The sequence below is a fragment of the Pleurodeles waltl genome, chromosome 4_2, assembly GCF_031143425.1.
Source record: "Pleurodeles waltl isolate 20211129_DDA chromosome 4_2, aPleWal1.hap1.20221129, whole genome shotgun sequence".
NCBI lineage: Eukaryota > Metazoa > Chordata > Amphibia > Caudata > Salamandridae > Pleurodeles > Pleurodeles waltl.
Window position 1 is genome coordinate 1018499569 of NC_090443.1, and position 211385 is coordinate 1018710953.

Consider the following 211385-nt stretch of genomic DNA (forward strand, 5'->3'; position numbering starts at 1 on the left):
AATGGATTGAATTGTTCACTTGTGGTGATATTTATGTGATATGATGGTGAGATCATCTTAAAGGAGTCAAAAGGTTAATCAGCCTAAGGACGCGTCTCCTTACTAGTTATTATAACTAAACAGATAAGGCTTGATGCGCTCACATATGCGCTGTCTCAAACCGAGACATACTGTATCTACATCGTGGGCTTCAGCATACATGTAGCCTTGCCACTTGCTGGCACCATCGCTGCTGCATTTTGCAGCCTCCCCATTGGTCAAGGGCATGCATACGTCCTGCCTTTTTCGGTGTTTAGCTCTCCCTGAGAGAACTGGACAACTACTGTTACCACACCCAGCAGCCATTTTTTAGTCATTGTTTCAGGACTACTTTTTTATTTTGTTTTCAATGGATGACTGGTCCGCCACACAATAGGAGCAATATTGTTGTTGCTCGGTTTGTTTCATATAACTGCTTTCTTTTCCATCTAGGCTTGGATGTTTAACACTGCTGTTTGTGATTAATGAGCCGCTCCATTGAGTCTGTGAGACTGGAAACATGTTGTACTGCCATTTGATAAAGTTTGTTTTGACCAATGACTTTGTGTTTCACCACTGCGCATATTAGTTGCTCAATGTTCACCAGTAGCACATGGTATGTTTTGTTCAGTTTAGCCGCCTATGGGCTTTGACATTGCATTAGCCATTACATTCTGTATTCTGCCTATTGGCTTTGACATGCTGTATCCAGTCTAGCCGCCTATTGGCTTTGACATTGCATTCCTATTGGCTTTGACATGATATATTCAGTTTAGCTGCCTATTGACTTTGACATGCTATTAGATATTCTGCCTATTGGCTTTGACATGATATCATATATTACATTTTGTATTCAGCTCCACTGCCTATTGGCTTTGACATGATATTATACATTGCATTTTATATTCAGCTCAGCTGCCTATTGGCTTTGACATGATATTATACATTGCATTTTGTATTTAGCTCAGCTGCCTATGGGCTTTGACATGATATAAGACATTGCATTTTGTATTCAGCTTAGATGCTTATTGGCTTTGACATGACACTAGACATTGCATTTGATATTTAGGTTAGCTGCCCATTGCCTTTAACGTGGAGTTAGACATTGCAGTTGAGAATCCAAGCTGTATTTTTCCAAGCTGTGTTTTTGCACAAGATGAACCAAGATGTTTTGTTCTCACAGTAGACTAGACATGATAAGAGAGAGTACATGGGTGTTGTTCTCTCTGCTTGAGCTTGGGAACAGGAGTAGTCTTGGAGACCTGGCCAGTCTCCAAAAGGCTTGCTCAGTTTCCCAGGTCTGAGAGGAGGGGGCACACCTTTGTAACAAATGTAACAGGCTGCAGAGAGTCAGATTCGAATCTGCCGGACCTCGTGCTGGAGCTTGGCGCGAGCTGCCAGCAATCCCGTGTGGGTAGATGAATCTCTCTTTCTCGCGGCTGACAGGGGTCATCAGCTTGCAGACCTTAGAAAGATGAAGCTGTAGATAGTTCCCACACGGTGAAGTATTTGTTTTGCTTTGCATTCAATATCTTATAAATATAACCTGCTGTGTATATTGCAAACTGATATATTTTGTTTGATTAACGCGGACTTGAAAGCTACTAATTCGTCATTCATAAATATTGTGGTTGGGGAAGAATTAACAACAATAAAAGTCTTCTTTGACCTCAGAAGTGCATTTCTGTTGTGTTATGTTAGTGCTTAGAAACTAGATAAGAGGAAAGCATTACAATTGGTACCAGAAGTGGGGTCGGTCATTAAGAGGTGATTAAGAGGGTGTTGACGAATTGGTAGATTTCTAAGTGCACACTTTAAAAGTGTAATTGTTTTTGTTGTTTGGAGAATTACAGAAATTGTTTTTTTGTTGTTTGGAGAATCACAGTAGCACGGCAGACCATGTCATGTGTTGTTAAACTGCCTGATGGTGCTACGAAAAACTGTGAATTGTTTGTTGTTTGGAGAATCACAGTAGCACGGCAGACCATGTCATGTGTTGTTAAACTGCCTGATGGTGCTAAGAAAAACTGTGAATTGTTTTCTGTTTGGGGAATTACAGAAGAAAATGCATGTGTAGAAAACGTGCGTTTTGGAAGTAATGATGACAGAAAGGTCTGGATACCTTTATCTGCTTACAGAGAAATGCAGGAGAAATGTAGGAAGTTGGAACATGAAAATAGGAATTTACGTGAGCAAATTAGCCCGACTGAAAGTTATAAAAAGGCTGTTTTTGAACAATCTTTCTTTTCCCATTCCAGTAATGAGGGGGTTAAGACAGCTCCGAGCTGCACTGAGTTTCCGTGTGAGCCAGGGTTTTTGGCAGCCAAAATGCATTCCTTAACTGATAACACGGACGAGAGACCAGAATGTGATTTACGAGTTACCGTTGCAAAATGCACAAGTAAAACGAAGGATTTTAGAGCAAGACACCCCGAGTTTCATTAGCTTGTTTGATTTTTGGAAACAGAAAAGCCCTCATTTGAGAGAAATCCTAACACTTTTGTATATGGTCACTGTGAAAAATAATATGCAGCTGCGCGCTTGTGATTTGGCAAATGAAATAATGCAGACTTTAGGTTTCTGCGCAGTGCAAGAAGGAAATACTTATGTACATTTAACTCAAGAACAAGGAAAGAAAATAGTGCCCCTAGCTAGAATCATACAATGGATCTGGTACTTGCAAGACAGGGCTAGAGTACCACAGGTAAAAGAGTTATCAATGAAGTTGTGTGCACCATTTGAATTCGTGTCTACTGAAGATAAAAAGCATGTTTGTTTTACTAATGATTCATTGACTGAAATGTTGTTTTCTGGCACCGTAGAAGGAACAGCGTTGTATAATGTGTGTCAGATTTTAAAGCAAGAGCTACGTGAGATGTGTCATTTTTACGCTGATTTTTGGTTCATTGCTAATGTTTTAGCACCTAACTGGTTCAATTACCTTGCAGATGTTAATGAGAAAAATTCAGAGAGAGAAGTGTACACCCAGAATTCTGCCTTAGTGGGGATGGCTAAGTGGGCGCCCCAGAAATGTGAACAGCTGAGAGAAAAAGCCACTTACAGGTGGGCAGAGATGAGAGAGATGCACATTCCCCTAGATTTGATAAAAACTGTGCAGCATGCACAAAAGCAATTTGTCATGCAAGCAGTCACAGAGCAGTTGGGGAGAGGAAAGTTACCAGGACAGGAATGGCAAAGTGATCAGGTTTTAGGGAGAGTGATTGCTGCAGATTACCAAGGAAAAATCGAAATTATGCTGATACCTAGAAAAGAATCTGATTTATTCATACAAATTGGAGACAGAATGGCCCAAATTGACAAAAATGCAGTGAATGGAGGTTTGGTAAAGAATGAGTCTGCCCCAGCCCTTCTGACAGTGCAAGAAAAGGGAAGCTGTGGTGCAGCAGATAAAAACCTCAGTGCTGATGTGTGGGCTGAAGCCCCGAGTGACCCTCCAGAATCTGCAGAAATTATAACAAAGGGCCCCAAAAACGTCCTGCTGATTATAAAACAGGGAAAGAAAGAGAAAGGGTGCAGTTTAAATGAAAAATGTTATTTGCAAGAAAAGTCATACTTGTTTCTTTTGCAGATCCTACCACGTTCCGCCACTGTCCCTGAGTGTGCTGTGTGGTCCCCCTTCCGGTGTGTGCGTGTGGGGTCGGGGAAGGGACCGAATCCCCAACCTGAACCTGGCTTAGTAAAGTGCCAGCACCATGGATCCATTTTGCGCAAACTGCGCCTTCAGTTCAAGTTCAACTTGTTTGATTGCATTCTTCCACTGGAACTAAGCTGTGTTTTTTTTTTTTTCCCTCTCGTATGGAACTCTGACTTTTGCTTACCTTCCAGAAAACCTTTCAGGTGGACCGTGCACCTTTACATGAGCAGAACTCATGCCACATCAAATTGCTAACACTGTTGAATTAGAGACTCATTCAGAGTACAAATTGCTCAGTCTTTTCTATGTAGATGTATCTGATGTGAAAGGTTATGAGATCTATATGTTAATTCACTTCTATTGCTTTACAGGGATTGCTTTGATCATTCAAATCTGATTGTCTGATAATGTTTTTGTTTGTGCTGATGTTTTTTGTTTTTGTTTGAAACAGGAGATATGTGAAACAAAAATTCATTGGTCAAAGGGTGGAATGTACAGCCATTTGATAAAGTTTGTTTTGACCAATGACTTTGTGTTTCACCACTGCGCATATTAGTTGCTCAATGTTCACCAGTAGCACATGGTATGTTTTGTTCAGTTTAGCCGCCTATGGGCTTTGACATTGCATTAGCCATTACATTCTGTATTCTGCCTATTGGCTTTGACATGCTGTATCCAGTCTAGCTGCCTATTGGCTTTGACATTGCATTCCTATTGGCTTTGACATGATGTATTCAGTTTAGCTGCCTATTGACTTTGACATGCTATTAGATATTCTGCCTATTGGCTTTGACATGATATTATACATTACATTTTGTATTCAGCTCCGCTGCCTATTGGCTTTGACATGATATTATACATTGCATTTTATATTCAGCTCAGCTGCCTATTGGCTTTGACATGATATTATACATTGCATTATGTATTTAGCTCAGCTGCCTATGGGCTTTGACATGATATAAGACATTGCATTTTGTATTCAGCTTAGATGCTTATTGGCTTTGACATGACACTAGACATTGCATTTGATATTTAGGTTAGCTGCCCATTGCCTTTAACGTGGAGTTAGACATTGCAGTTGAGAATCCAAGCTGTATTTTTCCAAGCTGTGTTTTTGCACAAGATGAACCAAGATGTTTTGTTCTCACAGTAGACTAGACATGATAAGAGAGAGTACATGGGTGTTGTTCTCTCTGCTTGAGCTTGGGAACAGGAGTAGTCTTGGAGACCTGGCCAGTCTCCAAAAGGCTTGCTCAGTTTCCCAGGTCTGAGAGGAGGGGGCACACCTTTGTAACGAATGTAACAGGCTGCAGAGAGTCAGATTCGAATCTGCCGGACCTCGTGCTGGAGCTTGGCGCGAGCTGCCAGCAATCCCGTGTGGGTAGATGAATCTCTCTTTCTCGCGGCTGACAGGGGTCATCAGCTTGCAGACCTTAGAAAGATGAAGCTGTAGATAGTTCCCACACGGTGAAGTATTTGTTTTGCTTTGCATTCAATATCTTATAAATATAACCTGCTGTGTATATTGCAAACTGATATATTTTGTTTGATTAACGCGGACTTGAAAGCTACTAATTCGTCATTCATAAATATTGTGGTTGGGGAAGAATTAACAACAATAAAAGCCTTCTTTGACCTCAGAAGTGCATTTCTGTTGTGTTATGTTAGTGCTTAGAAACTAGATAAGAGGAAAGCATTACACATGTTAAATCAACTGTGTTTGCTAAAGGGTAGTTCTGCGCTATTATTCCTGTCGTTTTTTTCTTTTCTTTAGATGGCTGCTTTATTTTCCATGTAGGCTTGGATGTTTAACATTGCAGTTTGTGTTTTATGAGCTGCGCCATTCTGCCTGTTTCTTGCCCTCTGTGCCTTTCTGCCTATTCTTGCTCTCTATTTGTGCCTTTCTTTTTGTTTCTTGCCCTCTGTTTGTGCCTTTCTGCCTGTTTCTTGCCCTCTATTTGTGCCTTTCTTCTTGTTTCTTGCCCTCTGTTTGTGCCTCTCTGCCCATTTTTTGCTTGCTTCTTGCCCTCTGTTTGCCTTTCTGCTCGTTTCTTGCCCCGTTTATACCTTTCTACTCGTTTCTTGCCCTCTATTTGTGCCTTTCTGCCCATTTCTTGCCCGCTGTTTCTGCCTGTTTGCTTCCTACCCTCTGTTTGTGCCTCTCTGCCTGTTTAATGCTAATTTCTTGCCCTCTGTTTCTGCCTTTCTGTTTGTTTGTTGTCCTCTGATTCTGCGACTGCCCTTTTCTTGCCCTCTGTTTGTGCCTCTGCCCATTTTCTGCTTGTTTCTTGATCTCTGTTTCTGCCTTTCTGCTTGTTTCTTGCCCTCTGTTTCTGCCTCTCTGCCCATTTCTTGTCCTCTGTTTCTGCCTCTGCCCGTTTTCTGCTTGTTTCTTCCTCTCTGTTTCTGCCTTTCTGCTAATTTCTTGCCCTCTGTTTGTGCCACTCTGCCTGTTTCTTGGCCTCTGTTTGTGCCTCTCTGCCTGTTTTCTGCTAATTTCTTGTCCTCTGTTTGGGTCTCTCTGCCCATTTCTTGCCTTCTGTTTGCGCCTCCCTGCTAGTTTCTTGACGTCTGTACCTCTCTGCTTGTTTCATGCCCTCTGTTTGTGCCTCTCTTCTCGTTCCTTGCCCTCTGTTTGTCCCTTTCTGCATGTTTTCTGCTTGTTTCTTGCCCTCTGCTTCTGCATCTCTGCCCATTTCTTGTCCTCTGTTTCTGCCTCTGCCTGTTTTCTGCTTGTTTCTTGCGCTCTGTTTCTGCCTTTCTGCTTGTTTCTTGCCCTCTGTTTGTGCATTACTGGTCATTTCTTAACCTCTATACCTGTGTGCCCATGTATTGCCCTCTATTTTGTGCCTCTCTGACCATTTCTTGCCCTCTGTTTGTGTCTCTTTGTCATTTTCTTGCTCTCTGTGCTTCTCTGCCCATGTTCTGCTCATTGCTTGCCCTGTATTTGTGCCTTTCTGCCTTTCTGCTTGTTTCTTGCCCTCTGTGCCTTTCTGCCTATTTCTTGCCCTCTGCTTGTTCCTTTCTGCCTGTTTCTTGTCCTCTGTTTGCGCCTCTCTGCCCGTTTCTTGCACTCTGTGCTTTTCTGCTCGTTTCTTGCCTTCTGTTTGTGCCTTTTTGCTCATTTTTTGCCCTTGTGTAGTGCCTTTCTACTTGTTTCTTGCCCTTTGTGTTTTTCTGCCTGTTTTATGCTCGTTTCTTGTTATTATTATGTTGTGTGGCATATTTGCATCCCTTGTTGCTTCTTTTCCCTGCCACCCACCCACCCACTCCTCTTTCTTCTTCACCCCCACCCATCCCTCTCCATCTTTCATCTCCTCTCCACCCCCACCTGACCTCGTTCATGTCTGGATTTTTCGGCTCTTTATGCAGATTCTCAGTGACCTGGGAGACCCGAGAGGACTTACTCCCTCAGTGAGACTATTTTTGGGACCCAAATAGAGGCACGTCTTTTTGCCGCTGTGCCTCATCCATGCTCCGCCCTCAGCACTGCAGCAACAAAGGATGTGGGACGGTTTTTCACACACCCACCCGCCCTCCCGTTCATCACTCCCACCACCCTTCCGTTAACCACCCCACCCCACTGCCAAAGGCAATAGATCGCCTATTGTGCAGACCTATTGGCTTTGCCAATGCTTGTTATGCATGTATGGGGTACTTTAAAGCTGACACTACATGTTTGCAGCATAACTTGTTCTGCTGAGGAAGCTGCTTTCATCAGTGTCAACAGGCTCTGGGAGCAGGTATTGTGAGGTCACAACTCAACTGTGATAAATTATTCTGGTAGAACAGCCATGTAATTTTCTTATTAAAGGTGACTAGGGACCACACAACTATAGTGTAATAAGTAAATCAGAGGCACGTTTCCAAGTACTATAACAAGTTGTTTGCATCTACAGCAACCTGAGCAGAAGCGCAAGGGTCCTGGTGTTGACTGGTGCACATAATCCTGAATCTGGGTTTATCATGAGCTTGATTCAAATGTACAACTAGGTGCAAATTGCTCATCCCAGGGGTTTTAGCACAGACGATTTAACTTTCGTCAGATCAAACATGGCACAAATTGACGGGGCTTGTTATTGGTTGTTCTGACTTAGGCAGCAAATTGCACACCCTGCAAATACCAAAACCAAATACCAAAACCCGTTGCAATCTGTGTGGATCAGGTGTGCAGTTCGAGCACGTGCGGCCACACAATTTGCAAAAGTCCTGGAATTGAGGCCAAGGTATGGAATCTGGACAAGTCATGCCTGGGCAGACCTGAAGGACTGCCCAGGGCAGTCAGGGCCACAGCTAACAAACGCAGTAGCGGGGCCGTATTAAGTTGTACACACTAATGGTTTCTTGTGCCCCTCTGTTAGACCTCACAGCCTTCGGTTGGTCTTACCCCCACCTTTTTGCCTACATCTTCCACTTTTCTGATCTCGTTTTTCCTGGCTTTAGAACTCTGAGCACTTTACTGCTGCTAACCAGTGCTAAGGTGCTTACGATCTCTCCCTAAGGGAAAAGCGCCCGTCCGCAGTGGGGGGGCGCGTCCCGTTAGGAGACGGGGCCTCCAAGGCCCTGGGGCACTCCCCCCTTTCCTTCTGCCGGGGGTGCCGGAGTTCGGCCGGATTTCCGCCCTGACGCCTCGCGAGGCGTTAGGGCGGAAGTCAATCCTGCAGGGGGCATGACGTGGGGGCCGACGTTCGCCGTGCACCGGTTCCGGCCGCCGCATACTGGTGGGGGGCTATTTAAAGGCCCCCCCAAGAAGGCTAGACCTTCTTTTCCTGTGTGCGGCGGCGGGACCTGGTGTGCGGCCCGCGATTGTCGTTCACAGTTGTTCCCCCCTCGCCGTGGAGACCCCCTCGACCCGGGCCGTTCGTGCTGGGATCTCGAGGACCGGTGAAGAAGTCTGCACGGAGAAGTCTCCGCGGAGCCCTTGTAAGTATTGCCGCAAAAGGGAGGAAGCGTTGGGGGCACGCGCCAGAGCGCCCGTTGTTGTAATTCCTTCTGTTTGCTGCTCAGGCACTGGTCGGCGAAACCCGAGCACGGTGGGCTTGTCTCAATCCAAGTGTTTGGCTCCAGGAAACACCGGGTATTGCCTTGGGCATCGACGCATTAACGCTGTAAAATTTTAATGCCCGGGGTTTTTGCGCCAGGCATTTTGTAGTCGCGTGTAGTTTAGGTTTTTTGGCTCCCCCACGTGGGAAGACTCCGGAAGCGCCTCTTGTTCGCACATTTAGATCGCTCGCTGTAAAAATTTCATTCTGGGGCTTGTTGTGGAGGCGGTGCGCTCGCTTCTTCCCGGATGGTCTTAAATTAAGCCGCGCGCCAGGAGTGCCGTGTACGCGTCCACGCAGCCTGTAGCGCTGAGAGGACAAGTATAGTCTTATAATCAGCAGCAGCATTTAAGGACTTCCTGTTGAAATAGGGGCAAGGCGCGGGTGTCACGTTTTTCTCGTGGCCGGGATCGGCGGAAAAAACATTGGCGATATGAAAGGGGGTCGGAGGGGTCCCCGGTCTCCCCCTGGGCATCCTTTTTTCATTGGCGTATTGGCCCCGTCTCGGTAAGCACATGGGGAATTTGGCTTCATGGGCAGAGCTCCCGATTCTGCAACTGGAGATCGGGGTTTGAGTCTTAGCGTGGCATCAACATGCTTGTTATTCTGGCCACATCGTTAGGCGCGCGTGCTGCCGGGGGGGTATGTGGAAACTAAGGTTTTAATCACTGGGCTCTATACCTTGCTAGAGCAAATGCGTGTCTATGATGTTTTAAATACAATGAGGGCTATTACTTCGGCTGTAACTTCACGTTGGTCGCAGAGACAAATCGCTATATGTGCTAGAACGAATGCGTGTCTGTGAGGTTATTTTCACAAAGGTCGTTATTACTTCTGCTTTAAGATTGTTATTACTTCGCAGGGGTTAATCCGGCCTGGTTTTGGTGGACGCCCGTACCGGGTTAAGAATGTACGGTTGTTTATTACGATCTGCAAGGCTTTATCGTTAGGCTCCTTACCTTGCTAGAGCGAAGGCTCGTCGGTGCTGTACTTAGTACAAAAATGATTATTACTTCGGCTTTAACTTCATGTTGGTCGCAGAGACAAATCACCGTCTTTATGTTACACCGTTTTTACTGTCGTGGGTGAGCTAATTCTCACGCTACTCCGGGCCTTTTTGGGCGGTGATTGCTATGTCAATCAAGCCTAAGAGTTCAGGGCCATGTTCCGGGACAGTCTCCGATCTGATTGGTCTCCCACATCTAAGTCTCCATTTCGGGCTCCGAACGCGTGCTTAGGCTTGGCATGCTCCCTGGCTTGCGAGGCGGGGCGTCAGCTGCCCTAGTAGCCTTTTGGAAGTATGGTGTTTGGTTTGGAGCGCTGTGGTTTGGGTCATAAAGCGCCTGCCTCATAAGGAGGAGATCCTGAGGTCAAAATCTCAATGGTTCCTGGAGTATATTCTATTTTATATAGCTTCTTTACTGTCATGGTGGTTTTTGAACCATTGCGAGCTGATATCCGTTGCGCGTAATGGATGATGCCAGGGATCCCTCACAGCAGTCTGGTGGCTGAGCCATACTGGGCTGGAAGGGTGTTATGACTGTCATTAAGACAGGTACCGGTGTCTAGGGGTACTTGGTGATCAAAGGGGAGCATGTTGTGGTAATTTTATGGCTACCAACCCAAAAGAGGGCATCTTTACTGTTCTAGTTTGCCCTATGGTGTTTGTTCTTAGGTGCTGAATTAGTCATGTTCAATGAAATTGTTGTAGCAACCATGTGGACACCCAACCAGGTGGTGTACCTGTGCTGTGTTGTTCGATAGTACATCAGCACGGTATGGTTGGGAGTTATGGAATGCTGTCGGGTCAAAAAAAAAAAAAAAAAAAAAATTAGCAGCAATTTCAGGCATATGGCCTAGGGCTTCTGGGCAGCCCCCCCCCCGCCGGTCAGGGGTCCGTATACTTTTTGAACGAGGAATCGGAGTATGGGAAGGTGGGTTCGTACCCTCGTGTGTACTGGGCCTTTGTTATGGTGTCTGATATATTGCATTGGATTTGCATTGCCAATCTAAGTTCGCTCAGACCACGCTTCCTTCTTAGTTAAGAAAGGCATTTCTCTCCTTCTTTTGGCTGGTTAACGAACAGTCACATCCTTTCATAGGTAACAACGAAATAAATAGTGTTCTATGAATTATCATCAAGTGTAATTGCTTTTCGCGTAAGTACATTTGGTCTACAGTTTCTTTTGAATTAACTACTCTCCTTTGAGGTAGTTCGCTCTCAGGTTAGAATCATTTCTTAATCAACACACATACTGTATGAATACTTGGTGCTGGGTCTACATATATACTTTAACAGCATCCCCGTTCCCGAGTGTAGATTTGGTGCCTTTTTTGTCAAAGGTTCACCTTCTCGGCGAAACAGACGAGACGCCTCGCTGTTTCTTAGGGAGGGACGAAAGTCCCCAGGCTGGAGGGGCTTTGATCACAAGGGTGATAAGGGGTGATGGGGCCTTTTCGTCGGAGCATTTCCTCATGGGAAGCGATGGTTTGTCCTGGGTTTTTTATTTCAAGGTCTCATCAGTTGTCCCAAAACTCGGTTAGTGACCAATACTTCCGGGAGCAGCAGGTTGGAGATACTGGTCGTGCCAATTACTGGTCATTCTGATTCTAATGTAGATATTTGCAAGGTGAAAATTCAATGAGGAGTGTATGAAGAGGGAACAAATTAAATGTTCCGTTGCTAAAGTCTGGTAGGTCATGTTAGCACTGGTCAGGAACCATGCAGGCTCCACGTGGGGGTGCTTATGTAACATGAAAAGTAGTTAATAGGTATTTGTGCCAGTGGTTATGGTACTGTTCCTTTCGGCTCTTCGCTTCTCATAATTTGCAGAAGTGTGTGAGAAGTACCATCAGGTGGAATGAATGGTACAACTGAATTAGGCATTACCAGTTAATAAGCATGGAATTCATTCAAGGGGTAGTTCATCCTTGTTAGCAAACTCGAATTCGGAGAGCATGTAGGGGGCTGGGCTTGGTCGCGTGCAAGCATTAATACATAGCAATAATGTAGATCCCCGATTCCTGCTGTAAACTCGGGGCAGGGACGGGGTCAGCAGTTAGGGCTCACGAAGGCAATGTCGGCACCAAATACTCTCTTGGCACAGGAACAATTTCCCTTAGCAATAATTTGAAAGGGCATTAAATATACGTAATTTAGTGGGCCAAGTTATCATGGCTCACCGCAGGACTTGCATAGAACCTGATGCTACTCTGCGTCTGTTGGTGTTCTCCAGCCTTTAAAGCCTGGGCAGTAGGAAAAAGAACCCTAGTCATATACAGAATCTCTAAGGTGGCTCCTGGGGCTGGGATAGCTTAACCAGCTAGGGTTTGCATTATTACCTATAGGCACAGCCAGGGCGATCGCACTGCCGGCACTTAAGGAAGGTCTGGCAAGAAATAGGGTGGGAAGGCTCCTAATGTCTGCATCTTAGGTAACTAGCAATGGGAGCTGGTAGATGGAGCTTCGGTTAACCTTTGGTTGCATCGCGGGGTGAAAGGCTTAAACACGAACATATTTCATTGCCTAGTGGATCGAATTGAGGGGGGGGGTGCAGCAGTTTGTGGCCGGGCCACCCTATCTCTCACCTATGGCGGGCGAGATACCTAATCATTTGGGAGCCCATCCCTTTATCCTTTTGAGGTCAGAACAATGAATACCAATTTTACAGTAACCAAGCTACTGTGAGCCCGTAAATGACTCAGGCAATTCAAAGAGGCAGCCGTATGATACCTGTTCAGTTCCTTGCCCTTGGGTTCATAGGTATGTTTGTCAAATACATATCTCTTCGTTCCGTTAATTGGCGCTGTTTCATCATGGTGGTGTTGGCAGAGGGGCACCGATGTGCGCCAGCATGACTGCACTCACATCTCAGGTGTCATTGCACAGCTTACACGAGTCCCTCCCATAGCAAACCCTCGCTGGGTCAATTACAGGTTGTCTCTCTCTCTCTATTCTTAGCGGGCCGTCTCTCTGTCGCCCTGTCGCTGGAACACCCGTGGTCCCACTCCCTAGGAGGCCTGTTCCGGCCAGAACCCTATGTTGCTTCAGCAACATTCTGCTGTGACCACAGCGAGCAGCTGCTCATTTGACTTAAAGGCATCCTGTTGGTGGGCAGTTCAGACAGGGCGGCGGACTCAGGAATAACCATGGCCCCCAACTGGTTATTTGTCGGTCATTTCTTCAAGGGCCGGCTTCCGCGGCGGCAAACGCTGGTATGTTCTCAGGGGAAGCAGGAGCAAGCGGCTAGGGCCCCCCCTGTCTGCTGCTGGCGTTGTATTCAGCCGGTGATGCATTAGCACATGCTATTCTGCTTCGCTTATGCCTCGCTTCTGTAAAACACACTCATGCTTGTTATCTTCTATTTCAGTAACTGGACGGGTTATGAGTGCTCAGTCACTTCTTGGTCTGGCAGGCGGCTTACAGGTTGCCTCCGCTCCGTAAGCCCAGGCCGGCATGGGCTGCACAGCATGCGCAGTGGTGATCGTTGGGCTGAGAGTCGCTCACCTACAATGACTGGTCCTGAAGGTGGAAGGGGGCGGGGGACTTCTGTTCCCAGACCTCAGTGCCGTATACAGGTGAGACTTGGTCATGGAAGGGTAAGCCTACCATGGTACTGCCCGGTTCAGGGCGTACGGGGAATACCCTACATAAGACTAGTGGTGGTGCAGTCAGATGCTAAGAACAGGGTGCATATCTCTGATGTGGGCACAGACCGATGCAGTGAGGTCATTGGGGCCTTTTTTCCCATGGTTCGTTTCCGGTGGGGAAGGCGAAGAACCCTGGGCCCCTGGTCGCCTTCAACTCTGCCCGGGCCCAGGGCGCTTATGGATTATCCCCCACAAACTGCTGAAAGGCGCGCACATGTTTCACAGTGACCAGGTTAATTTATCTGACGAAGGAACCAACCAATTTATCCGTGACAGGTGGTGTTGTGCCTGCAGCCTCTTTTTGGGTGGGGAGGGTGAAGGACCTTTTGGGCCCTGGTCGCCCTTGTGGCGGAAATGGAGATAAAAAATGTGACTAGAAACAATAGGAGGGGGTCCCCAAGGTGGGGCCCCCAGGAGGACATCTGGGATAGGATCCTGAAGTTCTGAGCCAACCAGCGGATGTACACACCAGATCAGGGGGTAAGAGACCTCAGATCGCTGGGGGAGAACATTGGGCTCCAGCTCTTGGCTCCCCCCATTACACCCCAGGGCTGATTGGTGTTTGGAGGGGGGGGGCGGAACCTGAAACTGGAGGACAAGGTACCGTGTAGTCAGGGTAACCGTCCCCCCTATGGATACAGGTGAGACATGGGTCACTTGTGTGGTCCAATTGGTGGTTCAGGACAGGAAGGGATCCTGTCAGATTGGTTATGGTCACAAGAATTTCTCAGTAACATGTAAATAAAAATGTTTTCCCTATTGACTAACCTTGCTATACTTGCTATTTGATGTTTGGCTTGTTGAAGTTATGAGTTATTTTGAATTATGTCTTTTTGAAAATAAAAGATACTTCTTCCAACGAGTAAAGCTTGTCGTCTCGTGTATTCCTGGCGGGGGGAGTTTGGGAGTCCTCCGGATCCTAATCATGGTAGCATTGGCTTAACCCCAGTTGACATGCTTAATTTACTTATGAGTTCCTAGTAAAGTGCACTACATATGCCCAGGGCATGTGAATTAAATGCTACTTGTGGACCTATAGCACTGATTGTGCCACCCACTTAAGCAGCCCTCTAACCCTGTCTCAGGCCTGCCATCGCAGAGCCCGTGTGTGCAATTTTACACTACAATGGCTACCTCGCAAACTAACTTTTTTGCCAGGCCCAGACCTTCGCTTTTTATACATATAAGTCACCCCTAAGGTAGGCCCTGGCATCCCAGAGGGCAGGGTGCAATGTATTAAAAGGCAGAACATGTTATTTTAAGTTTTGCATGTCCCGGTAGTGAAAAATTAACAAAGTTGTTTTTGACTAGAGCAAGGCCTATCTCTCTCATAGGATCACATTGGAATTACCTTATTACATTTTATAAGTGTAATTCGCAATCTCGAAGAGATAGATTTCTCAGGTTTAGTGTCTCTGGACTCACAATTTAAAATTACAACTTATGGTGAAGTCAGATTTTAAATTGCAGTCCTAAAAATGCCACTTTTAGAACGTTGGCATTTTCTTATTTTAGCTGTTTGGTGCCTGCAGCCTGCCTCCAATACACGTCTGGGGTGGTATGGCAGCTGTAGTAGTGCATTCCCTCTAGACAGACACACACAAAGGGGGATTAGGTGTGACTGATGGTCCATCCACAGCCTGATAGGCCATCCTGGGCAGGATGGGAGAGAGGGGTTGACACCTGAATAGGAAGTATCCTGCCCCCACACAAAGGGCTTCATACCCCCCACCCCTTGTAGTGAGTTTGGAGCCAGGGCAGGAAGGGAGGACCTCTGTGAACTTCAAAGACCTTTCTTTCTTTGAAGTCTCCCCCACTTCAAAGGCACAATTGGGTATAAGTACTGGGCCTGTGACTCCACCAACTCAGTACACTTCTAGACCTGGGGATACTGTGCCAGGAAGAAGGACTGCTGTGCTGCTACATTTTGCAGCACACGTATAAAGAATGAAATGCCTCGGAGGATTGTTTTTGTGCAGGAAGGTGTCCCTTCATGCACAAAAACAATCCTGCTTGTAACACAAGAACTCTTGCAACATGGGGCAAGGGTGCCTGCTTTGGTGTTTGGCAGTCACATGTGCGCCAGAGCACAGGGAGAGCAGGAATGTATCCAGATGTTAGTAATTGTTTCACATTCAGGAGTAACTGTGGTTGCCCCTTCCCCAGACCATAGGGCCCCCGTAAAACTTACATCTAGAGACATCACTGTAGATACAGAACACATCCAAGCATTGTGTATAGCCACCAGAGTCGGCTATGGGAACAGCAAGGTCCGAAGAATAGTTCAACCAGCGCCTTCAGAGAATGGCGTAACAAAGGCCCCGCAGTCTTAGTGGTGCCTAGGGGTCCCAAGCTCCAGGGAGCCCTATCAGCACAGTACACTGGCTTGAGACATCCTGAGTGAGTCTGGAGAGGGGGCCCCTCCATGTACTCTACAGGGGGGCCCTCTCAAGTTTCATTACGCAGCTGCCTACAGAGCAAGCACTGAAGTCAGGCCTCAGGCCCCCTTTCTAGAAAACAAGCCAGTCGAGTGTATCCGACCAGATCAGGTCACAGCAGTTCACTGTTACCAATTCTCAGCACAGACTTTCAGGGGAGGTGTGAAGCAGAGACTGACACACATGCTGCTTATATTTTAGTTCTGCCTGGTTTGTTCGCCTGGAGGCGTGCGTTTGGACGATAAGGTCCCGAAAGAGGAAGTGGTTGAGATCAAGTTCTGTTCCTTTCTCCTATGAAAACATCTGGACCGACCACAGGCCTGCAAGACATCCAATCAGAGTTCAGGGGCCAAACTACAGAAAGCTTGACTGGAACAACATGTTTTAACCATTTTTCCCTAATTTGTTGATAGTGTAATAAGCAATGCAGCAAATACATTTTTCCCCAGTGTCTACCACCCCCCATGGGCTGACACCTCTTGTTTTCATCCCAAACTTGATGTTGGTGGGTCCCACCACAGCGTAAGGGTGCATCTTCTGTGGTATTGTCTTCGCCAACCGCAGCCAACCTTTCTCTGACCTCCTTGGGGGCAGCCATGTTATGTTATGTGGATTTGTGGAGCGTGGCTAATCACCCATGAGGGTATCCAGGCATTGAGTAGGGCATTACATGACTTGCATTGGATTTGAGATATTTGTTATTGTTTATTATTTCTCCACAGGGCGACCTTTTTTACTAGACTAGCCTGATGTGCAGTTTATTTAAGTAAGTGACCGGAGCCTAGTAGACTGACAATTCAAGACGCATTGCGGTCTGTGTGTTTATAAAAGGAGAAGTTCTTGTTTGTTTTATTCCTGATGAAGCGTCGTTGGATCCTTTTGGACCCTTGAGACGCAAAACATGTTGACCCATCGAAAGAGGGTGTAAAGTAGTGTCCTCCTCCTTTCTTTACCCTGATTGAGAGAGTGAATAAGCATTATCACTACTTTCACTCTCCTTTTGTTTTTTAACCTTGGCCAAGGCCCATTTTTGATCCAATATATGTATGATGATGTACTAGGTTTTGATCCAATTTTACTGTTTCTTTGCTCTCCTATCCTTATTGTGCCTGTAGGTCGGCATTGTCTGTTATACCTCCTATCACGGCACAGAGACATTGGTAAAAGATCTTCGGCAAAGAGCCCCCTTTATGGGGAGCCCGTCAGACATTGCAGCGCCGGTCTGACGAGGAGCATGCCCGATGATGAAGCATGACATCCAATTGGATGTGTGAGGGCTTTTGCTTCTAATAGAAGGGTCACCCTGTGTCATCTTTCTTTTTTTCTTTGGAACAGTTTATCTTGTTTTTGTGAAGTTTGAGTAGGGCGGGCCCGAGGGGATAGGAGGAGAGGACACCAAGCCGCAGGACAAGCTCTTTGGTAGTGCTGTGAGGTGAGTAGCTGGCACCTGGCCCAGGAGCTTCTGACCTACTCTGAACTGCATCAGCTCCTTGGCACTGGCAGAGTCAGAGCTCCTGGTGCCCGCTCACACATCCCTCATGGACTGGGCACGTGATACTCCAGTGGCACAGCGTGCTCTGGGGTCACAGCTCTCATGACTTTACTGCACACTTCTCAAGAGCATGGCAGCCAGCATGGTAGACAAGCGCCCCACCTGGACTCAAAGGGTAGCATGTTGTGAGGGCAACGGCGTAACTAAAATGAGGGGGCCCCTCTGCACAGTACATGGAGGGACCACCACTCAGGAGCTCTCGGTACTGTGCTGAGGGGGCCCCATTGAACTCGGGCCACCCGCACCGCAGGGTTTGGGGGTGTCTTTGTTAACCTAGTGTCTGAGGGGTGGGCGGGTGAGCCGGCTCTACTCAGCAGAAGAACAAATACAAAGGCCGCTGCCAGCGAAGATAAAATCAATGCGCTTCCATTTTACTGCATGGAGACTTAACCAAACATGCAGTGGAAGGCGGCATAATACGCTCATTAGCCAATGAAAAAGCAGCATGATGGTGCAGAGGGTAAAGGTATATTTTTACTTCTTTCTTTAATCACAAAAGCTTTGGCAATGGCTAAAGCTGTCTCTAGCCACACCTAAAAAATATAGCTAGTATACTTAACACTCTTTTCATTACTGACTAAGTCAGAAGGTAAAATCTTTTGCTTAGTATGAACCTCGTTGGCGTACCCATCACCAGCACGCCATCATGGTCAGTGTTAAATGGCTCCTAGGTCCTGTTCTACCGAGACAATTTTATATTATTGGTACTTTGTGCTTCTTGGTGCTATTTCTACTTAAAAGTTTAGAAATTCTTTTTTCCAATTCCCCTTACTGGATTTTATGCCATTGTAGGAGGCTGGACTGGCTTGTAGTGAGTACCAAGGGGTACTTGCACCTTGCACCAGGCCCAGTTATCCCTTATTAGTGTATAGGGTGTCTAGCAGCTTAGGCTGATAGATAATGGTAGCTTAGCAGAGCAGCTTAGGCTGAACTAGGAGACGTGTGAAGCTACTACAGTACCACTTAGTGTCATATGCACAATATCATAAGAAAACACAATACACAGTTAAACTAAAAATAAAGGTACTTTATTTTTATGACAATATGCCAAAGTATCTTAGAGTGTACCCTCAGTGAGAGGATAGGAAATATACACCAGATATATATACACAATAGCAAAAATATGCACTATAGTCTTAGAAAACAGTGCAAACAATGTATAGTTACAATAGGATGCAATGGGGAAACATAGGGATAGGGGCAACACAAACCATATACTCCAAAAGTGGAATGCGAACCACGAATGGACCCCAAACCTATGTGACCTTGTAGAGGGTCGCTGGGACTATTAGAAAATAGTGAGAGTTAGAAAAATAACCCTCCCCAAGACCCTGAAAAGTGAGTGCAAAGTGCACTAAAGTTCCCCTAAGGACAAAGAATTCGTGTTAGAGGAATAATGCAGGAAAGACACAAACCAACAATGCAACAACTGTGGATTTCCAATCTAGGGTACCTGTGGAACAAGGGGACCAAGTCCAAAAAGTCACAAGCAAGTCGGAGATGGGCAGATGCCCAGGAAATGCCAGCTGCGGGTGCAAAGAAGCTTCTACTGGACAGAAGAAGCTGAGGTTTCTGCAGGAACGAAAAGGGCTAGAGACTTCCCCTTTGGTGGACGGATCCCTCTTGCCGTGGAGAGTCGTGCAGAAGTGTTTTCCCGCCGAAAGAACGCCAACAAGCCTTGCTAGCTGCAAATCGTGCGGTTAGCGTTTTTGGACGCTGCTGTGGCCCTGGAGGGACCTGAGGTCGCAAATTGGACCAGGAGAGAGAGGGGACGTCGAGCAAGACAAGGAGCCCTCTCAGCAGCAGGTAGCACCCGGAGAAGTGCCAGAAACAGGCACTATGAAGATGCGTGAAACGGTGCTCACCCGAAGTCGCACAAAGGAGTCCCACGTCGCCGGAGACCAACTTAGAACGTCGTACAATGCAGGTTAGAGTGCTGTGGACCCAGGCTTGGCTGTGCACAAAGGATTTCCGCCGGAAGTTCACAGGGGCCGGAGTAGCTGCAAAAGTCGCGGTTCCCAGCAATGCAGCCCAGCGAGGTGAGGCAAGGACTTACCTCCACCAAACTTGGACTGAAGAGTCACTGGACTGTGGGGGTCACTTGGACAGAGTCGCTGGATTCGAGGGACCTCGCTCGTCGTGCTGAGAGGAGACCCAAGGGACCGGTAATGCAGCTTTTTGGTGCCTGCGGTTGCAGGGGGAAGATTCCGTCAACCCACGGGAGATTTCTTCGGAGCTTCTGGTGCAGAGAGGAGGCAGACTACCCCCACAGCATGCACAAGCAGGAAAACAGTCGAGAAGGCGGCAGGATCAGCGTTACAGAGTTGCAGTAGTCGTCTTTGCTACTATGTTGCAGGTTTGCAGGCTTCCAGCGCGGTCAGCAGTCGATTCCTTGGCAGAAGGTGAAGAGAGAGATGCAGAGGAACTCGGATGAGCTCTTGCATTCGTTATCTAAAGTTTCCCCAGAGACAGAGACCCTAAATAGCCAGAAAAGAGGGTTTGGCTACCTAGGAGAGAGGATAGGCTAGCAACACCTGAAGGAGCCTATCACAAGGAGTCTCTGACGTCACCTGGTGGCACTGGCCACTCAGAGCAGTCCAGTGTGCCAGCAGCACCTCTGTTTCCAAGATGGCAGAGGTCTGGAGCACACTGGAGGAGCTCTGGACACCTCCCAGGGGAGGTGCAGGTGAGGGGAGTGGTCACTCCCCTTTCCTTTGTCCAGTTTCGCGCCAGAGCAGGGCTAAGGGGTCCCCTGAACCGGTGTAGACTGGCTTATGCAGAATTGGGCACCTCTGTGCCCAACAAAGCATTTCCAGAGGCTGGGGGAGGCTACTCCTCCCCTGCCTTCGCACCATTTTCCAAAGGGAGAGGGTGTCACACCCTCTCTCAGAGGAAGTTCTTTGTTCTGCCATCCTGGGCCAGGCCTGGCTGGACCCCAGGAGGGCAGATGCCTGTCTGAGGGGTTGGATGCAGCAGCAGCTGCAGTGAAACCCCAGGAAGGGCAGTTTGGCAGTACCAGGGTCTGTGCTACAGACCACTGGGATCATGGGATTGTGCCAACTATGCCAGGATGGCATAGAGGGGGAAATTCCATGATCATAGACATGTTACATGGCCATATTCGGAGTTACCATTGTGAAGCTACATATAGGTAGTGACCTATATGTAGTGCACGCGTGTAATGGTGTCCCCGCACTCACAAAGTTCAGGGAATTGGCTCTGAACAATGTGGGGGCACCTTGGCTAGTGCCAGGGTGCCCTCACACTAAGTAACTTTGCACCTAACCTTTACCAGGTAAAGGTTAGACATATAGGTGACTTATAAGTTACTTAAGTGCAGTGTAAAATGGCTGTGAAATAACGTGGACGTTATTTCACTCAGGCTGCAGTGGCAGGCCTGTGTAAGAATTGTCAGAGCTCCCTATGGGTGGCAAAAGAAATGCTGCAGCCCATAGGGATCTCCTGGAACCCCAATACCCTGGGTACCTCAGTACCATATACTAGGGAATTATAAGGGTGTTCCAGTAAGCCAATGTAAATTGGTAAAATTGGTCACTAGCCTGTTAGTGACAATTTAGAAAGAAATGAGAGAGCATAACCACTGAGGTTCTGGTTAGCAGAGCCTCAGTGAGACAGTTAGGCACCACACAGGGAACACATACATATAGGCCACAAACTTATGAGCACTGGGGTCCTGACTAGCAGGGTCCCAGTGACACATAACAAACATACTGAAAACAGAGGGTTTTCACCATGAGCACTGGGCCCTGGCTAGCAGGATCCCAGTGAGACAGTGAAAACACCCTGACATACACTCACAAACAGGCCAAAAGTGGGGGTAACAAGGCTAGAAAGAGGCTACTTTCTCACAGCCATTTTGATGTCACTTTCATTACTAAATTTGATTCTACGTTTCTAATTTGTTTTGGGATATTTATTGTTTTGCATTTTGGTTTTATTACTATTTTAGTACTGCGTAAATATTTTAATCACAACCTCAAAGTTAAGCGTGTCTGCTCTGTGCCCCAGCTAGCAGGGGTTGAGCTCAGGTCTGGTTCGTGACTTTAGTCCTGCTAAGGACTGTGGTCATTACCCGAGGTGGGTACCCACTCACCACAACCAATACCCCAGATTCTTACATCTACCTCCTAAATAAATGGGCAGGAACCTACCTGTGTGCTGAAGCTGAACTTTACAGCGTGTTACAGAACTCCTGCTCAACTCGCCAAGGAACAACCGCGCATGCTGACTCCTAGCTCTGCGGCTTAGTCAATCCTGCTGACTTACTCCTCATGTAACAGTAATTTTCTCACGTGCAGAAATGTGCCCATTCAGCTTCATGGTCACATGAATGCTTGATTTGTTCCTGTCTGGCAATCTGTGAATGTTGCAACCACATTCAGTGTCACAGTTCATTCATATCATGGATGTAACGCTGTAGTCGGGGCTCTCATCCTTGGAGGGTCGAGTTCTGTCTGTTTTTAGCCCTATAACTCTATACGCCCCCTCTGCTTCTCTCTACTTCTACCTCTTTATGTCTCTCTTTTTCTCTCTTTCGTTCTGTCTCTCTATTACCTCCTCTCTCTTTCTCTATTACTGTCACAGTCTCTCTTTCACAGCTTGTTTCCTTTTGGAACATTTTTCTTTCTCTCACTTTCTCTCATTCACTTTCTCTCTCTCTGACTCTCTGTATCCCTCCCTCCCTCTCTCTCTCTTTCTGTTGCTGTTTGCATGGCGCTTCTACTTGACAGCTGAAGAAGGGTCAAGTGCCCAGGAAAGAAAAAGGTTACTTTGTTGTGCAGCCATTTTTATTATAGCTTCATACACGTTATTTTAGCAAAGTAGGCACTAGGCACGCTCCTGAGCTTCGATTATTATTTTAACAATAGCCACATTTGCGGTCTTGTTTTATTTCTCTCTCTATAGCTGTTCTCTGCCAGGTCAGCACCGCGTTCTTAAACCAGACATTTCTTTCACTCTGTGCTTACTCAAGGCTGCACTAACATAGGTTGCCAGTAATCGTGGTAACGCTTTGTCTCTAGTGTTCACAGAAACATACCCTTAGGTAGGGACAATTTCTCAGAACATCAGCTGTTTTATTATAAAAACACTTCCCTGTCCCTTACACTTAGAGGGAGATTCCAGCCAGAGAACCACAACTGTATGCTGATTGCTGAACGCTTCGCTGCAGCTGCTTATGCAGACTTCAGGCCTTTTCTCAGGTACGGGGGATGATGTCTTCCCAGGGGAACCTGAAGGCCAGAATGAGAGCTTAACACGCTGTGCTCTAACATAGCCTAGCTAGGAGCTATTCTTACATTGTAGAGACAATATGGTAGCATTATTTTTGTGTTTTACTCTCCTTGTCACAATTCTAATCCTGTCAGGAAGACAGGTGATAGGAGGCGGTGCTGGTAGTGGAGGTGATAGGAGAAGGTGCTGGTAGTGGAGGGGATAGGAGGCGGTGCCGGTAGTGGAGGGGATAGGAGGCGGTGCTGGTAGTGGAGGGGATAGGAGGCGGTGCCGGTAGTGGAGGTGATAGGAGGCGGTGCTGGTAGTGGAGGGGATAGGAGGTGGTGCCGGTAGTGGAGGGGATAGGAGGTGGTGCCGGTAGTGGAGGGGATAGGAGGCGGTGCTTGTAGTGGAGGTGATAGGAGGCGGAGCCGGTAGTGGAGGTGATAGGAGGTGGTGCTTGTAGTGGAGGTGATAGGAGGTGGTGCTTGTAGTGGAGGTGATAGGAGACGGTGCTGGTAGTTGATGTGATAGGAGGCGGCGCTGGTAGTGGAGGTGATAGGAGGCGGTGCTGGTAGTGGAGGTGATAGGAGGCGGCGCTGGTAGTAGAGGTGATAGGAGGCCGTGCTGGTAGTGGAGGTGATAGGAGGCCGTGCTGGTAGTGGAGGTGATAGGAGGCGGTGCCGGTAGTGGAGGTGATATGAGGCGGTGCAGGTTTTGGAGGTGATAGGAGGCGGTGCCGATAGTGGAGGTGATAGGAGGCGGTGCTGGTAGTGGAGATGATAGGAGGCGGTGATAGGAGGCGGTGCCGGTAGTGGAGGTGATAGGAGGCAGTGCTGGTAGTGGAGATGATAGGAGGCGGTGATAGGAGGCGGTGCTGGTAGTGGAGGTGATAGGAGGCGGTGCTGGTAGTGGAGGTGACAGGAGGCGGTGCTGGTAGTGGAGGTGACAGGAGGCGGTGCTTGTAGTGGAGGTGATAGGAGGCGGCGCTGGTAGTAGAGGTGATAGGAGGCGGTGCTGGTAGTGGAGGTTATTGGTGGCGGCGCTTGTAGTAGAGGTGATAAGAGGCGGTGCTGGTCGTGGAGGTGATAGGAGGCGGCGCTGGTGCTGGAGGTGATAGGAGGCGGTGCTGGTAGTGGAGGTTATTGGTGGCGGCGCTGGTAGTGGAGGTGATAAGAGGCGGCGCTGGTCGTGGAGGTGATAGGAGGTGGCGCTGGTGCTGGAGGTGATAGGAGGCGGTGCTGGTAGTAGAGGTGATAAGAGGCGGTGCTGGTAGTGGAGGTGATAAGAGGCGGCGCTGGTAGTGGAGGTGATAGGAGGCGGCGCTGGTAGTGGAGGTGATAGGAGGCGGTGCTGGTAGTGGAGGTGATAAGAGGCGGTGCTGGTAGTGGAGGTGATAAGAGGCGGTGCTGGTAGTGGAGGTGATAAGAGGCGGCGCTGGTAGTGGAGGTGATAGGAGGAGGGGCTGGTGCTGGAGGTGATAGGAGGCGGCGCTGGTGCTGGAGTTGATAGGAGGCGGCGCTGGTAGTGGAGGTGATAAGAGGCAGCGCTGGTAGTGGAGGTGATAAGAGGCGGTGCCGGTAGTGGTGGTGATAGGAGGCGGTGCCGGTAGTGGAGGTGATAGGCAGCGGTGCTGGTGCTGGAGGTGACAGGAGGCGGTGCTGGTAGTGGAGGTGACAGGCAGCAGCGCTGGTAGTGGAGGTGACAGGAGGCGGCGCCGGTAGTGGAGGTGATAGGAGGTGGTGCCGGCGGTGTAGGTGATAGGAGGCGGTGCCTGTCGTGGAGGTGACAGGAGGCGGTGCTGGTGGAGGTGATAGGAGGCGGTGCCGGTAGTGGAGGTGATAGGAGGCGGTGCTGGTAGTGGAGGTGATAGGAGGCGGTGCTGGTAGTGGAGGTGATAGGAGGCGGCGCTGGTAGTAGAGGTGATAGGAGGCCGTGCTGGTAGTGGAGGTGATAGGAGGCCGTGCTGGTAGTGGAGGTGATAGGAGGCGGTGCCGGTAGTGGAGGTGATATGAGGCGGTGCAGGTTTTGGAGGTGATAGGAGGCGGTGCCGATAGTGGAGGTGATAGGAGGCGGTGCTGGTAGTGGAGATGATAGGAGGCGGTGATAGGAGGCGGTGCCGGTAGTGGAGGTGATAGGAGGCAGTGCTGGTAGTGGAGATGATAGGAGGCGGTGATAGGAGGCGGTGCTGGTAGTGGAGGTGATAGGAGGCGGTGCTGGTAGTGGAGGTGACAGGAGGCGGTGCTGGTAGTGGAGGTGACAGGAGGCGGTGCTTGTAGTGGAGGTGATAGGAGGCGCCGCTGGTAGTAGAGGTGATAGGAGGCGGTGCTGGTAGTGGAGGTTATTGGTGGTGGCGCTTGTAGTAGAGGTGATAAGAGGCGGTGCTGGTCGTGGAGGTGATAGGAGGCGGCGCTGGTAGTGGAGGGGATAGGAGGCGGTGCCGGTAGTGGAGGTGATAGGAGGCGGTGCTGGTAGTGGAGGGGATAGGAGGTGGTGCCGGTAGTGGAGGGGATAGGAGGTGGTGCCGGTAGTGGAGGGGATAGGAGGCGGTGCTTGTAGTGGAGGTGATAGGAGGCGGAGCCGGTAGTGGAGGTGATAGGAGGTGGTGCTTGTAGTGGAGGTGATAGGAGGTGGTGCTTGTAGTGGAGGTGATAGGAGACGGTGCTGGTAGTTGATGTGATAGGAGGCGGCGCTGGTAGTGGAGGTGATAGGAGGCGGTGCTGGTAGTGGAGGTGATAGGAGGCGGCGCTGGTAGTAGAGGTGATAGGAGGCCGTGCTGGTAGTGGAGGTGATAGGAGGCCGTGCTGGTAGTGGAGGTGATAGGAGGCGGTGCCGGTAGTGGAGGTGATATGAGGCGGTGCAGGTTTTGGAGGTGATAGGAGGCGGTGCCGATAGTGGAGGTGATAGGAGGCGGTGCTGGTAGTGGAGATGATAGGAGGCGGTGATAGGAGGCGGTGCCGGTAGTGGAGGTGATAGGAGGCAGTGCTGGTAGTGGAGATGATAGGAGGCGGTGATAGGAGGCGGTGCTGGTAGTGGAGGTGATAGGAGGCGGTGCTGGTAGTGGAGGTGACAGGAGGCGGTGCTGGTAGTGGAGGTGACAGGAGGCGGTGCTTGTAGTGGAGGTGATAGGAGGCGGCGCTGGTAGTAGAGGTGATAGGAGGCGGTGCTGGTAGTGGAGGTTATTGGTGGCGGCGCTTGTAGTAGAGGTGATAAGAGGCGGTGCTGGTCGTGGAGGTGATAGGAGGCGGCGCTGGTGCTGGAGGTGATAGGAGGCGGTGCTGGTAGTGGAGGTTATTGGTGGCGGCGCTGGTAGTGGAGGTGATAAGAGGCGGCGCTGGTCGTGGAGGTGATAGGAGGTGGCGCTGGTGCTGGAGGTGATAGGAGGCGGTGCTGGTAGTAGAGGTGATAAGAGGCGGTGCTGGTAGTGGAGGTGATAAGAGGCGGCGCTGGTAGTGGAGGTGATAGGAGGCGGCGCTGGTAGTGGAGGTGATAGGAGGCGGTGCTGGTAGTGGAGGTGATAAGAGGCGGTGCTGGTAGTGGAGGTGATAAGAGGCGGTGCTGGTAGTGGAGGTGATAAGAGGCGGCGCTGGTAGTGGAGGTGATAGGAGGAGGGGCTGGTGCTGGAGGTGATAGGAGGCGGCGCTGGTGCTGGAGTTGATAGGAGGCGGCGCTGGTAGTGGAGGTGATAAGAGGCAGCGCTGGTAGTGGAGGTGATAAGAGGCGGTGCCGGTAGTGGTGGTGATAGGAGGCGGTGCCGGTAGTGGAGGTGATAGGCAGCGGTGCTGGTGCTGGAGGTGACAGGAGGCGGTGCTGGTAGTGGAGGTGACAGGCAGCAGCGCTGGTAGTGGAGGTGACAGGAGGCGGCGCCGGTAGTGGAGGTGATAGGAGGTGGTGCCGGCGGTGTAGGTGATAGGAGGCGGTGCCTGTCGTGGAGGTGACAGGAGGCGGTGCTGGTGGAGGTGATAGGAGGCGGTGCCGGTAGTGGAGGTGATAGGAGGCGGTGCTGGTAGTGGAGGTGATAGGAGGCGGTGCTGGTAGTGGAGGTGATAGGAGGCGGCGCTGGTAGTAGAGGTGATAGGAGGCCGTGCTGGTAGTGGAGGTGATAGGAGGCCGTGCTGGTAGTGGAGGTGATAGGAGGCGGTGCCGGTAGTGGAGGTGATATGAGGCGGTGCAGGTTTTGGAGGTGATAGGAGGCGGTGCCGATAGTGGAGGTGATAGGAGGCGGTGCTGGTAGTGGAGATGATAGGAGGCGGTGATAGGAGGCGGTGCCGGTAGTGGAGGTGATAGGAGGCAGTGCTGGTAGTGGAGATGATAGGAGGCGGTGATAGGAGGCGGTGCTGGTAGTGGAGGTGATAGGAGGCGGTGCTGGTAGTGGAGGTGACAGGAGGCGGTGCTGGTAGTGGAGGTGACAGGAGGCGGTGCTTGTAGTGGAGGTGATAGGAGGCGCCGCTGGTAGTAGAGGTGATAGGAGGCGGTGCTGGTAGTGGAGGTTATTGGTGGTGGCGCTTGTAGTAGAGGTGATAAGAGGCGGTGCTGGTCGTGGAGGTGATAGGAGGCGGCGCTGGTGCTGGAGGTGATAGGAGGCGGTGCTGGTAGTGGAGGTTATTGGTGGCGGCGCTGGTAGTGGAGGTGATAAGAGGCGGCGCTGGTCGTGGAGGTGATAGGAGGTGGCGCTGGTGCTGGAGGTGATAGGAGGTGGTGCTGGTAGTAGAGGTGATAAGAGGCGGTGCTGGTAGTGGAGGTGATAAGAGGCGGCGCTGGTAGTGGAGGTGATAGGAGGCGGCGCTGGTAGTGGAAGTGAAAGGAGGCGGTGCTGGTAGTGGAGGTGATAAGAGGCGGTGCTGGTAGTGGAGGTGATAAGAGGCGGTGCCGGTAGTGGAGGTGATAAGAGGCGGCGCTGGTAGTGGAGGTGATAGGAGGCGGCGCTGGTGCTGGAGGTGATAGGAGGCGGCGCTGGTGCTGGAGTTGATAGGAGGCGGCGCTGGTAGTGGAGGTGATAAGAGGCGGCGCTGGTAGTGGAGGTGATAAGAGGCGGTGCCGGTAGTGGTGGTGATAGGAGGCGGTGCCGGTAGTGGAGGTGATAGGCAGCGGTGCTGGTGCTGGAGGTGACAGGAGGCGGTGCTGGTAGTGGAGGTGACAGGCAGCAGCGCTGGTAGTGGAGGTGACAGGAGGCGGCGCCGGTAGTGGAGGTGATAGGAGGTGGTGCCGGCGGTGTAGGTGATAGGAGGCGGTGGCTGTCGTGGAGGTGACAGGAGGCGGTGCTGGTGGAGGTGATAGGAGGCGGTGCCGGTAGTGGAGGTGACAGGAGGCGGTGCTGGTGGTGGAGGTGACAGGAGGCGGTGCTGGTGCTGGAGGTGATAGGATGCGGTGCTGGTGCTGGAGGTGATGGGAGGTGGTGCTGGTAGTGGAGGTGATAGGAGGCGGCGCTGGTAGTGGAGGTGATAGGAGGCGGCGCTGGTAGTGGAGGTGATAGGAGGCGGCGCTGGTAGTAGAGGTGATAGGAGGCGGTGCTGGTAGTGGAGGTGATAGGAGGCGGTGCTGGTAGTGGAGGTGATAAGAGGCGGTACTGGTAGTGGAGGTGACAGGCAGCAGCGTTGGTAGTGGAGGTGATAGGCAGCTGTGCTGGAGGTGACAGAAGGCGGCGGCGGTAGTGGTGGTGATAGGTGGCATTGCCGGTAGTGGAGGTGAGAGGAGGCGGTGCTGGCGGTGGAGGATGGGCCGGTGGTGGAGGTGATAGGAGGCGGTGCCGGCATTGGAGGTGATAAGAGGCGGCGCTGGCGGTGGAGGTGATAGGAGGCGGCGCCGGTGGTGGAGGTGATAGGAGGCGGCGCCGGTGGTGGAGGTGAAAGGAGGCGGTGCCGGTGGTGGAGGTGATAGGAGGCGGTGCCGGTGGTGGAGGTGATAGGAGGCGGTGCCGGCGGTGGAGGTGAAAGGAGGCGGTGCCGGTGGTGGAGGTGAAAGGAGGCGGCGCTGGTGCTGGAGGTGACAGGAGGCGGCGCCTGTGCTGGAGGTGATAGGAGGCTGTGCTGGTAGTGGAGGTGATAGGAGGCGGCGCTGGTAGTGGAGGTGATAGGAGGCGGCGCTGGTGCTGGAGGTGATAGGAGGCGGCGCTGGTAGTGGAGGTGATAGGAGGCGGCGCTGGTAGTGGAGGTGATAGGAGGCGGTGCCGGTAGTGGGGGGGATAGGAGGCGGTGCTGGTAGTGGGGGGGACAGGAGGCGGTGCTGGTAGTGGAGGTGATAGGAGGCGGCGCTGGTAGTGGAGGTGATAGGAGGCGGTGCCGGTAGTGGAGGTGATAGGAGGCGGCGCTGGTGCTGGAAGTGACAGAAGGCGGTGCTGGTAGTTGAGGTGATAGGAGGCAGCGCTGGTGCTGGAGGTGACAGGAGGCGGCGCCTGTGCTGGAGGTGATAGGAGGCAGCGCCTGTGCTGGAGGTGATAGGAGGCGGTGGAGGTAGTGGTGGTGATAGGAGGCGGTGCTGGTAGTGGAGGTGATAGGAGGCGGCGCTGGTGCTGGAGGTGATAGGAGGCGGCGCCGCCGGTGTAGGTGACAGAAGGCGGTGCCGGTGGTGGAGGAGATAGGAGGTGGTGCTGGTGCTGGGGGTGATAGGATGCGGCGCTGGTAGTGGAGGTGATAGGAGGCGGCGCTGGTAGTGGAGGTGATAGGAGGCGGTGCTGGTGGTGTAGGTGACAGGAGGCGGCGCCGGTGCTGGGGGTGATAGGAGGCGGTGCTGGTAGTGGAGGTGATAGGAGGCGGCGCTGGTAGTGGAGGTGATAGGAGGTGGTGCTGAATTTGTCGCTTTAAGCTTGTGGTGCTTGACGTGGTTTAAAGCACCCTGGGCCAATGGTATTTTAAGACCACTGTAGAGAGTTTGATAATTATGCAGTTAAAGGCACATTAAGTTCTCTACAGTAACTGTAGTAACAACTTAATATTCTTTGATAACCCCCTCAAGTTGCCATTCCCTCACTCTTCCCCTCTCTCATTAAGCTAAAGGTGGGACATTTATCTGCAAGCCACTGATGAGCATGGATGGCATTCTTGGCCATTTGAGGACCGTCTCTCTGATGGTGCATGAACTAGTGTCTAAGGACAAGGTGGGGTCTCTGAAGGCTGAATGATGCTCTGAGAGGTTGTTATCTGTGTCTAAACATGAGCTGTGAAGCTGGCTGAGGGTCTCAGAGTGGAACAATGGCCTTTTGAGGGCCTGCTGGAGGTCTGAGGGCATACTGAGGGTCTCTCCATGGGCAGTGTTAGGACCGCGTGGGGGGTGACTGAAGACAGTCTCTTTGGAGTCGTGACTGTGCACTGTGAGCATTATGGACCAGATGAAGGTCGGTCTATGAGAGCATCATTATACATCCTAAGAGTCTGTTGGAGCCGTGTGAAGGGAGCCTTACCCTTACACACCTCCATGAGGGCTTCTGAAAGGGCAATCCTTTCCTCCACCATCTGGTACTTGAACTGGGTTGTTAACAGACATGGTACTTGGAGTGTCTTTGCATGGTCTTTCCTGCAGACTTTCTTCACACCTGGAGATGCATCTGTTTGTTGAGTAATTTGAGATTTGGATGTAGACTGAGTATGTCTGTCAGGCTTTTTGTGCTGATGGATAGGCATGTCTAGTAAAGTTGTACTGTAGCTGACATGCACATATTGGGGCAATTAACATTAGTCTTTGATACGCAATGCAGTATCTCTGATCACCTGATCCAGAGTGCTTCCGCTAGGGAGTGTGGGTGTGGACACTTAGAGGTGAAGTCTTGTGGCCAGATGTATGACTATTTTCTTTTGCAAGCCTCAAAAGGTAATGTACTAATGTGTCACAGGCACATTAAGCGATTCCCAATGGGGCTGCAATTGACCTGCCTCATCAATATTCATGAGGCAGGTCGCAATTTGTGACCCTTTGGCAATGGGCAATAACACAGGGATTGTGGCCTGCTGGGGACAGCAAACAAACAAGTCTGTGTTCGCTTTCAAATAAAGCAACATTTTTCTTTTTATGCAGTCCGTTTTCCTTAAAGCAAAATGGGATACATTTCAAAAAGAAAAATTAAGCTATTCTGTTTCATGTTTTTGTGGGTAGCCTGCTCTTAAAAACATTTTTGCAATCATTCACAAAAAGGAAGGGGTTTTCTGCGGACCTCTTCCTGTTTGCAACTGGCTTACCACCTACTTGAAGTGGGCGGTAAACTGCGATTGTTTTGTGACCACATTCTGGTCACAACACAATGGTGTGCTGTGCATGCTGGTGTTTTGTGGTCTGCCTGCTGTAGAGTGTATACTGGGCCAGATCACCTTCTGCAGTGCCTACGTCAGTGTTTCAGGGAGCAAAAGAGCGAGATTGGGGCTTGTGTGTTTCACTGTTCATGCCTCTTTGGTGCTGTTTCTACAGCTGTTAGTTTGATCATTGTTATACTACTTCTTGTCACCGGAGAGAGTAGTACGGTTACACAATGTCACCCCATTCCAATCTGTATTGCTTTAATCTTGGCAATCGGATCCAACACGTCGCAGAACTACGGGTCATATTTAAGAGCCCCTAGAGCCACCTTAGCCCCACCATAGCGTCATTTTTTTTACACGAAGGCGGCGCTAATTTGGCTTATTACACGTGCCACATTTACAAAGGAGCACAACGCATGCATTGCACCACTTTGTAATCCCTTGCGCCACATTATGCCTGCGCCAGACAATGTATGGAAGGGGGGAGTGGAATTTAAAAGATTTCACCACACCATCTTTGGCGTCCTTTTTAATGCCTGCTCAGAGCAGGCGTTAAAATTACGCACCCATAGTAACCTTCGGGCCTCCTTGCACTTTATTGCAGTAGCATCAAAACTTTTGAGGCTAGTGTAGCAAAGAGTAAAAAATGTTGACGCTATTGTGCTATCGACCGCCTTGGTGAGCCATATTATAAAAACGGTGCAACCATGCTGTCGTTAGGTCCAGAAGGGGGCGCAAGGAAAGTGGCGAATCGTAGCTGATGCATCACTTTTTCTTAAGTATGGGCCTTAAATATAATACCTTAAAAAGTAGATAAGCGCTAGATAAAAGTAAGTAACGCAATGGAATACTATGTGCATTGCTGGTGATGTAAGATGCCAGGTTCAGGACCAGAACATCTGTAGGTCTTAGCAAAGTTCTGCTCCTTGGTGCCTAGTAAGTGATACCACATTACAGGAAAGTAAACAAAAAATGTTGTTTTGTTAATGGGTGGGAGCACTGCAACGGCAAAAGTGTGTTTATCCTAGTGCACCAAACATCCTTGCACTGCTCCTTGTGAGATGAACTGATACTTTCATTTATAATCTGATTCCCCTCATTAAATGTTACAGTTGCTATTTCACAGTGAAGCCTTTCACGTTTCAGAAAACCCAATGGGTGAGAGAGAGGACTGACTGCTGGTATATCTTCTTAAACTTAGATGGACTCAGAATAAACTAGGTATTGTAAACCAAGAGAGCTGTATCTTACACAAATAGACATATTTATCTTACTCACTAGTTGTGGCATACTTCATCATAGTGAACTGGGGAACTGTGCACATTCAAGGCAGCTGACAGGGCTCAAACATAATTGGGAGCCCTGAGATCATAGGCGGGGTCCAAGAAAACTGAATAAAATTACCTAGTTGGTCACCTACCCAATTTTACTCAGAGAGCCCTTGATAAACTTTAAAAAACTGTTGTGGAATATCAGTTTTTCCTAGATCTATAAGTCGACACGTTTCAGCCAACACTGAAGCCCACAGGGGTCACTGCCTTCATCAGGGCAGGGATCCCTAACACTAGCTGATGCTACCCTAATTAGTGTAAGCTGTGAGGGCTAGTGTTATGTTGGCACGCAAAACACAGAAGTTACAGGATTCAAGCAGAAAATGATAATCAATATACTAGTTGTTGCATATATAGTAAATCAGCAAATTTCTGAAGGATAAAAACACAAATAGAGCATCACGCAATTATTTGTAAAAACCAATGTGGACGAATCTGTGTTGCATGCGTCCACCCATTTGATCACAGCAAACTCAAAGGAGAGTGTTCCTATTTTACCCTATTTCAAGAGGAATCAAGCCCTATTGAGGGAGAGAGGAGTAACCTTGCTCTAGTGAGACATTCGGAAAATAATCAATTATCAGAATTGAAAATATGCTTCCTTATATAAGGTACAAGAGACATGTAACAGCCCAGACAAACTCCAAAAATAATGTCATAAAGTGTCTGTTTTAAGTTGTAAACTAAAGGAACACGCTGGTGTACATAGATGCCTCAACCTGTCTCCATGCTGCCAGACACAGTAAAAGTATCTTTATTTTAAGTATGGAGCATGTTACCAAAGACACTCACTAGGAGCCACTTTTGCATACGTGGGACCACAGGCGCCTGGTGTCCTGGCAATGCCACACATGGCCGTATATCCATTGTGTGTGGCATTAGGCATGTGATATGTGGGTTGGCATTCAGAATTGTGTTAGCCACTTCACATCATTATGTTAGGGTGCAAAAAACTGCGATTGTTTTGTGACCGCATTCCGGGGGCAAAACAGTGGTACATCCCCCATGACTTGCTATTAGGAAGGAACATCCTTGGCATGCCCCTTCCTAATAGCGACTCGCAAACCCTATTTTGTTAGTCAGTAATAGGTTACCGACTCCAAAAATAAGGTTTGTAGAAGCCAGAGGCCTTTTTAGCAGTCGCAAACTGACCCAATCTCCGTTTGCGACCAAATCTCTTGAGCCAGCTTTGACTACTGATGCAAGCGCCCTCCACACCTCATCCCACAGCCCTTCTCCACCACCCCATAGTTTTGTAGGCAATACATTGTGGTAATCTCGCCTTCGCGAACTAAGACAATTTTGTCCTGAATTAATGTAAGAAAAGTTTGAAGGTCTAGTTGAATTGCCATAAGTCCCAACACAATTATGTGCGGGGTCTGCTCCTGAGATGACCATTCTCCCTGAATACTTAGGGTCTTTAAGTGAGCTCCCCAACCTGTGAGGGAGGCGTCCATCTTTATGATCACTTGTGGCTAGAGATCTAGAAATGATTTGCCGAATAATACATTTTTCTTTTGCTGCCACAAGTTGTGTTGGGCCCTGGGCTCTTTGTTGCATGTATGTGGTACCTGTTTAGTGCAAAACATGGCCAAAAAGGCAGGAGAGCACGGTACAGGGTCAAAGGCAACCGTACAGTCAAGAAGAGTGATAGCAGAAAAAAATCTGGTTATTGGATTGATATGTATAAGACACCAGAAAAACACTAGATCTTCCCAATTCCCTGTTACTTGTGACTATTGACTGGCTAAGTATCCCAGACATCATCCGTTTCATGGTCATTCTTACTGTCACAGGACGATTCGTCTGGTGAAGAGGAAGCACCTTTTGAAATTCAATCACTTGCTCCTTTTTGCTGAGGGATGCTTTCGTGTGACTGAGGTGAGTTACTCCTGGCTTTGCACATGACTTCTACCCTTAACCAGCTAATCATCTAGGTACAGGAAGACACCTGCACCGCAAGTGAGCCACAGCCAAGCATTTTATAATACTCCTGGAACTGTCTTTACTCAGAAGAATGCTGAATTAGTAATGTATACCACAGACCTACCACTGGTGATGGGCCTGGTGTATTGGAATGTGGAAGTACGCATCTTTTAAATTGCGTGCTATCATTTCGCCTCCCATATGGAGAAGTGAGAAGACGTCTTGCAGGGTGGCCACCTTGAAGTACTGTGAATACATGTAAAAATTCAACATTCTCAAAAATTGACAGTAGAAATTAACAATTCTCAAATCCAAGAATTGAACCTGATTATAAGACCCCTCCACCTTGTTTGTATGAAGGCGCTACCTTGAGGGACTTTCTGCGGACATGCCAGAATCTCCTCTAATAATAGTTTGAGATGATCCAAGCTGATTTTGTTGAAGCATGACAGCAAGTTTGGAGGAATGGTTTGAAACTCCCAATAACAAATTATTGCACCAACAACCAATAACCATGGGCAATGATGGATAAGGTCACTGATCTGAGAATATGTCCTCCATCTCTGAGAGGCATAACCCCAATTTTCCCCAGACAGGTGCTGAGAATGTCATTGCTTGGGATCTGCAGTGTCTCTTTCTTACGCGCCTCAAGCCCATGCATCACCCGTTGCCACAAAATATTCTCATGGCATACTGCCCTTGTCTGGATTGCTGTTGTGCGTCAGGAAGGACTGCTGTAGTTGGTAAGCTTGTTTACCTCGAGTCCCTTGCACCTTTCCTGCGGGAGTTGTGTTGGTGGTTTGCAGAAACAACTCCTTTACGGGCAGTGTTGGAGAACACCCATTGCCTCGGAAGTGTCAGTATCCTTTTTATGTTAGCCAACATCTCACCTACTTGAGAACTGAAAAGATGTTGTCCATCAAATAGCAACCCAAAGAGGCAGTCGCTACAGCTCAAGCTGCAATCAGGATATTCACAGCCAATCAGATCTCCACAGGCGCATGCTGTCGTTAACCTGCCTTGAGGCGCGTCTGTGGAGTTCAAAGCAAACCCAATGCCCCCACTAGATATAATTTTCCCTTCCTTTGAGATCTATTTAGATCTTTTTGTAAGGTTGTGGAAGTTGCTCTAAAAGACTTAGGCCCTCATTACAACCCTTGCGGTCGGTGGAGAAGTAGCGAAAACACTGCAAACAGGCGGGCGGTAAAAAAAAATGAAATTACAAGCATGGCGGTGACCGCCATGCAAAACCACCACTTCTCCACTCTGACTGCTAGGGCGGTAACGACCGCTGGGCTAGAGACTTTGGTCTCCAGCCCAGCGGCCGTCACTACACTGCTGGTGGTATCATGACCCCGCATACCGCCATGGATTTCGTGGGGGTTCTGTACTGCCACGAAATCCATGGCGGTAGAGACTATCAGTGCCTGGGAATACGTTGCCTGGCACTGATAGGGGTCTCAAACCACCCCCTCCCCCTCCCCAGAGTCCTTCCCCCAAGCCCCCCAAAACCCATGACCCCCTACCATCCCCCAAAGGTGGTAGGACCCCCCACCCCACATTGACATACACCCCCCTACACGCACACATACACACACACATACACGCACTCATACACACAGACATACACGCACACATTTTCTATACACACAACACACCCCTGCATGCATACACGCACTCACACACCCTCTCTACACACTCACACGCACAACCCCATGCATGCACACAACACACAACTCCCGCCTACCCCCCTCCCCTAATGGACGATCACCTTACCTGGTCCGGTGATCCTCCGGGAGGGAACGGAATCTATGGGGGCTGCTCCGCCGCCAGCTCCCCGTCACCAGAACACCGCCACATCGAATCATGGGACGTGATTCGGTGGGCGGTGTTCTGATGACGGGGCGGTGGAGGTGGAGCAGCCTCCACTTCCCCGCCGACCGCCAGTATGGCTGCTGGGGCTCTCTGTCTGGAAAAGGGCGGAGGGCTGCCAGCAGTCGTGATACGTTGTGTGGAAAACTGCCTGCACTGGCGGTCTTCAACACGGCGGTACCTCGGCGGTCTTGCTAAAAGACCACTGAGGTCCAAATGAGGGCCTTATTCCTCGCACTGATCCCTGCTACACATAGCTTGTGGCACTATTTATGGTTCTTTGAGCCTAACACTGGCATTTGCAAACTTTTTTCAGCCCTTTGGGCCTTCGAAGTCTAGTTCAACAACTCAGAGCTATCAGTATTATCTAGGTCTCAAGAATTCCCTTGAGATTCTTGACTTTCATTCTTCCTTCCTCAGGAGTCGACTATGCCTTGCACAGAGTTGTTTCCAGTACAACAGGCATTGCAAACTGCTGAGACTTTTTAATTGTTGGCTTTTCGGATGACGCAAGGTGCTCTTAGGTCATTCCTTTCCATGGATTTGAGATTTCTTTGGAATCTCATCTCAGGAGGGTAGTTCCTTTGCATGTGTTTGGATATCTTTTTGAGAACTTGTTGGAAATGTCCCTTGATTTCAAGACCACACACACTGGGTGTAGTCTCTGTTCTGGGTATGGATTTCAGTGATATCATAAATGATGTCATAGAACATGTCATAAGTGATATCATATGTGAGCTCATTAACAGGGCATGGCGGGGGAGCTTGTTTTAGTTAGTCCTGCTAACTATAACTGCTGAACTTCTGTGTTTTTTAGTTCAAAACGTTAATGTTTTATACACATATATACATATATTCATATATTTATAATAGAGACAAACAGACATCTGCGGGGGAGGGTGTGTGTGGTTGAGGGAGATGGTCAACATCTCCGACTGAAGGGTTTTGCTTGCGGCATGAATGTGTCTGAGGTGCACCTCAGTGTGGGGTAGTGCTGCATATGTGGTGTGTTGCGAGGGGAGTAATGCAAAGCGATGCATGTGGTGTGCAATGGCTGTGAATTCTGTGGGATGACTTCGGACTATTGTCCCCCTGCCAAGCAGCAGTGATGCTTGTAGAGGCCTTTGGTGAGTGAGACAGCATCAACGCCCTGGTACCGACCTCCAACACACGAACGTCAATTCACCTAAAGGCCAGGGGTAGTGGGAGTGACATCACACGCCCCTTGACCTTTACGTTCACTCACACACATATGCTTACACATACCTACATGATCACACATCATTCTCTTTTCCATAAACACTCTCACCTGCACACAACATACATTTAAACGCATTTATTACTTACCTTAGCTGCCAGGGAGGGTCATATTACAGCTAACTGTACTCCATTTTTAGGGTTGAGCTTGCGTCGCATGCGCTTGCGCATGCGTTTCGCTAAGCGAGACGCTTTAGTTATTAAAAAGGGCTCGGAGCCCCGTCCACGTCAGTGTCTTTCATTGGCTTGTGGCCTTGCCTGTTAGAATCTGCTTGATTTCATTAGTGGAAGGCATACATACGTCATGCCTGTTCCGGTGGATAGCCCTCCTCGAGCGCATCGACCAAGTACAGAAAACATGCGAGGCTCGCTGTTTTCCGTCTGGCTCGTGGACTACTTTTTCTCGATTTTCCCAGCGCGATCTCGCTTGGCAGAAGTCGAGCGCTTTACATAATATCGACCCTGTTACACAGTTAATTGCACTTTTTCCGTTTAGTTCATAAATGCACTTTTGCCGATAGGTTTCATTACCAGTGAAAAGTCGGGTTAGGAGTTTACAACGCTATCAGCTCTAACACGAGCAAACGCGAGACCCATTGCATTGCAAATGCTTGTTATTACCCTACTAGTGAATATTACAAAGATGGTGGAGCCCCAAACGGAGCTGCCCTCTGTGTTCCTGGCACTGATTTTGCCACCTCTGAGGCAAAGGGTCGCAAATGCAGTGCAAGCATTTGCAAAGGTTAAGCCAGGGGTCGCGTCCATGCTCCATGGCGTCCATGCTCCACCAGTCATGCATGTGAGGATACCAGCGAACCATTCTATGTCTCATCAAGTTTTGAACAAGAAAGCACAATAAAACTCAATCATGGGAAACTTTGAGATAACTTTTATTATTTACAAAATAACGCATCACAGTCACGTGACACATTAGCGCCACCTGCATAGCGATGAACCAGAGTCTTATAGGGAGACGTACGCACTGTTGAACAAAAACAATACAAAGACAGTGGAAGCAAGGGCATGGAAGTAAACAGAATGACTTTACGACAACCGGCAACCCAAGAAGAACCCTCCCTGCTAGGTAGTTCCCAGTAACACAATTACTGGCACCAGTGGTTTAACAGAAACACAAAATTATTCCTCCATTTTGTTTTTTGCAGGGAATCTAAAGTCATCTTCCAGTCCATGGGGAGGAACCAAAGTCCCTCAAGGTTTTTTTGCTATTTTTTATTAGGGCTGCGGGCAGCTGATGTATATGGATTAACGAGAGGGGAATGTGCACTTGGAACTCCAGTGAAATATCTACTACTGGGCATTCTGCAATCATAGTCATACGTACGAACCGCTCCACTTTCGGTATAGCATTCACTCGGACTAGCCAGCACCACAGCAGTCACTGCTTGTTGTAATCGGCATGGGATGAGGTGATGAAATGCTTGTGCGCTCTTTGGGTCTGCTCCACTACCCAACACACCCTTACTCTCCAAGCCGCACACTCACGCCAGGTACAAACCACAACACTTCTGTCCAATGGGAGGGTCAGGCCAGAAGAGATCTCCTAGTCCTCCAACATGGCATCTCCACACCATCAACAGAACAGGAAAAAGTAAGCCTTCTGCCCACCTAGACACTGACTGGTGGATTTATAGGCAATGATTGCAAGCCTGAAGAATCTGATTGGTTCATTTGTAGGCAAATATTCCAAGCCTGAAGAACCTGATTGGTTCATATGTAAGCAATTATTCCAAGCCAGAAGAACCTGATTGGCTCATTGTAGGCAATTATCCCAAGCCTTAAGAACGGAAATCACATAAATGACCAATTGTTTATACATCCTGATCGTTGGCATTTAGCTGATTTCGGAGCACGCTTTTCAGACAGATCAGGAACTAAAGCTCACTGTTACAACATGGAATCAAACCTGGACTTGTGGTTCTACAGTTTTGAACTTTGTTCTCAACCACAATAGTTCATCCTGACTTATCTAAGTCTGAGATGTAAATAAAGGAAGAAGTCGAAGAAATGTAGAATATAAACAACTATCACGTTTGCTTTTACATGCTGAAAAATACTGCCACCAGGAATAAGAATTACTGCTTTACTACTTGTGTTTTACTTTTAGGTTCCAAAACTAGGAAGAGAATCACTTCTACTTGAAAATGTCATGAGGAGCCCTCATTATTGTCCTCTGTTAAGGGGCATGGAGTTATGACAGCATCTCACCCTTAGAGGGCAGTGTTTTCTGAGCAATAATGGGCAATGAAATTTTGGGCTTATTCTAGACATTAATATAGCCTTATAGCCCATCATAGAGGCCTATACCGGCCAGGAAAGGCCTGCTCCAGCGTTAAAGGTCCGAGCCAAAGGAGGGGGCCTATAACAAGGGAGCAGGACTTTAATGACCGGTACAGCTCAGCTACGAAGGGCTATAAGGCTATTAGAACATTCCGCCACTAGAGGGCAGAATGTTTTAATAAATAAAACAAAGGCCGCATGGAGCCCCAGGGGATTGAAATCCTGCGGATCAACATTGAAAATGATGCCCATGGCTGGTTTTTTAGTGGGTAACTGGCTATCATAACCAGGGGAAGCAGGTGAAGATGTTCTACTGCTCTCCAAAAGCATAAGTCCCAGGGGCTTATGTCTACGGTTTACCTGGAGGGACTTCCCTTCCTAATCCTGAACACAACAGGGCCCTAAATGCCTGAACGTACTGTCTGGAGCGGAGTGTAGGAAATGTTGGGTTTGCCTTTGAGGTGAATGGCCAATCACATCTCTCATTCTGGCCCCTTTCCGCTTCCCAAAGCCTTTTCCTTACTGTCTTCATAACTTCCCCGATGCGGCATTTTCACAACACCCATCCAACGAGTGCACATACCTCACACCAAAACATAACATACAGGATGCAGCCCAAGGAGACTCCAAGCATTTCATCACTGCAGGGACCCTGCCTCCACAACACCAAAGAGGAGAATTTAGTAAGGCCTTCGGAGTGAGAAAAACTCCAGGGATGATCCTTACTGGACTCTAATCCAATATTTTAAAAAAAAGAGATGAGGGTGAGAGCAGGGGGGGTAAACTCGTGGGTGAAAAGTACTGGCCCATGCTCCAACACTGTTAAAAAGGGATGCGGATTAGACTAGGGGTAAAAACCCTTACGAACCTTACCGGCCCCAGCATCAACACTGTTAAAGGGGGATGTGCATTGGCGTTGTGGGCCAACCCAGTGAATGAACCTTACCGGCCCCAGCATCAACACTGTTAAAGGGGGATGTGCATTGGCGTTGGGGGCCAACCCAGTGAATGAACCTTACCGGCCCCAGCATCGACACCGTTAAAGGGGGATGCGTATTGGCGTTGGGGGCCAACCCAGTGAATTAACCTTACGGGCCCCTGCGCTAACCATGTTAAAAAGGCATGCAGATTAGAGTGGGGTAAACTCCCTGAGGAATCTTACCGGCCCCACCTCCAACGCTTTTAAAAAGGGATGCAGATTAGAGTGGGGGTAAACCCCAAAGTTTAACGGCCCCCTACACCAACTGTGTCGAAATGGGATGTGGTTTAGAGGGGGAGTAAACCCCTTGAGAAACCTTACTAGTCCCACCTCCAGCACTCTTAAAAAAGGAATGTGGATTAGTCTAGGAGTAAATCCCCTGATGAACCTTACCAGCCCTTGCTCCAAATGTGTTAAACCTGAGTTAGACCTGAGTGGGCTAATGACCCAACAAACCTGCATGTACCAGGGCCAGAGCCGTAGCCCACTGGAGACAGCCTTTCCTGCTTCAAGATGCCCTAACATCTTATCTTCAGGAAAAGCAATCCTACCACACTGTTGGAACAGCTTGGTTGTGGGGAGCAGTTATGGTAGTATATGCGTCTCTTCGGTCGCTAATTCTAACGTGAAGTACCTTAGTTCACATTTTTTAATCGTTTCTAGTGGAACCTTTCAGTCAAATGTACAAAAACGAACCAATATATTTACACAGATATGGTTACATCTCCCCTAAAATCCATTGGGTTTACAAGAGAACAGATAGAGCGTATTCCCATTTCCACCAATGGGCGCAGTCAGAACCCGGAGGAGGGAGAGTTTTAGGGGAGAAGGAAGAAAAAAATAAAAAGAAAGCAGAGTTTGACGACTTAAATGCCAAATAAATCAGAGGAATCTTGTAAAATCCTAGTACAGATCTTGCACATTTTAAAGTGTAACTGAGGCTCCTACCCAGCTGTACAAGGAGAGCTCTCAGACTGGCACGGCACACTGCTCATGAGCCATTCAGGTGACTGTCGGGCTGCACATGCAGGTTTCAGATTAGTGTCACAATGCACATGAGCAACTCAGGAATCTGTTCAGTTGCACAAGTGTAGCTCTTTGGTGAGTCTTCTGCCCTGAAACTGTACAACCTCATGAACACAGCTGGACTGCACATGCCAAACACCCAAACCCATCCAACCCCACACGCATAAATGTCAGAGTTGGCCCCACAAGATTCCTTAAAACTTGAATGTACTTATGAGGCGGACTAGGTCACAGGGCCCTGAGTTGACAGCTCCATGAAGAGAAGGAATGGGCTGGGAGAAAGGAAAAAGGGCTGGACCACACACTTCGAGTATCACAAAATTAAACACTGTACAAAAAAAAGCAGCAGACTTGGCAATGAAACACCCACTTCCCTCCCCTTCGACCCCCTGCCCATTTCCAAAGTCATCTATGTAGGGTTTAAAGATGAAAGCAAGAGTAAGTGTGGCTGCACATGGATAAAAGGCCATCTGATCACAACCAACAGGCAATACAGGTGGAACTTTTTAGTTTTAGTCAATTTTGGGCAGGCGCGTTCAATGTTTACCATGATCAAAATGGCCGACAGCGTCTGCTCTCAGACAGTTGACTCCTTGATTTGAGCAAAGAACAACATGCTGGCAGAAGGGTGAAAGGTAAACACGTGAACAGCTCTTTTACAGCCATGAGGATTACATGACGCAGCTCACACTGAGTAGTGGGAAGAGCTGAGAATCTACAAACTCCACAGCGTGACTCGTCGTGTCCTCCATTGTAATCTCCGACTTGTTTTCATCTCTAAACCCTACAACACCTCTCTCATCTCTCAGGTGGTGGTGCCTTAGGGTTATGAGGGCAACGGGGCGGTATGGAATGTGCAACACACGCGTCTCTAAGACTGGGCAACTCCGCGCTCAGCCCATGGCGACAGCGCAGCGTACCGCCTGGCCTTCAGCGGCTCGTCTTCTCAATTTTTTGCCCAATTTTGGGACTTCTACTTGTACCTTCAATGCATGGCATTTGGGCTATTTTACACAGGGGTAGATAATGCCCTCTGGGCATCACTGCTACAATAAACATAAAAAAAAACACAGACAAAGAAAAATCATACATTGCTTCCATGCTGAGGCAAGACATGATCAGAAGCTTCAACCTTGCTCATGGTGACCGAGCTCTACTCTCCACCTCCCTTGCACAGAAAAATAACATTTATGAAATAACAGGGGTACAAAAATACTATTAAGAAATGTCCCTTATGAGGACGAAAAACGCCAAGTGGCGACTTCTGCGCTAAAAGCAGAATACATTTGTGGTCTGTAGACAGTCCCCACAGTTAATGTAACCGCAGCGACGTAAGAGGACGGCTGGCACGTAAGACGTCACTGACCTACGGCGGGTCAGGGAGCACCGCTTGAGAACGCTTGCCAGAGAACACCACCTGAAACATCTTCCGCTTGAAGACAAACATTCTGTCACTAACCGTACACCCAGTCTCATGTCTAGGACAAATATATACAAAACATAAATGTTTCCTTATTTTTTTCTTTTTTTCATCCAGGTAGTTGAGTGTGGCAAGGCTCTTGGCAATATTCTCTTTTCCCAAATATTCGAGGACTGGAGTTAGAACAGTAAATCATTCCCTCCTCAAAAATGTGGGGGTACCTATATCCTTCTCTAAGGAAATTCAGGGGAAGCACACAAATACCTTTACTTGTGGGAGAACAGCCATCAGCAGGAAAGTCGCAAAATTGCACCATCTACTGGCGGGAGGAAGCATATCACTCACTTCAGCGTCATAACTTTGGCGCTTCTGCATTGCTTGAACCCTTTCAGTGCCAAAGCTATCCATGAATAAATGATCTTCCTGGAAAAATGTCAAGTGCTCTATTTATGGCCGGGAGAAGTGTCAATCATTACTCAACACTTCCCCCTTCAGGCCGCTGAGGGCCTGATTTAGAGTTTGGTTGATGGGTTACTCGGTCACAAATGTGGCGGATATCCCATCCGCCATATTACAATCTGCATAGACTATAAAGGGATCGTAATACGGCGTACAAGATATCCGTCACATCTGTGACAGAGTAAGCCCCTCCGTAAAACTCTAAATCAGGCCCGAAGTCTTTCAGATACTGAAAAAATAGTTGCTGTTTTGTTAATCATGTAAAAACCTTAACATTAGGCCAGGACAAAATCAAAATTATGCCGCCGTAATTTCAGGAATTTCGCATTACGCTTGGTGCGCAAAATTCCCCAAATTATGCCACTTGTTTAATTTTGAGCAATTTGTGGCAAAAATCTACCACGAATGCCGAGGAACAACAGAACGAGAGCAGCTGTTTGCAGTGCTTTTGGTTTTTTTTCCCAGAATTGTTTTTAGTATGAAATGTCTCCTCACATCAAAAACTGACGCCACTTTGCGCCAAAATGTAGCACAAAATGACAGATATGCATTTTGCATAATTTTGCAGAAATTTTGCATCATTACAGAAACAGATTACGTGGACTTTTCAAATCCCTACTTAGGTAGGAGTTAGTTTACTTGTGCATTATTTCCCAAGGAAAGAAATCACTTGGCAGAAATAATGAGGCTAAACTGAAAGAATTGAGAAGCATTTTGCATATTGTTAATAGCTCCACCTGGACCAAAGGCCTTTGACATGTGGACTGTGATGAACCACTCTTCGCTGAGTATCTGGGTGTTCAGGCCATGTGCATTCCATTGTGCACCTACCAGCAGCACAGTGAACACTTTTCCTGCAATTTACAAATTTTATGTTTTCTTCTTTCCACAGTTTATCAAGGCGCCTTTGTGCCAGAAAGGAGGCAACAAATACTGCCCATTGGTTCGTGATATGAGATTCTGGAAGGGCCAAGAGCTGCTCCTTGAACACAATGTTGCAAAAAACTCCTGTTTTCGTTTTTAACATTGTTATTCTGCCATTCTTGGCTTCCTAACTTAAGAATCTTTTGGATTGCTCTAAAATGGCTTTTACACTTTTTCTCGTGGTTGTTGTTTGAGCCTATATTTTAGAGGACAAAAAACGTTTGTTTTACTAACTTTCCCCAAGTTTTAACTGGCATGGGCATAAAAATACCAGTCACACTGGTAAACCAAAAAAATAATCATAAATTGGTCTGCGGACAACCAAAGAGGAAAATCTATCATTTCCCCATCTCTTTTGGTTTCCTTGGCTCTCAATTTATTTCAGGGCTAGAAAATGACCTAAAGGAAATATCTGTACCTAAAAAAAAACAGATGAGTCAATCACTCTGCCCCCCACCCCACCCACCCCTTCAGAAACAAACAGCAGGCATAAATTGCAGCAGCTCTTGGAATGGAAAAGACAGAAGTGCAGGTAATAGCTTTGTCACAGACCTGCGTCCTTCTAAGAAGTGCATGTACCTTCCTTAAAAAAAAATATATATATATATTAACAGAAGTGCTGGCACCAAAAATCAGGCAATGCCTGTCCATTTGAAGCACTTAATAGCACAGAGTTCTGGTAACTTCTTGGCAGCTTCTTTCCTAACTAGCTTGGAAAAGTCAGCACAGGCACAGTTTGTGGCAGTGAGTGGGCTTTTCTTATTGGACGATTCATTTTGGTGACCCTTCAACTTCGAGGTCAACCGCTGAGAGAACACACCTCCTTCTGATACTTAAAGAGATCCCACATTTCAGCAGAGGTGCACGGTGGTGGGGACCAGAGTGTCCGCGTTGTCAGATGTTGGTGGGCATGGAGCTTGGTTCTTGGTTACGATCAGTTCTGCCCTCCACACCACACTCCTTCCCCGTGGTCTGTCAGTCCCGTTCTTGCAAGCTCTCCTCCGTGATGCCCTGCGCAGCCAGCTCGGCCAGCACATTGTCCAAGTATTTGGGGTCCGGGAAGCCGTGGCCGGTGAGGTTAGAGCCAAACTCGGTCTTGTGGTGGACCTCGTTCCAGATGATGGTGTCAGATTCACCGGTGGTGCTGGAGGTGCCGACGGCGAAGATGAGGCGCCGCTCCCAGGCAACAAGGAGCAGCTTGAGCACCTGGAGGAAGAAACAGGGAAAGAGCGATAAAGAGGCAGCAAAGGATGGTGTCCAAGAGTGCCCTGGATAGACGGGGAGCAAGACCTGGGATAGCAAGATGTGCTCCAGGCAGGAATAAGGCGCAGTACATAAAACTGTTATTGTGGATTTTAGGGGGGCTTTGAGAGAGGGAGCTGGAGGGTTGATGAAGAACTGTGTACCAGCCTCAGGAAGGGAACTGCCAGGGTAACACAGTTAAGAATTATGGCACAATGAACTTTGTGTAGTTCTGGCAGTCGAATAGCAGGGAGGGCCTGATGACAGAACTGCGGTACATCAGCTGAGCTGTGTGGGATGCTGTTTGTTGGAAGCCGAGTGTGCTGCTGCAGGAGAGCTGTGTGTCTAGCTCCATACGCTGTACTGTATTGAAAGTGTGATGTACATGGACAGAGCTGTGTAGGAGCCTCTAACAGGTTAGGAACAAGGCGCATTGTCAAAACTACTTGTCTACAAAGTTTTGAAAAGTGAAATTTGCTTTATTCAAACTAAAGTGCATTTCTTATCCTGAATGTGTGAATCTTTTTCAAGAGATCAGAATTCACAGTTTATGACCCGGGGAGATGGGGTGATTTAATTTGTTCAGAGTGAGATCCATGGCTACTAAGAGTCAGAGAGACATGCTGAGGTGGAGGGACACCTGTTCTGTGGGTATACGCTGAGTGACACTCACCTGTCTACCCTTCTCGTTGTCGGGCAGGTAGCAATGTCTGGGGAACCCTCGTGAGGTGAAGCTTTTCCCTGGGTTCGGATGCTCCGGTCCCTGTAAAAGGCCAACAAGCACACATTTAGGCTGTTTTCAAGCATGATGGCTGTCCGCTCTTCATACATCTCTTCCTAACCCTCTCATCTCAGAAGTAAGCGTTAAGTACCTTGTCACCCATCTTCTTTACACAAGCATCGCCCTGACAGTCCCAAAGGACCCCGAGGCCACCAGTTTCCCACATTTCCTCTCCTCCAGTAGCTCAGTCACAGATATGCTCCCCACCCTTAGTGCAGCTCCAACCCCACAGGGCAGGACATCCAGAGTTCATCTAAAAAAAAATGTGGTATTTTTTGATCTTGCTGCCCTTTCCTTCCTCATTCTTGGACCTCAGATGCCACGAAACACAGTGCGCCTTCTCCCCAGGGACCAGGGCCCAACCACATTCAGTGTGTCCCATCCCAAGAACTTCTTATACCAGGACCTTGAGGCACAGCCAATCAGTCTGTGCTCACCCACCCAGGATTCAAAGAAACTCCCCACCAGGACTCTCCGCAGACATAGTCCAACCGCCACAGTGTTAAACCCCAGGATCCACACTCTCCCACTAACACCAGTCTTTGCGTACGCCCCAAAGATCCCAAAACACCCCTCCCCACTACCACTCTGTCACCTCTCTCTCTAACTCTCCGTCACTCTCTCTCTCTCTCTCTCTCTCTCTCTCTCTCTCTCTCTCCCTTTCCCTCACTCTCAGGTACCCCAGACACTGCCACTCTGGCCCACCTCCCATCTATGCTCACTCCCCAACCTGCAAGTTGGTACACTGGACTCCTGTCCACATTCCAAGCACGCCCCTTCGTAGATGCCCCTGAGGGCTCTTTCCCACACTCAACTAATCCTGAAGCCCTCACCTGGACCCCCGGAGGGATGCTGTATATGATCCGGATGGTCTTGCAGTCAGGGTGCCCGGGCAACGAGTGGGGGATGACGTGGTACTCCATCTTGCCGGGGGGCTGGTTCCCTGTCTTCACCCCATAAATGGTCTTGCAAGTCGGACACTGCAGGCTGCCATCCTAAACAACATTGAAATCAATTATTACTGGACATTACTAATGCATAATACTGTACAATGCAATATTTCTATAGACTTAGCGAGTGAATGTTATTGCCTTTTTATGCAATGTGTTAACAGTGGTTAAAACCTCTCTAAAGGGCACTAACCATTTGTAATTGCCTGATATGAAAATAGGAAACCAAGCCTAGGGCAAGGATGCATAATGAGGGAAAGGGCAATCAACAGTTGTTAATACTAGACCATAGCATGTGAACAACTAGAAATCTTACGCAACATGCATGAACAGGTCAACTATCACTATGATTCACATCCCTGCTTCACTTCTCACCAAACGCAGAAGACAGGATACCTGGAGTTGTGCGTGCTACACATTTTGATGACGTGAACCAATTTCAGCATCCACACGGTGTCATAATAGGCGTTACTGTTATCAAAGGCAACAGTGCTCATTTTCTTAACCTCAGAAATGCCAAGATGACCCTTGCTACGCTTTAAACCAGTGACCTGCAGGCTGGACTCATCTACCAAGGCGATACGCACTCAGAAGGGACAGAGAGGACGTAGGGTCTGCGTGCGATTAAAAGTGGTAGAAGTGCACTTGGAGTCTCAGCTGGCTATCGCTCTTCCACGGTGCAGAAGGTGCACCGAGGGTTGTCACTTGGCCAGTTTTATAGCATGACCAGTATTTTAATTTCCATGCTGGTTCAAAAAAATTAGGAAAATCACCTACAGCTGGTATTCTTTTCCCCTTATCTGTACATACTTTAAACAGAAAATATGAGAAGAAAACACTTTAAAATATGTTCTACGTCTGCCTTAATGTCCCCCGATTAATAGATTAAACAAAGGCAGAAATGGCATGTTAAAAATGAATGCAAACAAATTCATATAAAGTTGTTCTTAAGTATCATGTCTAGGCCTTTGCAAAACCTTACAATGTTAACAAACGACAGGCGTTTCTAACTGGGAAAGGGGCCAATCCTTTTTCGCAGCACACATCAGCACTTCCAGTCTCGAGGTCAAGGATGTAAATTATTTCAAGATTAGCAGGCCTCCTTCTTCCATACGTCTGTCTGGTCGAGGTACTGCATATCCGGTAATGATGGTCCAACCAGATCAATAAACACTATCAATAAATAGGACTGTAGAGATTGCACTCCAAGGAGTAGCACATTATCAGCTTGAGTAGCCTGTGCCTGGGGTAGGGGGAGGCCCCCAGCAGCTGATCTGCAGTGATCTTACCCAACAAAAGTGCACAGGAGCACACAAGAGCTCACAACATAGCGCCGTCTCCGTCCTGATATCTGAACTGCACAGTTAAAGGGAAGCTCCAAAATGGCTGCCAGTTTATAGCCACTTCCTCTTCCTATCTGTCAGACTGACCCTTTGGACACTAGATGTCACAACCGCACCAGCATCTGGCAGGTTTTGTATGCAGCTAGACACTAAACCAGTGCTTTCTAAACTTTTTAAAACCATGGCTCAATTTTTAGAAGGATACACATTTGCAACCCATCTAGTTTTAATGGACATGAGGCAGGGTCACTGTTTTAATGTAACAAGAGCAATTATTTGTAAACATCACAACTCTGACTGCACCCTTCGATATGGGACAGTGGTCAAGATATTGATCTGCCCAGCCCATAAAAGTGGTAGAGGGTGAAGTGCACTGGAGTCTGGTGCTGAAACACTTGCAGAGCGGGGTGCTGGCCTGTGGCATCCATTCACTAAAAGCACAAGGTGTCTGTAAAGCTTCGGTGTTGATGCCAGCGATTTTAGAAAATTTGATAAATCCCTTCTGAACAAGAGCATGAGGCAAAGCCTCATATCCATTTGTGTGTTAAAACGAGGCCCAGTGATGCATTTTGGATCAACTACATATAAATATATATATTGTTTTTGCAGTTTTTTGTATCACAAACACAGCACTGGTGCGCTTTACATGAGCATCAAACTGCGTTACACAAGACATAACCACGTGCATTTGTTAAGCACACGTTCACCCAGAAGGGTATCTTGGTGCTGAATAACAGATGTTTATTGTTACCCAACTCAATGGTACTCATTTTATTGACCTCACAAGGATGAGTGGACCCTCTAGGATTTGAACCTGTGACCATGAGGTTGAACAAAGGCCCCTATTGTGGATGAATTAGTCCACTAAGCCAGCAGACCCGGCTCAACGCCAGATTAATTTTATTTTTAAACACAGGACATTAAGCAATTGGCCAAGAATCAAAGCATGTTGAGCCAACGCTGGGACTTGCATCTGGTTCTCCAGATCCAAAGTTAGCATCTCTGGCTGTTAGGCTACATCCATATTTCTCACTTTACATGTGTGGTATGGTAGTTTGATCATGTATAGTGAGCACATTCTCTGCTGAAATTACCTTGTGAAGCAAAAAAAAACAGCAGCAACAAATACTGGAAGGTTCACCTGGAGCCTTCCTTGGGAATATCTGCAAGGGTTAGTTTTAAGACTTGACTTAGGGACATTGTTCAACACTGTCGCGCTGGTGCGCAAACAGGACTAATCATTTTAAATCTTACTTGCATACAGACCAGTACATTTGCGACCCATCAGAAATTGGCTCCCTACCCACCAGTAGATCCTGACCCACAGTTTGGGAAATGCTGCCGTAGACAACTTCAACAGACTTTTCACAAGCCTCTATTGACGGACAAATATGCATGCACCCCATTTATAGGGGAATGCTTCCTTTTTTTTTTTGATAAACTTTTTATTGAGTTTATATATAGCAACAGTATAAAACCCCAACACCAACAGGTCGCGGAAGGGGACTCGTAAAACAAGCATCCTTGACAATTGCACATGACGTAACGAAGTCTCTTGGTCGAAACACACATATATGGAGCCAAGACTGTGCATTAGACAAGTGAATATTATCTCATATCGATATCCTCTCCTCCCCAAGCCCCCATGCATTTCCCCCACACCTTATCATGTTTGCGGGGGCAGCCCCTTGCGGTCATGCAAGTGCAGGGGCCAGCCATCTCTTAGGTAGCATCTCACGCTCGGTGGCTTATTCTGGTAGAGAGCCAAACATGAACGGGTGCCCCTGGGGGACATCTCAAGTTCAGTAGCTCATACGGATGAGCAGTCATGCTACTACAAGTGCCTACCATCTGTTGGGGAGCATCTTGTGCTCAGTGGCTGACTCTCTTCTAAAACCATGCAAGAACAGGTCTACCTGGGGAACATCTCTAGCTCAGTGACTGTCTGGGGGGAGCCATGCAGGTACCAACCTTGTTTCCATTGTTGTACATAGCGACCAGGCAGTACAGGTGGAAGACGTGGCCGCACTTGCACAGCCGGCCTACCAGGTCCGGCCGGATCATGGGGTGAGGATACTTGTACCCAGACGGGGTGGAGAGGCACTCCATGCAGATGGTGCAGTCCTGGGCGGAAAAAGGAAAAGAGGTCAGGGGATTGGTGCATCACAGAGAAATGGGGTAAAATTAAGGTGATTCAGAGAAGGGTGTAGGAGAAAGCAGAGAGTGAGATGGCTTGAGGCAGGGATGGAAAGTACTAAGAGGTGTTTGAAAGTGGAGAGGTCAAGCATGCTAAGGTTTAAAGTAGGAAATGGGGGAGAAAGTAAGTGGAGAAGATGTAAATTATGAGGTTAAAATGACTGAAGAAAGAAGAGCATAGAAAGGAGATGGGGACATAGAAAAAGAAAGGCAAGCGTAAAGAGAAGGGCCACCAACAGAAGTGATGGGCATGGAGAGAGGTTGAGGAACTGACTGACTGACAGAGCTATGCACAAAAGAGTGACCTCCCTCACCTCATCAGGTGGATTCCGCACTTTCTGCAGGTATTTCTTCACAACCTCCTCCGGGGTTTTTCCTGGTAAGAAAAGGTCAGTAAAAAGATTAACCATCAGCTGTACGATTCGGTGGAAAGATGAACGTGGTAGGGCAGGGAAATGTCGTCCAGCAGACAGACAAACGGCAAGGCGTGCAGTCATCGGGACTCTTGAGACCGTTCCCTGACAGCCGGGTCTGCAGGACCCTCAGACCTAAGCTCCCACGAAGGGGCAGACCGCAACCGACATTGCACACATGCTGGCTTCACTGGGCCCTCACATCGCTCAGTGCCCCACGTCCTTGTGCCAGGTGTCCTTCGTGAAGGACCAAAGGCAAGGAGAGACAGATGGATTATTTAGAGTTTGGTGGACGGGTTACTCCATCACAACAGTGACGACTATCCCATATCCCGTATTATGATTCCCTTAGCATATCATGAGATCATTATACGGCAGACGGGATACCCCTCATGTCTGTGACAGAGGAACCCCATCTGCCACATGCCGCAGAGCTCCTCGACTTCCCAAGAGGCATAAAGAGACCAGCTAGCCTAACTTCCCTGGGGGGGTGGGCAGACCCAGGCGTCTTCCTCACTCCCAGAAACCCAAAGACCTCAGAGCTCCTTCCTCACCACTCCCAGTGACCCGAAGACCCCAGGGCTCCTCACCAGTCTATGTGACACAATGAACACAGAGCCCCTTCCTACTCCCACGCACATAAGTACCCGTATCCCTTTACAACTCCTGCTGTAGCTCCTCGCGGATCCCTGTGACCCAAAAAACACAGAGCTCCTTCCACCTCCCAGTGAACCAAAACCACCATAGCGCCCTGTGGACCTATGTGACAAACAACGCAGAACTCCTCCCACTCTTGGTGACACAAAGCCGCCAGAGTTCCTTTCGGATCAAAGTGACTCAAAGGACACAGAGCTCCTCCCCAATCCTGGTCACACAAAGCTGTCAGAACTTGAGAACCACCCGTGACACAAAGGACAGAAAGGCCTTGTCCTAACACCCAATGGCACTGAAAACACAAAGCTCCAAATCGATCTGTGTGAATAGACGGCCCCAGAGCTTTTCATAGATCCCAGATCTTCTCCTAGTGGATCTAAGACCCCACAGAACCTAATCAATCCCAGATCTTCACCCCACTGACAGTGACACTAAGACCCCAGAGCTTCTAATCGATCCCAGATCTTCTCCCAGTCACACTAAGACCCCAGAACTCTTAATCGATCCCAGATCTTCTCCCAGTGGCACTAAGATCCCACAGCTCCTAATCAATCCCAGATCTTCACCCCACTGACAGTGACACTTAGACCCCAGAACTTCTAATCGATCACAGATCTTCTCCCTGTCACACTAAGACCCTAGAGCTCCTAATCAATCCCAGATCTTCTCCCTGCTTTGAGTGACTCAAAGACACCAGAGCTCCTAATCAATCCCAGATCTTCTCCCAGTGGCACTAAGACCCCAGAACTCTTAATCGATCCCAGATCTTCTCCCAGTGGCACTAAGATCCCACAGCTCCTAATCAATCCCAGATCTTCACCCCACTGACAGTGACACTAAGACCTCAGAGCTTCTAATCGATCCCAGATCTTCTCCCAGTCACACTAAGACCCCAGAACTCTTAATCGATCCCAGATCTTCTCCCAGTGGCACTAAGATCCCACAGCTCCTAATCAATCCCAGATCTTCACCCCACTGACAGTGACACTTAGACCCCAGAACTTCTAATCGATCACAGATCTTCTCCCTGTCACACTAAGACCCCAGAGCTCCTAATCAATCCCAGATCTTCTCCCTGCTTTGAGTGACTCAAAGACACCAGAGCTCCTAATCGATCCCAGATCTTCTCCCAGTGGCACTAAGACCCCAGAACTCTTAATCGATCCCAGATCTTCTCCCAGTGGCACTAAGATCCCACAGCTCCTAATCAATCCCAGATCTTCACCCCACTGGCAGTGACACTAAGACCCCAGAGCTTCTAATCGATCCCAGATCTTCTCCCAGTCACATTAAGACCCCAGAGCTCCTAATCAATCCCAGATCTTCTCCCTGCTTTGAGTGACTCAAAGACCCCATAACTCCTAATCGATCCAAGATCTTCTACCCACTCCCAGGGACACTAAGACCCCAGAGTCTCACCTTTCTTGGCCTGCTTCTTGCTGGTCTTGCGACACGTGCCAGAGATCCCTGGGACCGGCTTGATCTCGCTTTTGCTGACTGGTGGCGGGTGGAGCACAAGTTTTGGTGGTCGGGTCAGGCAGACAGGAAGGCCAGCAGCGCTCATAAGGATACCAGTGATGCCTACATGGAAGGAAAGGAAAACCAACCTCATTAGAAGACGGGCAATAGTGTTTTAGGATGAGAATACAGCACATTAGAAGAGAATCCTGGCACTAGACAAAGCGCACCGACAGACAGACTCACGTCTCGAGGCCCATCTGACGTAGGATCCAAGAACCACCAGACAAAGGACAAGAAACCCAGCAACACCAGGACCTAAGACCCCCAAGGCACAGGACCCATGGCCCAGAACAAAAAGGACACTAGGCCCACTAGACACAGGACCAGAGGCCCACTAGACAAAGGAGCAGAGGGCCTCTAGACACAGGACCAGAGGCTCCCTATGTACTAGATCAGAGCCCACTAGACACAGGACCAGAGGCTCTCTATGTACTAGATCAGAGCCCACTAGACACAGGACCAGAGGCCCTCTAGACACAGGACCAGAGGCTCACTAGACACAGGACCAGAGGCCCTCTAGACACAGGACCATAGCCCACTAGACACAGGACCGGAGGCCCACTACACACAGGACCAGAGGCCCTCTAGACACAGGACCAGAGCTCACAAGACACAGGACCAGAGGCCCTCTAGACACAGGACCATAGCCCACTAGACACAGGACCAGAGGCCTATTAGACACAGGACCAGAGCTCACTAGACACAGGACCATAGCCCACTAGACACAGGACCAGAGGCCCTCTAGACACAGGACCAGAGGCCCTCTAGCCTCTAGACACAGGACCAGAGGCCCACTAGACACAGGACCAGAGGCCCTCTAGACACAGGACCAGAGGCTCCCTATGTACTAGATCAGAGCCCACTAGACACAGGACCAGAGGCCCACTACACACAGGACCAGAGGCCCTCTAGACACAGGACCGGAGCCCATTAGAAACAGGACCAGAGGCCTACTAGACACGGTACAAACGGTCCTCTAGACACCCACAGGCCCTCTAGACATAGGACCAGAATCCACTAGACACAGAACCAGAGGCCTATTAGACACAGGACCAGAGCTCACAAGACACAGAACCAGAGGCCTATTAGACGCAGGACCAGAGCTCACAAGACACAGGACCAGAGGCCCTCTAGCCTCTAGACACAGGACCATAGCCCACTAGACACAGGACCAGAGGCCCTCTAGCCTCTAGACACAGGACCATAGCCCACTAGACACAGGACCAGAGGCTCCCTATGTACTAGATCAGAGCCCACTAGACACAGGACCAGAGGCCCACTACACACAGGACCAGAGGCCCTCTAGACAAAGGAGCAGAGGGCCTCTAGACACAAGACCAGAGGCTCTCTATGTACTAGATCAGAGCCCACTAGACACAGGACCAGAGGCCCACTGCACACAGGACCAGAGGCCCTCTAGACACAGGACCGGAGCCCACTAGAAACAGGACCAGAGGCCTACTAGACACGGTACAAACGGTCCTCTAGACACCCACAGGCCCTCTAGACATAGGACCAGAATCCACTAGACACAGAACCAGAGGCCTATCAGACACAGGACCAGAGCTCACAAGACACAGGACCAGAGGCCTATTAGACACAGGACCAGAGCTCACAAGACACAGGACCAGAGGCCCTTTAGCCTCTAGACACAGGACCATAGCCCACTAGACACAGGACCAGAGGCCTTCTTGATACAGGACCAAAGGCCCTCTAGACACAGGACCAGAACTCACTAGACACAGTACCAGAGGCCTGAGGCCCACCAGACAGAGGACCGGTGTCCAGCAGAGACAAGACCATAGAAACACCAAACAAAGGATCCAAGGCCCATCAGATAGAAGGGCATCAGAGAGGGGACACTAGGCCCACAAGACAAAGGACCTGAGCCCACCACTCAGAGGACCTTGGGACCACCACACAAAGCACCACAGCCGACAAAAGGCCAGACGACCATAAGAGAGGACCCGCAAGGCCCATCACACAAATGTAAGGCCCAGCAGATATACAAGGACCATGGTCCACCATTAAAATGACCCCCCCAACTTGTCAGTAAGGTGAACTTCAGCCCACTACAGAGACATCTGCTCATCCAAAAACCTCAAACACAATTTCCTGCTCCACTCTCTTTGTACACACATTGTTTGATAATCTTTCCTTTCTTACCAGCCAAGGCAGGGTGGACCGGACTCGTTCCATTCAGGTTCTTCACCGGGACAGTGGGCACCCTAAAATGAGGAAAAACAGGGATGAGTATCTTCAGTCCCCTTACAAGTCCCCACAGGGGATTATTGTGGCAGATGATGCAGTCTTTCAATGTCACATGCCACACTGTGTAACCTAAAGCTTCCCCTAGAATTGTTACGCATCTAAAGGCAATGGCGCCACAGAAACAGAATTTTTTTTAAATTGTATACATTAAAATGATATTGCAAAAAAAAATGCCACATAACTTTCATTTATAAGGCACAGACACAACAAACAAAAATGCAAAGCTAAGTAAAATGTAGTGAGGGATTGACAGACTGAATGACTGGTTAAGGTCGAACATTTGCCTTTCTTCTGCATTTCACTTATATTTTATATTTCGCAGGCTCACGCTGGGTGCCCATGCTCCTAACATTTTTTCTGCCTGCAAGCTGCAGTTCTAGCCCAGCATAGGGCCTGATTCGGATATTGGCGGATGAGTTACTCTGTCACAAAGATGCCAGTTATCCTGTCTGCCGAAAACTAAATCCCATAGGATATAATTGGATTGAGATTTCGGTGGCCCGTTGTGACAGAGTAACCCCTCCGCCAATATCTAAATCAGGCCATAGTCTGTTAATTTCTTATAAAGTAAGTCCTCTTCCAAAGGAAAGGTGAAGAGCGGTGATTCCAAAATAATTAAGGGTCCAATGATTTAAAATTAGGCCGGGGAGAAATGTCTTTTACACTGGCGTAATTTGAGTATTTTCCAGAATTCCCTGTCACACGTCTTCCAGAAATGACGCTATTACGCCTTGTTGGTGCAGTATTATAGCGCTATAATATAGCGCTAAACACCATATTTGCATTTTGAGTAATTATGGGCACATTTTCCTGAAATTTCGCATAAGTATGCGAAAGCAAACTACAGAAAATTCACACACCTCGGTTTCAAACGCCAAAAGGTTGCCAGACCTAAAGTTAGAGATTGATATAAAATAGTGAGTGAGAATGTACTGATTATGTGCCTTTAGCCTTTTTCTGCTATTACAATAGTTCACCTCCGCTTACTGATCAATGTGCCATTTGAACAGTTCGGTTTGCTAGTACCATTTACATGTTGTTTGTGTTCTACAAATTTCAGATCTCCTTCCTAGTTCTGGACATTTTTCAAACTACAGAACTTTCTTTTTTAAGTCTTGCTCGAGGAGTTTCCTTCATAGTAAAGCGTTGTTTGGCCTCAAACAAACCTGCTAGGGTTTCCTTCAGAATACAGGTGTGTGCTTACAGGGTTAATTTTTAGCGCTGCATGGTCTTGGAACCAGTGAGCAGCACTATATTCCGTGAGATGTTATAGTGGAACTCCATTTAGATGCCCAAATAGAGCTGTTAATGGGGACTTTCAAGTCTCCATCCAGGCGCTTTGCGCACTATGAGTATTCAGACAAATAAAGGCGTAATGCATGGAAATGCTTTGCTGCGTGTGCACTGGAGGGCAACTGTCACCCATGCAGGAGCGTGGCAGGTGTACCGTACTGAGTACGGGTGTCATGAAAGTTCACGCCGTGTTCGGTAGTAAACCCGTTGTAGGTTGGTCAGTATGATTAGAGGGTATGAGCTTCAGATTTCCTGACAATCAGGCTGGCATATAATGTCAAAATACATTATACGACAATCAGGGTGCGCGAGAGGAGCTCTGAGAGGAAGTGGAAAGGGAGAGGTCTGCAGATTGGTAGGAGAACTAAGTGAGAGAAACACAATATTTTGTAAAATGAGAAACATTTTTAGGGCTTTCAAAACAGAGAGGAATGTGTGTGCGTTTTTATTTAGTGTGTACATAAATCCTAGGTGAAATCCGACAGGCCCGTCACCATACCCGACTGAAAGCTGCTGTACCCAACTATTCATCAGAAAAGACATTTATTGGGGGGGGGGTGCAACACCCCATACACACACCCCTCTTTCCTCCCCACCCCAAAGCTACACTCCTGGAAACAGGCCAGCACTCTTGTAGGGCGCAGAACCCTGCTGTTTCCACCGATTAAAATAGGGAAACACCCTGTGATCCTTGAAGCAAGTATATGTCACAGTCCCTCCACTTGGTGAAAAACACACCCCATCATCCTTTTGAGCCACAACTTTGTGGAAACTGGGTGCATGTTTAAGAGACTCCACATTTAAGGAAGATTTAGCAGAAAACTCTGGGAGGTACTATTTATTGGCTGAGCAGAGACAGTCTTCAGTTTTGAAAGAAGATAAAACAAGCATTTGCAATGCAATAGGTCTCTCATATTTCAAACAAATTAATTGTCATCTTTTGAGAACAGCGCCCACAAGCAAAAACTAAAGAAAGCATGAGAAGAAACTGAGAAAATACGACCTGGCAAAATAAAGTTAGCTTTAAAAAATAAAACTTTGCAGTTTTGTTTGTCCTGCTGGGCACGTTTTTGTCAGTCACAAGCCTTCTGTTTGCGGGGCACTGGAAGTTAAAAAGAACAAATAGTACCTCGATCACATGGGAAGCAGCAGAAGGGTACTAATTAAGTTGAATCAATTTGTGCTTGATCCCTGCTCCACACAGAGGAACGGAAGTGATGCCAGACATGCCTTGACCAATTACGAGGCTGTAAAGAAGAGTGCCATGCAAACCAACAAATGGTGAGCGACAGGCGAGCTCCAAGCCCTTTACTGAACACAACAGCGTCTCGCATGCACTCTCAGGCTCCAATCTAAAAACAGAGGGCGATCCTGCAAGCGTCCATTAGGGGGCAGCATTAGACCGCGATAACAAACAATGTGCCGACTAGAAACCCCGAATGGAGTAGACCCCTCATGACCACTGGTGAATAACTGCGTCGGGCCGGACTTACCACCTTTGACCACGAGAGGGCGCGGGAGGCCGCGAATAGAAACAGATGTGAGATTTAAAGGGCCTCTGCACCCAGAAGCGCGTGACATCAGATTAGGAACAAGCAAGTGAGCAGAACAGATGGAAACCCGCTTTCATGGAATATCTCTCTCCTTCGAGGGCCCCTTGGCTTTATTCTGATGGCAGCCAATTAAAAGCCGTCAGTGAGCACGATCTGCTCAAGATCAGACGGCGTGTCCAACTGAGATGGGGAACAGTGGCCACCCCCTGTCCGAGAGCTCTCAGGATGCGGCCCTGAATCTGTATTTTAATTTCAATTTCATGGCGAGAGATGTATTTTTAAGTCAATTGCAATAAATCGGACTGTTTCTATATTTCTACCACTGGCCCAGGTAAGTAAAGCTGGTAAGAAAGCATGGTGGGTCAATGCTCGCTTTAAATATATTTGTGCCACCTTCAATTCACTGATCCCATCCCGACAGTCACCCTTTCATCCTTCCCAGCTCGATGTAAGGAATACCACTGTTTTGGTGACGTTGACAGTCCTCATTTATAGCACCGAAAATACACTTTGTGACAGCGAGCGCTACGAAGACAATGATCACATTTAAGGGCGTTCCGTCGTCTTCTGGAGCGACAGAGCTGCACAGCTTGTACCAGGTCTGGTATTTTTGGGCGGGAGAGGAAACGCCCGCCAGAGTCTCTACCCACAAACTTCTAAGACAGCCTCCGCCCTGGCACAATTCTATGCCCAGATTCACAACAAAATGCAAAGCCTTCCTGGTGAGAGTTCTGGCGAGCCTGATTATTAATTCACCTCTCTGAAACAGAGCTAGACCGGCCCCCGATGTGCGCTGTATGGCACAAAAGACACTCAGTGGGCAAAGCGCTTAGAACTCAGCAGCATTCCCAGCACACCAACATCCAACTGAAAACCAGTCAGGAGTTTAGTTCGAACATATCTCACGCTCAGGTGCACTTTTCATCACGGGTGTTTTACCTCTCTAAATATGTGGTCGAGAAATAAATCATCGTGACCAGGCAATGGGCGACTGGCCAACCCGTAAACCACAAAACCCTGCTAAAGGGCACCCACATTACAAACGAACACAGACCTGAGTTTGTTCTGAACAACAAGAGGTCCACGAAGCAGCTTGTTTGCTGGGGAGGGGCTCCGCCCCCCCTCACCCCTCCCCCTTCTATGAGGCAGGTCACCTGGACTGGGGCGGGGGGGCGAAAGCGTTTAAGAAAAACTTCAAAGGCGCTGTAAAAGGCCTTCGGGTGCAGCAAATAGGGCAGGATAACATCCCTGCTTAAGACATAGGTGAGGGCCCTGCCAAATTGAGGGTTCCTTTGAACCCTCCACCCCCGTTGTGTGAGGAGATGACACTATCCGCGCCATGCCGCATGTTCTACAAGTCTCCTGGGCTACGTTTTTTTTCAGGTTTGCCTCTTAATGGACTTTGTTAAACCTTTGGGGCAGTCCCGGTGCGTCTGTACCTTCAGGGCAAATAATACAGAACAGGGAGACACAGGTTTACTCCACTGCTAAAAACGCCGAATACGGGAAGACGGAGCCACAAAGAATCTTTTTTGGGACCAAGGCTGTGTACTGCAAAAAGCGTCAGATTTCTGGGTTCTTCCAAATGCTTCATCAGTTCAGGAAAACGTTGGAACATGCACCTGTTTCAATTAAAAATGTAGTCGGTAGTACTGTTTTTTTAAAAAAACAAATGAGGCATTGTAGGCAGCTGCCTTATGGCAGATCCAGAAAAGGCCACAAGAGGTTGGTTACACAGCCACCTGAAGAACAGCGCTGCTCATAAAAAAGTGAGCGCCCAAACGGCGAATAATTATTTTGCCTTAATCGGGGAACATCCTTGTGCCGAAGCTGAGGCTGGTGCTCACGAGGGAGGGAAAAGAGTGAACGAGGCACGCGAGGCCAGCACCCCTCGCCATCACCTTCCCGCATCTAGACTACATATGGTCACCCCATCTTCAGTAGTTCCGCTTAAGTCTCCTCTGGGCAGTGAATACAAATAACATCTTCTGTCTGGAAACCCAGCATTTTGGGATATTTCATAGCAGACGGGGTGGGGGTGTGCTTCTAATGCACAATCCAGAGGGCCCTGGGCTTGTGTCCAGAATCCACAGAGGGTCGAGGAGTTTTAGACATTAGACTCTGATGTGGCTCAACCCTCCCTCCTCTCCTCACTCCCCCCACCGCCGCCACAGCCCCCGCCAAGGCCTCTGGATGAGGCATCAAGGGCCAGCAGGAGTGAAGGGACTTGCACAAGGTCGCACAGTTCGTCGTGGGTCTATTATAAGGGATGAGCAACGTGAAATGCCCGTCTGCTGACACGCCGTGTGACCGCAGGCACATCGCAGGAAGCGCCCCAGGTGACCATTTTCAAGTTGACTCCATGTGGCCGGCCAAGGACTTTACTCTCGTGATTCTGTTTTCACAAGGGTTATTCCAGTTTTGTTCAACTGAAGCCCTAAAATGCACGGATTTATTATCTGTAAGGGTGGTCGTCTCTTGCCTTCCGACCCCTTGAGCTCACCGCGTTCTTTCCACATCCCCTAAGAATGAATGAACTTGATTTATAAAGCGCCTTAAACTCAAAAGGTCACGAGGAGCTGGTATTTGACAACGCGCAGGCACGCAAAGCTGAGCGTTTGTCAGCCAGCAGTCATCAGTACACCTCTCTCTCCCTAACCAGGAAACCCCCAACCACCAGCTATCAGTGTGTCTCTCCCTCCCTACCACGATCTGCCCCCCACCAGATAGCACTGTGCCTCCCATACCGCATCACGGCGCTGTAAACGTGCGTCACCCAGCCCCTACACTATCAGTATGCCTCATCCTCCCTACCCATAAGCCGCCCCCCACCAGCTATCAGTGCACCTCTCCCTTGCCATCCTGGCCTGCCCCCCCAACACCACCCCTAGCCATCAGTATTTCCCCCACTCCCTACCATGATCTGAAGAGCTACCCCCCACCAGCTACCAGTGTTCTCTCCCTCCCTACCACAAGCTGCCCCCCACCCTATCAGTGTGTCTCCAATACCCCATCATGGCGCTATAAGAGTGCGTCACCCTGCCCCCACCCTATCAGTGTGCCCCCCTCTCCACCATCATCTCCCCCCACCAGCTATCAGGGTGTTTCAGCTTTACCCCCAAGCTATCCTTGCCCCCCCCTCCCCCTTCCTCACCCTGAGCTGCCACCCTCCCTCGCACCCCACGCGTGGCTCCACTGATCCTTGCCAGCTCCTGCTTTCATCCAAACCAGACTTTCCAGCTCGGTGAGAGGCGGGCAGCCTGCCAGGGGCGCGCCTCGCCGCCGCGGCTACTCTCCTGGCACGCCCTCCCAGCCTCCCTCGTCCAAAGTGCAGCGAGATAGCTCGGCGGGTTCACCCCCGTGCTGCGGGGAAATGTGGGCAAAAGAACTGTGCATCAGTTTCAAAGGCGGCGGGACCGACTCCGCCTTTCAGCATGCGCTGGTCGATAACACGAGCGGGCTGTTTGACGGCACTTTGCCACTTTGGCCAAGCAGAGTTACATAAAAGACCCCTTTGTCTGTCAGGAGATGTCCTCATAAGCAGACCTCGGTTTACTCTCACCTGCCCCTGGTCTCTGCCCCAACACACAAAAAGTAGGGCCTTAGACAGAAATAAAGCCCTGACATAGGGCACATATGATGTGTAATATAGCGCGTTACTTGGCAAGCGCTTTATTTGTGTGTAGAGTCCAATCCCAGCGCCAAAAGGTGCCAGACCATGGTGGCTTTCTGGGCGCTTCATTATTTTAATGACAACTTTCCAAATTGTGTTATAAACATACACACATTTTAGAAAGGTGTGGCTTTGACTGGACATTGTCATATGTAAACACACGTGTCCCACTGCTCCCGAGTCTGAAGCCCTCTCACCTCCTGGAAAAGCACTGCGTGTTACCCTCGGACAGTCACTGGTGCAAAGAGGGCGCGCCACTTACCCCAGGAGAATCCAGTGCCCCCTGGGACACCAGAGGTAAATGACGGCGCCCACCGGATACTGTCCAGTTACCACTGCCCGACCTACAGCTCACAAAAAACATTCAAACTGGATGAGGAACATGAGAGGGACCCCTGTCCTGGACAAGCATAGTCAATGCCCGCATCCCTTCCTCTCTAGCGCCTCGATTTCAGAGGTAAAGCGGTCAATGACAGCGCCCACCGGATACTGTCCAGTTACCACTTCCTGTCCTAGAACTCACAAAAAACATTCAAACTGGATGAGGAACAGGAGAGGGACCCCTGTCCTGGACAAGCAGCGTCAATGCGCGCAGCCCTTGCTCTCTAGCGCCTCGATATCAGGGGTTAAGTGGTGTGTGGGTGCTGCACGCCCGGGGGTGTCAGAGCCCTGCACACCCCGCTTCTGGCTGGGTAACTGGCTGTTTATTGATGCGTTTGGCGCATGTGCTGAGCACATGAAGACACAATGAGGAAAACTTGGCAAACGCAAGGCCCTGGATCCGGTTACCCTCCTAATACTTATTTATTTACTCATTTGTAAAGTTTCATGTAAAGTTCGTATAAAGTTCCAGAGGGCGTCAGGGCGCCTCACACTTCGTACAAATGAAAATACAACCTACACAGAGACGCACACAAAGAAACAGTGTCCCGAGGTCTGGCAGGGCTCACGTGAGATTAGACGGATCCAACGATTTAAAAAAGTGTCAACGCCGCCTCAACTCTGCCCTACTTACCCACCCAGGGCACCTACCCCGTGCCAAGACAGCTCAGAAGGGCTGCCCAAAGCTAGGCACTCGCCCAAAACACCCAAACAGGGCCACAAGGAAACCTAGGGATGCAATAGGGTGGCCCAACAGGCCCAAAGGATGTAGTTTTGTGCACCCACCAGACCAGTGCCTTGAGATGGCACTATTCACAGTGCTTGGGGCAGAGTGGAAATACCGGCCAAGAGTTCAGGGTGCCCAGGGGAGCTGGACCCGGGCAGTAACTTATGGGCAGCACTCAAAGGGTTCAGGCATCTTCAAAGGCATGTATCTCGAATTCTGGGCCAGATGTAGCAAAGGTTTTTACCCATTCTGTGTCTATGGGAAAAAGTGTTCGTATATATGGCCCTCTACCCCCTGTGGTGAAAAATTTGCCACCGTACGTGGCAACTACCATTCGAAGGGCACCCACCAAGGGTGCAGAAGGCTCTTGCGTGGGCGCAGGGCTGGCATTGACCTCTGGGCAGTGACTAATTTGAGAGAAAACAGCCAAGGCATTGTTCAAACTCTGCAGTGACCGCGTGACCAGGCCCCGCAGTGTGATGCAGCCTAGTGGAAGGGCCCAGAGCTCACATCAAGCCTCGAAGGACAGCGTGGTGCGTTGTACTTGTATAGCGCACTGACGCCCCAGGTGGGGATGTGGAACCGAGAGCACCCCTTGCGTGCACTAGGTACAACCCCGGTCCACAGCCAGGAAGCAGGGTGCAAGGAGCGCACTAGTCCGAGCTGGTGCAAGTTAGCACCTTACTTGTGAGGTTGGCGTGGCCAGCGCTTGTTTGTAGTAATGCCTGGAGGTAGGACGTACGGCCTGTGTGGGAGGGGTCGGTGTGGTACCCGAGGACCCGAGGGATGCTCTGAATGTCATTATGACTTAACTCTGTGTCCCGGCTTGCACCGCGAAGTCAGGAAAGTGGGTAACAGGCTTTTGGTTGAAAAGACACCATTGTCCTTGGGGGAGTGATGTAGCGCTTTGCTGGGCGTGCTCACAGCGCTACAATCATGGCTGGTTTGGTGCCCGACGGAGGATGCATGCTCGGTCACCTTGTCTGATCATGTGAAGGCTGGGGCTGAAGGTCAGACCACTGGTATGTATGACGGCCAGTCGAGGTGCAGGCCTTGCCCTCACCCGCCCCTACGCCCTCCACTTCAGATGCACTCTCGTCGGGGCCTAGACTGCTGTTGTCTTCCCGGGTGTCACTGCACCCCCACCAGAGACGTCCATGGGTGCCCGGAGGCTGTGTTCGGAGACTCCCCTCCAAGGCCTGCGCAGGAGAGGCAGCCCTGAGTGAGCTGTGAACCTGACAGCCTTGTTAGATGTCGGCCCAGAGACATCCCTGGCAGTCTCGTGCAGGAGAGATGACCACCACGGACCTATGCAAGAGAAGTGACTCGGTGGCCTGTGTGAGAGACTGCTTTCTGAGGCGTGTGGTCGAGATTGCTCTCACTGACTCATCCATGAGACTGTTAAACTGTGCATTAGACTGCTTTCTGTGACCCTGGTATGAGACCTTACTCAGTGAGACTTGTATGAGACCTCACTCAGTGACCTGTGGATGAGACTTCTCTCCGGGAGATCTGTGGACAAGACTGCTCTCAGTGACCTGTGAACGAGACAGCTCTCAGTAACCTGTGAACGAGACAGTTCTCAGTTGTAGACGCGACAGTTCTCAGTGACCTGTAGACGAGACAGGTCTTAGTGACCTGTAGACGAGACAGCTCTAAGTGAACTGTAGACAAAACAGGTTTTAGTGATCTGTTGACTACTTTGCTCCCAATGAACTGTGGACGAGACAGCTCTCAGTGACCTGTAGACGAGACAACTCTCAGTGACTTGCAGACTTCACAGCTCTCAGTGACCGCTCAGTGACCTCTGGAGGACACAGCTCTCAGTGACTTGCAGCCTACACAGCTCTCAGTGACTTGCAGACTACACAGCTCTCAGTGACCTCTGGAGGACACAGATCTCAGTGACTTGCAGCCTACACAGCTCTCAGTGACCTCTGGAGGACACAGATCTCTGTGACTTGCAGCCTACACAGCTCTCAGTGACCTCTGGAGGACACAGCTCTCAGTGACCTGTAGACAGTGCTCTCAGTGAATTGTGGAAGAGACTGGTCTCAGTCACCTATAGACGAGACAGCTCTCAGTGACCTGTAGACGAGACAACTCTCAGTGACTTGCAGACTTCACAGCTCTCAGTGACCGCTCAGTGACCTCTGGAGGACACAGCTCTCAGCGACTTGCAGCCTACACAGCTCTCAGTGACCTTTGGAGGACACAGCTCTCAGTGACCTCTGTAAGAGACTGCTCCAAGTGCTCAATACTGGGGCGTCCCCAGTACTCACCCTCCCGCCCAGTCTCTTCGCAGCCCTCTGCACTCAGGCAGCCTCAGACAGCGGAAGTGCCGTAGACTGCCCCCCCCCCCCCCCCGGGAATGACTGAAGCGCAGGGACAGCTGTGTCCAGCTGTTGTGCAGGGCCAGGGGGTGGGGGTGAGGGGCTTCTCAGGAACTGGCCAGGGCTGTCTAAACTGTTTATAAAATACATATCCAGACCTGACAGCCGGAAGCCATCAACCAAAGCTGTCCCTGCGGAGGCCTGCGCCCCCTCCGAGTCCAGGGTCTCTCCGGGGCCCTGGGGTTCAGAGTCCGTCGGACATCGACGTGCTGCAAAGTCCAAAGTGGGCGCAACATCTGTATTAACGAGTCCCCTTCCAATCACCCTAACTCTTTCATTTCAATACTTCACTAAGACCCCCCTCCCCCCCCCTCAGGCTTCAGGGCGCATTACCTCTTCAAATTGTTTCGAAATTTTACATCAGCCGCTCCTAACCTTTTGGCTTCCGTGGACTCCCACTGGAACCCGGGGACTCCTACCGAATTATTATTGGAATCTGGGGACCCCCTACTGAGCCATTATTGAAAGCTGGGGACCTAATCGGTTATTATTACCCAATTTTCTAAGCAGTCGCGGACCCCCTGAGGAGGCTTCGCGGACACCCAGGGGTCCCCGGACCACAGGTTGGGAACAACAGCTGTAATGGAATGTCAATCCATCTTTAGAGTGGAACAACTTTCTCAGGTTTTTTTTTTTGTCTGTTTTATTTCAACATTTCCAGAGGCAAGTGTTTTTTTCCCTTGAGTTCCTCTGACACCCAGAGTTCATTAGTTTCCATCCGGGATAGGTAAAAGGGGTTGGGGGAGATAACTTTATAAGATGCATCTGTTCCCAGGAAGCTGCTGACATCAGAAGCTAGTGTGAGGGTCCTAAAACCAGGAGAAACATTGTCTGACCTGTCTGATCTCTTGAGTCCATCTAGGGCAACGGTTTTCAAACTTTATAATTCCCCCATCCCCCTCAAGTGGAGGAAAAATAATAATCGGGCCAGACTCTGAATTTTCCACAATTATTCTATTAAGTTGGCAATAGTTAAATGTGTCTAGACTTATTTAAACATTGCAGTTGAGTTCTGTTACCTTTTTTAAAATGCAATAAATGTTTTTGTTCTACTTAAAAGCACTGTTATCTGCATAATGCTTCTTCTGCCCAGAGCCTGGCACCACTCCCTGGGATCACTTGAGGCCCTTCTAGGGGGGCTCGCCCCCCAGTTTGAAGACCCCTGATCTATGATGAAGCGTTTAATTTGTAAAAACTATAACAAACCAGCAGCCCAAAGTGTTCCTTATAAGTCCCGCTACTGAAGGCCGTGGCAGCCAAAAACCTAGGCATCCCAGTCATGATTCCACCTCATGCCTCTTTCTTCCACCGCTCTACAAATCCTGCCTCCTTGCGTCACTCAGTGCTTAATTTGTAAATAAAAACATGCCGGTGCCCAGAGCTGTCCTTTTAATTAAAAGTGCGAACACTGAATACTGAGGCAGCGTAATCCTGAAGCCATCTTGGGCCTCTTCAATCCATTTACAGCCACTCCCTGCCCCTTCAGCTCACTCTTGCAGCTTTCTGCTTTCTCCCTTTGTGGCGCTTTTTCGTTTTTCTCTTTCTCCGTCTTTCCCATATGTGGCTTTTGCTCGCAGTAAATGCTTGAGGCAGAAAATAAGAACACCGGCCCTCAAAAATAAGTACCGGTGCCCCGCACCGGAAACAAAAGCACAAATTAAGCACTGGTCTCACTCTTGTAGGGTTTTTCATCACCAAGCTCTCTTTTTTGGTCACTGTTTTCCTACCTTCTCCTCCTTCTTCTTTCCACCTTTCTGTCTCTTTCCCGGAGTCTGCTTTTGAAAACTAAGTTCTGTTCTCCAAAACCCACTGCTGTCCCACCCTTTAAGCCCTGCTCCCATCTCTCATCCATTTTCTTCTGAGTTCACCTTTCCACCTGTATTCTTCTCTCCTTCGGCCTCCTTGCTCTCCCTGCCCCACCCAATCCCTCTTTGCCCCCCTTCGCCTCTCTTGCCCCGCCCCTCTCTCCCCATCAGGCCAGAGTTTGCTTCCACAGGTGTTGTTATGGTGACAGACGGAGGTCGCTGCAGACTCCATACCGCTCTGCCCCATCTACCCCCCCCTCCCCCAATGTGCCACACTCCGACTCTATCACTAGTTCTCCCTCTGCCCCTCATCTTACTTCCGGTCTTCACTATTTCTCCCACGTTTCTCCTGCTTTGCACCCTTCTCCTTACACCCCTCAGCCTGTCAGTGATCTCCTACTCGGCCATTCGTCTCCCCCACCTATCCCACTCGAGGGGCGGTGGAGCATCATCCCTCCGTGGTTGCTATGGTAGCAGACGGAAGCCTGTTGCAGACATTTGGTCCCCATCTCTCCCGCAGCCCCTCGTCGCCGTCTCTATCGCCATCTCTACCTCTCCTCCTGCATCCACACCCGTTGCTATGGTAACAGAGGAAGCCTGATGCGGCCATTCAATCCCCATCTCTCCTCGTCCCTGCTCCATCATGATCCGTTTCATCTTCTGCCCCTCTCCTCTTGCTCATTTCACACTCTGCCCCTCTCCTGCCCAGCTCACAGTTAGGCCCCACGGGTGAGGAAGGTGACAGACCGTAGCCTGCTGAAAGTGGTTTAAGTCACAATAATGTTTTTTTCTATTACTGTTTTCAATTATCTACAAAAAGACGTTCCTAATGTCATCTATAATTAAAAAAAAAAATCAACAAAACTCATGCAAACCAATGAGCTACAGAAAAAAAAACCTGTTTATGAATTGCACTACTTTGCTTTAAGTGCGCGGAGACTAGCTGTACAAGGTGACGTTTCTCACAAGTCTACTCTCTCGTGGCCTATATTTTTACAATAAACTGGCGTCTAACTTTGGGACGCCGACATCCCGGAAGTACTGTCTGATAGAGAAACATTCCGGGGCGCAGTAAAGTTCCCCCGGGCTGGGGTTGTGAGGGGAAAGAGGGGGGGGGGGGGGGGGGGGAGAGGGGGGGGGGATGCGCGCACGTGCCTGCAAGCATGACCCTAACAGGAGTAAGGTCCGGACTTCTAACAGCTGCGTGAACTAAATCTACACCTGCCAGATGTGGGCACCTCAATTAGGATTCTAAATGTAGACCCGTATTTGCATTTTAATCGCCTTCTAATACCAGCTATCTGTCAGTTATCAGCGTCGCAAGGGGCACAGGGCATCAGCGGGGCAAGACAAGGCGCTCTACCTAGGGGAGTTCGAAGTGGTGAGTCTGAACGATTTGCAACTTTTTTTAAATTGTTTTCGACGTCAAACAACACGGTAGACACTTCAAATGCCACGTTAGGACACTTTTTTTTTTTTTTCCACAGTTGACATGTTCTAGGAGACATTTTGGGGTAACTGATTAACTGTCCTCATGTCCAGTCAGGTATCACCCCCCCAAATCCATTCATTGCCGGCTCCCTTTCTAAAGCAAACCAATGTTGGTGCAAGTGACACACGGCCTCCATCAGAATGATACAAGATGAGTTAAAAAGCTATCCACATATCCCTCCAAAGTAGTCATCCATGGTTGTAGCTCTCAGAAATTTTCTTCATCTAAGGCGATGTGTTGTCTGCTTTGGGGTTGGCATCCCTCAATAATGGCTCCTAGTCAAGCACTGACCTCCGCCTAGTTGCACTGCAAGTTGAGTACCTCTTCACGCCCAATCGGCTTTCAATCTCCCAAGATCTGGAGATCCTGGGGTCTCAAGTTCATGGCTGTTTGTTGTTTTGCAAGGATTAGTGTTAGATAAATGATTTTCCTGTTTGCTCTACTAGCTTTGGGCGGTGTATTAAGCTCTAGTAAACATACTTTGAGCACTCCTATATCACTCCTACTGGTCTAGTCTGAAACACGCTCAACAACCTTTGCCCACTAATGCTTTAGCACCTCACAAAACCACACCATGTGACAACAGGCAGCCCAAGACCACACCACGTGACCAAAGGTAGCCCAAGACCACACCATGTGACCAAAGGTAGCCCGAGGACACACCTTGTGATCAAGGGTAGCCCAAGACCACACCATGTGACCAAAGGTAGCCCATGACCACACCATGTGATCAAAGGTAGCCCAAGACCACACCATCTGACCAAAGGTAGCCCAAGACCACACCATCTGACCAAAGGTAGCCCAAGACCACACCATCTGACCAAAGGTAGCCCAAGACCACACCATGTGACCAAAGGTAGCCAAGACCACACCATCTGACCAAGGGTAGCCCAAGACCACACCATGTGACCAAAGGTAGCCCGAGACCACACCATGTGACTAAAGGTAGCCCAAGACCACACTATATGACCAAAGGTAGCCCGAGACCACACCATGTGACTTAAGGCAACCTCCTCCAGGCCACACCGGGGGCAGCCAACGTCACATCTGGATACGTCACCTGCAGATGCACCAAGGTTTGGTATGTCCGGTGGACATAGCTGAACTGTAGAAACTTGAAAAGAGCATTTGGAGAAACCTAGAGAATATGTTGTGGAACACCGCCCTAGTCCAAATCTGTGAAAATATCAGGACTTGTTACCAGCTAGGCAAAGGATCTAATACTTTCTGACTCCCCCCGCCACTTTAATCTTCAGAGAATAAAACACAGAGTAACAAGTAAGAGATCGTTCAGCAACAAATGCTCACCCTGCAATTGTAGCTAGAAAATTGACAGATCTGCATTATCATAAACCACCTATGGGGTGGTTCATACAGATTAAATTTAAGTACTTCTTGCATCCCCATGAGAAGACACTGCATCATTTTACAGCTTTGACCCACCAGTGCAATGCTCCAGTTGAGGTGCAAGTACTGAGGTTGCATTGATGCTCCCAGGTACAGCACCAGTACTTCTGTTGAGTCAGAGCCACAAGAGTGAATGGATGCTGTGTTACAACTTCAGTGAATTCATGACACAAACTACACAGAGTATTGATCATCTAATTACCGGGCAACCCCGAAACACTATGTTCCACATTTTCTAGAAGAACCAGTTCACATCTGTGCAGCATGTCTCAGAATAATTATTTTGAGGGCTCCCGTTTTTCTGTTTTTACAGATTTTTACAGATAAATACTGACAGAAAACAAGGTGCTCACCGTCAGTATTTATTTTTAAAAGCGGAAAAATACAGAAAATTGTCCTTTTGTGACTCTCCCATGTTGTCTTTTATGAGTCCAGGCCACTCTCTGAGCAGATAGAAGGCATGGGGCATGAAGAAACAGTATGAGATTTGCTAACATATACTTGTATATAATGCTAATATTTATCTGTGGGTGTTATGTTCGGTTTGACTGCTTAATTTGCTAGAATGTCACAGGCATCATAGTTTGAGCGCATGTTTATCAGTTAAATAAATAGAACATTTTACGATTCCATCAATTCTCAAAACACTACAAAAATATGGATAAATACCAATAAGATGGCCAAAAATAAATACAGATGGAAATGTTAAAAAAATAAATACCATAAAACTGGCGGCCCTAATTATCTTGCCGCTCTGTAGCGAACCATGCTGTGCCTAAGAGTACCTTTACCATGACAGGTCCTTGACCGAAATATGTCAACTCCTCCATCCTTCCGTGACCCACCTACATCAAGGCCTTGCCACCACCTACAACCAGGGCTGCCACTGTCTGGTTCTCATATGGAAGAGGCAAGCCCCTTTCACCTACTCTCCATAAATTGCTGCAGATGTCTCCCCAGGTACCCTAAGAAACACAGGGGACCAACAGCGGCCGGAAATGTGCTCCTCAAGGCTCCAGACATCATGTTCATCACAGAACACATATGGGGGCATGAATGAATGAATATTAATCCTATAAAGTGCCACTCGCCGCTGAGCCTCCTGGCGCTGAGGTATGAATCCCTATCATCCTATTTGCGGAGGATCTAAGAAGTGAGCAGGGAGGGTTGGTGGGATGATTAGATGAGGGAATAACAGAGTGCCTCGGGCTATAAAAAGTCAGGTCTTCCAGTGATTTTTTAATATGTCTCCGGAGTGTATGAAACGCAGAGGGCCAGGGAGCTGGGTCCATGCCTTAGTGCCTAGTGATGCAAAGGACTTTCTGCCTCGGGTTTTGAGTCTAAAGTCATCAACAAGTTGCAGGTCGTAGATGGTCTAGTCAGGCGTGCACCTGGCACTGCCAACACACAAAAAATAGGCAGAAGTTGGCAATACCAGAATGAGCCCTCCTATCTGTCCTTCTCCGTCTTGATATCTCTCGGTCCCTCTTCTAACCCTATCCACCCCAATGTATTCCCGCAATGGATGACGTGACTGAGTACCCTGACTTGCCCTTGTATGCCCTCTGGCAGTGCCCGGTAGTAAATCTGACACTGCCCTGTGGTACAGTCACAAAGGCAGTGGCAATAAAGAAAGTAAACAGAACTTTAAGAGTCTCCAGGTGCCAAGCGTCACTGGAACAACCACCCTTCAAAACACACAGTCGGGGCCAGCTTTAGTGTTCGTGGTGCCCACTGCGACAATCATTTTTGGCACCTCCATACCAATGACCTCTTCCTAGGTTTCCCTCACTACCACCGGGCAAAAGTGTCCCCCCATCTCCCCATAGCCCCTCCCTCACATACATTTCATTTGTTTTAAAGTGCTGGTAATGGCTGGCTTTACCAACAAGAATGTAACATTTAGCAACATTTTGAATAGAGAATCAAAAACTGGCGGAAAAAAAAGCCCTAAGCTATTTTATGCAGTTTGCATGCAGCTCTCTGATGCCAGTTCGAAACAACCACTCTGCTATATTAGAGTTGTACCTTATGAACTGCGACAACAAAAAAACCTCTGTGACAAAAGCAGTAATCCACCCAGCTAGCCACATAAAATACAGATCTATTCTTTGCAGCAGGCACATTAACCCTGTGCGCTACTTTATAGTGACTCAAAGCTGCCACTAGACAAAACTCAGATCTCTCTTTAGCAGGAACATTAATCTCAAGAGTTATCTGGAAATTTTTGTTGCTGCCTGAAAGCTGGACACACAAGGAACTCTCCAGCAGGTGCTTTTAAATCGCAAGTTAATGCTCAACACAGCGCCCCACCTAAGGTCAGTGCCCGCCCCTCCAGGCCAGCGCCCTGTGCGGCCGCACCACCCTAAAGGCGGCCCTAACTCCAGGTATTCCTGAACTAGACATACACCCACTTGCTTGGCACGAGGTACACACCACCGCAGGGGGGCTGCGAAGAACCCAAGTTAGTGATGCCAACTGAGTCTAAAGCAGGTGTGGAGTCACAGGGCATGCCAGCATTTGGGAACAGAAGGAGGGAGATATATAATCGGGGATTTATTCCCCCACTGACTTGCACTGAAGTAGGGGCAATTTTAGGCGGGAGCCAGCTGAATGGAAGGCATTTTTTGTCGCCCGCGTGACTCGGGAGTGTTGGCATGTATTACGTCACTTCCGCCCCCCCAGGCAGTTCAGTGACTCAAACGTCCTTGGCTGTGTGACTGATGCAGCCCCAGGACAGCTGATAACTCCCTGCTGCCCTGCCACTTTACCTCCCTCAGTGTCTCTCCCTCAAAGGTTGGACTCGTAGCTACTCCTGCCTTAGTTCAGGGGTTGCAGTGGCCCTGGGTTCCTCATTCCCTGCCCCTGAAGCATCAGTCCCCTCTCTCTCGCCCTCAGTCTCTTTCTCACTACCTCAGACCTCCCTCCTTTCCTCCTTGGCCACCCTGGTCCCTCAGAGCCTGTCCCCAGGACCGGCTTTAGGGCGGCATTGACCTCAGGAAGGCTGGTGCTGTGTTTAGCAATAATTAACAATTTAAAAACATATCTTGCAGAGTTCCCTGTGGTTTCCTTCTTTCAGAAAAGCGATAAAAATGTCAAGATAACTTGTGATTAATGTTCCTGCTAGAAAGGCAGATCAGAGCTTTGTCTAGTGGCAGTTTTGACTTCATAAAGTAGAGCTGAGGGTTAATGTGCCTGCTGCAAGAACAGATCTGTATTTTATGTGGATAGCTGAGTGGATTACTAAAGCCAGGGCTTTAAACAAATGAAATGTATGTGAGAGAGGGGCTATGGAGAGATTAGCTGCACTTTAGCAGGGTGATGGTGAGGGGATCCTAGTAGGAGATCATTGGGGGGTGGGGGGGGGCTGGGAGCGGCAAAAAAATATTGTCGCCCTGGACGCCTCCAGCACTAAAGCTGGCCCTCCCCTCCCCCCAGTCTCTAAGTTTCTGTTCCTCCCTGAGTCTCCGTCCCTCCCTCAGCCCCTGTCCATCCTCATCCCCTGTCCATCCCTCATCCCCTGTCCATCCCTCAGCCCCTGTCCCTTCCTCGGTCCCTGCCTCCCCTCAGCCCCCTGACTCAGCCACCCAGTGGTTGCTGTGGTGACAGACGGTGGCCTGCCTCAAACCCTGGCCCTCCCTCAGTCCCTCTTCCTCTCCTCCCTCAGTCTCTGACCCTCCCTCAGTCCTGCCCCATTCAGCCCCTGGCTCAGAAACCCAATGGTTTCTGTGGTGAGAGCTTGCGGCCTGCCTCAGCCCCTGGCCCTCCCTCAGTCCCTCTTCCTCTCCTCCCTCAGTCCCTGTCCCTCTCTCAGCCCCTGCCCTCCCTCGGTCCCTGCCCCCCCCTCAGCCCCATGGCTCAGACACCCAGTGGTTTCTGTGGTGACAGACTACGGCCTGCCTCAGCCCCTGGCCCTCCCTCAGTCCCTGTCCCTCCCTCCCTCAGTCCCTGTCCCTCTCTCAGTCCCTCAGCCCCTGCCCTCCCTCGGTCCAAGCCCCCCCCCTCAGCCCCATGGCTCAGACACCCAGTGGTTTCTGTGGTGACAGACTGCGGCCTGCCTCAGCCCCTGGCCCTCCCTCAGTCCCTGTCCCTCTCTCAGTCCCTCAGCCCCTGCCCTCCCTCAGTCCCTGTCCCTCTCTCAGTCCCTCAGCCCCTGCCCTCCCTCGGTCCCTGCCCCCCCCTCAGCCCCATGGCTCAGACACCCAGTGGTTTCTGTGGTGACAGACTGCGGCCTGCCTCAGCCCCTGGCCCTCCCTCAGTCCCTGTCCCTCTCACAGTCCCTCAGCCCCTGCCCTCCCTCGGTCCCTGCCCCCCCCCGACAGCCCCATGGCTCAGACACCCAGTGGTTTCTGTGGTGACAGACTGCGGCCTGCCTCAGCCCCTGGCCCTCCCTCAGTCCCTGTCCCTCTCTCAGTCCCTGTCCCTCTCTCAGTCCCTCAGCCCCTGCCCTCCCTCGGTCCCTGTCCCTCTCTCAGTCCCTCAGCCCCTGCCCTCCCTCAGTCCCTATCCCTCTCTCAGTCCCTCAGCCCCTGCCCTCCCTCGGTCCCTGCCCCCCCCCAGCCCCATGGCTCAGACACCCAGTGGTTTCTGTGGTGACAGACTGCGGCCTGCCTCAGTCCCTGTCCCTCCCTCCCTCAGTCCCTGTCCCTCTCTCAGTCCCTCAGCCCCTGCCCTCCCTCGGTCCCTGCCCCCCCCCCCAGCCCCATGGCTCAGACACCCAGTGGTTTCTGTGGTGACAGACTGCGGCCTGCCTCAGCCCCTGGCCCTCCCTCAGTCCCTGTCCCTCTCTCAGTCCCTCAGCCCCTGCCCTCCCTCGGTCCCTGCCCCCCCCCCTCAGCCCCATGGCTCAGACACCCAGTGGTTTCTGTGGTGACAGACTGCGGCCTGCCTCAGCCCCTGTCCCTCCCTCCCTCAGTCCCTGTCCCTCTCTCAGTCCCTCAGCCCCTGCCCTCCCTCGGTCCCTGCCCCCCCCCCTCAGCCCCATGGCTCAGACACCCAGTGGTTTCTGTGGTGACAGACTGCGGCCTGCCTCAGCCCCTGGCCCTCCCTCAGTCCCTGTCCCTCCCTCCCTCAGTCCCTGTCCCTCTCTCAGTCCCTCAGCCCCTGCCCCCCCCCCTCAGCCCCATGGCTCAGACACCCAGTGGTTTCTGTGGTGACAGACTGCGGCCTGCCTCAGCCCCTGGCCCTCCCTCAGTCCCTGTCCCTCTCTCAGTCCCTCAGCCCCTGCCCTCCCTCGGTCCCTGTCCCTCTCTCAGTCCCTCAGCCCCTGCCCTCCCTCAGTCCCTGTCCCTCTCTCAGTCCCTCAGCCCCTGCCCTCCCTCGGTCCCTGCCCCCCCCCCCCTCAGCCCCATGGCTCAGACACCCAGTGGTTTCTGTGGTGACAGACTGCGGCCTGCCTCAGCCCCTGTCCCTCCCTCCCTCAGTCCCTGTCCCTCTCTCAGTCCCTCAGCCCCTGCCCTCCCTCGGTCCCTGCCCCCCCCCTCAGCCCCATGGCTCAGACACCCAGTGGTTTCTGTGGTGACAGACTGCGGCCTGCCTCAGCCCCTGTCCCTCCCTCCCTCAGTCCCTGTCCCTCTCTCAGTCCCTCAGCCCCTGCCCTCCCTCGGTCCCTGCCCCCCCCCCCCCTCAGCCCCATGGCTCAGACACCGAGTGGTTTCTGTGGTGACAGACTGCGGCCTGCCTCAGCCCCTGGCCCTCCCTCAGTCCCTGTCCCTCCCTCAGTCCCTGTCCCTCTCTCAGTCCCTCAGCCCCTGCCCTCCCTCAGTCCCTGTCCCTCTCTCAGTCCCTCAGCCCCTGCCCTCCCTCGGTCCCTGCCCCCCCCTCAGCCCCATCGCTCAGACACCCAGTGGTTTCTGTGGTGACAGACTGCGGCCTGCCTCAGTCCCTGTCCCTCCCTCCCTCAGTCCCTGTCCCTCTCTCAGTCCCTCAGCCCCTGCCCTCCCTCGGTCCCTGCCCCCCCCCCTCAGCCCCATGGCTCAGACACCCAGTGGTTTCTGTGGTGACAGACTGCGGCCTGCCTCAGCCCCTGTCCCTCCCTCCCTCAGTCCCTGTCCCTCTCTCAGTCCCTCAGCCCCTGCCCTCCCTCGGTCCCTGCCCCCCCCCCCCTCAGCCCCATGGCTCAGACACCCAGTGGTTTCTGTGGTGACAGACTGCGGCCTGCCTCAGCCCCTGTCCCTCCCTCCCTCAGTCCCTGTCCCTCTCTCAGTCCCTCAGCCCCTGCCCTCCCTCGGTCCCTGCCCCCCCCCCCCCCTCAGCCCCATGGCTCAGACACCGAGTGGTTTCTGTGGTGACAGACTGCGGCCTGCCTCAGCCCCTGGCCCTCCCTCCCTCAGTCCCTGTCCCTCTCTCAGTCCCTCAGCCCCTGCCCTCCCTCAGTCCCTGTCCCTCTCTCAGTCCCTCAGCCCCTGCCCTCCCTCGGTCCCTGCCCCCCCCCCTCAGCCCCATGGCTCAGACACCCAGTGGTTTCTGTGGTGACAGACTGCGGCCTGCCTCAGCCCCTGTCCCTCCCTCCCTCAGTCCCTGTCCCTCCCTCGGTCCCTGCCCCCCCCCTCAGCCCCATGGCTCAGACACCCAGTGGTTTCTGTGGTGACAGACGGCGGCCTGCCTCAGCCCCTGGCCCTCCCTCAGTCCCTGTCCCTCCCTCCCTCAGTCCCTGTCCCTCTCTCAGTCCCTCAGCCCCTGCCCTCCCTCGGTCCCTGTCCCTCTCTCAGTCCCTCAGCCCCTGCCCTCCCTCAGTCCCTGTCCCTCTCTCAGTCCCTCAGCCCCTGCCCTCCCTCGGTCCCTGCCCCCCCCTCAGCCCCTTGGCTCAGACACCCAGTGGTTTCTGTGGTGACAGACTGCGGCCTGCCTCAGCCCCTGGCCCTCCCTCAGTCCCTGTCCCTCCCTCCCTCAGTCCCTGTCCCTCTCTCAGTCCCTCAGCCCCTGCCCTCCCTCGGTCCCTGCCCCCCCCTCAGCCCCATGGCTCAGACACCCAGTGGTTTCTGTGGTGACAGACTGCGGCCTGCCTCAGCCCCTGGCCCTCCCTCAGTCCCTGTCCCTCCCTCCCTCAGTCCCTGTCCCTCTCTCAGTCCCTCAGCCCCTGCCCTCCCTCGGTCCCTGTCCCTCTCTCAGTCCCTCAGCCCCTGCCCTCCCTCAGTCCCTGTCCCTCTCTTAGTCCCTCAGCCCCTGCCCTCCCTCGGTCCCTGCCCCCCCCTCAGCCCCATGGCTCAGACACCCAGTGGTTTCTGTGGTGACAGACTGCGGCCTGCCTCAGCCCCTGGCCCTCCCTCAGTCCCTGTCCCTCCCTCCCTCAGTCCCTGTCCCTCTCTCAGTCCCTCAGCCCCTGCCCTCCCTCGGTCCCTGCCCCCCCTCAGCCCCATGGCTCAGACACCCAGTGGTTTCTGTGGTGACAGACTGCGGCCTGCCTCAGCCCCTGGCCCTCCCTCAGTCCCTGTCCCTCCCTCCCTCAGTCCCTGTCCCTCTCTCAGTCCCTCAGCCCCTGCCCTCCCTCGGTCCCTGCCCCCCCCTCAGCCCCATGGCTCAGACACCCAGTGGTTTCTGTGGAGTCAGACTGCGGCCTGCCTCAGCCCCTGGCCCTCCCTCAGTCCCTGTCCCTCCCTCCCTCAGTCCCTGTCCCTCTCTCAGTCCCTCAGCCCCTGCCCTCCCTCGGTCCCTGCCCCCCCCTCAGCCCCATGGCTCAGACACCCAGTGGTTTCTGTGGTGACAGACTGCGGCCTGCCTCAGCCCCTGGCCCTCCCTCAGTCCCTGTCCCTCCCTCCCTCAGTCCCTGTCCCTCTCTCAGTCCCTCAGCCCCTGCCCTCCCTCGGTCCCTGTCCCTCTCTCAGTCCCTCAGCCCCTGCCCTCCCTCAGTCCCTGTCCCTCTCTCAGTCCCTCAGCCCCTGCCCTCCCTCGGTCCCTGCCCCCCCCTCAGCCCCATGGCTCAGACACCCAGTGGTTTCTGTGGTGACAGACTGCGGCCTGCCTCAGCCCCTGGCCCTCCCTCAGTCCCTGTCCCTCCCTCCCTCAGTCCCTGTCCCTCTCTCAGTCCCTCAGCCCCTGCCCTCCCTCGGTCCCTGCCCCCCCCTCAGCCCCATGGCTCAGACACCCAGTGGTTTCTGTGGTGACAGACTGCGGCCTGCCTCAGCCCCTGGCCCTCCCTCAGTCCCTGTCCCTCCCTCCCTCAGTCCCTGTCCCTCTCTCAGTCCCTCAGCCCCTGCCCTCCCTCGGTCCCTGCCCCCCCCTCAGCCCCATGGCTCAGACACCCAGTGGTTTCTGTGGTGACAGACTGCGGCCTGCCTCAGCCCCTGGCCCTCCCTCAGTCCCTGTCCCTCCCTCCCTCAGTCCCTGTCCCTCTCTCAGTCCCTCAGCCCCTGCCCTCCCTCGGTCCCTGCCCCCCCCTCAGCCCCATGGCTCAGACACCCAGTGGTTTCTGTGGTGACAGACTGCGGCCTGCCTCAGCCCTTGGCCCTCCCTCAGTCCCTGTCCCTCCCTCCCTCAGTCCCTGTCCCTCTCTCAGTCCCTCAGCCCCTGCCCTCCCTCGGTCCCTGCCCCCCCCTCAGCCCCATGGCTCAGACACCCAGTGGTTTCTGTGGTGACAGACTGCGGCCTGCCTCAGCCCCTGGCCCTCCCTCAGTCCCTGTCCCTCCCTCCCTCAGTCCCTGTCCCTCTCTCAGTCCCTCAGCCCCTGCCCTCCCTCGGTCCCTGCCCCCCCCTCAGCCCCATGGCTCAGACACCCAGTGGTTTCTGTGGTGACAGACTGCGGCCTGCCTCAGCCCCTGGCCCTCCCTCAGTCCCTGTCCCTCCCTCCCTCAGTCCCTGTCCCTCTCTCAGTCCCTCAGCCCCTGCCCTCCCTCGGTCCCTGCCCCCCCCTCAGCCCCATGGCTCAGACACCCAGTGGTTTCTGTGGTGACAGACTGCGGCCTGCCTCAGCCCCTGGCCCTCCCTCAGTCCCTGTCCCTCCCTCCCTCAGTCCCTGTCCCTCTCTCAGTCCCTCAGCCCCTGCCCTCCCTCGGTCCCTGCCCCCCCCTCAGCCCCATGGCTCAGACACCCAGTGGTTTCTGTGGTGACAGACTGCGGCCTGCCTCACCCCTGGCCCTCCCTCAGTCCCTGTCCCTCCCTCCCTCAGTCCCTGTCCCTCTCTCAGTCCCTCAGCCCCTGCCCTCCCTCGGTCCCTGTCCCTCTCTCAGTCCCTCGGCCCCTGCCCTCCCTCATTCCCTGTCCCTCTCTCAGTCCCTCAGCCCCTGCCCTCCCTCGGTCCCTGCCCCCCCCTCAGCCCCATGGCTCAGACACCCAGTGGTTTCTGTGGTGACAGACTGCGGCCTGCCTCAGCCCCTGGCCCTCCCTCAGTCCCTGTCCCTCCCTCCCTCAGTCCCTGTCCCTCTCTCAGTCCCTCAGCCCCTGCCCTCCCTCGGTCCCTGCCCCCCCCCTCAGCCCCATGGCTCAGACACCCAGTGGTTTCTGTGGTGACAGACTGCGGCCTGCCTCAGCCCCTGGCCCTCCCTCAGTCCCTGTCCCTCCCTCCCTCAGTCCCTGTCCCTCTCTCAGTCCCTCAGCCCCTGCCCTCCCTCGGTCCCTGCCCCCCCCTCAGCCCCATGGCTCAGACACCCAGTGGTTTCTGTGGTGACAGACTGCGGCCTGCCTCAGCCCCTGGCCCTCCCTCAGTCCCTGTCCCTCCCTCCCTCAGTCCCTGTCCCTCTCTCAGTCCCTCAGCCCCTGCCCTCCCTCGGTCCCTGCCCCCCCCTCAGCCCCATGGCTCAGACACCCAGTGGTTTCTGTGGTGACAGACTGCGGCCTGCCTCAGCCCTTGGCCCTCCCTCAGTCCCTGTCCCTCCCTCCCTCAGTCCCTCTCTCAGTCCCTCAGCCCCTGCCCTCCCTCGGTCCCTGCCCCCCCCTCAGCCCCATGGCTCAGACACCCAGTGGTTTCTGTGGTGACAGACTGCGGCCTCCCTCAGTCCCTGTCCCTCCCTCCCTCAGTCCCTGTCCCTCCCTCCCTCAGTCCCTGTCCCTCTCTCAGTCCCTCAGCCCCTGCCCTCCCTCGGTCCCTGCCCCCCCCTCAGCCCCATGGCTCAGACACCCAGTGGTTTCTGTGGTGACAGACTGCGGCCTGCCTCAGCCCCTGGCCCTCCCTCAGTCCCTGTCCCTCCCTCCCTCAGTCCCTGTCCCTCTCTCAGTCCCTCAGCCCCTGCCCTCCCTCGGTCCCTGCCCCCCCCTCAGCCCCATGGCTCAGACACCCAGTGGTTTCTGTGGTGACAGACTGCGGCCTGCCTCAGCCCCTGGCCCTCCCTCAGTCCCTGTCCCTCCCTCCCTCAGTCCCTGTCCCTCTCTCAGTCCCTCAGCCCCTGCCCTCCCTCGGTCCCTGCCCCCCCCTCAGCCCCATGGCTCAGACACCCAGTGGTTTCTGTGGTGACAGACTGCGGCCTGCCTCAGCCCCTGGCCCTCCCTCAGTCCCTGTCCCTCCCTCCCTCAGTCCCTGTCCCTCTCTCAGTCCCTCAGCCCCTGCCCTCCCTCGGTCCCTGCCCCCCCCTCAGCCCCATGGCTCAGACACCCAGTGGTTTCTGTGGTGACAGACTGCGGCCTGCCTCAGCCCTTGGCCCTCCCTCAGTCCCTGTCCCTCCCTCCCTCAGTCCCTGTCCCTCTCTCAGTCCCTCAGCCCCTGCCCTCCCTCGGTCCCTGCCCCCCCCTCAGCCCCATGGCTCAGACACCCAGTGGTTTCTGTGGTGACAGACTGCGGCCTGCCTCAGCCCCTGGCCCTCCCTCAGTCCCTGTCCCTCTCTCAGTCCCTCAGCCCCTGCCCTCCCTCGGTCCCTGCCCCCCCCTCAGCCCCATGGCTCAGACACCCAGTGGTTTCTGTGGTGACAGACTGCGGCCTGCCTCAGCCCCTGGCCCTCCCTCAGTCCCTGTCCCTCCCTCCCTCAGTCCCTGTCCCTCTCTCAGTCCCTCAGCCCCTGCCCTCCCTCGGTCCCTGCCCCCCCCTCAGCCCCATGGCTCAGACACCCAGTGGTTTCTGTGGTGACAGACTGCGGCCTGCCTCAGCCCCTGGCCCTCCCTCAGTCCCTGTCCCTCCCTCCCTCAGTCCCTGTCCCTCTCTCAGTCCCTCAGCCCCTGCCCTCCCTCGGTCCCTGCCCCCCCCTCAGCCCCATGGCTCAGACACCCAGTGGTTTCTGTGGTGACAGACTGCGGCCTGCCTCAGCCCCTGGCCCTCCCTCAGTCCCTGTCCCTCCCTCCCTCAGTCCCTGTCCCTCTCTCAGTCCCTCAGCCCCTGCCCTCCCTCGGTCCCTGTCCCTCTCTCAGTCCCTCAGCCCCTGCCCTCCCTCAGTCCCTCTCCCTCTCTCAGTCCCTCAGCCCCTGCCCTCCCTCGGTCCCTGCCCCCCCCTCAGCCCCATGGCTCAGACACCCAGTGGTTTCTGTGGTGACAGACTGCGGCCTGCCTCAGCCCCTGGCCCTCCCTCAGTCCCTGTCCCTCCCTCCCTCAGTCCCTGTCCCTCTCTCAGTCCCTCAGCCCCTGCCCTCCCTCGGTCCCTGCCCCCCCCTCAGCCCCATGGCTCAGACACCCAGTGGTTTCTGTGGTGACAGACTGCGGCCTGCCTCAGCCCCTGGCCCTCCCTCAGTCCCTGTCCCTCCCTCCCTCAGTCCCTGTCCCTCTCTCAGTCTCTCAGCCCCTGCCCTCCCTCGGTCCCTGCCCCCCCCTCAGCCCCATGGCTCAGACACCCAGTGGTTTCTGTGGTGACAGACTGCGGCCTGCCTCAGCCCCTGGCCCTCCCTCAGTCCCTGTCCCTCCCTCCCTCAGTCCCTGTCCCTCTCTCAGTCCCTCAGCCCCTGCCCTCCCTCGGTCCCTGCCCCCCCCTCAGCCCCATGGCTCAGACACCCAGTGGTTTCTGTGGTGACAGACTGCGGCCTGCCTCAGCCCTTGGCCCTCCCTCAGTCCCTGTCCCTCCCTCCCTCAGTCCCTGTCCCTCTCTCAGTCCCTCAGCCCCTGCCCTCCCTCGGTCCCTGCCCCCCCCTCAGCCCCATGGCTCAGACACCCAGTGGTTTCTGTGGTGACAGACTGCGGCCTGCCTCAGCCCCTGGCCCTCCCTCAGTCCCTGTCCCTCCCTCCCTTAGTCCCTGTCCCTCTCTCAGTCCCTCAGCCCCTGCCCTCCCTCGGTCCCTGCCCCCCCCTCAGCCCCATGGCTCAGACACCCAGTGGTTTCTGTGGTGACAGACTGCGGCCTGCCTCAGCCCCTGGCCCTCCCTCCCTCAGTCCCTGTCCCTCTCTCAGTCCCTCAGCCCCTGCCCTCCCTCGGTCCCTGCCCCCCCCTCAGCCCCATGGCTCAGACACCCAGTGGTTTCTGTGGTGACAGACTGCGGCCTGCCTCAGCCCCTGGCCCTCCCTCAGTCCCTGTCCCTCCCTCCCTCAGTCCCTGTCCCTCTCTCAGTCCCTCAGCCCCTGCCCTCCCTCGGTCCCTGCCCCCCCCTCAGCCCCATGGCTCAGACACCCAGTGGTTTCTGTGGTGACAGACTGCGGCCTGCCTCAGCCCCTGGCCCTCCCTCAGTCCCTGTCCCTCCCTCCCTCAGTCCCTGTCCCTCTCTCAGTCCCTCAGCCCCTGCCCTCCCTCGGTCCCTGCCCCCCCCTCAGCCCCATGGCTCAGACACCCAGTGGTTTCTGTGGTGACAGACTGCGGCCTGCCTCAGCCCCTGGCCCTCCCTCAGTCCCTGTCCCTCCCTCCCTCAGTCCCTGTCCCTCTCTCAGTCCCTCAGCCCCTGCCCTCCCTCGGTCCCTGCCCCCCCCTCAGCCCCATGGCTCAGACACCCAGTGGTTTCTGTGGTGACAGACTGCGGCCTGCCTCAGCCCCTGGCCCTCCCTCAGTCCCTGTCCCTCCCTCCCTCAGTCCCTGTCCCTCTCTCAGTCCCTCAGCCCCTGCCCTCCCTCGGTCCCTGCCCCCCCCTCAGCCCCATGGCTCAGACACCCAGTGGTTTCTGTGGTGACAGACTGCGGCCTGCCTCAGCCCCTGGCCCTCCCTCAGTCCCTGTCCCTCCCTCCCTCAGTCCCTGTCCCTCTCTCAGTCCCTCAGCCCCTGCCCTCCCTCAGTCCCTGTCCCTCTCTCAGTCCCTCAGCCCCAGCCCTCCCTCGGTCCCTGCCCCCCCCTCAGCCCCATGGCTCAGACACCCAGTGGTTTCTGTGGTGACAGACTGCGGCCTGCCTCAGCCCCTGGCCCTCCCTCAGTCCCTGTCCCTCCCTCCCTCAGTCCCTGTCCCTCTCTCAGTCCCTCAGCCCCTGCCCTCCCTCGGTCCCTGCCCCCCCCTCAGCCCCATGGCTCAGACACCCAGTGGTTTCTGTGGTGACAGACTGCGGCCTGCCTCAGCCCCTGGCCCTCCCTCAGTCCCTGTCCCTCCCTCCCTCAGTCCCTGTCCCTCTCTCAGTCCCTCAGCCCCTGCCCTCCCTCAGTCCCTGTCCCTCTCTCAGTCCCTCAGCCCCTGCCCTCCCTCGGTCCCTGCCCCCCCCCTCAGCCCCATGGCTCAGACACCCAGTGGTTTCTGTGGTGACAGACTGCGGCCTGCCTCAGCCCCTGGCCCTCCCTCAGTCCCTGTCCCTCCCTCAGTCCCTGTCCCTCTCTCAGTCCCTCAGCCCCTGCCCTCCCTCGGTCCCTGCCCCTGTCCCTCAGCCCCATGGCTCAGACACCCAGTGGTTTCTGTGGTGACAGACTGCGGCCTGCCTCAGCCCCTGGCCCTCCCTCAGTCCCTGTCCCTCCCTCCCTCAGTCCCTGTCCCTCTCTCAGTCCCTCAGCCCCTGCCCTCCCTCGGTCCCTGCCCCCCCCTCAGCCCCATGGCTCAGACACCCAGTGGTTTCTGTGGTGACAGACTGCGGCCTGCCTCAGCCCCTGGCCCTCCCTCAGTCCCTGTCCCTCCCTCCCTCAGTCCCTGTCCCTCTCTCAGTCCCTCAGCCCCTGCCCTCCCTCGGTCCCTGCCCCCCCCCTCAGCCCCATGGCTCAGACACCCAGTGGTTTCTGTGGTGACAGACTGCGGCCTGCCTCAGCCCCTGGCCCTCCCTCAGTCCCTGTCCCTCCCTCCCTCAGTCCCTGTCCCTCTCTCAGTCCCTCAGCCCCTGCCCTCCCTCGGTCCCTGCCCCCCCCTCAGCCCCATGGCTCAGACACCCAGTGGGTTCTGTGGTGACAGACTGCGGCCTGCCTCAGACCCTGGCCCTCCCTCAGTCCCTGTCCCTCCCTCCCTCAGTCCCTGTCCCTCTCTCAGTCCCTCAGCCCCTGCCCTCCCTCAGTCCCTGTCCCTCTCTCAGTCCCTCAGCCCCTGCCCTCCCTCGGTCCCTGCCCCTGTCCCTCAGCCCCATGGCTCAGACACCCAGTGGTTTCTGTGGTGACAGACTGCGGCCTGCCTCAGCCCCTGGCCCTCCCTCAGTCCCTGTCCCTCCCTCCCTCAGTCCCTGTCCCTCTCTCAGTCCCTCAGCCCCTGCCCTCCCTCGGTCCCTGCCCCCCCCTCAGCCCCATGGCTCAGACACCCAGTGGTTTCTGTGGTGACAGACTGCGGCCTGCCTCAGCCCCTGGCCCTCCCTCAGTCCCTGTCCCTCCCTCCCTCAGTCCCTGTCCCTCTCTCAGTCCCTCAGCCCCTGCCCTCCCTCGGTCCCTGCCCCCCCCTCAGCCCCATGGCTCAGACACCCAGTGGTTTCTGTGGTGACAGACTGCGGCCTGCCTCAGCCCCTGGCCCTCCCTCAGTCCCTGTCCCTCCCTCCCTCAGTCCCTGTCCCTCTCTCAGTCCCTCAGCCCCTGCCCTCCCTCGGTCCCTGCCCCCCCCTCAGCCCCATGGCTCAGACACCCAGTGGTTTCTGTGGTGACAGACTGCGGCCTGCCTCAGCCCCTGGCCCTCCCTCAGTCCCTGTCCCTCCCTCCCTCAGTCCCTGTCCCTCTCTCAGTCCCTCAGCCCCTGCCCTCCCTCGGTCCCTGCCCCCCCCTCAGCCCCATGGCTCAGACACCCAGTGGTTTCTGTGGTGACAGACTGCGGCCTGCCTCAGCCCCTGGCCCTCCCTCAGTCCCTGTCCCTCCCTCCCTCAGTCCCTGTCCCTCTCTCAGTCCCTCAGCCCCTGCCCTCCCTCGGTCCCTGCCCCCCCCTCAGCCCCATGGCTCAGACACCCAGTGGTTTCTGTGGTGACAGACTGCGGCCTGCCTCAGCCCCTGGCCCTCCCTCAGTCCCTGTCCCTCCCTCCCTCAGTCCCTGTCCCTCTCTCAGTCCCTCAGCCCCTGCCCTCCCTCGGTCCCTGCCCCCCCCTCAGCCCCATGGCTCAGACACCCAGTGGTTTCTGTGGTGACAGACTGCGGCCTGCCTCAGCCCCTGGCCCTCCCTCAGTCCCTGTCCCTCCCTCCCTCAGTCCCTGTCCCTCTCTCAGTCCCTCAGCCCCTGCCCTCCCTCGGTCCCTGCCCCCCCCTCAGCCCCATGGCTCAGACACCCAGTGGTTTCTGTGGTGACAGACTGCGGCCTGCCTCAGCCCCTGGCCCTCCCTCAGTCCCTGTCCCTCCCTCCCTCAGTCCCTGTCCCTCTCTCAGTCCCTCAGCCCCTGCCCTCCCTCGGTCCCTGCCCCCCCCTCAGCCCCATGGCTCAGACACCCAGTGGTTTCTGTGGTGACAGACTGCGGCCTGCCTCAGCCCCTGTCCCTCCCTCAGTCCCTGTCCCTCCCTCCCTCAGTCCCTGTCCCTCTCTCAGTCCCTCAGCCCCTGCCCTCCCTCGGTCCCTGCCCCCCCCTCAGCCCCATGGCTCAGACACCCAGTGGTTTCTGTGGTGACAGACTGCGGCCTGCCTCAGCCCCTGTCCCTCCCTCAGTCCCTGTCCCTCCCTCCCTCAGTCCCTGTCCCTCTCTCAGTCCCTCAGCCCCTGCCCTCCCTCAGCCCCTGCCCCTGCCCCCCCCAGGCCTGGCAGGACAACAGACAACCAGAGACCACTCCAAGGCGCCCCCTCTTTCTTCTGCCTCTGAAGAAAGAGTGTGTCACGGGGGGCGTGGAGGGGGCTGGGGCTGGCTTCACAGGGGCCTTTGTTTCTTACAAGGAGGCTGCAAGAGGGGGCGTCTGCACCCCTCTCCGTGGGAAAGACTCCCGTGCGGGTCACCGAGGAGGGCGCGGGCGATGTGGGGGCGACAGAAGGCCCGAGCCCCCCATTCTCTCTGTGAGCCCCTCCGACAACGGGGGGCGGGCACCGAGGCCTGCAGACCCTGGGATTACCGGCCCCCATCTTTGTCCATGGCCACCATATGGCTGCGTGTCCCTGGGCCCTCAGGCGCTATTTTACGCACAATACCGCGATCCAGCACTATTACAGGAAGGCCGCAAGGGCTCCCTACATCTGCAGAGCTTCTAAAATATTACAGCAAAGCGCTTCGACGCCTCGTCAGGGGTAGTAAGCGCTATCTAAATACTATTACAATACAATACAATACAGCAAGGGTGACCAGTGAACCACAAAACATGACACCAGCCTCACCCTCCACAAACACAGACTACAGGGCAATGCAGTGGCACCTTGTGCACGTGGCCGTAGGGTGCACGGACTCGCATCACGTTGACACTACAACCTCTGGGCACCACAGTGACCCGGTGCCTCCCTCCAGGCAGCGCCAAAGTACACATTTCTCAGACACATAGCGCCTATGTGTGTCCGCTTCGGAAGGCACAATTGTAAGTAAGGCCAGATACTGCGGTGTCCAGAATTTACCGGGTGTGGTATTTCCCCTATTCAGGGGTTTTGGGGAACAGCCTGCAGGTTTTGGTGTCCCCGCAGGTTTTACCAGCCAAAACTCATAGGGGTGAGATCTTTGCTGTACTTGGTAATGACTGGATGTGTTAAATACCACACAACTTGGACTTCACAACACTGCACAAACCAGAGTTTACACAAGGCTGTGAAAACACGAACCCACTCGCTATCAGGGCCATATCCAAATCTTTTCAAGTGGCAGCAGCCCTCTGATTCCAGCTCTGAGGACCCTCAGCACGGCCCATGCAGCTCAGTCCTGACCTGGAGCACCCCCGTCTATTCCAGGGCTGGACACATGCGCCGGAGGGTGAGTACACCCGCAGCACCCTTGTGTTACACACTGGACACGCACAGCTCTGTGACTACACCCGCAGCACCCTTGTGTAACACACTGGACACGCACATAACCCAGTGATACACCCGCAGCACCCTTGTGTAATACACTGGACACGCACAGCTCTGTGACTACACCCGCAGCACCCTCGTGTTACACACTGGACACGCACAGCTCTGTGACTACACCCGCAGCATCCTTGTGTTACACACTGGACACGCACACAGCTCTGTGAGTACACCTGCAGCATCCTTGTGTTACACACTGGACACGCACAGCTCTGTGAATAAACCTGCAGCACCCTTGTGTTACACACTGGACACGCACACAACCCAGTGATACACCCGCAGCATGCTTGTGTAACACACTGGACACGCACACAGCTCTGTGAGTACACCTGCAGCATCCCTTGTGTTACACACTGGACATGCACAGCTCTGTGACTACACCCGCAGCACCCTTGTGTTACACACTGGACACGCACAGCTCTGTGACTACACCCGCAGCACCCTTGTGTTACACACTGGACACGCACAGCTCTGTGACTACACCCGCAGCACCCTTGTGTTACACACTGGACACGCACAGCTCTGTGACTACACCCGCAGCATCCTTGTGTAACACACTGGACACGCACAGCTCTGTGACTACACCCGCAGCACCCTCGTGTTACACACTGGACACGCACAGCTCTGTGACTACACCCGCAGCACCCTTGTGTAACACACTGGACACGCACATAACCCAGTGATACACCCGCAGCATCCTTGTGTAATACACTGGACACGCACAGCTCTGTGTGTGACTACACCCGCAGCACCCTCGTGTTACACACTGAACACGCACAGCTCTGTGACTACACCCGCAGCACCCTTGTGTTATACACTGGACACGCACAGCTCTGTGACTACACCCGCAGCACCCTTGTGTTACACACTGTAATTGTAATTGTAATTACAATTACAATTACACCTGCAGCATGCTTGTGTTACACACTGGACACGCACACAGCCCTATGATATACTGTGGTCCTGACCTGTGTTACACACTGGACACGCACACAGCTCTGTGAATACACCGGCAGCATGCTTGTGTTACACACTGGACACGCACACAGCTCTGTGACTACACCTGCAGCATCCTTGTGTTACACACTGGACACACACACAGCTCTGCGACTACACCTACGGCATGCTTGTGTTACACACTGGACACGCACAGCTCTGTGACTACACCCGCAGCATGCTTGTGTTACACACTGGACACGCACAGCTCTGTGACTACACCCGCAGCATCCTTGTGTTACACACTGGACACGCACACAGCTCTGTGACTGCACCTGCGGCATGCTTGTGTAACACACTGGACACGCACAGCTCTGTGACTACACCTGCAGCATGCTTGTGTTACACACTGGACACGCACAGCTCTGTGACTACACCTTCGGCATGCTTGTGTTACACAATGGACACGCACAGCTCTGTGACTACACCTGCGGCATGTTTGTGTTACACACTGGACACGCACAGCTCTTTGACTACACCTGCAGCATGCTTGTGTTACACACTGGACACGCACAGCTCTGTGAATAAACCTGCAGCATGCTTGTGTTACACACTGGACACGCACAGCTCTGTGAATACACCTTCGGCATGCTTGTGTTACACACTGGACACGCACAGCTATGTGACTACACCTGCAGCATGCTTGTGTTACACACTGGACACGCACAGCTCTGTGACTACACCCGCAGCATGCTTGTGTTACACACTGGACACGCACACTGGACACGCACACAGCTCTGTGAATACACCCGCAGTATCCTTGTGTTACACACTGGACACGCACACAGCCCAGGGAATACACCCGCAGCATGCTTGTGTTACACACTGGAAACGCACACAGCTCTATGAATACACCTGCGGCATGCTTGTATTACACACTGGACACACACAGCTCTGTGACTACACCTGCAGCATGCTTGTGTTACACACTGGACACGCACAGCTCTGTGACTACACCCGCAGCATGCTTGTGTTACACACTGGACACGCACACAGCCCAGGGAATACACCCGCAGCATGCTTGTGTTACACACTGGAAACGCACACAGCTCTATGAATACACCTGCAGCATGCTTGTGTTACACACTGGACACGCACACAGCTCTGTGAATACACCTGCAGCACGCTTGTGTTACACACTGGACACGCACCCAGCTCTGTGAATACACCTGCAGCATGCTTGTGTTACACAATGGACACGCACAGCTCTGTGACTACACCTGCGGCATGCTTGTGTTACACACTGGACACGCACAGCTCTGTGAATACACCTGCGGCATGCTTGTGTTACACACTGGACACGCACAGCTCTGTGACTACACCTGCGGCATTCTTGTGTTACACACTGGACACGCACAGCTCTGTGACTACACCCGCAGCATGCTTGTGTTACACACTGGACACGCACACTGGACACGTACACAGCTCTGTGAATACACCCGCAGCATGCTTGTGTTACACACTGGAAACGCACACAGCTCTATGAATACACCTGCGGCATGCTTGTATTACACACTGGACACACACAGCTCTGTGACTACACCTGCAGCATGCTTGTGTTACACACTGGACACGCACAGCTCTGTGACTACACCCGCAGCATGCTTGTGTTACACACTGGACACGCACACAGCCCAGGGAATACACCTGCAGCATGCTTGTGTTACACACTGGAAACGCACACAGCTCTATGAATACACCTGCGGCATACTTGTGTTACACACTGGACACACACAGCTCTGTGACTACACCTGCAGCATGCTTGTGTTAAACACTGGACACGCACAGCTCTGTGACCACACCCGCAGCATGCTTGTGTTACACACTGGACACGCACACTGGACACGCACACAGCCCAGGGAATACACCCGCAGCATGCTTGTGTTACACACTGGAAACGCACACAGCTCTATGAATACACCTGCAGCATGCTTGTGTTACACACTGGACACGCACACAGCTCTGTGAATACACCTGCAGCATGCTTGTGTTAAACACTGGACACGAACACAGCCCAATGATATACTGCGGTCCTGACCTGTGTTACACACTGGACACACACACAGCTCTGTGAATACACCTGCAGCATCCTTGTGTTACACACTGGACACGCACAGCCCTATGACTACACCTGCAGCATGCTTGTGTTACACACTGGACACGCACAGCTCTGTGATACACCTGCAGCATCCTTGTGTTACACACTGGACACGCACAGCTCTGTGACTACACCTGCAGCATGCTTGTGTTACACACTGGACACGCACAGCTCTGTGATACACCTCAGTCCTGACCTGCAGCATCCTTGAGTTACACACTGGACACGCACACAGCTCTGTGAATACACCTGCAGCATGCTTGTGTTACACACTGGACACGCACACTGGACACGCACAGCTCTGTGACTACACCTGCAGCATGCTTGTGTTACACACTGGACACACGCACAGCTCTGTGACTACACCCGCAGCATGCTTGTGTTACACACTGGACACGCACGCAACTCTGTGAATACACCCGCAGCATCCTCGTGTTACACACTGGACACGCACACAGCTCTGTGAATACACCCGCAGCATCCTCGTGTTACACACTGGACACGCACACAGCTCTGTGACTACACCTGCAGCATGCTTGTGTTACACACTGGACACGCACACAGCTCTGTGACTACACCTGCAGCATGCTTGATTTACACACTGGACACGCACACAGCTCTGTGAATACACCCGCAGCATGCTTGTGTTACACACTGGACATGCACACAGCTCTGTGAATACACCTGCAGCATGCTTGTGTTACACACTGGACACGCACAGCTCTCTGAGTACACCTGCAGCATGCTTGTGTTACACACTGGACACGCACACAGCTCTGTGAATACACCCGCAGCATCCTTGTGTTACACACTGGACATGCACACAGCTCTGTGAATATACCTGCAGCATGCTTGTGTTACACACTGGACATTTACACAGCCCATTGATACACCCGCAGCATGCTTGTGTTGCACACTGGACACGCACACAGCTCTGTGAATACACCTGCAGCATGCTTGTGTTACACACTGGACATGCACACAGCTCAGTGATACACCCGCAGCATGCTTGTGTTACACACTGGACACGCACACAGCCCAGTGATACACCTCGGTCTTGACCTGCAGCATCCTTGTGTTACACACTGTAGCAACGATGATGGACAGAGTGCTGAACAATGCAAACACACACCCCCAGTCACAGATCTGGGTTTAATCCATTGTTCTTTTGCTCACCATGCCACCCCAGTTTGGACCCAGCCATATGCAAATCAGTCTTCACCCTGTTCCTCATGGGAATAGTCCAGCCAGAAACTGCCAAGCCAGGTCCACCCTGGACCGGAAACAAGCATCCTGGGACCAGTTTCAGGGTATCACCCTTCATCAGCCAGGCTAGTTTGAATCCAGTGGCACAGTGAGCAAGAGACACATGTCGGGGCAGACCCTACTCACTTAGGGCAACTTTAGCAACACAAAAGGATGATGGACGAGTGCTGAACAATGCAAACACTCATCCCCAGTCACAGATCTGGGTTTAATCCATCGTTCTTTTGCTCACCATGCCACCCTGTCCATCATCAGTTGCATTTGCATTTGTTGCCCAAAGTGGGAAGGGTATGCCCAGATGTGGGTCCCGTGCTTGCTATGCCACCAGATTCAAGCTAGCCTGGCTGATGAAGGGTGATACCCTGAAACCGGCCCCAGAATGCTTTTTTCTGGTACAGGGAGGACCTGGACTGTTCCCATGTGGAACAGAGTCAAGACTGATTTGCATACGGCTGGGTCCAAACTGGAATGGCATGTCAAGCCAATCAACTGATGGATTAAACCCAGATCTGTGACAGGGGATGAATGTTTGATCTGCATTCCGTCCATCATCTGTTGTTTTTGCATTTGTGTTACACACTGAACGCGCACACAGCACCAGTGATACACCTCGGTCCTGACATCCAGCACCACCCCAATCCAGCACTGGACACACGTGCAGCTCTGTGAATACACCTCAGTCCTGACCTGCAGTATCCCTCCGAGAGCACAACTCAGTCCTGACCTGTAGTATCCCTCCCTGTGAGCACACCTCAGTCCTGACCTGCAGTATCCCTCACTGTGAGCACACCCCAGTACTGACCTGTTGTATCCCCCCCTGAGAGCACACCTCAGTCCTGATCTGTATTATTCCCCCCTGTGAGCACACCTCAGTCCTGACCTGTAGTATCCCTCCCTATGAGCACACCTCAGTCCTCACCTGCAGTATCCCTCCCTGTGAGCACACCTCAGTCCTGACCTGCAGTATCCGTCACTGTGAGCACACCGCAGTCCTGACCTGCAGTATCCCTCACTGTGAGCACACCGCAGTCCTGACCTGCAGTATCCCTCCCTGTGAGCACACCTCAGTACAGACATGCAGTATCCCTCACTGTGAGCACACTGCAGTCCTGACCTGCAGTATCCCTCCCTGTGAGCACACCTCAGTCCTGACCTGCAGTACCCTCCATGAGAGCACACCTCAGTACTGACCTGCAGTGTCCCGCCCTGTGAGCACACCTCAGTCCTGACCTGCAGTACCTTCCATGAGAACACACCTCAGTACTGACCTGCAGTATCCCTCCCTGTGAGTACACCTCAGTCCTGACGTGCAGTATCCCTTCTGACCTGCAGTATCCCTCCCAGTGAGCACACCTCAGTACTGACCTGTAGTGTCACTCCCTGTGAGCACACTTCAGTACTGAACACACCTCAGTACAGACCTGCAGTGTCCCTCCCTGTGAGCACACCTCAGTACTAAGCACACCTTAGTCCTGACCTGCAGTATCCCTCCCTGTGAGCACCCCTCAGTACTGACCTGCAGTACCCTCAAGAAAGCACACCTCAGTACTGACCTGCAGTATCCCTCCCTGTGAGCACACCTCAGTACTGACCTGCAGTATCCCTCACTGTGAGTACACCTCAGTCCTGACCTGCAGTATCCCTCCCTGTGAGCACACCTCATTCCTGACCTGTAGTGTCCCTCCCTGTGAGCACACCGCAGTCCTGACCTGTAGTATTCCCCCCTGTGAGCACACCTCAGTACTGAACACCTCAGTACAGACCTGCAGTGTCCCTCCCTGAGAGCACACCTCAGTACTGACCTGCAGTATCCCTCCCTGTGAGCACACCTCAGTACAGACCTGCAGTATCCCTCACTGTGAGCACACCTCAGTCCTGACCTGCAGTATCCCTCACTGTGGGCACACCTCAGTCCGGGCCTGCAGTATCCCTCCCTGTGAGCACACCTCAGTACTTACCTGCAGTATCCCTCCCTGTGAGCACACCTCAGTACAGGCCTGCAGTATCCCTCACTGTGAGCACACTTCAGTCCTGACCTGCAGTATCCCTCACTGTGAGCACACCTCAGTCCGGGCCTGCAGTATCCCTCCCTGTGAGCACACCTCAGTACTGACCTGTAGTGTCCCTCTCTGTGAGCACACCTCAGTACTGAACACACCTCAGTACAGACCTGCAGTGTCCCTCCCAGTGAGCACACCTCAGTACTAAGCACACCTTAGTCCTGACCTGAGGTATCCCTCCCTGTGAGCACACCTCAGTACAGACCTGCAGTGTCCCTCCCTGTGAGCACACCTCAGTCCTGACCTGCTGTACCCTCCATGAGAGCACACCTCAGTACTGACCTGCAGTATCCCTCCCTGTGAGCACACATCAGTACAGACCTGCAGTGTCCCTCCCTGTGAGCACACCTTAGTCCTGACCTGCAGTATCCCTGTGAGCACACCTCAGTACTGACCTGCAGTATCCCTGTGAGCATACCTCAGTACTGACCTGCAGTGTCCCTCCCAGTGAGCACACCTCAGTCCTGACCTGCAGTACCCTCCATGAGAGCACACCTCAGTACAGACCTGCAGTGTCCCTCCCTGTGAGCACACCTTAGTCCTGACCTGCAGTATCCCTGTGAGCACACCTCAGTACAGACCTGTAGTATCCCTCACTGTGAGTACACCTCAGTACTGACCTGTCGTATCTCTCCCTGAGAGCACACCTCAGTCATGATCTGTATTATTCCCTCCTGTGAGCACACCGCAGTCCTGACCTGCAGTATCCCTCCCTGTGAGCACACCTCAGTACTGACCTGCAGTATCCCTCCCTGTGAGCACACCTCAGTACAGACCTGCAGTATCCCTCCCTGTGAGAACACCGCAGTCCTGACCTGCAGAATCCCTCACTGTGAGCACACCGCAGTCCTGACCTGCAGTATCCCTCACTGTGAGCACACCGCAGTCCTGACCTGCAGTATCCCTCCCTGTGAGCACACCTGAGTCCTGACCTGCAGTACCCTCCATGAGAGCACACCTCAGTACTGACCTGCAGTATCCCTCCCTGTGAGCACACCTCAGTACTGACCTGCAGTATCCCTCACTGTGAGCACACCTCAGTCCTGACCTGCAGTACCCTCCATGAGAGCACACCTCAGTACTGACCTGCAGTATCACTGCCTGTGAGCACACCTCAGTCCTGACCTGTAGTGTCCCTCCCTGTGAGCACACCGCAGTCCTGACCTGTAGTATTCCCCCCTGTGAGCACACCTCAGTACTGAACACCTCAGTACAGACCTGCAGTGTCCCTCCCTGAGAGCACACCTCAGTACTGACCTGCAGTATCCCTCCCTGTGAGCACACCTCAGTACAGACCTGCAGTATCCCTCACTGTGAGCACACCTCAGTCCTGACCTGCAGTATCCCTCACTGTGGGCACACCTCAGTCCGGGCCTGCAGTAGCCCTCCCTGTGAGCACACCTCAGTACTGACCTGCAGTATCCCTCCCTGTGAGCACACCTCAGTCCTGACCTGCAGTACCCTCCATGAGAGCACACCTCAGTACTGACCTGCAGTATCACTGCCTGTGAGCACACCTCAGTCCTGACCTGTAGTGTCCCTCCCTGTGAGCACACCGCAGTCCTGACCTGTAGTATTCCCCCCTGTGAGCACACCTCAGTACTGAACACCTCAGTACAGACCTGCAGTGTCCCTCCCGGAGAGCACACCTCAGTACTGACCTGCAGTATCCCTCCCTGTGAGCACACCTCAGTACAGACCTGCAGTATCCCTCACTTTGAGCACACCTCAGTCCTGACCTGCAGTATCCCTCACTGTGGGCACACCTCAGTCCGGGCCTGCAGTATCCCTCCCTGTGAGCACACCTCAGTACTGACCTGCAGTATCCCTCCCTGTGAGCACACCTCAGTACAGGCCTGCAGTATCCCTCACTGTGAGCACACTTCAGTCCTGACCTGCAGTATCCCTCACTGTGAGCACACCTCAGTCCGGGCCTGCAGTATCCCTCCCTGTGAGCACACCTCAGTACTGACCTGTAGTGTCCCTCCCTGTGAGCACACCTCAGTACTGAACACACCTCAGTACAGACCTGCAGTGTCCCTCCCAGTGAGCACACCTCAGTACTAAGCACACCTTAGTCCTGACCTGAGGTATCCCTCCCTGTGAGCACACCTCAGTACAGACCTGCAGTGTCCCTCCCTGTGAGCACACCTCAGTCCTGACCTGCTGTACCCTCCATGAGAGCACACCTCAGTACTGACCTGCAGTATCCCTCCCTGTGAGCACACATCAGTACAGACCTGCAGTGTCCCTCCCTGTGAGCACACCTTAGTCCTGACCTGCAGTATCCCTGTGAGCACACCTCAGTACTGACCTGCAGTATCCCTGTGAGCATACCTCAGTACTGACCTGCAGTGTCCCTCCCAGTGAGCACACCTCAGTCCTGACCTGCAGTACCCTCCATGAGAGCACACCTCAGTACAGACCTGCAGTGTCCCTCCCTGTGAGCACACCTTAGTCCTGACCTGCAGTATCCCTGTGAGCACACCTCAGTACAGACCTGTAGTATCCCTCACTGTGAGTACACCTCAGTACTGACCTGTCGTATCTCTCCCTGAGAGCACACCTCAGTCATGATCTGTATTATTCCCTCCTGTGAGCACACCGCAGTCCTGACCTGCAGTATCCCTCCCTGTGAGCACACCTCAGTCCTGACCTGCAGTATCCCTCACTGTGGGCACACCTCAGTCCGGGCCTGCAGTATCCCTCCCTGTGAGCACACCTCAGTACTGACCTGCAGTATCCCTCCCTGTGAGCACACCTCAGTACAGGCCTGCAGTATCCCTCACTGTGAGCACACTTCAGTCCTGACCTGCAGTATCCCTCACTGTGAGCACACCTCAGTCCGGGCCTGCAGTATCCCTCCCTGTGAGCACACCTCAGTACTGACCTGTAGTGTCCCTCCCTGTGAGCACACCTCAGTACTGAACACACCTCAGTACAGACCTGCAGTGTCCCTCCCAGTGAGCACACCTCAGTACTAAGCACACCTTAGTCCTGACCTGAGGTATCCCTCCCTGTGAGCACACCTCAGTACAGACCTGCAGTGTCCCTCCCTGTGAGCACACCTCAGTCCTGACCTGCTGTACCCTCCATGAGAGCACACCTCAGTACTGACCTGCAGTATCCCTCCCTGTGAGCACACATCAGTACAGACCTGCAGTGTCCCTCCCTGTGAGCACACCTTAGTCCTGACCTGCAGTATCCCTGTGAGCACACCTCAGTACTGACCTGCAGTATCCCTGTGAGCATACCTCAGTACTGACCTGCAGTGTCCCTCCCAGTGAGCACACCTCAGTCCTGACCTGCAGTACCCTCCATGAGAGCACACCTCAGTACAGACCTGCAGTGTCCCTCCCTGTGAGCACACCTTAGTCCTGACCTGCAGTATCCCTGTGAGCACACCTCAGTACAGACCTGTAGTATCCCTCACTGTGAGTACACCTCAGTACTGACCTGTCGTATCTCTCCCTGAGAGCACACCTCAGTCATGATCTGTATTATTCCCTCCTGTGAGCACACCGCAGTCCTGACCTGCAGTATCCCTCCCTGTGAGCACACCTCAGTACTGACCTGCAGTATCCCTCCCTGTGAGCACACCTCAGTACAGACCTGCAGTATCCCTCCCTGTGAGAACACCGCAGTCCTGACCTGCAGAATCCCTCACTGTGAGCACACCGCAGTCCTGACCTGCAGTATCCCTCACTGTGAGCACACCGCAGTCCTGACCTGCAGTATCCCTCCCTGTGAGCACACCTCAGTTCTGACCTGCAGTACCCTCCATGAGAGCACACCTCACTACTGACCTGCAGTATCCCTCCCTGTGAGCACACCTCAGTCCTGACCTGCAGTATCCCTCACTGTGAGCACACCTCAGTCCTGACCTGCAGTACCCTCCATGAGAGCACACCTCAGTACTGACCTGCAGTATCACTGCCTGTGAGCACACCTCAGTCCTGACCTGTAGTGTCCCTCCCTGTGAGCACACCGCAGTCCTGACCTGTAGTATTCCCCCCTGTGAGCACACCTCAGTACTGAACACCTCAGTACAGACCTGCAGTGTCCCTCCCTGAGAGCACACCTCAGTACTGACCTGCAGTATCCCTCCCTGTGAGCACACCTCAGTACAGACCTGCAGTATCCCTCACTGTGAGCACACCTCAGTCCTGACCTGCAGTATCCCTCACTGTGGGCACACCTCAGTCCGGGCCTGCAGTATCCCTCCCTGTGAGCACACCTCAGTACTGACCTGCAGTATCCCTCCCTATGAGCACACCTCAGTCCTGACCTGCAGTACCCTCCATGAGAGCACACCTCAGTACTGACCTGCAGTATCACTGCCTGTGAGCACACCTCAGTCCTGACCTGTAGTGTCCCTCCCTGTGAGCACACCGCAGTCCTGACCTGTAGTATTCCCCCCTGTGAGCACACCTCAGTACTGAACACCTCAGTACAGACCTGCAGTGTCCCTCCCTGAGAGCACACCTCAGTACTGACCTGCAGTATCCCTCCCTGTGAGCACACCTCAGTACAGACCTGCAGTATCCCTCACTTTGAGCACACCTCAGTCCTGACCTGCAGTATCCCTCACTGTGGGCACACCTCAGTCCGGGCCTGCAGTATCCCTCCCTGTGAGCACACCTCAGTACTGACCTGCAGTATCCCTCCCTGTGAGCACACCTCAGTACAGGCCTGCAGTATCCCTCACTGTGAGCACACTTCAGTCCTGACCTGCAGTATCCCTCACTGTGAGCACACCTCAGTCCGGGCCTGCAGTATCCCTCCCTGTGAGCACACCTCAGTACTGACCTGTAGTGTCCCTCCCTGTGAGCACACCTCAGTACTGAACACACCTCAGTACAGACCTGCAGTGTCCCTCCCAGTGAGCACACCTCAGTACTAAGCACACCTTAGTCCTGACCTGAGGTATCCCTCCCTGTGAGCACACCTCAGTACAGACCTGCAGTGTCCCTCCCTGTGAGCACACCTCAGTCCTGACCTGCTGTACCCTCCATGAGAGCACACCTCAGTACTGACCTGCAGTATCCCTCCCTGTGAGCACACATCAGTACAGACCTGCAGTGTCCCTCCCTGTGAGCACACCTTAGTCCTGACCTGCAGTATCCCTGTGAGCACCTCAGTACTGACCTGCAGTATCCCTGTGAGCATACCTCAGTACTGACCTGCAGTGTCCCTCCCAGTGAGCACACCTCAGTCCTGACCTGCAGTACCCTCCATGAGAGCACACCTCAGTACAGACCTGCAGTGTCCCTCCCTGTGAGCACACCTTAGTCCTGACCTGCAGTATCCCTGTGAGCACACCTCAGTACAGACCTGTAGTATCCCTCACTGTGAGTACACCTCAGTACTGACCTGTCGTATCTCTCCCTGAGAGCACACCTCAGTCATGATCTGTATTATTCCCTCCTGTGAGCACACCGCAGTCCTGACCTGCAGTATCCCTCCCTGTGAGCACACCTCAGTCCTGACCTGCAGTATCCCTCACTGTGGGCACACCTCAGTCCGGGCCTGCAGTATCCCTCCCTGTGAGCACACCTCAGTACTGACCTGCAGTATCCCTCCCTGTGAGCACACCTCAGTACAGGCCTGCAGTATCCCTCACTGTGAGCACACTTCAGTCCTGACCTGCAGTATCCCTCACTGTGAGCACACCTCAGTCCGGGCCTGCAGTATCCCTCCCTGTGAGCACACCTCAGTACTGACCTGTAGTGTCCCTCCCTGTGAGCACACCTCAGTACTGAACACACCTCAGTACAGACCTGCAGTGTCCCTCCCAGTGAGCACACCTCAGTACTAAGCACACCTTAGTCCTGACCTGAGGTATCCCTCCCTGTGAGCACACCTCAGTACAGACCTGCAGTGTCCCTCCCTGTGAGCACACCTCAGTCCTGACCTGCTGTACCCTCCATGAGAGCACACCTCAGTACTGACCTGCAGTATCCCTCCCTGTGAGCACACATCAGTACAGACCTGCAGTGTCCCTCCCTGTGAGCACACCTTAGTCCTGACCTGCAGTATCCCTGTGAGCACACCTCAGTACTGACCTGCAGTATCCCTGTGAGCATACCTCAGTACTGACCTGCAGTGTCCCTCCCAGTGAGCACACCTCAGTCCTGACCTGCAGTACCCTCCATGAGAGCACACCTCAGTACAGACCTGCAGTGTCCCTCCCTGTGAGCACACCTTAGTCCTGACCTGCAGTATCCCTGTGAGCACACCTCAGTACAGACCTGTAGTATCCCTCACTGTGAGTACACCTCAGTACTGACCTGTCGTATCTCTCCCTGAGAGCACACCTCAGTCATGATCTGTATTATTCCCTCCTGTGAGCACACCGCAGTCCTGACCTGCAGTATCCCTCCCTGTGAGCACACCTCAGTACTGACCTGCAGTATCCCTCCCTGTGAGCACACCTCAGTACAGACCTGCAGTATCCCTCCCTGTGAGAACACCGCAGTCCTGACCTGCAGAATCCCTCACTGTGAGCACACCGCAGTCCTGACCTGCAGTATCCCTCACTGTGAGCACACCGCAGTCCTGACCTGCAGTATCCCTCCCTGTGAGCACACCTCAGTTCTGACCTGCAGTACCCTCCATGAGAGCACACCTCACTACTGACCTGCAGTATCCCTCCCTGTGAGCACACCTCAGTCCTGACCTGCAGTACCTTCCATGAGAGCACACCTCAGTACTGACCTGCAGTATCCCTCCCTGTGAGTACACCTCAGTCCTGACGTGCAGTATCCCTCCCTGTGAGCACACCTCAGTACTGACCTGCAGTATCCCTCACTGTGAGCACACCTCAGTACTGACCTGTAGTATCCCTCACTGTGAGCACACCTCAGTCCTGACCTGCAGTACCCTCCCTGTGAGCACACCTCAGTCCTGACCTGCAGTACCCTCCATGAGAGCACACCTCAGTACTGACCTGCAGTATCCCTCCCTGTGAGCACACCTCAGTACTGACCTGCAGTATCCCTCACTGTGAGCACACCTCAGTACTGACCTGTAGTATCCCTCACTGTGAGCACACCTCAGTCCTGACCTGCAGTACCCTCCCTGTGAGCACACCTCAGTCCTGACCTGCAGTACCCTCCATGAGAGCACACCTCAGTACTGACCTGCAGTATCCCTCCCTGTGAGCACACCTCAGTACTGACCTGCAGTATCCCTCACTGTGAGCACACCTCAGTCCTGACCTGCAGTACCCTCCATGAGAGAACACCTCAGTACTGACCTGCAGTATCACTGCCTGTGAGCACACCTCAGTCCTGACCTGTAGTGTCCCTCCCTGTGAGCACACCGCAGTCCTGACCTGTAGTATTCCCCCGAGAGCACACCTCAGTACTGACCTGCAGTATCCCTCCCTGTGAGCACACCTCAGTACTGACCTGTAGTATCCCTCACTGTGAGCACACCTCAGTCCTGACCTGCAGTACCCTCCATGAGAGAATACCTCAGTCCAGACCTGCAGTATCCCTCCCTGTGAGCACACCTCAGTACTGACCTGCAGTATCCCTCCCTGTGCGCACACCTCAGTACTGACCTGCAGTATCCCTCACTGTGAGCACACCTCAGTACTGACCTGCAGTATCCCGCCCTGTGAGCACACCTCAGTCCTGACCTGCAGTATCCCTCCCTGTGAGCACACCTCAGTCCTGACGTGCAGTACCCTCCATGAGAGCACACCTCAGTACTGACCTGCAGTATCCCTCCCTGTGAGCACACCTCAGTACTGACCTGCAGTATCCCTCACTGTGAGCACACCTCAGTCCTGACCTGCAGTACCCTCCATGAGAGAACACCTCAGTACTGACCTGCAGTATCACTGCCTGTGAGCACACCTCAGTACTGACCTGCAGTATCCCTCCCTGTGAGCACACCTCAGTACTGACCTGTAGTATCCCTCACTGTGAGCACACCTCAGTACTGACCTGCAGTATCCCGCCCTGTGAGCACACCTCAGTCCTGACCTGCAGTATCCCTCCCTGTGAGCACACCTCAGTCCTGACCTGCAGTACCCTCCATGAGAGCACACCTCAGTACTGACCCGCAGTATCCCTCCCTGTGAGCACACCTCAGTACTGACCTGCAGTATCCCTCACTGTGAGCACACCTCAGTCCTGACCTGCAGTACCCTCCATGAGAGAACACCTCAGTACTGACCTGCAGTATCACTGCCTGTGAGCACACCTCAGTCCTGACCTGTAGTGTCCCTCCCTGTGAGCACACCGCAGTCCTGACCTGTAGTATTCCCCCGAGAGCACACCTCAGTACTGACCTGCAGTATCCCTCCCTGTGAGCACACCTCAGTACTGACCTGTAGTATCCCTCACTGTGAGCACACCTCAGTCCTGACCTGCAGTACCCTCCATGAGAGAATACCTCAGTCCAGACCTGCAGTATCCCTCCCTGTGAGCACACCTCAGTACTGACCTGCAGTATCCCTCACTGTGAGCACACCCCAGTACTGACCTGCAGTATCCCTCCCTGTGAGCACACCTCAGTCCTGACCTGCAGTACCCTCCATGAGAGAACACCTCAGTACTGACCTGCAGTATCACTGCCTGTGAGCACACCTCAGTACTGACCTGCAGAATCCCTCACTGTGAGCACACCGCAGTCCTGACCTGCAGTATCCCTCACTGTGAGCACACCGCAGTCCTGACCTGCAGTATCCCTCCCTGTGAGCACACCTCAGTCCTGACCTGCAGTACCCTCCATGAGAGCACACCTCAGTACTGACCTGCAGTATCCCTCCCTGTGAGCACACCTCAGTCCTGACCTGCAGTACCTTCCATGAGAGCACGCCTCAGTACTGACCTGCAGTATCCCTCCCTGTGAGTACACCTCAGTCCTGACGTGCAGTATCCCTCCCTGTGAGCACACCTCAGTACTGACCTGCAGTATCCCTCACTGTGAGCACACCTCAGTACTGACCTGTAGTATCCCTCACTGTGAGCACACCTCAGTCCTGACCTGCAGTACCCTCCCTGTGAGCACACCTCAGTCCTGACCTGCAGTACCCTCCATGAGAGCACACCTCAGTACTGACCTGCAGTATCCCTCCCTGTGAGCACACCTCAGTACTGACCTGCAGTATCCCTCACTGTGAGCACACCTCAGTCCTGACCTGCAGTACCCTCCATGAGAGAACACCTCAGTACTGACCTGCAGTATCACTGCCTGTGAGCACACCTCAGTCCTGACCTGTAGTGTCCCTCCCTGTGAGCACACCGCAGTCCTGACCTGTAGTATTCCCCCGAGAGCACACCTCAGTACTGACCTGCAGTATCCCTCCCTGTGAGCACACCTCAGTACTGACCTGTAGTATCCCTCACTGTGAGCATACCTCAGTCCTGACCTGCAGTACCCTCCATGAGAGAATACCTCAGTCCAGACCTGCAGTATCCCTCCCTGTGAGCACACCTCAGTACTGACCTGCAGTATCCCTCCCTGTGCGCACACCTCAGTACTGACCTGCAGTATCCCTCACTGTGAGCACACCTCAGTACTGACCTGCAGTATCCCTCCCTGTGAGCACACCTCAGTACTGACCTGTAGTATCCCTCACTGTGAGCACACCTCAGTCCTGACCTGCAGTACCCTCCATGAGAGAATACCTCAGTCCAGACCTGCAGTATCCCTCCCTGTGAGCACACCTCAGTACTGACCTGCAGTATCCCTCCCTGTGCGCACACCTCAGTACTGACCTGCAGTATCCCTCACTGTGAGCACACCTCAGTACTGACCTGCAGTATCCCGCCCTGTGAGCACACCTCAGTCCTGACCTGCAGTATCCCTCCCTGTGAGCACACCTCAGTCCTGACCTGCAGTACCCTCCATGAGAGCACACCTCAGTACTGACCTGCAGTATCCCGCCCTGTGAGCACACCTCAGTCCTGACCTGCAGTATCCCTCCCTGTGAGCACACCTCAGTCCTGACCTGCAGTACCCTCCATGAGAGCACACCTCAGTACTGACCTGCAGTATCCCTCCCTGTGAGCACACCTCAGTACTGACCTGCGGTATCCCTCACTGTGAGCACACCTCAGTCCTGACCTGCAGTACCCTCCATGAGAGAACACCTCAGTACTGACCTGCAGTATCACTGCCTGTGAGCACACCTCAGTACTGACCTGCAGTATCCCTCCCTGTGAGCACACCTCAGTACTGACCTGTAGTATCCCTCACTGTGAGCACACCTCAGTCCTGACCTGCAGTACCCTCCATGAGAGAACACCTCAGTACTGACCTGCAGTATCACTGCCTGTGAGCACACCTCAGTACTGACCTGCAGTATCCCTCCCTGTGAGCACACCTCAGTACTGACCTGTAGTATCCCTCACTGTGAGCACACCTCAGTCCGGGCCTGCAGTATCCCTCCCTGTGAGCACACCTCAGTACTGACCTGCAGTATCCCTCCCTGTGAGCACACCTCAGTCCTGACCTGCAGTACCCTCCATGAGAGAACACCTCAGTACTGACCTGCAGTATCACTGCCTGTGAGCACACCTCAGTACTGACCTGCAGTATCCCTCCCTGTGAGCACACCTCAGTACTGACCTGTAGTATCCCTCACTGTGAGCACACCTCAGTCCGGGCCTGCAGTATCCCTCCCTGTGAGCACACCTCAGTACTGACCTGCAGTATCCCTCCCTGTGAGCACACCTCAGTACTGACCCGTAGTATCCCTCACTATGAGCACACCTCAGTCCGGGCCTGCAGTATCCCGCCCTGTGAGCACACCTCAGTCCTGACCTGCAGTATCCCTCCCTGTGAGCACACCTCAGTCCTGACCTGCAGTACCCTCCATGAGATCACACCTCAGTACTGACCTGCAGTATCCCTCCCTGTGAGCACACCTCAGTACTGACCTGCAGTATCCCTCACTGTGAGCACACCTCAGTCCTGACCTGCAGTACCCTCCATGAGAGAACACCTCAGTACTGACCTGCAGTATCACTGCCTGTGAGCACACCTCAGTACTGACCTGCAGTATCCCTCCCTGTGAGCACACCTCAGTACTGACCCGTAGTATCCCTCACTGTGAGCACACCTCAGTACTGACCTGCAGTATCCCTCACTGTGAGCACACCTCAGTCCTGACCTGCAGCATCCCTCCTGTTCTAACACTAGGCTATTCCACACAATTATCCACAACTGAATCGTCACTCTATTCCTGCTCTCACCAGGATGGGTCTCCGGGTAAGTGTAGGTAAAGCACAGTCACCGACACATGGCGATGTCACAAAATGTTTGTCAGAAACCAGGAGTTTTGGGTGCCACTTTCCCCAGATGTGAGCCATAGAATCAGCAGTCAGTGCCAACCCACCCCCAATTCAAGCTGCTCCCACACACACCCCTCCGGGCCAGGATTTTGGCCTCCTCTGCGCAGTACTCACCCAGAGGCGATGAGCGCTCGAGACTGGGCCATGGCGATCCGCTGCATTTGAGTCCTGTTTAGGGTGCCCATGCTGCCTCGTCCTTTCTCCCCGCTGATGCCACGAGGGCAAGTGTTCACCCCGGAGGATGCCAGGGCTGGCGTGCTGGCAGCCTGCCTCCTGCTCACCTGGTTGGCCAGGGTCTTCGTGGGGCTGCGGATGGTGGTGGCCGACCCGGCCTGCCCCTTGCTGGCCGAAAGGGTCCGTGCCACCGAGATGGGGCGGCGCCCCAGCTGCCCAGTGCTGGCAGTGCTGGCACTAGAGTTCGTCCCTGCACCCGCCTTGACGCTGGTCACTAGGAGGCACTGCGGGCAGGTGCAGGGCTGGTGAGGCTGCTGGGGGGCAGCTTTCACTCCAGTGCCAGGGCTGCTGGGCCAGGACTGGGACTTGGGCAGGGTGCCCGTCACAGCGGGGTAGGCCTGGTCCTGGCGCCGGCGGATGCGCCGGTTGCGCTGCGTCTGGCGGTTCACCTGCGCCATGGTGGCAAAGTCTATGATGTAGCAGAAGCCGATGGGCGTTAGGTCGATCCAAGGGTGCTGCTTCTCGTAGGCCCGCTGGATGGTGATGCTGATCTCCATGTCGTAGGGGGTCCACGAACCGTTGTCGTTCTCCCACTCCCACACCAGACCCTTGGCGGGCGCCGACGCAGGGTCATAGTAGCTGCGGCGTACAGGGCGGATCGTACCTGGGGAAAGAGGGAAAATGGGAGAATTAGTGTCACGTGTCACACGTCACAGCAAAGGTGCAGCTAAGACATCCCTACAGGCAATGCACAGACTGATGGCTGCCCTCAGACCAGCGGTTTTCAAACTGTTAGGGGGGTGCCTCATGTGATCCAGGGGGTGGGGGAACCCAGGCTCTGGCCAAAAGAACTATTATGCAGATAATTGTGCTTTGTTTTAAGAAAACAATGTCTTGCATTTTTTTTAAAAGGCAACGTAGCTTAACTGCAATGTTTAAGTAAGTCTAGACATGTTTAAACATTGACAACTTAATAGAATAATTGTCAAAAAAATCCTGAGGGAGGTCCCAATGATTTTTATTTTTTTCAGTTGGGGGCACAGCATTAAAAAGTTTGAAAACCACTGCCATAGACGACACCTGCCTGCGTGCACGAATAGTGAAGAACCATGCATGGCAGCCATTTTGAATGCTGGCAGGGGCGTGCGTTAAGGCAGCCCAGCAAAGTAGACCCACCAAGCAGGGAACTCCGGGTACAGACCCTAGGCACCTAGAAGAGCCCAAGAGGGATCCCCAGAGTTAGGGGTTGCCCAGGTGTGCACTTTGGCCGGAAGGCTCTTGATAAAGGCAAGGGGGTGACTCCCAGGAGGGGAGGTAAAGGCAAAGATGCCTGATGCAACAGTGAGAGTCATTGACGGTTGTAGAGACCAAGGGCACAGGTACACTAACATCACGGAGCTCAGTGACGTCGAACTGGCCAGATGACCATTCGCCCTTAAAACAAAGTGGTTTAAGGGAATTTTCAAGGGGAAGGTGGTAGGCTTGCATCTGAAGCGCGCGTTGCTACATGTAAAGATCTAATTATTTCTCTAAAAGAAAGCAGTGGGGGGCCCCCAAAATATATCACCAGGTAGGCATTCTCTGGAATATGAGAGATCAAATGGGGCCGGAAGTTGGGGTGGTGGGTCCCCTAAACGCAGTATAAGAGAGGTACTTTTGGTGTAGGCCACACATGTATAGAGTTAAACGGCACAGCAGGGGTTGGGGGTTGTCACACATCATCGGAGAGGCCTTCTCTGGGGGTACGCCATAGGGAGACAAAGTGGGTGGTTGGTGGTCCCCGTAACACAGCGCACATGAGGCCTTCGCTGGGGTGTCCAGTTTCAGAAATAAGGAAAGACTGGTGACAACCCAGAGACAGCACAACACAAAGAGACAAATATGAAAGCGTACTCGCATGAGATCAGACTTTCAAACATGTGATGGTTGCAAACCACGGTCCCCTTTACGCCCACCTGTAACAAACCAACCCCCTGAAACCAATACACCTTCAACCTTCTGCGTCACAGGCCTCCGTGTCAAGACAAAGTGACCAACCTCACATCCCAGAGAACAGTCTAGTCTGTCAGTTCATGCGGGGGGGGGGCATCACAGACCCCGAGGTCTGGACAGTGGGGGCCACCAGCTCTTAACCTCGAGTTCAAACATCACTGCCTGATTGGAAGACCACAACACCCCAACTTCAAACATGACTGCTTGTTTGAAGGACCACCACACACCGACTTCAAACACTAGTGCTTGCTTCAAAGACCACCACACACCAACTTCAAACACCAGTGCCTGCTTCAAAGACAACCACACACCAACTACAAACACCAGTGCCTGCTTCAAATACAACCACACACCAACTTCAAACATTACTGCCTGCTTGAAAGATCACCACACACCAACTTCAAACACCTGTGCCTGCTTCAAACACAACCACACACCAACTTCAAACATCACTGCCTGCTTGAAAGACAACCACACACCAACTTCAAACACCACTCACTGCCTGCTTGAAAGATCACCACACACCGACCTCAAACACCACTGCCTGCTTGAAAGATCACCACACACCGACCTCAAACACCACTGCCTGCTTGAAAGATCACCACACACCGACCTCAAACACCACTGCCTGCTTGAAAGATCACCACACACCGACCTCAAACACCACTCACTGCCTCCTTGAAAGATCACCACACACCGACATCAAACACCACTGCCTGCTTGAAAGACCACCACACACCGACCTCAAACGCCACGTCCAGCTTGAAAGACCACCACACACCGACCTCAAACGCCACTGCCTGCTTGAAAGATCACCACACACCGACCTCAAACCCCACTCACTGCCTGCTTGAAAGACCACCACACAGCGACCTCAAACGCCACGGCCAGCTTGAAAGACCACCACACACCGACCTCAAACGCCACTGCCTGCTTGAAAGATCACCACACACCGACCTCAAACCCCACTCACTGCCTGCTTGAAAGACCACCACACACCGACCTCAAACACCACTGCCTGCTTGAAAGATCACCACACACCGACCTCAAACCCCACTCACTGCCTGCTTGAAAGACCACCACACACCGACCTCAAACACCACTCACTGCCTGCTTGAAAGATCACCACACACCGACCTCAAACACCACTGCCTGCTTGAAAGACCACCACACACCGACCTCAAACGCCACGGCCAGCTTGAAAGACCACCACACACCATCTTGCAGGAGTTCCCTGCAGGGGCATTTACGACATGACCACTTCCCAGCCTATGGTAGCCTTCTACAAACAGCCTGTTGTGTGTCTCTAACACTCCCCCACCCACCACCCTCCTTGAGTTTAGCACTCAGAGCCCCCTCTGGGCTCTCGAATGGCCCATTGCAGATGACAACGCCCAGCCCTTTCCTCAGCAAACACAGCCCCTGGGCACATTAGCAGCCCCATGACAGGCGTGACCCATTACACCCCCCACGTGCAGCCTTCAGCAAACAGAACCCGTGGGAGCCCTCAGCACAAACAGTACAGGTGAGACCCGCCCCACCCCCTCACTTAATCCTGCATTCAGCACACAGCCCCGGGGGGTCGGCTCTAATTCATAATCCATTGTGCTGCACAGCTCCGAGTAAAGTAAGACCCCCTCCCTCTTTTCTGGGCTGCCCCCTCCTGTGGGGACATAATCTGCACAGAAGGGGCGGGGGGGGAGGGGGGTGTATTAAAGAGGCCCTGGGCACCTGCCAGCACTCTTTGCAAGCGTGACGTCTCTTGCCCCCACCAGCAGGTCTCCCCAGGTCCTGAAGCCACGCGGCAAACCCCTCGCGTGGACGGAACTCACATAAATATGCCTAAAAATAATTAAAAAATAAAGCAGAAGGAATGGACGGGAATTGTCCAGTTTTCCAGCCCACACGCCTTTGCACTCTGATTCGGCAGTTGTTCGTCAGAGACTGCACAAATAAAACTGTAAATTGAAAACAACCGCAAATGTAAGTATAGAAAGGGACAAAAGAAAAAAGACAAAAGGGAAAAAAGAAAACTGCCAGCTGAAATTCTCACAGTGAACATGACTGGACCATATACATCTGGGCCCGTTGTTACTGCAAAAGTAAAATCGGATATTCACGGATATTTATTGGCTGATCCTGTGTCGGGGCAAACAGTCCAGTATTATATTCCATTTATCAAACACCAAACTGGTTAAAAAAAGAAAATATAGGGATTCACGGTCATATCCGCTACTTATTGCTCGAGGTTAACGGTACTCGTTTCATCAGTGAGTGAATGATGAAAGGTGGAGCCGGCCCTGCGGGAATGGTACTTCCGGCCGGGAGGTTACACACATCCCTCTGCAACAGGCGCGGAAGCCACTCCTGCTATGTCAGGCTGCAGATACTTAGGGGAGGTACCCGGGGGGCATAACTCGGTGGGCACCGCTCAGGGTACGGTGGCCGCGCAGGGATAACAGTGTACACTACCCGGCTCCCACGGGGTCCACAGCCCTGGGAAAGTGTCTGCCCCGCGGGGTGGGGGCGATGCCCCCACAAAGGGCCGAGTGTGAACAATGCCCCATGAATAGAAGGCTTTGCAGAGGAGGTCGGGACCCCCCATTAATGGAGCCCACTTAATAGCCCGTGAGGACTAGGCCTCTCGCCCCCCGCCCGGGGAGCACAATCCATCATTCAGGGATAGGGACGGCGACCTCTGGGAACAGAGGGCCCGGGACAAAACCCCCATTGAGGGCCTGACAGCTATCTAACAAGGGGCGCGCCTGAGGGTTCACTGTGCGGCAGCCCAGGGCGCTCCCTGCAGACTCTACCTAGACCCTGGCATGAGGTGCCGCGGCTCGACATCTCCCCTGGTGATGGGGGCCCAGGGCACAGCACCCCCTGCCTGCGGGCACAACCCTTAGCTGTGCAGGCCAAGACACGGGCACCCCCTTCAGGCCCAACCAGCCCCTAGCTGTGGGCAGCCAGGCCACGACCACCCCCGTCAGATCACTCAGACAAAACGATGGAGACCGGAGCCAGTGCGCCCCCTGCCAGCTCACCCAGCAACCGACCTATGGAGCCCCAGATCCCAGTGCCCCCAGCCACTGGATCCCTTGTGACGCCCATACCAGCTCACCTGCCCCGGCCAGGGGATCCCTGTGGATCTCTACCAGCTCTCCTAGCCCCTGCCAGTGGATCCCCTATGGCACCTCTACCAGCTCACTTAGCCCCCTACCAATGGATCCCAGTGGTACCTCTCTCTACCCGCTCTCCTAACCCCTGCCAGTGGATCCCAGTGGTACCTCTCTCTACCCGCTCTCCTAGCCCCTGCCAGTGGATCCCCTGTGGATCTCTACCAGCTCACCTAGCCCCTGCCAATGGATCCCAGTGGTACCTCTCTCTACCCGCTCTCCTAGCCCCTGCCAGTGGATCCCCTGTGGATCTCTACCAGCTCTCCTACCCCCTACCAGTGGATCCCCTGTGGCACCCGCACCAGCTCACCTAGGCCTTGGCAGTGGAGCGCAGAGGTCACCCCCAGCAGGCGGTGATCTAAACTGGGGATCCATCAGTATATGGCTCTGGGTGAGCGGACCATGAATGCCCCCTGCGCCGCATGGCAGCCCCCCGGGCGTGGGGCGGTGAGGGTGGGATGGCACTGAGGATGATGGGGGGAGGGGTGGATACACTAAACAAAATTATAGTTGGGTAAAACGTGAATAAAAGGGGTGTTTTTCACCTCTGAGTTCTGGGGGCATCTTAAAATCAAGTCACTCACAATATAGGTCAACACTGTGACCAAAATGTGTCCCTTCACTTCCATCGCCTCGGTGGGATTCTCCCCCCACGGCACATTCACCAGTGAACCCACCCTCACCCCCCGCCCAATCCCCTCTCTTGAATTGACCACTTTAGTGAAGTGTTCACCCGTCTTCTCTGAGTAATCCCTTCAAAGAGCACCAAACACTGCCAGCCACATAATCACCCGGAAGAAGTCTGATGACATCACCCCAGCATTGAAGTCTGTCCACAGGCTGCCAGGCACACAAAGGGGCGATTTAAAAACCTCCAGCCCTGCCCACGGACTTCTACAAGACACAGAACCCACTTATATCATTCCATGTCAGCTGACGTTTGTAGGATGTGCCATCAGAAAGTCATCGTAAAGTTTCAGACTTGTGAGAGTTTTTTAAATTGTTTTTATTATTTTGTCATTTTTACACTTCTTAACACTGGGCATATGCCCCACCTCATTAGTACCAGTTTTACACCCAAATATAGCAATAAAGAACAGAAAGGTGCGTAGTAACCCCTTGAAGGGCCTTCCACTGCACTGCAACGTGTGCTGCAGAGTTTTTAGTAACTTTTGATACACTTGAGCTAGGAACTTTTTTTTGTTAAAATCTACAAATTATGCAGCGGAAGTTGGAAAGTGTAGCAAATCCATAATTATGCGGAAAGCATTGCGACTACAAACATCGCATAACAGGGTAAATACATTCCCACTTGAAGTCCTTTTTCAAGCCGCACCCCGTCCCAGGCTCTGTAGCGCCCAGTGGCGTAACAAACTGAATGAGCTACCTCCCCAGAAGAATGTGCTGATGGGGCCCTGGGACTCCCATGTCTCATAGATATTCATGGGCCTTGGGCCGAATAAAGGCCGGACTACAAGGCCTGTCCTGTGTTAAGTCCCTGACACTGCCTCACACCATGTGGACCCTGAGTTTTAAAGCGCTTGGAACATATTTACCAATGTATGGCACTATTTGTCTTACTCGCTAGGACAAGGTATGTTTGTACTGACTGCTCCACCCTTTGTGCATTTGAGAGGGGTGGAGCAGCTACTCAAACTATCCCTTCAGCCCCACCCAGCCCCCCAGTGAAGGGCTGGCGAGTGCTGAAATTCCCACACTGTGGAAACCTCAGCCAACCTCAAGTGCCACAACCTGTTTTCCCACAGCCATGGGAGAGGAACTCTGCACTCAAGAGGCAGAAGGCACAGACTCTAAGGCACCTGGGACTGTCCCGGAGGCACCCGATGACATCACAGCCTGAGGGAGGTCAACATGAGACATCACAGCCTGAGGGAGGTCAACATGAGACAGGTAAGCACGAGACAGGTGCTCCCCACACGTTTACCCCAGACCGAGGGACACAACAGCAGAGGCAGGTGAACACGAGACAGGTGCTCCCCACACGTAAACCCGAGAGGGACATCACAGCAGAGGCAGGTGAACACGCCACAGGTGCTCCCCACACGTAAACCCGAGAGGGACATCACAGCAGAGGCAGGTGAACACGCCACAGGTGCTCCTCACACGTAAACCCCAGACCGAGGGACACCACAGCAGAGGCAGGTGAACACGAGACAGGTGCTCCCCACACGTAAACCCGAGAGGGACATCACAGCAGAGGCAGGTGAACACGCCACAGGTGCTCCCCACACGTAAACCCCAGACAGAGGCACATCACAGCAGAGGCAGGTGAACACGCCACAGGTGCTCCCCACACGTAAACCCCAGACAGAGGGACATCGCGGCAGAGGCAGGTGAACACGCCACAGGTGCTCCCCACACGTAAACCCAAGAGGGACATCACAGCAGAGGCAGGTGAACACGCCACAGGTGCTCCCCACACGTAAACCCCAGACAGAGGCACATCACAGCAGAGGCAGGTGAACATTCCACAGGTGCTCCCCACACGTAAGCCCCAGAGGGACATCACAGCAGAGGCAGGTGAACACGAGACAGGTGCTCCTCACACGTAAACCCCAGACAGAGGGACATCACAGCAGAGGCAGGTGAACACGAGACAGGTGCTCCTCACACGTAAACCACAGACAGAGGGACATCACCGCAGAGGCAGGTGAACACGCCACAGGTGCTCCCCACACGTAAACCCCAGAGGGACATCACAGCAGAGGTAGGTGAACATGCCACAGGTGCTCCTCACACGTAAACCCCAGACAGAGGGACATCACGGCAGAGGCAGGTGAACACGCCACAGGTGCTCCCCACACGTAAACCCCAGACAGAGGGACACCACGGCAGGCAGGTGAACACGCCACAGGTGCTCCCCACACGTAAACCCGAGAGGGACATCACAGCAGAGGCAGGTGAACACGCCACAGGTGCTCCCCACACGTAAGCCCCAGACAGAGGGACATCACAGCAGAGGCAGGTGAACACGAGACAGGTGCTCCTCACACGTAAACCACAGAGGGACATCACAGCAGAGGCAGGTGAACATGCCACAGGTGCTCCTCACACGTAAACCCCAGACAGAGGGACATCACGGCAGAGGCAGGTGAACACGCCACAGGTGCTCCTCACACGTAAACCCCAGACATAGGGACACCACAGCAGAGGCAGGTGAACACGAGACAGGTGCTCCCCACACGTAAACCCGAGAGGGACATCGCGGCAGAGGCAGGTGAACACGCCACAGGTGCTCCCCACACGTAAACCCGAGAGGGACATCACAGCAGAGGCAGGTGAACACGCCACAGGTGCTCCCCACACGTAAGCCCCAGACAGAGGGACATCACAGCAGAGGCAGGTGAACACGCCACAGGTGCTCCTCACACGTAAACCCCAGAGGGACATCACAGCAGAGGCAGGTGAACATGCCACAGGTGCTCCTCACACGTAAACCCCAGACAGAGGGACATCACGGCAGAGGCAGGTGAACACGCCACAGGTGCTCCTCACACGTAAACCCCAGACAGAGGGACATCACAGCAGAGGCAGGTGAACACGAGACAGGTGCTCCTCACACGTAAACCCCAGACAGAGGGACATCACAGCAGAGGCAGGTGAACACGAGACAGGTGCTCCTCACACGTAAACCACAGACAGAGGGACATCACCGCAGAGGCAGGTGAACACGCCACAGGTGCTCCCCACACGTAAACCCCAGCGGGACATCACAGCAGAGGCAGGTGAACACGCCACAGGTGCTCCTCACACGTAAACCCCAGAGGGACATCACAGTAGAGGCAGGTGAGCACGAGACAGGTGCTCCTCACACGTAAACCCCAGACAGAGGGACATCACAGCAGAGGCAGGTGAACACGAGACAGGTGCTCCTCACACGTAAACCCCAGACAGAGGGACATCACAGCAGAGGCAGGTGAACACGAGACAGGTGCTCCTCACACGTAAACCACAGACAGAGGGACATCACCGCAGAGGCAGGTGAACACGCCACAGGTGCTCCCCACACGTAAACCCCAGCGGGACATCACAGCAGAGGCAGGTGAACACGCCACAGGTGCTCCTCACACGTAAACCCCAGAGGGACATCACAGTAGAGGCAGGTGAGCACGAGACAGGTGCTCCTCACAGGTAAACCCCAGACAGAGGGACATCACAGAAGAGGCAGGTGAACACTCCACAGGTGCTCCCCACACGTAAACCCCTGAGGGACATCACAGCAGAGGCAGGTGGACACGCCACAGGTGCTCCCCACACGTAAACCCCAGACAGAGGGACACCACAGCAGAGGCAGGTGAACATGCCACAGGTGCTCCCCACACGTAAACCCCAGAGGGACATCACAGCAGAGGTAGGTGAACATGCCACAGGTGCTCCTCACACGTAAACCCCAGACAGAGGGACATCACGGCAGAGGCAGGTGAACACGCCACAGGTGCTCCCCACACGTAAACCCCAGACAGAGGGACACCACGGCAGGCAGGTGAACACGCCACAGGTGCTCCCCACACGTAAACCCCAGAGGGACATCACAGCAGAGGCAGGTGAACACGCCACAGGTACTTCTCACACGTAAACCCCAGACAGAGGGACATCACAGCAGAGGCAGGTGAACATTCCACAGGTGCTCCCCACACGTAAACCCCAGACAGAGGGACATCACAGCAGAGGCAGGTGAACACGCCACAGGTGCTCCTCACACGTAAACCCCAGACAGAGGGACATCACAGCAGAGGCAGGTGAACACGAGACAGGTGCTCCTCACACGTAAACCCCAGACAGAGGGACATCACAGCAGAGGCAGGTGAACACGCCACAGGTGCTCCCCACACGTAAATCCCAGAGGGACATCACAGCAGAGGCAGATGAATACGCCACAGGTGCTCCCCACACGTAAACCCCAGAGGGACATCACAGCAGAGGCAGGTGAACACGCCACAGGTGCTCCCCACACGTAAACCCCAGACAGAGGGACATCACAGCAGAGGCAGGTGAACACGAGACAGGTGCTCCCCACACGTAAACCCCAGAGGGACATCACAGCAGAGGCAGGTGAACACGCCACAGGTGCTCCCCACACGTAAACCCCAGACAGAGGGACATCACAGCAGAGGCAGGTGAACACGCCACAGGTGCTCCTTACACGTAAACCCCAGACAGAGGGACATCACAGCAGAGGCAGGTGAACACGCCACAAGTGCTCCTCACGGTTGCATGCGATTTCACAGAAACACAATTTCGTAGAATAGAATTACTGAGAAGCCATTTCATCTAAACCGTTTAATAGAAATTTTCGAAATGAATGACATTAACCTCTTCTAGAACCCAGTTCTTAGAATCCCTGAACCATTAAATCACCCACTGCCCCTAACTTCACCCCTTTCTGAACCCTAAAATCCCTTTCTACGCCTAAACCACACCTCCTAAAACACATCAGCACACCCAAACGCCACCCAACCCTGAACCCTAAAAAATGCTCACCGACCTTAAACACCAGCCACCCTTGACCCATAAGAACTCTTCATCACCCTAAACTACTTATCCCTGAACCCTAAAAATCCCTTTCTAAATCTAAACTCCACCCATTCCTGATTACTTAAAACCCTTCACCACCCTACACTCCACCCAATCCTGAACACTAAAAACTCTTCACCGCCCCAACCTATACCCATAATTGAACTTTAAAAACCCTCACTAGCCCTAAACTCTGCCCATCCATGAACCCTAAACCCTTCCACTCCACCCATCCCTCAAACCTAAAAACAACTCCCACACCCTATACACGTCTAAACTGTGTACCCTAAAAACCCATCACCACCCCTACCATCTCTGTACCCTAATAACCCTTTTCTATGCCGGAACTCCAATTATTCCTGACCCCTAAAAACTCATCCCCCAAAACTTTACACATCACTCAACCCCAAAACCCCACAGTAGTTCTGAACTCTAAAGAAGTTTAATGTAATTTTGAATGTTTCCTTCAAATTATCTTTCCTTTACAAGGTTTCCTTTCATTTTCATTTTTTTTATTTCTTAGAAATTTTCTTCCATTAAAATTCGTTTTCAATGATTTGGTTTCTTCAAATGTGGTTTCTCAGTTTTCATTTTCCCTTAATTCTCACACATCAGCTGCTCACACGTGAACCACGGACAGACCACAGAAGGGCATCACAGGCGAGCAGGTGAACACCAGACTGGTGCTTCTCATACGTGACCCACAGACAGACCACAGAGGGACCTCAGAGCCCAAGGAAGGTGAACACGAGACAGGTGCTCCTCACTTATGGCCCACAGACGGAGCACCGAGGTCGCTGGGGTGCCCAGGAATAACAACCACACGTACTGTACCAAGCCCACATTATCACACATCGGTTATCGTACCCAGATATCACACCGGGGCTTTTGTTACCAGTTCAGGAGGCAACATCTGGAGCCCTTTGCCCAGATGTCACAGCCGGGGTAGTGCCCAGATGTGGCGGTCACAGCTGAAAAAGTGTGCCCAGATGTCACAGCTGGGGTAGTGTGCCCAGAAGTGGAGGTCACAGCTGAAGAAGTGTGCCCAGATGTCACAGCCGGGGTAGTGCCCAGTTGTGGCGGTCACAGCTGAAGAAGTGTGCCCAGATGTCACAGCTGGGGTAGTGCCCAGTTGTGGAGGCCATAGTTGAAGTAGGGGGCCCAGATGTCACAGCCGGGGTAGTGCCAAGTTGTGGAGGCCATAGCTGAAGTAATGTGCCCAGATGTCACAGCCGGGGTAGTGTGTCCAGTTGTGGAGGTCATAGCTGAAGTAGTGTGCCCAGATGTCACAGCCGGGGTAGTGTGCCCAGTTGTGGAGGCCATAGCTGAAGTAGTGTGCCCAGATGTCACAGCTGGGGTAGTGCCCAATTGTGGAGGTCACAGCTTAAGTAGTGTGCCCAGATGTCACAGCCGGGGTAGTGCCAAGTTGTGGAGGCCATAGCTGAAGTAATGTGCCCAGATGTCACAGCCGGGGTAGTGTGTCCAGTTGTGGAGGTCATAGCTGAAGTAGTGTGCCCAGATGTCACAGCCGGGGTAGTGTGCCCAGTTGTGGAGGCCATAGCTGAACTAGTGTGCCCAGATGTCACAGCTGGGGTAGTGCCCAATTGTGGAGGTCACAGCTCAAGTAGTGTGCCCAGATGTCACAGCTGGGGTAGTGTGTCCAGTTGTGGAGGTCACAGCTGAAGTAATGTGCCCAGATGTCACAGCTGGGGTAGTGTGCCCAGTTGTGGAGGCCATAGCTGAAGTAGTGTGCCCAGATGTCACAGCTGGGGTAGTGCCCAATTGTGGAGGTCACAGCTTAAGTAGTGTGACCGGATGTCACAGCTGGGGTAGTGTGTCCAGTTGTGGAGGTCACAGCTGAAGTAATGTGCCCAGATGTCACAGCTGGGGTAGTGTGCCCAGTTGTGGAGGCCATAGCTGAAGTAGTGTGCCCAGATGTCACAGCTGGGGTAGTGCCCAATTGTGGAGGTCACAGCTTAAGTAGTGTGCCCAGATGTCACAGCTGGGGTAGTGTGTCCAGTTGTGGAGGTCACAGCTGAAGTAATGTGCCCAGATGTCACAGCTGGGGTAGTGTGCCCAGTTGTGGAGGCCATAGCTGAAGTAGTGTGCCCAGATGTCACAGCTGGGGTAGTGCCCAATTGTGGAGGTCACAGCTTAAGTAGTGTGCCCGGATGTCACAGCTGGGGTAGTGTGTCCAGTTGTGGAGGTCACAGCTGAAGTAATGTGCCCAGATGTCACAGCTGGGGTAGTGTGCCCAGTTGTGGAGGCCATAGCTGAAGTAGTGTGCCCAGATGTCACAGCTGGGGTAGTGCCCAATTGTGGAGGTCACAGCTTAAGTAGTGTGCCCAGATGTCACAGCTGGGGTAGTGTGTCCAGTTGTGGAGGTCACAGCTGAAGTAATGTGCCCAGATGTCACAGCTGGGGTAGTGTTCCCAGTTGTGGAGGCCATAGCTGAAGTAGTGTGCCCAGATGTCACAGCCGGGGTAGTGTCCAGTTGTGGAGGTCACAGCTTAAGTAGTATGCAAAGATGTCAAACAAATTACTGGAAAAGTGTATATTGAGCGAATTTTGAAACTGAAATTCGATTCCACCTGCTGAAGTCCCATGTGTGTGTTTGTTTTGGGATGGTGGGGGATGTTGGGGTTCTATCTCCGAAACGAAGGCGGTAGTTTCCAGGTGTCAACACTGTGTCTCGATTTGACCTGATGAGATCTTGGAGAGACTAGTGTTTTTCTAGTTCTTAACGGACATGACATGTTTTTAAAAAAATAATTAAGTTGCTGCTTGATATTTTCGCATCTTCCTGAAAGCATTTGTCAGTTGGGTCGTCCTCCATTTTGAAACTTGTCCTCAACCCTTCAGACAGGGCGGGGCATCGGCTGTGGAAAGGAAGCCAGGTCTCCAGGCGCACACAGTGGTGCACTTCCATTGGCTTTCCTCTGACGGTACATCCAACCTCTGTTGTTGTGATGGGATCTTCTGACTTCCTGTCTTCTTCTGACATCACTTCCAGTTCCAGAAGTTAAAGGCAAACCACACCTTATATTACACTCCTGAGGCAGATGTTGTTAAACCAAAAGACAGATGTAAACAGAATGAGTTTGGCTGCAAAATCCACAAGACGTTCCTAGTTTATTTCTAGTGTACAGCACATCTTAGGAGGCAAATCCACGAGATATGAAATGCAGATTGAAGAAGTTATAACTTAAAGCAACTTTATCCTGCATCAATCATGACAAGGGTTCTAAAGCATCCATTGGCCAGGTAATGATGGGCGCATTCCCCACGCCCCCTTGTGCATCCCTCCTTAGCTTTAGAAGCTGAAGAGGCCATCTTGCCTCCTTTGAATGTTCTGCCCCTGTGATTGCAGTGGGCAGTGTTATTTGGGACTCACATTTGTAAAATACTCTATGTACCAAGCTTCCTTCCCTAAATATCTATCTACATTCTGATACATTTGTTACATTTTCGCATGCTGTGGATTTGTTTTTTAATTTACTGGTTTATTTCATTTAAAAAAGAACCATTTCTCCAAAATAAGCCTAGAAACGTTGTTAGCCGAAGTGAGCCCACTCAAAGTTCTTCCACGTTGAGATCCTGACCCCCAAGCCCTCAGTTTCTACCACCTGTGAGGCCCACCGGCTAGCAAGATCTATGAGGACATCCCCCTCAGCAGCCGTGGACTGCATGGGGACAGCAGAGATGTCCTGCCTTCTCGCTCCAAAGGGACTTTCTGCTGAATTTCATCCACTTACATCTGAAACTACAGCGGGGCGTGAAGATGGTGGAACAGCAGTGGTGTTTGGAGGTGTGCTGTGGAAGTCCAAAGCTCAGTTAGGGTGTTCATGGGAGAAAAAATCTGCCCTCTTTGCTTGCTGGTCAGATATATTCTTGGACTGTTTGTACCTTTAACATCTGTCCACTTCTGTCCCCCAACCACGTGGACGCTCCCACCCTTGGTTTACTTTTTCTGTACCAGTCTAGGTGTATATGTGAAGGACCACCGCATGGGTCCACGCGCACACCAGTTACACTTCGTCCACTGAGGAGCATCCGTGAAGGGACCACGAGGGAAGGCACAGGTAACCAACCCAACAGCAACAGCAAGAGAACCGCCAAGGAACCAGACGATACATGTAGAAGCACAACAGCCATCTCTCACCCACACGCAAGGAGTGGTGGTCAGCACAGGGCAAGCACACCCCAGTGAACATGAACAAGCAAAACACGCATCCCTCATCTTCACCCACCCGCACGGGGTGGTGGTAAGGCACAGGGCCACCAACCCAAGAGAACATAGACCGGGATAACACGCATCCCTCATATTCACCCTCCCGCACAGTGTGGTGGTAAGGCAAAGGGCCACAAACCCCAGAGAACATAGACCAGGGTAACACGCATCCCTCATCTTCACCCACCCGCACAGGGTGGTGGTAAGGCACAGGGTCAGCACACTCCAGTGACCATGGACCAGGGTAACACGCATCCCTCATCTTCACCCACCCGCACAGGGTGGTGGTAAGGCACAGGGCCAGCACACTCCAGTGACCATGGACCAGGGTAACATGCATCCCTCATCCTCCCCCACCCACACGGGGTGGTGGTAAGGCACAGGGCCAGCACACTCCAGTGACCATGGACCAGGGTAACACGCATCCCTCATCCTCCCCCACCCACACAGGGTGGTGGTAAGGCACAGGACCAGCACACCCCAGTGAACATAGACCAGGGTAACACGCATCCCTCATCTTCACCCACCCGCACAGGGTGGTGGTAAGGCACAGGGCCAGCACACTCCAGTGACCATGGACCAGGGTAACACGCATCCCTCATCCTCCCCCACCCACACGGGGTGGTGGTAAGGCACAGGACCAGCACACTCCAGTGACCATGGACCAGGGTAACACGCATCCCTCATCCTCCCCCACCCGCACGGGGTGGTGGTAAGGCACAGGACCAGCACACCCCAGTGACCATGAACCAGGGTAACACGCATCCTCATCTCCACCCACCCGCACCGGGGTGGTGGTAAGGCACAGGACCAGCACACCCCAGTGAACATGGACCAGGGTAACACGCATCCTCATCTCCACCCACCCGCACCGGGTGGTGGTAAGGCACAGGGCCAGCACACTCCAGTGACCATGGACCAGGGTAACACGCATCCCTCATCCTCCCCCACCCACACGGGGTGGTGGTAAGGCACAGGACCAGCACACCCCAGTGACCATGGACCAGGGTAACATGCATCCCTCATCCTCCCCCACCCACACGGGGTGGTGGTAAGGCACAGGACCAGCACACTCCAGTGACCATGGACCAGGGTAACATGCATCCCTCATCCTCCCCCACCCACACGGGGTGGTGGTAAGGCACAGGACCAGCACACCCCAGTGAACATGGACCAGGGTACCACGCATCCTCATCTCCACCCACCCGCACCGGGTGGTGGTAAGGCACAGGGCCAGCACACTCCAGTGACCATGGACCAGGGTAACACGCATCCCTCATCCTCCCCCACCCACACGGGGTGGTGGTAAGGCACAGGACCAGCACACCCCAGTGACCATGGACCAGGGTAACATGCATCCCTCTTCCTCCCCCACCCACACGGGGTGGTGGTAAGGCACAGGGCCAGCACACTCCAGTGACCATGGACCAGGGTAACACGCATCCCTCATCCTCCCCCACCCACACGGGGTGGTGGTAAAGCACAGGACCAGCACACCCCAGTGAACATAGACCAGGGTACCACGCATCCTCATCTCCACCCACCCGCACCGGGTGGTGGTAAGGCACAGGGCCAGCACACTCCAGTGACCATAGACCAGGGTAACACGCATCCCTCATCCTCCCCCACCCACACGGGGTGGTGGTAAGGCACAGGACCAGCACACCCCAGTGACCATGGAACAGGGTAACACGCATCCCTCATCCTCCCCCACCCACACGGGGTGGTGGTAAGGCACAGGACCAGCACACCCCAGTGAACATAGACCAGGGTACCACGCATCCTCATCTCCACCCACCCGCACCGGGTGGTGGTAAGGCACAGGACCAGCACACTCCAGTGACCATGGACCAGGGTAACACGCATCCCTCATCCTCACCCACCCGCACGGGGTGGTGGTAAGGCACAGGGCCAGCACATCCCAGTGAACATAGACCAGGGTACCACGCATCCTCATCCTCACCCACCCGCACGGGGTGGTGGTAAGGCACAGGACCAGCACACCCCAGTGAACATAGACCAGGGTACCACGCATCCTCATCTCCACCCACCCGCACCGGGTGGTGGTAAGGCACAGGGCCAGCACACTCCAGTGACCATAGACCAGGGTAACACGCATCCCTCATCCTCCCCCACCCACACGGGGTGGTGGTAAGGCACAGGACCAGCACACCCCAGTGACCATGGAACAGGGTAACACGCATCCCTCATCCTCCCCCACCCACACGGGGTGGTGGTAAGGCACAGGACCAGCACACTCCAGTGACCATGGACCAGGGTAACACGCATCCTCATCTCCACCCACCCGCACCGGGTGGTGGTAAGGCACAGGGCCAGATAGCAATGTAGAGGTGTTCCCCATGGGGGCAGCCAGCGTATCAAGAATACATGATCACCCATAAACCTCAACAAAAGGCCCAAGGAACTCCACCAAACCAAGAGAGGTGCTCTCAGGACGAGACATGCTATTAGGGGGTGAACAAACAGACCCAAAGTTGAAGGATGAGGGTCACAGGACCCAGTCGCCCCTGGTAACACCCGCTTCTTGGAGTACCCCTGCCCTTCACTAGATCCCCATCACAAGGGCAGCGCCAGTGTTTGGAGCACACGCGCGTGTGTGCACGCTTAAAACCACGTTTACATCTGTTTTCTAAATCTGTCTGTGTTCAGACTTGGCTGTGCGCGAGCTCACAGTGCCGCCTCGCGCACACTCACTCATGTGCTGGTCACGAGCTCACCGGATGTATTTGCTCTTAACATGTTCATGCGCCGGCGGAGTGATTCTGTGCCAGGCTGCCAGCACCCATCTCCTTCCACATCTGTGCCAGGGGGACTCAGCACCTGTGGGCATGGTGGGTGCCTCCCCCACCCCCAAATCGGACTGTACTCTCAAAGCACCCCCACCCTCAAACTCACATGAGCCTAGAGCTGAACGGGGAAGGAAACCTCCCCCAACCGGTCCCAAAAGAGACCAGGAGAAGGAACACTGGCGCTGATCCCCCCTGGATGCAGAGATCCTGTAAGACGGTCACTGCACCCCCTCCCCCCCCCTCCCCAGGCCTCTTCAGTCACGACACAGGTCCTAACCTTCACAGGCTATGGTGGAGACAGTGTGAGAGTCCTGTGAGCCCTGCTGGGCCCCCGGGCACCTCCAGGCAGGGCCCTGGCCCTGAGCGCCATAGGATACTTATACTGTGAGCGGTACACAGGTGCTCTGAGCCCTGAGCCCTGCTGGGCCCCCGGGCACCTCCAGGCAGGGCCCTGGCCCTGAGAGCCATAGGATACTTATACTGTGAGCGGTACACAGGTGCTCTGAGCCCTGAGCCCTGCTGGGCCCCCGGGCACCTCCAGGCAGGGCCCTGGCCCTGAGAGCCATAGGATACTGATACTGTGAGTGGTACACAGGGGCTCTAAGCCCTGCTGGGCCCCCGGGCACCTCCAGACAGGGCCCTGGCCCTGAGGGCCATAGGATACTTATACTGTGAGTGGTACACAGGGGCTCTAAGCCCTGCTGGGTCCCCGGGCACCTCCAGGCAGGGCCCTGGCCCTGAGAGCCATAGGATACTTATACTGTGAGCGGTACACAGGTGCTCTGAGCCCTGCTGGGCCCCCGGGCACCTCCAGGCAGGGCCCTGGCCCTGAGCGCCATAGGATACTGATACTGTGAGCGGTACACAGGTGCTCTGAGCACTGAGCCCTGCTGGGCCCCTGGGCACCTCCAGGCAGGGCCCTGGCCCTGAGAGCCATAGGATACTTATACTGTGAGCGGTACACAGGTGCTCCGAGCCCTGAGCCCTGCTGGGCCCCCGGGCACCTCCAGGCAGGGCCCTGGCCCTGAGAGCCATAGGATACTGATACTGTGAGTGGTACACAGGGGCTCTGAGCCCTGCTGGGCCCCCGGGCACCTCCAGGCAGGGCCCTGGCCCTGAGAGCCATAGGATACTGATACTGTGAGCGGTACACAGGGGCTCTGAGCCCTGAGCCCTGCTGGGCCCCCGGGCACCTCCAGGCAGGGCCCTGGCCCTGAGGGCCATAGGATACTTATACTGTGAGCGGTACACAGGTGCTCTGAGCCCTGCTGGGCCCCCGGGCACCTTCAGGCAGGGCCCTGGCCCTGAGCGCCATAGGATACTGATACTGTGAGCGGTACACAGGGGCTCTGAGCCCTGAGCCCTGCTGGGCCCCCGGGCACCTCCAGGCAGGGCCCTGGCCCTGAGAGCCATAGGATACTTATACTGTGAGCGGTACACAGGTGCTCTGAGCCCTGCTGGGCCCCCGGGCACCTCCAGGCAGGGCCCTGGCCCTGAGCGCCATAGGATACTTATACTGTGAGCGGTACACAGGGGCTCTGAGCCCTGAGCCCTGCTGGGCCCCCGGGCACCTCCAGGCAGGGCCCTGGCCCTGAGCGCCATAGGATACTGATACTGTGAGCGGTACACAGGGGCTCTGAGCCCTGAGCCCTGCTGGGCCCCCGGGCACCTCCAGGCAGGGCCCTGGCCCTGAGAGCCATAGGATACTTATACTGTGAGCGGTACACAGGTGCTCTGAGCCCTGCTGGGCCCCCGGGCACCTCCAGGCAGGGCCCTGGCCCTGAGCGCCATAGGATACTTATACTGTGAGCGGTACACAGGTGCTCTGAGCCCTGCTGGGCCCCCGGGCACCTCCAGGCAGGGCCCTGGCCCTGAGAGCCATAGGATACTTATACTGTGAGCGGTACACAGGTGCTCTGAGCCCTGAGCCCTGCTGGGCCCCCGGGCACCTCCAGGCAGGGCCCTGGCCCTGAGAGCCATAGGATACTTATACTGTGAGCGGTACACAGGGGCTCTGAGCCCTGAGCCCTGCTGGGCCCCCGGGCACCTCCAGGCAGGGCCCTGGCCCTGAGCGCCATAGGATACTGATACTGTGAGCGGTACACAGGTGCTCTGAGCCCTGCTGGGCCCCCGGGCACCTCCAGGCAGGGCCCTGGCCCTGAGAGCCATAGGATACTGATACTGTGAGCGGTACACAGGTGCTCTGAGCCCTGCTGGGCCCCCGGGCACCTCCAGGCAGGGCCCTGGCCCTGAGAGCCATAGGATACTGATACTGTGAGCGGTACACAGGTGCTCTGAGCCCTGAGCCCTGCTGGGCCCCCGGGCACCTCCAGGCAGGGCCCTGGCCCTGAGAGCCATAGGATACTTATACTGTGAGCGGTACACAGGTGCTCTGAGCCCTGAGCCCTGCTGGGCCCCTGGGCACCTCCAGGCAGGGCCCTGGCCCTGAGCGCCATAGGATACTTATACTGGGAGCTGTACACAGGTGCTCTGAGCCCTGCTGGGTCCCCGGGCACCTCCAGGCAGGGCCCTGGCCCTGAGAGCCATAGGATACTGATACTGTGAGTGGTACACAGGGGCTCTAAGCCCTGCTGGGCCCCCGGGCACCTCCAGACAGGGCCCTGGACCTGAGGGCCATAGCATACTTATACTGTGAGCGGTACACAGGTGCTCTGAGCCCTGCTGGGCCCCCGGGCACCTCCAGGCAGGGCCCTGGCCCTGAGCGCCATAGGATACTTATACTGTGAGCGGTACACAGGTGCTCTGAGCCCTGAGCCCTGCTGGGCCCCCGGGCACCTCCAGGCAGGGCCCTGGCCCTGAGCGCCATAGGATACTTATACTGGGAGCGGTACACAGGGGCTCTGAGCCCTGCTGGGCCCCCGGGCACCTCCAGGCAGGGCCCTGGCCCTGAGCGCCATAGGATACTTATACTGTGAGCGGTACACAGGTGCTCTGAGCCCTGAGCCCTGCTGGGCCCCCGGGCACCTCCAGGCAGGGCCCTGGCCCTGAGAGCCATAGGATACTTATACTGTGAGCGGTACACAGGTGCTCTGAGCCCTGCTGGGCCCCCGGGCACCTCCAGGCAGGGCCCTGGCCCTGAGCGCCATAGGATACTGATACTGTGAGCGGTACACAGGTGCTCTGAGCCCTGAGCCCTGCTGGGCCCCTGGGCACCTCCAGGCAGGGCCCTGGCCCTGAGAGCCATAGGATACTTATACTGTGAGCGGTACACAGGTGCTCCGAGCCCTGAGCCCTGCTGGGCCCCCGGGCACCTCCAGGCAGGGCCCTGGCCCTGAGAGCCATAGGATACTGATACTGTGAGTGGTACACAGGGGCTCTGAGCCCTGCTGGGCCCCCGGGCACCTCCAGGCAGGGCCCTGGCCCTGAGAGCCATAGGATACTGATACTGTGAGCGGTACACAGGGGCTCTGAGCCCTGAGCCCTGCTGGGCCCCCGGGCACCTCCAGGCAGGGCCCTGGCCCTGAGGGCCATAGGATACTTATACTGTGAGCGGTACACAGGTGCTCTGAGCCCTGCTGGGCCCCCGGGCACCTCCAGGCAGGGCCCTGGCCCTGAGCGCCATAGGATACTGATACTGTGAGCGGTACACAGGGGCTCTGAGCCCTGAGCCCTGCTGGGCCCCCGGGCACCTCCAGGCAGGGCCCTGGCCCTGAGAGCCATAGGATACTTATACTGTGAGCGGTACACAGGTGCTCTGAGCCCTGCTGGGCCCCCGGGCACCTCCAGGCAGGGCCCTGGCCCTGAGCGCCATAGGATACTTATACTGTGAGCGGTACACAGGGGCTCTGAGCCCTGAGCCCTGCTGGGCCCCCGGGCACCTCCAGGCAGGGCCCTGGCCCTGAGAGCCATAGGATACTGATACTGTGAGCGGTACACAGGTGCTCTGAGCCCTGAGCCCTGCTGGGCCCCCGGGCACCTCCAGGCAGGGCCCTGGCCCTGAGCGCCATAGGATACTGATACTGTGAGCGGTACACAGGTGCTCTGAGCCCTGAGCCCTGCTGGGCCCCCGGGCACCTCCAGGCAGGGCCCTGGCCCTGAGCGCCATAGGATACTGATACTGTGAGCGGTACACAGGGGCTCTGAGCCCTGAGCCCTGCTGGGCCCCCGGGCACCTCCAGGCAGGGCCCTGGCCCTGAGAGCCATAGGATACTTATACTGTGAGCGGTACACAGGTGCTCTGAGCCCTGCTGGGCCCCCGGGCACCTCCAGGCAGGGCCCTGGCCCTGAGCGCCATAGGATACTTATACTGTGAGCGGTACACAGGTGCTCTGAGCCCTGAGCCCTGCTGGGCCCCCGGGCACCTCCAGGCAGGGCCCTGGCCCTGAGAGCCATAGGATACTGATACTGTGAGTGGTACACATGGGCTCTAAGCCCTGCTGGGCCCCCGGGCACCTCCAGGCAGGGCCCTGGCCCTGAGGGCCATAGGATACTTATACTGTGAGCGGTACACAGGTGCTCTGAGCCCTGAGCCCTGCTGGGCCCCCGGGCACCTCCAGGCAGGGCCCTGGCCCTGAGCGCCATAGGATACTTATACTGTGAGCGGTACACAGGTGCTCTGAGCCCTGCTGGGCCCCCGGGCACCTCCAGGCAGGGCCCTGGCCCTGAGAGCCATAGGATACTTATACTGTGAGCGGTACACAGGTGCTCTGAGCCCTGAGCCCTGCTGGGCCCCCGGGCACCTCCAGGCAGGGCCCTGGCCCTGAGAGCCATAGGATACTTATACTGTGAGCGGTACACAGGTGCTCTGAGCCCTGAGCCCTGCTGGGCCCCCGGGCACCTCCAGGCAGGGCCCTGGCCCTGAGCGCCATAGGATACTTATACTGGGAGCGGTACACAGGTGCTCTGAGCCCTGCTGGGCCCCCGGGCACCTCCAGGCAGGGCCCTGGCCCTGAGCGCCATAGGATACTGATACTGTGAGCGGTACACAGGGGCTCTGAGCCCTGAGCCCTGCTGGGCCCCCGGGCACCTCCAGGCAGGGCCCTGGCCCTGAGAGCCATAGGATACTTATACTGTGAGCGGTACACAGGTGCTCTGAGCCCTGCTGGGCCCCCGGGCACCTCCAGGCAGGGCCCTGGCCCTGAGCGCCATAGGATACTTATACTGTGAGCGGTACACAGGGGCTCTGAGCCCTGAGCCCTGCTGGGCTCCCGGGCACCTCCAGGCAGGGCCCTGGCCCTGAGAGCCATAGGATACTGATACTGTGAGCGGTACACAGGTGCTCTGAGCCCTGAGCCCTGCTGGGCCCCCGGGCACCTCCAGGCAGGGCCCTGGCCCTGAGCGCCATAGGATACTGATACTGTGAGCGGTACACAGGTGCTCTGAGCCCTGAGCCCTGCTGGGCCCCCGGGCACCTCCAGGCAGGGCCCTGGCCCTGAGCGCCATAGGATACTGATACTGTGAGCGGTACACAGGGGCTCTGAGCCCTGAGCCCTGCTGGGCCCCCGGGCACCTCCAGGCAGGGCCCTGGCCCTGAGAGCCATAGGATACTTATACTGTGAGCGGTACACAGGTGCTCTGAGCCCTGCTGGGCCCCCGGGCACCTCCAGGCAGGGCCCTGGCCCTGAGCGCCATAGGATACTTATACTGTGAGCGGTACACAGGTGCTCTGAGCCCTGCTGGGCCCCCGGGCACCTCCAGGCAGGGCCCTGGCCCTGAGCGCCATAGGATACTGATACTGTGAGCGGTACACAGGGGCTCTGAGCCCTGAGCCCTGCTGGGCCCCCGGGCACCTCCAGGCAGGGCCCTGGCCCTGAGCGCCATAGGATACTTATACTGTGAGCGGTACACAGGTGCTCTGAGCCCTGCTGGGCCCCCGGGCACCTCCAGGCAGGGCCCTGGCCCTGAGAGCCATAGGATACTTATACTGTGAGCGGTACACAGGTGCTCTGAGCCCTGAGCCCTGCTGGGCCCCCGGGCACCTCCAGGCAGGGCCCTGGCCCTGAGAGCCATAGGATACTTATACTGTGAGCGGTACACAGGTGCTCTGAGCCCTGCTGGGCCCCCGGGCACCTCCAGGCAGGGCCCTGGCCCTGAGCGCCATAGGATACTTATACTGGGAGCGGTACACAGGTGCTCCGAGCCCTGCTGGGCCCCCGGGCACCTCCAGGCAGGGCCCTGGCCCTGAGAGCCATAGGATACTTATACTGTGAGCGGTACACAGGTGCTCTGAGCCCTGCTGGGCCCCCGGGCACCTCCAGGCAGGGCCCTGGCCCTGAGCGCCATAGGATACTTATACTCTGAGCGGTACACAGGTGCTCTGAGCCCTGCTGGGCCCCCGGGCCCCTCCAGGCAGGGCCCTGGCCCTGAGAGCCATAGGATACTGATACTGTAAGCGGTACACAGGTGCTCTGAGCCCTGCTGGGCCCCCGGGCCCCTCCAGGCAGGATCCTGGCCCTGAGCGCCATAGGATACTGATACTGTGAGCGGTACACAGGTCCTGTGAACCCGCCCCTCCCTCCGCGGGGCTCCCAGCCCCCTCCGGGCAGGACATCTGAAGCCCGGGCCTATTGTTACCTCTCCCTGTTGTTTGTGGGGGAAGGTGAATGGTCAGCCCGAATGCTGAGAAATGCAAGCCTGGCTCCCCCTCATGCATTCATGATCTTCGGCATCTTTTTACCCCTTGCCCCCCACCCCCCCGCGCGGGGGGAGGGCAGAGAAGCAGCGCCCGCCCCACCAGCTGTCTGATCCTTAGACAATGAGCTGCTGAGAGCACACTAGCAGCAAAAGGCCTGGGAAACTACAACTGAGGGGCGAGGGGCTTACGGCAGAGCTACCCCCTCCCCAACCCCCGGCTGACAACAAACCTATCCCTGGAAGAAACGTCAAAGCGGAGAGTCCTGTAACCGAACAAAATAGCCCTAAAACTGACTTAAGCACACAGCAGAGCTATCCCTCCAACTGATACAGCAGAGTCACCGCACCATAGCACAGCTATCCCTCCCTGCAGCAGATACAACAGAGTTATCCCTTGGACATACGGCAGAGCTATCCCTCCCTCCTGCCAAGGGACACAGCAGAGCTATCCCTGCAGCAGATACAACAGAGCCGCCCCCTGGACACACGGCAGAGCTATCCCTCCATCCTGCCAAGGAACACAGCAGAGCTATCCCTGCAGCAGATACAACAGAGCCGCCCCCTGGACACACGGCAGAGCTATCCCTCCCTCCTGCCAAGGAACACAGCAGAGCTATCCCTGCAGCAGATACAACAGAGCCGCCCCCTGGACACACGGCAGAGCTATCCCTCCATCCTGCCAAGGAACACAGCAGAGCTATCCCTGCAGCAGATACAACAGAGCCGCCCCCTGGACACACGGCAGAGCTATCCCTCCCTCCTGCCAAGGAACACAGCAGAGCTATCCCTGCAGCAGATACAACAGAGCCGCCCCCTGGACCCACGGCAGAGCTATCCCTCCATCGTGCCAAAGAACACAGCAGAGCTATCCCTGCAGCAGATACAACAGAGCCGCCCCCTGGACACACGGCAGAGCTATCCCTCCATCCTGCCAAGGAACACAGCAGAGCTATCCCTGCAGCAGATACAACAGAGCCGCCCCCTGGACACACGGCAGAGTTATCCCTCCCTCCTGCCAAGGAACACAGCAGAGCTATCCCTGCAGCAGATACAACAGAGCCGCCCCCTGGACACACGGCAGAGCTATCCCTCCATCGTGCCAAAGAACACAGCAGAGCTATCCCTGCAGCAGATACAACAGAACCGCCCCCTGGACACACGGCAGAGCTATCCCTCCCTCCTGCCAAGGAACACAGCAGAGCTATCCCTGCAGCAGATACAACAGAGCCACCATTAGGAAACTTAGCAGAGCTATCCCTGCAGCAGATACAGCAGAGCCATCCCCTGGACACACGGCAGAGCTATCCCTCCCTCCTGCCAAGGAACACAGCAGAGCTATCCCTGCAACAGATACAACAGAGCCACCCCTTGGACATACGACAGAGCTATCACTGGACGTCAGCTGGGGGTCGGTATCTATCTAGAACTGCCACAGCAAAGTTAGCTGTACCACAGCACAGGTGTACCCCCAAATGACTCAGAGCAGCTGTCCCTCCAACTCACCACAGCACAACAAACACTCCGACCCTCACAGCTGAGCTATACGCAGCACACAACTCCCCTGTCTGCCACAGCAGAGCTACAGCACCACAGCACAGCTATCCATCTGAGTGCCACTGCACAGCTATCAAACTGAGTGCCACATCAGAACTACCTCTCCACCAATCAACTATCCCTTCGGCTGACACAAGAGGGCTATCTGTGGAATTGGACAGCCTGAAAGTAAGGCTTACAGGGAAATATGGTTTGTTAAGTTGTGCTGTCACTGGCCGAGTCAGACAGCAGAGATATCTCTCCAGATACAGATGGACGCCTGAGCCCTCTGCAGGATACCACCTCAGGGTACATCGCAGTCACAGGCTGAGTCAGACAGCAGAGATATCTCCCCAGATGCATCGGACCTCAGACGGGTGACCCTTTGCAGGATACCACCTCACAGGCTGAGTCAGACAGCAGAGATATCTCTCCAGATGCCTCAGTCCTCGGACGGCTGAGCCCTCTGCAGGATACCACCTCACAAGCTGAGTCAGACAGCAGAGATATCTCTCCAGATACCTCGGTCCTCAGACGGATGAGCTCTCTGCAGGATTACCACCGCAGGAAACACGCTGAGTCAAACAGCAAAGATATCTCTCCAGATGCCTCAGTCCTCGGACGGCTGAGCCCTCTGCAGGGTGGAAGGAGACTGGATGGGCAGAACAGGGGCAGAGTGTGCCCAGAGTGTGACTTGGCCAAGCTGGGGCACCGCCAGATGCACCACCCCATGTACAGACACCCGCTCCTCCTACGTACACGCATTCTGTGATCAAAGTAATATGAAATTCATGAGGAAAACTCTGCCTCGCCCTCGGACAGACACCGGAGAGGGCAGCGCAGTATGTCTGACCCATAACAGAAGCCAAAGCCAGCAGGGCTCAGAAGGGCCCGCACGGGCTGTTTGCCATCCCTGTGTGCACTGCACATGTTTACTGCAGCACCCGTGTTTACCTCTCTCAATGAGTGAAGGATTGTGAAACCCCAGGCTACACCGAGCGAGCAAACTCAGTCCTCGGACACCGCCAACTGTAGAGGTGCACTGGACACAGGGGTCAGACACCTTTACATGGACAGATGCATCAGACACCGCCAACTGGAGAGGTGCACTGGACACAGGGGTCAGACACCTTCACCCGGAGAGATGCACTGAACCAACGGATCAGACACCTTCACCCGGAGAGATGCACTGAACCTAGGGATCAGATATTACCACATGGAGAGGTGCAGTGAACCCAGGGATCAGACACCTACACCTGGAAAGATTCAATGAACCCAGGGATCAGCCACCTCCACCTGGAGAGATGCAATGAGCTCAGGTCTCAGACACCTCCATCTGGAGAGATGCAATGAACTCAGGGATCAGACACCTCCACCTGGAGAGATGCAATGAACCCAGGGATCAGACACCTCCACCTGGAGAGATGCAATGAACCCAGGGATCAAACACCTCCACCTGGAGAGATGCAATGTACCCAGGGATCAGACACCTCCACCTGGAGAGATGCAATGAACCCAAAGATCAGACATCTCCACCTGGAGAGATTCAATGAGCTCATGTCTCAGACACCTCCACCTGGAGAGATGCAGTGAGCTCAGGTCTTATTCCTCCAGCTGGAGAGATGCAATGGACCCAGGGAGCAGAAACCTCCACCGAGTTACAGCGACCTTCACACGCACCTACATCAGACAGCAGAACTGTCCCTCGAGTTACCTCACACGCTCAGGACTCAGGCAGCAGAGCTATCCCTCGAGTTGCAGCAACCTCTCAAGCTCAGGCCTCAGACTGCAGTGCTATCCCTCGAGTTAACGTAACCTCACACGCTCAGGGCTCAGGCAGCAGTGCTATCCCTCGAGTTGCAGTAACCTCACACGCTCAGGCCTCAGACAGCAGTGCTATCCCTCGAGTTACAGTAACCTCACACGCTCAGGGCTCAGGCAGCAGTGCTATCCCCCGAGTTGCAGTAACCTCACACGCTCAGGCCTCAGACAGCAGTGCTATCCCTCGAGTTACAGTAACCTCACACGCTCAGGCAGCAGAGCTATCCCTCGAGTTAGGGTAACCTCCCCCGCTCAGGCAGCAGAGCTATCCCTCGGGGTCACAGTCGGCCCATCCGCCTCCCCCCCACCCTACCCTGCCAGCTCTTGCGAAGCCAGCCCTTTGTGCCCCACTCCTCCCTGTGTGCCTGCAGGCCCTCCCCGCCTGAGAAGGCCCCTTCAGCAGTGATCCCACCGCAGAGGGTGGACTCCGAGGGTCTGGGGAGGGAGGGCGGCCGCAGCCCCAGCCCTCCTCAAACACAGCTGCCAAAGAGCTGACAAAGGGGGCGCGCGGTTCCCAGGACGGCTGCATCACCAATGAGAGGAGCATGAAGCCCCCATTGTCCGCCTCTGACGGGGTCTCGGCCCCACCGCCCCCCTCAGAAAAGGAAGCGCTTTTCAAGGCGCTGCAGACAGATGGCATTTTTTCTCCTGTGAAGATACATCTCGGCCACTCACTTGTTGCTGGTGAAGGTGGGAAAGTGGGTGGGTTCCGGGGACCCCAGAAGGCGAACCCCGCAACACCTGACAGTCTTTACATTTCAATATATCATCTTTGTTATACATACATTACCTTTCTACATAATCACGTATGTATTTATTTACTTTGTTCCTACTCTACAAGAGAAAACAAAACCACTCTCTCCAGTGCACTACTGTCTCACCCTACACCCCCTCAACCTACCCTCTGCCTCCACCCCGACTCTCCCCAAACCTCATAATACTGCTATGAACCCTGCCTGGACTCTTCCCTCCTCTATTCCTCCTGGCTCACCCCAAACCTAATTCTACTGCTACGATCTCAAAATAACCCTCCTTAGACACTTCCCTCCTTTCTCCTCCTGGGCTCACTCCAAACCTCATTCTACTGCTATGATCTCAAAATAACCCTCCCTAGACTCTTCCCTCCTCTCTCCCTCCTGGCTCACCCCAAAACTCATTCTACTGCTATGAGCCCTGCCTAGACTGGCTCACCCCAAACCTCGTTCTACTGCTATGAACCCTGCCAAGACTTTTCCCTCCTCTGTCCCTCCCACTCACCCCAAACCTCGTTCTACTGCTATGAACCCTCCCTAGACTCTTCCCTCCTCTGTCCCTCCCACTCACCCCAAACCTCGTTCTACTGCTATGAACCCTGCCTAGACTCTTCCGTCCTCTGTCCCTCCCAGTCACCCCAAACCTCGTTCTACTGCTATGAACCCTCCCTAGACTCTTCCCTCCTCTGTCCCTCCCGGCTCACCCCAAACCTCTGCTATGATCTCAAAATAACCCTCCCTAGACTCTACCCTTCACTCTCCCTCCTGGCTCACCCCAAACCTCATTCTACTGCTATGACCTCAAAAAAAACCTCTAGACTCTTCCCTCCTCTCTCCCTCCTGGCTCACCCCAAACCTCAATTTTTGACTATGATCTCCCAAACAACCCTCCTAAATTCTTCCCTCGTGTATCTCTCCTTGGACTCACCCCAAACCCCATTCTACTGCTCTGATCTCAAAATAACCATTCCCAGGCCCTTCCCCCCTCTCTCCCTCCTGGCTCGCCCCAAACCTCATTTTACTGCTATGATCTCCCTAATCCCTTCCTACAGACTCTTCATCCTCCATCTCTCCTTTACTCACCTCAAACCTCATCTTACTAACTACTACGATCTCCCAATTAACACATCTAGACTCTTCCCTCCTCTCCATTATTCTATTCATTCCAGCTAACAGACCCACGTGTCCACCCATCAAATGAACTCAGATTTCCCTATATTAACACCCACTAATCCTTCTGGGTTCCGGAGTAGCACGCTACTTGCTTAAAAGTGCTTCGAAGCCTTGTCAGGGGTAGTAAGCGCTATATAACTGCAATATAGTCTAAAGCCGACAGCAGACTGGCGCACGCAACTTAAAAGTCCAAGGTTGGGTAAAAAAAAAAATATATATATATATATATATTTTACTCTCACTATATAAAATTTAGACAAGGTCCAAAGTTGTGAAAATAAACAATTAGAGGCTGGAATATGAACCCCTTTTTGCATAACTCTGAAGCATTGCCACTGGAGGTGGGAGAACCGTAGTATGCGGCAAAGTACGTGGCACATTCTGTGGTAGTATCACTTCCTTGTTTTGTCATTTTTACACAGGGTAACACTGTCCGGACACAAGTTTCACCTCATTAGTATCAGTTTAACACCCAAATACAGCAATAAGTACCAGAAAGGTGACTAGTCAACCTCTGCAAAGGGCCTTTCACTGCGCTGCAACACATGTTGCTATGTTCGTAGTAACGTTTGAGCTAGAAACATTTTTTTACTTTGTTGGATGAAAGATTATGTGGCAAATGCAGTATATGCATAAATATGCGAAGAACGCCACAGTAAAAACAAAAAAAATCACATAATTCCAGTGGCCTTGCTCTCAGGTTCCCAGGTCCATGCATGAGCAGCTCTTCAATGCCATGATTTTTGCTTAGCATTATGGGACATGTAGTCCTGATTACAGAATGGGACAAGCAGGACTACAAGTCACAGAATACAAAGCAAAACTCCTGGACTGGATGAGCTAGTCACACATGGACATGGGAAGCCTGAGAGGACTGACACAAAGTGCAAAGATCCACGGAAATACTGGAGACTCTGCTGTAGGGTTCCCTTCTCACCATGGCTGTCTGCTAGTTATACTCTTGAGAAGCAGGTGGGGGGCACAGTGGAGTCCCCCCACTTCCAGAGAATACTACGCATGAATTAATGTGAACAACCTTCTACACCAACCTTGTGTGTACACATTTGCACACATACGCCTGGCATCGAATTAATATCACAGGATCAAACCACAAATGTGAAGGGGTAGAAACCCTATACATTTCAGTCCCACCTCCCTCTCAACAGATAAAAACGTAGTAAAAGGGTTTCAATGGGACCGCTCTTGCCTTGACCATCAACATGTTTCAGCCAGTTGTTGCTGAAAAGCATTCTTCAGGGCACAGGCATTTTATGTGTTGCCTAACTCTGTGGCTCTTTTAAGCACTATCTTCCCAGCAGTACGCCTGCGCAGAGCACCGGTGCAGGGGATGCGCGGGGAGCAAGCAGTAGAGGTGCCTGGGAAGAGCTCAGCGACTAGAAACCTACGACCCAGACAACAGGTGCCTCACAGGCAGGACAATCCACGCTGTCCCTCACAGCACAGGCAGGACAATCCACGCTGTCCCTCACAGCACAGGCAGGACAATCCACGCTGTCCCTCACCCCTCACAGCACAGGCAGGACAATCCACGCTGTCCCTCACAGCACAGGCAGGACAATCCACGCTGTCCCTCACAGCACAGGCAGGACAATCCACGCTGTCCCTCACAGCACAGGCAGGACAATCCACGCTGTCCCTCGCCCCTCACAGCAGAGCCAGGCCCAACCACTCTCCCCTCACCCTCACCCATCACAGCAGAGCCAGGCCCAACCACTCTTCCCCTCACCCCCCTTAGAGCACAGGCAGGCCCAACCACTCTTCCCCTCACCCTCCTCAGAGCACAGGCAGGCCCAAGCACTCTTCCCCTCACCCCCCTTAGAGCACAGGCAGGCCCAACCACTCTTCCCCTCACCCTCCTCAGAGCACAGGCAGGCCCAAGCACTCTTCCCCTCACCCTCCTCAGAGCACAGGCAGGCCCAAGCACTCTTCCCCTCACCCTCCTCAGAGCACAGGCAGGGCCAAGCACTCTTCCCCTCACCCTCCTCAGAGCACAGGCAGGCCCAAGCACTCTTCCCCTCACCCTCCTCAGAGCACAGGCAGGGCCAAGCACTCTTCCCCTCACCCTCCTCAGAGCACAGGCAGGCCCAACCACTCTTTCCCTCACCCTCCTCAGAGCACAGGCAGGCCCAAGCACTCTTCCCCTCACCCTCCTCAGAGCACAGGCAGGCCCAAGCACTCTTCCCCTCACCCTCCTCAGAGCACAGGCAGGCCCAAGCACTCTTCCCATGCCACACCTGATAGCACCATCAGGCCAGTCATTCCTCACAACAGAGCAAGCGCCATCTCCTCTGCCGGCACCCTCACACACGCCGGTCACCGCTGCTAGTACTGTGTTTAACAAAGGACAGCATTCTGGATGCTGCGGTGAAGGTCTGCTCATGGTCTCCCTCCCTACGTGAGAGTGAGGGTGGGAACCGGGCGAACCAGGCCGTGGGATTGTGGAGACACAACATGCTAAGAACCCCTTCTTCCCAGCCTCTGCCCCCCCTCTCCACCGGGCTTCCATCCCACCCCCCATCACAAGGTCACAGACTTAGACACCCTGCGCTGGTGGGGGTGAGGGGTGATGCTGTACCCCACCCCTCCCCGCCCAGCTGCCAGGGTATTGTCTCCTGGTCTGCCCGAGAATGCATTGTCTAGCGGTGGGAAGGCACTCAACAGGCCTCTCAAACCCTCCGCCATCCCCCCCGACCCACCAGATGGTACCCCTTCTATGCCTACGAAGGTCACGCCCCCTGCCAGTCACCGTCTCAGCCAATCAGCGGGAGGCAGAGGGGAGACTGCCTGGGGACATCTGTGAGGGGATTCCAGCACATGCACACATGCACCCCTAACTCGCAATCAGAGCCCACCGCAGGGAGCCGGGCCCACCGCAGCCGCGTGCCAGCCGTGCTTGCTTGGGTCAGCACGCGGGCCCAGGTCCACCCCTGGCTCCGCTGCAGCTGCTCAACATCTGGAAACTTGAAAAACACGGAATCAGAACAGTTCTACGTGTCCAATCCAGGGATCTCTCTAAAAGACACAAGCCATATTGTAGGCCTACATTGCCATTGGGGGCGTGGGGGTTCTAGTGACGACACAAGGCAGAACCACAAGAAGTCAACATAGGACAACTTTACACAATTTAAACTCTATATATTTCCTATATTACATATTAATTTTTGCTCAGCGTGAGCAAAACTTTTTTTTATAGTTTTTTTTTTAAGGGAAATCTGTTTTTTAAACTAGTATATGACATACTTGACTGTACTGGTTGTCTGTAGAGACGAGGACAGAACATAAATAAATAAATATATATTTAAGAATGTGCGGTTTTAGAAACAGTGCGCTTTGCTCTGATACAATCACATTCCGTGTCTGAGGTTTCTGGCGCTGAGCTAAAGATGTGGGCGGATTGCAATTACAACGCCCGGGCTCTGTTGACACGTCACGAACAGAATGCTGATTAGGCCATGGCGCATTACAAACTTTAAAAGGCTGGTTTGGGCGTGGCAATGTTTAAATGGCTGTCATGCTGGGGACTAACGAGGGACTGGGGTGTGAACCAGACTGAGATGAGGCCTCCCACAGGACAAAACCTATATTTCACAGGATTTATGTTATATACGTGAGACAAGAGTTTTAAGCCACGAATTTTTTGTTCAATAGCAGCCAAACATGCAATCCACATATCAATTGCATCTTAGTAAAAGATAAGTGTGGTGTTATAACCGCACAGAAGTATATGTGATCGAGAAAACAATGCTCAGTGCCTCACAGAGCTATTCTAGAATCATCTGGCAGAAGAAATGGCCTGGTCACCGACTCTTCGCAGTCCTGGGCTTTCATTTAACCACTCAGTGCATTCTGGGACCCGTAGTCCAGCTGGCGTCAGATTCATAATAATGGTTTGTAAAAGGAAATCTAGAGACTGCAAAAGAGGTGCATCTGTTTTTGTATATGGGTGACCCTGTCCCAACCCCACTTCCCAGTCAGCCTCAAAGCACAGGCTTGAATTGCCTCTTAAGACAGGAGATGCTTCACCCAACCGCCTGAGAGAAACACATACTAACAACACACAAGCAACCAGCAATACCCAACCGCCTGAGAGAAACCCATACTAATCACACACCAGCAACCAACAATACCCAACCGCCTGAGAGAAACACATACTAACCACACACAAGCAACCAACAATACCCAACCGCCTGAGAGAACCCCACACTAACCACACACAAGCAACAATACCCAACCGCCTGAGGGAAACCCACACAAGAAACTAACCAACCGTACACAACTACCTGATAGAAACCCATACTAACAACACACAAGAAGCTAACCAACCATACCCAACCGCCTGAGAGAAGCCCATACTAACCACACACAAGCAACCAACAATACCCAACCGCCTGAGAGAAACACATACTAACCACACACAAGCAACCAACAATACCCAACCGCCTGACAGAAACCCTTACTAACCACACACAAGCAACAAACAATACCCAGCCACCTGAGAGAAACACATACTAACCACACACAAGCAACCAGCAATACCCAACCGCCTGAGAAAAACCCACACTAACTACACACAAGAAACTAACCAACCGTACACAACTACCTCATAGAAGCCCATACTAACAACACACAAGAAGCTAACCAACCATACCCAACCGCCTGAGAGAAACCCATACTAACCACACATAAGCAACCAACAAGCAACCAACAATACCCAACTGCCTGAGAGAAACACATACTAACCACACACAAGCAACCAACAATACTCAACCGCTTAAGAGAAACCCACACTAACTACACACAAGAAACTAACCAACTGTACACAACTACCTGATCGAAAAACATACTAACAACACACAAGAAGCTAACCAACCATACACAACCACCTGAGAGAAACCCATACTAACCACACACAAGCAGCCAACAATACCCAACCGCGGGAGAGAATTACATACTAACCACACAAGCAACTAGCAATACCCAACTGCCTCAGAGAAACCCATACTAACGACACAAAAGAAAACTAACCAACCGTACACAACCGCCTGATAGAAATCCATACTAACCACACAATAAACCAACCAACTGTAGGTAGTTGTGTACAGCTGGTTGGTTTCTTTGGGTGGTTAGAACCGGTTTCTATCAGGCGGTCGGGTAATGTTAGTTGCTTGTGTGTGGTTACTATGTGTTTCTAACAATACCCGACCGCCTGATAGAAACCCATTCTAACCACACAAAAGAAACTAACCAACTGTACACAACCGCCTGATAGCAATCCATACCAACTACACATAAGAAACTAACTACCCGTACACAACCGCCCAATAGAAATCCATACTAACCACACACAAGAAACTAACCAACAGTATATAACCAACTGATAGAAACCCATACTATCCACACACAAGCAGCTACCAATACCCGACCACCTGATGGAAATCCATACTAACCACACACAAGAAACTAACCAACAGTATATAACCAACTGATAGAAACCCATACTAACCACACAAAAGCAGCTACCAATACCCGACCGCCTGACAGAAATCCATACTAACCACACACAAACAACTAACAATACCGACCACCTGATAGAAACCCATACTTACCACACAAACGAAACTAACCAACTGTACAACTGTACACAACCGATTGATAGAAATCCAGACTAACCACACACAGCAACCAACAACACACAATCACCTGACAGAAATAAATATTAACTACACACAACTAACAATAAACCGCCCGATGAAAATTCATACTAACCACAAACAAACAATCGACCCATACTAACTACACACAACCAACAATACACAACTGCTTCATGGAAACCCATACTAGCCACACACAAGCAACCAACAATACACAACCGCTTCATGGAAACCCATACTAGCCACACACAAGCAACCAACAATACACAACCGCTTCATGGAAATCCATACTAACCACACACAACCAACAGACCAACAATATTTAACAGCTAGATATAAACCTATACTAACCACACACAATCAACAATGCACAGCCAGTTGATGGAAACACATACTAACCACACACAAGCAACACACAATAAAGAACCACTTGATGGAGACTCATACTAACTACACACAAGCAACCAACGACGCACAGACACTTGATGGAAACCCATATTAACCACACACAACCAACCGACCAACAATACTTAACAGCTTGATATAAACCTATACTAACCACACACAATCAACAATGCACAGCCACTTGATGGAAACCCATACTAACCACATACAAGCAACACACAATAAAGAACCACTTGATGGAGACTCATGCTAACTACACACAAGCAACCAACGACGCACAGACACTTGATGGAAACTCATACTAACCACACACAAGCAACCAACAATACACAACTGCTTCATGGAAAGCCATACTAACAACACAAGCTACCAACAATGCACATCCACTTGATGGAAACCCATATTAACCACACACAACCAACCGACCAACAATACTTAACAGCTTGATATAAACCTATACCAACCACACACAACCACCAATACACAACCACTTGATGGAAAGTCATACTAACTTCACACAAGCAACCAACAATACACAGCCACTTGATGGAAACTCATACTAACTTCACACAAGCAACCAACAATACACAACCACTTGATGGAAACACATACTAGACACACACAATCAACCAACAATGCACAGCCACTTGATGGAAACCCATACTAACCACAAGCACCCAACAATGCACAGCCACTTGATGGAAACCCATACTAACCACACATAACCAACCAACCAACAGTACTCAGCAGCTTGATATAAACCCATACTAACCACAAATAACCAACAATACACAGTCGCTTGATATAAACCCATACAAAACATACACCATGAATAATACACACAACCACTTGACGGAAACATATACTAACCACACACAAGCAACCAAGAATACACATAATACATTTACTAGCCACACACAACCCTCTGATGGAAACCCAGAAGTTAGGTCAGAGATCAGGAAAGCGCCAGGGCGCCGTGCCAGCGGTAGACGGCGCTCTATAAACTTGGATATCATTTCATAAGAATTCAGTAGTGGCAGCTGTGACGTCACCCAGAGGGCTCTGTTGCTGGGGTACCAGAGGACCAAACATCACTGTCCCAACCAACCCCCACCCCCACCACCACATTACCTGTCTCGCAAAATGCTGTGTATGCAAAACATATGAAACCCCGAAAAAGTCTCCGTGACAACTCGATTAGGAAGATTTTTTTCTGAAAAAACCTGAATAAGAACAAACGTTGTTTTTTGTGGCAGTTGTGGTGAGGTGAGGGGGGTGTGTGAGCCGTGCGCCTTCACCACACTGGTGGGAACGGTGCGTCTTACACTACGTATTTAAAAATAAAACACAGACACACGGCGGCCCCCAGTGTCGAGGACGGAAAGATTCAGCAAAACCGAAATCTCACTGCTCTGAGACGCGTTCACCCCAAAACCCTCAATTGAAGAGGCGGGGTGCACTTAACATTCACTGCAGAGCGCTTGGGGGGTTTCAGAGTCAGACCGAACGTCACAGAGGCGCTTGAGGTTTTAAGATAAGCGCTGTGAAACCAGCCGACGCGCCCTAGTCCCAGCTCACCCGAGATCAGTTTGTGTGACCCTGAGCCGATGACCTCCTCTGCCCATTTATGTGCCCCCTTAGCTGTGAAGATACGGAACAGTGTGGGAAATGCAGGATATGTGCATTCAGGGAAGCTGGATTTTACGCATGCGTGTGAAGTTTTGCTTCTGGGTGAGAGATACCCCAATGATACCCCTGGATGGTAAACTGTTAGTGCTAAGCTCGGCTGCAGTAAAGAGCCCCCCAGATACACCTCAAGCCGGCCTTGGGGGACAGCTGTGTTTGTACTACGCACACACACCACACAATAGTCACACACATGACGTGGACCCCCGGACACCAGACTCTTTCATTCCCCTGCATCTCTGTGGAGGGGATTGTGTCCAAAGTGGTTGGAAAAAGCGAGCGCTTCGAGGCACTCCAAGGGTAAGGCGCACTATGCAAATACCAAGCTGAAAACATCACATCTCCCTGTCTCGCCGAATAGACTTTCAGAAGGCAGAGGGGCCATGTCCTGCTCGTGCAACCATGCCTGGCACCATCTGCCCCTGCCACCACGCCTGGCACCGCCTGCCACCCACGTCTGGCACCATCTGTCGCTGCCACCATCTGTCCCTGCCACCACGCCTGGCACCACCTGCCCCTGCCACCCACGTCTGGCACCCTCTGTCCCTGCCACCACGCCTGGCACTATCTGTCCCTGCCACCACTCCTGGCATAAATGCTGCTGGCACCGCTTGCCCCTGCCACCACGCCTGGCACCACCTGTCCCTGCCACCCACGTCTGGCATCACCTGTCCACGTCTGGCACCATCTGTCCATGCCACCAGTCCTGGCACAAATGCTGCTGGCATCACCTCTCCCTGCCACCACTCCTGGCACAAATGTTGCTGTCTTTACCGCTTGTTCCTGCCACCACTCCTGGCACAAATGCTGCTGGTAACACCTGTCCCTGCCACCACTCCTGGCACAAATGCTGTGGTAACACCCGTCCCTGCCACCACTCCTGGCACAAATGCTGTGGTAAAATCTGTCCCTGCCACCACGCCTGGCATAAATGCTGCTGACACAGCTTGTCCCTGCCACCACGCCTGGGTCCGCTTGCCCCTGCCACCCCGTCTGGCACCATCTGTCCACGTCTGACACCATCTGTCACTGCCACCACCTGCCCATGCCACCAGTCCTGGCACAAATGCTGCTGGCACCGCTTGTCCCTGCCACCACTCCTGGCACAAATGCTGCTGGCACCGCTTGTCCCTGCCACCACTCCTGGCACAAATGCAGATGGCACCACCTGTCCCTGCCAGCACCCCTGGTACAAATGCGTCTTGCACTACCTGTCCTTGCCACCACTCCTGGCACAAATGCTGCTGGTACCACTTGTCCCTGACACCACTCCTGGCACAAATGCTGGTGGCAATACCTGTCCCTGCCACCACTCCTGGCACAAATGCTGATGGTTCCACTTGTCCCTGCCACCACTCCTGGCACAAATGCAGGTGGCACCACCTGTCCCTGCCAGCACCCCTGGCACAAATGCGTCTTGCACCACCTGTCCTTGCCACCACTCCTGGCACAAATGCTGGTGGCAATACCTGTCCCTGACACCACTCCTGGCACAAATGCTGCTGGTACCACTTGTCCCTGACACCACTCCTGGCACAAATGCAGGTGGCACCACCTGTCCCTGCCAGCACTCCTGGCACAAATGCTGGTGGCAATACCTGTCCCTGCCACCACTCCTGGCACAAATGCTGATGGTTCCACTTGTCCCTGCCACCACTCCTGGCACAAATGCAGGTGGCACCACCTGTCCCTGCCACCACTCCTGGTACAAATGCAGCTGGCGCTACCTGCCCTTGCCACCAGTTCTGGCATGGCACAAAAGCTGCTGGTGAAACTACTTGCAGCAGACATCTTGGAAGTTTCTCTGCTGCCATCTCCTCTCGCTTGCACCTCAGCTGGTGCAGTAGATTTTAAGAGTAACTTTGTGGCTGCCACCTGTGGAAACGCGAGGGGGTTCCTGCCGCTATCCTAAACACAGTTAAGAAAAGCCTTTCTGTCAAGGCCTCAAAAGACAACTCAAAAAGGTGTAAAAAGCAAATTTTTTTGCACAGTTGCGACAACCCGAGATATTTTTACTTGGGAAATAAAACAGTCTACCCTGCTGTGTTTTTTTTCCCCTCATGCAATATTCTATATGACATCTTCGCACATGGCGTGACGTTTTGTGCGTGATTTCATGAAGCCTGCAGAAGTGAAGGGCGTCCGAGTCACGCACCGTTAACCATCAGGGTCCACATAGTGCCCCCCTGCAGAGCCCGCTCCTGCCAGAAGATGCCCGTCCACCCACCAGGGTACCTGTGCACCAGTGATGGAAAACCACACAGGACAAGACCTCTCGGTACCCGGAAGCTAATGTCAGGACCCAGCAGGCCAAACATCTCACTAGAAACTCGAACATCTGGTCTGCACGTGCTGTGCGAGCGGGGGTGACTCCTACCGGAGGGGGTGCTTTAAACTGATTAGAATAAAGCACATCTCCGGGCACTAAACCCGAACACCTTAGAAGAAACGTCAGGCCGGGCTTACGAGCGTTTTCCCTTAATTAAGACTGTCTTACAGGGGAGAGAAGTCCTGACTGACGAAGGGTTTATACGACTGTGCCAAGGTTTGCTTAAATCAGGGCAAAAGTCTCCGTACACCAAGGACATCTTTCTGGGCTTCAGGGAGTTTTAAACCAGTGAAAACCTGTGGGCCAGCCCCCCTGCCAGAGACTGCAGGGGCCGGTCCTCGTGAACTACGGATCTTCATGCCAAGACCCCCCCCCCCACGATACACCTGCCATTCCTCTGCCCATTACTGAACTGCAGGCGCTCCCCAAAAATTATATCTCTCACGTGCTCTTCCCCAAGAACTCTTCCCCAGAGTACACCTGCTAACCCTCACTACACTGCAGGACCTTCCCTGAGTACTCTTACCCCGAGTACACCTGCTAACCCTCAGCAGTCTGCAGGCCCTTCCCAGAGTACTCTTACCCAGAGTACACCTGCTAACCCTCAGCAGACTGCAGGCCCTTCCCTGAGTACTCTTACCCCGAGTACACCTGCTAACCCTCAGCAGTCTTCAGGCCCTTCCCAGAGTACTCTTACCCCGAGTACACCTGCTAACCCTCAGCAAGCTGCAGGTCCTTCCCAGAGTACTCTTACCCCGAGTACACCTGCTAACCCTCAGCAGGCTGCGGGCCCTTCCCAGAGTACACCTGCTAACCCTCACTACACTGCAGGACCTTCCCAGAGTACTCTTCCCTAGAGTACACCTGCTAACCCTCACAAAACCGCATCCCTTCCCAGAGTACACCTGCTAACCCTCAGCAGGCTGCAGGCCCTTCCCAGAGTACTCTTACCCCGAGTACACCTGCTAACCCTCAGCAGGCTGCAGGCCCTTCCCAGAGTACTCTTACCCCGAGTACACCTGCTAACCCTCAGCAGACTGCAGGCCCTTCCCAGAGTACTCTTACCCCGAGTACACCTGCTAACCCTCAGCAGGCTGCAGGCCCTTCCCAGAGTACTCTTACCCCGAGTACACCTGCTAACCCTCACAAAACCGCATCCCTTCCCAGAGTACTCTTCCCCAGAGTACACCTGCTAACCCTCACTACACTGCAGGACCTTCCCAGAGTACTCTTCCCCTTAGTACACCTGCTAACCCTCACTACACTGCAGGCCCTTCCCAGAGTACTCTTCCCCTGAGTACACCTGCTAACCCTCAGCAGACTGCAGGCCCTTCCCAGAGTACTCTTACCTTGAGTACACCTGCTAACCCTCACTACACTGCAGGCCCTTCCCAGAGTACTCTTCCCCTGAGTACACCTGCTAACCCTCAGCAGACTGCAGGCCCTTCCCAGAGTACTCTTACCTTGAGTACACCTGCTAACCCTCACTACACTGCAGGCCCTTCCCAGAGTACTCTTCCCCTGAGTACACCTGCTAACCCTCAGCAGGCTGCAGGCCCTTCCCAAAGTACTCTTACCCCGAGTACACCTGCTAACCCTCAGCAGGCTGCAGGCCCTTCCCAGAGTACTCTTACCCCGAGTACACCTGCTAACCCTCAGCAGACTGCAGGCCCTTCCCAGAGTACTCTTCCCCAGAGTACACCTGCTAACCCTCACAAAACCGCATCCCTTCCCAGAGTACTCTTCCCCAGAGTACACCTGCTAACCCTCACTACACTGCAGGACCTTCCCAGAGTACTCTTACCTTGAGTACACCTGCTAACCCTCACTACACTGCAGGCCCTTCCCAGAGTACTCTTCCCCTTAGTACACCTGCTAACCCTCACTACACTGCAGGCCCTTCCCAGAGTACTCTTCCCCTGAGTACACCTGCTAACCCTCAGCAGACTGCAGGCCCTTCCCAGAGTACTCTTACCTTGAGTACACCTGCTAACCCTCACTACACTGCAGGCCCTTCCCAGAGTACTCTTCCCCTGAGTACACCTGCTAACCCTCAGCAGACTGCAGGCCCTTCCCAGAGTACTCTTACCTTGAGTACACCTGCTAACCCTCACTACACTGCAGGCCCTTCCCAGAGTACTCTTCCCCTGAGTACACCTGCTAACCCTCAGCAGACTGCAGGCCCTTCCCAGAGTATTCTTACCCAGAGTACACCTGCTAAACCTCAGCAGACTGCAGGCCCTTCCCAGAGTACACTTACCCCGAGTACACCTGCTAACCCTCAGCAGTCTGCAGGCCCTTCCCAGAGTACTCTTACCCCGAGTACACCTGCTAACCCTCAGCAGTCTGCAGGCCCTTCCCAGAGTACTCTTACCCCGAGTACACCTGCTAACCCTCAGCAGACTGCAGGCCCTTCCCACAGTACTCTTACCCCGAGTACACCTGATAACCCTCAGTGAACCGCAGGCCCTTTGTCAAGAAGTCCACCCGCTGTGCAGCCAGGCTCGGTACCGTTTAAGTACGGGAGCACCCCGTCACAAAACATGGGGGTCTTTACCACGAGCGCTGCCCTTCATGCACGTGAGCTACCCCCCACCCCCCTAAACTACAGGACCTCCCAAGAACTCTCTCCCTGTGGTTCTCAAACAAGACATCTACTCACCTCCCTCCCCCAAACAAAAGGCACAGGACACCTCCTCTCCGACCCCTCAGGCTCCTAGGTTAGGATGTTACATCTTCAAGGCACTGCTACCATATATGCAGAGCCACTGAAATTATGCGGCAGGGGAGTTCCAAACTAAGCAACAGGGTTGTGTAAATTATGCGTCAAGAAATTGTGCGGCACATTTTGTGATAGTATTACTTATTTTGTCGTTATTAAACTTGTTAGCAATGCCTGGCCATTAGTTGCACCTCATTAGTATCAGTTTAACGCCAACATATTGTAATACACTACTGAAAGGTGGCCAGTCAACCTTTGGAGAGGCCCTTCCACTGTTCAGAAACACGTGTCGTTGTGTGTTTAATAACTTTTGAAACGTCTCAGCCAGATACAACACTTTTTTTTTGTTAAAATCTGCAGATTATGAAAAGCACTATGGATTATGTGGGAAACGCGCAAATGTACAATTATGCGAAAATCGCCGAGGGCTCCCAATGGCGTAATTCCAGTGGCCCTGCCCACGTGTGACAAAGCGGGGTCCACTGTGCTCTTACCCAGGCTCGCCGCCCTCTTCCTTACTCTGCAGTGGTTAGGAGTTGAAGTAAAACCATATTCCCAATTTACCACCCCGGCTGGCCGGCAGGATGGCTCAGCGAGTGACATGATGGTCAGCAGGTCACACCATTCTGATTCAGCCTTCCATCTTTCAGAGGTTGGTAAACTGAGCACCACCAAAGTGGGTAACTAACACCTGTTATCTCGAGCGCCTAGACAGAGCTGAAATGTGGTATGCGCTGCATTTAAAGTTATTGTCAAACACTCCACAACCTCGTCCCTGCCACCACGAAGCCATAGGGATGAACGGAGATCACGTCCTTTGCAAACAACCCTCTCCTCCCTGTAATAACAGGACCCCCCTTACATCTTCTCACCCCCCCCCCCCCCCAACCAACACACACCACACACAGACTCCAGTACACTCACCTGTGTCCTGCCGGAACTGGTGCATGGACTGCAGGTCCAGGATGTAGGGGGCCAGCCGGGGGTCGGCCTGGCCCAGGGCCACGCTGCCCCCCCGGGGGCTGGCCCGGATCACCGACTCGATGTGCTGGCTGACGGCCGGGCCGTAGGGCCTCCATCGGCCGTGCTCGTTCAGCCACTCCCAGACCACCACGGCCGAGGCCAGCAGCATCCTGCGGCCTGCCGAGGGCTCGGGGTGCTCCAGGGATGGCGAGTGTGGGGGGGTAGGACCAGAGAGGAGGGCACGGGGAGCTGCGGGTCAGCCGGAGGGGCTCATGTTCACCACCAGTGCCCGGTATAACAGCCCCACTCGCTAGCCCCTGGCGGTGGTACCCACCCCCCTAGGTCCAGATGAGCCGCATCCCTGCGCGAGATGCTCAGCACGTGCGCCGCCTGCCCTGGGGCATCCTAAGGAGTCGCGGGGCGCCCGGAGGCGATTAGGTGGGCGCTGCAGCAGCAACAACCTGGTCCAATAATGGGGTCACGCGTGATTGGGTCCGCCTGGCCGATACCAGGATTCAGGGACGAGAAAGACAAGCCTTGTGCCCTGATAATGTCCACGGTTCCAGAAGGGGGCTGAGCGGAATCTCTGGTTTGTGGATCCCCGGAACCTTCCTCCCCTCTCTTGTTGTTGAAGCTCCTCTTCTTCCTGCTTCTGGGCTCACTCCCTGGCTCTGGTTTCAATGCGCTGGGTGTGCCCCCCTTCTCGGGGTGTGTTGCAACCTGCGCCCTGATTGCAGGGCTGTGCTGCAGGGGGTGTGTCTCGCTCCCCCTCCCCCTTGGGGTTTCTCGCTCTTTTGTGTGTCTGTGGCTCTTTCCTCCCATTGTGGGAGGGCTCGCTTTACAACCAGTTGAACACCCCCCCCCCAATCCTCATGCACCTTAAATGCATCAGGCCAGGCGGGGGATTTCATGCTCCAGTTTTCACGCCCCTCCTCCCCCCGCCCTCACAGTGTGCGCTCCTCCCCCTCTCAGGCTTTGTGCATTTTGTTCATAATTTGCCGGGCTTTCCTTTTAAAAAATAAAACAGTGCAAACCAAAAGCATTCAAACACTTCCCAGGCCGCTCAGGATTAGGAACCCGGGGGGCCTCGGGAGGGCATCTCGGGTGGCACCTGTTGGATTTCACCACCTTCCCTCTGGCTTCGGGGGCCGCGGCGGGCAGAGAAGGGGCAACCAGAGCCTCGTCTCCCCCAACACAGGAACCATCCCTGGCTGCGAACTGAGAGGCGAAACGTAATGCAGCAGCGGTACCTGCTGGAAGATGGAAGTATTGCAAGAGGGAAGGAAGACCTGCTGCATCACGTACGACCGATAGAAGGCGCCCTCCCTGTGCAGCCAGACTTTGCCAAATATTTATTAATTTATTTATTTAATTATTTTTGCATTTTTTTATACAGCACATACATACCCCAAAGGTGATAGAGTTCTTTAAAAAGGGTAAAAATCGTTGGCTGGATCGTTACATAAGATCCAATTTTTTTAAAAATCGATATTTATCACATAGTAAATCTGTAAAGGGTAGGTCGCTCCCCCTGCCGCTGCAGCTCCTCCAGGTTCCTGAGACCCACCCCACAGTAAGTACCCCCCACCTCCCAGCCCCTCGCTCTGCCCCGCGCTCCTCACCCTCTCTCCTGCTCCTGCTTCTTTTCCTCTTTTCTTCTTCTCTGTTATTCCTCTTCGCTCCTCGTCTGTATTCTTCTTCTGTACTCCTCTTCTCCCCGTCTTCTCTCCTCTTCTCTTCTTCCTCATCTTCTGCTGTGGTCTTCTGCCCTCTGTTTCTTCGTTTTTTGTATCTTCCTCCATGTTCTTCTGTGTTCCTCTGTCTTCTTCTGTCTTCCTCTGTGTTCTTCTGTCTTCCTCTGTGTTCTTCTGTCTTCCTCTGTGCTCTTCTGTCTTCCTCTGTGTTCTTCTGTCTTCCTCTGTGTTCTTCTGTCTTCCTCTGTGTTCTTCTGTATTCTTCTGTGTTCTTCTGTGTTCTTCTGTGTTTCTTCTGTTCTTCCGGTCTTCCGGTCTTCTGTTCTTCTGTTCTTCTTTTCTTCTGTTCTTCTTGTCTTCTTGTCTTCTGCCTTCGGCTCTTCTGCCTCCTCCGTCCTCTTCTCCCCGCGCCTGCCCTCCTGCTCCTGCCTCATACCCCTCCCCCACCCGCATCCCCCCTCTATCTCCCCTATCTAACCCGTTCACTTTCTACCTCCCTCACTCCTCCTATCTACCTATCTCTCCATCTCTCTATCCCACTATCCAACTCCCTCACTCTCCACCTCCTCCTATCTTCCTATCTCTCTATCTATTTCCCTATCTATCGATTTCTCTATCTACCTTTTCTCTCTACCTATTTCTCTATCTCTCCCCCCCTCCCGCCACCCCCTCTATTACCTATCTTCCTATCCTCTCACTCTACCTCTCACCCTCACCCACCTCTACAACCCCCCCTCCCCTATCTTCACAACCCTACACCTATCTTTCTCCCTAATCTCCTAAACCTCCTAACACTCACCCCCCTCCACCCTTAAACCCCCCTCCCCCAGCTCTTCTCACTCTACCTGTCCCCCCCTCGAGCTTTCCCGCCGCGACCTCCTGCACGCCCCCGCCCCCCAGCTCCCATTCGCCCTCAGCTGACCCCTCCCCCCCTCCTACCTCATATGGCGGCCGCTGCGCGACCGCGCAGCGGACGTGCGCAGCGGGTGCGCCGCTGGCGCACTGGAGGCACGCCAGAGGCAAGCCCGTCTGCGCCCGTCCGCGCCTGGCCCGCGCCCAGCGCCACGACCCCTGGTCCCCAGCTCTCCCAAGCCCCGCTGATCCGCTTCGACCCCACCACCCTCCATGCCCTCAACCCAGGACGCTCCAACACCTGCTTCCAAGCTCACCCCAAACGCACCCATGGACCCTTCGCCTGCAACTCCTGCAAACGCATCTTCCACCACGCAACTACCACGACCACAAGCCCACGCACCATCAACCACCTCAAGTGCATCCTAGTCAACGCCCGCTCCGTTCACAAACACGCCGTTGAACTCTGGGACCTCCTAGACTCCACAGCACCGGACGTCGCCTTCATCACGGAGACCTGGATGAACGCCTCCTCTGCTCCAGACATCGCCACCGCCATCCCCGAAGGCTACAAGATCTCCAGGAAAGACCGCACCAACCAAGTAGGAGGAGGTATCGCCATCGTCTTCAAAGACTCCATCAGCGTCACCACCTCCACCGAAGACACCCCTCTCGCCGCTGAACACCTGCATTTTCAGATTTGCACCGACCCGAGGACCACCCTCAGAGGATCCCTCGTCTACCGTCCTCCCGGACCTCGCGCCCCTTTCAGCGATGCCATCGCCGACTTCATCTCCCCGCACGCCCTCGCCTCTCCGGACTACATCCTACTAGGCGACCTCAACTTCCATCTGGAACAAAACAACGACCCCAACACCACCACCCTGCTCGACAACCTCGCCAACCTCGGCCTCAAACAACTGGTGAACACCGCCACCCACATCGCCGGACACACTCTTGACCCCATCTTCTCCGCCAGCAAACACGTCTTCTTCAGCCACACCTCCGCCCTACACTGGACCGACCACAGCTGCGTCCACTTCACATTCCGATGCGAGACCCGCCACCTCCGCACTCAACCCATCCCTCGCCGACAGTGGAACAAGATCCCTGAAGAGCAACTCTTCTCCGCACTCGCCGCCAACCAACCCACCCTCACCACCGACCCCAACGACGCAGCCCTCAACCTCACAAACTGGATCTCCAACTGCGCAGACAACCTTGCTCCCCTCAAACGCACGCAGCGACAGAACAACACCAAGAAACCTCTCTGGTTCTCTGACACCCTCAAAGAATCAAAGAAAACTTGTCGCGCACTTGAGAAAGCCTGGCACAAGGACCACACCGCTGACAACATGACCGCCCTCAAGAACGCTACCCGCGAACACCACCACCTGATCCGCGCTGCCAAAAGGAATTTTTTCACCGACAGACTGGACAAAAACAGCCACAACAGCAGAGAACTCTTCAGCATCGTCAAGGTGTTCTCCAACCCCAGCGCCAACGCCGTCACGCCCTCACAGGATCTATGCGAATCCCTCGCCACTTTCTTCCATCGCAAGATCAGCGACCTCCATGACAGCTTCGGACACCAGACCCAACCAAACACCACCGAACCCACATCCCCGACCATCACCCTCAACAACTGGACCCACATCAGCACGGAAGAAACCAAATCCATCATGAACTCTATCCACTCCGGCGCCCCTTCGGACCCCTGCCCGCACTTCATCTTTAACAAAGCCGACGACATCATCGCCCCGCACCTACAGACCGTCATCAACTCTTCTTTTTCTTCTGCTACCTTCCCTGAATGCTGGAAACACGCCGAAGTCAACGCCCTACTAAAGAAACCTACGGCTGACCCGAGCGACCTGAAAAACTTCCGCCCCATCTCCCTTCTGCCTTTCCCAGCCAAAGTAATAGAGAAGACCGTCAACAAACAGCTGACCACCTTCCTTGAAGACAACAACCTGCTCGACCCCTCACAAACCGGATTCCGAACCAACCACAGCACTGAAACTGCCCTCATCTCAGTCACAGACGACATCAGAACCCTGATGGACAACGGTGAAACAGTCGCCCTCATTCTTCTCGACCTCTCGGCTGCCTTTGACACCATCTGTCACCGCACCCTAATCACCTGCCTCCGCTCCACCGGGATCCAAGACCAGGCCCTGGACTGGATCGCCTCCTTCCTCGCAAACCGCTCCCAAAGAGTCTACCTCCCTCCGTTTCACTCAGAACCCACTGAGATCATCTGTGGCGTACCTCAAGGCTCATCACTCAGCCCAACACTCTTCAATGTCTACATGAGCCCCCTCGCCAACATCGTACGCAAGCACGACATCATCATCACCTCCTACGCCGATGACACCCAACTCATACTCTCCCTCACCAAGGACCCCGCCAGCGCCAAGACCAACCTACAAGAGGGCATGAAGGACGTCGCAGATTGGATGAGGCTCAGCCGCCTAAAGCTGAACTCTGAAAAAACTGAAGTCCTCATCCTCGGCAATACCCCGTCCGCCTGGGACGACTCCTGGTGGCCCACGGCCCTCGGCACCGCACGACCCCCACAGACCACGCCCGCAACCTCGGCTTCATCTTGGACCCTCTTCTCACCATGACCAAACAAGTCAACGCCGTGTCCTCCGCCTGCTTCCTCACCCTCCGCATGCTTCGCAAGATCTTCCGCTGGATCCCCACCGACACCAGAAAAACCGTGACCCACGCCCTCGTCACGAGCCGCCTGGACTACGGCAACACCCTCTACGCCGGGACCACAGCCAAACTCCAAAATCGCCTACAACGCATTCAAAACGCCTCGGCCCGCCTCATCCTCGACGTACCCCGCAGCAGCCACATCTCCACACACCTGAGACACCTGCATTGGCTCCCAGTCAGCAAAAGGATCACCTTCCGACTTCTCACCCACGCACACAAAGCCCTCCACGACAAGGGACCGGAATACCTCAACAGACGCCTCAACTTCTACGTCCCCACCCGCCCCCTCCGCTCCTCTGGCCTCGCACTCGCTGCCGTCCCTCGCATCCGACGCTCCACGGCGGGTGGGAGATCTTTCTCCTTCCTGGCGGCCAAGACCTGGAACTCCCTCCCCACCAGCCTCAGGACCACCCAGGACCACTTCGCTTTCCCGAGACTCCTAAAGACCTGGCTGTTCGAGCAGCGATAACCACCCCCTTTGTCCCTAGCGCCTTGAGACCCGCACGGGTGAGTAGTGCGCTTTATAAATGCTAATGATTTGATTTGATATGGATGGCATAAAAGTGCAACTGTTCAAGGCATAGGTAGAATGAGTTACAGTTGTGAACAGGTCGTCAACTGGTGCAATGTTCCGTGTATCGTCTAATGAGATGGGGGTAGGTTAGTTCTAACCCAGAGAGGCGAAATAGCCCGTTCCCACCGGAGAGTTTTATCTACAGCAGTGGTCGTCATACGTTTTAAAACTGAGCCCCTCTAGTGGAAAAAGAAAATCACCAGGCCCCCCCCTCAAAACTGTTCACAATTATTCTGTTAAATTGGCAATGTTTAAATATGTCTAGACTTACTCAAACATTGCAATTAAGTTCTGTTATTGTTTTAAAAGTGCAATTAAATACATGATGCCAAACATACTATCTGGACAGGCAGGCCTTACTAACGTGTAAAAGGATCCACAGTGTGATTATTGGGGTGGGGGTTTTGAAGAGTATTTGGAGTCCCTTCCCTTTTGACATACACTCCCAGCTTGGATATAAATGACAAAACATGTTAGTGATGGCCCTTTAGAGAGCGGTTTACTGCGGTTCATCTTTTTCAGCTTAAAACAAAGCCCTGTTATCAGCATAATGCTTCTTTTGGCCAAACCCTGGCGACCCCCTGGGATCATATGAGGCCTCCCGAGGGTGGCCCACCCCCAAGTTCAAAGACCCCTGAGCTACAGAGGCTTTAGCCAAAATGCTAAAATGTCTTTGAAAGAGAAGGGCTTTCAGTTCCGTTTTGAAGACCGCCTGGTGGTGGTGCTTGGGTTTTGGAGGGAATGAGTTCCAAATTCTGGTTGTGTTACTTGACAAGAACTGTAGCACCAGTCATTCCTTGTTAAAGGTACCGGGCTCTTGCTATAACACTTCGGTGTTGCATGATGGTCTAAAGCCCACTGATAGCTTGAGTTTGTCCCCAGGTAACAAGGAGTGGGTGTGTGTAGGGCCTTAGTACAGAGCAGACTGCTGACACTCAGTTATTTTTCGTTTGTGGTTTCATATTTCATGAACATAACTCAGCGGTGTTGAAGGGCTGCACAATGGAAACCTACTTGCAAATGTATAGGCATAAAATGGAAATACATATGTACAAATGGACATACTTACCCAGAAAATAGCAAACATCTGGCAGAATGTAACAGATCATTAAAAAACAAGGCCAACTTTGTGTGAATCAGGGATAGTTGGGTAGAAAGCAACACGATTGTCACAAAAAAGAGAAAGGAAGGAGAGAGAGTACAGTGAAGAGAGTGCAAATGGAAAACACATGTAGGGTGTGAGCCTTTTTTAGTTTATAAACCATTTGTAGCACTACAAACCTTGTAAATGTTCATATTAAGCCGTTTTAAGAAAAAGTGAAAGCATCCTTTGAACCAGGCCCACCATGAACATGTCCAAAACACTATTCACACATGAGTAAAGTGCTGTGTGAACTTTTTGTCGAAGGACTTTCATTTCTACAGAACACAAGAGCTTGATGTAAAAACAAGTTAGTTAAATATACTATTTTTTTCATCAAAATTCCAGGGAATAGGGCCACCAACAGCCACCTTGAATTCTCAGACTTGCAAGGGGGAGGGTAATGAGTTGATGTCTAACAGCAGTCACCCTTTGGCAGTCCATATCTAAAGGTTGCACCTCTGTGGGACACGTGCAGAATAGATTACCTGTTCGGTCAATTTGAGGCCACCCTCTTCTGATCTCAAGAACTGGAAGCATGTCTCGTCCAAACATCACATACATGCACCATTGTTTGAGCGACAAGTTTATAGTCAACATTTGAGAGCAGCGCAATTAATGATCTCTCCAGGTCCCCATAAGGGGACCTGCACTGCATATGCAGCAAGTTATGTTTGTGTGATGGACTTAAACTGCTTGTTAGTTAAGCCCAGGTCATACATATGTTTTCTTCTGCCCAGACATTCCTGAGTTTCATATGTACCATCCTCTGTAGATTGCCAACCTGTGAGTTTACGAGTACCAATAAAGCACAGCAGTGTCCCAACCACCTGGTGTTGCCAATTTATGATTGCACCAAGTGCTGTGCCCCAACCAAATCTGAGGGAACATTCCCTGCGTAAGGCCATCAGGGTCAGACTGGGAACCCAAAGCAGCCCTGACAAATGTCGCCAGGCCAGTCTCTATAGGGGGCATAGCGAGCAAGTCTGACCACTACAGTGAGGCTTGGGGTCCCCCCCCCCCAAAGAAAATCTGGGGACAAATGGCAAAGACGGTCCATTCTATAACACATTAGTATATATTCAATTGTATTAGTCTTTAAAGCATAGTAAACTGTGACCTTACAGTGTACCAGGATATGGCAATCTTTATTGGAGTTCTTCGGTGATTCCCTCACCATCACCTCTAACAGTGCCTCTCATCTCTCTATAGCCTCTCTCTCACAAGTATTTCATTTGTTTTATAGCGCCTCTGTCACAAGTATTTCATTTGTTTTATAGCGCCTCTGTTAGGAACGAAGGGTGTTGGAACACTTTGGGGGTCCTTCTGACCGCGGCGGTAAAAGGCCCTTACCGCCGGTCAGAAGACCGCCATAACACCGCCGCGGCCGCGGTTAACCGCCACGGTCATTCTGACCCACAACGGCCAAACCTCCAAAATTCCGTCCTCCACTGCAGCCCGCCACATCAGCGGGCAGCGATAAACTGGAGATGACCAAACCTCCACCGTCACGCCAACAGAAATACGCCCATGCCATTACGACCCACGAATCCACACGGCGGTCATTCAAACGCGGTATTCCATTGGCGGTACACACCGCGGCGGTCAGAATACACACATCACCAAAACACAGCCACATTGGACAATTTGAAATACACACACCTGATACACATACACACACCACTCCCACACAATCAACCAACTATAAAACACACACCCACATCACCCACAAACCCCTGCGACCATAATTACTGAGAGAAGGAGAGAGAGACACAGCAGACAATCCAAAGCAAGACACACTGAGGCACACTACACCATCACACACACCACATAGTAGCACAAAGCACCACTCACCAACATACTCATCATCACATACACCACCCCACACCTCACCCACACCACCCCATGGCACCCCAAAGGCACCCACGCTTTTCGGACCAAGAACTCCGGGTCATGGTGGAGGAAATCCTAAGAGTGGAACCCCAGCTCTTCGGCTCGCAGGTGCAGCACACCAGTATAGCTAGGAAGGCGGAGCTATGGCAGCGGATCGTGGACAGGGTCAACGCGGTGGGACAGCATCCCAGGAATAGGGAGGACATACGCAAAAGATGGAACGACCTACGGGGGAAGGTCCGATCGATGGTCTCCAGGCACAACATCGCGGTCCAGAAGACTGGCGGCGGACCCCCACCCACCCCTCCCGAATTCACATCGTGGGAGCAAGACGTCTTGAACATCCTGCATCCTCAGGGCCTCGCAGGAGTAGCCGGAGGAATGGACTCTGGTAAGTCCAATCTCAACTACTAGATCCCCCCCACCCCACCAGCTTGCCAACCCACACCCCCACCCTCACCCCCAACCCCCCAGCACACATCCTCCCTGACAATGTCTCACCAGCACAACCCACCCATCCCAACACCAGCTCCTGCATGCCAACACAAATCATGGGCACCCATCACCTAAGCATGACCACTGCACTAACCCCCCCCCCCACTAACTACCCTCACAACACCTCCCTCAAGGGAATGCCTGCACTGGGGGACAAGGGCACCCATAACACGCACGCTATTGTACACACAGAAACAATAACCAAACTCTCTTACCCCATGCAGGACCCGAACGACAACACACCAGCCAGGAGGGTCCAGAAGTGTCCATCCCACCACCGGAACAGGCCCACACTGAGGATAGCAGCTCTGTCGACAGTGAACCTGATGACCAGCCCGGACCATCGGGGACCTCTGGGCAGTCGGTTCCCCTCAGGCAGCCACAGGCCACACCAGACCCGACCCCCTCTGCCAACACCAGCACAGCTCCCACCCAGCGGGCCCATGCCTCTGTCTCTAGGACAGCTCAATCAGCGGTGTGTCTGCCACTACAGGGCACCCAGGCTAACCCAACACCCCAACAACAACAGGGACCTGGGGGCAGTGGTAGTGGGCACACCGTCCAGGGGACAGAGGCCGGGGGAAACCGGGCAGCTCGGAGGGCTGCTGTGCGACAGGGGGGGGAGGAGAGGCCCAGGGAACCCACTCTCCAAGAGGCCCTCACCACCATCATGGGGGCATACCACCACTCCCAAGAAACGATGGCGACGGTACTTGCCAGGTTCACTGAGATCCAGGCACAGCAGGAGGAACGCTACATGGGGTTCAGGGAGGAGCTGAGAATCATCGGGACCGCAATGGGGACCATCGTCCTGGCCCTCCACAGGATAGAGGACGCGTTGCGGGACCATGGTGCACCACACAGGGCCCCTGTCACTAGCCCGGACCAGGAACAGCCTACCACCCCCGCCGGCGCTAGTGGACAGGAGGTCCCAACACCTCGACAGCCCCCCAGAACCCCACCTCCTGCTGAAGAACAACCACCCCGTAAGAGGAGCCTGAGACCAAAAAAAAAGACAGAGTAGGATGTCAAGACCCCCGCCAGCAGGACATACCCCCTCAAGTCTTCCCACTGTCCCACATTGCCACCCTGTCCAACCATGAACTGCCTATGCTCCATCCTTCCACAGGCAAAAGGACAATGCACCTGTGAGACTGAGAACTGGACTCTGCCATGGATATTCCTCCACCCCCACCCATCACCCTTAGAATCACATGTACCGATATCTAGCACTGTAAATAAATCACATTTTGCACACAAATCTGTTTTGAGTCATGCTGTATTATTGACAAATGTATTACATATTACTGTTCGATTTCTGTTCTGTCAATTAGTCATGACAACATACCAATGTCAATACGCTGTATTTCATGGGCGAACCAAGCAGAAGTCAGGTACTGAGTCAGACAGCACTGAGAAGGGAAGGGAAAGGCAAAAATTAATGAAAAACATCTGTGGGGAACTACAGAAAGTACAGATGCAGGAGGCTATAAGCAATTGTGAAATGGAGTGGGTGATTCTTACCTGTGTGTTACTGGAAATACTGTTGTATCACTCTGTCCCTATTGTCTGTGTCGTCCTCAGAGTCTTCCTCCTCTTCACTCTCCACAGGCTCCACGGCTTCTACAACACCACCATCTGGACCATCCTCCTGCAGGAAAGGCACCTGGCGTCGCAAAGCCAGGTTGTGGAGCATACAGCACGCCACGATGATATGGCACACCTTCTTTGGTGAGTACATTAGGGATCCACCTGTCATATGCAGGCACCTAAACCTGGCCTTCAGGAGCCCAAAGGTTCGCTCAATCACCCTCCTAGTACGCCCATGGGCCTCATTGTACCGTTCCTCTGCCCTGGTCCTGGGATTCCTCACTGGGGTCAATAGCCACGGCAGGTTGGGGTAACCAGAGTCACCTATTAGCCACACACGCTGTCTCTGTAGCTGTTCCATCACATAGGGAATGCTGCTATTTCGCATAACATACGCGTCATGCACTGACCCTGGGAACTTGGCATTTACATGGGAGATGTACTGGTCAGCCAAACAGACCACCTGGATATTCATTGAATGGTAATTCTTCCTGTTCCTGTACACCTGTTCATCGTCATTTGGGGGGACTAAAGCCACATGGGTCCCATCAATTGCACCAATGATGTTGGGGATGTGTCCAAGGGCATAGAAATCAGCTTTCACTGTAGGCAAATCACCCTCCTCTGGGAAAATGATGTAGCTCCGCATGAGTTTCATCAGGGCAGACAACACTCTGGATAAGATCTTGGAAAACATAGGCTGAGACATCCCAGATGACATGGCCACTGTTGTCTGGAATGAGCCAGTTGCAAAGAAATGGAGGACAGACAGAACCTGCACTAGAGGGGGAATTCCTGTGGGTTGGCGGATGGGGGACATCAGGGCTGGCTCCAGCTGGGCACACAGTTCATGGATGGAGGCTCGGTCAAGTCGGTATCGTAGTATTATGTTGCGTTCTTCCATTGTGGACAGGTCCACCAGCGGCCGGTACACGCGAGGATTCCTCCTTCTCATCGCTAGTCCCAGCGGACGGTGCCTAGGAAGGAGAATATGGAGTACAGAGTCAATCCACTCACAGGTACGTACAACACAGCTTGCACAGTACAGGTAAATGTATGGTTTGATATGTTTGTATGTGTGCCATTGCAAGGCCTAGGCCTGTGTGACGCATTAGAAATTAAGCCATGTGGGCCCTTGAAATGGCCGATGCCTGACCTGTGAAGTGGGACAATGGGATGTGAGGTCACTGCGCTGGCGGGGCGCACCGTGGCGGTAGGCGGTCGAAGACCGCTGTGCGAAGACGCATTGGTTAACATTGAAGCCTATGGGTTTCAGGAGCCAATGACGATGTGCGCCGGCGGTCGCGGGACGCACCGCAGCGGTACGCACCGCCGCGGGCGTGACCGCCATTTTCTATCTGCTCAATCATTCGAGACCTGATCATCCACAGGAGAGGACCTATACTGCAAGTGCTGCTGTGAACTCGGTCTGGAAGTGACAATGGCTGCTGCTACTGGTGAAAGGGCCCCCGCCTTCAGTTCAGAAGAGTTGGAGAAGCTCGTGGACGGGGTCCTCCCCCAGTATGCGCAACTCTACGGTCCTCCAGACCAACAGGTGAGTACACTCAGTGCACATTGAATGGGTTATGCCTGTGTGGAGTGGGGTGGATGTAAGTTGGTGGGGTGGGGAGGAAATGAGGAGTGCAACGCACGACAGATGAGAGAATGGGACCCATGGCAAGGTTGGGGAGGGGGGGGCATGTACTCCAAACATGCAGATATGTGACGGTTTCTCTTTCCCACCCTGTACATGTCAAACAGGTGAGCGCCCACCAGAAAATCGATATTTGGCGTGCCATCGCCGAGGAAGTCCGGAACTTGGGGGTCCACAACAGACGTGGCACCCACTGCCGCAAGAGGTGGGAGGACATCCGCCGCGGAACGAGGAAGACCGCAGAAACACTGCTGGGGATGGCCTCCCGATCTAGGAGGGGTGCCAGTCGCACCATGACCCCCCTGATGTCCCGGATCCTGGCGGTGGCCTACCCTAATTTGGATGTGCGCTTGAGGACAGCACAGCAGACACAAGGGGGTGAGTATCCGCACATTCTCCTATCTGTATGCGCATTGGAGGCGTCTGGGTGGGGGAGGAGGGCTGTGGGGGACATTAGGCCCGGGCGCTCTCTGTAGTGTAGTCCGCTCCCTTAGGCATGGCCCTGTGCCCCCGCCCCCCACCTCTGTAGGGTGCCAAGTGCAGCTACCCATGCTCCAGCATCACACATGTGCGCGTGTGTTGTCCCTAGACCTGTTTGCCTAGTCAGAAGTACTGAGTAGTGTACCCCAAGTTCGCGACTTAGTGCACGAGGCACCTGTGTCTGTCCTCTCCGCAAAGGGTATTGCTAAGGCATGCACTCAACTTTGTTTCATTTCTCCCCCCACCCTAAATCTTTGTCTTCTTGTGTTTTAGCATCATCAGGCGGAGGAGATTTGGCGTCGGAGCAGGAGGGAGCTGCAGGTCACCAGGCCCCGGTGGGCACTGACACAGACACCGAGGGCACCAGTGATCCGGAGGGCGAGGGGAGCACCACAACGGGGGCCGGTGGAGACACCAGCGACACGGACACGTCCTCGTTTGGGAGCTCCCTAGCGGGGGCGGCACCATCTGTGCCCCCCGCAACAACAGGTACAGCCGCCACCCAGCGCACCAGCACCGCCCTCCCAGCAGCCCCTCAGTCTTCGCTCCGTGGCCGCTCGGCCAGGAAGGCGCGCGTCTCCTTCGCCCCAGGCACCTCAGCCCCTGCCTCTGTTACCCCTTCTGCCCTCAGTGCGGAGCTCATTGACCTGGTGAGGACGCTCATTGTTGGGCAGACTACCCTTCTGAATGCCATCCAGGGGGTGGAAAGGGAGGTGCATCGGAGCAATGCCTACCTGGAGGGCATTCATTCGGGTCAGGCTGCCCATCAACGAGCGTTCACTGCTCTGGCCTCAGCACTGACGGCAGCCATTGTCCCTGTCTCCAGTCTCCCTCTTCTATCTGCCTCCACCCTTTCTCTGTCTCCTGTACCTCAACCTATCCCATCCACACCATCAGACCAGCCTGCACACACCTCAACACCCAAGGCCAGCTCATCCAAACATAAGCACCACAGAAAACACAAGCATTCACCCAAGCAACACACAGATGCAGACATATCAACAGTCACTACCACCTCTGTGTCCCCGTCCTCCTCGTCTCCCTCCTCCCTCCCTGTGACGTCTACACTCACACCTGCATGCACCCCAACATCAGCCAGTTCTTCCACCACCAGCAAACCCTCCACTACAGTCCGCACACCTGCAGTCACCACCCCCACTGGCATTTACACGTCCCCTGTGTCCTCTCCCACTGTGTCTGTCACCCCCTCTTCCAAGACACATAAACGCAGGCAGACACCCAAACAACAGCCAACCACCTCACCACAGCCTACGTCCCAGTCACCTGCACCCAAGGACAGCACACCTGGCTCTCATACAACCACATCCTCTTCCTCCACTTCTCTCACCACTACTCCTACCCCTTACCTTGGTCCCAAGAAAAATTACCTCTCCAGTTTTGACCTCTTTCCCTCCCCCGACCCACCCCCTCCAACTGGGAAAAGTCCCAAGGGCACCTCAGCCACCACCAGCCCAACTACTACAGTGCAAGTGGTGCATGGCATGTGGAGTCCACCCTTTGGCGGCAGTAACACTTCGGTGAGCAGCAAGGGGACAGCCAGCCCCCCCCCCAGGCAAGAGGACCCGGAAATTGAAGGGCCGCCGTGAGCGGACAGAGACGGCTGCCCCCAAGGAGGTGACTCCGGCCACTTCACCGGCCACAGCAGCCAGGGGAGGCAAGGGCCCGAGAGCCCCATCTAAGGAGCGGAAGGACAGCAGGGCGGAGAGGACAACCACCAGGAGCGCGGAGCAGGAGGGCCCCACAAGCCCCATCCCGGCTGCAAGGGACGACACCAAAGGGCCCAGGACTCACTCCCCGAAGGGGCCTGACACAGCACGGTCGGAGGGCGAGTGAGCAGGGTGTCCAGGCCAGGTATGACTCCCTTGACATACTGCAAGAGCACCGCTGAACAGGGCCCCGCCGTGAAGACAGGTACCGCTGAACAGGGCCCCGCCGTGAAGACAGGTACCGCTGAACAGGGCCCCGCCGTGAAGACAGGTACCGCTGAACAGGGCCCCGCCGTGAAGACAGGTACCGCTGAACAGGGCCCCGCCGTGAAGACAGGTACCGCTGAACAGGGCCCCGCCGTGAAGACAGGTACCGCTGAACAGGGCCCCGCCGTCTCAAGCACCGCTCCGCTGGGCCCCGCCGTCTCAAGCACCGCTCCGCTGGGCCCTTCCTGTCAAGCACCGCTCCGCTGGGCCCTTCCTGTCAAGCACCGCTCCGCTGGGCCCCGCCATCTCAAGCACCGCTCCGCTGGGCCCTTCCTGTCAAGCACCGCTACGCTGGGCCCTTCCTGTCAAGCACCGCTCCGCTGGGCCCCGCCGTCTCAAGCACCGCTCCGCTGGGCCCTTCCTGTCAAGCACCGCTCCGCTGGGCCCCGCCGTCTCAAGCACCGCTCCGCTGGGCCCTTCCTGTCAAGCACCGCTCCGCTGGGCCCCGCCGTCTCAAGCACCGCTCCGCTGGGCCCTTCCTCTCAAGCACCGCTCCGCTGGGCCCTTCCTGTCAAGCACCGCTCCGCTGGGCCCTTCCTCTCAAGCACCGCTCTGCTGGGCCCTTCCTGTCAAGCACCGCTCCGCTGGGCCCCGCCGTCTCAAGCACCGCTCCGCTGGGCCCTTCCTGTCAAGCACCGCTCTGCTGGGCCCCGCCGTCTCAAGCACCGCTCCGCTGGGCCCTTCCTGTCAAGCACCGCTCCGCTGGGCCCTTCCTGTCAAGCACCGCTCCGCTGGGCCCCGCCGTCTCAAGCACCGCTCCGCTGGGCCCTTCCTGTCAAGCACCGCTCCGCTGGGCCCTTCCTGTCAAGCACCGCTCCGCTGGGCCCCGCCGTCTCAAGCACCGCTCCGCTGGGCCCTTCCTGTCAAGCACCGCTCCGCTGGGCCCTTCCTGTCAAGCACCGCTCCGCTGGGCCCTTCCTGTCAAGCACCGCTCCGCTGGGCCCCGCCGTCTCAAGCACCGCACCGCTGGGCCCCGCCGTCTCAAGCACCGCTCCGCTGGGCCCCGCCGTCTCAAGCACCGCTCCGCTGGGCCCTTCCTGTCAAGCACCGCTCCGCTGGGCCCCGCCGTCTCAAGCACCGCTCCGCTGGGCCCTTCCTGTCAAGCACCGCTCCGCTGGGCCCCGCCGTCTCAAGCACCGCTCCGCTGGGCCCTGCCGTCTCAAGCACCGCTCCGCTGGACATCGCCATGTCATGCACCGCTGCGCTGGGTCCCGCCGTCTCAGGCACTGTTTATGGTTCACTGTGCCCACCATGCCTCCTCCTTGACCAGTGGACTCTGTAATCCACCTGAGAGACTGTGGCTTTGCACTCCCCAGGATGTTCCAGTGGGCAATCCACCCACTGTAGAGACTTGAGAGACTGTGGCTTTGCACTCCCCAGGATGGTCCAGTGGGCAACCCACCCACTGCAGAGACTTGAGAGACTGTGGCTTTGCACTCCCCAGGATGGCACAGTGGGCAACCCACCCACTGCAGAGACTTGAGAGACTGTGGCTTTGCACTCCCCAGGATGGCACAGTGGGCAACCCACCCACTGCAGAGACTTGAGAGACTGTGGCTTTGCACTCCCCAGGATGGTACAGTGGGCATGGTGGCTCCTCGTGGATCTGGCGTCGTGGACTCATGTGGCTGTGGTGGCCCCCCCTTCCCTTCCCCCTGAGGTGCCTGTAGTTTTGACATCGGATGCACCTGCAGTGTTCTCTCCAAAGGACTCAGGTCTCGTGTGTGGGCTTTGCCCTTGTTTCGCAGAACCTTTGCCCACGGACATGTTAGATTCGTAGGATGTGCAGGACTTGTTACTTCAGTGATACACTGATGTGTATATCTTTTTGGTTTTTGTAAATATTTTTCACGGTTGCTCAATTATTTCAAGGTGCTTTTTTTGTACATGAAAATTTATTCCAAATTTGGTTGTGTCATTGTATTTTTAAAGGGTCTTTGTGTGGTGTCACTGTGACTTCCTGCTCTGCATTGGTGTGTACATATTGGGAGGGTGGGGGGGTCGCATATGTGTATGCCCATAACCTTTCTTCCTCCCCCCTCCCGTGTGTCGTAGGTGCAGTACTCACCGTTGACGTCTGCGCCGGAGTTCGTACTCATGGTAGATGAGCAGGTAGACGAGAGCAGGTATGATGTTCAATTCGGGTTCCATGCTGTCCGGATTCCGCGTGGAGTGTGTCGAGGTGAGCGTTTTCCATTGAAAATGTCTGTTTCCGCCGTGTTTTTATCGGCGGTGCTCTCGCCCCGGAAAAGGTGGCGGATTGGTGGGTCGTGATAGGGTGGGCGGTACATTGTCTGCCGCCTGGCTGTTGGCGGTGACCGCCGCGCTGTTTGTTTGTTCCGCCGTGGCGGTCGGAGTGTTAATGCGGCGGGCTGTGTTGGCGGTTCCCGCCAGGGTCAGAATTGCATTTTTTTGACCGCCGGCCTGTTGGCGGGTTGGCCGCCGCTTTATCACCGACCGCCAGGGTCAGAATGACCCCCTTTATGTCACACACACACACATACGGAAGCAACGAATCATACGTGTGTAAGTCAGTGTATTCAAAATGCTGACAAAGGGGGCTACAAGATGTAGCATTCACGTGTCATCCATACTGGTAGCATTTTTTAAGAGTGCTTGGTCTGGGAAAGCAAAAATTCTGGATTCAGAATCTAACACAGTGGTTAGGGTTGACTTTCCTAATAACAATTTATTTCAACTCAAACAAACCCTTTTTTAGCAAAAGTAGGATAATGAAAGACTGGGAAAAACATAACCTTCTAACGCAGGGGTCTTCAAACTGGGGGGCGGGCTTATCCCCCTCCCCCTAGGGGGGCCTCAAGTGATCCCAGGGGGGTGCCAGGCTCTGGCCAAAAGAAGCATTTCACAGATACCAGTGTTTTGTTTTAAGCAGAAACATGTTATTGCATTTTTAAAATGGCAACAGTACTCAAGTGCAATGTTTAAATACATCTAGACATATTTAAACATTGCCATCTTTATAAAATATTTGTGAAAAATTCTGAAGGGGGGCCCAATGATTTTTATTTTTCAACTGGGGGGGGGTGCGGCATTAAAAAGTTTGGAGACCATGTACCATGCACTTTGCATGCAGCTCTTTGATGGCAGTTCACAGATCACTGTGCTAGACTATGACTGAAAAGTACAAACTGCAAGTAACAATTGAATTTCTGTGACAAAAGAAGCAACCCACTGAGCAATTCACATAAAATACTGTTCTGTGATCTACATAGTATACTTTCTTTGCAGCAGGCATATTAACCCTCTGCGCTATGTTATTTGAGTCAAAACTGCCACTAGACACAACCTTAACCTCTCCAACAGGTACATTAATCACCAGCGTTATCCAGCACTTTTAGTGTGAAAACTGTTGGATTGTTCTGTGTGAGGCACTCCCCCGAATTCCAGGCGTTCCGATGGGGGGATGACAATTCCCCAATCCCAGTAAGGACTAATGCGACCACGATGAAGAGTACATTGCCGTCTCGCAAGTACTCAAGAGAAAGGGGGTTTTGGGAAGAGAAAAAGAGAAAATACCAGCTTCTGCTTTGTGGATTGCAGAATCGGACTGCTGGACTCTGGACTGCGTGTCGTATTGGGCGTCAGGACTTCTGATTTCTCAAAATACTGGGTTCTTGGTTTTTAGGATTCTGGGCTGAAAAATAATTACTTCATTAATATATTGAACTTGCATAAACTATTGTACATTGCATAATGTAATTTATTGTTGACAAATTGTGCATATGTTTCTTTAAGGCTGAACAAGCCTCTTCCTCTTTTTACAATACTTTCAGAGTCTCTAAAGCAATGTCCAAACTCAAAAACAATCAACTTGACTAAAGGGCTTCTTTGTGTTCTGGTGTAATCTCTTGCCAATAATAGTTTTGATAAATTTGCTCTATTTCCAATCTCCTAATTCTCAGCGGAACGCTTGTTACAGGAAATATGTCTTTCCTTAAAGTCTGTGTAGCAGTATCTCAGATTCCCACTCAAGCGATAAATCACGCTAGTTCTTATTGTCATCAATTGTTTAAAAGACAGAGCTCTGTTTTGTTTCATTTAAGCAATTAATCTTTCTTTACCTTGAAATGAAGTTACTTGCTTGAAAATTTCAGAAGAACCCAAACTGAGTTTCTTCACCTTTCTTATTTTCTCTCTTTTACAGGAAATATGGGATCGTCAGCAGAAGACAGAAGAGGAGAGCCAGGACTACGCAGGAAGCTGACCAGAGGGCGAGGATCGCCGGGACTCGACTTGAGGCTGTCCAAATGGAACTGGCGGTGTTGCGGCCGTGTGACGAGTGCAGTTGCACCCGCCGCGCTTTTCACTGTCTGCATAGCAGTGACAGTGAAAAGCTGCATGGGGCCCCCAGGGGCCCCACGACTCCCCGTTCCGCCAGCCTTTTCCTGGCGGTGCAAACCGCCAGAAAAAGGCTGGCGGTCGGGGAGTCGTAATCCCCAGGGCAGCGCTGCAAGCAGTGCTGCCCAGGCGGATTATCACCACTGGGGCAGAAGTGGCAGAATACCGCCGGCCCCGGCGGTGCGACCGTGGCACTTCCGCCGCGGTCGAAATAGGCCAGGAAGCACCGCCAGCCTGTTGACGGTGCTTCCGTCATTTTAGCCCTGGCGGTCTCGTACCGCCAGGGTCAAAATGACCCCCAATGTGCCTAATCATCAAGCACTGGTTATAATAAACGAGGCATTTAACAAGCATTGGTTATTGCAAACTTGATATTCAAGGATGTAATGAATATACCCAAATAAGTGTGAATGTTGCAAGCAACAGCATCTTACTGTAATCGAGCTCTTGGATGTGCTATTGTACCCACAACATGGATATACAAGGAATTCTGCAGTGCTTTTAAAACTGCTGCACTGCTACAAAACCGGCAACCAGTAACAAAAGCTGCCCCCCACCCTTCCAGCCATCTGGGGAAACATCTGGGGAAACACCCAATGCCCGGTACAGCCTTGAAGGCCATACTTGGGCCCATATTTATGGATTTTGACACAGGACTGCGTTAGCGCAGTCTTGCATCAAAATCCATAGACCCTGCTAGCACAATTCCAGAGCACCAGCCAGGCGCCATATTAATGGAATGGCGCACGGTGGCGCAAAGGACAGGCTACCATCTACAGAAAAAATGCTAGCTGGGGGGGGGGGGCAGGTGGGGAAAAGGCGTTAGTGGGCCAGGAATGACGCTAGGCTGGTTAGCAGCAATAAATATGCCTCTAACCATCCTAGCGTCATTTCACGATGACGCACTATTACCCAAACATGACTCCTATCTAAGTAAAGACAGGAGTCATCCACACCACCGCAATGGCCAGCCCAGGGACCAGTGTCCCCTGGGCATGGTCATCATACTGAGTGCCAGGCAGGAGGCCCCTTGTAAGGGGCCCCCAATGGCACTGATAAAAATAATAAAAATATACTTACCTCTACTTACCCAGAATGGGGTGCCCCATCCAATGGCGTCCTCTGGTGTGGGTGTTCCTGGGGCTTAGGGTGGCACCTGTGGGCCCATTCCATGGTGTTTAGCCATGGAAATGGGTCCACAGGTCCCCTAACGCCTGGTCAGACCCAGGCATTAAATAATGGCTCTAACCAGGCTTAGCACCATTATTTGAGTCTGCCTACTCTGTGCACGTCATTTTTGCACCGGAGTATAAATAAGGCGTTGGTGTGATATTGTGGACGGGAATGCCTACTTTGCATCTAATTAGTGCAAGGTAGTTTGCCGCATCCACAATAAGCCCTATATTTGTACGCTAGACGGGTATAGCGTAAAAATATAAATATGGAGTTAACTTTGCACAGTTTTAGCATCAATATAAATGATGATAAAATGGCGCAAAGCAAGTATAAATATGCCCCTTGGTGTTCAGCTTAGTCAATATCAACCTGGCTACCAATACACAAACTATATAGATTAAGAGTGGAAGAATCATCGACAAATATGTCTTCTTGGAGTCCAATAATGAGTTCCTTCAACAAAATATACCTTCTTGTAGTTCATTAATGAGTTGCTTCGACAAAAAGGCTTTGGTAGGCCATTGATAATTTGCTGCTGTACTGTCTTTTGAACTCCACCTGGCATTCTGTTACAGCAAGGATACACACCGTTCCTCCGTACCTGGTCGTTCATATGTGCCATAGGTTCAGGAGTGCTATATAGGATTTGACAATCTTTATTCACAGGATTTGACAGTCTTCGCAAGCAGGGCCATAAATATATTAAAAATGTTAGGACATGAGGAGGATCATTGAGGTACCTCCTTATTATATGTAACTGTCCTAGATTTGGAGGGATGGATAGAGACCACATGGGTTCTGCCTGCCAAAACATCCCTGAACCATGCTAGGGCATTCGCATACATGCCTATCTCGTACAGTCTCCAAATGAGGATGGAATGGGAGACCATGTCAAAGGCTGCTGACAAATCTCATAGTACCAGCATCATTGGGTGCCTTCATCCAGCAAGGTCCTGGTAGAATCAATAGCTGCCAAAAGAGCTGTCTCAGTGCTGTGTGCTGTTCTAAAACCCGATTGTGAGGGATCAGTATGCCATTGTCCAATAGGTATTTGGAGAGTTGTTTATTTACTAATCCCTCCAAAACCTTACCAAGAAGAAGAAGAATCGAAATCGGCCAATAGCATAATCGTGTGGATTAGTGTTGGCTTTTTTTAAGATGGGGAGATGGATGCCAACTTCCATGCTTTTGGCATTTTCGCTGAATCCAGGGATGAGTTAATCAGTTCTGTGGGAGGACAAAGAAGAGAGTATGTGTACATGGCAAGGATTTATAGGTGACCTTAATTTGACCTTTCCCAGAGTTTCTCGCACTTGTTCCTGGGAGATTACATCAAACCTTCCCAGCTGACCCGGAGTGTTTGATGGCAATACTTCATAATTTGCTGGTTCAAACCAGCTCATACAGTAGGTGGTGGAGACAAAATTGGGGCATGGGGCCTGTTGTTTCTACGTTGAGATAGCCCCTCAAGCTGTGAAATCAGCCCACTAACCTACCTCGAGGGTAAAATAACATGGTAGCCAGTTTGGCCCTGGACACACTGGCTGTTGCAGCTGGGGTGTTTTGGCTCAGCTCTTGTTCTCAACTTACATAGCGGATGTCATGGTTGGTTTAAGCCAGGTCAGGTCCTTTCTTTAGAGTAGGAATCCTTATCCGCATTCTTCTATGTGGACAATACGGTGTTACTTGATCTTACGACAGTCGGGCTGCAGCTACAACTTGACACCTTCTCATGTTATTGCAAGGGAAAAGATCAGTTCAGCCAAAACTAAGATCATGGTTTTTCTCAAAAGGTAAAAAGTGACCCCTGAGGTCTAGGTGGTGTAACAGTGCTCAAGTGGAGGTGGTAAACAAGTATAGATACCTAGGTGTGTTGTTCAGCCACAAGCTAGGCTTCTGGGCTCATATCTTGCTGCAAGAATCAAGTGTCAAGTCCATTGCGGGTATGCTCCAGAGACTGGATTTGGCTTTGGGCAATAAGTCTGCAGAAGTGTTGATAGAGCCATATAATGCAAAAATAGTTACTCTGTCACTCTACAGCTGTGAGGTTTTACTAGGAAAATATGCCAGGCGCCTGCAAATCACAGAAACATCTATCTGGTTCAGTGAGTAGTGTCCTGAGACTTGAGCTGGTCTTTACTAATGTACTTTTTAACCATAGACAGAGGCTGCTCAATTATTGGGCAGGTCTTTTAAAATCCATGGAGGGCTCCTTGAGGCATCTCATGAAAGGTCACTTACATGGGAAGCATAAAGGTCAATGAGTAAATAATTTACAGGTTACTGATGCTCCCCTGAATCTCCCTGCATGGTATTCTCCTGTAGGAAGCTGTCTCTGTATATATTATCTCAAAGTGAGAGATAGTGTGCACAGAGTCCAGGGGTTCCCCAAGTGGCTTGACAGAGGCAATAATAGATAATACTAATACTCTATTTGTGGTAGTGTGGTCGAGCGGTAGGCTTATCGGAGGGTAGTGTTAAGCATTTGTTGTACACACACAGGCAACACATGAAAACACACACTCAATGACTTAACTCCAGGCCAATAGGTTTTTATATTGAAAAATATATTATTTTCTTAATTGATTTTAGAACCACAAGATTCAAATTGCAGGTAAGTATATTAAATGAAAGGTACTTTGCATAGGTAAAGATAGGACTTTGAATTAAAACAGTAATGTACACAGTTTGGCATAAAATGTCAGTAAGCTATTTTAATCGTGGACACTGCAAAATTCAGCAGTTCCTGGGGAGAATAAGTACAGGTTAATTTTTCAGGTAAGTAAAGCACTTACAAGTTCAGTCTCTGGGGCATAGGTAGCCCACCATTGGGGGTTCAAGTCAACCCCAAACACCCAGCACCAGCAACACAGGGCCGGTCAGGTGCAGAGGTCAAAGAGGGGCCCAAATAACATAGGCGCCTATGGAGACTAGGAGCGCTCCGGTTCCAGTCTGCTAGCAGATCAGTACCTGTGTCCTCGGGGAGCAGACCAGGGGGGTTTTGTAGAGCACTGGGGGGGGGTCCCAAACAGGCACACAAAATACACCCTCAGCGGCACAGGGGCGGCCGAGTGCAGTGTGCAAACAAGGCGTCAGGTTTGTAAAGAAATCAATGGAGGGATCCTTGGGTCACTCAGATGACGCAGGCAGCGCACGGGGGGCTTCTCGGGCTAGCCACTGACTGGGCAAGGGTGAGGGCTGCCTGCTGGTCACTGCTGCACCGGTGGTTGGTTCTTCATGGGCCTGGGGGCTGCAGGTTCAGTGCTTCTTCCAGGCGTCGGGTTTCTTTGTTACCAGGCAGTTGCGGTCGGGGGGGGTCCTCTGGATTCCCTCTGCAGGTGTCGTCGTGGGGGTGCAGGGAGGTGGGCTGAGGGTGAACACGTCATTGGAGTCGCCTGGGGGTCCTCTCTGCGGTGTTGGTTCCTCTGGACACGAGCCAGGGGCATTGGGTGCAGAGTGGTGGGGACTCACGCTTCTGGAGTGAGGTGAGAGTCCCTTTAAAGATGGTTTCTTCCTGTTGTTTTAGACAGGGCAGCTGTCCACTGGAGTCTCTTGGTCCTTTGGAGTTGCAGGGCAGTCCCCTGAGTTGGCATAGGTCGCTGGGCCCGCAGGGTGCGTTTCTGGTGCAGGTTCTTTGAATCAGGAGACAGGCCAGTAGAGCTGGGGCCAAAGCAGTTGTCATCTTCCTTCTTCTCTGCAGGGTTTTCAGGTCAGCAGTCCTTCTTGTTAGGTCGCCAGGAATCTGATTTCCTGGGTTCAGGATCACCCCCAAATACTAGATTTAGGGGTGTGTTTAGGGCTGGAAGGCAGTAGCCAATGGCTACTGTCCTTGAGGGTGGCTACACCCTCCTCGTGCCTCCTCCCTTTGGGGACGGGGGCACATCCCTAATCCTATGGGGCTAAATCCTCCAATGCAAGATGGAGGATTTTCTAGGTAGGGGGCCACATCAGCTCTGGTCACCTTAGGGGTGGACCTGGCTGAGGGGGTGACTCCTCCGTGTTTTTCTCATTATCATCTCCAGACTTGCCGCCAAAAGTGGGGGCTGTGTCCAGAGGCGGGCATCTCCACTAGCTGGAGTGCCCTGGGGCATGGTAACCCTTGAGGCTCACCACCAGGTATTACAGTTCCTGCAGGGGGAGGTGTGAAGCACCCCCTCCCAGGACAGGCTTTGTTCCTGGTCACAGAGTGCACAAAGGCACTCACCACATGTGGCCAGAAACTAGCCGGAAGTGGCAGGCTGGCAGAGACCGGTCAGCCTAGCACTAGCAGTTAGGCTGGCACGCAGGGGGCATCTCTAAGATGCCCTCTGTGTGCATTTCACAATAAATCCCGCACTGGCATCAGTGGGGATTTATTGTGCAGAGAAGTTTGATACCAAACTTCCAAGTATTCAGTGTAGCCATTATGGAACTGTGGAGTTTGTGGTTGACAAACTCCCAGACCATGTACTCTTTATGGCTACCCTGCACTTACAATGTCTATTTGATTTGCATATTCTGACACTATTGCGTAATTCATTATTACTGTGAATTCTTCCCTGTGTGAGATGTCTTATCTCTACCAGAGTGAATTTTCATGCAGTTTTGCACATTTTGCGGGTATTGCATAATTTATTTTTTTAAGTAATTTTTTTATTGACAAGCTTGCTAGTATAATAAATACACCGCATTCTCAGGCCTTGTTCTGTGCTGTGTAAGTAGCTAAGTATCCAATATCGAGGCTGGGCCCTGCACTGTGATTATCTTTTTATAGCTGCTGCGGTTTATAGCGCCTTAATCGGAGCTATTGAGGGGTTTGCGAATAAGAGCTGGTTTATTCTTGATTTTATGCTATGACATGCATGGGTTGTATTGCTTAATTGGCATGAGATCAAATTAATAAAGATATGTATATATATATATATATATATATATATATATATATATATATATATATACACCAATTACACACAGCAGTAGTGCACAACTTGATAACAGCTAAATAATTAATTGTGCATGTTGGCAGGTGAACACCCTGGTTCCTAGCAAAAGTGCTGGCAAATGTGCCAAGCACACCCTGGGGCGTCACAAAGGAGCCATGCCACACTGAGACTGTTAAAGGTGGCACACCTACACTGAGCATGGCAAAGGTGCCACACTGACACATTGGTGACGCATCTGTGTGGGTGTGGCACCCACGTGCCTCCACGAATCCAGCCCTGTGGGTATATGCCCAGTTATCAAGCTGTTGCATCTGAGCATCTCCTTACATGCACACTGTGTGAGGCTTGTTTGTTCAACTAATACCATCATTACTAGTATAAAAATACTGCTAACAATAATCACGATAATACTGGTAATTACCTTCATGATAAAATTTTTCATTCTAAATGCCGATTTTTAATAGTTCCTGAGATGAATGGTGGAGATTTTATTCTCACATTGATGCTTAGGGTGGTGGTTGGAATTTTTAAAAGACCGGACAGCCTTAGGGTGCTCTCCCTTAAACGTTTTGTCTGCTTACCTCCCATTTTGCTTATTTTGTTTTTGTTGGCTTTAGGACTCTGTGCACTGCCGACCAGTGCTAACGTGCTTGTGCTCTCTCTCCCTAAAACATGGTTTGATTGCTTTGTACCCAAATGGCATATTTAATGTACTTATAAGTCCCTAGTAAAGTGCACTACATGTTCCCAGGGCCTTTAAATTAAATGCCACTAGTGGGCCTGCAGCACTGCTTATGTCAAACCTTAAACAGCACTTTAAAACATGTCCCGGGCCTGCCATTGCAGCCTAAATGCAGCGTTACTCTGCCATGTCGACTTGGCATTTAAAACCCCTTGCCAAGCCTTAAATGCCCATTCTATTGCATATAAGCCACCCCCAAGGTAGCCCAAAGAACATGGTTCTATGTAATAAAAATTAAAAGGCAAGACATATACTTTTACGTTTTACGTGTCCTGTTAGTGAAAAACTCCCAAATTCATTTTTTCACTATTGTGAGGCCTACCCATCCCATAGGATATCATTTGTAATTCCTGATTGGGAAGTGGTGGATCTGTCATGTTTAGTACCTATGAAATTGTAATGCTAAATCCATTTTAATGGTAAGTTTGGATATATTGTTACAATTTTGAAAATGGCAAGTTTAGAAAGTTGACATTTTCCTGCTCCTAGCCCTGGGTGCTGGCAGCCTGTACACTCCTTCTAGGCAGCCACACAAAGGGCGCTTTGGTGTGACTGATGGGCCTTCCTGGGCAGGATGGGAGGGAGGAGCTGGCCACAGCCTCACACGTACACCTAAATAGGCTGTGTCCTGACCCCATACAAAGGACTGCTGAACCCCCTGTAGTGAGTCTGGAGCCAGGGCAGGAAGGGAGGACCTTTGTGCACTTCAAAGCCCTTCTTTGAAGTCTTCCCCATTTCAAAGGCACCACTGGGTCTAAGAAATTGACTTCTGACCCTACCAACTCAGTACACCTCTGGATCTGTGGAAACTCTGCCAGGAAGAAGAACTGTTGTGCTTCTACAAGGACTGCTTCTCTGCTGGACTGCTGCTCTTGAAGCACTGCCTGCTTGCTGTACTGACCTGCTGCCTGCTACCCTCCTTGCCTGGGCGAGAAGGACTGAACCCACAACATTTGAACCCAAACGAGAGTGACTCCAAGGGCTGCAGGCTTGCGTCCTGTTTTCTAAAGTCCCAGGGACACAAAAGACTTCTAACTCATCACCTACAGCACCTGGTCTCTGCCAACTGTGAGCCTCATCCTGCCAAGTGGTGGCAATCCAGTCCTGGGCCCTTGGAAGCGGGTATAAAGTATTATTACAGCCAAAATCAATACATTGGATGCCGAAGAATTGCCGCTGCTGCGAGGATCAGGAACATAGTATCGCCGACTGCACGGTGCATCTCCCCATTTCCGACGCATCTCCTACTTTGCAAAGCTTGGAGGCAAAGAATTTGCCTTTATCCCAAGGATCGACAACAATGCATCGCCTCCTCTGCTCCTCATATCCTCTTCGATGTTGATGCAACAAGGTACTGTTTCAGTGAGCCAAGGCTGGTCCCTGTATCTGACCCGTGCTCCATCACAGTTGGCCTGACTTTTCAGGTTGACCCGGTCTAGTGTGACTAGATAGCCCATGTGATGTTTTATGCGTTTAAGCACTCCAGTTCAGTTTATTCTTTTAAAAATCATACCTCAAGTTCCACTTATTGGATTTTTGTTGTGTTGGTCTTGTTTTGTTCATTAGATTAAGCTCTATTGTTCTAACCAGGTGTGGTATCTTTTTGTGTGGTGTTTTCACTGTTTTAAAGTTTGAAGTGATGTACAAATACTTAACACATTGCCTCCTAGGTTAAGCCTGACTGCTCTGTACCTAGCTACCAGGGGGGAAGCACGGGTTAATTTAGGGTGTGTTTGTGACTTACCCTGACTGGGATTGCTTGGACTGACTGCATACCCCTGCCAACCAGAATCCCAATTTCTAACAAAGATGTTAACATTTCTCACAGTTGGCATGTGGAAGGATATTGAGCATGAGTTAATTACATCCAAGTTCGATTATGACACGCTACTGCACATGGGTGCACCAATGAAATTGGTAAATAGACTGCATTGAGTGGCGGTTCGACTGGTCTAGAAAATTCCTAAAAGACAGTCTGTCTGGAAAGGTCTTGAGCAACTGCACTGGTTACCAGTCAAGCAAAGAATAAAGTTTAAAGCTTTAATGATCACTCATAGGGCCATATACAAAAAAGGTCCCCTTTAAATACAGGAAAAAGTTAAAAAATATACTCCCCAAAGGGCTCTTTGCTCAGCAAGCTAAAATCTACTTTGTATTCCCAGGACAAATAGGATCAGAGCAGGCGGAAGGTCCTTTGCTTTTAAAGCAGCTAATCTAGCGATCTCTTTGCCTGACCAGCTTCGAGGCACTGCTTTTGAGGCAGCTTATACAGGCCAAATTTAAAACTTTTTTGTCCAAAGAAAAGTAGAGCCTCATGGTAGTAGAGTGCATCTGCTGCTGTTTCCTTGTATACCTGCTTAGCGCTGGGACGCTTCGTTTAGAAGCAGCTGTTAGCGCTTTAGTAATATTTTTCATTCAAATATTTTTCTTTCATACTATAAAAATTCAAAGAAGAATAAAGAAAATATGCCTCCATCTAAACATTGCAGCCATATGCTTGTAGTAAATATTGTAAATGTAAATAAAAATTAACAATTGCATATTACTCAAATAGAACAGTAGAGACAAGCTCACGTAAAACAGGGATATAACCCCTTTTTAGTTTTAATGCACATCACTGGAATCTATGATTCTTATTGGTGCAAAGAAAGTGGATTATTGGCTTTGAGTTACTATAACCTAAGGACGTAGTTTAAACACAATAGGATAACATAACAAAAGGTTAAAGAATGGAAAGAAAAAAAGCATTGGCAAAGTTTGTATTAGCCTACTATACCAGGCGCTGAAGTGTGTGCTCAGGAGAAAAAGCTGTCACTCCTATTGATAGAAAGCTAATGGCTGAAGTGAGCTCACCCGTTGCCCCCTGACGATGCTGTGGTGGTTGGAAGATTACATGCATGCCCTTTATTATGGGCGAGCGCAAAGCGCTCCGTCCATTCTATAATCTCCCTTTGGGCTTCAAACCACGCCCATGTTACGTCAGCCACTTACATTGGTTCGTGGGCGTGCCTTTTAAGAGCCGCTTGCTTTCATTTGTGAAAGGCAGGCATGCGTCATGCCTTTTCCGGTTAGCCCACCTACACAGCACCGGTAAACTACTGAAAACATGCGAGGCTCGATGTTTTCAGCCTGGTGTCCGGACTACTTTATCTGTTTATTTTCCACGCAGCACGATCGCGCTGCATTTTACACAGTGCGATCGCGCAGTGTTTTTCTTTCTTTACAAAGCTAATAGCTCTAACTCGAGCAAATGCGAGACCTGTTGCATTGAAAATGCTTGTTATCTATGTTTTTGTACTTACATGAGGCTGATGAGACAGGTATAGGTCCAAACATACACATTGTGCGAGCTATTAAAATGCCTCAAAAATGTGCACAATCAACATAAACATGGTAAGATTTTGAGGAAGCTGAAAAAAAGAACATGGCTGCCTCAGTGGTAAAATGTTATCATTTTGTTTGTATACTTCTTTATAGGTTTCCACTCCCCGGTAACACACAATTAACTTTCATGTAGGTACACAACTTTCTCTATTAATGTGTATGACTTCCTTCTCCCTCCCTGTCAGCATTTTGCTTGGTGCAGTGCTTAATTTGTGCTGGTGTTTGCCGGCGCTTGGCACCAGCACTTACTTGTAAACACCAGCACTTACTTATTACAGTCCACCACATAGTGGTGTTGTCTACTTCTGTGCAGAGCTCATAAATAAGAAAAAGTGTTCAATATACTTTAAAAAAATAATAACACTACTGGGCCAAGCCATCTCTACAGCGAGAGATGCCCTGGAAGGAGCTTGGGCTCTGGCAATTTTACTTTGATAAATTAAGCACTGGTTTGGTGCTTGGAGCCTTTAGTTATCATATATTGTATCTCATATATGGGACCATTGGTGATGTCATGCAGTTGGTCTGAAGCAGAATTTGGCTACTTTTAATGAGAACCATGTTGGGCCTGGGTCCTGGCTGCTTCCTAATCCTTGGCCTCCCCCTCTGTATGTTCAGTGTGTACTGTGACCCCGCACCCCTGTAGAAATTGTGCCCCACCATCCATGGTCAAGGTGGATGGGTGTCATTTTTTGCTTCCAGTTTAGTAATGTAACCATCCCCATATGTTGCCATCTGGTCCCCTCCCCTGCTCTGTCGGTTTAGTGTCATGATATCTGCCTTTGCTTTGGCCCATTTGTGTAGGTCCTGTAGCCAGCTATCTACATCCGGTGGCTGGCTGGCTTTCCATGCCATAGCTATACGCATCTTGTATAGTAGAAAGGCTACATCTACTAAACCTACATATGGGTCTTTTTTTGCTTATGGCATCAGCCCGAAATGGCACAGCTTGGGGGTGCCAGGCACAGTCCGGCCAACCAAGTCCGACATCGTATCTGTCACTGTCCCCCACATCGGGCATATCCTCGGTCAAGTCCAGACCATATGGTAGAATCCGCTCTCTGGTTGCCAGCATTTCAGACAGTCCGAGGATGCCCCCACATACACGCTGTGTATGCGTTTTGGGGTGAGGTGTGTCTGATGGAGATAGTTTAATTGCGTGTACTGGAATCTCCTGTTCAGCGAGACCTGTTTGACCTGCCCCCTAATTTTCTGCTTCTGTTCATTAGGAATTTCCTGCCCAGATCTGTTTACTATGTGGCTTTTGGGTATTGGGCAAGCAGTGCCGTTTTGTATGTTGAGTAGGTTGGCTAGGCTGTAATCCCAAGATTCAGGAGATAGAAGCGACCATGATAAGTCGTACTCGAGAGTTTGCCTCCTGCGTTATGCAGAGATAGAAAGTGGAGTCCATCTCTTGAACCGTGACATATAACACTTTTGGACGATTCCTGTACGCATCAGCAGTGGTATAGACTGAATACTGGGTTCTGCAGATGGCCAATAAGTGTACATCTACAATTTCATTTGGATATGGAGAGACCCAAAATTTGATGGATCCTTCTCAGTGACAATGAGTACCCCCACAGCAATAAAAGTAGATGGCAGGAAGCCATGGATACAGCTATTGGATGTTTGACTGGACCCGGCCTTGCATCAGACACCTATACAGACAGAAAAGGAAAAAGAGAGGGATCAGAGGATCAACTGTAAAAACCCCTTCCTCCAACACACGAGTGAGACACTTTCATGACTCTACAAATGGACACTTATGTATTTTTACCTTTTTTGTCTTTTTTATGTTGCTGCTTATCTTGCACTTTTACAATTACTCATGCCTAAGATTATTTCATAATGTCACACGCCTGCGAGAGGAATAGCTACACATAGCAATGTATCTCATAGTATTCATGCTGGAAAGCGCCAATGAATCATGCTTTACATGCTCACTGATACCCCACGCCGCAGGGTCAGGGAGATTACACTCAACTAGAAAAGTACTCAGGGAACAGCCATATGCCTCTTACACTTTAGCTTTGTAGTATTAAGGCCCGAATGCAGCCAACATATGTCCAAGTAACACATTTTAGGATTAACACCACAAAGTATGACTCCCTGGTAGAAACATTATTTATCCTCACAGATAGGCAGGACATTGAGGAAGGAATAGGATGAATGAAGGAAATAGGTCATCACAAAACCAAAAATTGGGATGGCGCACCCATCCAGCGGGTGCAGCAATTATTTAGTAAACACCTTTCCCCAGGACTGTGCACATAGTCCAGGACTCAAAATGATTGGATCAGTCTACGCCCATGCTCAGTGTCATCACAATATGAAGTTTACCAGTAGGGTCATATCTCTATGGGATGGCACTGATATTAGTCAGGACGCAATAGGAAAGTGTGCGCGTGCATAGGAGAAGAACATTGTACAATACACTTGGGTGGAAGGTGCAGTAAGCCCACAGTCAGTCATGAGATTAATATCTGTTTCTTTATGCTTCAGAGAAAAATACCAACTGCAATACCACAATATACAACACTGACATGCAGAGTAGCACCACAAGCCTGATGGACTACTACCAGCAGTACGGTGAGTCGAAACACACACAACTTCCTCCAGATTGGAGTGGCCTCTGCATCTTGGTCAGCTTGCATTCCCCCTCCCTGGTGATTCCAGGAGTGGACATTTCCAAGTTACATGACCATCCAATTAGCCGCCCAACCACCCTGCTTCACCATCATCGGAGAAAAAGAATATTATGATACTATGACCTGGGGAAATGTCCCCTAGGAGCACAGCCTGTTCAATTATGCCAAGGCAACTGCCCGATCGTTGCAAATAACTAGATCGAAACTGATGTAGGTGATCAGTGCCACCGAGGATGTGTTCAGTGCTATCAAAGAGGAACTGAGAGCCATGAGAGTAATGCTAATGCAGCACAGGTATGTGCTGGACTTGATGACCGCAATGGAGGGTGTGTGTGCGTGCTAAGATAGGATGCAGACAATGGAACATTGACGGAGGCCATACAAAATGGTGGATGAAGGAGGTGTATCAGTGGAATTTTTTAAGGGTTAGTTTGATTGCCTACCATCCTGGATGTCGAGACTGTTTAAGGCCTTGTTGCCAATTATTGTGGTACAGCTTTTGATGTATTGTGTTTTTCAATTAGTGATAGCATGCTGTAAAAGAGTTAGGTAGGAGGGATGTTCACAGCAAAATCAGTAGTCCAGGTAACAGATGCCATGAGGAACATATATCAGCTGATACTAAGTGTAGATTCAGGCTCAGAGGACATAATTGAAATATCAACTAGAGGGGGGAATGTTAAGGAACATATAAAATGTCAGAAATCTCACCACCACAGACACCAACAGAAAGCGTTGTACATAATTAAAGAACAGTTCAAGACTAAGTTTCACATTGACACAGAGTAGGTTTGAATTCACAGGAAAGCAGGACACAAGCTCAGCAAGTTTAGCTAAACAGGAAAACATGATTAACAAAGCCTTGAAGAATTTACGGTCACAGCACACAAGCACGTACCTCCACTCCTACTGTTACCAGAGATGCTGTTTGGAAAATATGCAGCCAAAGGTGGTTTTAGTCAGCAGTGTAGGAAGTCAGATAAGAAATCCTGAGAACAGCACCAGAACACTTACATGCATGGTTAGTTTCAAAGTCCCGTCAGGGCCACAAGATAAGAGGAACTGAGAGGGGAGGACACGAGTTCAGGGATGCAGGTAGTGTGGTGGTTACATGGAATTATATCAGCAACTTGTCTTATTCTGTGACTTGTATATTACTTTTTTAAGATAACGTGCATGAATTCATTGTAGTTTTGAGTATAAAAGGAGCTGCCTTCAAGCAGTACTTTGAGGTCAGCTTCCTCTCCACTGGGTTAACTGACCTCCCGGCAGTATTGTGATAAAATGCATATTGTATTGCCAACAGAACTATGTCGTTCTGCATCAAAGTTTGTTCATTGCAATAAAAATATCTATCCCACCCCAACACATGTCAAAAGTAGCATTATTGTACACCACCCTAACAAAGGGGATTACTGAATGACCTTCAAACATAGAAGCCCCTTCATTGAAGACAGAACATTAGTTGTAACTATCATTAGGGGAGCTCTCTAACTCCATATAATATTAAATAGGTGTCTATATTGTTTTACAGTCTCTGAATTTTTATTACCCAAATGCCAAATGTATTTCTCCGAATACTATCCTCTGATCTTCCTCACATTTATGGTTAGGTCTTTTTCTTTACCTTATATGCAAGACAGCCAGTTGCTTTTGTAAACATTTGCAAGTTGATTTAAAACAACAGAGTCATCAGCTTTAAGTAGTTAGATTACATGCTTATGATTAATATTGGTAGAAAAGGTATGAGCAACGGACAACTGAACTCTTAAGTGAGCTAAGAATAGGGCAAATAACAAAAGAGATTGAGCGTATCCCTGCTGGAGGGCATAAATAATTGGGATTTGATCTGCCAATCTCTCTTCATTTTCTAGTGGGACCAGTGCCCAATTTTCAAAATTAAAAAATTTAATTAGTTCTATTAAAATATGCCTAGTGCTCAGTGTGGTAATTTGGCCCACATGCACCTACTGTCCAGTGTATCAAATACTGCCCAAAGGTCAACAAAGCAAGCATACAAATTGCTGGTTTATAACATGTTTGGGTGGCATATCATATTACAAATATGTGCTGGTTTGTGTTCAGGCTAGGGGGACAGACACAATTGTTCCAAATGGATCCAGTTTAAAATTGTTACTTCTTCTTCTAATAGCTGTGGTGACAATTTACAAAAATATTTGGAGGGAACAACCAACAAAGATCTTAATCTATAAGAACTTGAGATGGTCTGGCAACTCCTCTTAAATAGTGGGATAATTACGGACCCTTTCTGAGTATTCCAGAGTCTGCCAACAATTGCTACATAATGAAAGATTGGCAGATAGATCAAACCCTACCTATCAGGATCTTGCTTGATTAAAGCATTAGAGATTTCATCAGGGCCTGCAGCACAGTCCTAAAGGAAAGAATAATACCAGCCAAGCTGTGGTGAGAGATTTTGCTTACCAGAATCACATCATAAATAAGATTAATAAAAATTAACAAAAGATTGGTATTGCTCAATAGTGTTGACATCTAACATTAATAAAAGAGACAAGGCAGTGAGAGTCTAATGTATGTGATTATTCCACCGCTGCGAAGAGTGCAGTACTAAATCGACTTGCACAAATTACACAAGTTGTGTGGGGGTTGTATAGAATATGCAAATGTTGCACATATAATACACAGCCAATGGGACATTCCCTGGGGTAGGTACTGTCCAAACATTTATCCAATCATTAATAAGTATACAGTGAATACCTATATATGTGTTTTTAATTAAAGCAAACAGCTTGTTGTGTATACTTGTGACTTGGTCATTTCTCAAGACTTTACTGTTACAACAAAAAGTACAGAAGTTCATAAACAAGTGTGGTGTAATAAGTACTGTAAACAAGTGTGGTGTATTAATTCCACCATTTGATGTGCAACTGAATGATCAGAGGTTTAAACACAGATCAGAAACCTTAACACATTCTGCAGGCTTCTCTATTGAGTGTCACAAAATAGAACCTGAAATAAACTGGATTCCACATTCCCTTCTCTGACACTCAGTAGTTTAATTTATTCAATTTCTATTGCCGTAATTCCTTTTTCTTCTTTATTTATTATCATCAACCTCATTTCTCCTACTGCTGGGCCTTGTGTCCCAGGCCTTGAGGACTGGTGGATAACATTCATTTCTACATATTGACCTATAGGTTGTCTTGGGCGACACAGGTGGGCAGCAATAGCAGAGAAGCTTTGGGGACCACAGCCACCACTAAACAAATGAGAGCCAGAACAATCAGGCCCACTGGTACTGCTTTCAATATCCACAAAGTCAGGAAGCTAAGGAATTCAACAGCCCTCCTTCCTGGATGCTGTGTGCTTCTCTTGCTGTATCATACATACTATCTATGGCATGCCAAATATTTCCACTATTGTCGGGAATGTACATACAACATTTCTGATTTATTACTTGACAGACCCCGCCTTCTTTGGCTAGGATGATATCTAGGGCTATTCTGTTTCGAATGACAACACATCGTATTGCCACCATATCATCTGTAATGTTTCCCAATGCCACAACAGTCTTTTCTGATAGGTCTTCTATTAATTTTGCTAACTCAATTATCTGATAGATATTATGAGCAATTCCCAAAGGTGAATTAGCACCTCATTAATCTAGGTAGCTACTCTTTTAAAGCCTATTCTTGTGACTCACAATTGCTTCACATGAAATATTCGGAGCAGATGTCAAAGGACAGATAACAGCTGCCATACTATCCCTGTGGTAAATAAAAATAGGCCCGTTGTCTGCAAATGAAAAATAGTCCCTTGTGCCCTATTACCATAGGGGAAGCCATTACTGCTCACCCATATTCCGTGCTAGGAGGTGGCAAATCAATATACTCATAGCAGGCGCTGTTGCCCAGAAACAGATGATTTATGATGCAGTTGTTGCTTCCCTTCATTGACAATCTGATGATTGATGCATTCCGGACACATAAGGGTGCCATTACTTGCTCTATTCTTAAATACAGCAGTATTGGCTTTCCATTACTTATTTTTAAGGTGTTATTTCCAAAGCAACCCTGATATTCCTATCATAGTAAGCAATGAGCTGTACTTCTTCTGTTTTTATATTATGAAAGGTACAAGTAAACAGTTTTACTTTTTCTGATCTCTTACCCGGTACCAGATTCTTCATAAAGGAGTGATTAACACGGTTTTATACAACATTTTATATTAGAAGGGACATTCTATAGCTTTAGTCAGTGGTACTACACTAAACGTCATCTCATCCTGAGTACTACTTGGTAGGTGCGTGCAAACATAACACTCTGAAACATCTAGTACCGAAACATATCTTGCCATCAAATTGACAATAATTGTCTTCATATATGAGCTTTAATTTAGACCAAGACTCAGCCAGATTAGCATTAGGAGATTATGTGGTCTTTAAAGCTGAATTGTTGAAAGTTCCTTGCTTTCCTTCAGTCTCTGGAATCCTTATGTGTTCCCTAAAGACGATGAGCAAAACTATTATTGCTGGCACCAAGGTGCAGAAGACAGCTAGGATCTAAGGCCATTTTAAAACATTTGTTTTCACAGTATCAGCCATTAAGCCTGGAGAGGTCACTTGTATGTCATGGCCCATTGCCACTGTATTTCTGGACCGATGGTTGCGGATAAAGAGGCTTCCCAGTCCTTAGGTTGTAGCCTGTTGTTGCCATTAAAGGGCAGGCATTTCTTGTCTAGTGCAATCAATCTGCTGTGATGATGACTCCGGCAGTGCTACTTTCTTGGAGCCATGGGTCCAAGAGGTCAAACCTGCACACTTCACAGCTGTTTTTATTGTCACTAAAATCTGGTAGGGCCCCTTCCACCAAGGTTGTAGGTAGTGATGTATGGTTTTGACCTTTACATACACCCGATTGCTGGGTTGTAAACAGTGTCTGTCAGTTATCGATGGTTCTGGAAGAACTCGTAACACAATGTCTTTGTTAACTGTTTGCAATATGACAGTACCAAGTCATCAGTTATTGCAAGTGGAGTGGTAGACCTGGTATGTTCATAGGCCAGCCCCATAGAATGTCACTGGGACTTAATTTTGTTTGGTCGTCAGGGATGTTTCCATTGCCATTAGTGTCAATGGTACTGCATCTATCTTGGACACTTCACTGTATGCACATATTTTCCCTATTTTGTTTTTTAGCACCCCATTTGTTCCGTTCTGCTGAGTCAGCTGCTGGTGGGTGATAGGCATAGTCAAGTTTCAACATTATTCTCAATCCTTTCCATGTTACTTTTATCACCTGGGAGACAAAAGCCAGCCCGTTGTCTGAGCTTAATTGTTTCAGACATCAAAGCTTGGCATTAGGTCTTTCAAGAGGAATTTGGCCACCATTGGTGCATCACAGCTGTTTGTTGGATTGGCCTCAGTCCATTTGCTAAATGGGCAGATAATGACCAAAACATACCTGTATTTGTTCATTATCTGCCTGTTTAGCAAATCCATTTGTAAACTCTCAAATCATCCTTGGGGGTGTGGAAAAATGTCTGGATTCAGCTAGCGTACTTTTACCAACATTATATTGTGCACACACTGTACAGCTTTTACACAGGTTTTCAGCTTCCTTATGAAATTTTGGATGATACCAACATTGAAACAACAATCTTATCATTCCACCCCTCCGCACACGGGAGGGCCCATGGGATAATTGTGTCATTGATCGAGGTTTCCATTTGCACCTACCCATAACTGATCCTTTGCGCAAACCCACCTTGGGACCATAACTGAAATTGATCTTGTGAACTCATTTGTGGGTCAAAATAAACATCAGTGGGGCTGTGTCTGATTGTGATGAAATACAGTTTGGAGATGTTATCCTTCCTAGCAGTGTGTGTTGCACATTTTATTATTGCTACTTTAAATGTCAATAACAGAACCTTCAGAAGTATACATAGTAGTAGACCACATTGTATTTATTGGCCAGCTGAAGTGAGGAAGTTCCTGATGGCTTAGAGCTGGCCAAAATTGTAGGCAATCCCAAATGCGTATTGGATAGCAGTGTAAATGTTAACCTTCATCGTGTAGGCAATGCAGCAAGCTCTTGTCAGGGCTATCAATTCAGTTGCCTGGGCACTTCCTACACCTACGAGTCATTGACCTTCTATAAGGTGTTGTGCGATGCAAGTGGCATAAGAGGCTTGCAAAGTGCCCCAAAGATCCCTTAAGCAGGAGCCATCCACAGAGAGGTCTCCATCTGCATTGGGCAATGGTGTGCCTCGCAAATCAGGCTTTAATTTTCTTTGATGATCAATACCTAGCAAACAATCATGGAAAACATCAACATTCAATAGTTCAGCAACAGTGGGCTTTAGTGTGGCTGGAGTGGTACATCGCTTGATCCATATAGGTGGTGTCAGCAACATCAATTCGTACTTTGAAAGGCGAGCTGTGTTTTAGTAATCGTGAAGAAAACCTCTACTGCATGTGGAGCATGCAAGGCTAAATCATGTGCCAACACGGTGTTCTTTGATTGTTCAACAGTTGCTGAAATCACTGATCGAAGACACAGAGGCGGCCCAGCAGCTACTGGTTTTAGTGTTGTGGAGTAATGTGCAACCGGGCGATAATGAGAACCATATTTCTGCGTTAAACATGGCAGAATAAGTTAAATCCAAAGCAGGTGCACAACACAGTTCTGTTTTCAAGGTGATAAAGGCACATTCACACTCTAGAGGCCAAGAAACAGAGTCAATCACATTCGTGTAGTCAAGCCTTTGATAGGAAAGTTGGGAACCCATTGATGACAATAGCCTGCCGGTCCAAGGAAAGCTCTGACGTCCTTTCATAATAGCAGATACTCGACCTGCCACCAGTTGTTTTTCTCTTCAGATAATGTATGGCCCAACTAAGTCAAGGTAGGAGAACTGTATTGTAACTTCTTTGGGGAACCTCATAGCCCTTCTCTGTGAGATAACAGAGGAGGGCTGTAGTGTCAGTCCTACATGCTTCCCTAGTGGGGGGGGGTGCTAAGAATACATTGCCTATTTAGTGAATTAAGGTAGAGCCTCCTGGTAATGCGAGAGAATCTAAATGTCCCTGTAATGTTTGACTTAAAACAGAGGGATTTTCCATATACCTTTGGCCCAAATTACTACACTTGTACCTTTTATTGTGAAATTGGAAGGAAAACATATTTTGGCTATCAGAGTGCAACGTTATAGTGAAAAAGGCAGAACTCAAATCAAGAACAGTGACAGGGATGTTTCTCAATATAATGGGCATATTCAGTACAACAGGGAATGTAGGAACTACAATCTTGTTTGATGCTCTTAAATCTTGAACAAAACAAGAGATGGGGTCCCCACCAGGGTTCTTGGAGGCCTTTTTTACAGGAAGAATTGCGGTATTGCAGGGGCTATCATATATTTCCTTTAATATCCCCTGCGGCAAAATATCGCTGATACCTGGTAGAATACCTAGTTTGCCTTCCCTTGATATTTTGTATTGCAGTATTTTTATTAGTTTTTTACCGGGATGGACCTTTATCTGAACCGGAGGGATGTTGGGGACTTGCGTGATATCATTGGGGTGTTGAGTCAAAATATGTGATGGGACACTGCTTTGTAAATCATTAGGAACTGAAGACATGGCACTTGCTTGAAATGTCTGTAATAATATGCCCTTATTTTCTGCCTAATACATTTACAGGGCAGGTATAACTTAAAAAAACCAATGCTGTTCAGTCAGAGGATAAATTGCTATCTTAAGAGGTTTGGCCAAAGGTTCTGTTACTAATTCACCCATTAGCCTGACTGCCGATATGGTAGTTCCCGAAAGGGGGGCATTGTGTATTTCAGATGCCTTTAACATAGATGTTGTAGGTCCAGTACAAACCAGTAAAGACATTTCTTGACCCAGTATCTTGCCAGTTATCTAAGGGCCCTTCTGGTCTATTTGAACTGCAGGGGATAGGAGGCAGTAATTACCTTTCAGACAGCCCAAAAATGTTTTGTATGGAGGTGGATACTGGGGGTAATAACCATTAGTTGCTTTAGGGTTTGAAGACCACTGATTCGTTTGGTGTACTACAGCTGATGTGCTGGTGGCTGGGAAGGAAAGGGAGACTCGACTTGTGGAAGGGGCGGAGAAGGTGGTACATATGAGTCAAAAGCGCTGGGAAAATCACAGGCGCGGATTGTTTTGGCCCCCGTTCACTGTTCGTATTTTGTAACAAAGGGCATGCATTGCGCCAATGACCAGGCTTGTTACAGCAGTGGCAGTTATTTCCTTGCCCGCCACCAGGCCCCATCCGTCCTCCCCTGGCTGTACCTCAAACTATTGTTCTACCAGATGCTCCGCTAGTTGCATTTCCTGCTGGATTTCTGGTGCCACACCCTTGGAAGTATTCTGTGTGCGCCACCATCAGTTGCTGCTTGTCTTTTTTTAGTTTACCTTCTTGTTCTGCTAATAATCCATCTTGATAATCATCACAATATTATGTCCAGATAATGTTTTTTTCTAACAGTTGTTTTTGCCAGCAAACAAAAGATGTTTGCAGATGTGTTCTAATTTTAGGGCAGAGACCGTGCAGAAAAGTAATGACCCAAGGAAGACAGATCCTCGCCCAGCAGATTCTGCATACCACTATTTTGTTGGTATATCTGTAATAGGCATTCACAATAAGCAAACGCTATCTCGTATTTAGTTTGAGTAGTGTTTATTATGTTTGACCAATCCACCCTATCCTCTGGAACCTAATTTTATAAATATTTTACAACCTCTTTTACCTTACCTTTCACCTCTGGCCCTGGCTCATTGTCTTTACCCCCTGTGACTCTTTTGGTGGCCAGGTAACCTCTTTTTATAGTCTTATAAAGATCTTTGGGTAATATTATATTATATTAAACAATATATCCAATTCTTTTTAATTCTTTTGAGAGCATCCCTCCCATTGCAGTGAAATGGTGCAATTCAGTATACCATTGGTGGGGTTCTTCATAAAACTTAGGAAAGTCCTTAGTGAAGAATAACGAAACAAACTGGCATGTGACCAAGGAATAGGGACATAGGCTGAGTGTTCGCTGTCCACAGAGGACACCTCATGCAAGGGCAGCAAAAGGGCTGGATACACTGTATGTAATGGCCCTCATGTCTGTTGAGCCGCAAAGTTGGCCCTCCATTCCCTTAATAACCCCATTGCTTTACCAGGACCAATAATATTTCAGTGCAGTCCCATGTTTCTACTTCAGTGGGGGTGAGACAGTGTTCCGATGGGTCCCGCTGAGGATGCAACAGAGGCATGGAGATGTTGTGGCCACCGGAGAATGTATAATTAGTATGAGCACTACGTACCTAGATTGTTTTTATCTAGTAACAAAAGCTCTCACAATAATCCAGTGAGTGTTTATCAAGTAGTTGTGATGTCTGTAGTTGACCAGACAACAACTATTGGAATATTTCTGAACATCTGTTGTTTTCGCTTCTCAAGAAGGGCTTGTTGCGTGCTGGCTGTGTGTTGCAGCTGCGCAATCGTGCAATAAATGATCATAATACTTAGTTTTGTCATGGCATAGATTAACAAAACCTTGCATCTCCAATATTAACCCATTGTTTCAGTGATAGAGCTAGAAACGGGGTAATAATTGAACCTTTGTTGCCACTGCAGCTCCTTCATAGCTTCAGGGGTAATTGTTATCTGTTTATCATAGCACTTTGTCAGCCAGTTTCCATTTCCCCATGAGCAGTGCTAGCAAATTCTGTGGCATTTCCTAGCAAGGTAGTGAGGCATCTTTCATCAGTAATAGAGCAAACATCAGCCTCTAACAAATCTCCATAATTAGTCCCTAGAACATTTCTTCTGCAGCTGGTTGTATAGTAAGCATGTTAATAGGGTGAGAATGAGTGGTTGAAGGTATGGGGCTTAACTCTGGGGTGTAGGGCGGAGGTTTGAAGATCCATCTGAGGAGTACAACCTCTAGCAAAGGGTCAGGTTTAGCCCTGTCTTCCAGTGCCTGTGCACAGTGGACCGGAAGAGATGGATTAACCCCCACCAAATCCATGACTTCCTCACAGCAATTCTACTTCTTTTCCCGCTTATAAATCAACCATGTTGCAGACTTATGTAGGTTCAAAAGTTCCTTAGGCACTTTACTTTTCATGTCTCTGGTAATGACATATCTATACCAGTGTTGTATAGCTATTTTAGCCATGTTTTAGACACGTTGTTTTATGCTAACAAGGCCTGTCGCTGTGCACTTTAACCCTGTTACATTTTATTCAGCATTGCTTTATTTTTCTAGCAATAGCAATATTTGCGTTGCTGTTTTATTTTCTTTATCTCCTTGTACTTTCCCTTAGGAAAGCATTACGTTCTTCATAGGACATTTATTTCACTTTAATAGAATGACTGTTGCTGTTAAGACTGGTCAGAATGAATGGTCATTTCAAGAACGATATCAAGAGAACATACATAGGGGGAAAAAAGATGTCCTAATTGATTGCTTTATGATTGACTCTTGAACCTTTATCAAATGTTCCTCAATGGAAGTATTCATTTGCAAAGAAAGTAATCACCTCTCCATATCTGTAGATATCGTAATAAGGAAAACCTAGGCTAGGATCTGGTAAGCCAAAGGCTTACATTTTCTGTTGGTATTAGACCTGTAATTAATTATATTCACCTGGGGACCACGCAATGTGAATATTTGACCACTAAAGCTCTCTTATAGACAACTAAAAACAACACTGTTTAACAGAACAACAATGTGCCAAAAAAAAAATTGTTATGGAGTAAGTTGAATGGAATGGTTGATCGATATATAGCTTTCAAGCAAATAAGAAAGATATTGAACAATTTTTGAAAACTAATGATCCGTTTATTTTAGCTAGGTATAAAAATGTGTGCAGAAGTGTAAGATGCTAGTTATCAATACGAAAAAAATATATCCAAAGTGTGGGAAGCATTAATTTTGCATGAGCCTAAAGAGACTCAAGGTTGCTTTGGTCCTTGGTCAAATGTGGACATTTTGAGAAGAATGTTCAGCAACATTGGTTGGAAAGATTTGGTCTAGGTATCCAGCATACCATAAAAAAACGGCCTAAATACTTGTCTATGGGCATCGAAATGGCATTCCATCACAAAAAAAGAATGGAGCTACTGTTTCTTTTGAGGGGTACCTTTGAATTATCACTGATAGGTTATATCAAACAGATGTTGCTGATGGGTAAGAAGGTTCGCCCAACAGAATGGGAGGCACTCAGTTTGTTGGACCCTGCTGGTGTTGCATAGATTCTCATTATGCTAATGAGGCTACTGGATTTGGGAGACAGGATCACATGAATTGTGGCTATTAAGTAGAATTCCACACCACATGACACCTGTCGACCTAATCCTGGTTCTCTGGCTAACTAGCACCGCCTCATCACTGGCTGAGATGATTGTGGCAACTGGGCGCATGACAAGAGGACTACTTAGGGGAATCGTGGTCGATCAGATCCCATCCCTTTCTCTCAGTTACCAAAAGTCTCATACAGACAAAGACAACAAAGGCAGAACATAGTTCAATAAGGTTTTATTGAAGTAACTGCATCTTAGATAAAAAGGTATGTATTGCAATTACTAGGATGATAAAACACAATAAAAACAAACAGGTGACTAATAGAGTAAAACACAAGAATAGTCCTACCATATTGTCACTAGGAGTGATGTATATATTTCTCCTACCTACACTATGTCTGAGCACAGCGCAATAAGCCTAATCCGCCCTTCCGTTTTCCCCCTAGGGGTACACCATCCCTCATACCTGGAGGAAGAAGCCTGTGGTCTAGAGAGACACCGTCCCCATGTGGATCAGGGGTCTGGCCATCTAGACAAGTAGCTGCAGCGAAGCAATCAGCATACAGTCGTGGTCATCTGGCTGGAATCTCCTCTAATGTGTCTGGGACAAAGGGGTGTTTTTATAATAAAACAGTTGACATTCTGAGAAATGGTCCCCACGTATGAGTGTGTGTTTTCTGTGAATGTTGGAGACACAGCATACCACGTTTGTCGGCAACCCTATCTGACTGTAGCCTTGGAGAAAGCGTGCGCAATATATATTTTAAGTGTGCGTGCATTGGGTTTCCCCTGATTCTCCACACTGTGATCTTTGTATATCATAAATCAGAAACTCTGTTAATTGTTAAAGTCTCTGTCTATTAAATTTGGTACATATGCCATTTTCTCCTTTAGATTTTACAATTTTCTTCTATAATTTCCCCAACCAGATAGTAAATAATCAGTGCCCCTCCTTTCCTGCGTGGTTTTAAGTAAACATTGTAAAAGATCATTTTTTCTGTATTCTTATTTTTCTTGCATTCATCAGCTTATTGTGCTGTTGGTGCAAACTTTAAGCAAAGTGGGAGCATTGTGTTTTTAGTTTTTTCGTGATTATTAACAAATACAGAAAGACAACAGAGGAATGTCCCATTAAGTGGAAGTAATTGGAAAATTGTAGATTTCAAAACTATAAACTGTGGCAAAGTCTAATAGCCAAGGTTCTTGTACAAGAAGTATGGTATAGATTTGCCACCTGTGGAAGTCACATATATTTCATGAAAAAAAGCATACCATTTCCAAATAGTACACCATGCTAGGAACCAGAACATCAGAGATAATCCCTTGTAAATTGATTGGTATCTTTTGATAGAAGCTCAAAATTGTTACTAAAGGAAAACACACTTTTGCACCTTGATTTGAATCACATTTCTCTGTATTATTTATGTTCACCCTTACCACATATTTATGTTCTCAAGTTCATAGCCATGCACATTTAACATTTCCAAAGTTATCTCAAAGTGGCCCTAATCTGTTAAAATGATACACCCATCTTTATTCATTAAAGCCTTAGATAAACTCTTCTTTTTAGATGCTTGAGTAATATCCAATAAAATAGCAAAATGCCAGTCAATTTGCATACATTTTCCATAAGGACATTTTTTTACAAAAGTGACTGAATAGACATCAGAGGATTTATCTTTCGGTGGGGGTGAATTTTAAATCTATTGATAATAACAAACACCACCCCTATCCCAGATAACCTCCCATACATTTTTATGTATCCTGTGTCTTCATAACATAGTTCAATCGAAGAAATTATTTGCCCTACTTACCAGATTCTAGTCAATTTACTTCTTTTGCTATTTCTATCTGCTATATGTAGTTATTTCTCTTCTGAGTTTCCAATGCTCTCAATTTAAAAAGTATTGATTAAAGTGAGTGCCAAGAGCTCTGTTTTCACCTTGTTTCCTGTCGCCGGACACACATGAAGTTTTACTTTCTTGCTCTAAAGTTACCTTTTTCCTTAGCCTTTTATGAGTCCCCATTTAGGCCTTTTACGCTAAATCCTGAATGCTGATCTTTTGAAGGCCTATCTCTAAATAATCGTGTGGTACCCTGTTTACTCTCATTATTTCCAAAAGTCCTCTTTTTTAAAAGTCATTTGAAATCATGTTTCTTTATTAAATCAGAGGATTTCCAGTTCAGTTTGCTCTGCGTAGGCCTTTTAGATGATAGTCTAAATACTCTAAATGGGCAACATGAAACATATTATGTACCCTTTCTTTAGTTCTACAGGGTAACATTTCATTACAGTGGTACATCTTATAAATTACCTCTAGGGGCAAAGATGACCCTGAAATCATATCTAAGCTATCCCCCAAGAAACTATTTTCCATTGCTACTTCTCACCATAGGACAATAATATCAGCATTAAGGTTTAATATAGTTCTCAGAATCAATTAATACATTTCCTATAACTTCACTATAATTCTCTTCAGTGACCCCCACTCCTGGTTCATCACTTCAATTGTCATTGAGAGTGAAATTGTCTCAGTAATATATTTTAATATTTGAAAGCTCTTTTCACAAAAATTCAGCATTGAGTTATTAACTTCCACAGTATCTATTGCAGCTGAACTAGATGGGGACACAGGAACTAAGGTTTTACAGGGAATGCGGGACAAATGTTTTTAGGACTTTTCTTCTACACATGGAAGCATAACAGTTTGTTTAATAACCTTTACTTTTCATGAAAGCAGCATTCCCACAGGATGAGGGTGTATTAAGAGAAATAGATTATGGGGGTCATTACAACCCTGGCGGTCAAAGACCACCAGGGCTGTTTTGGCGATTGCACCGCCAATAGGCTGGCGGTGCAATCTTGGGTATTTCCGCTGCGGTCACACCGCACACCCACACTTGCAGCGCTGCCCAGGGGATTACGAGTCCCTGACTGCCAGCCTTTTCCTGGCGGTTTGAACCGCCAGGAAAAGGCTGGCGGTATGGGGAGTCGTGGGGCCCCTGGGGGCCCCTGCACTGCCATGCCACTGGCATGGGCAGTGCTGGGGCCGCCTGACAGGGCCCCATGCAGCTTTTCACTGTCTGCTATGCAGACAGTGAAAAGCGCGACGGGTGCAACTGCACCCGTCGCACGGCAGCAACACCGCTGGCTCCATTTGGAGCCGGCTCCTGTGTTGCGGCCGAGATCCAGGTTTCCGCCCGCTGGCCCAGCGGGGATCTCATAATGACCACGACGGGAGTGCGCCCGCATTGGCGGCCGCCCGGCGGTCAAATCTTGAGGGCCTATATCCTCTGGTGTAAAAGCAAACCAGTTATTATCTAAGGTTTTGGGCAACAAATCTTTCCCATTAGCCACAAATTGTATTTAGCTAGATCTAGATGTACGTCACTTGCGATGTGTAAAATAAAGCAAAGCCAATAGGCCTCGCCTATGCAAGAGTTATTGGCTTTGCCAATCTGTTTTAGCCATGTTGTACACCAGCATGGCTAAAAGTTAGTACCAAAGAGGAGAGTGGTGTGGAGTGGAGTATCATAGATTGGAGTGGCGAAGAGTGGAATAGAGTGGCAAAAAGTGGGGTAGAGTATTGTGGAATGTCATGGACTGGAGTTTCATTGTGTGGAGTGGAGCATGATGGAGTGGAGTAGAGTGGAGGGGGATAGAGTGGAGTTGTGTAGAGTAGAGGGTCACGGAGTGAAGTAATGTGTCATAGAGTGGGGTGTTGTGGTGTCACAGAGTGAAGTGTTGTAGAGTATAGTGTTGTGGAGTGGCGTAGGGTGGAGTAGAGTCATAGAGTGGAGTAGCATTGAGTGGAGTGAAGTGATATAGAGTGAAGTGATATAGAGGGGAGTGGCACAGAATGGTGTAGAGTGGAGTAGACTTTCTTAGAGTGGAATGTAGTAGAGTGTCATAGAGTGGAGTAGAATGGAGTAGAGTGTCATAGAGTGGAGAGGGGTAGAGTGTGGTAGAGTGGAGTAAAGTAAAGTGTCATAGAGTGGAAGGGCATAGAGTGGAGTGGAGTGAAGTGCTGTAGAGTGGAGTGCCCTAGTGTGGAGTGGTGTAGGGTGGAGTGGCGTAGTTAAAGTAGAGTGGTGTGGCATAGTGTGGAGTGACGTAGAGTGCAGTAAAGTAGCATGGAGTGTTGTAGAGACGCATAGAGTTTGGAGGAGTGTCAAAGAGTGGAGTGTTGTACAGTGAAGTGCCATAGATTGGAGTGGTGTACAGTAGCATAGAGTGGAGTATCATAGGGTAGAGTAGAGTGGCCTAGAGGGGAGTGGCATGAAGTAGCTTAAGGTGGAGTGGAGTGAAGTGTGGTATGATATGGTGAAGTGGAGTGTAGTGGAGTGGAGAGTTGTGTTGTAGAGTGGAGTGGAGTGGAGTAGACACAAATGACAATGTGTGGAAATGGCATCACCTAGTCTACCCCTGACCTACCTTAAGGCCAGGCACGACACTGCATGCTGAGCAGCTCCACCGGACTGCCCTCATGTCCCTGACCCCACCTCTGCTGCTGGTAGGAGTATCTAGCTTGCTCTGCATTTTGTTTTTCGTTTTTATTACTTTGTATTTCGTTTCTAGCACTGTTGTTGGGCTGTATTTGTTCCTGTTTTTCCACCCGCTTCATTTTTGCCGCTGTGTTTTTTCCTATTCTTTCATCCGGCTCTTGCCGGTTTCCTCGTCCCTGCGGCTGTGTCCCCTGCGGCCCCATCCCCCTCACACCCCCATTGCCACCCCCTCCCGCCTCCCAGCTGCTTCTCCCTCCCACCTCCCCTTCTTAATGGCGGCCGCTGCGAGGCTTGAAGAGTGACCCCTGACCTACCTTAATGCCAGGCACGACTCTGCATGCTGAGCAGCTCCACCGGACTGCCCTCATGTCCCTGACCCCGCCCCTGCTGCTGGTAGGAGTATCTAGCTTGCTCTTTATTTTGTTTTTCGTCTTTAGTACTTTGTATTTCGTTTCTAGCACTGTTGTGGACTGTATTTGTGCCGTTTTTCCACCCGCTTCATTTTTGCCACTGTGTTTTTTCCTATTCTTTCACCCGGCTCTTGCCGGTTACCTTGTCCCTGCCGCTGCGTCCCCTGCGGCCCCGCTCCCCTCACGCCCCCATTGGCCACCCCTCCCACCTCCTAGCTTCTCCTCCCTCCCACCTCCCCTTCTTAATGGCACCCGCTGCGATGCCACGCAGCGGATGCGCGCAGCAGGTGTGCCGCTGGCGTGCCAGAGGCAAGCCCATCTGCGCCCGTCCACGCCTGGACCACGCCCAGGGCCTGCCCCCCTGGTCCACGCTCCTCAGGCACCCCCAAGCGCCACTACTCCTCCACAGAGCTCCATGCTCTCAACCACGGCCGGCACACCACCTGCGTACAGGCCAACCCCCGACACACCCATGGACCTTTCACATGCCGCTCATGCCAATTCTCCTGCACTCACACCAACAAGCACCACAACAAAACCAAACACTCCAATCACCTCAACTGCATCTTCCTCAACACCTGCTCCGTCCACAAGCATGCCATCGAGCTTTGGGACCTACTCACCACAAACTCTCCCGCCATTGCCTTCCTCACTGAAACATGGATGAACTCCTCATCTGAACCCGACATCGCCATAGCCATCCCAGAAGGATATAAAATCACCCGTAGAGACCGTATCAACAAACCTGGAGGTGGAGTCGCCATAATACACAAAAACTCCATCAAAATCTCCACCAACACCAACGACACCCTAGACACCGCAGAGCACCTGCACTTTCAGGTACACATCAACGCCAACACCACCCTAAGAGTCACCCTCATTTACAGAATACCAGAACCCCGCCCCTATTCTGTGACGCCATTGCCGACGTTATCAGCTCCCACGCCCTCGCCTCCACAAACTACCTACTCCTCGGTAACCTAAACTTTCACCTTCAGAGCACCAACGACTGCAACTCCACTACCCTGCTGGACAACTTCGCTAACCTCGGCCTCAAGCAACTAGTCACCTCACGCACCCACTCAGCCGGTCACACGCTAGATGCCATTTTTTCCTCCAGCAACCACATCACCTTCACTCACATCACCGAACTCCACTGGACTGACCACCACTGCATCCACTTTTCCTTCCTGAAGCCCACCACCCACCTCCAACAACATTCGATCCCCTATCGCAAGTGGAACAAGATCTCCAAAGAACAACTGATCTCCAACCTCGCACAAGCTCCACCTCCTGGTACCAACGACCCCAACACCACCGCTCTCAACCTCACTCGATGGCTGGAAACATGTGCAGACTCCTTCGCCCCACTCAAAAAACCCAACAACACCCGCACCAACAAGACCTGGTTCACTGCAGAACTTCAATCTTCCAAACAAGAATGCAGGAACATTGAGAAAGCCTGGCGCCAAGAACCTTCAGTGAGCAAATTAGCCATACGCAGACATCACCACCTCATCCGGACCACCAAACGATCCTTCTACAAAGAACGCATAGACGACAACGCGCACAACAGCAAGGAACTTTTTGCCATCATTAAAGAACTCACCAAACCCAAATCCTGCGCCACCGACCCTCCACACTCCCGAGACCTCTGCAACTCCCTCTCCAACTACTTCCCACATTTACCAGAAGTGGTAGACCTACGAAAGCGTCAAAAACCTATGCCTCCCCAGGTGGCACGTAACGAGGAGAAATATCTTTATTTCTCCTCATTTTTCCTCTTTCTATGTATGGAACAAGTCTCAGGGGATTGTTTTTGTGCAGGAAGGTACTGCCAGCGCTGCTAATAAAAGTTCCAACACAACCTATAACCCTCACATGCCTACAAGTTTGAACATTCAGACAATTATAGGCCTCTGAAGCTAAAAGAATGGCTGTAAGTCATTTTTATTGTGTACTGAATTAATAAACAACTTGTACTGCTCATCTCTAAATTAGACAGACAGACCCACAATGTGGTGGACTGTCATAAGTGCTGGTGTTCACTATTAAGTGCCAGTGCTGAGCACCGGAAACAGCCGGTGCTAATTAAGCACTGAACTCATCACTTTAGCAGGGAGAAACACTAGCACAGCCTACTTTCTTTTGAGCATACCTTGGACTAAATGGATAGACTGTATGCAGTGCAGTTGGCAGCAGAGTCTTGGCACTAGAAGCTTGGGAGCCTGGCATCAGCCTCCAGAGAAGGGCAGGCAGAACACTGTACAATATATCACCTATCAAGGCCAAGGCCTCACGGCACCAAGCCTGTCTGTCCTGAACACCGAGGCACTGCATCCAGGTCACGAGCACAGCAAGCATTGGCAAAGCCAACAAGGCACGCCTATGCAACAGCTATTGGTTTTGATAATTTTTTTTGTATGTGCCAATAGAACCAATTTAGGCGGGATACTTCCAATTTTTTAAGCAAAAAATTGCTTTATTTTGACTCTCTCCCACCTGAAATCGCTTCTGCTTCAATAAAAGTCAGTGGGAGAAATACATTCTTCAAATTATTATTTTTATATCTCCCCTTACTTCGTCTAAAATGTTGTCATGTATGTGTTTTAGCCATGTTGTACTCCAGCATGGCTAGAAGTTAGTTGAGTAGAGAAGAGTGGAGTGAAGTGGAGTCAAATGTTGCAGAGAGGATAGGGTGTTTTTGCAGAGTTTTGTGGAGTGGTGTGGAGTGTCATAGAGTAGAGTTGTAGGAGGCTGGACTGGCTTGTAGTGAGTACCAAGGGGTACTTGCACCGTGCACCAGGCCCAGTTATCCCTTATTAGTGTATAGGGTGTCTAGCAGCTTAGGCTGATAGATAATGGTAGCTTAGCAGAGCAGCTTAGGCTGAACTAGGAGACGTGTGAAGCTACTACAGTACCACTTAGTGTCATATGCACAATATCATAAGAAAACACAATACACAGTTATACTAAAAATAAAGGTACTTTATTTTTATGACAATATGCCAAAGTATCTTAGAGTGTACCCTCAGTGAGAGGATAGGAAATATACACAAGATATATATACACAATAGTAAAAATATGCAGTATAGTCTTAGAAAACAGTGCAAACAATGTATAGTTACAATAGGATGCAAAGGGGAAACATAGGGATAGGGGCAACACAAACCATATACTCCAAAAGTGGAATGCGAACCACGAATGGACCCCAAACCTATGTGACCTTATAGAGGGTCGCTGGGACTATTAGAAAATAGTGAGAGTTAGAAAAATAACCCTCCCCAAGACCCTGAAAAGTGAGTGCAAAGTGCACTAAAGTTCCCCTAAGGACAAAGTAGTCGTGTTAGAGGAATAATGCAGGAAAGACACAAACCAGCAATGCAACAACTGTGGATTTCCAATCTAGGGTACCTGTGGAACAAGGGGACCAAGTCCAAAAGTCACAAGCAAGTCGGAGATGGGCAGATGCCCAGGAAATGCCAGCTGCGGGTGCAAAGAAGCTTCGACTGGACAGAAGAAGCTGAGGTTTCTGCAGGAACGAAAAGGGCTAGAGACTTCCCCTTTGGTGGACAGATCCCTCTCGCCTTGGAGAGTCGTGCAGAAGTGTTTTCCCGCCGGAAGGACGCCAATAAGCCTTGCTAGTCGCAAATCGTGCGTTTGGCGTTTTTGGACGCTGCCGGGGCCCAGGAGGGACCAGGAGGTCGCAAATTGGACCTGAGGAGAGAGGGGACGTCGAGCAAGACAAAGAGCCCTCACTGAAGCAGGTAGCACCCGGAGAAGTGCCAGAAACAGGCACTACGAGGATGCGTGAAACGGTGCTCGCCGAAGTTGCACAAAGGAGTCCCACGTCGCCGGAGACCAACTTAGAAAGTCGTGCAATGCAGGTTAGAGTGCCGTGGACCCAGGCTTGGCTGTGCACAAAGGATTTCCGCCGGAAGTGCACAGGGGCCGGAGTAGCTGCAAAGTCGCGGTTCCCAGCAATGCAGCCCAGCGAGGTGAGGCAAGGACTTACCTCCACCAAACTTGGGCTGAAGAGTCACTGGACTGTGGGGGTCACTTGGACAGAGTCGCTGGATTCGAGGGACCTCGCTCATCGTGCTGAGAGGAGACCCAAGGGACCGGTAATGCAGCTTTTTGGTGCCTGCGGTTGCAGGGGGAAGATTCCGTCGACCCACGGGAGATTTCTTCGGAGCTTCTGGTGCAGAGAGGAGGCAGGCTACCCCCACAGCATGCACAAGCAGGAAAACAGTCGAGAAGGCGGCAGGATCAGCGTTACAGAGTTGCAGTAGTCGTCTTTGCTACTATGTTGCAGGTTTGCAGGCTTCCAGCGCGGTCAGCAGTCGATTCCTTATCAGAAGGTGAAGAGAGAGATGCAGAGGAACTCGGCTGAGCTCATGCATTTGTTATCTAAAGTTTCCCCAGAGACAGAGACCCTAAATAGCCAGAAAAGAGGGTTTGGCTACCTAGGAGAGAGGATATGCTAGCAACACCTGAAGGAGCCTATCACAAGGAGTCTCTGACGTCACCTGGTGGCACTGGCCACTCAGAGCAGTCCAGTGTGCCAGCAGCACCTCTGTTTCCAAGATGGCAGAGGTCTGGAGCACACTGGAGGAGCTCTGGACACCTCCCAGGGGAGGTGCAGGTCAGGGGAGTGGTCACTCCCCTTTCCTTTGTCCAGTTTCGCGCCAGAGCAGGGGCTAAGGGGTCCCTGAACCGGTGTAGACTGGCTTATGCAGAATTGGGCACATCTGTGCCCAAGAAAGCATTTCCAGAGGCTGGGGGAGGCTACTCCTCCCCTGCCTTCACACCATTTTCCAAAGGGAGAGGGTGTCACACCCTCTCTCAGAGGAAGTTCTTTGTTCTGCCATCCTGGGCCAGGCCTGGCTGGACCCCAGGAGGGCAGCTGCCTGTCTGAGGGGTTGGCAGCAGCAGCAGCTGCAGTGAAACCCCAGGAAGGGCAGTTTGGCAGTACCAAGGTCTGTGCTACAGACCACTGGGATCATGGGATTGTGCCAACTATGCCAGGATGGCATAGAGGGGGCAATTCCATGATCATAGACATGTTACATGGCCATATTCGGAGTTACCATTGTGAAGCTACATATAGGTAGTGACCTATATGTAGTGCACGCGTGTAATGGTGTCCCCGCACTCACAAAGTTCAGGGAATTGGCTCTGAACAATGTGTGGGCACCTTGGCTAGTGCCAGGGTGCCCTCACACTAAGTAACTTTGCACCTAACCTTTACCAGGTAAAGGTTAGACATATAGGTGACTTATAAGTTACTTAAGTGCAGTGTAAAATGGCTGTGAAATAACGTGGACGTTATTTCCCTCAGGCTGCAGTGGCAGGCCTGTGTAAGAATTGTCAGAGCTCCCTATGGGTGGCAAAAGAAATGCTGCAGCCCATAGGGATCTCCTGGAACCCCAATACCCTGGGTACCTCAGTACCATATACTAGGGAATTATAAGGGTGTTCCAGTAAGCCAATGTAAATTGGTAAAATTGGTCACTAGCCTGTTAGTGACAATTTGAAAGTAATGAGAGAGCATAACCACTGAGGTTCTGGTTAGCAGAGCCTCAGTGAGACAGTTAGGCACCACACAGGGAACATATACATGCACACCTATGAGCACTGGGGCCCTGTGTGACAGGGTCCCAGTGACACATACATATAGGCCACAAACCTATGAGCACTGGGGTCCTGACCAGCAGGATCCCAGTGACACATAACAAACATACTGAAAACATAGTGTTTTCACTATGAGCACTGAGGCCTGGCTATCAGGATCTCAGTGAGACAGTGAAAACAGTGACAAACACCCTGACATACACTCACAAACAGGCCGAAAGTGGGGGTAACAAGGCTAGAAAGAGGCTACCTTCTCACACAACCCCCCCCCAAACGAAGGACAATAAGGCTAACCTTGGCCAGTTGAGACTTTATTGTCTAAGTGGTGATAAGTAGAGAGTAGCTCTGCAATAGACTGGTTACTCCCTTTATCATCCACTATATGGTTACTTCCCTGTGGGGATGTAAACCACCCTGTTTGAAGTTTTTTAGCTAAGCAACAATGTGAAGATGTATTTTTAGAGTTTCTATCAGTAAGTTTTAGTTTAGAGCAGTGGGAATTGTCCACTGAACCTATTTGTAGTGATGGAAATGCCAGACAGGGATGCTGTCTCAGAAAAGCCATAGCTGGGCAAAAACTTTGTCCATATGGCTGGAAGAGAGAACAGGGATGCTGTTTCTCTTGGGTTGGAGCAGGGCAGGGATGCTGTCCTATCAGCTCCACACTAGGGCAGGGATGCTGTCCTAAGTGTTGTGAGGCAGTGCAGAGTTTCTGCACTAAAGTTTCTCTGGGAGGGTTGGAGGGATGCTCCATGTTAACTAAAATGGTGCTCTTTTTCTCACCAATGTTAGTTATCCCACAGAGAGGTACTTCCACCTCAGGGAGTACAGTTTTGCCAACTGATGATTCCCTTGGAACAGGTGCCACCCCAGGAGAGGTTTCTCCCACCACAGGAATGGTATCCTGAATGGTAGGGTGGTTAGGGGATACTGTGATACCCTTTTTACCTGTTGATGGAGAGGGTTCCTGAGTTTTCAGGCCTTCTCTCCTTTGCTTTTTCATTTCAGTAGAAATGAGAGGGAACAATTCCTCAGGGATGCCCAGCATGGCTGCATGGGCATAAAACTCTACATCAGCCCAACCTGAGGCCTCTAGGTCATTACCTAAGAGACAGTCTACAGGTAAGCTAGGTGATACCACCACCTGCTTAGGGCCAGTAACTCCACCCCAACTAAACTGAATTATAGCTAAGGGAAGAAACTTAGTGGAGTTATGGACATCAATAATCTTATACTGTTGTCCAATGATGTGTTGATCAGGGTGCACTAGGTTTTCAGTCACCAAAGTGAAACTGGCACCTGTGTCCCTGTAGGCCAAGGCCTCAACACCATTTAATGAAACTGTCTGCCTGTACTTATCCATTGTAAGGGGACAAGCAGCCAGTGTGGCAAGGCCAATGCCACTAGGGGTGACAGAAACTGTCTTGGGAGTGACTACCCCAGTTTCTACTATGGACCCAAAAGTGAACCCAACTACACCCTTAACTTGACTGTTGCCAGCAGTCCCACCACTAGTACCACTACTGCTAGGGGCACTAGAGCTTGATGTATTAGTGGTGGTAGGCTCAGGGGGTTTACCTGGACAGGACTTATCCCCTGGCCTATGGCCTCTGTTTTTACACACAAAGCAGCAAGGCTTTTTAATGTGTGCAGGTTGGGAAGAAGAGGAAGAATTTGTTTTATCCCCACCCTCTGAAGAGTGTTTAAGATTTGAAGTGGGATCTTTGGTTTTACCCTTATCCCCATGCTTATCTTGAGATTTTTCACCATCTTTCTTCTTATTGCCATCTTTGTCACCCCCTGTATGAACTTTTCTGTTCACCCTTGTTCTGACCCATTTGTCTGCCTTCTTTCCCAATTCTTGGGGAGAGGTCAGATCAGAGTCTACCAGGTACTGGTGCAACAAATCAGACACACAATTATTAAGTATATGCTCTCTCAGGATTGTGTTATACAGGCTTTCATAATCAGTAACTTTACTGCCATGTAACCACCCCTCCGAGGCCTTCACTGAATGGTCAATGAAATCAACCCAGTCTTGTGAAGACTCCTTTTTGGTCTCTCTGAACTTTATCCTGTACTGTTCAGTGGTTAAGCCATAACCATCCAGGAGTGCATTCTTAAGAACTGTAAAATTATTGGCATCATTTTCTTTCACAGTAAGGAGCCTATCCCTACCTTTTCCACTAAATGATAGCCATAGGATAGCAGCCCACTGCCTTTGAGGGACATCCTGTACAACACAGGCCCTCTCAAGTGCAGCAAACCACTTGTTAATGTCATCCCCCTCCTTATAAGGGGGAACTATCTTGTGCAGATTCCTGGAATCATGCTCTTTTGCAGGATGACTATGGGGAATACTGCTGCTGCCACCATGGGTATCTAAACCCAACTTCTGTCTTTCCTTCTCTAATTCAAAAGACTGTCTATCCAAATCCAGCTGTTGCTTTTTAAGCTTCAGTCTGGTTTGTTCCACCCTCAACTTATTGAGTTCCCTCTCTAACATTCTGTCATCAGGGTTGGTGGGAGGGACATTTCTAGAAACAGAGCTATGATGGGAATGAACAGAAGGAGACCTGTCCCTTACAGAAGCCACCCTAACAGCTTGGTTTACATAAACATTACTACCAGTATGGTGAGAATAAATGCTTTTGCTATGATGTGAGACAACACTATTTATATGGTGTGGCTCATCATCATTACCATCTATGCTAGATTGTCTAGTAATGGGCAGGCTAGGAAGTTTCTTTCCTGAGTCTTTTCCTGGGGGAGTCCCTGAATCAGATTGAGAACTATTAGGTACTTTTTCAACAGATGAGGCACCTATGGCCTTATCCTGTTCTCTAAGCATGTTAAGTAACAGTTCCAAGGAAGGATTCTTCCCTACACTCAAACCTCTCTCTATACAGAGACTCCTTGCTCTTTTCCAGCTAAGGTTGTCATATGCAAGTTTGGACAGATCAACACTTTGGCCTGTGCCAGACATTTTTTAGAGAGAGTTAAAGTGATAGAAAAAGAGAAAAAAGTTTTCAGAACTTTTTGGAAAGACAGAAAAAAACTTTTTAAACTTTTAAGAACTTTTTGAAAGTTTAGAAGTACTTTTCAGCACTTAGAAAAGAGTGAAAAGAGGAAATGCAAAACTTTTTGGCTATGTGTATATACACTGACCTTGTTTTGTATATTTTTCTCTTATGAAAAGTACAATGACAAGAGTGGTAAGTAGTCTCAAGCACTTATCCCACCACTGCACAACCAATGTAGGAGGCTGGACTGGCTTGTAGTGAGTACCAAGGGGTACTTGCACCGTGCACCAGGCCCAGTTATCCCTTATTAGTGTATAGGGTGTCTAGCAGCTTAGGCTGATAGATAATGGTAGCTTAGCAGAGCAGCTTAGGCTGAACTAGACCCTGAAAAGTGAGTGCAAAGTGCACTAAAGTTCCCCTAAGGACAAAGTAGTCGTGTTAGAGGAATAATGCAGGAAAGACACAAACCAGCAATGCAACAACTGTGGATTTCCAATCTAGGGTACCTGTGGAACAAGGGGACCAAGTCCAAAAGTCACAAGCAAGTCGGAGATGGGCAGATGCCCAGGAAATGCCAGCTGCGGGTGCAAAGAAGCTTCGACTGGACAGAAGAAGCTGAGGTTTCTGCAGGAACGAAAAGGGCTAGAGACTTCCCCTTTGGTGGACGGATCCCTCTCGCCTTGGAGAGTCGTGCAGAAGTGTTTTCCCGCCGGAAGGACGCCAACAAGCCTTGCTAGTCGCAAATCGTGCGTTTGGCGTTTTTGGACGCTGCCGGGGCCCAGGAGGGACCAGGAGGTCGCAAATTGGACCTGAAGAGAGAGGGGACGTCGAGCAAGACAAAGAGCCCTCACTGAAGCAGGTAGCACCCAGAGAAGTGCCAGAAACAGGCACTACGAGGATGCGTGAAATGGTGCTCGCCGAAGTTGCACAAAGGAGTCCCACGTCGCCGGAGACCAACTTAGAAAGTCGTGCAATGCAGGTTAGAGTGCCGTGGACCCAGGCTTGGCTGTGCACGAAGGATTTCCGCCGGAAGTGCACAGGGGCCGGAGTAGCTGCAAAGTCGCGGTTCCCAGCAATGCAGCCCAGCGAGGTGAGGCAAGGACTTACCTCCACCAAACTTGGGCTGAAGAGTCACTGGACTGTGGGGGTCACTTGGACAGAGTCGCTGGATTCGAGGGACCTCGCTCGTCGTGCTGAGAGGAGACCCAAGGGACCGGTAATGCAGCTTTTTGGTGCCTGCGGTTGCAGGGGGAAGATTCCGTCGACCCACGGGAGATTTCTTCGGAGCTTCTGGTGCAGAGAGGAGGCAGGCTACCCCCACAGCATGCACAAGCAGGAAAACAGTCGAGAAGGCGGCAGGATCAGCGTTACAGAGTTGCAGTAGTCGTCTTTGCTACTATGTTGCAGGTTTGCAGGCTTCCAGCGCGGTCAGCAGTCGATTCCTTATCAGAAGGTGAAGAGAGAGATGCAGAGGAACTCGGCTGAGCTCATGCATTTGTTATCTAAAGTTTCCCCAGAGACAGAGACCCTAAATAGCCAGAAAAGAGGGTTTGGCTACCTAGGAGAGAGGATAGGCTAGCAACACCTGAAGGAGCCTATCACAAGGAGTCTCTGACGTCACCTGGTGGCACTGGCCACTCAGAGCAGTCCAGTGTGCCAGCAGCACCTCTGTTTCCAAGATGGCAGAGGTCTGGAGCACACTGGAGGAGCTCTGGACACCTCCCAGGGGAGGTGCAGGTCATGGGAGTGGTCACTCCCCTTTCCTTTGTCCAGTTTCGCGCCAGAGCAGGGGCTAAGGGGTCCCTGAACCGGTGTAGACTGGCTTATGCAGAATTGGGCACATCTGTGCCCAAGAAAGCATTTCCAGAGGCTGGGGGAGGCTACTCCTCCCCTGCCTTCACACCATTTTCCAAAGGGAGAGGGTGTCACACCCTCTCTCAGAGGAAGTTCTTTGTTCAGCCATCCTGGGCCAGGCCTGGCTGGACCCCAGGAGGGCAGCTGCCTGTCTGAGGGGTTGGCAGCAGCAGCAGCTGCAGTGAAACCCCAGGAAGGGCAGTTTGGCAGTACCAGGGTCTGTGCTACAGACCACTGGGATCATGGGATTGTGCCAACTATGCCAGGATGGCATAGAGGGGGCAATTCCATGATCATAGACATGTTACATGGCCATATTCGGAGTTACCATTGTGAAGCTACATATAGGTAGTGACCTATATGTAGTGCACGCGTGTAATGGTGTCCCCGCACTCACAAAGTTCAGGGAATTGGCTCTGAACAATGTGGGGGCACCTTGGCTAGTGCCAGGGTGCCCTCACACTAAGTAACTTTGCACCTAACCTTTACCAGGTAAAGGTTAGACATATAGGTGACTTATAAGTTACTTAAGTGCAGTGTAAAATGGCTGTGAAATAACGTGGACGTTATTTCACTCAGGCTGCAGTGGCAGGCCTGTGTAAGAATTGTCAGAGCTCCCTATGGGTGGCAAAAGAAATGCTGCAGCCCATAGGGATCTCCTGGAACCCCAATACCCTGGGTACCTCAGTACCATATACTAGGGAATTATAAGGGTGTTCCAGTAAGCCAATGTAAATTGGTAAAATTGGTCACTAGCCTGTTAGTGACAATTTGAAAGTAATGAGAGAGCATAACCACTGAGGTTCTGGTTAGCAGAGCCTCAGTGAGACAGTTAGGCACCACACAGGGAACATATACATGCACACCTATGAGCACTGGGGCCCTGTGTGACAGGGTCCCAGTGACACATACATATAGGCCACAAACCTATGAGCACTGGGGTCCTGACCAGCAGGATCCCAGTGACACATAACAAACATACTGAAAACATAGTGTTTTCACTATGAGCACTGAGGCCTGGCTATCAGGATCTCAGTGAGACAGTGAAAACAGTGACAAACACCCTGACATACACTCACAAACAGGCCGAAAGTGGGGGTAACAAGGCTAGAAAGAGGCTACCTTCTCACAAGAGTCAACTGGATTGAAGTAGAGTTGAGTAGAGTAGAGTGGCATATACTGGAGGGGTGTAGACTGAAGGGGCGTAGAGTGGAGGAGAATGTCAAAGAGAGGAATGGCCAGAGTGTAGTAAAGTGTCCTAAAGTGGAGTGGCATACAGTGGATTGATTTAGAGTGGAGTATAGTGGAGCAGTGTGTCGTAGAGTGGCGTAAAGTGTAGTAGAGTGGAGTGGAATAGGGTGGACTTGTGTAGAATGGAATAGGGGCATAGCGTGGAGTAGAAGGGCATTGAGGGAGTTGTGTAGAGTGGAGTAGAGTATTGTAGAGTGGAATAACGTAGAGTGGAGTAAGCTGCTAAAGTAAGGTGGTTCCCTATGCCACTGACTTACATTATGCTTGCTTCCCAACATGAGATTGATGTTATTGGGCAGCGTAAGGCAGACTAATGCTAGTTATTAAAGAGAGCAGACGTGCTGGCCACATATTCCATCATCTGCTGCCTGTCCATGCACCAGTCATACAACATGATGTGGTGTATCGGCCAGAGCTGCCGACTATGAAACTGGGGAACCAGGTTTAAGTCTTGGAGTTGGCTTACAATCCTGTGAGTCTTGGCAAAACACTTAGGGCACGATTATGAGTTTGGCGGAAGGGAGACAGTCTGCACAGCAGCCAGTGCGCATTACAACGGGCTGGGCAGGAGGACCCCTGCACTGCCAGTGCGACAGTCACGGGCAGTGCAGGGGGCCCCGCTCTGGCCCCCTGCACCTGTTCTCCACCAGCCTTTCCATGGAGGTGAAACCACCATGGAAAGGCTGGCAGAGAACCAGATTGTAATCAGCAGGGCAGTGCTGATATCAGCACCGTCCTGGCTGATTCCAATCTGCACCGCCGTCAGCCCGTCAGGATCTCTGATCTTGGTGGAGTTAATGTGGCGGTTAGACCACCACAACCGCAGCAGTCCAACAGCCACCACGAGTGTGGCGGACCGAGGACCGCCACACCCGTAATTAGGTCCCTAATCTTCCAGTGCCTAAAACAAAACAAACATTGGCAAAGACAGTAGCTCTTGCCTATGAGAATGGCTTTGGTAATGTTTATAGCCATGCTGTACAGCAGCGCGGATGCTTAGCAGTGTGCATAAAGCTAATTTTAAAAAGCACTATGACGCAACCATGGTTAATGTGTTTTTTTTTAAAGTGCATTAGTGCTGAATGCACTTTAGCCCTTTTTATTATTGTTATTTTAGCCATGCGGCAGAGAAGCCACACCGCTATACAGCATAGCTACAAATCTTTCCTAAACTCAGCAATGCTTATACAGTACAAAAGGCAATGGCAAAGCCAATAGTTTTGTTAGGTCTCGCCACAACACCCCTGTGTTTCTGAGCAAATCTGTTAATCTCTCCATGCATGAAAAAGGAAAAAAATATGACATTTGGCAAAAAATCCTATTGCTTAAAGAAAGCTATTGGGTCCATGTCGTAGCTAAAATATATTTGGAAGCAGATAACATCTATTGTCACAACAAACATCCATTTCAAAGGTGAAAAGGGTTTCTTTGAAGTGTGTGTGGCATAGCAAAACATAGATATGAATGGGAAGAAGTTCAACAAGGATGGCAAGGAAGGAGAAAAAATAAAAGTAGTACCTCAGTCACAGCGGGATCAGTGGAAGGACAGCAATGAAGCTGAAGCAATCAGTACTTGGTCTATGCTCCAGCCGAAAGAAGAGGAAGTGAAGCCAGCACGCGCTGGCCAATGAGAAGGCAGCAAATAAGAGTGACAACAAATATTAAGCAAAGGGGGGGCTAAAAGCCCCTTGTACATACAATATTTCTCACAAGCGAAAGTGTATGCAGCACATGTGATAGTGTCTTTGTGTAATGTAACTGTTGCTCATGTGAAGCACTCTAATACCTTTGCTTCAGGTTTGTGCTATATAAAACTGCTAAAAAAAAAATTACAGAAGCTATGTAGCTTTTTTACTGTGTTCAGATATTTTTTTAAGTAAGCAGGAAGGTGATGTGTCGTATGAACATTGTATACACATACATGCCAATTGTCCTGATTCTAATGGGAGACTTTGACAAATAAATCAAGGGAATGTATTTTACTCACCCACTTGCACTGAAGTGAAAACTATTTTTTAAGCAGGAGAAAGCTATTAAGGTCACTTTAACTTTACAAAATTCTCCCTCCCTAATCGAGTGTGTTGGGAGCACATACATCCTAACATTGAGAAAGCAGAAAGAGGGAGGCTTTAAAAAATATAACCGATGGACTTTTTTGTCCCCATTGACTTTTAGTGGAATGGGGTCAATTTCAGGAGGGAGAAGGCCAAATGAAAGCCTTTTTCCCTTTAAAAATCAGGAATCGGGCCTGTTGCCAAG

The 211385-nt window shown here is 51.7% G+C and overlaps 1 protein-coding gene across 1 annotated transcript; it reads right to left on the reverse strand.

Annotated features, from left to right (window-relative positions):
- Nucleotides 1–43031: 43031 nt before the first annotated feature.
- Nucleotides 43032–149501, reverse strand: DTX4 (deltex E3 ubiquitin ligase 4). The gene is made up of 9 exons (XM_069232868.1): nt 148770–149501; nt 105355–106078; nt 55571–55632; nt 53303–53464; nt 51131–51192; nt 50592–50744; nt 47161–47322; nt 46220–46309; nt 43032–45510 (listed from the first exon to the last, which is right to left on the reverse strand). The coding sequence occupies exons 1-9, from the start codon at nt 148975–148977 to the stop codon at nt 45280–45282; spliced, it is 1854 nt and encodes a 617-aa protein (XP_069088969.1). The 5' UTR covers nt 148978–149501; the 3' UTR covers nt 43032–45279.
- Nucleotides 149502–211385: the final 61884 nt, after the last annotated feature.

What these genes read in the sequence shown, in the direction of transcription:
- DTX4 (XM_069232868.1), bottom strand. Translation starts at nt 148,977, where the DNA reads ATGCTGCTGGCCTCGGCCGTGGTGGTCTGGGAGTGGCTGAACGAGCAC. An exon ending in GGTCCACCCTGCCTTGGCTG is followed by an intron (nt 53,465 to 55,570) that starts GTAAGAAAGGAA and finishes CCTTCCATGTAG; the next exon opens with GCATCACTGGTATCCTTATG. An exon ending in CAAGAAGCAGGCCAAGAAAG is followed by an intron (nt 51,193 to 53,302) that starts GTGAGACTCTGG and finishes TTTTCTTACCAG; the next exon opens with GAAAAACCCCGGAGGAGGTT.